This window comes from Macrosteles quadrilineatus, unplaced genomic scaffold (genome assembly GCF_028750875.1).
Source record: "Macrosteles quadrilineatus isolate MER2022 unplaced genomic scaffold, UCM_ALF_1.0 Scaffold_1__1_contigs__length_201487025, whole genome shotgun sequence".
NCBI classification, from domain to species: domain Eukaryota; kingdom Metazoa; phylum Arthropoda; class Insecta; order Hemiptera; family Cicadellidae; genus Macrosteles; species Macrosteles quadrilineatus.
Genome location: NW_026542594.1, coordinates 184,495,780 through 184,761,867, shown reverse-complemented (window position 1 = coordinate 184,761,867; position 266,088 = coordinate 184,495,780). Strand labels below are relative to the sequence as shown.

Below are 266,088 nucleotides of genomic sequence, written 5' to 3'. Positions count from 1 at the left end.
GCCAGAATAGCTCAGTAACTTTGTGATTGTTGCTCACCTGATATTAACAAAATATCACTGGTTTGATCCAGCGACCACAGAATTAGACCCAGAATTTTAATTCTGTGGTCGCTGGTTTGATCTAAAGAAAAGTCAGTTAGTGTTCGCAATCTGGCCAGCTGTCATGGAGTATTGAAATTATGATAAATGGTCAAAACAGCTGATCGTAGTCGGTGTCAAAACTACACTCATAAAGGTCTTACTTCATTCTACACACATCCTGTATTCTTATCAGGTGTAAATACGCACCTAAAAATAATAGGTGTGCGTCGAGGTAATGATAATAAGAAACTATGTCTATTATCCGAAATACTAACTTCTTATTGTTATTTTTGTTTTTTGTTGCAGTACCTCAATAACCACTGCAGGTAAACTTACATTTAAGTACTTTGATACTTATCTGTATAATCTGAAATAAAAAGTTGTATTTTTATAGTAGCTTTTAATATTTAAACTAGTGTAAGCCTTTCTAAAAACAAAATAAAATGATAAAGCGCTAATAGAAACAAAACGTGCCAATGTAAACTTGCGACAATCTTGTTTCGAAAAAAATCTTTTTAAATAGGTAAACATTTATATAAAAACTCAGCATAAAACTAAAAACTCATTATCTGAATATATTTTACCAAAACACTGCGTCGATTAGGCTCAGATCAGTCAAATTCTGTATATTTAAAAAAATACATGCGTCTAACCAGTCTAACTAAAAAAACACTGAACCTTTTTTATGCTGAAATCACTTGTGTATTTAGCTATATAGCTCAACTTCTGTCTTTATACAACTAAAACTCCTCTTTATTGTGTTTCAAACACAAACACAATGACTAGCAAACTAAAACACTGCGTCCGCACAAAATACGCAAAATAAGCTAATCATACGTTGCACTTGGAAAAGGTTATACTATACTGTACATGTTAAATATGCAATTTCCTAGTTTATAATTATTTATAGGTTTAAAAACTACTTGTACCACCCAGAGACAGTGTTTTTAATTCATTCAAAATTAATACTTTAAGTCGAGAAAAATAAATTATAAATTCTACACTAGTCCTGTAAATATTTGTTCCAACTTACCGTTTTCTTAACCATGACAGCCGGCCTTGGGGTGATGCTCACGGGAATATCAGGGAAAACGGCGGGTAAAGAAGCTGTTTTCGCCAAAAGCTTTCTTTTCGCACGAAGTTTCGCCGAGGCCAACGAACCCAGCACGTCTTGCGACATCTTCAGCACTTCTAAAAAATCTACAAAAATTTTCACAAACTTAAAAATAAATAAATAACGCTAAAAGGTCACTCTACGCTACGCTTTTCGATAGTTTCGTTGCGCATCTTTAACACAGTACCAACAGTACACAGTTAACCTCCAGAAACAAACGGCTTGTTAAATATTACAACGAGGCACCGGAGTGACACCGATGCTTAATGCGAACCCACGTGTTGTCACTGTACTGTGGGTTCTCGGTTTGGTTGGTGGGGGAACGTATAGTGGGTTGGTCGTATAAACCCACGGTTGTCACTGTATGGCCTACTGTGTGTTCTCGGTTTGGTTGGTGGGGGAACGTATAGTGGGTTGGTCGTATAAACCCAAGGTTGTCACTGTAGGGCCTACTGTGGTTCTCCGTTTGGTTGGTAGGGTGACGTATGGAACGTGGGTTGGTCGTATAAACCCACGGTTGTCACTGTAGGACCTACTGTGAGTTCTCTGTTTGGTTGGTGGGGCGACGTATGGAACGTGGGTTGGTCCAATAAACCCACGGTTGTCAGTCACTGTAGGCCTGCTGTGTGTTCTCCGTTTGGTTGGTGGGGCCAGGTGGGGCGACGTATGGAACGTGGGTTGGTCCAATAAACCCACGGGTGTCAGTCACTGTAGTGCCTGCTGTGGGTTCTCCGTTTGGTTGGTGGGGCGACGTATGGAACGTGGGTGGGTTGGTCCAATAAACCCACGGTTGTCAGTCACTGTAGTGCCTGCTGTGGGTTCTTTGTTTGGTTGGTGGGGCGACGTATGGAACGTGGGTGGGTTGGTCCAATAAACCCACGGTTGTCAGTCACTGTAGTGCCTGCTGTGGGTTCTCCGTTTGGTTGGTGGGGCGACGTATGGAACGTGGGTGGGTTGATCCAATAAACCCACGGTTGTCAGTCACTGTAGTGCCTGCTGTGGGTTCTTTGTTTGGTTGGTGGGGCGACGTATGGACCGTGGGTTGGTAGCACTGCCGTACAAAACCACGATTGCACTATACTGTGTGTTCTCTGTTTGGTTGGTGGGAAGACGTTTACGTGGGTTGGTCGTATAAACCCACGGTTAGTGTACTGTACGTGTGTCTAATATGTTTTGCGGGGAAAATGTATGGGACGTGGGTTGGTAATATAGACCCACGTGTTTAATATACTGTGTGTTCGGAGTTTAGTTGATGAGGGTCTTTATGGGATCTGGATTGGTTGTACTTGTACAAACCCTGTTGTGGCTGTAATGTGTTTTGTGTTTGGTTGGCGGAAAAAGTATATGCCGCTGGTTATAGTTAGAATACCGGACAAAGGGGGTTGAGCGGTAACTGTGTGTTCTGAATTTATATAGCTGGCCATGCTACTAGTGGGATCTGGGTTGGCTGTACAACAGGTTGTGACTATACTGTTTGTTTCTAGTTTAAATGTAATGGTATGAATGAGGCATTGGTGGGTTGAAAATCCGTACATGTTCGCGTTGTTTCTACAGTGTTATTCTAGTTTGATTGGCGAAAAACACATTGATGAGAAACTTAGGCCTACTTGTTTAGTTGTGCTGTTTGTTCTTTCTTTAGTTGGTAAGACACTGTGGACATAGTTTGGCGGTTCGAAAACATTCTAATTGTTTATTTCATCGTAACAAAGATTAGTATACATGTCTACTTTGCATGCCTACTCTTTACTATGTGATTGTAGTTATTTAGACTTAAATAATGTTGCTACAGTCATATAACGATACAATGACCTACCCATACAATCGTTCAAAATGTTATCACAATTTCAATGTATGACACCTATTGTACACTATTATTATGTTAGTAAGACTTTATTATAGTAACGAGTTTCTAATAGCTATAAATTATAAAATAACCTATACACACAAATAAATTGTATTATTAAAGAAGAAATTGTGTGAGCTTTCTCATGTACCAACGCAGCATGGGGGGAAGCGAGCTGGTCTAGTGGTAGAGCTGGCTTCGGTGCCCGAGGTAAAAAGCCCTTCCTAAGATGTAAAGGTGGGACATGAAAAAACGTAGCATACAACATTGGATTTTCTATAAACAGTTCGTAAAACGTTGCCATTGGATTTAATTACATATTCCTACTAAACATAGATTACAGCACAGAGTGTAATAACTGTTCGAGTCAATGTTTTCATCGCTACGAAATTACACCTATGTTCGTGGATTGTAGTTCTAGCCAACGTATTGTTCATATTCCAGCAATTCAGCGCAACTTCACGTTTCGGTTGGTGACATTGTTCATTTCCGGTTCCGGTACCATTGTATAATAACAATACCGCCTGTTACTCGAAATCGACACTCAAATCGACCGGGTGGAATTATATGATTTACCTACCTGAAAGTAAGGAAGTGTTTTTGCACCACCACTACTATTATTTTACCCTTTTACAAATTGACATAGAATACTACACTACATAAATTAGGTTGATTGAAAAACTTACGGAAAACTGGCTTTCAATTATACAACTTACTGACACTCTGCAGTGGTTCAGTATATGAAAGAGAAATTTGAGGACCTTAATGCATTCAGTGGTCACTGGTTGTTTGTCTGGTGCCAAATCGCTTTTATTTATTCCGGAAGAAAACGTTGGCAGACCTGCCTAAACGTTCAGGCTGTTGGCAGCAGTTGATTTCCGCAAACATTTTGATTATGTGATACAACTTCTCTGTGGCGACTTTTACTCAATGTTAGCCCCTTCATGTTAACCCTCATGTCATCAATCCTCAATGGCTAGGCCATCCTCCTAGCCCATCAATGGATCTTGAAATCTACGTGACGCGTCATGAGAACAGTGAACACTCACGACATATGCATTAAAAATCAGCTCAGGCATCTCACTCTATTCTACACTCATGCTTCACTCATATTTGAGTTAAGATACATACCTAGCAGGCATCCCCATCTCAATTTATAATTATGTAAAATTAATCGTCCGCAGTGTTCATTGTTCAACCGCTTTCATTCTGAAGAGTTTGGATGGGAGATTGAAGTGGTGGATGAGGATGACAGACGATCTTCCATTGTGGTGTAGAGTTTCAGACAATGAATCAAAAGTCAACCCATAGTCAATGCCTTTGGATTGCTCAGTCTTCATAGTACGAGTGAATCTGGACAACAATGGAGTATGGATTTAGTATGGATATGGATTTAGCATTATTAATACGATTCAGATTTGGATTTTATTTTAAACTTCAAATACAGTACAAGTATACATTCCATGTTGATTTTTTCGGGAATAATCGCTGATGGCTGGTTTAAGCCATAGAATGATGAATGTGTGATCAATGATGAAGATATTAGAAGAAGTACAGTGGAACCTTGATAACAAGTACCATTTTAACATATTCTTGAATTTATACACCCTTAATCACACGCTATTGCAAACCTTGATAAGAAGTCAACGATGATAAGTCATATTTGATAATCCCCATGAGACTTCTTATCAGGGTTCATCGGTATTTTTTGCGAATCTCCCGAAAAATGAAGAATCTTAAACATCCAATTCCTCCTGGTGACCTCTCCCGAACTCCAAGGGTCGGCAGTCCCGCTTTTCGGCTGACCAGATGTCGTGAATCCCCCGGGAACGTCTACATCCGGTCGTGGTCGTGACGTCACGCCGTCGGATAAAACAAGAATAATGGCCCGGCCAATGTCAGTGAGGATGTATCAAAACTCGACATCTTACAAATTATCTTTCTGTCACGATTCAGATCATAAGGTCTGTTTTAGCCCCTTGAGAAAACACATATTCCTTCGTTGCTGCAAAACCGGTTCCATTAGTCTCTTTTTTTGTTTTTTATTACCAGCACAAGATTTTTATGTATAAAATAAATCGTTTTAGTATGTAACAAAATTGACAAAATTATATATAGAAGTAGTCAACAATATTAACAAGTAGAGTGAACATAAATGGCTTCAGTTCACGGAGGCATTTAACCAATCATTAAGCCCCCCATACACTATCCAACATGTTGGACGGACATGTCGGGATCCGACGTCTTGTCGAACATATTGGACAGTGTGTGGGTTCCGACCCGACATGCTCGACGGATATGTCAGGTCGGATGCTCGGTCCGATAGCACCACCCGACTCGAGCCGTCCGCCTGACATTGGAGCCACAGTTTCCATTCCAGTAAACTTGTATTTATAACATATAACATATAACATATAGCGAGTTGTGCGTGATGTGATAACCGTCCCATTTTTCCATAATGTCATTTAATAATAATAAACAGTTCTGGTCAGAATTTATTTAACTCTACAGAGACTAGAAGGCGTTGTGGGCTGTCAAAAGTAAACTCTATTGCAACAAACATGCACATAGGGGCACGATATCCTGATGGAAAAGTGCAAGGAACTGTATCCAGAATGTGATTTAAAGTTCGTTAAAAATAAAATTGAAAATTTAAGAGCCTAGTTCCATATGCTCTAAAAAATCCCTAAAACCATCGCTAAAAATCACCCTGAAACAGCTAACAGTCGTCTCAAAATCCATCTCAGAACTAATATTTCACCTGACTTGTTGGGTAACATGCTCGATAGTGTGTGGGAAACACCCGACATAAGTCAGGTTGGATGATGGGTCCGTCGTCAGGTCAGGTTGTCAGGTCTGGTGGCATGTTCGATAGTGTATGGGGGGCTTAATACTCTACTACATACATCGATTATACATCGATTTATTATGCATGGGAGTTATCATACATCGATGGTTGGACCGTGTGTGGGAAACCGTCAAACTGCTCGCCCGACTAGCCACAGTTTCCAGTTGACTTGTATTTAGCGAGTTGTGTGTGATAACCGTCCCATTTTCCCTAATGTAATTTAATGATAATAAACAGTTCTGGCCAGAATTTATTTAACTCTACAGAGACCAGAAGGTGTTGTGTGATGTCAAAAGTAAACTCTATTGCAATAAACATGTGCATAAAGAGGGGCACGATATTCTGATGGAAAAGTGCAAGGAACTGTATCCAGAGTGTGATTTAAAGTTCGTTAAAAATAAAATTTAAAATTTAAGAGCCTCGTTCCGTAGGCTCTAAAAATCTCTAAAAATCATCGCTAAAAATCTCCCACAAACAGCTACAGTCGTCTCGAAATCCATTTCAGAACTAATATTTCACCTGACTTGTTGGGTAACATGCTCGATAGTGTGTGGGAAACATCCAACATAAGTCAGGTTGGATGATGGGTCCGTCGTCAGGTCAGGTTGTCAGGTCGGGTGGCATGTTCGATAGTGTATGGGGGGCTTTTCACTGTACACTGTGTAGCTGTAATCGTGGTCTGCAGCATATACACAAATGAAATAATAAAGTTATTCTTTTGAAACTACCTCCTTAAAGAAGAAAAACAGTAGTTATAGTGCCACAACTGCTTGTATAAAACGGTGTTCTCATCCATGGAGTCTCCACAGATGACAAATCAACATATTTTTACGAAAAGTCGAATTTTAAAGTTTTTAATCAGTTTGTTTGAATGTAGGATATTTTGGCCTATAGCATTACAGAAACTTAAACAGAGCACACGTTAACATCCTTCAATATAGTGGTTCTTATTTTGTGGCCATGGAGATCATACCAATATTTACTTCCAAAAGTCCCCCGCTCATGGGGAACATATAAAGTCGATATCGTTAACTAGATAGACTATAGTAACCCCAGGTCTGTTGATTGTGTTTTTGTTAAATTCCAATACATTTAGCCTAGTAATTTTTGCGTAATATAAAGACAAACTTCGAATTTTCAATGCTATTGCTGTAACTATGTATAGATGGACACCACAAAAAATTCAATGTCAAAATGTCTTGACATTACAACAAAACCACTGAATTAACTTAACTGAAATTACTTGTACAAAACCATAGAGTTTATAAAAAAATTATTGTGGCCTACCATAAATTGTGTTATAACGTTAGGCCTACTATTTGTCGGGTGGAGGTGAAGGGAGAGTGTGTTGTAGTTTGAACGCGGGTAGGCAATATGTTTAAATGAATCTACTGTAACTATATATTAACAACAAAATATTCAATTCACTCATGGAGTACCACAGGGAAGTGTTTTTGGACCACTTTTCTTTTCATTGTTGCATCTTTGTGTAACTTCGTCAACCTGTTTCTCCCGACGACCTCCACATCATATACACACGTATTAACGCTTAAGCTTTGCCACCACTCTCCACTTCCTCCCCCGGTCATGACGTAAGAGGCGATCATCTGAGGATCATCCGGAGCGGAGAAAGTCCCGCGGTCCCGCCAAAGGGGTCAGCTGAGTTTATAAAGCCCCCGCAACAGCCGTCGCTCTGCTAGTGTCGGTACAGGCGCCGGTAAGATCAGTGAAATATCAGGTGGGTACTTTTATATATCTTCTTAAATATTTATTGTACTTAGGCTAAATATTTTGTGATTCAGTTTTTTTTTTTTTGTATCGTCACTGGTATTGTTTAAGTTTTTTGTATAGGAACGGTCCAAACTTGCCTCTTTTAAATGTCGAACTTCTGTTTGACTTGATTTATTGATAGAATTTATTTTGTTGATTTCATAGTTAAGTAGTCATCTTTTGACATTTCTTGGAAAATATGTTTAGGGGCACAGTCGTTCGTGGTAAATTTAGTCTCTGAGCTCCTCTTGTATTTTAAAGTTAACTGTGGCATTAGTAAAAAGTAATTGCGGATGAAGATTTTATTGTAGATTATTTCAATTCGCTTGTATATTTCTATTTTAAAGTGTTGATCATTGTATTGTTGTATGTTGTTTGGAAGTTAGCTAAACAAGAAATTGAAGATTGTAACCCCTTAAAAAGTTATTCTTGTTTAATTATCATTATAAATTTATAAGCTTAGGTTGTTTATGAGGTTGTTGGGGAATTTTAGAGGGTCGATTTCTTGATTTTTTCGTATCATTCATTTTATAAGAGGAATCTGGATGTAGGTAATAATTTCGTGTTACAGTATATTAATGTCAATTTTAAATTATATTACAGTACTAAAATGTAATTGTGAATTTCTTTTGACTAAACTTTATTTTCCTTCTGGTTTGGTTGGGATAGTTCGGAACACTCGTTTAACTCCACAAATAAATACCCCCCCCCCCGCAGCATACCGCAGAATAAGCGAATTTCCATTTGTCTGATTAGATTTTCACTCAAATATTTCCTTGAAGTTATCAGATGAATTCCATTTAAATAACTTTCAGTTAAAATGAGTAGTTAAGTTTTTGTTGTGGTAATTAAGTGTTTTTTGTGTGAAATGTTGATATCTTATAATTAAATACATTTGCGTAATTTGATTGAAATACATCCATGAGCATGCAAACTACAACAGTTTCATTTTTCTCCGTAACATTAAATAAATTTTAAATGTACAGTTTTTAATTTTCTCCGTATAACTCTACCTAACCCATTTTATAGCATTTTATGTTTTGAAGCTAAAAACTTAAAAAAACACAATTTTTTAATCTTCAAAACTCTATAACACCCCGGTCCCATGACCCGATCTTACTGGTTCAGGAACTAAGTTAACAGCCAGACACCTTCATCCCAAATTAATTAAAATCTGATCAAAAATACTTGAGTTATTGTGTTAACGGTATTTATATCGATTTGAACGAACAGTGCTTCTTTACCTCTGGCGACATAAAAATGAAATCTTAAATCGTTTCCTGTATTAAGTTATATTGTTCATTTACTCATACGAAATTATGTTTAAATCTGAGTTAGACATGTTTCAAATATCCAAAACAAAAAGTACGCTATTTAAACACATACGAGAAATTAAAAGAAACTATAAATAGAGTAAACTTATAGTAAATTATTTACAAATAATTGTTTCAAATCAAGATACTACATTTCAAATCAATTGCTCGATCCTATTAAAAATTTGTATTTATTGAAATCAAAATGGCAATAAGTAACAGCGATTAAAACAAAGTGTTTAGTCACTTGATAAATACACTACGTTTATAATTAGTGCAATAATTACTTAAATAATAATACTTAATAGTAGTACTTCAATAATAACTCTCATACCCAGTAGGATTTTTGTAATGTTACGAAGAAGATATGTTTTAACTGTTTTCTGTAATACTTTTCGACCTTCGTCAAGCAAACAGAAGTTGCACAAGAAATTTTAATTACACTCAATTACTTCATTTCATAACTTGAGTAATTACGTCGAGGTCGTCAGGAAAGAGAAATACATTCCTAGAAAGGAAGGTATTTTATACCGTATTTAAACATTACCATTATGAGGTTATTTTTCTCAAAAGGTTTCATCATATCATTTTAATTAGCAATGAATACTTAGGTCGTTTAAGTAAATAGTTTAATTTAAAATCAATTTTTTGTGAGTTTTTACGCCAGTGGCATTTTTTTACGTTGTAGAAATGGAACGTTCCAAACCCTACCCTGGTCTTGTTACTATCTAACATCGTCCTTTTTGTTAGATAGCATCATTAGTTCATGGCCCAATGAAAATAGCATCTGGCTCTGGAAACGATCTCTCTTGGATTCGAACCAGCGACCTTCAGATTTGAAGGATTAGCATTTTAACCTCTCGGCTACCAAAAAAATTTATGGAATTATTGTAGAAGAAAATGTTGTTGTTTCTTGTCGGTTGATTTAAAAAATTAACTAAAATTTTAGATTTGAAAAGTACCACGTAAAAAGCATTACCAATAGATCATATTTTTTTGCTTTTCATGACTTTTACTACCTACTCAAGATTGGATAGCATTTTCTTTATGGGAATTAATTCCATCGATTAATTAATCATCTACCATACAGTTAATCTACTCGTAGTTAGATTATTAGATAGTACAGCAGTATTGATACTATTATTATATCGTAAAAAATACCCAAGTTATGTAGAAATCCATTATAATTTCGTTGCTTAAGATGCCAAAACAACAACCTCGACGTTTCAACTTTTTGCTTCAAGGTTTTAAAGCGTGTTCACATTTCAATCATCTTCTTCTTTTCCTCAAACTCTCAATGGCATGGAGTCCTCATGATCCGCTATATTGTAGTCGCAGTGTTTCGGCTTGGCCCACCAGCACTCCACAGTCCCAGAAGGAATGAAGTCGATGTTTTCAGAGAAAGAAGGATACCGGTAGGTTATTTTCTCCGTTGGGCAGTAGAGTCCTCGCATACCCCCACATCCATATCTTGCTGTCTCCTGACCGGGTAAACAAGGAGGCCTCACCAACTCCTTCGGGAATGGAGGAGGACGCGCATCGGGATCAGGCTTCATTGGTTGAAAAGGAGGAATCCCACAGGAGTATTCACTTTCGAACCTCTTCGTCAATTGGAACAATTTAGAGTCTTTTATCAATTTTGTCACCAAAGATGTTTGTCTTAACATTTTATTGAGGTTTCGTCGAATTGTAATTTTTAATCATGGGTTGCTATGGAAATTCAAACGAATATTGCTATTAATTAAACAGCTAAAAATAAGTTTTGAATTGTTATTAATACATAGTATCTTGTTACTGGGGAGCTAGCTGGTCTAGTGGTAGAGCACGGAACTTTGGTCCCTGAGGTCCCGGGTTCAAATCCTGACAAATCCCCAATGGGTTTTATCAAAGTGATAATTCCGCAACCCGCAGGGCGAATAAAGTGCAGCGTTTTCTTGATTTCTCTTGAGTGGATAACGTCATTTTCTGCTAACATCATCCTTGTATCTTATGTCCCCGGTAGCTGAACATAAGTTCTTGTCACGCTCAGATACGCAGTCTCAATACTGAAGAGTGTGGATTTTTACAGCTTAACGGGGCAGTTAGAACAGTAAACAAAACGTTAATGCCTACTCCTCTTCCCTGGATGGTATATGATCATATCCCATCCTGATATCCACCTTGAGGAGGTATTGGAAATAAAATAAAAATACAAAATTAATCCATTCCGACATCTTCTAGAATCTTCCTTCTGAACGAAAGCTTCTTAGCCAAATCTACCATTGCATTGCTAACCATCTGCCACGTGATCAATATGACCATCTTTCTGGCATACGCTCAAGTAACCAAACAATAATTTACAATCAAGCCACCATTAGTAGAGAAAAGTAGTTTACCCGTAAATAGAGAGGGCTTCTAAAGGCCAATTTGACCCCGATATGGGTAGATGCAACCCCTGTAACTTCAACTGGTGAAAAGTTCCAAGCTAAACGTTTGATCTTTGGGCTAAAAATTAGAGGATGCGTTGTTCACTGAGCCATTGCTCTTTGCCAAAATTACCTCGAGGCACGCCAGCTCTAAACTAGAAAGAAGCAGAGCTAACTTAGGTTAGATTTCTAGATTTAGCTTTGTTATGGCATGACTGATGTGTCTGTTACCTCAATCGTTTGAGTGAAGTTGTTTTATTAGATGGAAGAAAACGTAAAAATTTCAAAATAAGCTAAGTACGGGTGGTAAGTGACACTGTACGCTTGAAAAACGGGTTATCAACGGCTAAACCACTATTTTAACAAACGGTACGTGAATTTATAGCGAGATTGTTCACAATGCTTTCAATAAGGTAGAAAAAGTCTTAGGGGAAGGCTTGACATTATGCAGCTACAAAGTGCAACGGTTATTTTACAAGTAGTTGAACCGTGAACAATTACTTCATCTATTGGAACAACAAAGAGAAAGTTTCATTCATGCGTTGTTATTGTCCAATACAAGACAATACCCCGACAATGTAACGACAGTGTCAAAGACCGCGAAATTGTTACAGGTTAGCTATTGTTATCTTGTTCTTTCCTGGTCAGAATGAAATTGTGCCTTCCGGGTGATCTGGAACATAATATTTATTTGACGTAAAGCGAATTGAATTGGTTTTTCAGTTTATACTGTCCACATAATAGTTGTTGGAGCAATTTCAACAACACCACAATTGTTAATTCAAGATGACATCTCAATTTTAGTCATTCGAGCTGGATACGGTGTGTAAAAAACTGTATCTTTCGAGTGAACTGGGAAAAATTAAATTTGTCTGTCGTCTAGCGAATTGAATAGTTTTCCAGATAATACTGTACACATAATCGTTTTTGTAGCATCTTCTAAGCGCAATAATCGTTTATTCCAGATGACTCCTCAATTTTAGTCCTTTGGGCCGGATACAGCTAAGAACAAAATGCAGTTTTGAAATGGAGGAATTCAGTCTTGAATGATCACATAATTGGTGTTTTTGCAATTTCAACAACACAGCAACTATTTATTCAAGCATAGTCCATTTTAGTCCTTTTGGCTGGATACTGAAGTGTACATTGATTTTTTTTTTGTCCTAAGGACGCTAGGCACGAGCCTGGGATTGTTTTTCACAATACTTCAGGCTAGACCTAGGGGTTGCGGCATTATCACTTAGATAAAATCCATTGGTGACTTGGCGGGGATCGAACCCGGGACCTCAGGGACTGAAGTCCCGCGCTCTAACCACTACGCCAGCTCGCTCCCCAGAGGTGTACATTGATAGGTTGATATTTAGTGACAATGTCAATTCACTAGTTTGTACAAAAACATTTGAAACCCTGATACAAATTTACTTTGACCTAGAGAACTAGGCAATGAGGTTACTGAGCTGCACAATTAACGTCAGGCAACTTCTGTTTAAGACTCTGGATTAGGTTTATATCTGGGATTTAATTTAGTTGTAATAGGTTAGGTAATCATAGCACATTCAGTTGATTCGCCTTTAACCTCAAACCACATACTGGTACGTGTATGTGGCGTTACATCACTATCTTAATAATTTATTTATGATTATAACAGCCACACACGTATATTATGTGGTTCCTAATCTGAATGCTATAATGTGTGTTGTAGAATGAAGGTAGCCGCTGTACTTGCTGTGTGCGCCTGCGTCGTGTTGTCAGTCTCTGCGCGGCCGCAGAAGGAAGGTGCTTACTTCACCAACGAGGCCATCAGACAGGCGCAGAACACACACCTCATCCCGCAAGGAGCACAGATACAGAAGGTAAGCAATTGGACATGTAAGGATGTTTCTGAGGAATGGGCCTGAAGAAGACCTATGACCGACGATAGCATCGGTGGACTTTTCGTCCTTTAAGTGTTCGTGCAGGAAAAGGTAGTTTTAACTTTTTAACATTGTATATGGAGAAAACTGAAGCTATACCAAGAAACAATTGCATTTCTTAATTATTTATCGTCAACACTAAGCTTAAGAAGTTATCGTTGAAATATCCGTAAATTTACTACATTTTATGTGTTGTATGTGTGTATTTTATTTAGTCTTGAGGGTGTTATGGTAAAATTATAGGGTCCATGTAGAATGAAGGTGTTATGTTATGTGTTATGAAGTTGAAATGTTTCATGAAGTTTGGCAAATAAGCCACCATTTTGAAACTATTTAAGAGAGTTTATTCATATTTCGCACAAAGATAGCGGCTAATAAAATGAGCATATTTGCCGAATCTCAATGCTGTAGCTCAAACCGTTAAGGAGTTATGAAGGTTTTGTGTTGAAACAATTGGAATGTTTTGTAAACAGACATACGCTAACCTAAACTAGATAGGACGTATGTTTGTATAACCTTTTTGCTAATGATCCAAGGAATCATTATGTAAATTATGTCCCAACATATTTTTGAAAACCGACTCATTATCAACGTACAGAATATTCATCTGTGAAAACAAAATATATAAAACTCCCCCTTAATTTTAGACCGGCTTATTTATAGGACTACGTGCTATCACTAATTTTTGATCTTTCACTAATTGCAAGTATCTTTCTCATTTGATTTATTGTAAAACCTGGTCCCTGCAATGTGTGTTTAGATTCGACAACGTTTGAATGCATTGATGTGGCTTAATATTTCTTATTTTAAAATACATTTTAAATTACGTCCAATACTGTACTCTTAATGACACATTTGGGATAAGCTGTAGTTTTCAAAAGAATCTATATTTTATCTAATGAGTTTGAAGTTTTAAAAATGCGTTAAAACATACTACATTATTAATTTATCAGCATAATAGATAAGGTGAAGATGGTTCCAATGTATGTTTCTGAACGGTTATGTTTGTTATGATTCGTTGTGTATCATTCTTGTTATTTCGCTAATGCGTAATTAATTTAAGCCAAATAATACGTTTTTAATATTTTTGTTTTATAATAGTATAGGTGAGGTAAAGAGCTCGAACACACTGCTACCTTAAAACAAGAGAAAAAGATTTTTCCACACGTAAAACCACGCATAAACACCTGCAACATACATAAAACATATTTAAAAGTTGTGATATGATGAGAAGTCTACTTGTTGTATCCCAAACTGATACCAAAGGGTTTTGTAAGGATAATTGCCATAAGCTACATAAAAACGGGATCCTAATTGTATTGTTTATACTGAACTATTTCCTTTAATATACAATTGTGTTAATCTGACAAAGTAACTCTATACTAATTGCTTACTGATTATCAGAGTATGCCTTTCTTGAGACGTAATTATTTTTTCAGGTGCAAGAAGGTATTGAACTGGCCGCCATCGAATCCATCCCGGGCAACGAAAGGATCAACCTCTTTGAAATCTTGGGTGAACATGTTCCTCCAGAGGTGGTCAACAACCTTCAAGCTCAGGTTGACCAGGTCGGCAAGAACCGCTGAATGAAAACACCATAGTCATCATGTACCATACCATCAACCCCATACCATCACAACCATACCATTAAAATCATACCATCATTTCATAATAGCCTGTCATCCATTGCCATCATACAAAGACACCATTCATGTAGCTCATAGCATTTCCTCATTCCCAAAAATTACCTTCAGTCATAAAGATTACACGTTTTACCGGTAAAAAAGCTTTAATAGGGTTTATAAATATAATTTATGTATATCCTTTGAATCGCTCTAGAGTATCTTGATAGCATGTTTTTCAAATAATTTTCCTGCTCTTATTTGTTGAGAATGTCTATTATGTTTTATTTAGACGAAATAGTTCAATTTATCCAACGAATCTTTCAATGTCTGTGATTTAGTGAATGTAGTTAACGTTTTTACAAATATTTAATCGTTTTTGTCTCTGTTTACACATGTGTTAAATTACCAAAACCATCATGATTTCAAAAATTCACCATCATTTCATCCGCATGATCATCAAACCATTTGAAGAATTTAAGTCCTCATGTTATAATTGATATCAAGCCACCATTCATTTCACAATTCATCTAGCTAGAAAATATTTTTGTACGAAATGTAAATACTCAATAAAACATTGCTAAAACTCGCCTTTCTCTGTGACTCCCAGATGAAATGGAAAGTGTAGAAAGTGACTTTCTCTCAGCCAGTTTTTGTCACGTGCTCCCGAAGGACTTTCCCCCACCCAGGGTAAGGCCCGGGGGAATATTGACCACGTAATGGTGTTACGATCATGGCGTAACGCTGAAAATGTCAGTAGACGAACACGATCATATACTGAGGAAAAGTTGTTTACAAAAGCTAATCTTGGGAGTTGTAGACATAAAGATTTTATGGGTAATTTGCTTGCTGGATGATCTAAAAGCTCTTAATGTAATGTTTGGCATTTCGAAACCTCTCTTTGATTTTTTGGGACATTTTATGAACTTTCCTGTTGAAAGAGGCTTTAAATATTTGGTTCAGCTTAGTATGACTTGACTTAAAAGCTCATGATTTGGTAATTTTTGACATGTCAAAACTGTAGTCCCTTTGGTTTTTGTTGGGCATTTTATGAAATTATACTGTCAAAAGAGGGTTTAAATATTTGGTTTATCTTAGTATGTAAAATTAACCTACAAGCTCCTGGCTTGGTAATTTTTAACATTTTGAAACTATAACCTCCTTTTGGTAAATGTTGGGAATTTTATGACACTTTACTGTCGAAAGAGGCTTTAAATATTTGGTTTATCTTAGTATGTAAAATTAACCTACAAGCTCGTGGCTTGGTTATTTTTTAACATTTTGAAACTGTAATCTCCTTTTGGTAAATGTTGGGAATTTTATGACACTATACTGTCGAAAGAGGCTTTAAATATTTGGTTTATCTTAGTAAGAATAATTAATATAAAAGCTCCTGTCTTGGTAATTTTTGAAATTTCCAGACTGTAATCCTTTTGGTTTTTGTTGGGGCGCATTAAAGGACTGTTCACACCGGCGTAGCCAGACGTATTAATACTTTTTCGGAATACGTAGCTGACGTAGCTCTTAATGTAATTCATAGAGAGTGTTCACACCGGCGTATTAATACGTGAGCTACGGAAGCTACGGCGCTGCCGCTACGCCGGCTAGCTACGCGTAGCTCGCATCGCCGAATACGCGCATGCGCACTAGCACACCGGACTGTCACCGCCACCCTCCCTCCACCTTATAATAAATTTATTTAAGCGGTAAATGTTGGATTATAACACAAAAATTAAGAATCACTTTAAAAAATCATTAAATCACTATAACAGGTTTATACTCAATGCTATAACATAACAACCAAGAAAACTTTATATGATCAATATAATAATACTTCATCATACGAGTACCTAATGTTCACTAACATTTTGCTTGTAAATCTCCTTATCAAAAAAGTCTCTCTATGGCTTATTATGGTTCATATTGTGGGCTGATATTTATGAAACATTAATGAATTATTTTTAGACATAGGCCTACGTCTTACTTACACCATAGAATATTTTATCATGTAATCCATGGATGAGCAAAATTATTGCATGTTTTCTGATAATATTTATTTTATATTATAATATATCACAAGTTTTATAGTCTACTACTGTATATACGGCCTAAAATTAGAGTGAAACATGTTTATCAACATTAACTCATTAATCAACAGACTTTTCAGGGTATACTATAAAAGCAGCAATTGAACCGTGACAATCTTAACTGAAATCCATAAAACGCTAATAAAAATAAACAATAAAATTGCAAAAAAAAAAATATTATAATAAAATAAACCAACAACAGCCGGCTCACCGGCTACGTAGCCGTCAGACGTAGCTGCGGTGTGAACAGTGCACGGTCAACGTATTAATACACCGAATACGTCTGCAGACGTCGGGCTACGCCGGTGTGAACAGGCCTTAATGACTTGCTACGTGCTGATCTCATAGCGTTGCCGGTGATTTTCATCAACGACTAACCAAAAAAAGGAGAGGTGCTCATTCTCGTATGAACAATATTCTTTATTTGCTATTTTATTTAACTAACAAAATTAGATCAATCACATCTTCTTAAAAGTACAAAGTAGAGTATTCGTATTTACTCTACGGTTACTGGTTACTGTGATAATAAAATTTATAATATATCAGTACATTTTTCCCCATACATAAATTTATTCATGCTGTTCCTCGTCATGGCAAATCTTAGTACACATGAGCCAATTTGATATTTACAAGCCGTAAACTATTGCAAAATACTTTGACTAAAAACCTGTTTTTATTACTCAAATGCCTCAGTTTTAACATGTACATAGTTTATCACAATAAACCTAATGTATTTCTCGTCCAAATTACTACCACGTTTTTATGGAATGGTACCATAGCCAAATATGGTGATCAAATCCACATTTAATTCAAACAGTACATCACTTAGGTCAAACATAATGCTCAATCTACGTTATATTTGAAAAAAAACGATTTCTAAAAGACGAAACTGGAAAGTTTGACATATGCCAACATTTTGTGCAGAGGCATGTTGTGCATTTTCTGAACAGAATGCTTTTATAGCATAGTCTACTAATTCTTTATATCCAATCGCCAACATACCACAGTTGCAGTGTATGGTGTATGCCAGCATTTTGTACCTAGAACATTGCTTATAACACAGTACGCATGTAAGTCAAGAGAAAAAGTAATAAGAGTCGAGAGAAAGTATGCGAAGAAGTGTATTGGTGACGATGGTAATGTTCTGTACTGTTGAAATACATCTTTTACATACCACGGTATTTCCATAATCAATGATATTACTGATGCTCAATTTACTATTACAAATATGAATACTTCATTCAAAAAATACACACAAAGGTAAATTTTATCCTCGCTGGTTATTATTACTGAATTTATTATTCAACATCCATATTTTTTCAACAAAATCTTTTTAACATTAAAAAATATACACGTGTTTAACCAAGTCGGATTTATAACATAAGTACACCACGCTCGTACGACACTTACGATTGTATTTACTAAGACAATTTATGTGGTACAGAACTTATATTTCTAAAATCACTCACCGTGCAGCAAATTTTCTTAATTGGACAGCCCTAAAGTTTTGTGTTTAAATAAACTCTGCAACAATTATCATTTCTCAATATGAGTTTAAAGTGGTTTCTTGTCTTAATTAATGAAAGGTATGACTGTTTATTGCGATCTTTTACACAGCAATCCAAGACAATTTACACTCAATACCTAACGCAACACTCGATAAAATTAGACTGGGTGGGATTGGATAAACCTTGTTAAATCAGTTGATATCATATTGTTGACTGTTTTTAAAATGTCGAGTTGACTGTGAACTGCGTTGAGACATATGTCGAAGAATAAAGATTGTTTACCTTGAATGAGTAGGCTTTATTTAACACAATTCAAGTACTGTAATGGAATTCATAAGTAGGAGTTAAATCTAGAGAATGAAATAATGACTAGTGAACCTGTGCGGCTCAATGCCTCGCAAAAAACATATGAATTTAGAAAACAAATTCATCGTGTTATATATTGACTCAACGTCAAAAACTAAATACAGTAATAATAAGGCCTTAGAAGGGAAGCAGTCCAGCCATTTTCTAGCTGTATACGTATCATATTTAGTAAATTAATAAGTGTTCAAGTTCAAGTATGTTATATGGTAGTTATTTTTTTTAAGATTTTTATAAACACATTTAACAAAACATTTTATCATATCAAACCAATAGGCCTATGTACCATATTTTGAGGGTCATAAAATGCTGCTTGAAGAAAACACTTTTAAAAATAAACCTCACATTCTTCCCTGCTAATGTAATTTAAAGTCTTTAAGATGAGAAGGTAGTCTCTTCTGTCTTGAGCTTCGTCTCTTTGATTGGGTTTCATCAGGCCTTAAGGTTTGTAGAGGCTCTTGAGTTGTAGATTCTTCTATCACTTCTGCATCGGGATGAGACACATCTTGGGTTTCGTGTACTAAGTTTCGTTTCCATCGTTACTCAGTTCTATTGTGTGGTTCTCTGGTGTTGAACTATCATCAAAATCTGTTCTCTCAGCTTGTTTTCCACAAGGAGCTAAGTTAAGACACTGTTGTCCCACGCCCATCTGGCAATCAATGTGATAGAAAATATTCCCAGCTGTTGTTGGACATTGTTGTTTTATTTGCTTATATTGAATGTTTGTAATCATTATTTAATTCTCTAGATTTAACTCTTACTTATGAACTCCATTACTTGAATTGTGTTAAATAAAGCCTACTCATTCAAGGTAAACAATTTTTATTCTTCAACAATTTATTTAACAATGACCAAAAACAGCTGGGAATATTTTCTATTACAGACATACCCCTGAGAGAAATATGGGACGAAATTAGTAGATACTGTACGTAAATTGAAAGACTAGTGTTTTGGGGTCTTAATGATCCAAAAGAAAATATACCGTTTTTGTGGGTTTGGGTCTTAACAAGAAATAAAGTAAAGTAGTGGAATAAAAAGATTAATTAACTAAAAATTTAGTAATATATCAAAGAATATTCCCTGCTAAAAAATACACCAATAATAACTCTTTATTCTATGGTTACCATGGAAACTGCGGCAATAGCCACTTCCCAGGGAAGTTACTCGAAGAATAAATTTTTATTTTCTATTATTTTTGTATCCAATACTTGGATATAGACTTATTTCACGCTAGATTATAAAATTTTGAGTTGTTAACATATCCCTTGTTATAAGTATGTATAATTGAATCCATCTCATGAACCTCCTTATAGCTGTGACTATTCCGGGCCCTAAAACAGCTGGCCAGCCCTAGGTATATTCTGTAGAAGTATTCTATAGCGGGTCAGGAGAAAGGTTCTTTCATGCAGAGTATAGTATTATTTCATTTCAGTAGGCCTTCTTGAGGCACTACTTGTGATTAAAAGTAGTAATAACAGTTAAAAGATTAAGTTAAAAGAGAATATACCACCACACACTCTAGCGAGAGATACGGTGAACTTTGATCTATGTTACCGACAACGATATCATAAATCATTGACTTTGGATACTGCAAGTGCAGTAGTATTGGGTTGATAAGTACAAAATGTTTATTGACTTATTTTAGATAAATTTTACTCCAAAGTCCATTTTTATTATTCTTTTGTTGTAATTTTAAAGGAAATGCAGTGGTTTACTAATAGATAGTTCTATTTGGTAGTAATAATTTTTCGTAGAAATAATTTGGTAGAAGTAATAATAATAATAAAGTAATTTAACTACCCTACTAGAAAAGCAGATAATGGAGTTATTCTCTGGTCTGTGATGGAAATAAATAGAATTATATAACATACACTCCAACATTACGAGGCATTTTGTTCTAGTATTTATGTTGTTTTAGGGCTTTATGTTTACATTGAGCGTAAGCAAATATATTTGAAAACTTAATTAAAAAGATACTTCAAGAAAAATACGTGAATAGCTTATTATCTAGTTTACATTTAGTTTGGTTTGCGAATTTACTGTATTATTTTGTTACGACCACAGAATACTTTATTTTTTGGTTACGACTGAGAGTAGTCCTACTATTTCCTTACGCCAAAGAAATATGCTTACTAAAGTTACATATACAGCATATATATATTTACAGTCTGAAGTCGAAGGTTCAATTTTGATCATTTATAGTAATCCAAATACCCCCGCCGCAGCAAACCTGCAGACTAAGCGAATTTCCATTTGCCTGATTGGATTTACACTAAAATATATCCTTAAAAATATTACATTTATTCCCTATTTAAATAGAATCAGTTTAACACATACTTAGGTTTGCTGCAACAGGGAGGGTAAAAGTGTCTTTTTTATGTAAATAGTTAGTAAGAAATAAAAACATTTTCCAAATTTGGGCAAAACATGTTAATAAACAACCAAACTACAACAGTTTACTTATTCTCCATAAGAATAACATGACAATTTTAAATTTAAAATTTTTTGAAATTTTCTCCGTAACCATTAGGCGCATTATAACGCTTCAATATACTAAATTATTTGTTTTTTTAAGCTCTACAAAATTGTTTGGAAAGAAATTGCAAAATTTTATGTTTTTTGGGTCAAAAATGGGAAAAACCCATTTTTACCCCATAAAAGCCCCCATAAACCCCCGTTCCCATGGTCCGATCATGCTGGTTCGCGAACTCGTTAGAATAAACGTAGGTTTACACGTTTGTACCAAATTTCATCAAAATCGGATCATTTTTGCTCGAGTTATTGCGCTAACGGACACACATATATATATATATATATATAAATATATATATATATATATATATATATGAATTTGAACGGATGGTGTTTTTGGCCTCTAGGGACCTCAAAACGAAAAAAAATCGGTCCCGGGTCCAGGTCTTACCATGAGTACTACGGTAATAGCTTATTCCCTATATGGGAAATTCGCTAATAAAAAACTGGCCCTAACACTATTTCTGCTGAACGAAAATAAAGAAAATGATGGAATTAATGGCAGCCCAGAGATTAACACATAAAAACTACGTGTTATCAAGGGAACGCTGTCTTAAGAAGGGCAAAAGATTATGTAGGCCTAATGGTTTATAAAAAATCAGCTTGAAAAAAAATTAAGGTAGTAGAACAAGCTAGCACGAGCCTCATAGATTTAGTAGGCCTAGTCTATGTTATAATTAATGATTATGGTTTGATATCGAAGTCTAGGAACTAGTATTGCTTATTAACGTGGAAAAAAATACACTTATGTTCTATAATAAAAACAACCACGGATCTAGTACATGTTTTGCCCGTAATAGCGCTTATATCGCATCAAAAGTCGGTAAAGCAGTTCATAGTTCCTGGACTGTCCGCTAGAGTGTGCATTTTCTCTTTGCACTTTTTCATATTTTTTATTAATATTATTTAGAATAAAATAAATTATTTTTCAGTGTCATTCATTGACTTTAAGATGAATTCAAGTCCCCTCTAAAATTTGTTTGTATAAATGACACTAAAATAATAATGTAATTATTATGATTACACTGTATTGTAGTTTTTACGGTGGTAGACATGCACAGTCCGTGATTATATGCAGTTGTGCTCACTTTGAAAATATAGAGATGAGCAGTGTTTAAAGATTTAGAACCGTGCCGTACTCAAAAGTAAAAGAAATCGCGGTGCTTGAAGGTATAGAGCTCTGTGCTACTCGAAAGCATAGAGATGCGTAGTGCTTGAAGATAAAGCTGTGTGCTACTCGAAAGCATTGAGATACGTAATGCTTGAAGATAAAGCTGTCCACTACTCGAATGCATTGAGATGCGTAGTGTTTGAAGATAAAGCTGTCAACTACTCGAAAGCATAGAGATGCGTAGTGTTTGAAGATAAAGCTCTGCGCTACTGGAAAGCATTGAGATGCGTAGTGCTTGAAGATAAAGCTGTGGGCTACTCGAAAGCATTGAGATGTGTAGTGCTTGAAGATAAAGCTGTGGGCTACTCGAAAGCATTGAGATGTGTAGTGCTTGAAGATAAAGCTGTGGGCTACTCGAAAGCATTGAGATGCGTAGTGCTTGAAGATAAAGCTGTGGGCTACTCGAAAGCATTGAGATGTGTAGTGCTTGAAGATAAAGCTGTGGGCTACTCGAAAGCATTGAGATGTGTAGTGCTTGAAGATAAAGCTCTGCACTACTCGAAAGCATTGAGATGCGTAGTGCTTGAAGATAAAGCTCTGCGCTACTGGAAAGCATTGAGATGCGTAGTGCTTGAAGATAAAGCTCTGCGCTACTGGAAAGCATTGAGATGCGTAGTGCTTGAAGATAAAGCTGTGGGCTACTCGAAAGCATTGAGATGTGTAGTGCTTGAAGATAAAGCTGTGGGCTACTCGAAAGCATTGAGATGTGTAGTGCTTGAAGATAAAGCTGTGGGCTACTCGAAAGCATTGAGATGTGTAGTGCTTGAAGATAAAGCTCTGCACTACTCGAAAGCATTGAGATGCGTAGTGCTTGAAGATAAAGCTCTGCGCTACTGGAAAGCATTGAGATGCGTAGTGCTTGAAGATAAAGCTGTGGGCTACTCGAAAGCATTGAGATGTGTAGTGCTTGAAGATAAAGCTGTGGGCTACTCGAAAGCATTGAGATGTGTAGTGCTTGAAGATAAAGCTCTGCGTTACTCGAAAGTATTGAGATGCGTAGTGCTTGAAGATAAAGCTGTGGGCTACTCGAAAGCATTGAGATGTGTAGTGCTTGAAGATAAAGCTGTGGGCTACTCGAAAGCATTGAGATGCGTAGTGTTTGAAGATAAAGCTGTGCGCTACTCGAAAGCATTGAGATGTGTAGTGTTTGAAAATAAAGCTCTGCACTACTCGAAAGCATTGAGATGCGTAGTGCTTGAAGATAAAGCTGTGGGCTACTCGAAAGCATTGAGATGTGTAGTGTTTGAAGATAAAGCTGTGCGCTACTCGAAAGCATAGAGATGCGTAGTGTTTGAAGATAAAGCTGTGGGCTACTCGAAAGCATTGAGATGTGTAGTGCTTGAAGATAAAGCTGTGGGCTACTCGAAAGCATTGAGATGCGTAGTGTTTGAAGATAAAGCTGTGCGCTACTCGAAAGCATTGAGATGTGTAGTGTTTGAAAATAAAGCTCTGCACTACTCGAAAGCATTGAGATGCGTAGTGCTTGAAGATAAAGCTGTGGGCTACTCGAAAGCATTGAGATGTGTAGTGTTTGAAGATAAAGCTGTGCGCTACTCGAAAGCATAGAGATGCGTAGTGTTTGAAGATAAAGCTGTGGGCTACTCGAAAGCATTGAGATGTGTAGTGTTTGAAAATAAAGCTCTGCACTACTCGAAAGCATTGAGATGCGTAGTGCTTGAAGATAAAGCTGTGCGCTACTCGACCGTATAGAGATGCGCAGTGTACACGCGGTACACGCGTGATAGCATGCAGCTGTGATGTACATGACTTGCGTATTAATTAGTCAGTTGCCGGTCAGTCACTGCAAATCAGCTGTCTCGAGCCCTAGACCACCGCAATCTAACTGTGCTAGTGTGTACTATGGCCTATTGTAATCGTATGAATAAAAAATGTATTTATATTCAGGAAAAAATAATACCTATTATATAATAATAATATCGATCCATGTGTCACAAAAGGGAGGTCATTGTGCAGTTCAGATCTCATACATTGACACGAAAAATGTAAATAATTTATTTTTAGGTATACTGTATTTTATTTTGGCAAAAAAAAAACTGTTGACGATTGTGAATGCAGTGGCATTTCCAAATTACCTAATTTTTCAGTAGTTTATTAAAATAAAACCGCTAATATTTACTTGGACAACAAAACGGTTTCTATAAATATTCGTAAGTTCACCTGAAAAAATGTTTTTATCATTTTTTCTTACTCTAGAAACAGATACAAATATCGTGTGGTGACTGACATAACTGTGAGATCTCCAGTGTAGTAGATACCCGTTTTAAATATATGAATCTACTTTATTCCAATCGTTATATTATGCCAACATAAGCAAATGGTGCTGAGTAATTTTGCCTGTACTGTGTTGGATGGTATAAGTGATGCAGGTCTTATTTCATAAGTCATTGGTTAACCACCTTAGATTTAGCTCTAAAGGACGTATGTTTACAAATATAGACTAGTATTTGTTTTAGTAATTTGTAGTTTTCTTCTTGACAATCTCTGCTTACAATCTACACCACGGTGACAGACTTTGAACGGAATACTATTTATTCATAGATAAATAATGCAATATTTCAACATTTACCAAATAATTCGAAACGGATATTTATTCACTTACTTGTGATGGTATTGATGAATTTTTAAAATAGATATGACCCAATGAATATGATGTTTTGGCCAATTTGGTTGCCCCCTGAACTAGTACATTTTAGGATAAAAAAGAACCTACTGTAGACATTATTCTGCAACAAATGCTAAGCGACGCCCCGGTTTCTCCAGAAAGTATAAATGGTTCGTAGAAAAACATTACCATAATGATCGGCGTTAAATCAAAACACACATTCAAGAATAAAATTTAAATTTTCCAGAATAAAATTTACATGTACTTCCTAAAAAAGGGTCGCAACCACGTTTTCTATTGACCACCGCCGTCGAAAAAGTGAACATAAAGTTTTTAAACTATCTTCATCCAAGGCTATATACTTGTTTATATAGTAATTTGTTATGAAGTATAAATCGACATATTCAATTAATTGTTATTGAGGCTAGGAATACTACACAAGTTTTTCCATTATGTTCTTACAGATCAGTAGGTTATTTCATACTCTTCCTTGGGATAAAATATGTCCAGTTTGTATCCAACATATTTAGTTCTTAATACTTTAATATTTTTCAATGAAATGGCAACCATACAAAGTAGGTTTAAGCCAAGTATGAATGGAGATGAGTGTAGGATGAGTGTCGCGATCTTGCAGTGACTAAGGCCGACATATTCCTTAGCCACAGCTGTTAATTAATAGCTCATACAATGGCAACTAAGGGACATATAGTTTATAGTGGAATCCAACATTTTTGCATAGGTATTAATGAATTGGTCTAATTATCAGGTTATTACTGCGGATACTCACTAGTGCGGACGTAAATCCACACCAGGGAGTATCGTATCCACACTGCATGCCTATAAATATCCACATATCGTAACCTCCTAGTAGCTGGATTACAGGACGTCGCCACCGTCCCAGTCATTGCATGAATTACATGAATTATTACATTAATAATTGAATTACATGAATAATTGCATGAATTGGCATGATTTAGAATGTGTGTACTGGAACTATGGATTGATATTGATATATTTTATAGATGAGAGATTTATTTAACGTTGACAGTGGAAGTTGACGCAGTATGTAGACGTAATCAATCTGTTGATGCAGTCTTTATACTGTAACAACTAATTGATTAATGTCTGGGAGTCAGTTTTGGCTGATAACGAAGGTGTTAGGGTTTGATCCTGAGCCAGCCACGATAGAGCCGCTATGTAGTACTATTGTATGCTAATTTCCAGTCTCCACTGTGCAGGTAATTGTTCCTGAAACGTTATTTCGCACACGAAATCCTATTGGTGGAACCCCCCTAGAGAAATGTATGTAGTCAATGTTAATCTATTACCTTTTAGCTCAGCTTTAGCTCGGGATAGATTTTTACATTACCTTCAAGCTAAGCCTAGGGGTTGCGGCATGATCACTTCCTTCCATTGGGGCTTTGGTAGGATTTGAACCCGGGACCTTGACGATGAAGTCCCACGATCTACCACTAGACCAGCTTGCTGCCCAAATCAATCTTATTAATAAATCCATTTTAATAGATGTGAGCAGATGTGCAATAAACATAAGATCAGCTGTTTTGTTAGCCTGTATAGGTATCGGACGTCAACTGAAAATCGATCCAACATCGAGGAAAGATAACAAAAGTGAGCTTAATGAAAAATGGAAAATTAAAACTAAAGTTGTTTTTAACCGACTTCCCCACTACCAACAAAAGGAGGAGGTTCTCAATTTGTTTGTGGCGATGTTTTTTTTTTCTATGTATGTTCACCAATTTATCTGTGATTCTTTTACCGATCATTGTGGTTCCACCACCAAAATAACCAGGAGAGTTTCTATTTGGTACCTTATATATTATTCTTAAGTATAATATTTGTTTCGGTGAAAAATTCTGAAAACCTTAAATATTCAACATTTATTTTGTTTACATTTGTGCAGATTGTTTACATTTGTGCAGAGAAGGCAATAAATCATAATAACATTCCTACAGCTGTTAGTTGAAACCATTTAAATGAAGCTACAGACAATTTTTCATGAAACAGTTGCTTCATATTGATCAATAAACTATTTCTTGCCATGGAGCCTAAATGAATTACATTGAGAAAAATGCATTTTCTTTTGGTTACTATAAAAAATGTATTTTAACGTTTTACCTGATTTGTGTATACAGTAATTCTGTTTTTAGTATTGAATATTCTGACTTACAAAAACATATATGTTTCAGTGAATAGCTGTATGATATTGTTGACAAATAATGGTGTATTGTGAAAACCAAAGCATTCGTAAAACAGGTATAAATATAAATCAAATGCAATTATTCCTTACACGACCTAAGAAGTGTGACAGTGCATAATCGTCAATTGTCTTAAAAGTGTTAAATGTTTTAATTACTAAACATGCATTTGCAGATGTGGAATGTTTATTGATATTCTCTACCCAGTTACTATATCATATCAATACTATTATGCATGCTTCGGAAAGTCCTAGAGGAAGATGATTTGCAATTTCGACTAGGCTATATCTTGAGCAAACAAAACCCCCTACATGACTTACACCACTTTTAGTTGAACCAATCTTTCATATAATATTTTCCAAAGGTACTATACAAAAGGTACTATAGTGTTAACGACCAATTTTCCACTTTTGAGAGATTTTTTAGTGCTGGTAGCTGAGGAATAACTTTCATATTGTTCCAAAAGGCTTGAGACGTTACTGTATTTCTTTTTATAATGTAGAAGTACACCGATTGCAGGAAACGATGATGTCTGACATTTCAATGTATCTAGAAAAGACAATTAGTTTTTCATTAGGCCTAATGTAATGGACAACTCTTTCTTTCTTAAGGAATATCTAAAGATGTTTATTTCCATACCCATTGATTATGTAACCTGAACAGGTGACTCAAGCAGTTTTAAAATAATGATTGTTCTGTGGAACTTTTGATTGTTTCAAACAGTTTTGCTTATCGAAAATCCTCAAGTAATTAATATATAAAATAATATACAGTCACTAAAAATCATGAAATAATTTATTTTTGTAAAAAAATACAACCGCCTTCAAACGCTCTAAAAAGAATGAAATAATTTCAATAAAGTAAAAACTTTTGTATTAGGCAAGCTCACGTATTTCAAGTCGGCGCGGCTCAAACTGCAAATATGATTGATGTGTGTGTATTTTGAAAATCAATAAATTGTAGCTGGATAACATAAATATATAAAAAACATACTGAACTGTTTTATTGTTTATACCTATACTAGCTGTACCCGCGGGCTTTGCCCCGTTTAACTTCACAAGTATTCGCATGGCTCAATCACGTCCTGGTTTAAGTTCGTTCGCTACGCTCACTCACCTTTAAGTTGGAGCTCGTTCGCTGCGCTCACTTGCCTTCAGGTTAGCTCGTTTGCTACGCTAACTCGCCTCCAGGTTGAAGTTCGTTCGCTACGCTCACTCACCTTTTGGTTGCAAATTAGCTGTGTTGTCATAGATAAAAGAAAAAAAATAATAGTGCTGCACCCTGTTGGTAATCCTTGTAACTTTAATGCTATTGAACATCATAGAACATAACCAACTTGTTCAATTGAAACAGCTGTTAAGATTCATTAACTCCTTTTAAATATGAAAAATCATAAGGTTAAAATTGGAAACTCCAGAGCCACTGGGGCGGAGCCCGAAAGCCCGATCAGAAAAAAACTACTTGGTTTTACTATTTAATGCCCAAAGAATCGGTGTACCAAATTTCAGCCTCCTAGGTAAATGGGAAGTGGGAGAATTAGTGATGAGTGAGTGAGTGAGTGAGTCAGTGAGGGCTTTGCCTTTTATATATTTAGATTAAAGGAAATATTTTCTTGTATTTTATGTTTACTTCAGAATAAATGCATTATGAAAATAACACACACAAATGTTCTATATGAATAGGAAAATAATTTAGTTTGATATTATGATAGGGAAAAGAAGCTAGTTTAGTATTAAAACGTTACTTTTCCAAGTTAGAAACATTTAAATGCGTTATAATCTTTTTAAAGATACTCGTTAATACCACTATAATACCGATCTCTGATTACGGTAATAAAATAACACTTAACGCATAACTATGAAAAAGACATGCAGATTAACACCTTTAGTTATAGATAGTCACCTGAAATATGGACACCCTCTTTCAATTTTGCATCAAAAATCATCATAGAGCCGCGCTGACTTAAAATACGTGAGCTTGCCTAATACAAAAGTTTTTACTTTATTGAAATTATTTCATTCTTTTTAGAGCGTTTGAAGGCGGTTGTATTTTTTTACAAAAATAAATTATAGACAAATATGATAATAAACCACTTAAAATAAACACTCGTTGGTAAAATTAATTGTATAGTTAGTTTTCTTAAACAACTTTTGTTTTAGAAGTTAAGAACAATAACAGCTGAGCAATTATAGGTAAGCTTAAGATTATAAATTACAACTTTAATTTAGGATGAATTTTGGAGATGATACAAAAATCGAGTGAAGACTATATATAATTAAATAAAGCATTTTAAAATTTAGATAACAGGTTCCTCCACATCCCTTCTTTTGGACCGAGTAACTCACAGAACAAAATTAATATACCTCACATTTCATCTGCTCTACTGACAAAAATAAACTATCATTCAAAACTAACTGAACTATAACAAAATGAATCCCTTTAAGAAAATGTTTAAAGAGAGAGAGAGAGAAAGAAAGAAGGGGAGAGAGAGAGAGCAAGAAAGACCAAGAGAGAAGAAGAGGAGGAGATAGAGTGCGTGTGTGGCCTCGGCATGAGCTCAGTTTTTTGATCGCCGAGTCTCAATGAGCATTTCGCCCACATGTTTGCCGATAATTGCATTCAGTTCACCACAACTTCATCCGCTTTTTGCCAAACGCCGTTTTGCCGCTCCCCTCCCCTCCCACCGGAGTGAAAATCACCTCCAGTATTAATTGGAGACAGTAAAGATCATGTCGAGGTCGTCAGTGATGAATCTCAACGTTTTAAGATTATTTTAACTTGTACTGCATAATCTTAAGCTTTAACTTACGGTACTCTTATAGATGCTTAAGTCATAGTTGTTAAAAAAGCAATCTGTAATTAAGTGTGAAACCGATAGCATGTTCCCTAAAACCCTGGACATTTTGTAAAACACAAACTAGAAGTTCTAAGTGTGTTACAAATAGAATGTTCTGTTCCCTGGACATTTTGTAAGACACAAACAAGAAGATAAATTGTAGCAATAAAATGTTCCCTGGACATCTTGTAAGAAGTTCTTAAGTGCTACCAATAGAATGTTCCCTAGACATCTTGTAAGAAGTTCTTAATTGCTACCAATAGAATGTTCACTAGACATCTTTTAAGAAGTTCTAAATTGCTACCAATAGAATGTTCCCTAGACATCTTGTAAGAAGTTCTAAATTGCTACCAATAGAATGTTCTCTAGACCTCTTGTAAGAAGTTCTAAATTGCTACCAATAGAATGTTCCCTAGACATCTTGTAAGAAGTTCTAAATTGCTACCAATAGAATGTTCCCTAGACATCTTGTAAGAAGTTCTAAATTGCTACCAATAGAATGTTCTCTAGACCTCTTGTAAGAAGTTCTAAATTGCTACCAATAGAATGTTCCCTAGACATCTTGTAAGAAGTTCTAAATTGCTACCAATAGAATGTTCTCTAGACCTCTTGTAAGAAGTTCTAAATTGCTACCAATAGAATGTTCCCTAGACATCTTGTAAGAAGTTCTAAATTGCTACCAATAGAATGTTCTCTAGACCTCTTGTAAGAAGTTCTAAATTGCTACCAATAGAATGTTCTCTAGACCTCTTGTAAGAAGTTCTAAATTGCTACCAATAGAATGTTCCCTAGACATCTTGTAAGAAGTTCTAAATTGCTACCAATAGAATGTTCTCTAGACCTCTTGTAAGAAGTTCTAAATTGCTACCAATAGAATGTTCCCTAGACATCTTGTAAGAAGTTCTAAATTGCTACCAATAGAATGTTCTCTAGACCTCTTGTAAGAAGTTCTAAATTGCTACCAATAGAATGTTCTCTAGACCTCTTGTAAGAAGTTCTAAATTGCTACCAATAGAATGTTCCCTAGACATCTTGTAAGAAGTTCTAAATTGCTACCAATAGAATGTTCCCTAGACATCTTTTAAGAAGTTCTAAATTGCTACCAATAGAATGTTCCCTAGACATCTTGTAAGAAGTTCTAAATTGCTACCAATAGAATGTTCTCTAGACCTCTTGTAAGAAGTTCTAAATTGCTACCAATAGAATGTTCCCTAGACATCTTGTAAGAAGTTCTAAATTGCTACCAATAGAATGTTCTCTAGACCTCTTGTAAGAAGTTCTAAATTGCTACCAATAGAATGTTCACTAGACATCTTGTAAAAAGTTCTAAATTGCTACCAATAGAATGTTCACTAGACATTTTCTAAAACACAAACTAGTAGTTGTAAGTGTGCTACCACCAATAAAAGGTTCCTAAGACATTTTGTAAAGCACAAACTAGAAGCACCAGTAAAACAGAAAAAATAACTTTTTTACAGCAAACTTTAATTTAGTCTTCATTTATTTGAGAAATTCTTTACCATCTTTCCTAGATGTTAAGCGACGAAACTATAAACAATACCATAAACTTATACTGCTAAGTTTGTCGTAATTCCGTCTTACCTATTTACGATGAAAGTCAACAATGGGGTCAAAATGTCAATCAGTTGTTATCAGTAAACCAATGGGGACACAGATTTTTATTTTTAATTGGACTTCTAAGTGAAAGTTGACATCTACCATGTTTAAGTTACAATAATGAGTGTCAGTGCGAGTATATATTATGAACTTCAAGAGATAAACATATTAAAGTATTTGACCCCAATGATAAAATCGTAATCATTGAATAGAACCAGTCTACTATTACCACATAGACTTCTTACTACAGATTTATGAATAAATGATTGAGGATGTCTGAAGAAACGTTTGTTGCAACTAAGACGAACCCAAGAGGAACCGATTGGAATTGTAAGATAATTGAAATCTTCATGCAACTACTATTGCTATATATTCTAGACACCGTGAGGTACCGTTTCTCGTAAGGGGCCTAATTCATGAATTATTTTTTCATACGGTTAGACGCCGTATCGTTAAGTACTATTTATTTTATTAGTGTCTGAAACTAGTGACGGTTCTAGGACCTTGTCAAGGGGGGCTACCGGGGGACTTAGGGGATCTATTAAAGGAGGGGGAACCGGGGGTCCTCCTCCGGAAATTTTGTTATTTTTTTTAGCAATTTGGTGACTTTCTAAAGCCGTTTCAACGTGTATAACTGTAGCAAAAACCCTCCGTTACATTTTTAGGACATTGTGTTTAAATTTATTTCTTCAGGGTCCTTACGAACCACCACTGAAAGCCACAAGAAGTGAGTTCATTGTTTATCTACATTGTGAAATCAGGATGACTGTATAGATAGATCAGGATACCTGTATAGATAGATCAGGATACCTCTATAGATGGATCGGGATAACTGTATAGATGGATCAGGATAACTGTATAGATGGATCAGGATAACTGTACAGAAGGATCAGGATAACTGTATAGATGGATCAGGATAACTGTATAGATGGATCAGGATAACTGTAGGCCTAATAGATAGATCAGGATAACTGTATAGATAAATCAGGATAACTGTATAGATGGATCGGTATAACTGTATTGATGGATCAGGATAACTGTATAAATGGACCGGGATAACTGTATAGATGGATCGGGATAACTGTATAGATGGACCAGGATATCTGTATAGATGGACCAGGATAACTGTATAGATGGACCAGGATAACTGTATAGATAAATCAGGATAACTGTATAGATGAATCGGGATAACTGTATAGATGGATCAGGATAACTGTATAGATGGACCAGGATAACTGTATAGATGGATCAGGATAACTGTATAGATGGATCAGGATAACTGTATAGATGGATCAGGATAACTGTATAGATGGATCAGGATAACTGTATAGATATATCAGGATAACTGTATAGATGGATCGGGATAACTGTATAGATAGATCAGGATAACTGTATAGATAAATCAGAATAACTGTATAGATGGATCAGGTTAACTGTATAGATGGATCAGGATAACTTTATAGATCGATCAGGATAACTGTATAGATGGATCAGGATAACTATATAGATGGATCAGGTTAACTGTATAGATGGATCAGGATAACTTTATAGATCGATCATGATAACTGTATGCATGGATCAGGATAAGTAAGTATATAGATAGATTTGGAATAGATCCGTAACAAAAGATCATGATTTATTAAAAATAAATAAAAAAGTCAATGCTACCAATTGAATCAAGTTAACACTAACATAAACAAACCTTTCACTTTTGAATAATTATTTACATTGATTCAGGTTACCATTTTGTTTGTTTTATCAGGGCCTGAAAGTAAAAATAATCTAAACTACGATCTAAAAAGATATCGATATTTTGAACACCCTGTGTTTAGTACAGGTGTATTGATCCCTTAATATCTACAATGATGTATTGAACATTAAAAATGGAGCTGGCCACTGAAATGTAAAATTTTCTCCCTGTGACTCACACACAAAATACAAAATGCAATTCCCCCAGATATCAAAGACAGAAGCGGCTCGTTTTATCATATAAATTATCGAAACAAAAAAGCGATTCGATGAAAACCAGAGTTTATTTAAATTTATCACCGATCAAAAATGTTAAGCGGACGACTCATGCGATTATAAGCAATTAGTTATAATAAAATCCCGTACGTTGGATCTGAGGACTGCTGCTCGGACGAAATTGTTTGGCAGGAGGAAAGTACGCTTCTAGACTCACGAATCTGGGGAATCAAAACCAACACCTTTCCAGATATTTCAGATATTTAACGTGGTATTATTTTAAACATATGAATGGCATTTTATCAGTGGTCCTTTTGCAATATGGGACTTGCAATATTAATCCTCTAAAGCCAAATATTTTAAAGATAAATATCTTTACATATTTACAGTACTACCATATAAAATGTATGTTGTTAGCGTAACGTACACTACTGTGCTTTTACAAACTTCTGTAACAGAGTCGTTAACTGCGTTATCAATAGCATTAATATTTTAGTTAATGTAGGAGAACCATCATAGCATTGTTGCTTAGGAGAGTTTTAACAATGATTATTATGTTATTGTTTTAATGAAATAAGTACGATGAAGATAGTTCTACAGGATATTCATTAAATGAAGCCCATTAGTAAACTAATGAACGGCGGGTCAATTTTAGATTTTCGAGTAAGTCACAAGAATTTATTTTCGTACACAGTCAGACTGCCTTAATCATGACCACTCTTTGATATAAAAATGCACGTGTTGTCCTATGATTACACAAAAACGCCAAACTATCAAGACTGTAACATATATTTCTTGTTTCAAAGCATCTATTTAAGGGGAGTTTCTAGTGAGAATTTTGAAACGTATGGTTCCTTAAGAATTCATAAGGTATTGTCTAAAATCTATCCGATTCCAACTTACTCTGAAATTCTATTCCTTTGCTTAGTGCTTCTTGGAACTTCTAGACAAAGCCCATCTAAGATTTACAACATTTTCGGAACATCACTTCAGGTTAGTTTACGGTCAATAAATCTTACACTTCAGCGTAAAATTTACTGCCATAAACTTCTAGATAATGATGTATTATACACCCTTTATGTAGACTAGCTGTTGCCAATATTGCGTAAAAAAAATCAAAATTCGTTATTGAGTGCTCTTATAAGGCTTTAATTTGTACATGAAACAATTGACTTTTAGATATTTAAGTCCCATTTATATGGACTGTTAGAATTTTTTTTGAAAAGGACTTAATTGAACAGGGTACGCTGTTGTCTAAAATGTTATCATCTACTTAATACTGAGTTTTACTTAATTTTATCATACTTTTTACTGGGATAGTTGACGTGATAAGATGCTAAAGCTTAAAATAAATCGTGTAATCAGCCCAAGTTGGTTTTTGAATCTGCATATTTGAAAGAAACCTTTAATTTTCATCAGAGCAATCTGTTTGTGGCTAAATTCAAGTGACGTTACCATAAAAGAAAGTACAAGAGCATTTGTATGTGAGAAAAAAGGAATCAAACAACATCTTGTATAGTATACACATATTATGTACTGAATTTTAATAACACTAGAGGGAGTTTTAAGCATTAGATGCCATGTTACAATTGATAAAAGAGAATTATAAGAGAATTAGTATGTGAAAAATTCCATCGAACAGCATCTTGTATATGTACTAAATTGCAATTACACTAGAGGCTATTTTAAGCACTAAATGTCATGTTACAATACATAAAAGGAAATATATGAGCATTTGTACGTGAGTAAAGATTTAATCAAACAATATCTTCTAAATGTACCAAATTTTAATATCCCTATGATTTAACATGTAAACAATAGTAGTCCCAAAATGAATCCTTGTGGGACCCCAATATCTGAGATCGACTCTACTGTGACAGTCCATGGTAAACAAGCTTGTAGGTGGGCCCGACTGACCGACCACACCAGACAGAGTGGCCCCCGTCCTCCAGAGAGGGGGGGGGCCCTGGGCCCCTAGGGGGGGAGTTCTAGATACACAGTGTCGGTTACTGTGCCGGTGATGCGAGATGTCTCTACTTCACACACTATGTTTCGCTCTTGTCATACTACACACCACCGGCTTACCTCTGCAAGGTATTTGAAATTTTGAAATATTATTTTAATTTTCATCCACTTAGTATGTAGGTACAATGGAGGGTTATTGACTTGTTTTTTGTTACTACTGAGATTGTTTTGCAGTTTTATAAAAGAGTTACAATGTTGTAGTGGAGGAAAATTATTTTACAAGATGCCTCCCTAGGTTATACCAATGGAAAGTATGAAAGATACTTGTTTAGGATAGACAAATTACAGTATTTACTAGTGACAAATTATTGGACCTCGTTGAATATTGACTTATTTTTTGTTTTAAATTTGATTCATCAAAAGTTTTATAGGAATGAAATTTTCTTTTATAGAAATCAATTAAAAGCTTTCCAAATAAATATTAAAATTGAAATACGAAAATGTTACTTTGCCCCACATAAAGTTACGTTTTGTGTACATTATTTTTAGCGTTTAAAGCTTTATGCTTGTTACTTGTTGAATATTAGCCTGAATGAAATTTACCACTGAAATCTTATCACTGATTGTGTTTGGTATTCGTTATCGTAGGCTATTACCTAAAGATTATTTTATTTTAATATTCAATCAATTTTAACGTCCATTTAATTTTTCGTGGGCGCTTTAACATGTACGTAATCTTTAAACATGACTTTCCATTCAAATTTATTTAGAGGTTAATTTTCTCATTAATTACACATATTCGAACAGAAACAACCCCTCTTTCTTGAATCACCTGATAAATAACTATTTCATTGAATGCGTTCTGTTATGATTATTTATTTGTCGTAATATTTAGACTGTTTTATTCTCTCACTTTGGCTAGGCGATAACCATAAAAATATCTGCATTCATTCATAATTAATTTTGATTCTCGTAATGCCAGAGGGAAGTTGCTCCCTGGTTATTTTGAGCCGCTTTAATATATTCAAATTTAATGTAAGGTAACTCATTTAAACCCTACTTAGCGACCTTGATATAATTCTTTTACTAAGACATTGGCCCGATTTCAACAAAATATTTTCGACTTAAATTTAACTATTAACAAACTGGGTAGTATGGATGTAGTTTTAATTACTAAATTGCATTTTAATTTGTATTTAGGACAATTGTTCATGCTAAAGAGTGTTTATTCTTCAATCGTGCACTTACAAATCATATACATTTCGTAGGATGAAAAAGTTGTAGAGGCAAATGCCATCATCTTTTTGTCCCATCTCGACCAAATATCAACTGAACATTTCCATTACACCCGTGAACCTTTTATTACTCATTTTTCCCAATATTTTTCACCCACTTAAACCCCTGATTAGCTTAACATATGAATATTACCTTAACAAATAAATTATGTTACATCTTAATTTTTATTTTATAAAAAAATTTATCGATAAACAATATCACACGGTTATTTATCATTAATATCCTAATGAAGTAAAAAATATGAATACAGTACAAAAATTATTTGTTGTATCAGAATATTTTTGCCAAATGTCTTTATCAAAACTCTTTATCTAAAATTATAAATTAATAAAGCAACTAATCACTTCGCTTAGTAAATTTAAAAATACAAACGCATTATTGAATAAAAACGTGTAAACAAAAAGTTATGTCAGAAGGATACGCGATAATTTTAGTTGTGGATTTTGACGATAACACTAAATTTCCTATTCATACCTCAAGATTTTCCCCGATTGATGCTTGTCGCCTAGAATTGACAGAAATATCCTCATCTGTTTGTGGTTACTAAGAAACTTGATCTAAAACTCAAACATCGCCAGGTAATACTACTAGTAGTCTAGCTTGTCAGCGTATCCATTTTTCCTCATGAGACCATTTTTATATCCTACATTAAAGTAACCTTACACTGAATGTGAAAATCGCATGATAGGAATGGTAATTTGTTTGTATTAACTGTCTGATCACAGTGTACCATACAGTAATTTTATGTTGTGTTTAATTCATGCTTACTTTTATGATAAAAACAATAAGCTATACATCTTTTTTGTTAGGATAATGTGTACGTATGAAATAATCTAATATGATTAATTGTATTATTATTTTGTAACTGTAACAAAAAAGTATGAACGATTAATTTTTAATCAGTTTAATGAGTTTTTGTATGATAAACTCAACATATCTCTTTATCTTTTTTATCTAGATTTTTAAAATTAGTTTTCAAGATTTTAAGGCAGTTTCATTTATATAAAATGCAATTACATAAATTCTTTAACTCTTAAGGCTGTGTTTGCTGATAATTCGAGTCGCAACAAATTTAAACCACTGGAGTGAAAACAATTTTGTTTACCTTGCTGTATTTAATAAACTTGTATGTATAGTAATATATTGTTACTTAGTTTTCAAAGTTTTCTGTAGTTAAAGTTACAATCAGATTGCCAGTGTTCCTTTCCTTTTACTGGAGAGATAATGTTCTCCAATTTTTACAATTTTGACTTTAACGGTGGTAAACGATGTCCCGAATGTTAAATTAATTCAAAATTGGTTTAAATCCTGAGGATCTAACCATATATAACATGGTTTATTGTAAATAGGTCGTTATTGAAACCCCTCAACCTAACTTTTCTTTTCGAACCAAACTCTACTCAATCGATGTAAATAGTTTAGAGAATCTTCAACAAATAAAAACCAATCATATTTTTTTAATATCACGACTATTTAAACATCTGTTAACGAATGTATAACAATTCTAATCAATGAAGGAAGTTTTACTCAGATCTCAAGGCATTACATTGCTCGACGATTACCTTAACAGGAGTGTGTAGTTTTAAAATCGAAAGGATAGATTGCAAAAACTAAAACAGGTATAAAAAAGTATTATTTTGGGAACTGAAATGTCGTCCGATAAGTTTATTATCAACGATTATCTAACATAAGCATTATATTAACACTTTACAATATTAGTTAACACTATATTAACAGTTTCTTGTATACTAACTGTAACCTTAATAACCTAGTTTTGAAAAATTCATTTTATACGAGCTCCATTTATAGTAGGAGTATGCTTAGTATGCTATAAAATACATTACCACTTCAATCAGATGCAAAGATGAGGATTTTACATAAAACCTATGTTTATCGTAAAAAAAACGAAGAGAAAACGAAACTGCCCTTGAAAGCACCATTCTATTGCAATTAATTATGATATTTATCAATGATTATGTAATCAAATATATATCTCTTGTTATAGATAGAATTCAAGAATGTTAGATCATGAACGGTATGGATCATCAATGTAAACAAATTACGTCACTGGCCTGAATATAAACATGTTTGCAGTATAATTAAAATGGAACTGTCAAAAAACGTCCAAGCAATAATGATAATTTTATTAGTGTAAGGTTGAGGAAAGTTACGTCATTAGTTTATGTTTATGAACCATACAGTTTCTGTTTTAGTATCCGTGTTAGAAACAAATAACTCATTGAATGTGGAAGAAATGTGGGATTCATGCAAGTAAATCATACTAAAAGATTATACAGAGCAACGGTTTTTTTAAATTGTAAAACGTTAAGTAGTTGGAAGTTAGTAATACTATTTTTCGTGCTTCTCTTTACTTTAGTCACTCAAGTACACATAGGTCTACAATCATAATGAACCTGCTGCAACAGTTTTATATGGGAAAATAGCTTAAAGTTGAAAGAGCCTCCCATATAGTGTTCAACGTATGACGTTACATTTTTTTTATTTCTGCGATTTGTAGAAAATTTGTTAATTAGTTTCCTTTTAACTTTGGTGCGATTAAAAAGTTTATTCGACCAATGTCTGTGGCTAAAGCAAACTAGTAAATAATCTTTTTTTACTAGTAGGCCTAAATAGCTCAGAACTTGGAAAAGTAACGCGTAGTTTACGATTTTAAGTCCATGGTCATAAATGTAACCAATTAAACCTACGATTCCACTATATTATATCGGAAATTTTACTTAGAGCCTACAGTTGTCATGTATGTCTAACATTTTTGACAAAAATAATTTTTAAAAATTTTCAATTGTTATACTATAATTCTTCTAGTGTAAAAATATATATTTTTAAATATATTCAAAAAATCAAAGACAATATATCCTAAAGCTTTGGAATACACGTTTCTAAATGACAATAAATTAACATAATTTAATCAAACCTGAAAACATTCTTCTCATAAAATAGCCCATTGCTCGGATGTAAAAATGTATTAGGATGAGATAAAACATTAATACACATAAGTTTAAAATCTGACATTAAATCAAACATTATTTTATTATATTATAAAGTATTACTGTATGCAGCATTACAGAAAGGGACATCTTATAACGTTGCAAATTGTTTTGCTCCGTTAAAACGGCTTTCTGCATTGAAAACTGCCGTTGTAAAAAGAGACTTTAACGTCAGATAACACTGAAGTCGTTACATACGCGTACTAATCCTACTAGGTACTGTACTCTTTGTTATTATATGGTAAACATAATTTATGATTAGGGCCTACCTAATATTTTAGGTGATTTGTCCATATTACTAAACTTACTACATAATATCAGGGGATTATACTGGGCATCCAAATTCCAAGTGTGCCATACTATAAACAATAACATCATTGAGTTGAAATTATGTATTGCTGTTTCACTGAAGTACATTTATAATTAATTTTTAGTGATGCATTCATTATTTTATTTTTGCTCCTATGTATTATATTTCTCTTTTATTTGAGTTTATATTTAAAGTTATCATGCCATTGACAACATCCGTATCCAACGGTGATCGAAAATAACAGAAACAGCAGATTTTTAATAGATTGTACTCCAAGTTATAATGCATTTCAAATCTTCTTTGGAAAAATGAGACAAAATGCTTCATACAAGAAACTATATTATTGCTTCATTTTTTATTGACTATTATTGACTCGTTAAATAGCTAAGAAGGAGTAAGCTGACCTAGTTTTTCCTTCACTTGAAGTATCTATAAGAGATAATCTAATAGATTTTGCAGTTTAAAAGATTTACTTTACTATAGGTTTTCATGTTTATTGAATACAAATTCAGTGTCTCATAACTCTGACAAAACTATGCTCGAATTCATTAACATGTAAACTTAACCAAGCATCTCCAACATCTACCTGACAAAATCAACTATATTCACTACGGCGGCCAGCTCAGGTGGAATATATGGATCGTGAGGAGTTTGAAAAAAGAAAACAACTCCGGAGACGCGTTGTGGGGGGAGGGGAACATGACCGCTCAAGGCCCTTGGCTGCAAATTCATGAATGGACTCGCCGCCGTTGAACCTGCCAAGTCCAAGACCTTAACCCTGTAGATACCTACGTCATCATGTAACGGACCATGCTCCGGCGGTCTCGTGTCAACAATCTGCTTGTAGATACGAAAATAAAGTTGACTTGACATTCAAAGTTTCTTTAGGGTTGTAGTAATTTTGGTGACATGTAGTGGCAAAGACCTCTAAAGCTTACGTAACTGGAAGCTTGATTGATTACTTTGGAAGAGAAGTAGAACTCATTCAAGTTCGTAGCTCTTATGGAACTCTAGTGAGGCTTGTGTTTTTGTACTTCTTCTCATAGGAGCATCATCGGTTCATCCTCTCATCTCTTTTTTCATTTATTCATTCCGACGGCAATCGCCATTTTACAAAATAATACATCAAGATTTGCATACAACAAGATAATACAATATAATACAACAGACAAGGTAATACAATAGAAAACATCAATAAAGGAGTAAGTAAGAAGTTTGGTGGTGGTGGTGGACAGTTTGAGTGAATTGCAACAGTTGCAACATTGTGAAAAAAGTAACAATAACAAGAAACAGTGTAAATAATTAACATCAATAACAATAACAAGAAAAATTGTGAATAGTAAACATCAATAACAATAACAAGAAACAGTGTAAATAATTAACTACAATAACAATAAGTGTGAATATTTACATCAATAACAATCAGTAACCATCAAAATGACAACATTGTGGATAATTAACATTAATAAATTTACTAAACATAACAATAATAGACTATGGCAATGATAACAATATAATAAACTGTGAAAGAGCTAACGTAACATAAAAACAAAACTATATAACAAAAGGATGGATCTGGAGGGAGAAAAACTTTTTGATAGAATGCTGACAAGACATTTCATCACTTGGCACTGTTGAGCGTGTGGCCCTCTAAAGGCACCACCAAGGAACTCCAAGAGCACAAATCGCATCACTCGACACAAATCAGCACTTCCCGGCACCCAGCATGTGGCCCTTTAGAGGCACCACCAAATAACCAACACTAATAGAGAGCGGAGAGGTGTCAGTAGAGCAGCCTCTGGACATCACGTCTGAAGGATGCTGGTGATGGCCCAAAGAAATCCAAGTGTGGGCAGAGGTCTTCGCTAAATCTCAGCAGTCTGGAGATTCCGTGGTGAAGGGTATAGTTCGTGGGCTGATACCTCCTTCTGAAGACAGCTCTGGATCGGGTTCCTCTGGGAGCGTTAAAGTCCACTTCGTTCAAGAGTTCGGGGCAGTCAATGATCCCATTTGCCACTTTGAAAAGGAATACAATGTCGTTGACTTGTCGTCTCAGGGGAAGTGGTTGAAGGCCAAAGTGCACCTCGAGAGCTGCTACAGGAACTTCGAGGAAAGGAAACCCGAGTTTCAGACCCAGTAGTTTAAGAAATCGTGTTTGAATCCTGTTTAAGATTTCAATATGGCCAGTTTGATACGGATTCCAGATGACAGAGCAGTACTCTAAGATTGGTCGGGCCAGGGATTTGTATAGCGTGACGAGTGCCATGGGAGACTTGAAAGATCTTGTGGAGCGATGGATAAACCCCAACAGAGAAGAGACTCTTGAGGATATATGGATCAGATGATCTTGTGGGCTGAGTGAAGGGACAGTGATTACACCAAGATCTCTGAATTTCTCGACCACGCTGAGACTTCTGCCATCGATACAATAGTCATACTCATGAACTAAGTTACTGCGACTGAGAAACATAACTACACATTTGGAGACATTGAGCTCCATTGCATTTGATAAGCACCATTTGCTGATGTTGTTAATCGAGTGTTGAAGCATTTCTTGGTCATGTGTGGAGGTTACTTTGTTGAACACCTTAATGTCATCAGCAAATAAGAGAAATTTAGTTTTAATTTCTGGGCAGATGTCGTTAATGAATAAATTAAACAGCAGTGGACCAAGATGAGAACCCTGGGGCACTCCAGAAGTGGCATTGAAGGGACGGGATTGCTCTCCATCACACCTAACAACGAGGATGCGGTCAGTGAGGTAACTTTTCAGCCAGGAGAGTAATGGGCCACAGATTCCATAGCCCTCAAGTTTAGCAATCAATAAGTGATGGTCTATTCTGTCGAAGGCTTTGCTAAAATCCAGATAGACACAATCTACTTGGGAGTGCTCGGTAAATGCTGACATGATTAGATTGTGGAAAACGAGGAGGTTTGTACAAGAGGAGCGACCCTGGATGAAGCCATGTTGTTCTGGAGCAATAAATCTACCAAGTTGAAAGCTCAAACAGTCAAGGATAAGACTTTCATAAATTTTGGACAGGGCAGACTGAATGGCAATTGGTCTATAGTTTTTTATGTTGTTTTTGCAACCTGATTTAAAAATAGGAACAACAAAACTATGCTTCAGCACCGTCGGAAAAGTTCCCGCTGAGAGAAGTTTTTCAAAGTAGATTTGGAGGTGGGGTGCGAGGACAGGGGCACAGTACTTCAGTACAGCAGGCGGGATGTCGTCTGGGCCGGCTCCTTTGTTCGGGTCCAATGCTTCCAACTTTCTCTGCACATCCAAAGCTTGAAATTTACAGCTGCTTATTGATAGATTCAGACCAAAGTCAAAAGTTGGCTGTGGAACGTCAGTCACTCTGAAGACTGAAGAAAAATATTCAGCGAAAAGGTTGCATTTGCCTTCGGGGTCTGCGGCTTCTTCTGAGTCAAGGAACATAGAAGATGGGAGCGAAGATGAGCTTTTTTGGCATTTTACATATGACCAGAAAGACTTCATATTTGAGGGGATACTGTTCTCGATTTTACAGAGATAGACGGAGTGACATTGAAGTGTTTGTAACTTGCAGACTCTTCTTATATTTTGGAAGTTCAAATAATCTTGATGGGAAAGTGATGATTTATATTTTTTATGTAGAGCCTTCTTGGCTATGATTAGTCTTCTGAGGTTATTGGAGAACCAATGTGGAAATTTTGAGCCAGCGGATTTTTTTTATGGGTGAGTGGGACTTGATGGTGGATCCAATGTATGTACAAAAGTTGTTAAAATCATTGTCTATGTTGAGTTGATCTGACAGAATAGGATAGTTGAGACGAAGTAGACTGTCAAAGACAGCTTCAACATTACAGCGACGGAAGTCATGGAAGTATCTAGGACCTGTCGAGGGTGAAGAGTTTGAGGCGCTGAGAGAGAAAGACAAAGCTGGATGATGCATATCTTCTGGCAGCAATACATCCTCAGCGTTTCTTACATCAAGATCTTCATTGTTTGAGAAAATCAAGTCAAGGCTGACTCCCCTATGGTTTAGGACTCTGTTGACCTGAGTGAGCTCGTATGACGAGAAAGTTTCCTTGACGTAGCGTGAAGATAACGTTAGTCTTTGAGGATCTGGGTCAGTCCAGATCATGTTTGGGAGGTTGAAATCACCCATAACGACAATAAATGCTGTATCCTTGATTAAGCTCATGATCTCATCAAAGGTATCACATAGTGCGGAGTACATGGAAGTGGGCTGGCCCGGGGGTATATAAACATTGCCAACTAGGACTGAACTTGATGCAAGTTTACACAGTACGAACAGACATTCTATGTCATTGCCTGTAGACGTTATGTGTTGGCATGGAATACTGTCACGAATCGCAATTAGTACCCCACCGCCACTCAATTTGCTACTTGTGGAGTCAGACCTATCACATCTGAAAATAGTATACTCCGGCATGCCAAGTTCACTGTCATATATGTCAGAAGACAGGTTAGTTTCAGTAAGACATATAATGTCATAGGGGCAGACTGCAACGGTTTGTGAGAGGGAGTGAAATTTGCTTCTGATTCCGTTAACATTTTGGTAATAGCATGCAAGCGGATTGGCCCCTTTGGGGCTTAATCGTTTTTTGAGATATTTACAATGGATGGAACGTTGTTTCTAAATTTAATTGTTAAGTTTTTTTCTCCCTTGAGTTTTCTTTTTTCGAGTTCTTCTTTGAGAGATTTAAGGTACTTCTGTTCTTGTGGCGTTCTGTCCCGGCCGAGCGAGACTGAAGCAAATTTTTCACCAGCTCCAACCTCAGTGTCATGTGGGTAATTAATAATAATGTTACGAGCCTCAGATTCAGATTTCAAGAATACCTTAAGGGGTCTTTGCTTGTCACTCTGCTTCTTGCCGATTCGGGAAGTGTTTATTCCTTTATTTTCAAATGTAGGATAGAAGGATTTAAACAATTCAGAGACTAGGTCAAGGTCATGTTTTTTCCTGGTGTCAATGTCGGTGCTGCGGGACTCGGGGAGGTTATAGACCATGACATTTGATGAGCGGCGTGCACGGTCATTCATCTCTGCCAAAATATCCTCGGGATTAAAATTTATGTTGCCAGAGGTAGGGTTGTTGGCTGCGTTTTCCAACACTTTAATTCGTTCTTCATTTGAAGTTACACGATCATTCAGTGACTGTATATTGTCGTTGAGGCGGCTTACATCAGTTATTATTTGATCGATCTTAATAGGAAGAGAGATAAGTGTATCTACTTTATTCGTTAGGACGGCGATATTCTTACTCAGTGATGATAATTGTGCAACTAGCATGTTTAGGGGCTGTTTTGCAGCATTTAAACAGTCATCACGCCCGCAGTTCCATTTTTTATTTACATCATTTGCCAGCTTGGAGTATTCCGAGGCTGATAACTTGACGCAGGCTGCGTGAAACCATCTCTTACACTGGTCATCGCATGCAACACCTTTATCATCTTGAGTTACCGCAATGACGCAGACTGGACAAACATCCAACGAAGACATTCTGTAGGGCTTGATAAATAATCAATGGTATCTATTATAGTGCCGGTTTCAATATCGAGAAGGCTGTGGATTTTTGGCGGACTGGAGTTCACTATGGTATTGACAGCAGACGACAAGTGTTAAGTAGACAGATGGAACGTTGGAGTTGGGACAAAATTGACGAGGTTAAATTAATGACTTTGCAGTTTGAAGGGATAGGGCCGGTGTTAGCAGGGTAATTGTGAATATTCGGGTGCTAGTATTTACACATTTAATTGACACAGAGACTCACTACAACTTTGAGAAATATTCTGTGAGACGGGAAGCAGCACAGGTGAGTTGGAAAAACTAAGTACGAACAAAAGTAACAGGACACTTTACAACAAGTTGTTAACAGTCAGCCATCTTGCCGCAGCCATCTTCATTCTTGGTCTCCCCGTGTGAGCTGTGACAAACTATTATTTACAATCTTAACATCAACATTATTTATTGTAACAGACGTAAATGCCAATTTGATGTAGGTCTCATGTTGAAGACCAAGAATGTAGAGATTTCATATGAGAGATTTCTTTTTTTGATTACACTCCAAATGTACAGGGAAGGAATGACTCGTGTTTTGAAACCGATTTAGACCAAGCTTCTGTAAGCTATGATAAGTGAATTTTGGATGTAACGGATACTAAATGATGGATCAATAGATTTGACCAAGAAAAACATGTTTTACAAATGTCTGTGCCTACACTGATGAAGAGATGACCTATCCAATATTCAAAGATACTGCAGGCAAATCTCCTTGCTACCATTTTTCAACAACCGCCCAGTGATAAGCCCAAGTTCCCAGGATGTAAGTGGCTCTTAACTCCAAAAGCGGGCGGGGCCAGAGGCCCTTCAAGGGGATTCAGCATAATCGATCCATTTAGCAACTGATCTTCCGCCGCCACTGCCGCCCAAACTGGTGGTTGCTGCGGTAATATATTGTACGCCGCCCGCCGCGCCGCCCAGCCCAGACTCCAGTTGTGAATGGATCGCTTGACCGCCGACCCCGCCAAACCTGTTTCCGTGAGTTATGGCCTGCGATTGCTGATTGATAAGACAGCGGACCGCCGCGTCCATTCAGCTCCACTCCCATCCAGCTCCCAGTCCCTGATCTAACTCCCAACCCTTTAAGGTCACTATCATCTCTTATCCGTAGCCTCTATAGACATCCCGAGAACAAAACGACCTGCGCAGAAACGAAACACGTGGTTCACGCCAGTGAGTATGGCATACCCTAAAACCTGTACGGCGCAAAATGGCCCAGCGTAGTTTTGTTTCTAGGATGTCTACCTCATATAAATCAGTTCAGCTCCCATCCAGCTCCCAGTCACTGATCTAACTTCCAACCCCTTCCGTCACTAGCAACTCTTATCTATAGCCTCCACCTCGTATAATATATCAGCTCAGCTCCCAGTCCTTGCTATAACTCCCCACCCCTTCCGTCACTAGCATCTCTTATCCGTCGCCTCTACCTCATATGTATCAGCTCCCAGTCCCGGCTCTTACTCCCAACCCTTTAAGGTCACTATAATTCTTATCCATAGCCTCTACCTCGTATATATCGGCTCGGCTCCCAATCCTTGCTATAACTCCCAACCCCTTCCGTCACTAGTAGGTCTTATCCATAGCCTCCACCTCGTATATTTCGGCTCAGCTCCCAGTCCTTGCTATAACTTCCAACCCCTTCCGTCACTAGTAGGTCTTATCCATAGCCTCTACATCATATATATCGGCTCGGCTCACAATCCTTGCTATAACTCCCAACCCCTTTCGTCACTAGTAGGTCTTATCCATAGCCTCCACCTCGTATATATCGGCTCGGTTCCCAGTCCTTGCTATAACTTCCAACCCCTTCCGTCACTAGTAGGTCTCATCCATAGCCTCTACCTCGTATATATCAGCTCGGCTCCCAATCCTTGCTATAACTCCCAGCCCCTTTCGTCACTAGCATCTCTTATCCGTCGCCTCTACCTCATATGTATCAGCTCCACTCCCATCCAGCTCCCAGTCCCGGCTCTAACTCCCAACCCTTTAAGGTCACTATGATTCTTATCCATAGCCTCTACCTCGTATATATCGTTCAGCTCCCAATCCATACTATAACTCCCCACCCCTTCCGTCACTAGTATCTCTTCTTGAGGAGTTCACGCACTGCATCTTTCACGTTACGCATACACCTCATCATAGGAGTACAGTATGACAGGGCCTTTGTTGTAACTGCCTGCCGTCTTTGGAACAACTTACCTTTATCCATCAAAATGCTTGATAGTCGTCCTCGGTTCGTGGCGGCACTGAAAAAAATGTACTTTGGCCTCGGCTGGTGCGTCCTAGGACTGTTTTGGCACTTGCGTAATTGCTGACTGAGTGTGTGAGACTTTTTTGTTGTTGTTAGACATTTTGTTTTCGTTTTGTCAAAAAAGTATTGTTTTTGTGTAAATAATGTGTTAAATTGTATTTTCTATTTTATATTTAGGTTAAGTGTAAGATGTGGCCCTAACTTTGCCTGTTGAAATAAAGGATTTTCATTTCTCTTATCCGTAGCCTCTACCTCATATGCATCAGCTCCACTTCCATCCAGCTCCCAATCCTTGCTATAACTCCCAACCCCTTCGTCACTAGTAGGTCTTATCCATAGCCTCTACTTTATATATATATCAGCTCGGCTCCCAATCCTTGCTATAACTCCCAACCCCTTCCGTCACTAGCATCTCTTATCAATAGCCTCTACCAAATATATATCTGCCCGGTTCCCATCCAGCTAGTCCCAGCTTTAACTGTCATTTTCCATAAGTCTTTGACAATTCTTATCTGAAGCTTTTAACACTGGATAACAGCTCCTCTCAAATCCGGCTTCTTACTGGATATCCTCCTTCACTCTTCGTCACTAGGACCTCTCATCTTCAACGTCAAGCTATTGGATATATGTACCGCTGAAAAAAAGCTTTACGCTTTAACCTCCTTCGTCTTGCATCACTATCGAATCGCATCTCAAGTCCCTGTCCCAGCTCAAATTCTCATTCTTCATCTCTTATCTATAGCCTTCCGCTCCTGTAAATCAGCCCTGCTCCAATCCAACCCAGTTCCCTTCAGCCAGGTTCAACTATGTTACTTGTTTTTACTATTTTAGCTCATAACAAAATCTATCAAACATCTCTCGTCCGTGATCAGCGGGAAGCAGAGCGAGTGCCCTTCTATTTTTTCCCGTGGGGGTTATAAACTGTCAAAACCGTCAGATAGACCCGAGTGCCGTTTGACTCCCCAGAGCGTAAGGCTGATTCAGGGGAGGGATATTAGTGGAAGGGTGCGTAGTAGGCAGGATGTAACGAAGACTGGGTACAGTTTCTCAGTTTCTTAGAAGGGCTACCCTTCTATCGATTGAAAATATCGATTTGATCAATAAACCTTCATTCAGTCTTTTCATAATCAGCAAGTTTGTTTAGGTTAGGTTAGGTTATACAAGTTTCATTTCATCCATAAAACTAGTTTTGCTCATCCTGCCCCCCCCCCCGTGTCGATCTTTCCACCCCCACACCCGCCGCGCTGTACAACCGATCACCGATTACCTGGCTGGCACTCGTACCACAAATCCTCAGGCATTAAAATTATCCTCGTCAAATTTTTTAGGCAAACGGCACTCGGCCCTGCACTCGTGATCAGCACAAACTATTTGTTCACGGATCGCTAAAAAATCTAGGAACTCCTCCGATTCCAATCCTACCTTGTTTAAACCACTCTGTTTATTTCTTACAGTCTTTAAGCTTTTAGCTTCCAGCTCCCTTAGAAAATATTCGCGTTTTTAGATCCTCATTTAATGTTTCAGTTGCAAGAGCAATATTTAAAAGTATGAAAATAAAATAGTTTACGTAAATTTATTGGATTTATTTATATTCCTTATTGACCCCTGAAAATATGCTGGAATTAAATTTAAATGTGTAATAAGAAATTTTATTAGTTGAACATTTCAGTTGGAAATCCAAATTCATAAGGAGCTAGCTAAAAGCCATGAAAACCCTGTATGATTGAAGGTTCACAGATTTGGCTAGTAAGTCAATTCTTAACGGATGTTTAGCCATCGGCAATTTAACAATGGGTAGTGAAAGTGAGCTTGTAATCCCTTTGGTGTCTAAGAACCCGTTATTAATTATATAAATAACGACAGCCAGTTTAAACTATTGTCCGCGTACGACGAAGAAAGTCTAGAATGATCTAAGAATGACGGAGATATCTCTACTAAACTATAGAAGCCTAGATTTATGGTTACCAACAAAAGTAAACAAATATCTCATCACTAATAGAGAAAATACACTTGAAAATAGATGGTCCAAGTGCGAACCCCTGAGGGCCCCCGTTTCCAACAACTGCGGGCAAAAAATGCAGAAGACGGTCAACGGGGCCCGGAGTGTGGAGGTGTGAGAGAGCATTATCTCCTCAACTTGTTTGCTTTAAGTCCCCGCCTCTTACACGACAACGACAAAATTGAGTGCGACCGGTTCCTTATATACAAAGTAACAACTCCCCGACCACCTTAGTGATTGTGGGAGTCTTTCGTCTATATTCTCCGCTCTCTTGTTAATGGTCGATATAAAGGATTTGTTTTGAAAGTCTTATAGCTTCGTTGTCTATCCAGAAAATCTAGGATTTCTTAGATTAGAGATGGACCAGAGAAGGTTGAATAAATTGTTGCAACAGAATCCCTAAGAGAAGATCAAATAACAAATAAGTATTTAAGATTGCTTGAGTTCTGCTGTGGAAAAAAACTTATAGTATAGTCCACTCTCTGAAATGATGACACCAAATGAATTACTCAAATCCCCCATATGAATACTGCATTGAGAACTTGTAGTGAGTTTATGATATATACGATCAATACCCCTAGTAGATTTGGAACAAATTAAACTACAAAGGAGGAGGGCAATCTTCTGTGAGTTCCGAGTAGCTAAAACTAAACTAAAGAAGAGTACTTTTAGATGAGGAGGTACGTCACGTCAGTCAGGGGGGCAGGTGTAAAGTTACAAGTCAAATATTCGAAATTAGGGGAGGCGAAGCGAAGCGCTAAATACGTTGTTGGCTTTGGCTGAACTATATTGTGATTTGAGTAAATAATATTGTGATTTGAGTAAATAAATTTAATGAAGTTCTCAACATAAACACAAGATCTCATTGTCCATTATAAATAACTAATTTATTTATGTCCACTCACTGTTTCCTTATCAGCTCAGTTTAGCAGACGATTGTTAATCTCTTCACACCTCTTTAACGGAAGACTGGTTACAGTTCAATATCCGGCGCCTATGTACACATCCGGTGCCACTCAACAACTTGTAAGACATGAGACTATGTTTGTTCCGTTATGCTGACAGGGTAGTGGATATCCATATTTGGAATTGTAGCATGTTGTTTTACATCGCACTATTGGTTCTTAGTCCACAATTCCCTTCTCACCCTTAATCCTTATCAAAATACCCGTTTTAAATCAAAAGAGCTCTCACCAAGTACGGTGTCGTTGAAAAGATGTCAGAATAAACGGACGGTAGCACTTGAATTTTCAAATCAGAAGAATGTAGGGTATGGGCTGGGAGTTGAATAGGCTAGTATATTTCACCTAAATTGTGTGGCAGAAAGACTATTTCTACTTTTCCTAGCCACAAGAATCTCTTCGATTCACAATGATTCAGAAACGGAAGCAATGTTGCAGAAAGCTGCTGGTTCGTGAGAAAAGTCAGTAGCTTTTTGATGTTTCGAAACTAGACCCTAGCTGGGTCTTATTCATTAGGATTATAATTTATTTCCAGACTAAAGACACCAGCTAATCTTAGTCAGTAACAAAGCAACAATATTTGACTTCCCCGTTTTACACTTGTGCATTGGTTGCCTGATGTGACATAGTGATCATCCAGTTGGCTGAGGTCTTCTGATCCACTTCTGATTCCAGTAACAGCAATATAAATACAACTTGCTATACACCAGGTCATCGGTTACAAGCACGACAATTGTGATCTCGAAGACAAGCCATGACCAATGACGTCACGGCTAGAAGCTCGTCATCACCCCGCAGGGCCTCATGGGTAATTATCGCAGTAATTGGAAGAACCATTGTTCCCCGGGTGAACACCCTGCAAGATAACATCGACAACGGGAACCCAAATTACCGTTTTTTCAATCCAGTTGAGTATTTTATTACTTCCTCAGTCCTTCTGGATCGTTCCCGAAATCTGCAGGTTCCCGAAATTAATCTCAATGAAGCATGCAGGCGTAACTATCTATGTTTGCGAGGTATCGATTGGTTGGCCCATTCAAACCGTATGTTTGTACACCACATATAGTATTTGGACATCTTTCATTACCTACATTCGAATAAAGGGTATGAACCACCATGAAGACTTGGGAGCGGGAGGGACGGTTTCTATTCCCTTACTCTGACAAAATGGGCTTAGGCCATTTTCTCTTAAAGCGATTTGTACTCTTTACAATAACTCCTTAGAAAATTCTACCGGCTTGAGAAAAAAAGATGGTTGTGTATATAAACTTAATGACAATAAGCATTTTCTCCTCCCTTAAAATTATGACACCCAACCAAGTCCTCAAAACAGTATTCATATGGGGGGGTCATGAATGATGATGATGAAGATCAATTTACCCAAGTAGTTTTCTATCAAACTCATCCAAAAGGATGGTAGCAATCCCCAGTGAGTTAGGATTTCATTCCAAAAATCTGTTAATTGAAATCTTTACATGTGACCTGTTTCTTTTGTGCAGGATGTCAACACGATGGGAAGGACTATGCAGACGGCTCGGAAGTGACCATGGCTGATCCATGTGTGAGATGTCGGTGTTCCAAAGGGTTGTTGGTGTGTCGTCTGAGGGTGTGCAACCCCCTGCCACACCCTCCACCACGGGGATGCCTTGTCCTCACTAGGAGAACTGAGTGCTGCCCAAGGCTCGTGTGCAATCAAGGTATGTACTAGAAAACAAGTAGAAGATATTTGTCTACCACTCACCCACTTTGTAACACACGGAGATCAATGGGTTTCTTTCGTGTTTGATCAAAGATAATACACAATCCAGCAGTTTGTGGAAATGAGATGAAATCAAATAATTTACACGAATTAAAATCAATTTTAAGGTCACTGGATTGATTCCAAGTCGGGTTGACGATACATAGTGACAAGATCAGGAAGGTTTCAACAATTAAAATTATTTATGTTGTAGCCCCTGAGCTGTTGGACATAATGAAAGACTAAATTACTTACAATAACCCCGTCACAGCTCAACATGTTTTGGTGTTTAAACACCATCGTCGGCTTCAGGTACTTGAAAAGTTGATCAGTTGTAGACATCGTCAAAGGATAAACACAATAAGGCACGAACAAAAATGAAAAGTACAAAAAGAGTCATCGAAAGATTTAAATCACAGTTGATTTTGTCGGTCAGCTTTGGTTTGGATCAGGCCTGTTTTTAAAATGTTACATTGTCTCTTTTTGTACTTTTCGTAATTTTTGTCGTGCCGTACTGTGTTTACCCGTTGACATGTCTACAACTGATCAACTCTTCAGGAACCTGAAGCTGACGATGGTGTTTTAACACCAAAATATGACTGTCCTAATTTTACAAAATTTCTTGAAGGTTTCAACCTTCTCATTCAAGCACTTTCAAAAATTACAACACCTTAGCGTAAAACCATAGAAAGTAACAAGAAATAACCACAACAAAGACCAATAAGATTTTGGTTTATCCACTCCAGACCCCTCTGAGAGCAAAGCAAAGATCGTTCCCGCAACTTGTCCTACTGTGTCGTAATTGCTACAACTAGACCTTTGCGGAAATAATCCCAAGATGGCCTCCCATCAAGGGACATCTGTATGCGAGTGAGCTGCCCGACAGTCGGCAAAAACCGAATACAGACCTCACGCAACATCTGAATCTTACAAACAATATCGGTACCTACATTGTTTCATCGCTTCTTCGAATCTCCCTCAAGGGACGTGCCCAGACGGAACGTTTGTTATCATTCAGTTTGTACGATTAATGACTTCATTGTACTTTGGTATTATACCGACCACAACGATAAATTGGCTTCAAAACAAGATTTTATTATATATCACCTAACCTAACTTAACCCTAAAACATAGCCACCCTTAGGTTTGGTTAGGTTAGGTTAAAATGATTAGGTGTGCTTGGTATAATACCAAAGTACTGAACTAATTCATTCACTAAGTCATTTGTGAACTAATTAGGTCTGTGTCCATGATTTCCAAACCGTGTTGTCTCATTGGGATGACAAAACGTATGTTTGAGAGAAGGTATCAAATAGAAGAAGTTCCATTGTTCATCGATATGTAGATTTGCCTCCAAAATAGGCCTAATATTGTTTTGAATAATTATCCATCACTTACCAACAATCTTGATACACTTAGAGAGCAAAATATCATCTTCCGGGGGAGGAATCCAACGACGGTATTTCCATTAACTGTCTCATTAGATTGATGTTTTACTGCAACTAATTATGAGCCACTGAACAGTGAACAATCGCTAGATTGCAGCCATCTAGATAAGTAGTTTGTTTCCTCTTTAAAGGTGACACTTGATCCTAAACTCAATCCTTGATCATTTACAATTATCTTTGAAGGCCCCCGCACAAGAAGGTTGTTGCTCCTTTATTATTGTGAACAATTGTGATGGCAATACTTCTATTCGATTCGCTATCAGAGCCTCCGTGACAATTATTGGCGAATGAGAAAATTAGTTTCGCCCATTCAAATTTCCGCTTCAACATTTAATACTCCTCAACCTATTCTGTAAGGCGTTCTTGGTTCTTGTCTGGAAGAATATTAGTGTTGGTTTACTTTCGTTGATAATAATATGAAAGCTATAACCTAAATCAATTGCAATTGTTATACTCCAGTGTTGTAAAGCTAGGTAGAATTTTGTAAAAATGTTCTACCTGTATGCTTAAATGTTTACTTTCGCAATCCCATTTTGTTTCGGAATGTACCTAACTTTGCCAATGGTCTCAGCAAACCTATATCTAAGTGGATTTTCTGCTTAACCAAGCTAATCTTTATTTTTAAATTTACGGCAGTATCGGTCATCAACAACCTCATCGAGTTTTGAAATACTGAGGAATAAAGTCCAACCTGAGAATACTTTCTGCTCGACTGAAGCTTTGACATGAATAGAAACTATAATCAACTATTCTTTACCATTTGGTCGTAGAGCCTTTTAGAAATGATTCAAGCTCATGAACCAATTGATATTATACAGTAACAAGGCTATTATCTCAATTATTTGGACTCGGATTGAAACGGACATCTTCTAATGACGGAGAGGGTCCTTCACTAATAAGGACACATCCAAGTTAGAACTCCCTGGATTGGGGGTGATGAATCGTTGACATAGGAAAAGTCATGAAAGTGCTTGAAAATTGAAAACATCTCTCATGAAAGTTTATTGGAATACAAATATATAAAACCACTTAAACCCAGTAGTATTCCCTTGAATGCAGTCAAATGGTGGCATAATTTTCGTTATGCGTGGTTTAGGCCCTAAAGTTTAGGCTAAATATTAATTGTGAGTTTAGATTGGATTAAGATAATTACCAAGCAAAAAAGCTGATCACCCAATGAAGGACATCTTTGTCTAGTTTCGACCCATCAAAATACTAACTACTGACTACTACTACTGATTCTTGAAATCGAACCAGCGTACTTCTGAATCACAAGGCGGACAAAATCGCCCAGTGGTGAGCTACCCACTTAAACTGAAAAGAAAAAATGTTTCAAGCCTGACAAGAAATAGACACTTGGACATTACGGAGTCAGTGAAGGTGAATATGAGATGGTCGGATGCAGGGGCGTCGTCTTGGGGGGGGTAGGGGGGGGAGCCTCCCCCCCCTAGAATCCTGGAAAGAGAAAAGTTGGGAATTTCCTTGCCACGAGTTGGGACAGGTGGGAAATCAGATACAAGAAAAATATATTTTTAAACTAAATAAAATTTAAAAATATTTGCGAAAATCCATCAAAGATCAAAATTTCTTTGACTTGGACGAATAAACTTGATGTTTCTTTGATTTAATTTAACTTTGATTAAACTAGGCTAAACCATGGCTAAACACGCCTTATTTTAAGAAATCGTTAACCAATTAGCGGTATAGTTTGTTGGAATTTCGTTTACGAGAAATTTTGTTCCTTATTGGACGTATGTTGGCTACCTTGATCCTGTCCTGTGTTGATGATTTTCTGAATGGTTCGTCTGCGAGACTGCGAGTTTGAACTTTGAAAGTGCAAGCGGCGTAGCTCTTCAGTTCAATTATGTTGTTTGTTAGTGTTTACAAGAAGTTCAAAAATATTTTTCATGTCAGTCAAATAAACTATATTTTATACCTTTTTTTGTAGTATTTGGAGCAGGCTTACTGACAGGAGTACTTGCTAATAGGTAGATTAAAATAACATTAAAGATAGGTTTTGTATATCGGTATTGCCTTTAAAACTCTAATTTTTAATAACCTAAATGAAATATTTATTCTCTGAATATTATCTAAAAAATCTACAAAAGTGATTTATCATTCCTAATTAAGAATTTACAAAAATGAATCAACTAATCACTCTGAAACAGATCTACATAGACAATAGACAAAACATAACCTAAAATTTGATGTTTGACTTTCACGTTTGAGTTTGATTTTTGTCCAAGTTCTAGTTTGATGAAGATGAAGGTTAACATTTTTATTGTATGTATAAGTTTATTATCAACCAAGTTGAACGTTTTTATTTTATACAAGTCTTATTTTAGGTTTATTCTTTTCTAGACTAGAATAATATTATTCACAACACTGATAATAATATTTCATCATTACAAACTTGTTTAGGCCTAGTTGTAAGTTTTATGAAAGTTAAAGTGTTGATCTTAATATCAACTTCTAAAAGTATTGTAATTTCATTATTTTGTAATAAAATATTGTTTTTCTATACTAATTTGTACTAGGCTTATTTTATATCCCTAAAATTTTACACTGCTACCACAATGGTTTGTAAAGTTTTTTGGATTTGAAACAATACTTATTCAAGTTTTTGAAGTCATAAAACTTCATTATGAATTGGTAGAAGTTTTAGACGTTTTTTGAATTGAGTAATTTTGTATACATGTAAAACTAGCTATGTTTTGTTAATGCAAGTTAATAAATACTGAATTGAGTGTGACTGCAGTGTAGTATAATAATTTGTAGATTTTTAAAAATAGTACAGAAATTGATTTTTTTTAATAAAAAATAGTTGGGAAATCTATGTTAAGCAGTTGGGAAATTTGAGGCTTCTCCCCCCCCTAGAATTTAACCAAGCAACGCCACTGGTCGGATGGTGCGTGTGCGCGCATCGTGTGTGTCTGCGCGTGTGCGAGCCTGTCGAAGTAATGGTCGGCAAACAAAGCATAGCGGTCTGAGCCGTTTGCATTCATTACATCTTTATACTAGTTTTACGAGAGACCGCCACTCTTGGTTCCCACGGCTGGCTCGTTCACACACACACTGACAATCTCTCACACACTTGACAGAAACACGTGCTCACACACTCATCTTGCAGGACTATTATACGCTCTGAGCGATCTTTGAAATTCATTAGAACGCTTGACATCGGGAAAAGAAGATGCCACTGTTGGAGAATATTTTTGTTGAGGGTTTTGAGTCTACGCCACACGCTATTTCGTTTAAGTGGTTAGATGTGTCAAAAAATATTCGTTAACTACTGTAATATGGTCAACCTGATGGTCTACATGAAAAGCGAATAGTTCTTATTCGTATTAGCTATTTGCTGGCTTATCAAGGTGGATGACAAGAAGTACTTTGTTGTCCGATAAAATGCTCGATGACGACTTTTGGAGATTATGATGAGAAATTTATCCCTGTCCCTAATCACTCCATAGTGTGGTTATTGTGGCTCTTCGTTCACTACTAGTTCAACTATAACTTTCGTAGCTCTAGTTCAACTGATAGAGGAAAACTTAGGAGCAGTGTTACAAACCCTCTGAATATGAAACTATTATCTTGGGGTTGAAATTATAACCATATATTTGTATACACATCTAATTCCATCCACTGAATATATGATTGGTTACCGTGTAAAGGGAATCAATAGATTGCACACTGTCTCAAACGGGATAATCGTCTGGTCCGGCTTAAAGAGCGTGAAACTTATTCCCTGAATGTGCATGATTTGAACCCCACAAATGATGTGGTGGTTAACAGGTTCGGTATCCCCCATCTAAAAAGCTGTGGATATCAAGTAAAATTTATAATTTATAGGTATCTCATAGGCGATGTACTGTGAAATATCCTTTAATTTACAAGCTGTGTGGCCTAGAATCTAAAAAAGACACGGGAAGATCACAAAGTAGGCCTATACAGTTTTGCTGCAACGAATTCTTTCCATCAACTTTGTTATCAGGCCCTTTAAAGGATGCCCGACTTTTGATTGCAGGAAAATTATACCTACAATGTTGGATTCAGCCAGATCAGGAATTATGATCAGTTTTTGCTGTGAAGCTGATCAACTTGTTCAGAGATCAGTCATCCGTCTTTATCCATCACTCCATCCTTTGCCATTCTCCATCCTTCTCTTCTACATTTTCCTGTCGGCATCTTTGAACCTCCCACACATCCCATTTGCTGAATTCAACTAGTATCTAGTAATCTGAAACATTGCAAGTACTGCGATAAAACGTTCTAGTGGTTGCTAGTTTTACTTTTATCCATCCGAACGGATATTTCTGAGTTGTCATACAATATGTATGACAATATATAGGTAGGAAATTACTAAAAGATTTTGTTTCATTTTGTTCTTTCGGTTTGGCATGACATACCTAACTGAGATTTGAAAATCAACTTAATTTTCAGTAGCTCCCTTTGCCAGGGACTCAATTGAACCGAGTTCATTACACTCAAAAACTGGATGTAAATCTTTGAAAGGAGAAGTACACCAGGAACAGTTTTAGAGTAGTTTAAAGTATCGAGATTTCTGTGATGAAAGCCTATTGTAGTAATATTGAAATAGAGATTAGACTTTCATAGCATTCCATCATAATTCTCTTCATCATTTCAAAGGTTGACTAATAATTATGGTTTCAGTACATTCATTTTGATAGCAGAAGAATGGAACTCGACAATGATCCCTGCTGTACTTTCATGCAGCTCTGTACCTTTGGAATTCGTCTAAAAGATTGCATTATGAATGTTTAACAAGTTTCGTGTCAACAACAACACAACAAACACAAATAGAACATGAATCTGCAACACGATGCAGCAATGAGTTTTATTCCACTTTCCATTCGAATCAAAGCTTGGATGCAACGAGAAGGTTAAAGACGATGCCGTAGTTTAACCTCAATTGCAGTCTTCAGTCTGAATATTCCACCCATGCTTAGTGTAAAGGACCATTATACCTATTCATTCACACGTTAGTTAAGTTCCCTTTTAAAATGCAGCGCACGAAGACTTTGCCGTTATCCTTCTGTTTGAACGCGCGATTCCAAAGAGAGAGAAAACTAGAAATATGACCTTGTTTGAAAGAAGAGACGCGGAGAAAATGCTGTGAACAAAATACGTCTTGTGTTTAGAGTGGCATCCAAGAATGATCCAGGCATTCCAGTACTGCACCAGCGATTCATGGAAACTGACTACTTTCTCCAATGATGACAACTGAGAATAAATTCCGGAGACGTTTAATTCAAGTGACCTTTGGATGTTCCGGTGACTTTCAGGGTGTCCAGACAGGTCTACAGACGGTCTCACAGTTCTCTTGTGCAGAACGATTTAAATTCTTAAAAGGGTAAAAGTTCTTTTTCTTTCCTATCAACAATCTTATCCTTCTAGACGAGCATATTCAATTTGCAGATAATTTAGTGTCTATATGTTTTTGTTCTGGGTGCAACGCAAAAGCCAACAACAATTTGCTAGAATTTTACACAAAGGGGTCGTGAGCTAAGCCAGTAGATAAGTATATTTACGTAATTAAAATCTCCACAGGTTACACCATGTAGACGTCCAGAATTCCAAGGTTGGGCTTAGTATATACTGGTTAGTCTATACGACAAAAAAAAACACAATTAATTAGGTCTACTTATGGTGAGTTTTGGCGTCAACCGCACCGTCTGGCAATTGAGGATTGCTGTCACACTTTTCGCTTTTACATCCTCAGTGGCTATATTATGTATTATAGAACATGTATCCTGCCCCTTCGTGTACCTGGGGACTCGCCAATGGTGTAAGGCCCGGGCTAGTCCCAGGTAGACGAAGGATCAGGAGACAGGTTTCATCATGCAGACTATAGTTTGAACCTCTCCAGAATTTCTTTGTACTCTTCTGCGTCCTCACTCCGTTGGGAGTACGTTCAGAGCAACTAGCTTAAAACCATATATTCTTATGTATTAAAAGAATAATTGCTTCAGTTTAAATGCATTATAAACTCTATAGTTTGTCCAATTTCGCGTGCGCCCTGGAGGATTAGAGCGACCCTTACTCACACACACACACACTCGCACGTCCCGGCCAGTCCCGGCCTACCTGCCGCTAGTGGGTTTTCTATGAATCACCAACTAGCCCTTGTGCTACAAAATCATATTTTTAAAATTGATAATTTTACTCATTTGTTACTCTAATTAATGAAATCTAGAAATTTTTTCTTGCAAAATGAGTCTAAACACGGTACAATTATGACAACTCTAAGTGGTTTTAGGGCCAGTAGGTTGTAAAATAATAATTTAGACTATTTATAAATGGTTGTAGAGAATTTATTTAACGCAAAATAAAGAAAAAAAATAATACAATTAAACCAAATATTAACAGATTTACATAACAACGTTAAATAGCGTACATATTTACAACAAAATTCTAGAGCAATATAAATACCAAGGGAATAATATCATAAACGTATCTACCATCCAGTTAAAAGCAAGAGATTGCATTTTTATACAATTTACATTCATAAGCCGATACGGAAGAAAATTAAAAATTAAACTAGATTACAGATCACGCAAACTGAAGTTAAAATATAGAAATAACATGATTAAACTTACAGGAGAATATTTACATAGCAATATTATATACATATATATACATTTAGCAACCATATAGGTTCCTCCGAAATGTTGTCAAAAAATAAATAAACGTGTGTCAAAATATTTACATAGCAACATTATATTGATATATACATTTAGCAATCATATACGTTCCTACAAAATGTAACGTATACCAAAATATAAATAAACAAAATCCTAGACACTGGAATTTAAACACCTAGGAAATAATCAGCATACGTATCTACATAGCCATCCAAGCTTGTTGGATTACATTTTTAGACAAATTAAGCCAATACGGAAATGTTAATTTAAGACATAGCAATTTTATATACATATTTACATTTAGTGTACATTTTGGTCCATCTATGTCAAAAAATGTATAAACAAAATCCTAGACGATGCAATATAGAAACCATACGGAGTTACACATCAACCTAATGTAGAGCAAAAGAATACATTTTGCCTATGGAAATACGGAAGCTAAATTTGCTAATTTAAAATAAAGTAAGGAAGCCCACTTACTTATTCTAAAATTGCACATCCAAAGTCTTCGTCTTCGGCGTTACTGTCACTGTCACTTTCTGAGTCGGTATCTCCAGGACACAAGTTGATGACAAATTCACGAACACTCAAGTCGTTGAGTCCTTCACTTCTCCAATCCTCTTCCATCAAATTCTTCACGTGTTTAACGTACTTTCCCCACAGTTCAGGTGTCACAGCAGATACGGCTTCGGAAAATAGCACTTTTAAATCACTCAATTTAAATGTTTGGTTTCTATCCTTCACATATTTTTTTATATACCCCCATACCATTTCAATAGCATTGTACTGGCAATGGTACGGAGGAAGGCGGATTACTTTGAATCCCAGCTCTGCTGCTTTTGAGTCAATCACGTAGGTCGGGTGCGGGGGTTTGTGCAGCTTCACGACATTGTACAGCTCAGGCTTCTTCAGGTCTTGCGGGAAACACACTCCTCTATCATTCAGCCAGTTGGTCATCTCTGCTTTGGTAGAACTCGATGTGGGAGCCTTATTTTCCACCCTGGAATGATATGGTGCATTGTCCATAATGATAGTGCTGCTGGGAGGTAACACGGGGATTAATGTGTTGAAAAACCAATGTTCAAACACCTTAGAGTCCATTTCCTCGTGGTAGTCTCCGGTCTTGCAAGACTGAAAAACGAGCGGCGGTGCTTTAATCCAGCCATCTTGAGTCCCCGCGTGACAAACTATTAAGCGTCTTCCTTTCCCAAGGGGAGCACTCAATGTTCCTCTGACACTTCCATCTGTCCATCCTTTTTCATGGCATGTGTTTTCGTTTAGCCAGGTTTCATCCAGGAACACCGTGTTTTTTAAGTCCATGTCGCGTGTTTTCCGAAGGAACTGGCATCTTTTGAGCGCTATCGCAGGTTTTTCCATTAACACCTTCCTACTGTTGAACTTTTTGTAGGCAAATCCTAAACTCTTTAAAACTGTGGCTAAGGATGACTTACAGCCATTAAAAAGTCCAGCATCTTGGAGGGATCCCTGCAGTCTTCTCAAGGTCGGCACTTCTTTCCTTTCATAGAAAGTCATGATGTGGCGACGAATGGCTGATTTCTGAAAATCATCAACTTCAGTTACTGGTCGGTTCCGAGGTGTACGTGGCTTTTTCTTGCGCGGCGTGGTGATCAAAATGCGCCTTTTCTTCGAGCTAGTAACATTTGCCCCATCTTGTGTAGGTTGCTCTGCCTCTTCAACGTCGGCGTGCTCTTCACTCGTTTGTTCTGTCTCATTTGACACGATTTCTTCCTTAAGTTGAATGTTAATTCGCTTAACTGTTCCGTATGGAACATTGCATGCATCCGACACTCTTTCCAAAACCTTTTTTACATCTTTCAAAGGACCCATATTATTTTTTTCTAAATAAAAGTACTGGATCACTGAAGCTACTATTGTTCTTGCTTGAGAATGTAAAATTTGTTGTGATTTACCTGTCGACATTACTACCAAATGAAAACACTCACGCGAGGAATGTAAGTTAATAATTAATAATAATTAATTGTAAACTGTTTCCACGTTATTCATCTGACTACTGTTATTTAATTTAGGACCTTTGGTTATTACAATATAAAATACGTAATAAAAGCCCCGTTTTATTAATTTTCTAAATTTTTAAATAACTAAAACCACTTAGAGCTGTCAGAATTGTATCGTGTTTGGACTCATTTTGCAAGTAATAATATTCAGAGTTTAGTTATTTAAATACAAATTGGATGAAATTAAAAGATATAAAAATGTGATGTTGTAGCACTTGGGCTAGCAAGCGATTCATAGAAAACCCATTAGCGGCGGGTCGGCCGGACCGTGCGCGTGAGTGTGGCTGCGCGTGTGTGAGTAGGGTCGCTCTAATCCTCCAGGGCGCACGGGACATTGGACAAACTATAAATATATCAAGAATGTGTGCCCCTAAAAGTGTCCGGCCTGATTGTATATTTCATCACTAGGGCGTAAAGTGATTTCTTACAAACCGAGCGCACGTTAATGTCCGAGGCGAATCTGAGGTTTACAACAGCTGACTTTTACTCCTTAAAAACGGGAGGGAAAGAATAATTACTTTAGACCCGCAGAGCATGTATTAAAACGGCTATTTTTGCTGCAGTATGATGAATTCGCCATTAGGGCGTAAAAGTTACTCTTTGGACCCTTTTGGCTGTATGATGAACTATATTTTTCGTAATATTGCAAGATTATTGAACAAACTAATTTGAAAAACATAAGTACTTTTTGTTCAAGATAACCTCCCAAAAAGTCTTGGTTTCAATAATAATCAGCTGTTTAGAAAGTGATTCGGCCAGTTCGTCTATTACGACTGTGTCTACTTTTTTGGGTACATTATAGTTCGATACGTCGAACTATTGACAACAATACAACAATATGAGCCATAGCGAATAATATTAGCTACTTTTAGACTCGCAGCGCATGTATTAAAAACGGCTGTATTTGCTGCAGTATGATGAAAAGGCAAATAACTAAATAACACGATACCCATATAATCAGAAAATTATTTTCAGGTCCAGAAGAAGGAAACAGAAGAAGACTGTCTGACGACTTTGTAGACGGAGGAAACTCGCTGAATGGTAAGTAAACTTTATTAGTAACTATATTGGACTTTACCGTTCATAATTTAAATCAAACAAGAATTTTACTTCGGCCTTCTAATCTAAATCTACTGTGCGGACTTCAATTTGCAGGCTATGTACTTGTGTACATTTACACTTCTTTTACCACAAATTAATATTTGTTAATGTATTTTTTTGTTTAATCCGACAAGGGATAACTTATAACGTGAAACAAGAAAACAGCAGTTACGCCTCCTGCAATCTTCTCCTAATACTAGATCTTGTACAGACCTGTTTCTACATTGCGTTTCTGTTTTCGAAGGTGTATGTTAAGATTATTCTCATTTCCATTTTAATATGCGCAATTGAATGATGAATGAATGGTAGAGAGAAGAAACTACTGTCTTTTTCTTTAGAGAAAAACATCTTGTAAATGTTTTGTGGTGACTGTTGTATGAGCTTAGTTGTCGTTTAAAGGACGAAGGTATTCAATGTTTGAGTAACTTTTTCTATGTAACTATAGCTGAAATCATAAAATAATTGAAATTGGAAAGATTTCTAAAATAATTGAAAAGACTTTACTTGACATTCCCAGGTGCGTGAAGCCAAAAATTTACCTTGGGAAGAAAATACAATTTATTTTTTTCTTGTATAGATTTATGTTCAGTCCCTCTCTGAAACCCATTGCTTTGACATATTGAAGGTTGGTATTCTGCGCTCATGACATCAGCTACAATATTGGCGAATCTGCCTCACCTCTTGGATTGGTGTGTTTTCATCTAATGGTTTTGTAGTTGCCATCACAACCTAGGAGTTGTTGAATTTTCACACTCGTTGATTTCACTAAAAGCTCAAGTTATCTCAATGCAGGAGATTCCCTGCTACTGCTCTAATGCTCCATCATTCTCTGTCGTCTTTACCCCAGGTTGTTAATAACACAGTAAGGTCTCTATTTAAGGTTGATTTGGTTACTTCCTTTCCTTCAAGAAGGCATTTTCTAAAATTCCTAAGGGAAGTGTGATAGACCAACGTTGGTTTCTCCCAGACCTACAACTCTTCCTTGGTGAAGCCATGGTTTTTGAATGAGTGCCCTTCTACTGAAAAACTGCTCGTCACAGTTGGGCCGAATGTTCCCCTACCTCTGCTGTTTTGGTTTTCTTATTCTTTCTTCAGTGCCACCTGGCAGGGTCATATTCTTCACCTCATGTAAGGAGCCTAAGATTAAGACCTTCCTTCACTAAGCAGAGGTGAAATTGGGTTCTTTCATCTTCAGTTGACTCAGCTGCTCTGTAAGTGCCCATGTAGATTTTAGTGTTGAACTTCTGAGAAGCTCTTCCTCTTTCACCAGTGAATCTGGCAAGATCACGGTTTCATACTCTATCGTCTTCATAAAATACTCTACTCTTCTTTTTAATAAAATAAAAGGTAAGAAAAAGAGGTTCTTCCCGTCTAGGAAGAACATAGGAGTACAAGAACAAATGAGATTCTGATACTCTCACAAACTTCTTTTGTTCTTGTAGTACTTGTTTTTATAGTGGGATCTTGATGGGATCTGGATGAGCTAACTAATGGTTTATTGGCGACGCATCTTTAAGAGCTGTGTCGAGATTTGGTTTATCTTGTACTTTGTGCCATGATATTCCTTGGAGTTGCTTTGGAATTCAAGGTTGAATTCGGGCAGAGCCCCAGGGGCTTACTCAAAGACCTGGTATCCTAGAGGCTCAAAACTCACTCCCGCTAGATAGCCCGGTGGTATTCAGATCTTTGGCATGGGTTGCTTGACACCACTGAGTTTCAGCTAAAACATGAGGAGGAAGAAGGGAGAAGAGAAGAAGAGTTCTTCAGTAGGAAAAAGAAGGGAGAAGAGAAGAAGAGTTTTTCAGTAGGAAAGAGAAGAGAATTATGGATCAGCAAAAAGAGGAAAAATGCTGATCATATAACCTAGAAGAACAAAATAGGAGTAATGTTGGCGTTAGCTAGGGTTCCTATGAGTTGCCAGTCCACAAGGGGTCCATGTTGTCGAAATCCTACCCCTGAGAACTTCCGAAGATAAATTCAACTCAAACATTTTCCATGAAAGATGTATTTTCCTTAAGAATGCCTAGCTACTGAGCACCGGGCTCAAGTGTTTATTTTGCTCCCATTACTTGAGTGCTGTTATTTCAAATCAGCCATTCGTTCCAGGATGTACAGTGAATGGCACAGTTTATGCGGAGGGGTCTGCCATGGACTCATCCACCAGGTGTCATTACTGCTACTGTATCAAGGGCCAACAGCACTGTGTGAAACCCCAGTGTTTGCTGTTGGATTCAGAATGCACACCAACCTACACCCCAGGATCGTGTTGTCCAACCAAGTACAACTGTAGTGAGTAAATATTTTTCCTTGAACTTTTACATGAAGTTTAACGTTTTTGAATTTACACGGTTATGCTATTAGTGCTAAAGATGTAAAACATAAAATACTGTTGAATTTTCAATTGTTACTTTATGAAAGTTCAAGGTTAGCAGACAAAATGGTGTTAACTCAACCAATAAATAGGTATCACTTAATAATAAATGAATAGTTTGTGTAACTAGTGTGCAAAGTGGCACTTTGCTGCATGAGCCGCAGGCGAGTGTGTAAAGTTTCTCCAGTGCAGCAAAGGAGATTTGCGCTATTTTTCCTACAGTCTCTATAAAGCATAGCAATACTTAGTCTTTCAAACACTATACAACACGATTTTAGGTTAGTTAAATAATCCAAGCGTTGAACGAAACGAGAAACGTTGCATCAGCTGATCGTTGATCGTAGTCGTAGTATCCTTAAGTGCTGCCAACTTATTTTCAAGAGTACACGTATACGTGCCTAAAAAAGTCAACTTTTTGTGTTGTTTGTTTGGAATATTGGACTGCGGCAAAAGTGAGTAAATGCAGCAATTATAACTTTCTGTGCTATAATCAGTGTAAGGAAGCCCACTTTGTCAGGTGAATGTAGGAAAAGGTTATTTGTTTTTCAGCATTTAGAACAACACAAACAAGACTATGTGAATCCTACAATAATATTTTCAGATATTTTAAAGACTACTTAAGTTTTATTGTTATAAAATGTTTCGATCATCATGCTACTCAAATAGTTTTCTGACATTCTTTTTCCTTTTCAGGTGATAACTCTATAAGTGATTCAACTACTACCACAAACAGCCCAAGATCAGGTAGGTTAAGGTTAAGAATTAATTAAAAAACTGTAATTTGTATTATACGTACCAACAACAGAGCTAAAGCTTCCAATTTTCAATCTATGGCAGGCCTGATTTTATGTCCAATTAAGAGGCAATGAGCATAAGAGCAATGTAGAGTAGGTAAGTTTGACAAAGTTTAATGCAAAACATGACTTCAAAGAGCCTTTGACCAAACACTGTCAAAATTTTAAATAAGGTGTACAGGTTTAGCTAGATTTAATATGCATAACCCAACAAAAGTACGGTAGCAAGGAACACAATAAAACACTTAGTGAGACAGTGCAATGTCGGTGGTAAATGGTGACAATTCCCCTCCTTTCTGGGAGTTGATCAAGATTTTGCTTAACAAGGAGACAGATTTCTTAAGGGTTCTAACACCTCTTTATGCCTTTGAAGTGAAGAAATTTAAAATTTGTTCTTTGAGATAGAACATTGGGGAATCTACCTTCTAGTTGTCCTAACTGCACAACCTTCATCGGTTTAATGGTAATCTACACCACACAGAAGTGTGATACCTTTTGACTGCAGAAAATACCTACCACACTCCATGCCATAGCCAAATCATCAGACACAATTTAACAATATGTACCAAATACTTTGGGACACACAAAATTATTAAACAGTCAGAGCTCTGTTGAGTAGTTATTTACGCTATATACAACACCATACATCTATTCTAATGGGCATAGGTGATTTTGTCTAATTCCTCCTAGGAAAAATGAAAGTTTTTTTCAGATTTATATAAGATTTGAGATACAAGAAAAATTGAGACTCTCCAAGTAAAACTTCTTTTACATAGTTATTTAGATTTACATAGTACTAACACACAGGAGTAAGGTACAGATGAAACATTTAATGGTCCACTTAAGTTGAGTCTAGGGCAAAGTCCAACACCACCCCCCTTGCCATCATGTACTACAACGCTAACAGTATAGGAAGACCCTGTGCCCTGTGCGATAGAAATTCCTGCACAGTCCCTTTTTGGGGCTCCTCCTAGTTCACCACAAGTTTATATCTGGCACAACATACCAGAGCTTCAGCGCTTTCAAGCGCACGGTCGTCCCATAAGCATGTTTTCTCTGTACCTTGCTTCTCTGTGTAGTAGCTATTTGATCAAATGTACATACAAATTTAGAATATGTACTCTAATGGGAATTGGGGATTTTGTCTAATTCCTTTTTGAGAAAAAGGAACGTTTTTTCAGATTCATAAAAGATTTAAGAGGTACAAGTAAAACTAACATCTTTGAATAAAATTTATTTTAATTTACACTGTACTCGCTTTAGGATGTGAAGTGGATGGTCACGTGTACCCAGAGGGTGAGCTCATTCCAAATAAGGGTGAGACCTGTGAGAACTGCTACTGTCTAAAGGGCCGGTTGCATTGCGAACCGGTCGTTTGTTCTGTACCGGTCAATCGACGATGTGTACCTGTTGTAACTCCAGGCCATTGTTGCCCTACAAGCTACAACTGCAGTGAGTATTACAGCGCTTGCTACATTAGTGTTTTACAAACCATAGCCATTACCAGTTGTACTGTAAGCCCTTGCCTTTGTATGAGGCCTGAGGTTTGTGTGTGATAGGCGCTATTTGCCTGAGAGATATATTGCGGCCTTCTTACCTCCCTTGATTTTTTTTTTTTTGTCCTAGGACGCTAGGCACGAGCTCGGAATTGTTTTTCAGACTAGACCTAAGGGTTGCGGCATTAGATAGAATCCATTGGAGATTTGGCGGGATTTGAACCCAGGACCTCTGGAACCGAAGTCCCGTGCTCTAACCACTAGACCAGTTCGGTCCCCCACACCTCCCTTGTTGGGGAATTTTTCTCTTCCTTGTGCCCCTAACAGACATAAAACCTCTTTCTCCCTGGGCCCCCATTTATAAAAGCGGCCCTGCTGTGTATGTAAAGATTGATCCGAAAGTAACAAAATTTGATGCAAAGGTTAATATTTCTTTGTTTAAGCTGTAATACAGTTACTTTTATTTATTTTATTAGCTGTGTTACAGTAATTTTTGTAATAGAGTACTTTAAAAAAATATAGAAGCTTATTTTTTCAATTATAGATTAAAATCTTCTCAGGTAGGTATGCCAGAAGGTGTAAACATAGTCATTTTTATGCTGTTTCATATCATCAGCAGCATTTATACAATATATACAACAAATCCCATAAAACAATGTTTGTCGAGCTATTTTTTGCTTGACTTTTGCTTTACAACTGGGTCAGTTACTGAAATAAGCAATTTTATTTTTGTTGCATCTCTATCTTTAGTCAAACAAAATTGTTAAAACCAAGCCAACAAAGATGGATTTGAATTTCATTATATTATTTATACCAGTGATACTTTAACACTTTTCAATTGAAATGGTGACCATACAAAGTAGGTATTATAAGCCAAGTATGAATGGGAATGAGTGTAGGGGTGGCGCGATCTTGTAGTCTTGTTAGTGACTACGGTCGACATATTCCTTAGACACAGCTGTTAATAGCCCGTACAGCTAATGGCAACTAAGGGACCTACAATGTATAGGTAATCAGAGAAGTTGAAATTCGTTTACCACATTGTTGAACCACACTTTTGCCTTGATATTAACGAAATGGTCTAATTATCAGGATAGTACTGCGGAAAGTCATAGTACTCACTAGTGCGGACATTAATCTATTCTATAGAATAATTTTGATCAAATTTTGTGTTCTTTTTTAGAAGTAAATACTGTGACTGTTCAACGGTTATGAACATTTTTTAATTATCACTTATAGAAGCGGTACCCAACACATTTAAGCAATTTTCCAAACTTATGTTTTCAGATTTTTTAAAGCAATTAATACTCAGAAATTAGTCTTATTTACAAGCGCTTGATTGATTTTGGGCCACATTTTCCATCAAAAATGGAACTCTTATAATGATTTTCCATATGTGTACAGTGGAACCTTGATAACAAGACCCTTGATAACAATTAATTAAGGTACCCTTGATAACAAGAGTAATTTTCAAATCGCCTAGACTTTATTTTAACCGTCTCCTAATCACATTTTACAGCAAACCTCGTTAATAAGTCAACTTTGATAACACTTCTTATCTAATCCCCATGAGAGTCTTTACAATGTTTTGACAGTTTAAAAACTTGCACAATTAATTAATTGTTTCAAGTAATGTATCTTTATCTACAGGTGGAGACAGCACTCTTCAATTTAAAGAGGACCAACTTTACAATGAAGGAGAAGACATGATGGCATTAAATGTAAGAGAATAACATTGTTCTGGTAGAATCAAGTTTATATAAGTGTTTAGTTAGGAAAATAATGTGTATGCAATGTGGGGCAACAATCACACAATAAGTATGACTCCAAGTTTTCAAATGTTTTAGAATCTTTCAATTATTCTCTATGCACAATTAATAATTGTGCCTGGAGGTGCATTATTAGGCACTAATTGATTTTTATGAACTACCATCATTGCAGCAAAAGCAAGCTTTATCTCAATTTATTTATTTTCTCTAGAGTACCACAAGGGTGGCAAATAAGTACCATAAGTACCACCAGTGCAGGAGATCTTTTTGTTTAGGTATGCTGTCTGCAAGTCTTATTGTAATTGTATCATCAGCATGTCAACCCTGTAAAAATGGTGTAACCGTAAATAAATAAATAATGAATATGAAGTATTTTGTACTTTATTCATAGTTCAAATTAGAAAATACCATTGTCAATTTATATTTGCAACCTCAAACTATTTACATCTTGCAGACTCAAAACCATCTACATGTGAACTCAGAGCGATCGATTACTGGTAGCAAGAAACATTCTGGAAACAAAGACCAATTGATACAAACAACACAGCCAATGCCAGCTGATACAACTTTGGCAGAAGAAGAAACGTCAACATCTCTAGAAACAACAACGCTCAAAGAAGAGTCGACAACAATCGAAGCTGAAACGACAGAAACAACAGAGGCAACAACGTTTGAAACTTCAATAGCGACGGAAGGAGACACAACATTGATTCCTTCAACGACTGTAGTTCCTAATCTTCCAGACGTGGAAGAAAGAGTGAACGCCCAAGGAAAAGAAGAAGAAACCACAGTTAAAGTAGAGGATGTGACGACACAAATCAGCTTACCTTCTCATAACTCAACTTCAGCAAACAACACAAAAAACCATGAAACAACGGAGGAAATCGACAAGCATAACTCTATACCAGGACCTGATAAATTGCTGCCAACAGAAATAGAAGCTATCCTCAATAAAACCAAGCTTGCCAACCAAGAGGAGGATTACGACTACGACTACAACGAACCGTCACTACCTCCGTCTCTTCCGAACTTAAGGTAAGTTAAACCTAAAGGCTAAAAATAATTAAAAATAAGTAAGTAGCTGACAGCACCAATTTGACAAAACACCCTCCTAAATAGTTTGTTTTGCTGCTATAAGTAAGTACCTGCTTATGGATAAATGGGCTTAAAAGAACATAATGTTGTTGGGTAATCCCTCAAAATTATTGAAAAAAAACTTATTGCGATGAAAATTTTCTTTGTCTAGTCTACTGATGGTTTGATGGATAGGATCATATAATTTAATTTCCTTCAAATAATACTGAGTTAATAGACTATGTGTTAAAAGTAGTTAAAATTACTAACAAAGCTCAGACACAAAAATGAGAAATCACGTAGTACTAAAGAGTACTAAATTTTTCATTCATATGGACCAGCGACGCAAATATGCGACAGCCGCTTTCTACCCATAGAATGCCGTCGCATATGAGCGTCTCTTGGTCTGTGAATATGATGATTAGTGACGTAATATGATAGTTAGCAAAACAGTTTTTTACTTTGCTGCATCACTGGCCCATGGTCTGCGTGTACTGTGAACCAAGGGACACCCGGTCTAGATGTGTAATATTAAACTGTATACCTTGGTCTGTGGCAATGACAGTAGCAATGCATCCCATATATGTGGCGATTGGTAGCAAACGTATAAACATGCATGTAAACATTTTGAAATTATGAATTTGAATCAAGGAGAGGTAATTTGTGTTGATGAATTTGTTTAGATAATTTTAAAAATGTTTTCCGTACTTATCTATACTTTTTCCTAAACCCCTTTTCAAAATTACATTCACTTTTTAGGGTTTACTGAGTTTATGCAATTTTCAGAATCATTCCGTTTGTAGCAGCAGATGCTGTAGTGGACGAGCCAGTTTACAGTCCCGCGCTGGAAAAGTCTCATTCGTCAGACGAAGGACATCACTTCTACGAGATACCCCACTCCAGCGGATTCTCACCTCCTGCGGAAACCGAAGGTAAATCAAGAAATCTGAAAAATGGGAACAATTGCAACTGGTTGATAGTTCTATGGCTAATATTTCGTGCCCTTATAGACAGGTTAACTCTGAGAATAGAGTTGTATCAGAGAAATTACCAAGGATAAAACTTAAATCTTTAATGTCCAATGACTAATGTATCTCACTGTTTATTTGGTTGGAAAGTCAAACATAAATGACAAAAAGTTATGAGAATGTAAAATGCTAAAGTATTAAAATATCATTTATATGTAATCCCGCCCTGTATTTGTAATTTTATTTCTTTTTGGTTTCTTTCAATCATGATTTGTTGTATTTTGACTACTAAACACCTCTCAGGGTGGTTATTTTATTGTCATTCTTCAGCTCTGACTGGGGTTACATTTTATGTAGTCAACTGAGGACAAGATCGAATTCTTCGACAAGAATTCAACTTTGATGACAAGTCAATATTCCCCATGAGAGTCTTGTTATTGAGGTTCTGCCGTACAAACAAAGGTTTTACTAACTTCCCTCAGTTGTGATTAAAATCACCAAATTAATTACTGAGATACACACAATCGTTACTGATGTACGTAATGAATTTCCAGGTGGATTTGTGCCCAAAGAGTCTCTGCTTGACGGACCATTCTACGAGTCCAAGTACGACACGGTGTACCACAGCAGTGGAGCAGCCCTGGGCTCTGCAAACCTCGACTCTCTACCTTCCATTACTGAGCCCTTCAAAACTGCTGACGACGGTATGTCTTTGTCAAGTACAGTTTTCTTTGGTACATTTTTCTTAAATGGCAAAGTTATGTGTGGAAAAGTAAAATGTAATTCCAATGTAGCTTGTTGACATGCTGCATGAAAAATATGGTGTGGACTAAAAAGCCTGACTATGTTAAAAACTTTCTTCCCAAAATGAGACTTTCTAATGGGGGGCTGCACTCAATTTAAGAACAAGTATAAGATTTTAAAGCTGATACTCATTTAAAATACATAAGAATAGAAATGGAGAAAATGTGTTTTTTATCTGATATCCAACAAAAACATAAAAAATTACTTTCATTAATTCAAGTGCAGTACAGTAATCGTTCTATAACATTGAACGAGCTTCTCCAAATTTATCATTTGAGCTTCAATAAAGTTTAAATGCAAGTTAACACAGGAAGATACAGTATAATGAAATCCAAACTTCATCCTAGATGACAGAATAATAGTAAATCATATTACTTTGGTGTTTTCCCTAATCCTTCTTACTCTAGGGAGTGTTTCTTGGGTGTTTTCCCTAATCCTTCTTACTCTAGGGAGTGTTTCTTGGGTGTTTTCCCTAATCCTTCTTACTCTAGGGAGTGTTTCTCGGGTGTTTTCCCTAATCCTTCTTACTCTAGGGAGTGTTTCTCGGGTGTTTTCCCTAATCCTTCTTACTCTAGGGAGTGTTTCTCGGGTGTTTTCTCTAATCCTTCTTACTCTATGGATCAGACAAATGTGTCAGTGGCGGCCGCACCTATCGCCACGGAGAGCTGCTCACGGAGCCGTCAGCTTGTGACCTCTGTGTCTGTTACTATGGCAAGATCCTTTGTCAACAGCCCAAGTGTCCTGTGCCGGATACAGGATGTCACCTCTCTAACAGCAGAGAACCCGGATCATGCTGTCGCAAAGTTGTTTGCAGTGAGTACAGTAGTTTTATTGCTTGTGTTTTTCATGTTAAGAGTGAGTTTTTCTACTAACTTATTTACTTTAATTTTAAGTTGGGTTTTCCTAGGCGTGGAAATTAAGAAACGTAGAAGGGAAAGTGGAGTTTGCAACGAGTCGTAGATAATTAATTGTACCGTATTCCCAGAAGCAGAGCGAACCCCATTGAAATCGCTTCTTCCGCAGTCTGCGTTCTGTGCTCAGCTTCCGCATCTAGGAAACTCTGCTAAAGAGATTATCACATGCACATTTCAAATCTTTTGTATAATTGTTAAGATAAAATTACCTAAAATACAAGAGGTCAAGGGTGTTTTTACTTCCAACAAATGAAGCAAAACACTGTGATCAAGATAAAGACCTGTTGTAAGGTACATTTCATTTGTATTTTGTAATACTACTTTTTTGTCATTTACTGTTTAATGTATTATTTAGTTAAGTGTTTCTGACCTAAAGATAAGAATCTTAGACTTGTGTGAGAGTATTAGGTTCGATATACAGTGTATCCACAGGAATTTTTGGGGTTTTACTTAACCTGGTTTCTTTTAAAAGTTTGATGTTCATTCTAGCAACACACAAGTGATGAAGTCAATGATGTTCATCTTTGTCTTCATCTCTGGTTCCCGTAGTAGACCTAGCCATCATGGATGTCTATGTAATAGACGTCTCTACGATTTCACTGTTTCGAACCCTTCATAATTGAGCAACCCAATAGTATCAGGCCTAGGCACTGCCAATGGGCTATCTTTCAGTACCTAACTAATTTCACAATCTCATTTTATATTACTGACCATCGCTTCTAGTTTCAATATATGAGGGTAGGTTTTTAGTAAGTGCTGTTTGCGTAAAGCTTCTTTGTTCGCGTCTACCCTGCAAAGAGGCTCCTCGCTTGTTACTGGCATTAATTGGGAACAGAGTGGCACCATTAGCGGCTCTGTAGCTGACGGAAATGGGGCCATTGCCGTTCTGTTCACAAATCATGCCAAAAAGAGGCAAGGAACCGTTATAGCGTACATACGATCTAAAAATATAATGCTCTAACATATTGCCCTTAATTTAAAAAAAGACATTCGCATACTGTAACATATTCTAAGTTTATTTTCTTTCTTACTATATATACCAATCTGTTATTAAATTCACAAAATCATTTTCATATTTACAGATGGAAATAATATAGAGTCCCCTACCAGAGTGGTGGAGAATGCAACCCCAGCTCCTCACCATCCTCCGTTCACAATCGCAGATGTGATTGTGACTCCGGATCCCTTCAGGGACGTCATCCGAACAGAACCGGCTCCTGACCTCCCCTCCCTTATAGGAGACATCATGCCTTATCTGTGGGACCAAACATCCAGCACTTCTCCTGTATCACTGACTACATCGGAACCAATGGAAGAGGAAAAGAACACATCGAACATTGTCCTAACAACGTCATTGCCAGAAACCACCACGACGACACTCAAAACCGAGGCAACAACAGTAAAACCAACGTTATCAACTCAACAAACCTCAACTCAAACAACACAAACTGTAGAAGCGAAGAACAAAACTGAAGTAACAACAAAAGCAACAGATGAGTACGATTACAAAGAGGTCAAAGAGGAAGAAACAAACGATGATGAGTTTTCTCTTGATTCTGTCTTCAGCTATTTGTTTGACAGTGATAAGTGGACCACTAAGAAACCGAAGACTACAAGTAAACCGGAGAGTAAAATTCAACTCAAACCAACATTGACAGGAATTAAATCAAACGAAAGTATCCCTTTGGTCGAGCAATCGTTGGAAAATCGTAGTGATGAAGACATAAACAAATTAACAGAAATTAATAATTCCACAAAATTAGTAAGTGTTTTACCTAAGACGACTACTCATAGTTTCTTAGATGATAATAAAATGCATGTGGTAACTGAAATTACAAAAACAACAAGAAGACCTGCAGTTTATATAACAACAACTGAACATAGCGTTACAAAAAGTGTTTCAAGAACGGCAAAACCTTCGACTCATTCTAAACCTGTTGTTTCCAAAGTTGCACCAACTATTCCGTCTCACTCCGGACCTGATCCGGGAGCTGCGTCAGGTCTCCTGAAACTCGCAGGATGCAACATCTACGGGAGAATGTACAGGGTTGGACGGATCATCTCCGAACTATCAGGTCCATGTCTGGAATGTATGTGTACGGAAGTTGGTGTTCAGTGTAGACCGCTTAAGTGCTGACAAATAACTCTAGCTTCAGCAGATGTTGCTCAGCACTGAAATATAAGTTTAGTTTCAACACAAGTTGAAATGTTTAGAAAGAAAAATACTTAGCGATCAGTTACAAATCATCAATTAGGATGTTACTTTATAAAAACAAAACAATAGCGCCTTGATTACATGTAACTGTTTGGCAAAGGTTGAATTTGTACTGAAACTCTTGTGGATAAGAGCAGCAATTGAAACAAAACAAAATGAGTTTGTAAGATACGATATGGAAATATTGTACAAAGTAGAGTCAAAAAGTTCCTTGAATTCTTCCAGAGACATCCAGGAACACAATTTGCATGGCATGCGCTCTGGGCCCAAGGAATAATCGTGCCCCACTTCACCTTCCTAGTGAGGAAATTTTCCTTCACAAGAATACGAAAAAGAAAACATTGCACAGCTATAACTTACTCTTCTTGGTCAGGGCCACCCAGGGGCGCATGAGGTTTTAGGTTTATTGGGGGTGTAGGGAAGGAAAAAATCCTTGGAAAAGAATGGGGAGGGGATGATAATGTATCTCATGCCCATTGCGCATCACATGCAAACCGTGTTCGTGGTTCAAGTAGCAGGCCTACTAGTTGCTGTAAAACAAATTGCCCACCACCTGCTGGATATTTCTGGACATAATTCAAGGAACCTCTGATACTACTTTATACATTGAAATGAGATATCAGTTTCCAAGGGTTTGTAACAGTTTGTCATAGATGTATTCATCATGTTGTAGAGTTGGTCACATTGTCGTTGCTCATATCAAGTTTCTTGCCTCAAATTAGATCTAATAATAAATAGTAGCCAACTTCAATAAGGGTTTAAAACTAGCAGAGCTGGTTATGGCGTTATCATAGATTTCTTTTTTGAGATCTGAATATATTTCAAGCAATACAAACTCCAATTGCCATCATAGCTATACATTTTTGAAGAGTGTTTAGTTAAACATGTATTGTTGTGTCTAATGTAGAATCTGATATTTTAATTCAACCCCTATTTTAGTTTATATAAAATACATTAAAATAATACAAATACAATATTTGACGCTGATTTTTTTTTTAAGAGAATTATTGTAAAAAATAAAACTAACACTCATTAATATATACCTCAGTCTTTCAGAAAATAAATTATTAAAATATATTTTAACTCTTTAAGATTTTGCTATTTTAGATATTACTCTTATTTATTGTAAATATTAAGTTTTAAGTTTGTAAATATATAATGGTATGTCAAAATTTGTAAAACATAAATTAATTTCTTAAATAACTTGAAACCACATCAACAAAATTTTATTAAACTTTCTAAGGTTGTATTTGTTCTGAGGGACGGATGAAACCGATAAAGGTAAAGGTGGAAATTTAGTATTCACATTTTTTAAGAAATATATAAAAAATGTTCTTTTTAATTTCTTATACTTTTGTACAAGTATTTAGTCCTACAAAACAATATAAAAATTCATAAAAATATTTGCTGAGTTGATTTCTTTTTAATTGTATAACCATACATGTAAAAAATAAATGAAATACCTTTTGTATAATTTATTTTAAATTATCTAACTAAATGAATAGAAAATGTACATTTACAGCGCTAGAGCTAAGGAGCATTAAACAGGGGTCCTATTAAAAATTATGGTAAAATCTTGTACAATTGTTGTAAGTTTTTCTTTTACTTATTAAAACAATAATTAATGTGAGTGATCCCTCCTAAACAATCCAAGCAATTAAATTCACGTTTTGCAATGACATTGTATAGATAGTAGTAAATATATTTATTTTATTTTTAATCTATCATAGTAATAATTTATTTTAAAATATCCTTTCTATGTTTAATGTTTATTTAAAACGCATTATTAAAAAAAAGTTATTTTATTCTCTTTGTATTATGTTCAATGTTTGACTTGGTATACTCAAGTATATATGGACCAGCTGTATGTAAAAGCATAGACAAAAGATTTAAATATAGACTGACAACAGTGCTGCGGTTCATTCTGGCCTCCACCGCTTGGAGTGCGGTGTAGTTTCGGCGCACACCGCTGCAGCGTCAAGCTCTAGCAAGCGTTGCCATGTTGGTAGTTGGAGCAAGGGTTTCCAACTTCTAGAAAATTCCCTGGAATCCGGGGAGTAGGAGTTTGTTTTTTTCTGTGTTTTAAAAATTTACCGAGATTTAAAAAAAGATTTGCCTTTTCCATTCAAATTACAGGATTTCACAATTTTGCACTTTACCCATGTTGAAAAGTGGGTATGATACATTGGTAGCATTTTGTTTGCAAGGGTGGTAGTGCTGGTAGCAGACGGTGAGTCGACAAATGCTGAGCACGCTCTCTCTAGCAGCACATCGCAAAACCTTTCTTCGCCAATCTATATTTATTCTATTTGTCTATGGTAAAAGTTTTCTACTCCATGAAAACATACCTAGTTAATTAAGTTTCTCACTAAGCTATAACTGTGAATAAATTATTTTGCCCATTCACTTCCACACGGCTAAAACATGTCTGTATAGGTTACAAAACAGTAAAACATATTTTACAGAAGGGCATTCTGTGGATAGCTCAATCAATCTTAGTTATAAACACGTTTTTTATTTCCTAAAAATGGAAAAAGATTTTGATGTGGAAATGGAATATTCACCTAATGTTTATGAATAACAGAGAAGTAAGGTAGAGAGGAAACATTCACTGGTACACTTAAGTGGTGTCTAGCACTAGTTGGTGTATAGGGCAAAGTCTAATGCTCTTCCTTGCTCAACACAAGTATATCTCCAGCACAAATATACTAGAGCTGAAAGCACTTGGTTGTTCCATAAGCAAGTTTCCTTGTACCATACTTCTCTGTGAATGAATGATTCCATGGTCAAAGGTTCAACTCATAAGTACACAGTTGTTTTGGAATTGTTTCTAATAAACATTTTGTGTAGTTACTTTAATCAATGAGCTAACTATACTGTCTGAGATATCAATAATGGTCTCTATATAATTTGGAGTAAGTTGTTCCATTTTAATTGAGTTTATTTTTATTTTATAGTTTTATATACCTCTACTTTTATTACCGGACACATTTTTTAAATAAGTGTTGCATTTGATGTGTTATGTATAAATACCGTCGCTTGTTAGTTTTACCGTCAATAGGTTCAATGCTTTATATTTAAGTAAAGAAAGTAAATGGCCAACTTAATCAGAATATTACTAAATCATTTAACTTAGGAATGATCTCAGCAAGATATCCAACCATTTTATTCCACATATTTTTCTAACTGGTAATAAATTTGATATTTGTAAATAGTATTATTTTATGTAGAGAGTAAATAAAGAATTTTAGTTAGGTAACCTCTGGTCTATTCTTTACCTAGCACTAGTGTATTTTTACAGTGGGTATACTTGTGCAAAGGCTTTGAGATGGGGACCCCTAGGTGCGTATTTGAACCCAAAAAGGATGAGTGTAGAATGTTGTGTGATTATCTGTGTAGCTTTGTTACTAAGATCTGCTGATTCATCAGTCAGGATCATTTACTTAGCCCAATGATCAGGAACAGTGTATTCTCTGTGGTTATACAGATTTGGTGGAGAAAAGGGTGTCGTAACAAACCCCTAGACATTATCTGTGCGTTCGGAAGTGCTGGGATCTATTAGAAACTGCTCAGGGCTGCTATATATATAGTGTTAACCTCAATTAAGCCTTTTAACACGGTGCAATTCCATACTATATAGCTATTAGCTAATAGTTACTTCCTGGCAGTGTCCATACATTTATTTGGAACTAAGGATTCAATTTTTTTAGGGTAAAAAAGAGTAATTAAAGAGAAACTGCTCTATTCTTAAATGTATAAATGTACAAAATAGCAAATACAAAAAGTATCATGAAAATAACAAACGATGCGTATCTCAATAGAGATTTGCTGAAAGTGGAGCAATCGTTGTGAGAAACAAAGATCGTAAAACCAAGCAGAAGCCCAGCTGCGGCTCCGGACACATGAGCAGACCAGCTGATCACAGGGCCTCCCTGGAAATATTGCATTGTTAAACAGCTGATATCACTGACTTTGGTATACTACATCCAACGAGCTAGAAAAACAACTGGAGGTAGCACTGGCACTACAACTCTCCTGGAAAATCGAGAAGCTGTAATTTTAGGTTGGTACCAACTAGGGAATCAGCTTATTTTGGCTCATATTTATACACAATCCCACAATCCCCTTGTTCAAAATGTACTTTATCCCCTTGATACAAATGGTGGCCAACGTCTTGCATTCTCTCATTCAGTGCTACCAATTGTACCTCTAGCTCAGTCACTACATCAGACATCCATTTCATTTGGACCAGCTTTAACCATATTTTAATTTTAAAAAAGATAATACGGTAGGTAGTTAAATAAGCCTCTTTTGCAAAGAAATTTAGATTTAGATTCCCTTTTAAGGAAATTTAGATTGGATGGATACCAATAATCTAGTTTTAGTGTACCTATATATTCACTATTCCTCTCAAAATTTGTAGTTCTTCATAATAAGAACTTCAGAAACTCTTTTCAAAGGTTTATAAGTAGATTTGAAACTTTATATTAGGAAATAATCACAAAAAGCTAATTATCCTAAGCTATCAAGTTCAATTACTGTTGTTTAATTGGAAATATTTTATGTAATTAATGTAAAATATTGTTCGTTAACTTAGCAGTTTAAAAAAGTAAGCACAAACCTGCCGTAACGTATCGTAAGCTATGTCCCCGGCACAGAGACAAGCTACGCTGACAATCCGATACCATTTGTACCGAAGAAGATCACAGTTCTGTAACAATTACATAGAAAGTTAATTCTAATTGTGTGCGCAAAAACAATAGGTACCGGTAATACACATAAAAGCATCTTTTGTATCATGATAATTCAGTTATAATGGGAATATTGTAAATTTTTAATAATTTAATATTAGACCATTTATCACAGTCTGAATAACATCAAAAGAATTTGAATGTTTTTGTGCTATTACACATTGAAGTAATGCCCAAGATGACAATGTCTTCATCAAACTAATAATTTAATTTTTAAGTTGGGTTAGCTCTCCTTACTCCTTAAGCTTAATGTTCATCTTTTACTAACTTTTCTGTTTTCTATAAGAAATAGTTGATGAAATTGAATTATAAGAACAATTAATCTGCAGGGATCTTATCCTTTGTTACCTTTGTTCCTGTACCTATTAGTTATTCATTATTTATGTTTTTTTTTGTGGTCAAAATCAATTCTAAAAATCAAACCATAATTTAAATAAATAAGTTAAAACAGAACAGTTTTATTGACCCTTACATAAAGAATGTTTGGAAGTTGAGCCATTAGTAGAGCGTAGACTCCAGCAGACGATCCTACCATGGACAGATCTGGCTCCAGAACAGCTGTTCCTAGAGATCCTGTAACAACACAGACAAAACAGTCAAAAGTACACTTAATTGGTGTCTAGCACTAGTTGCTGGTGTCTAGGGCAAAGCCCAACACTGCCACCCTCATGTACTACAACGCTCTCGGTGGAGGAAAATCCTGTACCCTGTGCGATAGGAATTTCCACACAGTGCTCGCTGCTTGAGCTCTCTCTTCCTTGCTTGTCACAAGTATATGCTCGGCACAAAATACTAGAGCTGAAAGCGCACGGTAAACCCATAAGTTTGTTTCTTCTGTACCTTACTTCTCTGTTGTACAACACAACAATAGATGGAGTATAGATGTACTAGACATCCAATTCTCATGTACTAGCTGTAACCAAATTTTGTGAGTCCGGAAATGAAAGTAGTTAAAGTGGTAGGGTCTGCTATAGGTTAGAGAGCCAAACTTGTATACAGGAGTCTTAGGTTCTAACCCACTGAACACCGTAGTGTTCTTAGCTATGATAGTGTCTTGACTCGGAGGGTCCGAGCACAATATTTAGTTCCCCTTATAAAGGAAACAAATGATCAGTATCAGTAAGCTATAACTCTGTCTCCCATTAGCTTGTCAACAACCCTTATCATGGGCAAGTGGGGAGCGTGGTTAGGTCTAGTGGTTAGAGCGCGGGATTTCAGTCCCTGAGGTCCCGGGTTCAAACCCCGCCAAGTCATCAATAGATTTTATCTAAGTGATAATGCCGCAACCCCTAGGTCTAGCCTGAAGTAATGTGAAAAACAATTCCGAGCTCGTACCTAGGGTCTTAGGACCAAAAAAATAAAATAAAATAAAAAATCATGGGCAAGTGGTGGCTGTAACTATGATAATTTATGGGGGAAATCACAGATTCCGCTGCCGCAACAACTTCAAGGAGTCAACATGACCATTAATAAAAATTTGTATCAAACTCTTTTCAAGCTGTTTTGTCAAAATCCCATTTAGTCTGCGAAGTTGACGTATGATTTTCTCCCTCACCAGTCAGACCTCCCAGCAAGTAGACCCCAGCCGTCCTCGGCCACCCTTGCTCAGCCTCCAGCACCACGGCCAGGAGTGTCTGCAGTCCCAGGTTGAGAGCCAGGTGGGCAAAGTCCTTGTGCAGCAGCATGTAGGAGATGTAGCGCCATGGCTGTTCCCTCTGGTACGGGGAGTAGAGGAGAAGGTTGAACAGTTCTGTGTCATCTAGCACGTACAGCACTGTCTGTAAAACAACAGTAGTTTCTTATTTTATGTGACAGTATGTATGGCTGGTTTGTATTGCAAGTGGGACAAAAAAATTAAAAAAATCCCTCAAATAAAATACCCCCGCTACAGCAAACCTGTAGACTAAGTGAATTTTCATTTGCCTCATTAGATTTTATTTTAATATTTCATTGAATATGTCAGGTTAATTCCCAATTTAAATATCATTAGATTAGGTTTAACGAGTGCTTAGGTTTGCTGCTAAAGGATGGAAACAGTGTTGTTTATGTTAATAGTAAAGTATAGAATGAAATTCATAAATTTGCTAAATTTGATCAAAATATATCAATGAACAAACTACAATATTTTTAATTTTTCTCTATAAGAATAACATGGGAAAGCCTGAGGCCTTTTTTACAGCGTAGGCCTACATCAGGTTATCACGTTTTCCAATAACACAGGTGATGTAGACCAAACCATGCGTTCAAGTGAATTAGATTGAGTTGAGTGTGGGGAATAACAATATACAACATCGTCTATGCATTTATGGGTACCTAAGGGTTTTCACCAGATATATTATACATTTTTGTATCAGACAAACAGATTACTACACGGATTATTAAATGACTTTCGTACTATTTTCTAGAAATTGTTACTCATACTTTACAAGTTCAAACGTCTTACATTTGTAGACATTTACAGCATAAACATGCTCTTTTAACAATTAGGTGTAATGTATAATTATTTCATGTCGTTATACTACATATTTTTAAAGAATCTGGTATCACACATGAAATAGACATATATCTAAATCTTAGAATTTGCTAAAATCGTACAGAAACATTTGATTTACACCAAATTACAAAAGAGTTACCGGACGCAAAATGCACGTCAGAATAAGGGATTTTTTGGAATGAGTAGTCTACTCTCATTGCTTTTACAACAAAACTGGGTGATTTTAAGGTTTTCAAATACTGTTGTAGTTTTTATCTCTTAGTTATACAGGGATTAACTTCGACAGAGTTAGTGTTTAGAAATGCATTCTTTACCTAACGCATTTGCGTACGTTGCGCGGTAGAGTATTAGATTACAACAAAGATAATCTGCCAATTATTCACCAAACTAGCTCAAACGAACTTCCTACGGTAGATTAGGTTTTAAAGTATTGTATTACCTCATTACCATTCAAGGAAAGGACACATAGATAAACTATTATTACGGGTATATTACGGCGTTTTTGGCTTGTAAAATTTGCAGTATTCCTGGAATATATTGCTATAAAAACTACATTAATAGCAACAGCTACTTTTAATAATAACATACGCTAGAAGTAGTAAAAGGATAAGAACACACCAAACGTTTTGTCTACGTTTACAACAAACAGGTGAATCGTGTCTTTGATGTTGATAATCCATTGTCTTGAAGACTGAAGACAGGATTCAAGACCTTGATTCACAACAGTTTAGCATCACAACACTCAATTACTTTACCTTGGCTCTGAGTTTAAAGTAAAAGAATTAAAGAACAAGCAAAATAACAAAATACTTTTCGAAAAACAAACAGTGGCTGCACTTTAGTTTACGTCCTACACTCATTCGAATGCATATATCGATCAATATATCGATTATTTCATTCGATTTATCAAGTTTGTTTAGTTAGGTTAAAACCTAACCTAATTAACCGAATGAAATAATCGATATATAGAACAATCATATCAATATTTTGCATTCGAATGAGTGTAGGACTAATCTAAAGTGAAGCCCAAACAGTTATTTAATAGTCTACATAATTAAAATATGGTTAACTATTTTTGACCATCACTTGATTTTCAAAGAATATTACATGTTTATATGTTACAGTAAAATGGTAATACACTTTTTATTCCGAAATATTTTGTTACACAAATGCTTTGTTGCTGACCTCGTTCATTTGAAATTATATTTTTTGTAATTTTAACTTGTTCATTTTACATAGGCCAATCTGATTATCAAATTCGCTTGGATTTTCGCTAAATTTTACGATAAGTTTAATCAGATTCCTTGGGAGGTTATCATATGATTTACTCGTATAGGTATTCATTTTGTCCCACGTTTGATAATGTTTTTTTATTTTTTTATATATTTTAATTTGTGAATCTTGCATGGGTCAATCTAATTTTCAAATTAGTTTGAACATTTAAAAATTTCGAACTGGAAAGGTTTTATTCTCATTTCTCTACTAAATGGTACGAAATCCCATTCAAATTATTAGTTAAACAAAATTTCAATGAAGGGAATATAAATTTATCTATGTTAAAATGTCGTAACTGTCCCTTCAACATGAACATCTGAATCCTTGACAATTTGAGAAGCCTTGAGATGGTTAGTGATTTTTACCCCCCTCAACTTCTGACACTGCTCATGTTTTGTAGTGAAGTACCACCCTTAGAAACAATACGTCTTTACGCTAGAGATGAAAATGGGGCTGTACCCTCCCCCCCTCCTGCCCCCCACTGTTCCCCTCTCTAGCACTTCACACCTCTTTTGAAAGAGCACGATGAATAATTTGAACGTCAATAACCTTCGTGTCCCTGTCTTTCATTTGAAAGCGTCACGTTTTTCAAAACCAGGTCAAACAGACTTTTTGGCTAAAGAGTATCGGCAAACGAACACGAAATTATCAGAATAAAACAATTAATTAACAATAAATAATTAACTAGGGGTATTCTAGATTGATGTACAAAAATATGCATAGGGGACTCTGGTAAAATAATTTTCCCGGGTTCACCGGAAATAGTAAACCATTTGAGTAATTTCGACCAATAATTGGTTACAACAATTGCTATTGTTTCAAGAAACTTCGGCAGTAAAAGTTACTATTCACAATATAATCTTACTATATTACTTGAGGTAAGGTCTTTCTTTGTTGACTTATTAGGTGCGAAATACTTATTAAAATACATTTACTACTTTGTTTCGTCATTTCTAAATTATTGTAAGATTCTCTATAGACAGTAAAACTACTTTTATTGTCTAATTTGACCATCGTTAACTTTAGTCTTTTGTTTCAGCCATCACGTAGTCAACCATAAAATCAACTTTTTGCACTAAAGATCCAATTATTGAACATGAATGCTTCTTTATTCTGTTTGATGATAGACCACATAATTTACTGAATTTATTTTCACTTACTCTTGAAAAATTTTTGAGTTTCCAGTTGGTCCTACTTTTATGGCTATAAATTTCAAACTTTTAATCACCATAAAAATTATACTTTTTCTATTTATAATGCATGTAACATTTCCTAAAGGAATATTCAACTTTGATTAAAGTATGTGGGTTTCACGTTTTTGAAAAATGTGTATCGAAAACTACGATAGTCGACATCATAAAACACATTTGAAAGCGTCATCATATTTTACAATGCATTTTTCATTTTACACTATTTTGCAATATGCAATAGTGGTTACGACTTATTCATAATCCAGATGGAAATCCACTATCTTACACTATGTGGTCACTTCGTAAACACCTCAGGTAACTTAATCCTCTGTTCAGTCCAGTTACTCGCTCCAGCGCGCTCTCATTGACCAATCAGCTGTTAGTTCTCCTCTTACACTCAGTCTAGTGTGACGTCATTCTACGTGGGGTGGTAGAGAGTTTGACTTTGTGGATTGTGATAAATATTGTAAAATACTGTTATTTGGTACGAATGAAAGTGTGATGTTTTTGTGAGTTTCGTTTTTAAAGTCTTGTTCGTCATACTGCAGCAAAAGCATGCGTTGCGGGTGTAAAGTTGCATTTTTGCTCTCTAGGGAGTAAAAATTATTTTAGTCCCTAGGCAGTAAAGATCGGCTGTTGTTATAAATTTAGATTGTGGCTATCGTATCGATCGAAATTATTTATCGATTGATTTATTAAGTAAGATTTTAACATATTGTTGTCGATCGCTCGACATATCGACGGTATAATCCACTGTAACTCAATCGTAATAGACGAAATGATTGAACCACTTTACTAAAAACAGATGCTTATTTGTAGCCTATTAGCAGAATTGAAAAGATGCTGGAAGTAGTTTTGAGAGGCTATCTTTAGATAAACATTGTTTCATTTTCTAGCTTGCTTTTTTAATAATTAATTATGCAATATGACAAAAAATATAGTTCATCACACGGGCAAAAAGTGTCTTTTTAACCCTCGCTCATTTTCCGACCTCGGCTTCGCCTCGATCGTAAAACTTGACATCGTGTAAAAAAGAGCCACTTTAGGCCCTAATGATGAAATATACTATACCATAGAGTTCGAAATATAAGTGTCAGGCAATGTTGCAGTACTAAGCCTTTTTATTTTGATATAATAATATGGTACTAGCTAAGTGTGGGGGAAAAGCTAGCGTTCCGATGTACGAAAACAGAATGGTCATGTTAAGTGTTTTCAATCTAATTTAGGATACATTTTTCAGTTTGCACTTTATACTATGGTAATTAAAATGTTCAAGCGTGACTTTAAAAAGTTCTATTAGGTAGCATAATCTTCTTCAGTTGATAAGTGAGGATGATGAAAAGAAAGACTTTTTTTATATCTGCGAAGCCGATTTTAAAATGATGAGAAGTACACCCCTTGTATTCTAACAAAGTTTCCCTATACCTAAACGTAAGAAATATTCCGGGTTTTCTAACATTACATCAATGTAATAAACCATTAATTGTTGCCGTGTTCAAAACATCTTGTTTTCCTGTACGTCCTGTGTGATCGTGTTAGTAACGCTTTATACACACAAAGGTCAACTTAGCAATTTATTGATTCCTTCATGCAGAATCATCTCTCTTTAATATAATGAGGTGGGAAAATATTGAATGGTAAATGGAAACTGTAAGGATGTTAGAAATAACAAATTTCGTAGTTAGCGTTAAGTGCATACGAGCTTAATTTTTAAAAATTGTATAAATGTTTGTTCTAAAGGTTATGTCGTGTCTACTTGGTGTACATCTAGAAAGAATCCTGTCGTTAAGGACAGTACGTCAAATCTACGATTCGGATATCTAGACCTAAACTTTTCTGTGTTGTGCAGTGTAGGAGCTTGGCCTTTTACAAAATTATATTTTCAGTGTATTTGTTTATATTTGCTATGCACTTATTACCATTGACTTTGGACACCGAACATTTTCTTCTCATCCTGTGTATCTTTCATGTCCGGTTGCGTTAAATGGGCCGAAACCCCCCTTACTGACTGTGTCCCTTTATTCCCTTTATTTTAGAGGAGTGTACGTTTTACAGTGTCCCCTTTTCCCCATTTCGATAATTGCCTTGTACAAACCATGTAGGTAGAAAATAGGTAGGATAAGATAGTGGATATTGTGGATGTATTGGAATTGTGGATATTTATAGGCATGCACTGTGGATGCGATACTCCCTGGTGTGGATTAACGTCCGCACGAGTGAGTACTTCGACTATTCGCAGTGCTATCCTGAAAATTAGACCAATTCGTATATACCAAGGCAAAAATGTGGTTAGGATTCCACTATAAACTATAGGCCCCTTTGTTACCATTAGCTGTATGGGCTATTAATTAACAGCTGTGTTAAGGAACATGTCGACCTTAGTCACTAACAAGACTACAAGATCGCGCCACTCATCCTGCACTCATCTCCATTCATACTTGGCTTAAAATACCAACTTTGTAGGTCACAATATCATTAAAAAGTATTAAAGTAATACAGTGATTATGTTGGTGAAATTACAATAAATAAATATTTATCATCAAAACGCACACTGTATCTATGCACGGTATATCATTACTTTTGATTCAGCAATTGCACCTAGGTGCTTATTTGACGCTGTATGCAAATTCAAGATCAGTGTAGATCGTGAAATCATTTATGTAACTGTTTCTCTGACGAAATCATTTAAAAGCCCAATGATCAAGGACTAAGCCGGAATGGCCAAGGTAGTGTTTATAGATTAAACTATCCAAAACTGGCTTCACACCACAATGTTCGAAGACTTTTGTCCTCAAAAGTAGGCCAACTGGAACTAGTGGATTTGTAGGTTTTTGGTCACAGATCAAGTATTCGAGTTCTCGTTTTACGTCCCAAGGTTGTCCTAAGCATTGAAACAGTTTGATTAATGTTAGCTTCTAAGAAAGGGAATGAAAGTAAACAGAAATAAATCGTGCTAGAAGCGACCATAGTGTGCAAAGAAAAATATCCATGAGATAAAATACCCCTGCCACAACAATCCTACAGACGAAGCGAATTTCCATTTGCTTGATTTGATTTTCAATTGAATCCATCCAGATAACATAAGGTTTAACGAGTACCTAGGTTTGCTGTCTACAGGGAGGGTAATAAAGTGTGTATTTAGTAAAATATTAATAGCATAGTAGAAAATAAATAGATTTGCCAAGTTTGTTTCAAGTATATCCATAAACAAGCAAACTACAACAGTTTATTTATTCTCATTAAGAATAACATGGGAATTTTTATTTACAATTTTCTCCGTAACCAATAATTATTCAGAAACACTAACCTCTTAAAAATGGTCTAGAGAAAATTTGGGAAATTTTAAGTTTTGAGGGTCATAAACGAGAAAACCCAAATTTATCCCATAAATACCCCCATAAAACCACGTTCCCATGGTCCGATCATGCTGGTTCGCAAAAGCGTTCGAATAAACGTAGGTTTACACGTTTGTACCAAATTTCATCGAAATCGGATAATTTTTGCTTGGGTTATCTATATGAAGTTATTATATATATGAATTTAAACGGATGGTGTTTTTGGCTTCTAGGGACATCAAAATGAAAAAGTAAATCGGCCCCGGATCCAAGTCTTACCATGAGACCTACGATAATAGCTTATTATATCCCTATATGGGAAATTCGCTACCAAATAAATGACCTTTAACAAAGCAAATTGGGGTTTTTCCTTATAGATAACATTTTGCAGCCTTGTAAACCTGAATTCTAATAAGTCCACCTTGGGTTTTAAGATAGCTTTGGGTTTTTATTTGATTTTAAAAGCCGCCCAACGAAATAAGCTGCTCTATATATCTACTGACGTTCTTAAGAGGTTTTTACGCAATTCTATCACTAATAATACTCTAATCCCTATTTGGGGAGTTTATAATGAAACAACTCTCCTAGCTTTTAACAACTAGTGGTTTTGTTGCTCCATTTTATGTGGTTGTTGGCGCAATCCCGTATTGCATTATTTCTTCGCAATTTACCACAAGTTTATTACAGTTGGGACTCAAATTAGAAAGTAACCAACAAACAAAAGTAGTAAACCTACTCCTACTTGAAATAAGAATAATTTAGTAAATAATAAATATCAATACTTTCCGCTGTATCTAAACCTTTTCACATTTTTTTTTTTTCAGTAGTTATGTTTATTTCAGAACATATTAATTTTATTGAATTTGAGAATAGTCAATACATATTTGAGAAAATATCAAATTAAGTTGATAACAGTCAGTTGTATTAGAGAAGGCAGCAAATTAGTTTAAAAACAGTATACTATATTTAAGATATGGTAAAATGTATTGCAGAACTTGCGATTTAATAATGGGAATCTAAAAATTCAGCTTATTTTTATATGGATAGTTTTCTTAAATATAATTATTAATTGCCAACTTCTCAAATTGAAATCTCTCATTATGAAATGAAATAAACGATTTCTCAATTCTACAGGGTGTCCTTAAACTTTATTGTTGAATAAAGTAATAACAATTTAAGTTTTTCTAATATAAATTTCTCAAAATAATCGTTAGTGATAGGACAAAAAAATTATGAGGACTAAAAAGATGTTTTTTTTGTGTCTTCCTCAACTTTTGTTTCAACAACATTTCTTCATTTCTAAAGGATAGTGAAAATTTGTCAAAAAAGTATTACAGCACGAATGTTGATTTTTAATTTGGGTGCTAGTACTACACATACGCAAAGTTTCCCCATTTAGGGAATTATTCCCAGGAGGAGAAGTATTTTTATCTAATATGATGGGACTAAATATGGGATTACAATTCCCAACCCGGTGTCCTATGACCACTGTTAACTGTAAACATCTACTCTGAGATACAGAAGGAGAATGGTCCAAAGCCTGCGTCCTTGACACGCCGTTTCACCTTCTCTCAGCTCGCATCACTCGTGTAATGCTAATCGTAGGATACGCCGGTCACGACAGAACATTAGGATGATTTACATCAAGTCAAGAGGATATTTTTGGAACATTTAGATACTTAGATAAATCCGCTGAATTTCTCAACAGCTGAAATACGTTATTGATTTGCCATTGTAATTCCTTCGGAGTATATTTTGGTGAAGTTATGTGAGTGATTTCAGAAAAATTAACAGGAATTTTTCTTAAGTTTTCACAATACATTTAATGATTAAAATGTAAGTTACATTTAAGTTTCAGATATTTTTATGTCGCTTTCACATAATAGTTTTGACTTAAGCTACAAAGTGTGATGTTAATAGAAATTACATTTTTTTAAGTAATTAAATTTAATTAATTACAATTATTAGGTATTTTTAGTTATCTTATTACTTTCTTGTTTGATGGAATTTGAATTTGATTTAGTTTCTTTTACACTAGAGGCGCCGAAATAAAGGATTTAATTATTAATTAAATCCGAGTTTTTGTTGATCATAAACAACACGTTCAATAATCTTTCCAAACAAAGGTACTAAAGATACGGGACGGTAATTACTCACATCTGATTTCTTACCCTTTTCTTACCCTTGAACATTTCTGAGTTTTTGTTACTTCCTAAACAAATTACTAATAGCCATGGGTAATTTGGTTAGTTAATGAATGGTAACCAAATAGATGAATATTGGCCTGAGCGCAAAATATAACATTCATATATTACTGTTTAATTCAGTTATCCATACAAAAAAGTCATAGGTCAGTTACTTCTTTGAGTTATTTTTAGCTAATATTTAATGCTGATTAAGCTAAGATATTAGAACTTTGATTCAATTGTCTAAAAGAATGCCTAGTTCAATTAAATCATTGTTCATGAGGGCAGCACAAGGGATTAACTTTTATAATTCAATTACTATACTGATACTATAGGGGCGGTATCAAATGACAGTATTTAGAATAGCTAATATTACTTGTTCTTCCTTCCACATATCTTAGAATTCGTCTTCATCAAACATATCTACTGAATTGCACATATGATATACACTTAATCAGATTCGGTTTACCGCTAAAGAATGTTCACAAGAAGGTTGTATTTGTTCTAGGTAGCATGCTTTGGGATCGTCCAATGCCTATTATTTTTACTGTACAGTTATCTAAGTGTCAAATCCTTATTCTTATAAGTTTAAACAAAAATTAAACAAAGAAGCTTCATTTTCGCTTAGTATTGCTTAGGTTTTCTACTACGGTTTATTTAATCTACAACAGTATTCTTCACATTATTTATTGGGATATTCAGTCACGATTTGGCCATTTGAAGTTGTTATTTCATGTTAAATTTCGAATTAGTTTAGAAGGTAAACAGGCCAATACAGTACAGAAAAAATATGGGGACATGTTTTTTTTGTTGTGAGTTGTATAAGCTTGACAACATTGAAAAACATCTACTTAAGTTTCTACTTGTTTGAATTATTTTTTTTAATTGAACCTTTACCTTAGTTTTCATACACCATTTATGTAGGTAATGCTAGAAGCTACTAGAAAGCATTGTATTTAATTTTTGAAAGATTGTTATTTGTATACTTATTGTGGAAATAAATTATATTTGATTTGATTTGACATCAATATATTTTGCTATGTGGTCTCAAATTTACTATATGTTGTATAATAGAGTTATATATCAAATACTATGGTTATATAACTAACCAATCAAAAGTAACTGTAATTGACTATGTGCAAAATAATTATTTTACAGTGCTTAAACTACACAAATAAAGGTTTGCCAATAAATACATGTTGATAAAGGTGTACAAAACTATTCTAAAATATTTAAATAATAGTTCATTTTCCTGCGTGGCCTTTGTTGAAAGGTAATGAGGTAACACGATACTTTTAAGCATAATTAGCTCCAGGAAGTTCGTATGAGTTAGTTAGAAAAGTGACAGTTGATGTGTTATCTTAGTTGTAATCTAATACTGCGCTGTATACGCAAATGCGGTCTTCAGATAAGTGAACAGACCACTTCCCACGACATACAGCTGTGACAATGATTTTTTTTTAAAGCAGATGTTTTTGCGATACAATTAATAGTATATTTCACTACTAGCATAGATAAAACATACTCCCTTAGCTACTAGTCACAAAAGTGACGCATTTCGGGGCGAGATAGTGTTTTACATGCGACTCAATTATCAATTATCAATCATTGAGATGAGCACGCTAGGTGAGTATTTTGGGGATGCGGAATACTATCCCCCGGAAAACTACCCCCCCAGGTGAAACGTGACGTCACAAAACCTGCGAACTAACCAATATGGAAGCCGTGTCCGCGACTGGAATACTACCCCCCCTAGACAAATCATGCTATTTAATTTTAATTTTAATTCGAGTAATTACATTGGATAATAGAAAAGTCATGTGGTGAATATAAAACAGAATTTCGAAATGTTACAGCAAGTTTTGTTGGTTAGGTTAGGTTAGATTAGAACCGTTTGACAACTAAATTTGAGTGTCCGTGACTGGAAAACTGCCCCCCCCCCCCGGTCTCTGACGTCAATATGACGTAGGAACCTGTTTGGGGGGGGGGTAGTTTTCCGGGGGGGCAGTCTTCCGGCGACCCAGTATTTTAACCTAAATATGAGTGAAGTTAAGTTGAGTGTAGAATGGTGTGAGATGATATTTGTAGCTTTGTTACTGACTAAGATCAGCTGTTTCATTAGCCAGGATCATTTATTTAAAGCCAGTTCAGGGACAGTTGGGACCAGTTTCGAACCATCAATGCTACTGATTTTCTCAGGAAACCGGTGGCCTTTTTATTATTTGGTGAGCACTATAACCACTCAGCTACTCAACCAGTTAGTATGAGTCGAAGAGGAGCATGGGAAACACTGAGGAGTCTCGAAATGGGACTTTCGTTACGAGTATTGAACGATACTTTTTATCACGATGAAAAAAAAAACTACTTCATCTAACTTAAAAAATTATCTGACATTTCGTAATATATTCATTTTTCTAATCTAAACCCAATACAGCTGTACAATTAATTTTACAGTATTGTAAAATTCAACTGGTTGTAACTTTGTTGATGTCAGGCAAAGTATTGTTTGTGTAGCGAAAGTAATGTTTATGTAGCTAAAGTTAAGTTTATGTAAGGAAAAGTCAGCTGATCACTATTTGTTTTTGGCGTATGGAAATTAAAGATTTTCGAAGATCTCAGCTGTATGGAAATGGACTATTTTCGAATACAGAGTGATACACATTGTTGTGACTTGCCCCTGAACTAGCAAGATAAATATATAGAGGTTTATTTACTCATCGTCCCAGATCAATAATTGTTTTATTCATCTACAACCATAGTTCAAAGTCGTGAAGTATCTTGTCGTTGTTGACAAGATATATTTATATATTGTTAGGTTAGGTTAGGTTAGGTGCAATAATTATTTAATCATCGTAGGTCTACTGTAAGTGAGACTTTCTTTTATTATACAACTGTCCGAAAAAAACTCGATTTACTAAAAAATTGCACACTCCCAAGATTTACTGAAACCGGGATACTTTTTAATTACATTATCAATTTTGTTAAGTTAATTTGGAAATATTCTCATAATCTTTAATGCATCTATTTAATAATATTCGATCTATATAATTTTTGTTAATTGTGATACTATTATCCATGCCTAAAATTACGTTAAACCGTTAGTTATTTCACACAACGATTATTTTCATTTTTAATATAACCCAGTTTCAAGAACAGTTTTAATAAAATACCTTTTTGTTTTGTGTTGCCTTGAAGTTCTTGATTTTGTTGTAATTTCCAACCTCTGATGATGCCACAACCTGTAGCGAAATGCGCATCAGGAATTGAAAAAAAAGAACTTCAAGGCAACACAAAACAAAAAGGTTATTTATTAATAGTTTATTTTCAATTTTTATCACTATTATAATTCCCATACAATTTTTTAATATTCCAAGGATGGGAAGGAACTAACTCCTTTAACTTACAACTGAAATTGATTATTTGACTTGTTCGTTGAGTTATAGTAATTAGATTCAACTTGTATCGTGTAATGTGTATTACCTCACTTAGCGTTTATGTGCATTTGTACATGAACGCCCTAATGAAAACAATAACACTGAAATTGTTGTAATAAGTTATAAACTATTAATTAGTTAAGTACCATTTCCAATTTTACAATAAAGCTAACGAATGAATCAAGGGATGTGTAAATCGCTTAAGTAATATCCGTCTCAAAGGACCATCTAATGTAGAGTGTTTGTGTGTATTAATGAAAAATTAAGACAGAATAATTATTAAGCTATGTTAACCAGAAGAACAGAATGGAATCATGTTTATTTGTACAATATAATGGATTAAAAATCATCAGCTGTTGTAATTAATTTTAAACAGGCTAAAGAAAAATATTAGGTAAAAGAACTGAACAATTTTAATAATTAGATTCAACATTTTATTACATAACAAAGCGTTTACGTGCACATGTGTCCATAAACGCCCTAATGAAAACAATAACACTGAAATTGTTTTAATCAGTTATAAACTATTAATTAGTTAAGTACCATTTCCAATGTTTACAATAAAAGTCACAAACGAATCATGGGGTGTGTAAACTAGTTCTGGATTATTTATCATATTGTATCGACTCTAAAAATGTATTTTGGTCCCATAATTTGACGTACAGTCAAGTAAATGACCTTTATACTGACACTCCATATCAGTTAGGTGTCAATCTTATGAGTCAGTTTCGTCACTGTGTACAAAATCTTGAACAAAGAATCTTGATAAGGCTGCGTCAAAAGTTTACAAAACAATGATAAAATACTTCGATTAGGTTATCAAATGACTTTGGACCAACTGTTATATGATTCGTCATTAGTGTATCACCTAGTAGCTTTATGGAAAAGTTTGATTGAGGGATCAGATTCTAATTTGTAATTATTTTCTTATCACATTATTGTCTTCCATGGAGAGAAATCTGTATACTAGTTTACATATTTTTTTAAATGATTGTAGATGGGTAAACATACTCAAAGAGGTAGTTTTTTCTCCACTACCTACAGAAAGTAGCTATTATCAATAATATCTTATATAAAAGAAAAGTAATTATTTCCTAATTGATTTAGATTGCTTTAAATTTTCTTTTCTTTCCTCTCAATCAGTTTTTCATTTGCCCACTATGTTTGCTTACAATTAATTTCTATTATTGAAATCAGCTGTTTTTATTGTCCAACAATACAAAATAAAAGTGTACAAAAAGTATCGTTGATAACTCTACCAGTCTACCGAAAGTGGGTTTCTTGCACTTTCTATAATTATTGCAATCCTAATTGCTTTGTCTCCCAAAATTTTGAGTTCCTGTATTCGAATTTGTCTCATACATCAAACTTCAGCGTGCACCGGAATGCCACTAGAAATTAAATATTCTATTAATTTTATATACGTTTACGACAGCTTTCTTCTATTTTGTTTTATACCGATCTTGACTGCATTTAGGCTCTAAAGCGTCTCCGAGTACACTTATAATTTCGTCGTGTAAATTATGTTAAAGCCCCTTAAATTACTTAATTTTCTAATATGTGGTAAACAAAAAATATTACTAATTGGAAAAATTACATATTTATATCCATACCCATTACGTAGCAGGAAGTTTTTTTTTATATTTTCCAGCTGTTTAAACTCTTTTTTTTATCTTAATTAAACTTTTTCAAACTGTCCACATTTTATTTACAAAACTTCAGATTTTTCCCAATGTCATCCACAGGCTGCTGGCGACGGCCCAAGAAAGAGGTCTAAAAACATGACTGCACCATACGAGGTGAGTAGTAGCATTAACCGCAAGGGTAAGGTTACGAGTCCTGTATCCTTGACCGGAGTGTCCTTCGTGTCCTTTGGATCCTCAACTTTATAACTCGTCGTTGAAAAAAATCCTGACGAGTCGCGTAAACTTCCACGTGATGTCCGAATATTTAGACCTAGTTTTAACATTTTTTAAACTATTTTCTATTGACATGGGTTTTCCAAGATGATGAATTTTGATACTGTAAAACACAATTTGAACTAAATTAAAATCAACTTTTCATGGCTAAATCTTTATATGCTGTTAGTACTCCAAAATCAGATAAATATAATGATATACCGGAGAACGTGTGTTTGTAGTATTGCCAGTTTCAATAACATGTAATTAAATAGATTTGCATTTGGTTACCAATTATATGTGATGGCTCAAAACTGGACCCAGCTGTCCCTGATCATTGGGCTTTAAATAAATTATCCTGACTGATAAAACAGCTGATCTTAGTGAGTAACAAAGCTACACAGATCATCTCACACCATTCTACACTCATCCTTCACTCATTTGGATTAAAATACGCACCTGTGGCGATTTCTATTGATAATTCTAATGGTTGTCTTATGGTTGCTAATTATTTGTGGTTGCCTATGGTTGTCTTGATGTATGGTGAAGTCCGAAGTACATTTTGCCACATGTGGCATTATCAGGGTGAAGTTTATTTACATCACTAACTAACAACACTACGCTATTTATTTACATTGGTTGGCGCAAAGTATTATTTATTTACAGCGGTCGGCACTTACTCCCTCGTCGTACACCACACTTATTTAAATATAATTAATTATAGTTTACTAATTTTAGGTTCCTTTTAGCGAATTTCCCATACACTGAATAAGCTATTACCGTAGGTCTCAAGATAAGACCTGGACCCGGGACAGTTTTACTTTTTCGTTTTGAGGTCCCTAGAGGCCAAAAACACCCTCCGTTCAAATTCATATGAGATGAAATTTGGTTGGAACGTGTAAATCTATGTTTATTCGAACTAGTTCGCGAACCAGCATGATCGAGCTATGGGAACAGGGGAGGGGGTTTTAGGGGCAACAATTGGGTTTTCCCATTTTTGACCATAAAAACTTTAAAATTTAGCATTTTATTTCCAAATCATTTTGTAGAGCTTAAAAAACAAATAATTTAGTATACTGAAGCGTTATTATGCGCCTAATGGTTACGGAGAAAATTCCAAAAAACTTTAAATTCCCATGTTATTCTTATGGAGAATAAGTAAACTGTTGTAGTTTGCTTGTATATGATCATATTTTGATCAAATTTGGAAAATGCATTCATTTCATATTAAACTATTAACATTTTACAAAAAAAAACACCTTTTTACCCTCCCTGTTGCAGCAAACCTAAGTACTCATTAAACTAATGTTATTTAAATAGGGAATAAATGTGATATTTTTATGGAGAAATCTTAGTTTAAATCCAATCAGGCAAATGTAAATTCGCTTAGTCTGCAGGTTTGCTGCGGCGGGGGTATTTTTAGTATAAGGCATAGTGGTAGAACCTTGATAACAAGAATGTGGATTATAAAATAAGTTTTGTTATCAAGGTTGACTTCTTATCGAAGTTTGCAATAACATGTGGTTATGGTTAAAATAAATTATAGTGAATTTAAAAATGACACTTTTTTCATGAATGATTTCTTATCGAGGGTCTTATAATCGAGAATTCATTGTAATATAAAATTGACTGGGTTATTTCACTCACCAATATTTGTAAAGTAATGTGTAGGAAAATGTTATGCAAGCTTTGACGGTTATCGTTCAAAGCTGAATTCATTGTTGAAAAACAATAATTTATACATGACTTATCACGAAACAGTCGTTATCGTTAATGCCATTTGCTCAGTTGGCAACAGTTTGTCGACCTCTGAATTTCTTTTGTAGGTTGGTATTACTGTAGCAAAATTTATTCATTGATCAAATCTCAACGGTAAAATATTTGTTTAGTTTTTCACATTAAATAAATATGATAAATATAAAGTTTCAAATTCAGTTTTTGAAAATCCAACAAACAAATTGCTTTGTTTTATTTTTACAAAAAAAAGTTGAATTAGCTGTTACCCACGGGCTTCACCCCGATTGACTTCATAAGTATTAATAAAACTATTGATTGGTTAAGTAAAGCTGAAATAAACAAAACAGAATATTTAAAACAACAATAAACAATTAAAAAAAATCAAAACTCTATAATACTTTTACCGAAGACCCGATCTTTCTTGTTCATTATAAAAAAAATGGTTACATCAAATCTTTATGTGGGCTATCTATACAAACAAATAATCACACCCTATTTTAATAAGGTAAATAAATTGAAAGGATAACAAAGAAATAAGTACAGCTGAGGTTTTTTAACATTAGGTATAAGGAAAGTTCCCTTTAGAAATTAATTACGACCAAGGCAATTTATGAAATAATGGATAGTTTTGTGCAAAGTTTCTCGTCATGACAAACATTTTAAGTATGTGGTTTTTGGGGATGTGACTTGTAGTTTTCTCCAAATTTCATGGGTACTTTGGGGTTTATATATGGATTCAACGAGTTTTTGACAGTTTATTTATTGTAAACATGTCGTTAGCTTATATTGATACAAAATTAAGAAACGTTTTTTCCTCTGTTTGCAGTATTTATACTTACAAATACAGAAACAATAGTAAGAACCGTACACATCAATTCCAACATTGTTTAGTTAACACAAAAAAAGATAATAACTTGCGTATAGCAATACATGTTTCATGCCTATTTTTATATAAACAAATACAATATGTTATTGGGGCGATAATTTTACTACAAGCAAAACTATTACTACCGCATACTCTTACCACTACTTAATACCATTAATTTTTATATGTAAAAACTCTCAAACGTACTAAGGTATATATCACTCCAAAATAATGTGGCTTATTAGTGGCTTGGCTTATCAATGGAGATAATTATTGGGGCAAAGGTCATGTTGAGCTAGAGGCAACGGAATCACAAAAGAGTGGAAACTAACAATGATTTTTCCATGTTCTACTCACACAGAAATATAGCCGTGGTTCAAAATGCAGTAAAGTAGTATGCTCGTTTACGTACAACAGTTTTCTTTTCTCCATAAAAATAACGTATGAATTTATAACGTTTTGTGGGAGTTTTATCCGTAACATTTAAACGAACAAATGATTCAGTGTATGAAATTGTTTGTTTTAATCTCTACAATATTGTTTAAAAGATAATTAGAATTTCAAGGTTTTAAGGGTAAAAATTAGGGGGAAAACAAATTTACAAAATCAAAACCGATGACTCGATCTTGCTTCGACTATGTTTTCAGAAAATGATGGTTAAAACGAATTCTTATAAATGGGATATGTTATCGAACAGCTCAATTCAATACTTTTTACCTGAATGAATATATGGTAGCATTAGGATCATATTAGGCAGCATCACAGCCAAGAGAAGTTATATAAACACATGTTTTGTAAACATTTCATGTTTTATAAACACATGTTTTATAAACACATATTTATAAACACATGTTTTATAAACATATGTTTTATAAAAACATGTTTGAAATGAGCAACTATGTCAATCAGCTGTTTATTCTACAAAACGATACAGATGATAGGTTTCAAATCATACTTTTTGGAGTTTCAGTTTGTAATCAGTGCTAAAAATATTACCACAAATAATTACAGAAATACAAATGGAAAATTGACATTTAACTGAAGTTTATCAAATACAATTATTGCCAAGTTAATTTATACACACTATAGATATAAACCCCTATTTACAAACTTATACAAGTTATAGGCTATTTACAATTAACGTTTATTAATTTGTTATAACTTTTTGACTACAGGAATATTGCAAAGGATTATTTAATATTAATATATTAGTAGTATTCATTTTTAGAGGCAATAATCATGAATCAAGAAGTGGAACTGAACTGTAAACGAGATTTTAATTATGAAAAATGTCAAAACCGTCGTTTTAATAAGACCGCAGAATTCTTTTCACTTTTCAGCCTTTGTCTCTATTGAGGCGGAGTTTTTAATAGAGTTTAAAAACTGAGGACATTTTATGTATTCCTAAACGTTTACAAATAACCTAATTGTTAGCATTGGAATCATTATTCAATTTGTACACCGTTAATTTTGTATTTTTGCTACTAACATATTCTCCAATGTATTTATTCAATTTTTCATTTAAGCATTAAAAATCTGTTATGATAGATGCTGATAATATTAATGTATTTTAGTTTAACATTCGGTATAATTCCCTTAGTTCAAATTTTTGTGTTGGCACCATTTGACAATAGCCCTTTTGTTATTTTAGCAATATTGAATTATTGTAGGCTAATTCAAATTGAATAGTTAAGTTACACAGTTCAACTATAGTGATCCGGAACTTAAACCTCTCAAATATTAATTTTACGTAAAAGTATGTTTTTACTTTTTGCACTGAAAGTAGCATTTTCATACTTTATAAAATGCGAAGTTTTTTTGCATGTTCTTATCAGGTAATGTTTCATATGGCTGATATCGTCTAAACGCTTTAGTCTTATTGCAAGATTAATTTGACAAGTATTATAAGTTTTCTCTTTGGTAATGATAAAATTATCATTACATTTATGGCTGTATTTGTAAAATAATAAAAGTCGCTATAATATCAATACACTAATACTAATAATCACAATAAACTCCTCTTTTACAAAGAGAAAACTACCTTAAAATCATTCATCTGATCCAAAAGGATGACCAATCTTTTAAGAGAGAATGTGTTCTCAAAGTGTTTATATATTGAATTTGTTGTGTAAATAAATTAATATATTAATTACTGATTTTCAAACTAGACATATTATTACAATCAATAACATAACACATTTACCTGTACAATTCCAACGACACATATAAAACAAGGAACGTAAGGAGCACATGTCTTGAGTTTATCCAAGGTGCGTTTCCTTCTGGAAGGTTTGACATGGACGGGAGAGTACCGGGTGTCCATGGTCTAGGACGGTCACATGGCAAGAAGGGAGCGCCCGTGAGGAGTACGCGATGTGAACGGAGCGAGCGTCGAGCGCATACTGAAACTGAACTCCGAACAGTAGTGAACGTGATCACAACAGAGAAAGAGAGAAGATGCATTGTTGAACAGCTGATTCTCCCGCTGGGTTTTCACGACTTTGGTGTTTTGATTTTACATAGCATTGACTATTGCTGTTAAGTTGTAGGTAGGTTCTAATCCATGGTATCTCCAGGCGTTTTTTCATTTTTTTGAAATTTGTATTTTTAAGGGGGATTTTCCCATAAAAAATAGAAAAATCAGATTTTCTCAAAAATGGCCTAAACGATTTTGATAAAAATTTAGTATGTTACAGTCCTTTATATTCTGAACAAAATGGTACAAATCCCGTTTCTGTAAAAATTACAGGTTAAAAGTTATTTTAAATTATATTATTTTCCCATAAGCACTCCATAAAACAAAAAAAAAAGGATTTTATAAAAAATCCGGTTTTGATTTAACATAGTATGTTATGGTCCTTACAATTTTGATAGTTTTTTTTATACATTTTCATTTTAATGGGGATTTTTCCATAAACCCCGTAAAATAACGGAAAAATAGGATTTTCCCAAAAATGGCCTGAACGATTTTGATAAAAATGTAATATGTTATAGTCCTTTATATTCTGAACAAAGTGTTACAAATCCCATTTCTGTAAAAATTACAGCTTAAAAGTTATTGTAAATGATGTTATTTTCCCATAAAAACCCCATAAAATAACGGAAAAATCGGATTTTCCCAAAAATGGCCAGAACAATTTTGATAAAAATTTGGTATGTTATAGTCCTTTAAATTCTGAAAAAGAATTGTACAAATCCCATTTCCGTATATTTACTCTCACCGCTTACACATGATAAAGGTCGTTGACAAACGTATGGGAGAAAGTATGTGTCAGAATGCTGATACTGTTTATTATATTTACCTAACCCGCCATGTTAAACTTCCCTAAAGCGTGATGTATACAACTTCGTTACTTCTCGAGTGATGTAAAGTTGAAAAAAACTCACTCGGTGGGGTAATGAAACCCATTTAAATAACATTGAGTGGATAATTTAAAAAAATATACCTCTATGGAGCCAACGACGTTCAACGCTAGAAATCAGCTGTGTGCTTGAATTTTATTGTTAATGCTTTGAAGAATTTTCCTAACCTAGCTTTTGTTTGTAAACGAACGTTACTGTTAGAAGATGAGTGAAATGGATAATGAAGCATATTGCTCGTAACCTCCTGTATATTGTCGGGTCAGGTAAAATCTTGTACGTTACACGTTACGCAAGAGCGTGTTTACATCACTTTGGTGAATTATGCAACTCGCTTTCGCTCGTTGCACAACATTCACCTGCGTGATGTAAAAACGCTCTTACTACACTTGTAATGTAAATAGCTATTACAAAAAATCTTATAACATAATTATCATCGTTATTATCTGCAAGAAGTCCAAAAGTAGTTGAAACCCTCTATTTGAAATTCTTAAACTAAAATAAATATAATGTTAAAAACTGTTTTTTCATCTTTACAAAATACTGTGTTACTAACTTATTATTTAGAGAGTACAACATGTATTAACACTTGGTTAAGACAGTTTGCTTATTACAAAACATCTTCATACTCATAAGAGCTCTCTGCTGATTTAATGAGGTCCCAACTCATCATTGAGATGAGAACCATTGTTTCATTTCAACTCTTAAAAATATTCACCTTTAAAATGCCTTATTTAAAATGTAAATTACAAAAATGTTAATTACATGTAATTTACAATAGACCTACAAATAATTTTTTAACTGCGCTATTTATTATAGTTATACGCTATTTTGTTAGTTGTAGCCAAACGTAATCAGTTAAAACCTATACTTCATTTCCAAAAATGCATTGCCAAAAACTACGACAACCAGCTTATTTACCATACCTTCCTACTCTGTGTTACAGTAGGCAACATTTTGTAAAGTAGATCAGAGAGAAGTTAAGTATATTGGTAACATTCAATGGTAAACTAAAATTGTGTCTAGCATTAGTAGCTCCGGGTCGCTGGTGTCTAGGAGAAAGTCCAACACCACCCTCCTCACCAACATGTACTACAACGCTCATGGTGGAAGAAGACTATGTGCCCTGTGCGATAAGAATTTCTGCTCAGTGCTCGCCTTTTGGGCTTTTCCTTGTAACAAGTATATATTTCCCGCGCAACTTACTAGAGCTGAAAGCACTCGGTCCTCCCATAAGGAAATTTTCCACTGTACAAAAAATGTTCTTCTCTACAAGTAGATCGAGAATTAAAAATATTTATATTAATAAATCTTTTCTCAAAACAAAACCTATTTGTCATGTTAATTTTGAAAAATTCTCTTTTGAAAATTTTGTAAAACCTTAGCTTTATGTAGTAAAAAACTTGGAGGGAAATAATGAAATAATTAATATGTATTGAAAATTTACGAATGATTGACTAGTGTAAAATAACGTATAATTTGGCCATATGGGGGAGTGAGTAGGTTAAGTGTTAGAGCGCAGGGCTTTGAAGCCTGAGGTCCCGGATTCAAATCCAGCCAATCCCCAATCGGATTTTATCTATGTAATAATGCCGCGACTCTCTAGGACTAATCTACATAAAAAAATACATACAAAAAAATTTGGCCATTTAGGAAAAATCCAACATCTTAAGAGCTAATCAAAGTTAGTACACCTTGCAATTTTGGTAGCTTAAGACCTTGATGAAGGTGAGTGTGTAGAAGTGGGCAAAGAAAGGTGAAGTGCGGAGGGCAGGGTCGACCCACGGGCATTGGGCAAGGTTGTCACTGCCCACTGCTTCCTGCACCTGGCCGTTATATAGCTGACACTTACAACTCCATAGAGTATGTAGTTATGCGTAGGTACATAGAGTAATAGAGACAGTGTACATTACAACTTCCATGAGATGACAAATCACTAACACTGAATGAGTACAAAGTAGGTATAAGGAGATAATTGAATGTTAAAGATGTTTTTGTCCTAGGACGCTAGGCACAAGCTCGAAATTGTTTTTAACATTACTTCAGGCTAGACCTAGGGGATACGGCATTATCACTTAGATAAAATCAATTGGTGATTTGGCGGGACTTTAACCCGGGACCCCAGGAACAGGAGTCCTGCGCTCTTACCACTAGACCAGCTCGCTCCCCGAATGTCAAAGATAGAAAGTAACTCAGTTACACAGAAGCGAGTTCTTAACAATTTTACAAAATATATAGTTAGGTTTTTTTAATTGAAAATCTTTACAGCAATTTTTTTCGTAAAGAAAAGCTCGAAGGGCATTCTTATAACTTTATTTATAATATTTTTCAACATACCTTTTAGAAATTTTGAAAAATTTTTAAATGTCAAAATTGAAGAATTTACTCACTAAAATTTGAGAGATTGAAACTTTTGTTTATTTGGTTATAAGGATTCCCCAGTAGATAAAATATCTTTCAGTAGAGTAACAAAATTATTAAAATGTGTAAGCCCGAATGCATACATGTGCTAAAACACTAAAAACATTCTGGTTGTATTATGATGAAATTATATAATGTAAATTGTTGTGTTGAAATAATTGGCCTACATTACAAATTTAAAGTGAGTGCATACAAAGAATAAAATAAGTTAAATATATATTCACATTTTAAATAGTTGAGAACAAATACAACAACTAAAGGTAAGGTTTTTAAAGGTAACTAAGGTAAAGGTACATTTGCTGATACAGGAGTCTGCTAGAAATTAAATTAAAAACACTTAATTAATTTCATTTGATATAAAAAAAACTTTGTGTTAAAAATGCGAAACCAACATATTAATGTAATAGGAAAAGGATATTTATGTTCACCTTTTACAATATTGTTTGTTAGAGAAAAAACTGATGGGCTGTATTTCTTCTTCTCATCTATAAATTTCAAATGGTAAATCACATATAACTCTCCTAGAACATTGACTGCTCATAGATAAAACTATAAAATGATCCCAAAATACTTCAGCATTTAATTGTTACTTTCTTGTCATCCCACAGTATTTTCAAGTCTAATAGCCCCGCTGCAGCAAACCTACCAACTAAGTGAATTTCCATTTGTCTGGATTGATTTTCAATTAATCTATTAAATTTACATTTATATTTAACAAGTACCTAGACAGGGAAACTAATAAAGTGTGTTTTTTATTAAAATATCAATAACTTAGTATGAAATAAATAAATCCACCAAGTTTGATCAAAATATATCCATAAACAAGGCAACTACAACATTTTACAATAATCTCCATAAGAATAACATGGGAATTTTGAATTAACAATTTTTTTAATTTCCTCCGTAACCAATCACTGTACAAAAACACTTTGATATACTAAATTATTTGTTTTTTAAGCTCTTTAATAAGGTCTGGAGAACAATTGATAAATTTTGTGTTATAAGTGTAAAAAATGAGAAAACCCCAGTTTTACCCCATAAAACACCCCGTTAAACCCCGTTCCCATGGGCTGATTATGCTGTTTCGCAAAGTCATTCAAGTTTATCCCACCTTACACCTTCAAACCAAATTTTATCAAAATCGGAAAAAAATTACTCAAGTTATTGTCTGGACGGACACACACACACATATATATATATATATATATATATATATATATATATATATATATATATCATATTTCTATTTTTAGATATATATATATACATATATTAAAATTTTAGCGAATGGTGTTTTTGGCCTCTGGGGACATCAAAATGAAAAAGTAAATCGGTCCCGAGCCTAGGTCTTACAGTGCCACCTACGGTAATAGCTACTTCCTTATATGGAAATTCGCTACAAACTGTACAATTACCATCAAGACAGTAGTAGGATAATGTTGATACACATAACATTAGCAGAGTGAGAGAGAGAGAGAGAGAGAAAGTAAAACAGCTGTTCCTATAACCAACAGCTGACACCTTGGCCTGATTGCGGACAGATTGATGCAACAAATTGCATATTGCATACTGGTATTACATGCATAACTGATGCTATCAGCATACTTGATAAGTTGTCAGACCTTCATGCATAAATAGCATTTGACAGGATGCTAGCAGGTTACTTAATTATTACCTCTATTCCGATACTATAATTTATTGATTTAGCGCGATAGGCTTTTGGGATTTTGTGTGAGGAAATTCCTCTTAAATTTTAACAAATTTTGTTTGGTTCAATATTCATGTAGTTTTATCAACCTGCAAATTTCTTTCAAATAAAAAAAAAACAGAACAATGAAAAAAAATACAATTGGCCCTGAAAGATGTATATTGTACTTTTATATTGTTGTTTGTTGTATTGTTTGTTGTTGTGTTGTTTGTATTGTTGTTGTATCGTTAACACCGAAAGAAATGGGGTAGCAAAAAAATTCAAGATACAGCCTTGGGGTGTTTCAGAAAATGTTGTTTATAGTAAAATAGATGTTTAACAATTAATAATTGTAAGCCAGGATTATAACATGACTGGTTTTTTGTTTTTTGTATCAGAATTAATAAGGTTTTGTAATAAAGGCAATAAAGGGACAAAGGGTCAAATAAAAGGTTATTAAAATTAAATATATAATTACTCTCACTCATTACTATATATTACTATTTGCAGAAAAAAAAACTTAGGTACACAGATAAAAATTGTGTTGGTTTTAGGCTTAAGATATGTTTGGCATTGGACAATTTAAAATAAAGCTTGTTTGAGTTTTTAATCATCTAAATTTTAGAAACCTTTAATTTTATTTAAGACTTTTTTATTTTTAAATACTTTGTCAACTAATTAGTTTTGGGCAACATTTTTGAAAGTGTAGTAATGCTGAACAGACATTTACTTATTTTAATTGATCTCAGTCTCTTAGGTCGATTGTTATAATGTTAACACTTAAGTTTTTTTTCTAGAAAAATGTTTATCCTAATTTAGGTTCTTTTTCAAAACAGATTTAAAAATTAAAACAAAAACTTTAAATCACAAATTTAACCAATTGAACATTGATTGAAAACAGTCATAGATAATGTTTTAAATACATATTTTAACAACACAGTCTAGCTATATACAGGGTGTTTCAGAATACAATGTTTAGTAAGCTAAAAAGTTATAAGATACAAAAATATTGGTTGTGTGTGTCTGTAAATGTTTAAATTTGAAAAAAAATACAATAAAGTATCCAACATGAATTCTGAAATACCCTGTATAAATAAAATCAGTTTTATAGTTAGATATGACTTCTGTTGTATTAAAAAATAATCCATTGACCTGGAAAGGAAAGTGTGGGCTTCCAGTGCATTTGACAAGTAGAGGACAGTCACTCTTTTGCATTGTTCTGTAGTTAAACCTCTTCAAAAGCTGCTTAACTCCATCTGGAGCTCATTGTGCATTTTTAACAATGGGAGGCTAGAAACGGACCACCAGAAGTGCACTTTCACCGAAAGTTTTGTTTTCTAAATTAATACTTGCAAGTCAAAGACTGCTGATAATAGAACTGTTTACAATACAAATAGAATGTAGCCTATTCTTTACAGGTATTTTGTGCAACCAAACAATAAGCAAAGCTGGGAAAATTAATAAAATTATAGTTTCAAATGAAATCAAAATTATTTCTGTCAAAATCTGACAGCTGAAGGAATGCATTTTTACTTTCTTCTACTCCATACATAATTATGGAGAAAGTATGGTTTTTTGTCAAAACTTTAAAGTTTTGGGTGGAGATAAAATTTTTGGGTCCCCTTGAACAAAAAAAAGTAGTTTTTAAAGTGATGTCTGTGTGTGTTGATTTGCAGAGCTACCACACCTGTTCGATGAAAAAAACTGGTATGGTGGGTCAAGTAATCAAGTATTCGAGTCAATATCTGAAAATCAAAGCAAAATGGGCAAATATACAGACAATCACCTTCCATTTGGTACCAACCGGGTGATAACTGGTCCAGTAGTATGGTCAGGGTGGCTGTCGTAAGCTTAAAAATTAGCCCCATGTTAAATAAGTCTCCATAACAAAAGTTTAATTTTATATTAGTTACTAGAGATCGCCTCTTATTGGTCAAAAACTCGACCAATTTAATGTACAGACTTTTCTATTATCACCCCGCACTGAAAATAAAATATGTGATTGGAATTTGTCTGGATTTTCTGTTTATATTTTGTCACCATCATGATTAACATGACAAAATGATTAACATGAGGCCCATGTTAATTTTTTTAAAATTAAAAATTCATTTTTCATGCTTATTTTTGAGCCTATTTTAGTTTATAAGGGGATTCTGCACATCTACAGGAAAATATCTTTCATTTGACACTAGCTGCATGTAATTCGGTCCAGTAGTATGGTCATGGTTGTCGTAAGTATTGCAAAAGTTTTTTAATATATAAGATTTTAATGGTGATTTCGATTTGATTTCTTTATAAACCCCCACCCATTTGTGGTGTTCCTTTAAGAGTAGAGTGCACGCCCCTCACTCCTTCGCACAAGCAGTTCTCCCAGCTACAGCTCCCTCGCCTGAGTCGCCGCTCGCGCTCGCCCGCAAGACGCTAGCCATCGCCACGCCACTCACTCACCAACCGGAACCAGTCGCCCCTCGCCACTTCGCCAGTCCAGTACGCCTGCCTACGCCAGTTCGGCTTCCGGGCTTCGGTAATCGGTTCGGCTCTTCGGCACTCGGCAGTTACTGTTACTGAATACTGATGAGGAACGGGTTGCATCTCCTGCTATACATTTACATCTAAACAACATCTAGATCTAATAAGTAAAGTTAGTAGCGGTAGGGTAGGACCATTATTGTTATTAATTGACTAGTCGGCAAGTGTTACCCTTAGTCAAAATAATGTCAGGACGTAGGCCTAGGGATTGGAGTAGGAGTCATTCAGGAATCAAAAAAGCAAGGTAAGAGACCAGAAAAACTGTATCTAAGTTAACAGTTAACATAGGCCTAAGCAGGAATGTGAAATGGAAATGTAGCCTAGGGCAAGATAGGCTAATTCGTGAGATGGGTACAGTTTCTTAACTGGGCTATGCTAATATCGATTGAAACTATCGAATTGAAAATATTGATTAATAATCGATATTTTTAAATAGGCTAGGCTATATTTTTTATCAAATTAAACTATCATAACCTAACCAACCAAACTTGCTGATGGTGAAAAAATCGCATGAATGTTTAGGCCTACTAATGTTAATTGTAATGTCTAGCCTGACTGTAGCCATGCTATATACACATGACAATTAATTGTCAATGCATTTTTGTAATGTCCAATGACAAATAAATATTTCTGATTTCTAATCGAATCGATAGTTTCAATCGATAATATATTAGCATAGCCCAGTTAAGAAACTGTACCCCGTGAGATTGCTCATTTCAATTTTTCCATGACAATAGTTACCAGCCTAAGTGTATACCAGACAAGTGTGGTCGTACCCGTGCGAGACGAAGTCGCGAGTACGGGATTACTATACGAGTCTGGTACACACATTTTGGACGAGTTACGTACAATAGTTTACGCCATACTACAAAATCTGTACAAATCCTTATATAGGCCTATTGCCAAAAGGACTAAAAATCACTAGTCATTGACTCATTGAGAGGTTATTTTTTTGTTTAACCACTCATTGACACCTAAATACTAAATACAGTAAACTTAGCCAAGCTGATTAGTGTCCGGTAAAACTCATTACAGTAACAGTGGTACGCAATGAAGCCCCATTTGAATAAGCTGGTGGCAAACAGCTGTTTTCTGGACTAAATACTTGTGTGGGAAGTTCGTCAACATAATGTAGTCTGGCGAAATAGGTAGGTAGTTATTAGTGCGGAATGATCTCGAGTGCAGCCAAGGCCTTTTGCACTCGTGTTACACATTATATTTTTCCTACAGTCACTTTAGAGCATATAAATAATTAGTCTTTCAAATACTAGGCCTATACAACACGTTTTTAGGTTCAGCTGGCAACACAAATAGGTGCCCTAGAGAAAGTAGTAGTACCCAGTCCGTATCACTCCGCTATTTTTCCTCGGCAAGAAATGTGCTCCGCTAAACTTACTTGAGAATAGACTAGGCTATAGGCCTAGTTCCATGTTTTTGTAATTTGAAACGGTTTCCGCGCCTAAAATAAAAACGTTTAACCCTCCCAGTGTTACTTGACGAAAATTCGGCAAGCACCACACTTTGTATAGTGTTACTTGCCGATTTTTCGACAAGCAGACATCGTTTACGGCGAAGGCTCTATAACTGACTGAATCGGATTGAACTGGATCGAGTTAGGTATCGTTCTTTCCGTTACATTCTAAGCTGTCTCCAGATGTCTGTCTCAGCGCTGTATTTTTCTCCTAGCCGATCATAATTGATGCAGACAGCTGACGTTCGTGTATTTGTAAACAGCTAGGTTCCCCCGGACCGATGACTGATGTGTTTTATTACGTTTATCATTGTTTCAGTGTTAAAAATCAAAAGTAGTGATATACGTGGTGCATTATAAGAAGATTTAAGTGGTTTTGAAGTGCTGGTTGATGATCCTGAAGAAGTAGGTAGTGATATTGATGTAAATTATCAGCCAGATTCCTAGCTATGGTTAGGCTATGCATTCTTAGCTAAACGCTATGTACTGAATTCCGTTTTTCGCTCATAACTTATTTATTTGATAACTTACCTCGCTATATGATTATATATTTGTAATCCTCATTAAATTTAGAACAAAGTGGCTATTTTCAAATATTTATAGGCCTATAATTTATACAATTTCATTGAGCGCGAACTTATTTTTTTTTTGAAAATTTTCGAAATTATATTTTTTTTTACCTAAAAATTTTTTTTTTTAAATGTTCCTTATGTTTTATATATAATATTGAAGCCCATGATTTTCCAAACAAAATGGTATATAGAACATTAGAATTAACATTGTTTTAAGCTTCTCAGATCCGTTTTAATAAAACCTTGCAAAGGGTCCAAAAATAGGTGGACATTAAGGCCTAAACTATGGACACTCGGAGGGTTAAAAGAAAAGACCAGAAAGTTCAGAAATAGCCTACCGAAACTATAAACACAAAATGACAGGTTAAATCGTATTTATAATAGTCAATCAGCTGCTCATAGTATTATTATCTTTAAGTGTTGCCAACCTATTTCCAAGCGTACACGGATTACGTGCATAATAGAACCACGCTGTTTTGTGTTGTTTCGTTGGAATCCTGATGTGCGCCCAAAGTAATAAACTGTGACGACAAAGTATAAACCGTACGACAAAGTATTATTATGCAGTAATTAGCAGCTTTCTGTACTATAAACAGTACATGGAAGCCAACGTTGTCGGGTGACTGTAGGGAAAATCTATTGCATGTAATTGCGTCTACTAGATCATTAAATGTCATTTCTTATGAATTATGATGTAGCCTAACCTCCTACCTTTGACTATTAATACAACCTCCTACATACAAAAAATGTCAGCAAGGGCAAATGGAAATTTTTGTCTAACTCAGGACGATACTTGGGTAGTCAGCTGGTTTGCTGCAGTGGGGGTATTTTGGGTTGCACTTTAGTTTACGTCCTACATTTACTTTTATAACATTATGAAACAATTCTTTAAACTAAACCTAAACTTAACCAAACTGCAGTAAGTTAGCCTAGGGCCTATGTGAGTAAATGTAGGCCTAGGACAAACTAAAAAAGTGAAGCCGTATTTTGTTGATCACAAATCAAACTTATAGAAATTGGCTTTTGCCATTCATATGAAATAAATAAATTTCCCTACAGTAAATAAACGTTACAAAACAACCTTAAGACGAGTACCTAACTTAACAGCCTACATAGGCTAACCTAGGTTATCACATTTCTCTAGTCTAGGCCTACAGTAGGCTAATTGCTGATGCAATTGATTTTTGTTCACTTGTTAAATAAACTTAAACAGATGTCCCTGCACAACGTGTTCTATTATATTTTGTTTTGTGCCTAACTTAACCTACCGGTACTTAGCCTAATAGTACCTAACTTAATTTACTATTGTCATTTGAGTTAACGTAACTTAATTACTTAAAATTTGTATAGCCTAACTTATCATAAGTTAGCCTACTTCATAACTTAGTTTTGTACCTCCTGAATCCAAATATACCATTACGTTATTTTTCACAGCGAAAGGATATTACTAAGGATATCGGCGATATTGCTGTTTAACCTTCCATCGGGCCCATCACGGAAGTTACCCCCAGCCCTGGGTCACTATATTTTTCGTTATAAAAACCATAAGTAGTTTGCGTTTGGCAGGGCTGTTGCCTGACGTACGTAGCCTACCTCACGCACCTCTTTCGCGGAATCAGTTTCGGCTACTCATACCTCTTACCCAGTTGCCAGTCAACTTTGGGGAGAGGTTCGCGTCAATACTGGAAGTAAGTTAGCTTCCAATGTGATGTAATGGGTTTCCCGGAGCCTAGTTCAGTGTGCTGCCTTTTCATCGGCCTTATTTTGTGATATTATAAAATGGATGAATAAGAAGAAACTGCGTGATTGTTGACTTAGGTTTCAAGGGAGGACAGTGGAAAGACCTACCGGTGTGTTTGTTCGGGAACTTTTTTTTTGAAAAAGAGCTTTGAAATAATGAGTAAGAAGTTAAGTAATAGGCCTTCTAACAAAGTATTTATTTTTCATTACACCTAGGGGCAATGAATAAATTACATTACACCAAGCATTTTTTCTAATAGCTTTGATAAAATAAGTTGTCCTTGTACCAAATGATTTTTTTCATAAGACCATTACATACACTTACTTATTGCAATTTTTTTTATCTTAGGCCTATACAATAGTACGGTACCGGTAGGCCCTACTGTAGCCTATATGTATTTACATAAAGTAGGCCTGAGTCTTTTTTATAACTTACGTTTTTTTATTGTTTATTATAACATTTTCTATTTTATAAACAACTTCAGTAATAAGTTTTGTAATGGGGGGAGGAAGTGTTTGGCAATGTTGTGTGAGTAGGCTGGTAATGTTGTAAAACAATAACTTGTGTTGACCTACAGAAAGATGTTAAGGCTTTAAGTAGGCCGGTGAACTTGATCAGGGGGTCAGTTTTGGTGGGTAGTGTGGTGCACCGGAGGACGGGGTCCTGCGGGGGGGAGCTGGAGCCCAAGTCCTTTGGCTTTGGGTCCAGGTAAGACAATGTTAAGAGTTTTCATACTATTGAAGTCAAATCAAAGCCCTTTATTAAGCCAGAGTAACAAATTGAATAAAGCCGAAGTTAGTAAAAAATGCTGTGATTGTTTGCAGGATGTCGCTAGGCCCTGATTCTGCGGCTAAGGCCAGTGGAATGCAAGTGGCTGTGGCAGGTGCAGATGATCCTGATTTCATCACCTTTCTGTTTGACCCTGAAGAGCAGTACAACTGTTACTTCGTAGTGGGAAACCCTGAAGTTGGAGACACGGTAAACTTATTATACTGTTGGGATCCGTGGAATTGGTTAACTCTGGAACTCGCTAACCCCATGTTAAACGCCCTATCTTCAAATTTGATCGATGAGAGGATCTCGCTAACTTGTTCGGTTTCGGAATTGGCTAACTCCGGAACCCGCTAACTCGCTCTAGAGCTGGGTTAGTGAATTCCGTCCTCGTACGGAAGTCGCTAACTCGGTCCCTCGGCAGAACTCGCTAACTCCCAATCAGAAGCATCGCGTGCCGTCCAATGGGAGCCAAGCACGAAGATTGTTGGCCAGTGTTGCCGAAAGTGTTGTACCTACGATCGTATCGGTACCATAATGTTGTATCCTACGAATAATTAGGAGTAAGATCAACGTAGTCGATAAAATAAATATATATTCAGAAGTATGTTTAGCCTAATATTATTCTTCTTATGATTATTAGGGTGGACAATGCATTATAGTCTTACCATAGACTAACCAACCCAAGTAAACTTTACATCCCATTGTAAATTTTGAACCTTGTTTTTTCTGTTTTTTTTTGTTTTGTTTGTTGTTTGTTTTTTGTTTTTTATTTCATGATTTGTTCTTTACTGTTTGGTTATAACTAGGGGGCGTGTTATTATTTATGATAAGAACGTTTTATTTGGTTAAATGAGGTTTTAAAGGACTGAAAGCAAGAAACAAATTGTAAACAAAACACAAGCCTTATAGCCAAGAAAAGGAATTTTAATGCTCTTACAGTATGTTGTTAGGAAACATATATAATCTTTTAACAAAAATTGAAGCAGTATTGTAATAGTCTATCCTATTCGAGGCTCCAGTAATTGCCGTAGACTTAATGCCTAGAATTTTGAGGATTAACTTCCTGATAAAATTTACACGTTAGCCTAAATGTCATTACAGAAAACATTGTAGTAGTGTTAAATATATTTTTAAATAGAGCTATTGAATTTAAATAAATTTAAATCAATAGGCCTACATTATAAAGTGGTAATATATTTATGGATTGCATTAAAGATTAGTCTATGCATAAATATAAAATTTTTTAATTTATGTTATCGTAGGCTATTAGTGTAGAACCCGGGTCATCCTCTTTACAGTAAACCCTCTCTTATCCGGATCTCCCATATCCGGACCCTCCGATATCCGGACGCGATTTTGAAAAAATGCAAAAATTAAAAAAACACTAGGGCGAATGTTTGTTGACCGAGCAGTCGCCGATTGTAGGCCGGTTAGACACGCCGGCGCGCCGGGAGGGTTGTGCGACGTGCAGTCTCGCGGGCAAGGTCACTGACTCACGAAACAAAAATAGAATCCCTCCCCCACCCCTCCTACCCGCCCCTCCTACCCACGCCAACGCCCTACTCATGCGCGGCGACGACAATTCATCACTCGTGTCAGTTGTCAGTGCTGCTTTTTTTGTGCCTCAGTGACCTAGTCATTGTTTGTACGGTTCGTTTTAGTTTCGGGAAGGAAGAGTGCTAGAGGCGAAATTGTTATGGCCGAAAAAAGAAAAAAGATTGTCATTACGATGGAGGACAAACTTAACGCGTTGAAACGTTTGCAAGCGGGCGAAAGTGCAAAAAAGATAGCGAGTGAGATGGGAGTGGGGACTAGTACAGTGAGTGACTGGAAAAAATCCCGTGAAAAAATAGAAAAATGGTGTTCTAACCAGGCATCAAGTTCAGGAATAAAAAAGTGCAAAATGATGAAAACGGCCGTAAATGACAAAGTGAACGAAGCGTTATTTTTGTGGTTTACACAATGTAGATCAAAAGGACTGCCCGTGTCTGGACCCATTTTGCAGGAAAAGGCTCTCCAATTTAATAAGGAAATCGGAAGTGATCCCAATTTCAAAGCCAGTGAGGGGTGGTTGGAAAAGTGGAAGAATCGATATGGGGTCAGAAAGCTTCATATAAGCGGAGAAAAGTTGTCAGCAAATGAAAACGCTGTGGGAGAGTTTAAAATGTTTTTACACAAGCTGCTTGACGAGGAAGGAATCAGCGGGGACCAGTTATACAACTGTGACGAAAGTGGTCTGAACTTTAAAATGCTACCTAGCTGCACTCTCGCTTCCAAGGAAGAAAATAGCGCTCCAGGTTATAAGAAGAAAAAGGAGAGGGTTACAATAATGGCCTGCAGCAACGTCACAGGAAACAATAAACTCAAACTCTGCATGATTGGAAAATCAAATAAACCAAGAGCGTTTAAAAACTTCAAAGATCAGTCGACATTACCGGTGTGGTACAGAGGACAAAAAAGCGCTTGGATGAATTCTGCGATCTTCAGAGAGTGGTTTAACAATCAGTTCGTCCCGTCTGTTGAAAAGTTTGCTGAAAAAAAACAATTTGCCAAAGAAGGCTATTTTATTGCTTGACAACGCCCCTTCACACCCGTCTGCAGATGAACTAACAAGTGGAGAAATAAAGTGCGTGTTTTTGCCGCCGAACGTAACCTCTTTGTGCCAGCCAATGGATCAGGGGGTCCTTGAAACACTTAAACGTTTGTATCGACGTAAGCTACTGACGATCATTATTGAGGGCATGGATGTGGGAAAGAGTGTTTCTGAGTGCCTTAAAGACACTGACATGCTAGATGTTGCCTTGTGGATTTCTAGCGCTTGGGAAGAGCTCAAACAAACCGATAACGTTGGTTAAATCGTGGAAAAAGCTTTTAGACCACAAAGTAGACCAAGATTATAACAAAGAAGTAGAAAAAGAAACAGAAAACTGCAATGACAAAACAGGTGAAGAAATCGTTGAACTTTTTAGAAACGTTCCTGGTTGTGACAACATAGATAGTGACGCAGTGAGTGAGTGGATGAAGTAAGACGAAATCCAGGAGTTTACTGACAATGACATCATAGACTTAGTTAACGCAGACCCCGCTCCTGACGACGACGAAGAAGAAGAAATCCAGAAAACAACCATGACGCATAGTGAGGCTTTCCAGGCCATCGAACAGCTGATCGAGTATGTCGAGAAACAAGAGGAAGCAACGGGAGCCGATCTTCTGCTTTTTCGTAGGTGGAGAGACATTACGTCAAAGAAGCGTGTTAATCGAGCCAAACAAGCCACAATAACACCGTTTTTGTCCAAAACTTAACTGTGAGTACAAAGTAAGAGCTGTTCTCGTGGATTAATTTTATTTTACTCTGTATACAGCTCTACATTTTTGTTCATTACAGTAGGCCTACTTGTCTTTTTCTTAGTTCCATTTTATTTTTTCACTGTACCGTTACTGTATTACGTAATATTTTTTGAGTTTTGATGTTATATTAAATTGTTTTTCTCAGTTCCATTTCATTTTTTCACTGTACCGTTACTGTATTACGTAATATTTTTTGAGTTTTGATGTTATATTAAAGTGTTTTTCTTAGTTCCATTTCATTTTTTCACTGTACCGTTACTGTATTACGTAATATTTTTTGAGGTTAGTTGTTCTATTAAAGTGTTATTATAACCAAAATACCGTTGTTTTATTTAATAATCAAACGTTTCCGTATTTAAGGCTTACTAAAATTGAGTACCGTAGTTGTTGTACAGCTGTTTTCTCATCTAAAACAATGTTTCTCTCATATCCGGATTTTTTGTTATCCGGATCGGCCGGCGCCACATTAGTCCGGATATGAGAGGGTTTACTGTATTTTGTTTAATTAATATTAACTTTACGGCTTCCAGTACTTTTAAAAAGTCAGGAGTTTTTATGGTTCTAAATGGATCCAGGCGTTCTTGTTTGTTACCATTTTATGAATGGTGGCTATAGCTAAAATTAGCTGATCTTATCCAACAACAAAGTTATTGTCTATTGGGTAGCTCAGTACCGGGGAACGGGGAACTGAGCAATGGCTTGGTATAGTATATTGCGATTGTAAAAGTAATATAAAAGAAACTCAACACTAGCATCAGAAAAATCCGTCAAGTCCTTGATTAAGAATCGTGAAATAAAATAACCCTGCCACGTTTTAATATAAGAATATTATATCTTCTCCTATTATTTACTAGTGGGGTTAGGTGTACAATCTAAAAACTGTTGTAAAAAATGTAACATTATTACTAAAAAAAATTAACACATTTTAGAATTAGGCAACTAGCTTTTACTAGTAGGCCTACAATGCTTTGGTTTAAACTATTAGGCCTAGATTTACAGCTATTCTACAAACTGTTATGAAACATAGTCTATGTCATATTTTCACACGTAAGTTGAACGATTCAACGACGAACCTTTAATTTTAAATATTTTGAATTAGTTATGAAAGTTACGATGGTTAATGACTGTATTAATTAATGGTTTTGGTTTATTACAATATTACGATTAAATTTGTTTTCTGTATTTGAGAACTTGTGTGTATTTTAGCTTAATATCATAGAGGTTTAATTGGTACTACTGAATGTTCAATATTTTCCTATAATACTGATGGCATTTATATTTTATTGATAGTGAAATCATAAACATCTAATTGGCCGCTGTAGGCCTACAGTTAAATAGAAAATCACTTTTCAATGATTTTTTAATTACTTTGGGCTAGGTAGCTGTTAAAAGTGGAATTGATGACAAAAAAACAATAACATTTACTATATTTTTATTGACACTGACATTTTGAAATACGGCAGTGTACGATTATTTCGTCGTACAAGGTTGGCAACGCTCCGCGCAGTGGTTGCGGCGGGGTTAGCGACTTCCAGAGTTAGCAAATTCCACCGCGAAACAAAATCGAGTTTAGCAGGTTCCAGAGTTAGCCAATTCCTGATTGAGACGGTTAGCCAGTTCCGACACACGACTGAGTTAGCGAGTTCCTGAGTTAGCCAATTCCTACGTCTTGTTAAAACAACTGATTATAAGTTGCAGCCTACTTAGCTCTTGCTGAAAATATTTTAAACTTAGGAAATATAATGACACCAAGCTCATAGACCAAATCCAGTAAAACTTAATTAATGTGGACTTAAGTAAATACAGTTCCATGTAGTCTGCATTTAATATTGATGAAGAAATGCAATGCTATTTCAGAACTGTTACGACAGTTTACTTAATCTCATTACCAAGAGATAGCTGGTCTGAGGGTGCGTTCACAAAAAAAAAATACTGGTTACAAGCGCTTGTTGGCAAGCGCTTGCAAGCTCGAACCGGCGTGAGAAAAGTCAACATAGTATCAAGCGTGCGTTCACAGACAAAGCTTGTGCCGGCTAGCAAGCGCTTGTTACAAGCTCTGACAAGCACGCAAGAACGTTTCGTACTTGTTTTCCGGCGCTCGTTGACCGAACCAGTCAGTTGTACAAACTACTAACAGTGCATGGATGTCGATGAGTTGATAGCTCAAGTATTTAGAGCTTCCAATTTCAAAAAAAAATATACTACCCACATATTGTGGTTTTTTCCCTAGAATGTTCAATTAACCAATAGGACAAATATAACATATATGTATTGAGATGATAGACAAACACATTTAATTCAATATTAATTAAGTGTTGGATTTTTTTTTAGTTGAAACTTGTATACTTTTCCTACCTAGAAAATGAAAACATTTGAATATATCTCACAATATTATTTGCATTATAATTAATCTGCTACATAGGGTGCTTAAAACTCCCTTAGAGTATTTTTAGATTTTATTATTGGTCAAAAATTTGTTCTGGTACATGGATAGGTTGCTTATGCCAATTCCTCAAAAACTTCACTAAAACACTTTCAATTTTCTCGAGGATGTAATTAAACGTGGTTAACTATATTCTCATATAAGAAAAAAAACCTCACATTGTCCAATTTCAATTGATTAAATAGATAGTGGTATTCCCCGAACCTACCTCTTTCGCGATTAATTGCATGAACATCTACTTTCCTTCTATGAATTTTTAATTCTACTTTTTCAATCAAATACTCTTCATCACTTGAGGAAGACATTGTCTCAACCAGAGCTGGGACTACACTGAGCTTGAAATGCAAGCGTTTGTTGTGAACACACAACAGCATTCTCAAGCGCTTGGAACCAGTGCTGAAAGTAAGTTACTTGTAACCAGCTTTCTTTGTGATCGCACCCTAAGTTAGTAACAAAGCTACAAAGGGCATCACACTTCGTTCTACACTCATCCTTCACTCATATTTGGGTTAAAATACACACATAGGTGGCATCCCCATCTTTGAATCACTGTTATTGTTATCATATGTTGTAACTTTCTTTTTATAACGGAACACGCCATATCCCACTGACTAGCTGCCATGTTAGTCAAAAAGACTGCCTAAGACTAAGACGTAAAAAAAATTTTGAACTGTATGCTATGTCGAACTTTAATCTTTCTTCGTCGATTCAAAACTTAAAGCTGGGCAACACAAATTATTTTTATTTAAAAGAGGTTTTTAGATTATTGAACAATTAAATATTAAAGTCAGTTACCCCTGTTGCAGCTAACCTGCAGCCTGGGTGAATTTCCATTGACCTGATTCAACTTCACTTGAATATTTTCTCAAACATGTCTGTCAGGTTTATTTTGTAAGCTTAAAAATAACATCATGTGTAACAAATAGACCTACTTATGTTTGCTCTTTGCTAGTTAACAAAACAAGCAGGGGATAAATAGCCAATATTTATCTGGTGATTATTTATTTTCCCATCAAAACTATTTATTCTTCATCATCAGTTAGTTATTGTTTGTTTGCAGGAGAGGATTGGTGTGGTGAAAAAGATGCTTCTAGCCCACTCTGTGGTTTTCAGAGCAGAATTGCAGAACTCAAAGATAGCAGAAAAAAATGATGTTAAACTACTTGATGTCTTCCCCCAAACTTTTAGAAACTTATTAAGGTAAGTTAAATTTCCCGGCTAATCAGAAAAGTGTTTGAATAGTTGTGAGATATTGTGGAAATTTAAAATGATTTAAATCTTTTGTTTTCAGATTTGTTTACGGCTACGATAACACTCAAAACTTGACCTTTGATGAAGCAGACAACTTGTTATACGTTGCAGACAAATATTTCATGTCCAAGTTAAAAAAAAGGCTTGGAATACGCCTTATGTCTTTGTTGAACGTCACCAACATCTGCAGCCTTATGAATAACCCTGCTTGTTACACCGTTCTCGAGCTAAACTCATTGATTAATGGGGTAAGTTTGTACAACATTTGTATAGCTCCAGGATTGTGTCATATGATATGGCTATATGTCCTTTATCAAACAGGATCCCTACCAAGAATTGTCTGATAAGCAGTGGCGGATCCAAGAGGTGGAGGGCAAAGGGGTTGACCCAACCCCCCCCCCCCTCTGGGGATATATATTTTTTTAATGCATGTATTGTCAAAATGTTCCCGCAATCGTCAATGACGATAATGATGTTTCGTTACCGTGGGGGTTATTAACAGTTTTACCGTGTCCGCTGAAGAAAATGACTATGATTACAGAACCGCGGAAGATGATCAAAATGTTGCCGCCATCGTGGAAGACGATGTCGTTTCTGTGACCTTGGGAGACGAGAATGCTGTCTTCACGGCCACAGGAGTTGATCAGAATTCAGCCACGAACGCGGAAAACAACGATAAAGTCTGAAGAGAATTAATTTTTTGGCAACCCACAATATGATTGAAAATTATTTCTGTTTAATTTGTTTACTTGACCTATTCTGATGATGGGCGGGATTATACAACAATGTGGGCGGCAAGAATTTGGCTCTGACGTTTGCGAGAAAATTACGAACCTCGTCTAGTGTTATGTGACCGGTTATTAGCAGACGATAATAATGAAAAGGTGACACTTTTATAATAAAGGATAACACAAGTTTTGTTTAATACATAGAAGTTCCCCATTTATGCGTTTGAGTCACTGTGTAATGTCAGGTCCTACTTGTAATTTAGGTCACTCTAGAAATGGTGGGCATATAAATAAAATCGCTAACTTAAATGGTAATTTTTAAATTAAGATTATACTTTTCAGTATATTGTTTAAAGAAAAAAAATATTGCAGCATATAATTTGTATTGTGAGTTAGATAAAGAATATGAAGGATCCTGAAATCAGTACCAGTTTACAGTTTTATTTGGGTTTTTTTTACATCTTGTAAATTTATAACAACCACATATCTCACACTTTGGTATTATTGGGTATCTAAAAAGCTATTGGAATCATAATTTGCATAATTCATTGTAGATATCCTTGTCAAAACTTATAATTGTTTGTGTAACCCAGATTACACAAAAACCAGAGGTCAAATTTCTCTTCTAGCAATAATGTTATTAATTAATTTTAGAGATAATAAGATCAGTTTTATGAACTAAAAATGCTAAACATTAGAAAAAATAGACTTAATTACTATTGATGGTGAGTATTAATTTTCTCAGATATACGAGACAGCAATTGTCCTGTTTTTACTCAATATTGAATTGATATTTACCTTTAGCAATGTTGAAATGATTGTTCTTGTATTCAGATACTCCAGACGGAAACAGACAAGGTTCTGGCTAGTCCTCTGTTTCCTGACATGTCTCCCCTCGGCTTTCTAACAATCCTGCAACAGGAGATGTGCAACGTACCTGAAATTGACCTTTGGACCTCTGCCATTGAATGGGCTAGGCATAGAGGTAATCAGTGTTCTCACACAATTTGATGGATTTCTAAATATTTTTGTAGTATTTAAATAACAATTCCTGATTCAATATTTTTTACTGATAATAAAGATTATATACATGCTTTGCCCCAGACAATGGCACAACAATAATATGTTGACAGATTCATAATTTGGATTCAGAGAAGGAAAATCAACTGTTATTAATATAGTCTAGTTAGAAAGTTATTAATATACCCCCGCCGCAGCAAACCTGCAGACTAAGCAAATTTCAACTTGTCTGATTACATTTTTACTAAAATATTTCCATAAAATTAAGACTTATTTATTCCCTATTTAAATAACATTAGATTTAACAAGTGCTTAGGTTTGCTGCTACGGGGAAGGTAAAAAGTGTGTTTTGACCATACGTCAATAGTATAGGATGAAATAAATGAATTTGCCAAATTTTATCAATATAGGCCTATATCCATAAATAAGTAAACTACAACAATTTTCATTTTCTCCATAAGAAAAACATGGGAATTTTAAATTACACTATTTTTAAATTTTCTCCGTGACCGTTAGGCATACAACAGCGCTTTAATACAGAGTGGTATAAAAGTCCCAGGACAGTTAAATATTTTAAAAAATAATTCAGATAGAGCTACAATACTTAGTACAAAGATATAGGGCATAAAACTCTATTTTAACACATATTCAGTGATCTAATAGCTCTTCAGGGGGACGGCCCACAAGGAGTCGGAAGAAAATCTTAAATGGAAGCATAGGTCAATATGCACATCTAATTAAAGGTCTTTTTTAGTAGAATACAATGCCGCAAACCGCACTTCAAAAGGTTTCGATCTTGCGCAAAATGACAGTTGTTCAAAGATTCATTGAGCGGAGCGAGCGAAGCTCTTTGGGATCAACTTCAATGCAAACAATATAACACCATCACTCAATAACGGCTGAACACATTTCAGCCAAACTTAACAAGACTACTTAGACTAATAATGAGATGGTTTGTAAGCAAACACATTTCAATTAGATAATGCTAATGCAATTTAAAACGAACTTAAAATTTAAAATTTTTAACATTAGGCTTATGGGACTAAAGTAGCTATGACAGTTTTTTTTGTTTACAAGAAAAATGTAAACAAGAGAATCATAAGGTATTTCTGAACTTTCTATACTTTTCTTTTAAACGATTTTAAACCATTCCTATGATTTTAATAAACAAGAAAATGCCGTTAAAACATTTTTTTAAGGCACGGAATTCACTGAAAATCGAGAGAATATACGGAACTACTTTCTCAATGCGCGGAGCATAAACAAGGAGCGGAGGGATACGGACCGGTGACTACTTTCTTGGGAACCTATTTGTGTTGCCAGCTGATTAGAAACAGCCAATGTTAGAAATCAGGATTTAATAAGCGATATATCGAACCGCATCGAAAACGGTATTTAATCCGATAATACCTCATAGGTTATATTATGTTGAATTACATCGATGGTACAGTAAGTTATTACACTTTTTGATAAAACGCAGATTGAACACTGATTTAGGCATGTGGGGAGGTAGGTCGGGGTTTATGAGTATTCGTGACTACATTAAGTGTTTTGAAGTAAGGTTAGATTAGGAAGGTATAGTGTAGGTTATAGGTAGGCGATCGGGTTGTTTATTTGTGTTGCACCATATAATTTTTATCTTTTGGAATGGAATAGTTGGTTAAGGTTAAACGGGGAAACGATTTCAAAAATGCTTGCATATGGTCTTAACTTAACAAACCATCTACAGTATTCTAGCTTTGACTTTGTATAAAGTCAATGATTCTAGCAAATTATTACATACTGACCAAAAGAAAAGAGAACATTTGGATTTGTTTATTTGTGTTGCACCATATAATTTTTATCTTTTGGAATGGAATAGTTGGTTAAGGTTAAACGGGGAAACGATTTCAAAAATGCTTGCATATGGTCTTAACTTAACAAACCATCTACAGTATTCTAGCTTTGACTTTGTATAAAGTCAATGATTCTAGCAAATTATTACATACTGACCAAAAGAAAAGAGAACATTTGGATTTGTACCTTTGACCATAGCAAAACTAACATATAATTATGGAATGTGAAAAGTTGTATATCATTATATACTATTCTGTAATATTAATAATTGTTCGGCAAATCCTCATTTTAATGGCTCGGCTGAAAATGGAATCTGCATTTTGTGAAACAGTAATTTGGTTACAATTCAGTAATTTCAAATATTGATAACATTAGCCTATCGTATATAAATACTGTTATTTGATTGCCAAGCCACGGACTATACATATGTCCAGTTACAACCATAATAATAAGTTAATAATTAATTACCTAGGCTTATAGAAGTCCACTTTTAACCAAGGTATGGATAATTGTCTCGGCCTGTTCAGAAGTAGGCTACTAATTTCTAATTGTATAGCCTATTGAATAATTGTTTGTAGTTTATTAGAAATGTATTTGATTTATTCTTGCTATAATTCATTAATAAGATGTAGTAAAAAAACTAAATTTGAATTATTATAATTTTAATCAATAAAACAAGAATTAGTTTGACTTTTTTACATTTAGTTACTTATACAAATATCAAATCACGTTTGTTCCGCTCAACTGGCTTTCACCTCTCTGAAAGCAACCCTAGTTTTATTTACATTGCTATTATACGCTTACTCCTCAGGGGGCACAGCCCTAGGAATCGGAAGGAAATTGTTAACGTAAGCATAGGTCGATATGCACATCAAATTAAAGGTCTTCACTAGTAAATTACGATGCCGTAAATTCAAGCTCAAAAGAATGCCTGAGTAAGAAATGGCAGTCGTTCAAAGATTCAAAATGGCGGATTCAAGAAATCTTTGAACATCTGCCATACCTTTAGTTTAATTCTTACCTTATCCACTGAAGTGATATTTTTGATGAGACTTTGAAAGTGGCCTTAGAGCCGAAACTATAGTCAGTAAATATTTTAATAAATAATTTTACTTGGGTACTAAGTTTATTAATGTTTAATCTTTATAGACTTATATATATATATATATATATATATACGTCCGTGAACGCGATAACTTGAGTAATTTTTGTCCGATTTTGATGAAATTTGGTTTAAAGGTGTAAAGCAGGATAAACTTGAATGAGTTCGCGAACCAGCACGATCGGACCATGGGAACGGGGCTTTACGGGGGGTTTTATGGGGTAAAAATTGGTTTTTCTCACTTTTGACCCTCAAAACACAAAATTTCCCGATTTCTCTTTAGACCTTTTTAAAGAGCTTAAAAAAACAAATAATTTAGTATATAAAAGTATTTTTGTTCGATTATTAGTAACGGAGAAAATTAAAAAAATTTTAAATTTAAAATTCACATGTTATTCTTATGGAGAATATTGTCAAATGTTGTAGTTTGCTTGTTTATGGATATATTTTGATCAAACTTGGCAAATTTATTTATTTTGTACTAAGCTATCAATATTTTACTCAAAAACACACTTTATTAGTTTCCTTGTAGCAGCAAACCTAGGTACTCGTTAAACCTAATGTTATTAAAATATATTTAACTGAAAATCAATTCAGACAAATGGAAATTCGCTTAGTCGGCAGGTTTGCTGCGGCGGGGGTATTTAAGTTCTACAAAACAGTTTAGAAAGAAATTGCAAAATTTTTGTTGATAGGGTCAAAAATGGGACAAACCCATTTTTACCCCATAAACCCTCCCCCCCATAAACCCCTGTTCCCATGGTCCCCTTCCCCGTTGGAGCAAACTTAAGTACATATTCACTCTAATGTTATTGAAATAGGGAAAAGACTTTTTAAAGAAAGACGTTTATGGAAACATTTTAGTAAAAATCCAATCATATATATTAAATTTTTTTTTAAGGTTTGATGTAACAGGAGTATTTCGTTTAGTTTTAGACATTTAGCATAATTTTACTAGAATAGCTTTTACTCTTTTCATCAAAAGATAAATTTCAGTTTCAGGAGAGTCGAAAAATGGAGAAGCCTTGAGGAATGAGTTAAATGACCATCTTAAACACATTAGAATCTGTACATTGTCTGGCCAAGATTTGATGACTCAAGTGGTACCTCTGGGAGTGCTTACGTATGATGAACTCAAGTTGATTGGTGAAACTCAGAGAACTGAGAAAGTACAGCCTGGCTTGACAACAATCTGCAACAAGATTGTTAAGAGGGATAAACCGTTGTCAGAATTGATGGAACAAAGATTGAACTTACCTCATGTGAATAATAGCCTCAGTCTTTCGACAATAACTATCAATACTAAAGCAGTCGCAATAGAGTTGTGCTCAGTAAAGTTTTACAGCTCCGGTTCAAATCAACACCAATGCAACTGCACTATAACAATACGAAAGGGGACAGAACCACCTACTGTAGTGAGATATCAAGGACTGATCGATGGAGCTTCCAACAGGGACATTCCAATTATTCTTGATGACACGAGAAATGTGCCTTTGTCTCCAAATTCAACATATTCAGTCAAATTTTTATTTTCTTGTAGACAGCATCATTGCCATTACTATAAGCCACGTGCAGTAGAAAATGGGACACACTTTGACATTGCATACCAGCCTGATGATTCTGGATTTTATTTTTCTCCTATAAACACAATATGTTACAAAACAGTACAGACAGGACAATGATGAACAGTGGTGATCTCTGAGGGGGAAACAACTTGACAATGTTGAAGAAATGTTTTCAGGTGTCATTCATGTCAGTGGACAGAATATTCAGAAACATAAACACCAAATAAAAAGTGATATATTCCTATACTTTATTTGAAACTATCTTGTGTGATAGGATTAAAAAATACTTTGTTAATTGAAAAAGGAATTTTTACAGACCTGTTTCAGTCCCTTGTGAGCCTCTTACTTTTTGTGAAGTGACATTTTAATTTAGTTTTTACTTTTCATTAATGTGACAACACTTTACTTTTTTCAACAGAACACAATTTTACATACAATTTTTGTTTATTTTTCGTCAGAATGCACCTTTGTTAATAGCCTGTTAAATATTATTATCTGTTGTGGTTTTGTTGTCAATGAAAGACATGAAAGAATTTAAGACTTAATTTAGCATTTTCCGCATATTATAAGTTATTTCTTTCGGTCTGTTTCACAAAAAAATATTGTTCACATTTTTATGTATTTTGCTATCCTATTTCATGGCGCTATAAAATATTGTTGTAGAAAATTTTTTCTTATGCACTTATGATAATATACTTAATATAAATATATATATATATACTTTTTATACTTATGTACCATGTAGTGTAAAAGTAAATGAGGAACCAAAATGACTGCTTACAACTGATGTAAATGAAAATCACCAGAAGCTTCAAAATACATGATTTTAATTAACCTACTAAAAATAACTTGTAAAATATTCCTGCAAGCACCTGTTAATAAACATAACTTTGAAAAATATCTTTAAATTGTCTTGCCTAATTACCATAACATTTCTTTTATTTATTTTTATACGTTTTATAGAATATTATGTTTTTTCTAGTATCAAAGCAACTATTTTTTAAGACCAAAGTATTCCTTTTGGAAGCCACTTAAGTGGTTTCTACCGGGCAGCCAGTAGGGACGAGCATCGATAGTCGATGATTTTTATATCGATGGTAGGTTACCGATGTTTTGGTCCAAGTATTGAAATATTGATATTTGATTTTCCACAACTAAATTGTATTATAGTTTTGTTAAAAAATGTAAATGTATGTTGGTTTTGACTATAAATTGATTTTTTCTATTCATTGTTTTGAAAGTGTGATTAAATATCACATCAATTAATATCACGACTAGACTTAGACAATTTGTAGTGTAGAGCGAGTGAGATAACTTTTTAAAGTACATTTGAGAGGTGCTTGTTCTAAATGCTATGCTACCTAAAAATAGATTTATTTTTAGTACATTTCAGTGGCAGCACTCCTGCTCTCCAGCATAATAAATGAATACCGATATTACGTCTTGCAAATGTGAAAGAGAAACTGCCAATGTAGAACGTCTGGCTAGCAGTATAAACTAACCTACGTTGGGAGTGTTAAATCAATGCTAGCTGTGCCTAAAATCTCCCCTTCAATTTATCACTTTTGTGGAGCTTATAAAAACAAATAATTTACTATAGTTTGGCCGCTTAGAAAGCGACCTCCTCCAGCATTGGTTTAGCATTAGCGCCCAGGTCGTTTTCTAAGCGGCCGAACTATACATTGAAGTGTTTATGTGTAGCATAGTAACTGAGAAAATTGAAAAAAAACTGCAAAATAAAAATGTCTGTTATTCTTTTGGAGTATGAGTAAAAGTCTTGTAGTTTGCTTGTTCAATTATATTTTTTTTAATTTTTTGCATATTTTCATTTTTGATTAAAAATTTCTAAATTCTCAGTATCAAGATTATCAATTTTAAAAATCAATGAAAAGGCTTAATAGTGGCTATGTGAGTAACCATTGACTTACGGATTATTTAAATGTGACACTGTATTGTGATTTCTAATGAAGCCAGAAAATGCCTTTAAAGGTAAATTGTCAATTATCAATCACTGTGATTAGGGACTTGGGACGCCACCTAGGTGCGTATTTTAACTCAAATATGAGTGAAGGATAAGTGTAGAATGGTGTGAGATGATCTATATAGCTTTTATACTAAGACAAGCGAACATGGTGCACGTAATCGTAATCTAGGCATAGGAGAAGAAGGATTAATATTGATTTTTATTGGGCGTTTTCTGGTTTCTTGTTTTTGTAGAAAGCTGGAGATGGTAAAAGGCCTAAATGAGTTCGCATTTGACGTGCTGTTTCTGCAGTTTTTTTTTTTTTTTTTTTTTTTTTTTTTTGTAAGTCAGTAAAAGATTCTCTTTTGATTAATCGATGATAGCCTAGATAATAAACCAAAGCCCCTCGTTCCCAACACCACCTCTGGCTTAAGTCTGGAACTCATTTGCCAGGCCGATTCCCAGTGTAAAAATCTTCTTAGGCTTTGGCCACCTTCAATCCTCGTCCAGACACACTATGTGTCCAAAACCCTAACAGCATGGCTCCCTTCCCTCTAACACCTTGAGTGATAGGGATCATTGAGATTCACTCTAACCTTTCCTCTCCCCTTCATGCGGAAGTATAAATTCCTTTTCTTTCTTTGTTTCTTTTTTCTATTTAAAAACCTGTATGCCAGTATGTATCCTTGTTCCTACCTATTTACCTAGATACTTTCCTATATGTCACAATTGTTTCCTTGTCTCTCATCAAGGTTTATTTTCTGAACTCATCTCTATACCTTTCCTATCCAAGACTTCTTCCTGTTCTCTCCTATTTGCCTACGTAACTCGTGGTCTCTATTTTTTTGCACAGCTGCATACTTCCTCTTCCACCAAGTTAAATCTCCACAAATTCGCCTCAAATTCAAATTCACTTTATTGTCACATAATACCCCCGCCGCAGCAAACCTGCAGACTTAGCGAATTTCCATTTGCCTGATTGGATTTTTTTTAAATGTCTCCTTAAAAATATCACATTTATTCCCTATTTAAACAGAATTAATTTAATGAGTACTTAGGTTTGCTGCAACAGGGAGGGTAAACGTTTTTTTTTATGTAAAATGTTAAAAGGTACAGTAGAGTCCCGTTAGTCCGAAATGGTTGGGACCGGGCCCATTTCGGATTACCGAATATTTCGGATTAAACGTTTTTTTAAAATTTTTAAAATTTTTTGAAAATTTTTTTGTCTTACTTTTTACTACTTTTTTTCGGACGCAGACACGAGCCCGGGATTGTTTTTCACATTACTTAAGGCTAGACCTATTGGCTGCAGCATTATCACTTGATAAAATCCATTTGTGATTTGGCGGACGAAAATGTAAAATGTTACAGTAATAACAAAAATGGTGAAATATTTACTAAAATACTCTACAAAAAAGTCTATCACGCCCAGCCGCTACAGAATACTTTGACGAGGTACAGCTAACTGTGTCAAAAGTTTAATAAGAAAAAATTCAAAAAATTTTCAAAATTTTTTAATAAGAAAATGATTTTTTTTGTTTCGGATTAAGCGGACTTTTGGATTACCGAAGTTTGGATTATCGGGACTCCACTGTACTGTAGTTTAGTAAGAAATTAATGTATTTTCCAAATTTGATCAAAATATGTTCATAAACAAGCAAACTACAACAGTTGATTTATTCTCCTTAAGAATAACATGAGAATTTAAAATTAACATTTTTTTAAATTTTCTCCGTAACAATTAGGCGCATAATAACGCTTCAATATACTAAATTATTTGTTTTTTAAGCTCTACAAAATGGTTTAGAAAGAAGTTGTGAAATGTTGCGTTTTTAGGGTCAAAAATGGGAAAAACCTATTTTTACCCCATAAACCTCCGTTAACATAGTCCGATCATGCTGGTTCGCGATCTCATTCAAGTTTATCCCGCCTTACACCTTCAAACCAAATTTTATCAAAATCGGACAAAAATTACTCAAGTTAACATGCGGATGGACACACATATATATATATATCTAGATATATAAAAATTTGAAAGAATGGTGTTTTTGGCCTCTGGGGACATCAAAATGAAAAAGTAAATCGGTCCCGGGCCTAGGTCTTACCATGAGACCTACGGTAATAGCTACTTCCCTATAGGGAAATTCGCTAAAAACATTTGTACATAGCAAAGCTATTAAACTTGTGACATTGTCAATTCAATCTTTAAACCTAAAAATACAATTAAGTTACAGAACATTTTTGTCTGACTCTAAAACCACAATTACATATAACAATACTGCTTAATTTTGTAAAAAAATCACGTACAGAGTAAAATACTTGGTTTAAAATATAACTTTTTAGATTATTCTTAAAACTCTTTAAACGGATTTGACTTTTAATGTTTGTTGGTAGATTATTAATAAACTTCATACCCATGAAACTAGGACCCTTTTCATAAATTGTTAAGTTATTTATTCGGTATTGAGAATTGTCTTTGCACCTTGTGTTGTATTGTAAATGTAGTATTGTAAATGCTGCTGTCCACAAAGAAGATCAAAATTCTTCTGAATGAACAGTAAGCATCAATATATATAGAGAGAGGGAAGGCTCAATAATCCTAACTGTTTAAAGAAATGTAACTGTTCGCCTTGAAATGTTCCATGTCTTGTGACAAACTGCATTCAATAATGGCCCATCTCCCAATCTTGTTCCAGTCTCCTTATGATGTTTGGCATATATCAGAACGTTTCCCTTTATTTCTCATCTGCTCCCAGCGCATTTGCAACTCATCTAATGTCTCCACTCTTCTGGCACTCTTGTTTTCTGACGTAGCCCTACCTGCGGCCTTGTCTTCCAAAATCCTAATCCTTTCTTCAATGAGGAGGTTGAGTGGCATGGCTCCGATCAAAGCCCTAATCTTATCATGCGATACTGTGTTGTATGATTTCCCCACTTTCAACAAAACTCTTCTTTGCATCCTCAAAAGTTTCCTTTTCGATCTTATCTTCCTAGCATCCTTACCCCAGAACTCACATCCGTAAAGCATTGCTGGCTCCACACTATTTGTACAGCGTCATCAAATACTTCCTAGTAATGCCTCTATTGGCTCTGGCCTGTCCTGCTAATTTCGCGAAGACTTTATTCTTTTTTCACAATTTTCCTCCACATGTTTTCAAAATTCATTCCTTCACCTACAGTCACTCATTAATCAAGCCTGGTGACATATCAAGATTCCTGTTTAACACAACAATGGTGTTTTCCAAAATTCGTGGGACCCGCCAATCCTTCCTTCAATATTATTCAAATATTATTTTCGGAGATGAAACCACGTTTCAAACTTATATCAATAACTTCAGGTCATTATTCTTGTGCACCTATCATAAATAACCATACAGAGGAATGCAGGTGCCATCCCTTACAATAGATAAAATTAGTCAAAAAAATTATTGTTCCTTCGATATTAATATTCTCCTCTCATTAAATAATATCTGTTATTTAGTTTCAGTAAAACAAAGATCTTAAGAATCAGCTGTACCGTCAGTTTTCCAGTTAAACGCCAATTTTTAAACCACAAAAACAGAGTACATTTTTATCTTTTCAACAAATCTAATAGACCCTTATTGTTCATGTTTCTATTAATTTCAACTAGAGGTCGTCCAGTGGTCCAAAACTCAACCAAAAATATGTAATGTACAGACTTTCTCTAACTTCTATATTTTCACTCCACACTGTAATAAAAACATGTGATTGGAGTTTCTTCCATTTTGTTTTGATTTTCTGTTTATATTTCTACGTGTCACGATCTATTCAACGACACCTTAAACTTGGTAATCGGATGCATAGCAGCTTCAAAACAATTATCACAAAATTGTTGTTCACCCATTAAATAGACAGGGTGAACAACTTAACTGTGCCACCATTGGTATCTCAGAAACTATTAGATTTAGGGAGAACATTAAATGGAGAACTTCAACTAGTTCATGTTAGTCATTAGTTAGTTTTAATGACATTAAAAATTATGAATTCCAATGTTTCAAAAATCGCCGCCATTTTCCTATATGTTGGCCCTGTATTTTATGATTGTTTTTAAATGGCGGCCATTTTTGAAACATTGGAATACATATTTTTTAATATGTCATTAAAAACTAGTTGAAGTTCCCCATTTAATGTTCTTTCTAAATCTAATAGTTTCTGGGATACCAATGGTGGCACGTTAAGTTGTTCATCCTGCATAGATAAGCTGTTTTGTTAAGTCAGGATAATTTATTTAAAGCCCAATGATAAGGAACCCTGAGTTGGTAGAGAGATTGGGTGCACTCTGAATCACACACCGAGATTGTGCTGGTTGACTCCAAATAGAAATAGGATAAAAAGAAAACAATGAAAGAAAGTCACAAAACATCCTGTATTATAGAGTAAAACAGATTTAAAAAAAACCACTGATAAAAAACTTCCAGCTTAATAAAACATCAATGAAAGTGCTGGCGTTTCTATTTTGTAGTTCGTTAGATATTAGTAATGCACAAATACATGATCACGCACAAACAATACACAGGTGATCACTGATAGTAGATAAAATAATGTAGAATATATTCTCAGCAAGCACATTATTGTAGTTTACCCTTTTTAAGAAATCTGTCCAGAGTATGTGCCGATTATTTTAATTAATCTTATTGTTGAAATATTGTAAGCATTTTTATATTTATTGGTGATCCGGAGGCTGTTGCTTATTTACACGATGATGATCCTAAGAAAGTGTATAATTTAATTAAATTATTATAGTGGAAGTTAATTAGGTTACAAGACTATGCCAATTAAAGACTGATGTTAACTCGTTCCCCACACACAGGCAGGGCCGTCCGAAGGGGGGGGCAAGTTGCCCCGGGCGCCGTGGCTGATGGGGCGCCGCGCAGCGGCTATTTGTATTAACATAATATTAAAATATGCGAATGTGACTATTACTGCTGGGGGGAGGGGGCGCCACGACCACGTTTGCTCCGGGCGCCGCCAACCCTAGGGTCGCCCTGCACACAGGCTTTTCTATGTCCCCCTACCCATTTTCAAAAATTATGTACATTCTGTGATAATTTTTTTTTTTTTTATGATAAATTGCTTTTGATTTAATTAAATTTTCTTATTGTATCTTACAGGACAGATTCCATTAAACAGTTTGCAGTGCTCGAGGTTAATTTAGCGACTTCAAACAAAAACATTTAATTGTAGTTTGAATGAAAACTAGTTTACATTAGTATGTAGGTACAACTAGTCGTATGTTCAACCAGACATAGGATAGGTAAAGGTTGATGTAGGTTCAACTAGTCGTAGGTACAATTAGTCGTGGATACAACTAGACGCAAACTTATAAGGTAAAACTTGACGCTAGCGTACCTGTCAAGTTGAACCTGTAAACTCACCTTACAATATTCATTTAGGCTAGGCATATTCTATAAATGTTTAAAGTTAATAAGTTGACAAAGATATATGAATTACAAAAGGTGTTTTATTTAAACAAATGAACAATTAACATGCAATGAGAAAAGGCTTGACGTTACAATGAAAGGATTGACAATGGTGTGTGGGGTTGAAATTAAATTGAAATAAAAGATAAATTTGAATAATAACTTGAAGGTTCAAATATTTTAGATGTGATATATCTCAGGGTAGGGTGTCGTGCTGGCTTGAATGCTAATAATTAATAAATTTAATAGTGTCCAAATAGGCCTAATTAAGGTGTTAAACTTATAAATCCCAACAATGAAAAATCTAATTTTGATGTTGTCCAAAAGGTAAGTCCAATTAGCACTGAATTAAAAGAGTTTAAAGGCCAGTGGTATAGCCAGGAAAAATCTATTTTCGCCATAATATGAGTACAAACTTTTGAAAATTTAACATGGGCCTTATGAGAAAACATTCCGCCATTATTGTCATTTTGTTTACATTTTAAGACATAACGTGACGTTCTGTACCCAGCTCAGCTTGTGCATGCGCAGACAGCTCTTGAAGCACTTTCCGAGGATATGTCGCATATGTTTACACAGACCAAAAGGAAATAACAATGTGTATATACAGAGCAAAAGAAATGAACAATCAGATTATACCATTGAGCATATTATACTACAACTGAAAAACCAATTTCTGTCAATGTCGAGTACGGTAGTTAAATTAATGAGAGGATGGAATAATCTTTAATTAGCTTTAACTCATACACCTCCTTTTATATTTATGTGGTAGCAGATTTGTGCTTAATTTATTTTGATTAGATTAAAGGTATGTGCAATCCTAAAATGCTATGGGAAGGGAGGAAAACAGGTCGGTGACTTAGAAAGAGGTGAAAAAAAGTAGTCAAGGCGAGTAGTGCGAAGTGTAGGAACTGTTTATGACGATTAGATTAAGGTACTGTATCTGAAATCCTAAAATGCTATAGGAAGGGAGGGAAACAGGTCCACAACGTAGGAAGTGGTGAAGGAAGTAGTCAAGGCGAGCTGTCCGGAGTGTGGGAACTGTTTATGACGATTAGATTAAGGTATTTGCAATCTTAAAAAAGCTATGGGAAGGGAGGAAAACAGGTCCGCGACGTAGGAAGGGGTGAAGGAAGTAGTCAAGAGTAGTCTGGAGTGTGGGAACTGTTTATGGCGATTAGGTTAAGGTATCTGCAATCCTAAAATGCTATGGGAAGGGAGGGAAACAGGTCCGTGACGTAGGAAGTGGTGAAGGAAGTAGTCAAGGTGAGCTGTCTGGAGTGTGGGAACTGTTTATGACGATTAGATTAATGTATTAGCAATACTAAAATGCTATGGGAAGGGGGGGAAACAGGTCCGTGACGTAGGAAATGGTGAGGGAAATAGTCAATCCGAGCTGTCCGGAGTGTGGGAACTGTTTGTGACGATTAGACTAAGGCATCTGTAATCTTAAAATGGAATGGAAAAGTAAAGGCGAGTAGTCTGGAGTGTGGGAACTGTTTATGACGATTAGATTAAGGTGTCTGCAATCCTGAAATGCTATGGGAAGGGTGGAAAACAGGTCCACTACGTAAGAAGTGGTGAAGGAAGTACAAGTAGTAAGGGTGAAAGTACAGATCCACGATGTTGGGAAAAGGTGATGGAAGTAGTAAAGGCGAGCACTGTGGAGTTTGGGAATGGATTTATGTATCTGCAATACTAAGACTGCTTTCAGAGTAAACTAATGATTTTCCCCGAGCAAAGCTCGGTCCCCAGGTACTTAATGATTAATTAAACAGATTAATGAAATTATATAAATCAGGAAAATGAATATTAGGCCAGCCTTTCTGAGGAGTGATTATTAACAAAGGTATATGAACAAAAGTTAACATTTTAAGAAACTTAATACTAAATAATGAATTAAATGACATGAAATATTACAATTTATCTCATCAGAAATTTGTATGATATGGAATGAAAGACAAATTTCTAATGAATATGAAATGGAATTCATGAATCATTTAGTATGAATCATATTTAAAGCTAGTTATGGGTCACGTTAAATGATTGATATTATTGGATGATGATGATTAGAAACTTAATCTAAATTTACATAAACACAGGAACTAAACATAAATGGGGAAATTAGTGAGGGTTAAGATAGTTCATGACCTGACACAGGGGAATAGCAATGGAAGCAATGTTAAAGATATGTTCTCACAATTTTCACTTGGGAAATGGGGAAAGGGTACACGCACTCGCGATTAAGGTTCATGACGATCTCCTCTAATATAATTTGTAACACTCGATGATCATGGATTGAATAGAGGATTTTATTTACACGATATTTTGAGAGTTTATGTCGCTGAGATCTTCTTCGCCATTTGCCATCTCCTCTTCTATGATTGGTTCTATGTATCGTTTTAAAGCAGATATATGATATGGTCCGAGTAAAATATCTTTATTCTCTCTTGTTACATGATACGTGGATTTGACCAGGAGGGTTATATGAGCGTTATTAGCGCATTGATACCATTGACAGCAGAAACACTTTCCAAACTTCAAGAGCGGATGGTTTGAAATTTCAAAAATACGCTCCAACGCACACTGCCAAGACGGTGGCGTCGTCCTGTAATCCAGCTACTTGGAGGATGGTGGATATTTATAGGCATGATCTGTGGATGCGATAGTCCCTGGCGTGGATTAACGTCCACACTAGTGAGTACTAGGACTATCTGCAGAACTATTGTGATAATTAGACCAATTCGTAAAATTACAAGACAAAAATGTGGTTCAGATTCCACTATAAACTGTAGGTCCCTTAGTTGCCATTAGCTGAATGTGCTATTAATGTGCTTAATGTGTTAAACAGCTGTGTCTAAGCTAAGGAATATGTCGGCCTAGTCACTAACAAGGTAACAAGACTACAAGATCACGCCACTCATCCTACACTCGTCCTTCACTCATATTTGGGTTAAAATATGCACATAGTGGCGTCCCCATATTAAATAATTGATATATAATCTTCAACCATAATCTTGTGTTCATTGGCTTGTTATGATAGTGTATGTGTTGCATGTTCTAGAAAGAAGGATAGTTTAGGACTGAAGCAATGGATTCTTTCTCAAACATGAATGAACCTGATGGGATAAAAGGTTACTGAATGAAAGAGCACAAGAGTTATTAGCAACTTTACTGCTGCTGAGTACGCTTGCGCCACCTGACCGGGAGCTTTCAACTTGAGCATTATTAGCAACACTAGCAGCAGCAGAAACACTTTCTGAGTGACAACAGCGGCTGGTTTGAAATTTTAAAATACGCTTACAACGCACATTGCCAAAGTGTCCCTCCATTACGGACGCTTTTATACTTATACATTAGTTTGAAGTTTCGTAGCTTCCACCGCGTTGTTTCTGTTGCCCACATAAGACGGAGCCTAACGCAACCAGACACGAAGCATCAAAACGTGCTGCCGATTATAATAGGACAAGAATTCTACTTTATTTATCTAGTCAAAAAACAAGAACATAAACCAAACCTACTGGGCTAATTGAAAAATGGAACAAATAATTCTTTATCATTTATTTACAAATACCTTAAAAATATCTTATAAACATAAAACTGCTTTTATCACAGTTCAATAAAAACAATATACAAATTCACTAAAATCTACAAAAATACAGGGTTTATTAGAATAAAAATGTTTCCTTTTGATATACAAAATAAACAATATAATCGTTTCTGTACATTAAATCAACAAAACTATTTAAAACACACCTTAGTTATACAAACATGTATTTTGACAGATAGTACACATTTTTGTGTAGTTGAAATTGAATCCCATAACATCACTTCCAGATCACAACACTGCAAACCACACATTTTTCACAAATAAATAAACCTGTTAAATCATGTTAAAAACATAAAAGTAAAATAACAACAAAATTTTTAAAAAATCTTCCATAATTTTAAAAATATCACCAAATAAATAAGTCTTTTGGCTTGTTTTTTCAGTAGTGCCATTTTGTCATTTAATAACGAACAGATATTCAACACGAAACATTTTCAAAAGTATTACAGTTACAGTATAGCAAAACATGAAAATGGTTTACTCAAAGTATGTAAAACAAAACTATGTTAAAAAGTAAAATCAAAATTACTATAACAGTGAAAAAACCACTGCTAAATAGTTTTAAGTAGCACCACTTCAAACATTAAATTCATTCTCAAAATATTTACTCTAACGAATGACTCTACGAGGTATGTCTTAACATAATTATCTTACCCAGCTTAAAATATTTGTATATACAAAATTTATTCATTCAAATTTTAAACAAATGAGTGAATTCATTACAGTGTACAAAGCATGTAATTTCTTGTATTGGCACAAGTTATTTTTATGAGAAAAAATTAATTTGATAACCTAATAAAATCTTATTTTGCATGGTATCATGATTAACAACTTGTTAAAATGTCAATTGTAAGTAGATTTAATCAAACGGATCCACATAATTTTATAATATAATTTGGACTTTGGATTCCACAGTGTGTAATTTTTTTTATTTTTTGTAAGTTTCCAGAATTAATAATTTGTTTGTTTGTATGCATAATTGCATATACACCAGTGTCCAGTGGAATGGTTAGAAAAAGTTGTTATACATGTGAACACTTTATGCCATAAAATAAATTTCAAACATGTTCACTTTTTTACTATATTTTTACTCCAAACTCTAACTTTTACTAATTTTGTACTCCAAACTCTAACCACTTTATGATCCCCTATCTAAGTTAAATCAATCACATATTCTAGCACATATTTATACTGCATTCAAACTTTCTGGGGAAACACATAACATGCTATGAAAAAATATTGATTTGTAAGATAGCAGAACTTGTTTAAAATTTCTAACAATTGAAAAGTATTTCTTTAATAATAATTAAAGCGATGATTGCTATGATAGAATTTAAAATAGTAATCTTTGTCCATAATTCAATCTTAAATAATTTAAAAAATAACATTTAAAAATCCTAGGGCAAAACTCTACTTACAATAACTCCAGAAAACAATTAAAATTCTTACATTTGAGTATTTGATACTCAAATTAATAAGTTAATTACAAAATTATGTTAATATCAGAATAATGATTATTTCTCTTGTAATTCAAATTGCTAAAAAGTAACAACATTCATCTGCAGATAGGTTGCACATCTGAAGGACTAGAAGCTGATGTTTGAAGTTTCGGTGTGTTTGCGAGACTTTTCGCTCGTTCTCGTCGAGTTCGGGTTAATATTCTGTGTCCGGGACAGTCCTGGTTTTCGAGGTAGCATTTCGCTTTACAGCAGGCCTTGCACAAACTGTATTCACATTTCAGGCCCTGTTGTAAAACATAGAGGGTTAAAACACTATAAGTTCTCAGAGAACTATATCAAAATTTAGAAAATATAGACATAAGTAAGGAGCAGAAGTAAAGATGGAACCTTAGAATGGACATATTCTAAGAAAATATTGAAGTTTCTTACCAAGGAATGTTTATCCAAACTTCTGAGAAAGCAGACCACCAGTTACCAAACAATTAGTTTTGTTAACAAGATTACATTTTACCAATTTACCAATATAACCAACTGAAGTTTTTTAACTAATTTTCTAAGCCGTTCATGAAATCATCTTTAATCTGGAACTAAAACTAAATCATATTTTAGAAAGAGATAGGAAAAATATTTATACGTTTTCCTCGTTGTTTAAAAATTAAATTTTTATTGAATCAAGGATACAAGTTTTCAAAGTTTTCTTATGACAAAATTCATTGAAAGACCTTTTGCTTGTTCATTTTCTTGGATGGTTTGAACAAACTGTAAAAAAAAGTTAAATTCAAACACTTTACTTAAAAAAAATATATTATTTTAAAAAGTATTTTTTTAAATTGTAAAAAATCTCATAAGCCTCCCATAAATCTCTTATGTTTTTTTTATCCAGCCTTTGACAGACAATAGTCAGAGTTGAGTCTGCAAAGAATTTGATTCACGCTGTCATCACGATTGCGGAGGACGAATATGGTTTTCCACAATCGCGGGCGACGATGATGATATCTATAAGACCGAAGAGCATATTCAAGATTCTGCCGCAGTCACAAGAAAATATTACAATGTGTCCATGACCGCAAGAGACAAATATGATGAATTCAAGACCGAAGAGAATATTCAAATTTTGCCGCAATTACAAGAAGAGATTACGTTGTTTCTGTGACCACTGGAGACGATTATCATTTCTAAAATAAGCTAATGCAGAAGTTTTCCAAGATTTTGGTGCGACCGAAGAAAAGGATGTTGAGTTACGATGACCGCGGGAGACAATCATCATATCTACACAACCGTGGGAGATTTTTAAGATATGGCCTACCATTATGATGTCTACAGGACCACGGAAGATGAGCAAAATTATGCCGCAATTGCGTAAAACAATGAAAATGTTTCTGTAACTGCAGGAGACGATGAAGATGATGACTACACGACCGCGAGAGAGGTTATGGATTTAGCTGCAATCACGGCTTCTGCATACTTTCAAACGATTCTTATTAAGGTAGTTTCAAGTTTTTTAATATTTCTGTAAATTATTCGAACAATCGGCAATCTGGATAGTTGGTGTTTGGATACCAGTTCAGCACCACAGACTGTTGGCCCAAGACAGCGATAACGTGGGTTCGGTTACTGGTTACCTGCTACTACTTTTTATCAATACAGTTCACCCTTGTACTTTACCGGCTCACCCCTTGCTTTGCTGGATATGTCCCACACACAGACCTTTTTAGCCTGACAAATTCAAGATAAAAAAGGCTGCCAACCTCTAAAAAATGTTCGAAAAATGTAAAAAATATTTATCAAGAGGAGCTTAAAAAAGACTGAGCAGCCTAAATTGTCAAATATCCTAGGAGCAGAGAAAAAAAAACAAACTTGCAGCTTACCACGGGGTTGGGGCACTCTCTGCACTTCTCAAACACTTTCCTGCAGTGAGGATTTTCTGATGACCGTTTCTGCATCTTTTTGAGTTTCTTTTTGCTCAAATATCGCTCTGAGCTACTCTCTCGTTTTGTTCTTTTCAGTCCAGAAGACAGATTGTTATTCTGGAACAAAAATTAAAGAAAAGGATAAATCGCGATTGAAGACATGGATACGTTTTCAAGCACTTTAGGTTTACAGTCTGTAGAAATTGGTTTACATTTCCAAACGATACCATTGACTAAAATGAAGGATTAACACAGTTTAAACTAAAATTCAGTATTTATAGACTTTTATTTTATTACAAAAGTATCACATTCAATTATACACAGTAAGAAAAAAAAAATACTATACAGGTCACATTTTCCTTACTAAATCCAAAGAGAAGTAAGGCACAGAGAAAACTTGCAAATGCAGGGTGTCCACCAGGCCAACCAGAAAAAAATCATGAGTAAAAAAAGTATGCCAGGTAGTTCGGGTGGTATTTTTTATACTAAAATTTCCAATGTGTTTTGAGCCAACTCCCGCAATGCTGTTTTAGCGCTAACACAGCTCACTATTTTAGTTATCGGAAAGAGCATTCTCAGGTAAAGAAACAAAATTTATGATTGCCGTAATGTTTCCTGACACAAGTATTCAATTTTTATACATTACTGATCGAATAATCCGAAAATTAAAAATCAATCCTTAAACCGTGGTCGTTACAAAATCCTGATATTGTTCAGCGGTAACAGAAACAATATAATCGTCTCCCGCGATCACAGTAAAGTTATTATCATCTTTCTTGAACGTAGCTTAATTCAAATAATTTTCCGCGGTCATAATCCTCACAGCAATTTGTTTTGGACATCATCATCGTTTCCTGCGGTCACGGAAACGTCATCGTCCGCATGCGCGATCGCGGCAAAATCACTAACATATCCAGCTGCCGTTTGGACATTATCATCGTATCACGCGGTACCGGAAACGTCATCGTCGTCTCCCACGGTCACGAAAACGTCATCATCGTCTTCCGCTGTCACGGAAATGTCATCGTCGTATCCCGTGGTCACGGAAACGTCATCGTCGTTATGCGCGATCACGGCAAAATCACTAAAAAATCCCACGGCAGTTTGGACATCATCGTCTCCCGTGGTCACGGAAACGTCATCGTCATATCTCCCGCGGTCACGGAAACATCATTGTCTGCACCCACGGTCACGGAAATGTCATCGTCGACTCCCACAGTAACGGAAACGTAATCGTCGTATCCCGCGGTCACGGAGTCATCATCATCTCCCGCAATCATGGAAACATCATTGTCTGCACCCGTGGTCACGGAAACGTAATCGTCGTCTCCCGCGGTCACGGAAACGTCATCGTCGTATCCTGCGGTCACGGAAACGTCATCTTCATGCGCGATCGCGGCAAATTGAAAATTCCCGGTAAAATACAAAATTCACGCATAATTCCCCGTTTTTTCCCGGTCCAAAAAAATCTTGCATAATTCCCGGTTCTCCCGGTTTTCCCGGTCAGTGGACACCCTGTAATAGGACTACTATAGGCTTTAAGCTCTGGTATGTTATGAAGAGTCAATACTTGTGACAAGCAAGGAATAACACGAGCGGTGAGCGCTGTGCACATCGCAGGGCACAGGGTATTCCTCAACCGTAAACATTGTAGTACATGAATGCGAGAGGGATGGTGTTGAGTTGGACTTTGCTCTAGATAACCTTAGTGTTCATTGAATGTTTCCTCTGTACCTTACTTATCTGTGCTAAATCTTACACAAAACCTTTGCTATCATTAAAGACCAACAATTGCCCTGGACGGCCTTCTGACTAGATTCAACCCACATTTGATTTAACGGTAGCATTGTTGGGTCCTGCCTTACAAAATGAGTATTTTTTTTTTAGAAAAGTCATAATTTTTTTAGTGGACGGTCATCAAACTCTAGCTATTGTCAAATCAACTATATTAATCATCCCTTAAACAATGTTTCACAAATATACGTGCTCGTAAGTGGGTAGAAGGGGGTATCACATAACTCCTAACTTCTAAACAACATAAGCCGTACTAGTGTGTATGACTGATCAGTGATCAGCAATAAATCTTTAGCAATACGGTCTATTCACTTACTTGACTACAGAAAACATCGAGTCCTGTAATCCTACCTCCTTTTCATCCGCATCCTTAGACTCCTCTTCCCTACTCCTCTGCAGACTCACTGCCTCCTCCATCTTCTTCAGATGATCCTCCGGAGGCATCCTCTCTCGAACCTGACACACCCAAGGAGGTAAGTCTAAGTTGTAGCCTGGAAAACAACATGCATTACTTAAGATGCAGCTAACGTGCTTAAGCATTAAAATATACCCTATTTTAGAGTTACCACTAGAATATAGTGCAACGTGGTATCCCCGGAACTGCAATAATGACTAAATAAATATCTTACTACCTGTCATGCAGTTTGTTTCAGCGAGATGCCATCGTCAGATGCCTCAGTCCAGGGAATGAATACATTGAATCTGCTTGATTAACTTCGTTGGACAGACCCACATTCAAAACATTACACATAAAGATATGACATAGAAATAAATACTTTTTAGTTTTTGTAAAGATATATGCCCATCCCGGAAACACAACATTGCTGGTGCGCATATGAGTATGGATCAGGTGTTGAATGTGTGTCCGTAAAAGAGTAAGAATTTAATCGTGATTTGTCGGTGGATATGAACAACCAGTGCTTACACAACACCAGCGTCCCATAATTTGATGGCACAACATCACTTCCAGCTGTGTTTATGTCCATTTATAAATATTCCATCATGATTTTTAATATAAACTCTATAACAGAAAATGTCAGATCCGCCTAAACTATTTTTATATTATATCAACGGTCAAAGAGCTAACTATCTAATACCTAACCTACATGTGAACTTACCAGTGTATTCCTGAGTATATAACTGTCTACCCTCATGAATGGGTTCATAAATTTCTCTTAATTTCTCTACAACTTCTTTGAATTCCGAGACACTGGGTCCTTTGGCGAGCAGCTCCCGAATTTCAAAATTACTTGGTATACTCAGGCTGGAAAACAAAAAACAAAACAAATGAAGATTTTTTAATGTACTTAATATAGTGAAACATTATTGTCGGCCAGAAAAAAGTCTCAAGACTGGCATTGCATGCAAGAGTTTTAAATGAACAGCAAATGGTTCATAATCAAATGATTCATGGGAGTAAAGGGCTAAATTAAATTTTGATGGGTAACAAACTATGTTAATTTAGTTTATTAAGTTAGCTATAATGACGTCAACATTTTTGGGACTTTGATTAGCTATGTGATTGAGTTTTAAAACAGAGTTTTTCTTGGACCAAAATGTATCTGAAATTGAGGGAAACACAGAAATTGGTCTCTGACACCAATGAGAATGTATTGGACTAGCCAAGTTGCACCCACTAGACCGCTTGTTCATAAACTTTACAACTGATAAAAAGTTGATTTTGTAATAGCTGCTAACAATGTGATGGGAAATCTATACTTTCTGTTTGAAGAGAGCCAATGTCTATTGAATCATTTTATCAATTAAAGGATATTAATGCAGAAAAATTGTTTTTACCGAAAACCTTTGCATAAGTGGCAGAAAAGTTGTTTCCACTGATGAACGAGCGCAAATGACTCGCTCCATGACAAATATCGAAAACATTGAGCAAATGTTCATGACCTCCAGACTTCCTCTACCCCTTATGCACATTTTCAAAGTACAAACACACTTCTACATTCACATCTGTCAATGGAAGTGAAAATAAGAAGAAATCTTAGATGACAGAAAGCTAATCAGAGATGTGAGGAAAAAATGACAATTACACCAAGAATTCATAACATTTTAAAGAGACCTTAATTTACAAACATCTCTTGTCACTAAAACTAATTTAAAACAACAATTTGAGGTTAAGAATGCAACATAGAGCACAAAGGCCTGGGTTACTATGATTTTTTGTGAGGATGGCAGGCTTACCTGAATGGGAAAGAGCAAGGCAACACTAAATAAACAGGCCGTAATGCTCCTCTGGCATGAAGTCATCATAGGCGACGGCAATGACGTAATGTTTGCAGTTTGTGATCAGCTTCTTGTTTTAATCTTTCCTTGGACAACAAAAATATAACTTAAAAAAATTACATTACGTCATTGCCGTCGCCTATGATGACGTCATGCCTGAGGAGCATTATATCCTGTTTATTTAGTGTGGCATTGGAAAGAGTCCAAACTAGTGACAGTGAAATATTCAAATATAATGTGAATGTAATGTAAAGCCTTGTGTCTCTTGTGCCATTTCCCATTCAGGTAGACTGATAACCTCCCTAAAGTCCGAATAATGAAAACATTTTTTTTTTATTTTACATTTTATTTAGGAGGAAAACTTTACTGTTGAGTTCTGAACAAATCAAGAGTAATTAGTTTTTGAATCCTTACTCACCACTCGTGGAAGATTTTGAAGAGGTGACCCCTGACGAATGACGTGGGGCAGGGATACTGATCAACTAAGGCGAGGTATTCACTAGCTATCTCATATACTGGAGGATTGCGGCCCTCGAACAGGCAAGGGTTATAAAGATTGCCTTCCGCAGTCATCACCCCTTCACATCCGATCTGGGCCAGACAACGCTCCACGTCAGCCAGCGTCTGAATGTTGCCATTGGCTATCACTGGGATATTCACGCTTTCCCTGTAACAGAGAAAGTTGTATGAGGTTATATGTCTGGGAAGCCAAGTGAGTATGGTGCTTGCCTTAAAATCTGGTGGCTGATTATTTAGTTTCTTGAGCAGAATAGATTTTGGATCCAGTTGCCCTAGCAATCCAAGCAAGCTTAAGCCCTTTCAATTGTTGATCGTTGCACCATTGATTTTAGTAATGATTTTCTCGATAGTGGAAGCTGCAAGGCATTATAAGCAGAGGTTTAATCTTGTTTTAACTCAGGTACCAACTTTTCACTGCGTTCGCTGAAAACAACGTACAGGGGCTCCCCAGTGGCGGGCGAAATCCCGGCGAGTTCCAGCAACGAAATCCCAGAAATCCCAGCGAACGCAATTAGCATTCAAATATTTCAGTCTGACGAATCACAAAAAAGCAGTGGTGATTGTGCTGAATTACCCAGAGAGTGGACGTAGTTCACTGAAACACCCACAGGTAGCAGCACTGCCTGGATCCGTAGCCAGTGTCTTTGTAATGTGGCTTGAAGAGAGAAAATCCCCGAAACTGGGACTAAAGCATTGCCAGACAGGATTTTACGGGAAATTTTAGTACCAACCTAATCCAAAATAAAGCTCGCATTCTAAGCTACAGGCTGGTAACGATCTGAGGTTAAGCTCACACTGACTAAATACATTTCAGTTGGTCTGGTGCCGACTTTTGTTTTGAAGCGCTAGCGACTAAAGTCAGCGTTGGCAGTCAACGTGTTAACAAGCAGTCAAACTTGTTAAACATTAATAACCATAACATAGACATAACTGAATGCACGACCTTGAGTTTGCACAGCCTGCCATCTAACGAGCTAAACACGAATTACACGTTACCCACTGCCGTTTAATACTACTAGCACTATTTCCATATCAAGTCACAAGCTTTCCGAACTGTTTTTCTATTTTTTTTATCTCAGCAGCAAGTGTTTTTCGTTTGACGAACCATGAAGAAAGCGCTACCTACTTTTCATGGAGAAAATTTGCTAACAAGTGTGTGGTGAAAAATTAACATAATATTTTATTATGAGAAATAGATGAAAAAGCATCCCCGCAAAATGTAAACCAATAAATTGTAGAAATCCTCAATGAAATGGGACAGAACAAAACAAAAAAACACAAAAATGTATGAAAACCTAACTTGTTAATTAGGAAAATATAAACAGCTTAAAAACTAAACGTAGCATGAGAAGTATGACATGGTTAACAGGTATCACATCATTAGTCAAACACTTGGAGAGCTTGAGGAGAATACTCCCCCCCTCTCTCTCTCTCTCTCTTGCAATTCTCCCTCTCCTAAGCCCCCCTCCCCTGACATCAAGTCATTGAAATTCAATGATTCACCACCATCAAAGCAAACACCAATCAATGCCTTCTTGACTTTATAAAGTTACAAGATAAGAGCAATTGGATGGTGTTTTGGAAGCTCTGGAGATTTTGTTGGCTGGATCTCAAGTATATTTCATGGATCAATTTTGTTTGAGGACAAGTTTTTAAATTACTTGTGTGTTTTTTGGGGTTTTTACAGATTCAAATCTGGTTGAATGTGAATCCATCTTTTTATTTTGGATAAGTTTTTGAGGAAGAGGTGTATCCCGAGTTGAAATGTACCTCTGAGAAAAACCAAATAGTCCAGGACTTTATTATTCTCACGTTAAATAAAGTTTAAATTTGCTTGAATTGTACACTAACTGCTTAAGTTATTTATCAACTAATACAACCATTATTTATGGACAAAATATAGGTGGATATTATTTGTATCTCAATCATAGAACAATATTTTTAACTCGTACGTGAAAAAGCGTGCGGGTTGCGCGCGACTGCGGCTCAATAAAAAAAAATAATAAAACTTCTGCTATGATGAGAATGAACAAAATAAAATCCGTAGCACACTAACCTGATGCCTTAGGACTATACTAGGAACGGGGGGAAATCTTCAACAGACCAGAATTTATTACGTTAGGACTGTTGGATTTATCTCCAAACAGCAAGCGTGTCTCGACGGTTCGGTAGCGGGTGGACAACTGACCATGAGGTCTGCTCTTCTGGTCCTTCTTCGCCATCGCCCCTGGCGGCGGGGTAGGTAACTAAGTATCCCCTCTACGATGACGTAGGACCCTTGCCCCTACGATGCCGCTGACAACGCGGGTGCGGCTTATCCCGAACGTAAAAAATTATAATACTTAAAATAAAACTTTAAAAAATCGGGTTTTTACCCCTTGACGGATTTTGGGTCGTTACAATTTGAAGATATGATATTGACAATATAATGGGGATTGGGTTAACATCTACAGGCTATATAAATAATCATAGTGAAGTGAAGATCTTCTAGCCAAATAACAAATTGTGGCTACTTGTTGTGAGCCAAGTGCTGTTGTTGTGAATTAAGTAGAACAAAGTTTGTATAAAACTTTATCAACTTGTTACTTTTATCCTGCTTAATCAAGGTCGTCATAAATTATTGTACACATTTTAAGATTGAACTAGTGTACATGTTGCTCGAATTCGAGCAATTGGAAAGTATTACAGGAGTTATTTCAAAACGAATAACAGTCATATTTACAATGAGTTTAAAAGAGTCAACTCAAAGATTACCGGAGTGTAACTGAGACCATGTTTATCTTCGTTATTGATAAACCTAAAGCATTCCAGCCGGTTTTCTCCTTCTCAAAATGCCTCGCTGTACAGGCAACACAGGTTATTGAGGGCCAATTGAGAACGAAAAGTCGTTTTGGGGTAGTGTTAGGGCGCATTTGTAACTTGATAGTTGAGATTGTCCAGGGTCAGGTGCTGACTGTGATGAGTTTTAAGCCTATTACGCGCCACTGTTCTGTAGCTGTGGTCGTTATCACGGTTACGCCTCCTGTCTATGTTTCGTTGCCGTCGCGTCGGGGACATTTAAAAGAAAAACAACAAATAAACAAATTATAGCTACATAAAACAACGATAAACGCACAAATTTAAGTTACAATCATACTAACACGATCCGTCTTGGGGGTTATGTTTACACAAACTCAAATAGTAAATAAATGTACTCAATGCGTTTCATTGAATTGAAAAATAAATACCAGCAATTAAATTATACAGCTGATCAAAATATAAACAATTATGTTCTCCATAAGGATAACACGGGAACTTTCAAAGCCACTGGGGCAGAGCCCAAGGGACGTTTTCAAAAATGTAAGGCCAGTTTGCAAATCTACGCGACACGCTCTTTCCAATGAGACGCCAATGGATAAAATCGGTTAAGAAATGGCGGAGGAGTTCAACTGACAAAGTTTCATGTTGCGTATTAATTATACAGGGTGGCTGAAAAGTAACTTGCACCCCCCCTTAACTTTTCAACCATTTGAGATATTTGAAATCGGTTTGCGGCAACCTTCTTAGATATGAGGGGCTACAATAATTATGGTCAATTTTGAAAATTTTTCCTTTAGGGGAACCGGGGGTAGGGGGTAGCTCAAAATTTTCAAATGACAAGTATAGTCGAGTTTGGTATCATTTTACAGGTCTTGACGAAACACAAAAATTTACATAAAGAAAACCAAAATCGGCTCACTAATAACAAAATGGCGTCCTAAAACGTTTCAAATCCAAATAACCATGAGGGTGGCAAAAAAAATTACTTGCACCCTCATTAACTTGTTAACTATTTGAGATATTTGAAATCGGTTTGCGGCAACTTGTTTGGATATGAAGGGCTACAATAATTATGGTAAGTTTTGAAAATTTTGCCCTTAGGGGTAGCGGGGGTAGGGGGTAGCTCAAAATTTTCAAATAGCAAGTATAGTCGAGTTTGGTATCATTTTGTAGGTCTTGACAAAACATAACAATAACCATAAAGGAAATAGAAATCGGACCATTAATAACAAAATGGCAGTTCAAAATTACTTTAAATAACCATTGTCTCAATCATTTTTAGCTGCCATTTTGTTATTAATGGTCAGATTTCTATTTCCTTTATGGTTATTGTTATGTTTTGTCAAGACCTACAAAATGATACCAAACTCGACTATACTTGCTATTTGAAAATTTTGAGCTACCCCCTACCCCCGCTACCCCTAAGGGCAAAATTTTCAAAACTTACCATAATTATTGTAGCCCTTCATATCCAAACAAGTTGCCGCAAACCGATTTCAAATATCTCAAATAGTTAAAAAGTTAATGAGTGTGCAAGTAAATTTTTTTGCCACCCTCATGGTTATTTGGATTTGAAACGTTTTAGGGCGCCATTTTGTTATTAGTGAGCCGATTTTGGTTTTCTTTATGTCAATTTTTATGTTTCGTCAAGACCTGTAAAACGATACCAAACTCGACTATACTTGTCATTAGAAAATTTTGAGCTACCCCCTACCCCCGCTACCCCTAAGGGCAAAATTTTCAAAATTGACCATAATTATTGTAGCCCCTCATATCTAAGAAGGTTGCCGCAAACCGATTTCAAATATCTCAAATGGTTGAAAAGTTAAGGGGGGGTGCAAGTTACTTTTCAGCCACCCTGTATAGATAAATAAATAACCAAGCAGCTTAGAAACATGGGAATTATTTAATTAAATAGCAAATTTAAAGCAGTTTTATTCAGTAACTGCAAACAAAACAATTATAAAAAGTAATTTTAAAAAGTCTGTAAAAAACACTTGAACTGTTATTGGTAAGTTATACTTAGGTGAAGACTTTTTCGACTATATGTTAAACACTTCCCGTTTGTTGAAACTGCCTGTACCACCATTTTATAGAATTGTTACTCAGAGAATTACGACCATACTCTAAGCGGAGCTTTCATCGAACAGTTAGGACAGTTACAGATGTGCTTTCAAGAAACCAAAGAACACAATTTGCTTTTTCTTGTACATTAGTAATTTTGATACTGAGGTTAGTATAATGTTTGATTTGTCAAATGTCATACTCAGCTGGTGTAAAAAGGTCCATTGTTGGCCAGCTGACTCACAACACAGTCATTGAGGAGAAAACATATCTAACACATTTTTATAATTACAGACATTTTTAATATTGCTATTTAATCAAACAATTCCCATGTTTCTAAGTTTTTTGGTAATCTAGTTATTTAATCTTAAAATAAAATGTATCTAACAATTTATGACCATCCTGTATTTTTCAATGTGTTACAGGAATATTCAATTTTACATTTTAACTAGCCAGATGCAAATTTTAAACAAAAGTTTGAAACACTCGCTAAAGGTTGAACTCACTCCCTTGTAAATTTATTATTCTTATCGTCTGAAGACAGGTTCTTAATTTATACAGACACCTCTGTCAGACCAATGTTTTTCATAGAATTCCTTCTTAAGAAAGAAGATTGATAGAAAAAATTTGATGAAATTAACACACTCTAGATGGTGGTACGGTCCAGGGATGGCAAAGCAATAGTGGTGAATCAAAACCAAAATCGACACATTGGATAAGAGATTTTAGCAGCATTCTTGATCCTCCGCAACAATCCTGACATCGTAAACACGTTCGCTGCGGCACGTCAAATGGCGGGCGTATCCCTAGTGCAGCGCAGCCCGCAGCGTCGAACAAACCCAATTGCCACGTGTGATTGACTTTCCTATTTCGGTCTGAGGAATAGCAAATAACGTGCGAGGATGTCCTGCTTAACGATGAGAGTCGACGTAGTTCGCTGAACACCCACAGATAGCAGCACTGCTTGGAACGTAGCCGGTCCCATTGGAATTGTAGTGCCAAATGGAGGGGAAAAAGACGGGACAAAAAGTTGATTTTCAAGCTTGCCAGACGGGGATTTTACGGGGAAATTTACTACCAACCTACACCACAACAAAATGCAAGTCACACACTACACGCTAACGTGGTATAGGTCCGCTTTCGACCGACGCTAAAGAAAAAAGAAGATATACAAAAGGCATTGCCGAGCGTTCCCGATCGGGTACAGACGCACTCAACGTGTTAAAATCACCCTACTGAATTTAAAACACACATAAAATTGACTTCAGATCATACATAAGGATAGCCTTCTTTCACTATCTAAAGTCGATACTTATTCTTATTCTCACAAACCCACCTGACAGCCTTGATATGGTCCCAGCTGGCCAGTCCTGTGAGAGGACCTCGCTGTTCACGCGTACGTCCGTGCACTGTCAACATAGCACATCCAGCTGTCTCCAACATCCGTGCGTACGCTATTGTACGTTCCACACTCTCGAACACTCTCACCTTACATGTGATTGGCACACTTACCCCCTGGGAGAGCGTTCTTACTGGAAAAAAACCAAAAAAATTAGTCTAAGTTATATCTTCATTGTTAAGTACTGTTCAAAGTTGAAAGTTTTTCTTTCAACAAACTATTTTAGAAAAAATCCACTGCCACAAGCACATCAAAATAAAAAATCTTTAGAATGTGTTTTGGTTCAACGTGCTAAATTTATCAGAAAAAGTTTATTCAGTTTTGCACTAGTTAACAAATTTCCCTATAGAGAGGTAGCTATTACCGTAGGTGGCACGGTAAGAACTAGACCCGGTAACAATTTACATTTTCATTTTGATGTACCTAGAGGCAAAAAACAAGTATTCGTCCAAATGTTTATGTATGAAGCAGGTCTGCTTCCTGTACTGCCCATGGCAATATTCTGATAGGCCATCATTGTTTTTTTTGTTTAGTGTTCAAATGTGTTTTATTTATTCTGACAACACATCAAGTGGATCCTTTTGTCAGCCTGACGATGGCAGAGTTAGATAAATAACCACCAAAACATATGTAGCATTGAGACTACAACATGTCAAGGATTGAATGACGAGGTACGTTTAGCCATTATTTGTCAGTATTTTCAGTCAGAGACAGAGGTTATCAACATAGTCCTTAAAGTAGAACTAAGCTGGGATTCAAATTACAGTTATTCAATAAATTAAATAATCTAAGGATGGTCGAAGGATAAAAACTAAATTTGCCAAGGAAACACCTCAGTTTCCTGTGAAAAAAACTTCTCAAACTTGATTCTATAAATCGGATTTCCAACAAGGAAGAAAACTACTTAAGCAATCCAGAAGTTTATTTGAAAATTGACAAAGTTTGTTGTAAGAGGGGAGTTTTTTGTGAGTCCCTTATTGTTAAAATCTAATTTGGGCTCCAATCTTCACTGCAAAAACATCTGCATTCATTTGATACAAATCTCCTATAATATTGAAATAAAAAATAAATATCGATTGCATTGGATGTATTTAAACATTATTTTAACATTTTATTATACTTAATACTTGCTACTTACTATTTTACTTTATTATCTTACTATACTATGCAGACCTGGACACTACAAATATGATTAACTGACATTTGTAAATGCCACTCTGTCAAGTCTAAATATATCACTGTGACATTCTAATTTTCTTTTGTAAATTCAAGGAAAAGTAATTTCCATGAATAAATTGCATACCTTGTGTTCCCAAGGACTTGTGAATATACATAAAATAATATACATAAGAAAACTTGAATTCATGACATAATCAAGAGAGTATTTTGATTAGTAGTTGATAGTTTTATAGAAACATAACGTTGTATAGAGGATAATATGTTTGACAAAATGTAGACCAAGAAAGTTATTGGTTTTTAAAACTTTGGAAAAGAATAATTTTGTTTGCCTAGCTGTAGAACAAAGTAGGTTTTTTTCTACAAGAAAATGTAAGGAAGTATTTTGTTTGATATAGGATAAAGATGCATATTTTTCAAAAACTTTGGAATAAAGGAGGAATTTGTTTCCTAAACTGTAGGGAAAAAAGAGGTTTGCCTAACTAGTAACTGTAGTATAAAGAAGACTTTTGGTCAACAAAATGAAGGATAACAACCATACTATTTCACTTTGGTATAAAGAAGCACTTTATTTGCTAAACTGTACAAAAGGAAGAAACTTGTAAGACAAACTATAGGATGGCGAAGGAGCCAAAACAATGGAAACAAAGTAAAATTCAGAATCCAAACTATAATTTCAAATTCAACTTTTCAGACAAACTACGGAATAAGTTAGATTTTGTAAATGGAAGCCAGCAGCTTTTTTCCCAGAGCTAGGCTCTAGTCCAGTATTGTTTTTCACATTACTTCAGGCTAGTTGTAGAGGTTGCAGCACTCACATAACATCCATTGGTGATTTGGCAGAATTTGAACCCGAGACCTCATTGATTTGCACTCACTAGCCCAGCTCGCTCCCCAATACACTAAGAGTAGATGAGTTTACAGTATTTCTATTACAAGTTACCTATATTGGAAAGTAGTTGCCAGTCGTCCTGTAGGAAGGCCCCGTAGTGACCCTTTCTGGCAATGGCCTGAGGACAGCCGAGGTTTATGTCAATGGCATCACAGTGAGCCTCGGCCAACTTGGCTGCCTCCAGCATTATCTCCGGGTTGTTGCCACAGAACTGTGAACAAGAATTTAATATTCATTTTAGTTGGAATAGCCCTGCCGCTGCATATCTGCAAACTTAGCGAATTTCCTGATTGAATTTTTACTTTATACATTTCCTTATATATTATATATATCATATTCATTCCCTATTCGAAGAACATAAATTGAACATTTTATCAAAATCCATAAAAGGCATTCTACAACAGTTTACTTATTTTCGACAAGAATAACATGGTAATTTTAAATTTACGACTTTTTGGGAAATTTGTTATGGGCCAAATGGTTAAAACTAATTTTACCCTGAAAACCCCCGAGGAAACCCCGTTCCTATAGTCTGGTCATGCTGGTTTGTGAACTTGTTTGACTTAACTTGTTAACTTAGTTTACAAGTTAGTCCTAGTGCCAAATTTGATCAAAATCGGATGATTTTTATTCAAGTTATCATGCTATTTGAATATTTGATCCATATATACTGGCTGGGTATCTGAGAAGTTATAGTGCTTGCCTAACAATCAAAAGGACACCAGTTTGATCCTGAGAAAAGTCAGTAGCTTATTGATGATTTGAAACTGGACCCAGCTGTTCCTGAATAAATTATGCTGGTTAATGAAACAGCTGATCTAAGTCAGTAACAAAGTTACACAGATCATCTCACACCATTCTTCACTGATCCTTCACTCATATTTAGGTTAAAATACGCACCTAGGTTGCGTCCCCATCTCAATGATTTGATAATTGATAATTAATATGTGTAGTTGGTATACATTAATATGTGAACTCTGGCATATTTTTTTTAATACTTGTAATGTCAAACTTTGGCCGCAATCGGCAAAAACTATGACAATATTCAGTTACCGCCGAGGTTATTCAGGGTTTTGCCGCGATTGCAGAAAATGATGATGATGTCCCGTTACTGCGAGGGTTATTCAGGGTTATGCCATGACCACGGGAGACAATGACGATGTGAGGGAGGGGGGGGGGGGGGGGGTTTCACCTTTAATCTCGCCCCCTCTAAATCTAAAGCTGGATCCACCACTGGATGATTAACCAACTTTTGACCAACAGTAGTTTAAGCAACATTACCTGGACAATAAGTGGTTTATCCTCTGGTGTAGACTGTAGGTTGACCTCCCGATACCTCGGGTGGTTCACAAACACATTGCTGTGCAGCATGGGAGTGTAGCAGAGATGTGCGCCATGTCTGCGACTCAGCAAGCGCCACGCTAGCTCGCTGGCGTCGACCATCGGCGCCACCACATAGCGGGGTCGACCCAACGTCTCCCATACATTGGACATTCTGTGAAACATCGAAAAAATAAAATCTGGTTAAATTATAATATCATTATAATTTTACCATTTAAATAGTAGAAGATTTCTCAGCCCATTAAGAATTCTGATGAAAAATTCAATGCTTGATTTGATGTTTGTGAAATTGATTAAAGGGGGTTCTCAGATTTTTGGGTGTGTTTTACGATTTGTGCTTTACTTTTTGGATGGTAACATCTGTAGAGGCTGTTTTGTTTGGATTCTTACTTTAAACTTAAATTGTTTAACCAATTGGCATGCCTCCTGCATACATAATACAAAATTCTAATAAGAAACTAAATAAAAAAAAAAAAAAACAACTAAAAACTAATAAGAAAGAAGGTTCAATTTTTAAACCCATGGATGCTTAAAACTCATCATAGCATGTCCCAAAAACCAAAAATATTGTAAAGATTACTTACAACTCCAATGCCATACTAATGTACAACTAAGCCACAATAATATGTAACTTATGTTCTAAAAAACTTCAATAAAGTAAAATCAAATTGATCACCTGGTAGTGTTGTTGACATTTGTACACACACAAGTCTCTCGGTTAGACAACAAAAATAACAAGGCAACAACAACAACAGCTCTACAGCTGTTATGACCACATGTACACTGCATAATTAACAACTGTTACATAACTTGGTTTGATAAGTCTAGTAAGTGGTGTATAGAAACACAACGAACACATGTAGGCCTAGGGTTATTTTATGCAAATTTATTTATTATGCCATTGGTTTAAAATAGAAAAATATTATATTTTATGATTATTTTTCCTATTTGAAATAATTTTGTATTTTTTATAGGAAGGGTTCCACTGTTTGTTTTGCTAAAAGTATACGTTTGATTGTGTTATGATTTATACTTCTTTAAATTAAATTTTTTAGTAGTGGATCGCAGAAATAGTAGTGAAGTATTAGCATATGACTTTTGAATATATAAGTAGATATTGCCATGGATAAAACATATTCCCTTAGTAGATTTCTCATCCTTATAGAACAGTTGAAGCCAGTTTTATTTTTAGTTCTGTCCAGTACACTGTAGAGGTCTTGTTTTGTTTACAATTGTTTCTGGTTATTTCTGTCATTTATAGCCTCGTTTAACCAAATAAAACAACGATATAATCATAAACAATAACTCGTCCACTAGTTATATCACCAAACAGTAAAGCACAAATCATGAAATTAGCCCTAAAATAATAGAAACAAATTTTTTTACACTGACGATCAGTGTCACCAGACATAAACTAGACACAAAAAACGAGCTTCAAAATTTACAAGGGGATGAAAAGTCTACTACTTGTGTTGGTTAGACTGGGACGGTGGCATTGTCCTGTAATCCAGCGACTAGGAAGTTACGAATTGTGGATAGGCATGCACTGTGGATGTGATACTCCCTGGTGTGGATTAACGTCCGTACTAGTGAGTACTACGACTATCCGCAGTACTATCCTGATAATTAGACCAATTCGTTAATAGTCAAAGCCAAAGATATTAGCAATTAACATTGAGTTAAGATGCAATCTGTTTTTAGAAATCACTTTGCTCTTAAATACAATTATTTAAAAATGTTTAGTAAACAATTGTTATTGCATTAAAATATCTGAGGTTGAAACATTTATCCCTGCTTTATCACTTGCAGATACAATAAACACCATATGTTAACAGTTATCAATACACTGACAACAGTGAATGGTAGTATGGTACTGCATAAACTCACAACAGATTACCTTGGTTTTATGAAACATGTAGATGATCATAAAATAAAAATGATTGCACAAATGGCGACACATGTTACAGTGCTGAGTGTTAGAGTGTCAGTTGTGGTGATATATTTACATGAATCATTGGTTTGGACAGTGAGGAAACAAAATGACACCAACAGTGTTTTTTATTCAATGTGCTGAGCATTGTTAAATGTATTGACTTTTTTGGAAGAGGTTGAGTTGAACATTTGTTTACTCTTGGTTGAGTCGGACGTTAGTGAACTAAGTTACCTCTTGGTTATAGCTATTGGTTTTAATTTAAGGTATAGAAAGCTTAATGGAAAGTTAGAAACAACTTAAAGAATGATAACATGTATATAAATGGAGGCAATAACAATTAAAAGTGAATGATAAACAAATAAATATATTATTCATAATAATTATTCTATACAAATTAAATGTAATGTAATTACAATTAATTTTTTGTTAGCAAATTTCCTATATAAGGAATAAGCTATTACCATAGGTCTCATGGTAAGACCTAAGCCGGGACTGATTTACTTTTTTGTTTTGAGTTCCCCAGAGGCCAAATCGAGCAAAAATGATCCGATTTTTATTTTGGTACAAACGTGTAAACCTACGTTTATCCCAACGAGTTTTCTGTTCGAGTTCGGACTGTGGGAACAGGGGGTTTTATGGGGTAAAAATTGATTTTCCCATTTCCCCCCAAAAAAAATTCTTAATTTCTCTCCAAACCATTTTGTAGAGCTTAAAAAAAGAATTAATTTTGTATTGAAGGGTTGTTGTATGCTCAATGGTTACGGAGATATATAAAACATTGTAAATTTAAAATTCCCATGTTATTCTTATGGAGAATAAATAAACTGTTGTAGTTTGCTTGTTTATGGATATATTTTAACCAAATTTGGAAATTTGGATTATTTCATATTAAGCTATCAACATTGCAATATAAAACACACCCCAATACCTTCCCTGTGGCAGCAAACCTAAGTACTCACTAAAATTAATGTTTTTTAAATAGGAAATAAATCCGATAATTTTTAGATACCGGTAATATGTTAGTAGAAATCCAAATGTAAATTCGCTTAGTCTGCAGGTTTGCTGTGGCAGGTGTATTTTATATTGTAAAGTTTATAATTAAACTGTAATTTCTTATAAACTTGGGATTGAAGGGGAAGAGGGATGGAAAGTAAGATATCCTAGGGAGAAAATTACTGTAATAATTAATTATTCCCCTAAGGGTCAATGTAGGGGATCAAGGGGGACATAATGAAAGGGATATTGGACTACTTTACATTATACTGAGTAACAAATTTTATTTTGAAGTTTAGCATAGGAGTAAAATTGTATAATTTTAAGGTTTTTTGTCCACTTTTAGCAAGAAAATTTTTATAATTACAGGGATATTGCTTTGATGAAAAAACTGGCAAATAGTTAAATGTGAGCAAATGTTTTTTGTGTGTTATGATACAATATACACTTTCAAGTCTTAAACAAAAGTGAAAGTGTATGAATACAGTGTTTTATTTATAGAAATTTTATTTATCAGAACTAAAAAAAAATTCTAAGAGCTATGCTTATTTCTTCTTCCTTGACTATTTTTATAAAAAATATTTTGTTGTATAATTTATACCCTCCCCTATGGACAGTGTTGTATACCTCAACTAAGAATAAAAAATTAAATTCATACAAATAGTCATTAGACAAAATTATAATCAGAAAATAAACATTTAACGGTATCTAAAATAAAACTGCGCTGATACTATAGATATTTAAATTTAATTCTTTATCCTTTTTTATGTGTGCACATAAAAACTTGGATAGTGGGCTAAGCATAGGTGGTTAGTACCTTTATGGCAATTCATTAGTTTGAATTTGTCTGTTGGTTTTCTTAATTTATTTCTTTTGTTAATTGAACCCATACCTAAAATCAAAATACCTATATATTAATAGGCAAGCATGTTTCTTTAAAACCTTTTTTCTCAATTAGTGTGCATTGCTGGGCAAATCAACGCATACTTTTGGAAAGATATTTTCCTGTAGATGTACAGAATCAATCCCTTTATAAATTAAATAGACTACTCGAAAATAAGTTAAAAAATAAATTTAAAATAAAAAAAAATATCATGGGTCTTATGGGTTGCCATGCTGGTGACGAAATAATGACGAAATATGAACAGAAAATCAAAGCAAATGGAAGAATCTCCAATCACATGTTTTATTCACAGCATGGGGTGAAAATAGACAGGTCTGTACATTACATATTTCTGGTTGAGTTTTCGACCAATGTACGATCTCTAGTACTATATAAATAGGTACTGTATAATTTAAGGCTATGAAAAAAGTATCTTCAAATTTAACTGTTAAATCATGTTTGACAGTTACATGGGAAAATAATTAATTGTTTTCTCAAGTGGGAAATGGTATATTTCTTTCTAACAATAACAAGTTTTACTTACAAATATTAATCTGTGGGGTCTGACTTAGGGGAGGTACGAATGAGGCATTAGTTCAAAATTCCTCCGTGAACAGCGCTGTAGTAGAGAGTACTTTGGCAAAGAAGGTTTACTAATCGCAAAAATAGTTCTGTTCATAAAATAAAATTATAAATGCCTCAAATTCAATTTTATTATTTTTTAATTATAAAATTAAACTATCATAACCTAACCGAACTAACCAAACTTGCTGATAATGAAATAATATAACAAAAGTTTATTAATAGAAAAAATAATTCTGTTTATTAAATAAAACTAGAAATTGCTCTACTAAAATTTTATAATGACTTAATAATAAAATTAAACTGTCATAACCGAACCAAACCAACCAAACTTGCTGATAATAAAAAAATCTTGGACAAAAAGTTAATGCCACGAGCGGGATTTGAACCCGGGACCTTCAGCATATCAGCCCGGCACGCTAACCATTAGGCCACCGAGGCCGATGATTACAGATCGTTTTGTTACGGTAATGGCGTTCACTCAGCTAATAAGAAGCCCACAGCTGTCATCGTATCCTCTTCTATACCTCCCCTGAGTAAATACCTTAATCTGTGCCTTCAATATTTATGAAAGGTACAACACAAACATAAATTATAAGTAACACTTAGTGAAAATAACAAATCATGACTAGTATATGAGACCATGTACTAAGCGACACAAAACAATAACACTGAAAGAAACCACTCAGAAAATTGTCTTTTGCAAATGTTCCACTCAAACAAGATAAAGTAAGCTAACTCCAAAGACTAAATGAAAGGAGGGGAGTTAAAAGACTGCATGGCGTGTTGAACCCCTTATTTCTATTCATCCCTTTTGCTAATTGTAATTATCTTTCAACATAGAATCGTTTTTTATGTGAGTGGTTAAAATAATAACTATTTTATTTAATACCACTGTTCTATACATTTTAAAACTTAGTTGTCAAGAAATTGTATACTGTTATCTATTTTTCTATATTAGAGGAATACCAGCTTACGTAAAATTAAATTTATTGATTTTAGATTCGCCTATTGGGTATGATGTTGATTGGAGTGTCCAATCAAAATCGATCACAACTGATCATCTTTTACATGTATTTACCACAATGTGAGTCAACAGTACAAGTTTAAATGAATGTTTAAATTATTAGATGTAGTTTTATTTATTTTCCGTAGTAAATAGAACAGAAGTACTTAATTAGAAATCAAAATTTTCCCTGTTTTATGAAAATATTTACAAATATTTGATGAGATAAGAAGATACATAGTTACATATGCTACAGAAAATATTCTAAGTAAAAAAGTGGATTTTAATAAATTTTGTACACATGGTTGTTTAACCGACAAGTTTCCACTCTCTCTTAAAAATTAATAAATTTATGTTATGTATGAAACTTTATGTGGAAAACTTTTTATAGTACCTACTATTATTGACTAAAAACTATAACATACATATTAATGGGAGTAACCATTTTTACGATGTTCAAATGAAGAATATGACCCCTTATATAAATGCAGGTATTCGAAAAGTACCTATACTATTTTTCCCAAATAATTTTCGTAGTTCTCCATCCTTCTTTTCAGCGTAAAAACACGAGCGTTTATTAAACAGAATATTTTATTAATAGCCTACAACTGAACTATCAAAATATTGAATTTTGTAACAAAAACATTTGCTGAGTTACAGCTTGTAAAGTTTTTATCATTGAAGTACTCAACACAGCCTCCCCTTATGTTCTCCCTGAAACGGTTGATTTGATTCCCAATCAAACCCCCCAACCCCCAAATTCAACCCCCCCCCCCAATCAACCCCGGATACCACATAGACCCTGGGGCAGCCTAACTAACCTTACCAAACATGATGCTGAGAGGGATGGGGAGATGATTCAAATTCAGTTGGGAATAAGGTTCTGGGAATAGCTTACTTCTCATTAAGTTAGAAAGTTTTAAAGTGTTAGTAGTAAAATTAAGAGGTAGGCCTATTATTATTTGCAAATGTGTGATTTGTTGAGGTGTTTGTTTGATGATTCATGAAATTACTTTAAATTTATATCAATAATAAGAGAATGACTTATTTTCAATTGTTAAAAAGTCAAGTTTATACATAACTTTTACAATGAATACACTTGTACACTTATGAACTTGTACATAGAATAAGGATATAGAGAATTACCTTTGTATTTGAACAAACAGATAAACTAAAAGCATCAAACCCAATAGACTGTTTGAGATATCACTGCAAATCCTATCGCAGTAAAAAAGAAAATAATCAAAACATAATTTGAATTTCATTGGTTGCTCTCAAACGTTATTACCACAGTTGCCAATATATTTTTTTATTTGTATCTATACAAATATCGGTTAAGTAATTCCATTGACTTTTAGATCCTGTAGACATCCCATCTATATGTACTAGCTTTTGCCAATTCTTTTATTTAAAAAAATAACATAGTTCTGTGAGCCACAAGATTGTGATAGTGTCTAAAATTATATTTATCTGCCTTATTCTTTGTTACTAAGATAGTTGACGTGACTTAAAATTGCTATAGCTGACAGGTATGACTTGGTTCAAAAGTTATATGTTCGACAGAAAATTTACATTTGAGTATTCTGGCCCCTGGCCCACTTTAACTAGGCTAGACCTCATTTTGATTTATAAACTGAAGACAACTTTAACATGGGGGATGGAATGTATAGTTCTGTCAATAGGCAAAGGTAATACTTAGGTAGCTGATTTACGAAATTAAATAAGTTATCATATAATCAGCAAAATTCTACAAAATGCAAAAGGCCTACCATAAAAATAATCGTGACTGGCTGGTAATTACCCATCCTGACATTCTTAAATTGAAATATATTTCAAGTTTGACACCAGTTCAATTTCCTAAATTCAATTTTTGAGAACAATAATTATGAGCTAACATCAAAAGTTTGCACTTTAGAAAATACTACTTTCGTTGAATTGTTCAAAGGTTAATACAATTCCCGAGCTACAATATTTCAAGTCTCAATACCAGATAATTGAACTAAAAATGCAATATAAGTATTTAGACCTATTTACTGTTTTGTATGAAGGTCAGATTATTTTAATGGTATTAGGCAATCCAGAAAAACAATTAGTAATTGTGAGATAATGGATACATTTACTGTACTTTTTTAAAAATGTTGGGGTTCTTTCAACTCAAATAAAATACAAGGGTTTATATAGAGGGTTACACTCCTTGAAAACGCAATCCCACAAACAATTAATTACGTTCTTACGTCCCTTCAGCCTTAAACATGGAAAGGAAAGGGATGAGGAAAACGAAGAGAGCAGTGAAGAGATCAGTTAGGACGCAACTATATCACAAAGGAATTCTACATTAATTTAATATTGAAATGTTTTATAATTACAACTTTTCTGAGAAATTTTCTAAAGCTGACACTGTAAATACCATTACATAAATTCTAATGAAACTAGTATTTACGATCTAAAATGTAAGCTCGCTATTTCAAAACTTACCCTAGTTTACAAGATAAGTCTTTTCTGGTCTGGTACCCACCTGAAAATAAAAAAAACTTGATATAGGTACAAAAAAATACAATGCACAAAAAACTAATATAACCAGTTTGCGTGGTATTTATACTGTGTGGTTCAGGAAACTCCAAATCAAAATAGTTTTTATCTTAGAAAGTTATTGACCCGTTACATATTTATGTACAGAAAATAATTAAAAAGAATTTTGTTTCTTTTAAACAGTAATGGATTTTTGTTTTTTAACGGAAGAACTTGTTATGCTGAAATAGTATTTTCTTACATTAATGAAGAAAATGAACGAATAAGTTTAGCAAACGTGTGTAATTTATAAGGTGAATCAAATGTTTGTTTCTTTTTAACGGAAATGTTTTTTTGTCTTTTAAGAGTTTAAGTTCTTGTTTTAACTGCAACAGAGTTTTTACTTAGATAAATAAATAAAATTAACGATTAAGTTTAGCAGACGTGTGTAACTTATAAGGTATTCAAATTAACAACATATATACTAACTTGTCTTTCTTAAATTAAAGTTTTATAGAAGAGTCTTGACATCACTGAGTGTATTTGTTACATGTGAAGTGAGCATGGAGAGTTCTTCATTCGAGAGCTATTGTTGAAAGAGAAAAGGAGTTGGATCGATGAGAAATTGGGGCACAGCAGGAGGAGAAAATTATCTTGGAAATGAAAAATGAGAAGTTGGACAGTTTGCAAACTTTTTACTTCGAAAATACTTCGACATTTTTATGTCAGTGAAAGTTTTTAAACGATAACAAATTAGCTGACGATTAAGTTTTTATGATTGAGAATTATATCAAATAATTAAGTAATTTTTGGTTCGAGAACTGTTTAAATTAAATGTAAAAATTAGAGCTACCACCAAAAAATTTTAACATCAAACTTCACAAACATAAAATTATGAGCGGTAAACATTTTTGCCAAAAACCTGATATTTTGTGCTTGCGCAAAAGAAAATGGTGTTTCTATATTTTTGAACATAAGTGGATTTGAGGTAGGCTACATTGTGTCATTCAGATGTGTGGATTGGTTTTAACTTGTTCAGAATGTCATTGTTAGAATATTCAAAACGTAAGGATAAATTACTGGAGTATTGGACAACAATTATTTAAACAACTTAAAACTGACTAAAAACTTTTTTGTTTTACTTTTTTTACTTTTTTGTTTTAACTTAAAACTTAAAACAATTTAAACTTAAAACTGATTTAACACTTACTTTAATCACACAAATTTGACGAATATTTATATAATTGAACTAAAAGTCAACATTGGGTGATTAAATCAACGTTTTGGAAAAAAAAACCAATCACCTTAAATTGGCAACAATGGAATTCGTGGATCCAGTGAATTTCCAGCCTATGTAAAAAACAAATTCTCTACCAATTAATTGAAGTTATTACTTTTAAGTATCTAACATAAATATAGTATATTTTGACAAAAGATAAACAATGGAAAAGTATTTGAAAGCTAGCGAGCAAGTTTTTACGAAGTTTAAAAAGCTTGAAATGAGTTGCCGAAATTCTTTTAACTAAGAAAAAACTAAACGAGATACTTTTGCTCATTTCCTGAACTCTCAAGTTTGTTATAAAATGATTTTACTTTAACGTCAAAAACGAACAAATCCAATATCCTCTTAAGATTAAATGACTTTGTAATTATAACTCTTGAACTTAACGAGCTCCATTCTGATAATTGGATAATGAAGACCGAGCTAATTGGATCTCATTAACTGCTGGACTTTGGCTCAGCACAGATCCTTGGGCCCTTAATGTGATATTATATTGCTACTGGATTCATTTATTCGTGCATGGGAACCTTTTATCGATGGAATAAATTCGAAGTGTAAATGAATATTTGCACTGTTGAAGAATAGCAGAAATGTATCTAGATTTGTTTACATTTTAATTGTTTAACCTTCAATAAATGTCTGCCTGATGTTGCTGAAGATTCATATAATTTTCTATGACTGTCTAAGTTAATATTACTAGCCAACAACTGATTTGGAGAAAGAATCTTGTCCGTGTCCGTAAAAATGGCTTTATCTATAACTTTTCCTTGTGCAATGCTAAATGAAAGATGTGACATTGCTTCTGCTAAGGTAAGCTATCAAACATGTCATATTCCCTATTATGTTAACTTTGCACCCCAAAAGAACTTAAAATAATCCAGCTGCAGCAAACCTGCAGACTAAGCAAATTTCTTTTTGCCTGATTAGATTTTCACTCATAATGGGTGTCATATTTATTAAAATTCGTAAAAAATTAAAATAGGATTTTAATGAGTAAATTATAGTTTGCAGCTACAAGACAGGAAAAAAGGTGTTTTAAAATGTGACTAGTAGTATTAAATAAATAAATTTACAAAATTTTTATTAAAACATAAGTTAACTATGTTACTATACAATTAAAATAGTTATTTTATATGTACAGTGTTTTTTTTCGCCGTATCCCTCTTTAGTAAAACAACGCTTCAATGTACAACTTTATTTATTTTTCGAGTTCTACACAACGGCAATAATTAAAATTGAAAACCTTACATTTTAAGGGTAACAGTTGAAAAAAAATTAATATCTTGAAACCTTAAGCCGTTTCTATGACCCGATCTTGCGGTTTGGCAAACTCACTGTTTATCTAACCTTATACAACCATGTTTCTATGGTGAAATGTGTTTGTCTTGACCTAAGCTATAACACTATACATGTGTCCAGAGAGCTTCGGGATACCCTGTATATTCTTGCCAAATGTCATCAAAATCAATCCGAAATCGCGGTCCAGTACTGCAATAGCTCATTACACTAAAAATCTGATTTAGGGAATAATAACACAACTTATTTAATTTGGACGTAAATATCCATAAGGATATTTGTACAGCAAAAAACATATCGAATTGAAACAGTCATGCTGTATGTGCTCCAGATATACAGTAATAACTAGCTGTAACCCGCGGGCTTTGCCCCGTTTAACTTCTTAATTTTCAAGATTATCTCGTTCGCATGGCTCAATCACGTCCTGGTTGAAGTTTGTTCGCTACGCTCACTCACCTTTAGGTTGGAGCTCGTTCGCTACTCTCACTCACCTTTAGGTTGGAGCTCGTTCGCTACGCTCACTCACCTTTAGGTTGGAGCTCGTTCGCTGCGCTCACTTGCCTTCAGGTTAGCTCGTTCGCTACGCTAACTCGCCTCCAGGTTGAAGTTCGTTCACTACGCTCACTCACCTTTTGGTTGCAAATTAGCTGTTGTCATAAATGTAAAAGAAATAATAGTGCTGCACCCTGTTGGTAATCCTTGTAACTTTAATGCTATTGAACATCATAGAACAGAACCAACTTGTTTAATTGAAACAGCTGTTAAGATTCAATAATTCCATTTCTCATAAGGTTAACATGGGAAACTCCAGAGCCACTGGGGCGGAGCCCGAAAGGATTTTTGAAATAATAATATACCTATATGTTAATCGGGAATGTGAGCTATCATCATGCCAAATTTCAGCCCAATCCGACCAGTATTTTTTGAGTTTACTTTTCCCATACACACATACACACATACAGCAACCACCTCTTTTTTATAATAGTACTAGCAGAGTACCCGTCCTTCGTACGGGGTTGGCATATAAGTATCAAATGCTTATAGCAGTTATGAGTGAGGACATGGTTTAAGAAATTTCGGTTCTTTTTGAAGTTCGTTCGCTACGCTCACTCACCTTTAGGTTGGAGCTCGTTCGCTGCGCTCACTTTCCTTCAGGTTAGCTCGTTCGCTACGCTCACTTGCCTTCAGGTTAGCTCGTTCGCTACGCTCACTCGCCTCCAGGTTGAAGTTCGTTCGCTACGCTCACTCACCTTTTGGTTGCAAATTAGCTGTTGTCATAAATGTAAAAGAAATAATGCTAGTGCTGCACCCTGTTGGTAATCCTTGTAACTTTAATGCTATTGAAAATCATAGAACAGAACCAACTTGTTTAATTGAAACAGCTGTTAAGATTCATTAATTCCATTTCTCATAAGGTTAACATGGGAACCTTTGCTCCAGAGCCACTGGGGCGGAGCCCGGAAGGATTTTTGGGATAAAAATATGCCTATATGTTAATCGGGAATATGAGCTATCATCATGCCGAATTTCAGCCCGATCCGACCAGTAGTTTTCGCGTTTACTTTTCCCATACACACAGACACCACCTCTTTCTTATAATAGTATAGATAGATTGTACAGTTGTAACTACTTTTGTTTCTGTTCTTCTTCTAAGAATCTCAGCTTGTACAATACTGTCAGATAATAAGTTTTTCTAATTTCAAGAGGCTTGTTATGCTCTGATGTATAAATTGAGGAATTACAAAAGTCTATTAATCTACCCTATCCCAGGAGGTCCCCTCGTTTTAATATCAGGAGGATCCCCTTAATTCCTGGAGCGTAATTAATTCAGCCAATAATTACTTGCCCCCTCCCCCCCTTCTACAACGCTAAGGTATAGTACAAAGGGTGTTCCGAATATACATCGAAATCATAGGAATAAAGGTTCGTTTACATCTTAATGTTTCAATCAGATGCAATAGAATACTATTGTGGATGCATATGGGAGGAAATGTTTATGATTTCGTGTTTCAACCTTTGTGTAATCTTATATTAATTTAAGGAAATAATAATTATGAATGTGAACATAATTTTGTAAAACAGTAATATAAAAAATAACTTGCTGGTATTTTCAAAACTTGTTCTAATATAATCTGGATACTCTAATGAGGAAAATTAAATAAGATTTGTTATCAAGTTTGACATGTTATCGAGGTTTGCAATAATATGTAAATAGGGATAAAATAGATTTAAGGGAACTTTAAAATTACACTTGTTATCCAGAAAGACTTGTTATCGAGGTTCCACTGTAAATTTCTATGGCAACTGAAGATTAACATCTCAAAGACTAATTATAATTGTTAGTGGTAAACATTATTTAATAAAATTAAGATTGGGCAATTATTGTAGATATTTGTGTATATATATATACGAATTTTGAAGCGGCTAGTCTAATTTATGGATTATATGTATTTTTCTGAAGGCCAGGGGTCGAGCCCAAACAATCAAGAATGGCAATTTATGTGGTAAAAATGTGTTCCTATGGTACGGAGCTCACCTTAAGCTACTAAAAACAAAAAAGTGATATGTTTTTTTCATGTAAGAAGATCCTTTACGACAATAGAAAATTCCTCCATTAAAATTAGTACGATGGTTCATTATTTTAAAATACACAATTCATAAAATCTTAAATTTGTAAGGGAGGAGTTTTCATGTTTGCTTTTAATAAACTTTACACTATTCAAAAAGAGAGTTTCAAAAATCATTTTCGGGAGAATATAAATATTTGCTTTTAATAAATCTTATCACAATTCAAACAAAAGTTTCACAAATCTGTTTTGCCACCTCTTTGCGTGCAGCTTGTCTTATCTCCACTGATATTCAATGTTCCAACACAAAGTTTGTCTTTTGCTAAGTTTTGTCTCTTCCCCAACTTACATAGAGATACGAAGTTTATTGGTCCTGTAGATAGGGAAACAATTTCCAGCGCAGAATTGTCGCAGTATTTGGTACAGCGTTTCATTTAATGGCATAACTGTCTTAACATATTTGTTAGAGTTAAAAAAAAAATATAGCAGACTAGCAGAGTACCCGTCCTTCGTACGGGGTTGGCATATAAGTTTAAAATGCTTATTGCAGTTATACTCAAGCTTTGCGTTTGCAATGGGGGAGGACAAAGTTTCAGAAAATTGTCTTCTTAAAATTGACGGTATACTATGGTATTACACATCTGCTATAGCCATAATGTTCTACCACTTTATCTAAGCAATAAAGAAACATAAATTATTAAAAATTCGCAAAAAATCACTAACTATTCGTTACATTAAAAACATAAGACATAACTGTAAACAATCCTCCTTTGACAGTTCTCATTGCGTATCACAGTTTTTTGTTGCTGCTTAGTTCAAATTAGCTGTTTACATAAATGCAAAAAAATATAGTGCTGCACCCTGTTGGTAAAGCTTATAATTTTTTAATGCTTTTGTACATCATAGAACCAACTTTTTTTGTTGAAACAGCAGCTGACTAAATTCTTCAATTCCCTTTAAATGTGAATACTCATAAGGTTAACATGGGGAACTACAGAGCCAGTGGCGCGGAGCCCGAAAGGTTTTTGAGATAAGAATATGCCTATATGTTAATCGGGAATGTGGGATATTATCGTGCCAAATTTCAGCCAAATCCGTCCAGTGGTTTATGCGTGATTGAACTTCAAACAAACAAACAAACACACAAGCTTTCACATTTATAATATTAGTAAGATAAAAATTGTTATGTAGAAAGATTACGCATATGGGATACATGATATAGTAAACAACCTATTAGCAAATAAGTAACACTGTAAAAAATCGTTGGCGATCGGAAGAATTTGAGTTCAACAAGTCTGGGAATGAAGTGCTCTGTAAAATACATTCTGTACATTCTGTTTACAAGTCTTGTTATAGTATATTTCATCACTAGGGCTTAAAGTGACTCTTGTGGACCCGAGGTCAAGTTTTACGATCGAGGCGAAGCCGAGGTGGGAAAATGAGCGAGGGTTAAAAAGTCACTTTTTGCCCGTGTGGTGAACTATATTTTTCGTCATATTACATCATTAATTAACAAACGAAGCTAGAAAACGAAATAGTTGTTATATATAGATAACCTCTCAAAACGACTTCCAGCTTGTTTTCAATTCTGCTAATGCGAATAAGCAGATGTTTAGTAAGTGATTCAATCATTTCGTCTATTACGATTGTGTTACAGTGCATTACCATCGATAGGTCGAGCAATCGACAACAATAGGTTTTTACCTAATAAATCGACCTTACTCCCTAGAGACTAAAAATGATTTTTACTCTCTAGAGAGTAAAAGTGCTACTTCAGATCCGCAACGCATGCATTAAAAACGGCTGTTTTTGCTTCAGTATGTCGAAAATCTGTTTTCGCTACACTACTGTTAAATGACCTGTTTTCGTTGATTACCTGCAAACATTACACTGTTTACTACGGCAAAAGAATGTTTACTATGCGAAAGTAATATTAACTATCTTTTGCCGACATTAACAAACAAACATTTGTTATTGCTTCAATTTCCAAAAACCAAAACTGTACAAACATAGCAAATATTAAATTTAAATTGAAGGCATAACCTAAAAATGCTACGGTTTTGTAATGTTCCTAACTGTAATAAAGAAATACCCAATGTCTGTTTTAATTAAGCAAATTATTAGTCTTTTTAGTGAAAAGCTTTCACTAATTACAAAAACACTTACAAAGATACAAGAAGTTCCCGAGCTATAATAACGGGATTTTTTAAATGAAAATTGCAAAACGTATGAAAAGTTTGTCTGAGCTTAATACATGTTTCAATGAATGAAATAATTTATAAACATGCAACCCCTTATAAGGCGCTTTCCGAAAATGATGATTCACATCAAACTCCTCTTCCCCCAAATTACGTAAATTTGTATTCAGTGCATCAGCAGAGGAATAAATTTGAATAAGCCGAGTATTCAAATATTCAACTACATATTTCCATTGACCATACTTTCCATTTCCATATTTTCAGAAAAGAGGTTCTACATATACATTGATTTTTGAAGTTAAACATTTATTCATCGGTAACTGTTTTGATTTGTTGTTAGTTATTTAAAATTCTAAACCAGGCAAATTATAAATTTGAAGCATCAATTTTACCTTGTTTAATTTACCATCGAAACAATTATTATGGTGAACAACAAAAATAAAATACTAAAGGTATGTGTAAACACATTAGTCCTGTTAGAAACTGAAAATATATAATTCAATAATTTATCTAAGAAGAGTTTAAATATTTACGAAAATTTTACATGGTAAATACACTTTTTTAGGCAAGTGGATAAATACTCCTCCATTAAGAAATGGATACTAAGAAATGTTTATAGTATATATATATATATTTTTTTTTTACTTATTCAAAAAACGTCATGTAGATTCACTAGGCACTATTTCGAAAATTTAAATATATTTTGAATCATCTTTTAAAGTTTTAAATTTTAAGACTGCTTTTCAAAAAAAGTAATGTAGCAAACATAATGAAATCAATTAAATGTAAAAAAAATGATTAATAAGATAATGCATTACTACCTAACGTAATTTTTGTATAACAATTCCTGTAGTATTACGAAAAATGCTGGATGAAATCAAAGTTTTATATATTTAACCAATTGTTTAAATAAGACTGATTAATCCGCATAATAGATAATGAATACTTCTGACCCATTTATTAGTAAATTGGTTTTAGCATACAGAGTTTGCCAATTTTTGGCATTTGCAAACGAAATGGATTTCCATATCACAGAGTTGAAATCAAACACCAAAGAGCTTTCAACAAAAACTAAAGTGCAGGGGGAGGGGGAGGGGGTAATACCGCAAAGCAGGAAATGAAATATGAATGTTTGTGGCCAACCAGAGCTACTGCAGATCTGAGCTCTGGGGAAAAATATTTGAGGGGGAGGGGGTTACCTGTGGGGGGAAATTTGTAACAATTCAAGCAGATAATAAAAAATTTGAATCATCAATACAAATCATTAATCATCATTTATATTAGCTTAGTTTCCAAATTAATGGTTTAGGTTCACAGACTTAATAATGATTAAAGTATTTATGTTTATTGAAAAAGACAATCTGATTCCAATTATAAAATTTAGTGTGTCATATTTAATTAGAGAAATTTATAGAAATCGTAATTATATTGATATATAGCGCTTATTATAATTTGTTTTAAATTTACAAAACTTTTATCAATATAAGTAACTAAGGTAGGAAGTAGTTTTTAAATAGCATTACAGTGAATTGGCGTAATTTAAGGTAACTTTAGTGAGGCAATAATAATCATGTTCGGAAAACATCACAAAATTGGAAGTACAGAAAAGGGAACTAAATGTTCTTTAACCTCTTATTATTAGTATTATATTAGTTTCGGATTGTGGCTAGTAATACAATTTTATCCAAACTATTCATATAGGGTGAAGTTTAAAGTAGGCCAACTATCACACTGTAAAACTAAGATGTATTAAAATTGGTAGTGGAACCTCGATAACAAAACACCCTTGATGACAAGTGACATTTTTAAATCCCCTAGAATTTATTTTACCCCTAACCAAATGTTATTGCAAACCTCGATAAGAAGACAACCTTGATAACTATCTTATTTTATAATCCCAAAGAGAGTCTTGTTATCAAGGTTCTACTGTATTTTTAAAGTTATCCTTAATTTATTACGTGAATTTAAATAAATGTTAATCACATGTATATTTACTTAAAAAGGTTTTTTTTTGTTTTACTTATAAAAAATTAATATTACTATGGCTTAATATTAAATTTTAAAAAAATGTTAAATAAGTAGAATAATGCATTATATTTAGTGTATAATGCATTTTGAAAGAAATAAAAGTCAATTTACTCTGATTATGTGTATATTGGTTACATCATAATAAAAAAATTAATTAATTAAAAAAACAAAAATTTTATAAAAAAATACAAAAAATAATTACTGCCTAGAACATTTAAGAAGTTGAAAATAAATTTAAAAAAATATATTTATCAACATTTTAAAAGAAAAAATGCTTGCAAAATTAGATGGGATAGTAACCATCTATTCATCTTATACAGTATAAACAACTCATTTTTTGTTTGATTATTAAAATATTTTAATAATGAAATCCCGAAAGAATTTTTAGGAAATCAATTATAATCTGTATGATCTATATAATCATTCCCCTGGCCCTGTCTACCTGGCGAATGGCCAATTGTTTAAGGCTCAAGGTAGACGAAGGGTCAGGATACAGGTTCCATCATACAGACTATAGACCTAAGTCCAATATGACACTACTGTAATTACAGTTTCGTGATAATCCCAGGCATTCTGACATGAGATTCAAGGGAACACTGAAGGGACTTAACCAACCCCTCTGACAGGATTCAATTTACCCTGCTTTAACAGGGGGTGTTAAAGTCAACTAGGTTTTGAACTATCTTGAGCACCCTGTAGGTAAAAGTGATTTTACACACAGTGTGTATGGAAAGTACCTAAAATTACGCATAGAAACACTTGAAATACTTACACTTATAATGTAATAACAATAGGGTAAATATATATGAAAGATGGTAGTAGTTCAATATGTGCATAATAATTGTTTCACTGAGTAAATTTTTAACTTAGTAACCATGTAGGACACAAATTGGCCATTTTTATCACTTTGTAAAATTTACACTTTTTGTGGTTTATAACCGTAGTTAAAGTTTTTTTATGAGAAAGATTTGGTCAAATGTATAAACTGGTTTATAAAATAAATGTTTGAGAGAAGAAATTATTTTACAGAAGGTCACTTTTGTTTAAAAGTCAATAAAATATTTAATATTCCTTCAAATGTAATTTAATGTCCTTAAGATGTTCTCAAAATGTTCTCAATGGTTGCAGAGTAGGCCAAATGGTTTGATTTTAAGTTGCATACTATATAAAAACCTTATGACGTACATAAATTTTACAAAATGTATAGATAAAATTAATGTTATTTAAACAACAACATATATTTAAATTTTGAAAACTGAAAAAAGACTAAAAGTATACATTGTAAATAATAAAGCATGACAAAGGTAGGGTACCTTTAGAAGTAATATGGTTAAATTATATTTTCTATGCGAAAAATTGAGTGTAATATCAGCCAGCTATACAAATTTGAACATACTTACAACTTACTTAATTTGGTCTGGGTCGAATTAAAAAATAAACATTTAAAACCCCTCTGTTTATGTGCGTTTTTAACAATTATATCACTTTAAAACCAACCAAAGTCACAATATCGGTTCTAACAGCGTTATTCTATTATGATTCCCTGATAAAACGATGAACGGGAAACGCAAATAATCGTTCAACCAAAACTGTAAACCACATAAATCACGAATTTCCATTGCAAATTCCGAGCTAATAATTCTTGTGGAACATTGCATTTGAACAATTCCATGTTTGTTGCCTGTATAATTTTTCGTATACCTTATTTTTACTAAAATGCAATAAATATGTTGTACTCTAATTATTGGTAATGTGTATATAAAACGCTAATCGTTATTTGTGATTGGATTTCCCAAATTCTTCTTTCACAATTTATTTTCCCAATAATACTTGAGGTGACTATTAATTTCTATGTATTGTAAATCTAAATGTCTCATTTTCTCAAAAATCATGACAGTCATAATTTATTTTTCTGCATGTACAGAATGCTTTTTAATAGTATGCTACACAGTGATATTAAAAAAAACTTTTATAAATAATTTAACTTTCATTTAAAAAAACTAATTTTTTCTGCACAAACTTTGCATTTAAAATAATTGTTTGAATAGCTTATATTGGGAAGTTTATCAAAATCTCCTGTTCCTGTACTGTACCATATTTTTTGTCCTAGGACACTTGTCACGAGCCTGGGATTGTTTTTCACATTACTTCAGGCTAGACCTAGGGGTTGCGGCATTATCACTTAGATAAAATCCATTGGTGATTTGGCGGGATTTGAACTCGGGATCTCTTGGACCGAAGTCCTGCGCTCTAACCACTAGATCTGCTCGCTCCCCCTGTATCATACTAGGTAATAATAAAACACCATTAAAATCTCAAATATAACTTTTCATTACTAAAAGTGACATGAAAGTAAAAAAAAAAACTTTAACTTCCGGGAAAATCAATAAATGGCATCGTAAAATGAACCCTGGCTGGCTGCGAAAGAGCCTAAAACGCTGTGTAAGTTCTTCAATGTTTTTTTCGTTTACTGTTCAGTATACTAATACTATAAAAAGTTATAATTTTAAAAGGGGATATTCCACTCTGAAACATAACCTTTTGAGAAGCAAATTGAAAAGTCAAAGCAATAGAGTTTTTTTTGGAATCTTCCATGTTCAATTCTTGAGTTGATAGTAACTACACTTTTCAACGCAGAGTAAGACGATTTACACACAATCGTTGTATTTACACATTGAAATGCAAATGATTCAAGGAAGTGTCGCAGCCAAGGCTGTTACATAAAGCGATAAGCTCACTGAACAGACAACACTTAACGACGCTCAACGATAAGCGCTTTATGAAGACATTCAACGACACTCAACCACTTAAGTGATAAAACCACTTTGTGTATCGTGTATCTAATACAGATTTGCTATTTTCAACCAAATGAAGGAGTTTTTGGATTTTTTACCAAGATTGATTTGACTAGCCTGTGCTATTAGTCACAAAAACATACAAGGAAATGAAGATACATCTAAAAACACTTAAAACTATATTTACATTTATAATGTTTACTCCTCAGATTGTAATTACAGTAGATAGGGGTGATCGATTTCGTTTGGACACTTCAATCATCATCAGATCCGTTAGGCGTATGACTGGATTGATGATGATTGGAGGCTGGATTGGAGTGTCCAATCGCAATCGATCACCTCTTACCATCTTTTATGTGTACTTACCATATTTGGGTTAATAGTATTAGTGTGAATATATGTTTAAAGGGTTATCAGACTATTTTTATGTAAAAAATTAATTTAAATTTAATAACACGTACAAAGCTTATCAAGAAGTTGTTGAAAATTATGGAGAACTGCTTATGTACTTATTGCAGATATGTTTTGTCATTATGTAGAACCGTTGACTATACAGGGTGAACTAGACCACCCTGCATATACTTTAACGGGATATACAGCCGCATGTATAACTCACTGATCAGGTATACACATGTTTACCCACTTCTAGAATAGCTAGGAAATGTTTTGTGGAGGTCCGTCTCGGTCCCAAACCACCCAGAAAATCCCAAAAATTACATTTTCAAATTACAACCCCTTCCCCCAAAATCCCTTAAATCCTTTTTTTACACGATTTTCCGAAAATCGCACTTCTTCGCCTTCAAAAAACGCCCTTCCTCTAAAATTTGTAAAATGTCATGGATTTTCTAGGTGTTTTAATTTTTAAAATTACTTTTCGGACATATATTTGTATTTTTAATGATCCCAGCATTGAAAGAAAAGTGCCTAAGTTTGAATTTAATGGCGGATTTTCAATAAAAAAGGTAATTTTTAACGCTTGTTGGGCCAAACCGTTGTACACGCGTGGTCTGATTCACCCTGTATACCATAATTTATGGTATCTAGTCAATGGTACAATCGAACTAACTTGCTCAGCAAGGAAGAAAAAAAAATTTAAAACAGGTATTTTAAGTACACCATGTAGTCGGTAGTCTGTAATATAAACCAAAGCTAATATACACATTTCCCAATGAAATTGTGAGAAGTGAATGAATTGATCAGTTCATAGTTTATATTTTCTATGACGAGTTCAGTAGTACAAGGAAATTACTATAAATCAGGGATTTCTGAATCAATACGCTACACAATTGTATTACTTCGACTCAATAAGATATTGGAATAAAATACTCTTACATCGCACATATAAAATAATAACCATACTAAACATGTCATGACCTGAATAAACACCTACAATTCACCCACATAACATGGCCACATTGTTTTTAAAATGCTACATTAAATGGAGGGGAATTAAAAATTCCATTAGAGGAATGGGATGAAAATTAAATGCATGTTGACGTGAGGGGGGAGGGGGAGGGGGAAGCAACGATTTTGGTTATTCATTCAAATGAATAAACCATTGCATTAGTCACACGCTGTAGTGATTGATTAGAAAACCAACTCACGTTCTATTTATCTGTTAAGCTGTCGTGGATATGGACTATAGACATATTTATACGTTTAGACACGTGCGTAATATTTTGGATGTTAGTGAATGGAGTTTATCCAACATAATAAGTAGAAATTACTAACAATCAAACTAAGAAAACGGTGTTATATTTAGTGTTTAGTGAGGCTGCGCACACTAACAGAGCTGAGTTAGGCTTTCCTTTTGGTTTTTTTTATAACAAATGAATCCAATTACGCTATCAAATACTGAAATTGAGTAGAAAAGAGTACTGTAGAGTTGTTTATTTTTCCGTCTATTAATCTATCCATCCCATTTATTTTCATACAAAAAAGACTTGCAGATTACAAATTATTTCCTGCATAGCAAGACTTGAAACTATTTTATTTTAAAAGAATTAACCACTAGAAAACGTTTTTTTTTTTTTTTAAGGATGGCCCGAGATGACAAGGCCTATTTTAATATTCTGTACTACTGTATAGTGTATAGTTCAATGGTATACTCATACACATGTCATTATTTAAACACACAGTGTTGCAAACCACACAATAAATTGTTTATTATTGGTAATGTATCATTAAAATGTTCCAGGATGAGTACAAAATGTGCGTGATTTAAATAACGGCCATCTTTTGATTTTTTAAAACTGTATTTTTAACAACTTTTCATCATTGTTTGACTTTTTAGGTACTGTATTTCTTTTTTGGTCAAAATGTTAAACAGAAACGATTGCACCCTTAAACGTTTCATTTGGGACTTGGAATTTATTGAGAATATTTGCATAATTTGCATAACGCTAAAATACGACCAAAGACAAAAAGAATTAAATATAGACCGTCAGCTGTGCTGCGGTTACCATGGGTTCTGGCGCACACCACTGGGAGCGCCATGTAGTTACGGCGTACACGCTACGTATCTAAACAACGCTCCCAGCGGTGTGTGCCAGAACCTATTGTAACCATGGTAACCGCGTACGACTAACCAAACTAAGAACAACTATGCTAACACACTATAAACTATATAGGTGAAATCTTACTAAAATGTGGCTATTGTCATATTGATGTTCAAAGGTTTAAATTTTTTGATCGTCGACCTTATTCAACTTCAAAAGTAAAGTTTATATTGATTGCTTACTACAAACAAGACAATTATTTTAACCTAACACAATTATTAGACATCTGAAATCCAATAATTATACAAACACATAATCAACTTGATGCTCCAGATGTGAACCATGTTTAACCAAGGCTTTACTTGTATAATGATGCTCTTTACGTAAAGGGCATTAACTGCCATTATCCATTGTAACAGTTTAAGCCCCCTATTACAGAGAGTTGGCGGCTTACGCTGAAATATTCTGTACAAACATTATTATATTTTTTGCACAATTGCTTCCAAAGAAAGCATTATGTAACACGATGCCTAATAGTTTTTACCCTGATTTTAATTAGGCTAGTTTATGCAAAAAAAATTATATTGAACTACGTTGGTTGTTTTAAGTTTTGTTAATATTAATTCAATGTTGTACAGGGTGTCCACAAAAAATTTTTAATTAATTCCCATGACTTTCCATGACTATCCATGACCATTTACCATTGATTTCCATGACTCACAAACTTTACTCGAAAATTATAATATAACATACACACGTGAATAATACTGTCTAGACATGTTATTTTGCAGAAAATACTGAAATATGTAATAACAGATAACAATAGAGTACGATAGGTACAACAATGAACTGTAAAACAAACTCAAAACTCATCAAATAATACAACTGTAATGAATTGAATTGTCGAACAGTCGTGAAAAATCCTGAAAAATGCTACAACAGTCGGGGTTACGGCCGACTAGAGCATTGAATGGTCCCTTCAAATCCATCCATCATTGGGGTTTTCCATGATTTTCCATGACTTCTTGCCTATTTCCATGACTTTCAATTACAAAAATGTTTTCCATGACTTTCCATGACTATCCCTGACTTTCCAGAATGTGGACACCCTGTATGTATAGTGTTATATTATATGTTATATGTGTTATAGTGTTATTATATGTGTTATATTATATGTGTAGTTTTGTATTGTATGGAAGTATTTTTTCCTCTGTTTTCGAATCCTGTTGGCAACAATGGCTTTACAATTTTTGTTCTAAACTTGATCTTTAAACAGGTTTCCCATATAGGGAATAAGCTATTACCGCAGTTCTCATGGTTCACCAAAACATAAACCAATGTCCATAGTTTTAACATTTAAAATATTTGCAAATAACAATTTGCTTGACTTCCTCACATTAAATAGTTTAGACAAAGATATTATTTAATCTTTAAATTAGTTCCAAAAGTATCAAGAGAGCAAAGTTACTACGAAACTTGAAGGGATGAAATATAAATGTAACTGTGGCAAATGCAGGTCGATGCAGGTTTATCCATTACATTCTGGAACTGCAAGAGTTTCTCAGCAATATTCTTGCAGATTGCCAATGCAGGCTCGTTCATAGAGCCGCACTTCTACGATAGCTTTAGTTTAACACATTTAGTAAATACATTTCAATACGAGTAAAGGTGTTCTTTTGAATCTGAATATATAAAAGGCAAAACCCTCACTGACTGACTCACTCACTCACTCACTCATCACTAATTCTTCCACTTCCCATTTACCTAGGAGGCTGAAATTCGGTATACCGATTCTTTGAGCATTAAATAGGAAAACTAAATAGTTTTTATTCTGATCTGGCTTTCGGGCTCCGCCCCAGTGGCTCTGGAGTTTCCCATGTTAACCTTATGATTTTTCATATTCAAAAGAAATTAATTAATCTTAACAGCTGTTTCAATTAAAAAAGTTGGTTCTGTTATTCCTTAGACTGAATTATTAAATGATTAGACGTTGTGCTCTTATTATGAGTCAGGAATAGGGTTTAATATATAAATTGGCGTAGACTGTATAGTTTAAGTAGGTTAGTGGATATTTAATCGATTATTGTTCATTAAAAACCAGTTAAGGAGTTGGTTATGTATCGTTTTAGGTTATAGTATTGGTTATTAATGAATTAAATGGTTGTTAATTTGTTTGTAATTGGATTTGTTTAAGAAATTATAGGTTATTGTACACAAAAATGTTATTTAAAAGTAATTTGGTTGTTGTTTACTTGACACTTTGGTGTTAATTGTTGAATATGTAAGAAGTAGTTCATGATTGCATTAGTTGTTAGTATCTTATGGATATATTGTTTATATTTAGTTTAAAGTAAAACACATTATAGGATGGAAAATAGGCTTTTTTAGATACATATCAATGTTTACTGTAGATCAATCTTACCCTCTGTATTGTTTCTGTTCGAATCGTCTCTTTCGTTACTAACCTGAAAAAATACCATGGGTTAAATGACACTTTGCCACAATATAAACTTTTATGTAATAGGCTACTAAGACCAAAATACCTCCAGCAAAAGATATCTCTGTTTTAAAGTTCTAGTCTAGCAATTTTATCAATCTTAACTGGAACAATTTGGAAAAAGGTATACAATGAGTATTCCATCATAAGTCAAACAAATTTCGTACGGAAAAAGAACATGCAACTGAGTATAAAAATAGAATAAGTAGGTTGAGAAGGGATATGAGAAAATGATAATGTGGTTATAAAAAGACTGTAAGCCTTCTTATCACCGGCTGCCTTGATTTATGTCATCGTATACGTCATCACCAGTTACGACGTTGTAATACGACGGAAAATATCAAAATTTAGTCCATATCAAATCTGTATTAACGTATGAGAATTTAGTAAACAAATATTTCAACGTATTAAAATAAAATCTATACTATTATAAAATTGATGTGTTGTCTGTCTATATGTTCGGCTGTCACAACTAAAATACCATACCGGTACAGCCAAAATTAAGCAAAAAGATGGTCCACATATCTAGGAATGTCTAATGAATATTCACTTCCCTGAGTTCCTCTCGGATTCCCCTTGGATGTCCAAAGTGTTGAAGTGAGGATTTCAAAAGTAAATATTTATTGGTCTCTATGGAAGCATGAGAAAATTCACAATGTTTACCTTTGCGTTGACATTTCAATATAAACAAGGTTAGCTTAAACTGGCAAATGCTTATTTCACAATTTCATACTGCAAATCCAAACAAATTAAATAAAATATTTTACACAACTACGTGGTAGGTTTATTTATTCTAAAACTGTGTCATTGATTATGGAAATAAAAAAGATTCTATAACCGTTGCTGTATCAACCCTGGTTCTGCTTTCAATTTAAAAGTATCTAAAGTTATGAAAGTATGATATATTTTTATGTAAACACTAGCTGACCCGGCGAACTTCGTATCGCCTAAGTTATAGGTTTCCCCTAAGACAGACCGATGGAAAGAAAGTACCGTTACGTTTAATTTTCAAGATGATCTCGTTCGCATCGCTCAATCACGTCCTGGTTGAAGTTCGTTCGCTACGCTCACTCACCTTTGGGTTGGAGCTCGTTCGCTACGCTCACTCACCTTTAGGTTGGAGCTCGTTCGCTACGCTAACTCGCCTCCAGGTTGAAGTTCGTTCGCTACGCTCACTCACCTTTTGGTTGCAAATTAGCTGTTGTCATAAATGTAAAAGAAATAATAGTGCCGCAACCTGTTGGTAATCCTTGTAACTTTAATGCTATTGAACATCATAGAACAGAACCAACTTGTTTATTTGAAACAGCTGTTAAGATTCATTAATTCCATTTCTCATAAGGTTAACATGGGAAACTCCAGAGCCACTGGGGCGGAGCCCTTTTAAGAATTTCGAAACGGGAAATAGTTTACGACCGATTCGTATACCTACAGAATTTACACACCAAATTTCATAACGATCGGTGAAGTCGTTCCGGAGGAGTTTGCAGACAAACACTGTGACACGAGAATTTTATATATTGATTAGGTCAATTACAATGTAGGTGACACTTTTTTGTTTAAATTTGGTAGCTTTTTGCTTATAAATTTGAACTACAGTACTAACATTTGTTTGGATTTGGCGGTATAGTATATCTTCCCGTTGCGAAGCACTAGTACAAAAATAATAAAGGCATTACAAAATACTAAAAAATAATTGATAATTTGTATGTGAATTATATAATTTCTGTGATTTTAACAGAATTTACAATTAATGAAGTATATAATTGAAAACGTCTGTGTTGCTTAGATAGAGCTCAATGTGTAGTTATTTCCATAAAAGTAAGAACAGTTTGCCTTCAAGGGAAGGACAGGAACTACCCTTACAGCTTAACAACCACTATAAAAAATCATTGGAATAACAATTCCTGTTTACTATGGTATAAAAAGAGCCAAAGTTGGTTTATAAGGCAGAGTTTTACGATAGGGGTATTATAATTTTCATCCTGGATTCTAAGACAGATATTGTTTATACGTTTCATATTCAGTTTCAGAAGTGGAATAATTTTGTTTCATATCAAACTGGAAGTAATTTTATATATTTAACTTATCAACCAGTTCGCTAACTAACCTATATAGTATTATTCTATAAATTGTCGCAATAAATCACAAATGGTAAAATGCACCTCAAGGATTAGTAGTTAAAATAAGTTTTATTCTTACAATAATATGTACCACATTTTCAGGATAAATGAAATAGGCCTATAATGAATGGACATTTTAATGGCCCTGTAAACGCCCGAGACATAGGGCATAGACATTTGCAATCAATTTAAGACTAGATAATTGTATAATTATAAACCGAGTAGACCGTTTCTCTAGTGCAGCAAAGACAATTTGCACTCTTGTTACACATTATATTTTTCCTACAGTTATTATAAAACATAGAAATTTAAAACATTAAATAACAACTTTTAAGTTAGGTTAAATACAAGCGTTGAACGAAATGGGAAACACTGCAACAGCTGATCGTAGTCGTAGGATGTCATAGTAGCTTTAGTGTTTCCTATCTATTTCCAAGCGTACACGGATTGTGTGCATAATAAAAGCACGCTGTTTTGTGTTGTTTGTTTGAAATACTGGCGTGCGACAAAGTAAATACTGTGCGAAAAAGTAAAAAGTGTGTTGCAAAGTAAGTAAAAGAAGCAATTAGCAGCTTTCTGTAATATATTCAGTGGAAGGAAGCTTACTTTGTCGGGTGATTGTAGGAAAATTTGTGTTCCTGACAAAACGAATAATACAATAACCTTTTACATTTAAAGATATGTTAGTTCAAGACAGATAATAGATTAATAAAACTACTAGTTCACTATAAATAAAACTTTTGGTTCTAGATTTACACCATTAAGAGTAATTTACCTACCTCAATTTTTATTTATTAGCCTATGTAACATCTGTTTTCATGAACTGTTGTTTCTCTTGTTTACAATATGACTGTGGTTAAACATTCAACTGAAATATCAGCTGTAAAATTGCAATTCACATTCAAACCGTTAGACAGTTGGTCAGAATGACTGAATTTATGAAAGCGAGCTCTATATAGAAATCAAACGTAGGCGGCGAAGCCCTGGAAATTAATTTAGTTACAATTCGCCCGTTTGCTAGATCACTAGCTTTACAAAGACACATTAATCATAAAAATCGGTTAAGTAGGATGGATGAAAAAGAGATGTCACAGGGAAATCCCTTGCTTTGTTGTGTGTATAGATGAATAATAGCATAGATAAAACATACTCCCTTAGTAGATTTCTTATCCTTATGAAACAGCTGAAGTTTTATTGTTAGTTCTTTCTGGTGTTCAGTAGAGGTCTTGTTTTGTTTACAATTTGTTTCTTATTATTTCAGCCATTTATACCCTCATTTACTTAATAATACGATCTAATCATAACAATAATTCGTCCCCTAGTTATATACCGGTAAAGCACAAATCAAGAAACTAACACTAAAACAATAGAAACACAATTTCGTCGACACTAATGATCAGTGTCACCGGACATGAACTAGACACGAAAACGAGCTTCGAAATTTACAATGGGATGAAAAGTCTCCTTTTGTAGACTCTTATGATAATAGTCCATAGATAATAGTATTGAAGGATCACATCTTACTACCAATTACTACAACAAGTTAACATAAAGCACAGCAAATTGACACAACAAAACGAAAAGAACCCTGTAAAATGAAGGATGAAGCAAGGCTCAACGTGAGGACAAAGCTTGAATTATGGGGCAATAAATGAAATAGCGTAAGCTCGGTAAAGATAAAGAGGGGGTGGAAAGGGGGAGGGTTTGGCTTAAATTGGCAACCACCCTTAAACCAGGGGGTGGACAGGAGTCTGAGGGGGTGTCAAAGCAGAATCCCCCACAGATCATCTCTTGCTGGGAGGAAATCCAGTCACCACTCGCCCACTTTATCAACTTGCCTCTTGGCGTTGTTTTATCTGAAGTTACAAATATTATTTTCTTTGAGCAAAATTTAAGTTAAGCATTTGTATCAGCATCGAAGAAAGTTTTTTTACCAGAATATGGTTTTATAAGACATTTCAATCAATATCAGTTTCGAGTTAATTTGAGAAATGAATTTAATAGATTTGGTAGTAACACAGCCATAGGTGAAGTATTTGTGTATGGTAAAACTGATCTACTTTTTAACCCTAAATAATGAATAAATGAACAAATCTAGAGGAATCCTTGATTAAAATATTTTGTTCTTTAGTGCAAATATTTCTCCCAACGTATATTAGACACATCAATATTTTCCAGGAGGATATGGATTTGAGTAAAAACATTTGTTTTGTACAATTTAATTTTTTTGCTAATAGAGTTTGTTTGAAGTAATTTAGTTCGGTGGACAATGAAGTAGTCTTTTAGTTTCGAGGTCACAGATTAGCTCAATAGCTCAAAATTCATCGTTCATTGGATTTATCAAATAACTTTTAAACAATGATCATGAACAAATATAGTAGTTGTTCAGGGGAGCAATCTGGTCTAGTGGATATCCCGGAATGAACCAATGGATTTTATCCATGTGATAATTCCGCGACCCTCTAGGACTCTGAAGTTATGTGTACAACAGTTAGGCTAGAACCTAGCGTCCTGGGAAGGTGAGACATGTGAAAATGGCTATTCCTCATAACAAATATTTAGTCAATAGTAATTAATACATATCATACTTACGTTACAGTGTTAATCAACTGAATTAATAAATAATAATCAATCAATATTCGTTAAAATTATTAGTTAGCAAGTAAATGAATGTACAGTTAACTCATGCAACGAAATAGTAAGTTAATTCAAAGATATCGTGCTGTTACTTTTCGATATACCTAATTCATACTCATTAATAATATTGCAATAACTCCTAACCATCGACCAATTTCGAAACAGATACAATATTAGCTCATGCATATAGAGCGGCAGATTTAACAATAGTTTTCGAGAGTGAAATGCAAATATTGTGGGTAAGTAGGCCAGCAGAGCTCGGATCGATGATTCTGAGGACATGCAACACCGGGAACGGGACGATAGGCACACATTTTTGAATCTTCTGCCCATGGCAGTATTGGCACACTCATTAGAGCGGAATAAGTAGGGTCAACTCGCCTGCTTGGAAAAGGCACGATTGGCACAACCACTCGACCAGGTAGACGCCATCGAACGAGGTAAAACGGTAATTGTAAAATTCCCCGTCAACTCTGCACGGCAGTCATTTCAACTCAACACAAATATGAGCTAACGTACAATAAATATAAATATTGCATTTGTGAAGTAAAAATATGACGCATGTACATTTTTGTTATTTATACTGTAATTTAAACCCATCTTTATAAAAAGATTAAGATTACATAACTAGGATGACTTGTAACCAAACTTCTGTTATTTTTTTTAGAAAAAACTAAATGTTAACACAATTTCCAAAGCTCGACACATTTGAACTGATAAATCAGCAAATAAGCTGGGATACATTTAATTTTTAAAGTCCATACAAAATTGAAAACTTAGTTAAACTGTCTAGGGCAGAACTTACGATAACTGGTAACAGTTTCAAGTTTCAATTTACGTTATTTTTACCTCAGGATTATGATCTAATTGTATTAGTGTTATTGATTTCTATTAAAAGACTCCCTCACCTTGAAAAGGTAGAGGATTACTGAACTTTCCCTATAACATATAATTCAAGTTTGGGAACTATAATGTTCAAAAACTTTTTGATTAATCTATACATAAAAAACTAAAAGTCGACCCGAGACTTTAAACTCCCGGGGTAAAGGCGAATCCCCAGGTAGCGGCAGGGGTTGGGTTTTCCACATATGCAAAACTGTGGAATGTAACTAAACCGACCCCTCCCCACCACAACTCATGGTTGTGGTATTTTTCGGGGGAAAATGTAGCAGTTTTGTGTCATATTTCAAAGTGGAAGGATGGATGAAGTTGTAGTGAGTTTAAGTGAGAGAGGCCAGGAGTGCATTATATTGGATGGATACCGGTACACTAAACAGTAGGTATACATTCAAATGTGGGAAAATTAGGTGGCTTTGTGAGACAAGAAGAAGGACAAGATGTCAAGCAAAGTGCATCACAGAAGGTACGTGTCGCATCTTATTTATATTTGATAGTTGTTAGATAGCGCATATAACATAAGGCCATCAGATTAATTTTATGTAGACAGCCGAAAGCAATAATTGTACTGTCCGCGCAGAGATTATGGAAATTTCAGTTATGGTATCACACCTCTGAAACGGCCCGTTTGATTTTAATGTGACAACAAATGATATTAAATACTGTCAGATTTTACATTACGGAGTTTCAAGATTTTACTTAACATTTTATAATTTGTACTAGCTGTTGTACCCGTGGTTTGGAACTGGAAGATAGGCACGAAATAGAACTGCATTTTGATATTTACTCTGTTGTGTAAAATAGTTACACATCCGGATCTGCCAACACTAAGAAGCAAAATTCTTCTTAATTGCCTTTACCTATAGAAACGATTGTGGCTTTTAAATCTGGCAAGTAGTGAAACCTGTAATTTTGGGTTTGATAAATTATAATAATGCGTAGGCTGATATAAGAAAAACTAACCATTTTTTTCGAATCACATTTTCATATACACGTTTGTCTTCATCCCCCTTATTTACACATTTTTTTCTTTATTTTTTACCCATAAAATTACAATATTGAAATTTTAAAAACTACTAATTATTAGATTGAAATAAATTATATTTTAGGTATATCGTCTTAAACAATAAATCAAAAATCTTCAATCACAACAAGTCATTAGCAACACTAACATCTGATATAACAGCTGATATGAAATTTTTAAATGTGGGTTTGCTTTATCAGTAGTCTTTTGAAATGGTAAATAAACTAAATCTATGCTATAAAAAGTTGTAAATTATGAAGTTAGCTTCTGTCAAGCAATGCCAAAAGGAATTTATTTTTAATGAAATAGTAAAAACAACTTTTTAATACATATTTATTTAAGGTACAAATGAAATTTAGCATTAAAGACGGCAGACAAAACTAGTATGATTATCAAAACACCAAGGACTAAACATTTAATAATAAATACAGTATATTATGTTTCATTACATTTATATTTACTCTATAAAAATGTCAACGAATAACATAATATACAAACCAGTTCTTTTATCAGGTCCATAGTGTATCTTGCCCTTACATTGTCACGCTAATTATTAAGTAAACATATTAACAGATATCATCATCATCATACATGATAAACACGACAGGGGTTTTTATTTGACCATTCTAAATTAACCACTTGACGGACTTTCATGATTTTTGTGTTGAAAGAAAAATAATTTTGAGAACTAGGGAATGTCGAAGCCTAAGCCATAATTTTAGCTTAGGGTTTCAGTTTTTTACTAATTCATTTTAAAAATTTAAAAAGTCTAGCAGCCGGAGCTAACATTCTACTCTAGCTTTTGGTATAATACCATTTGTTTAATATAACAACAGTAAACATTCAGCGTTTTCTATACAAATTCAGCATTTGGATGAAAATGAAATGATACACGCAGGGTTGACTTATTTTTACTATGTGTTATGCTATAATCATTGATAAGTTCATTTATTCGGTAAGAGGATGAGAGATTATTCAAACTATACATAATACAATACTAGAGGTTTTAATTTATTTTTTTGAGCGGTCTTTAAAATCTTTAGTTTGTTTTAGTGCAATAGAATTTGTTATAACTAACAGCTGTTTGAATATAAAAAAAATATTGTATATAACTAGCTGTGTACCCGTTCTACGCACGGGGATCTTTTAGTATTCAGTTGAAACCTTCATATGTAACCTTGTTCAGTTGTAACCTTGTTTGTTATTGTTCCGGATCGGTATGACAATCAATAAAAGGTTAAATTACCTGTGTCCGCCGGTCGATCCTAATGTATCCTATTACAGGAGATTTCGGCAAAATTAAATCGCCATCATCAGACCTAATATAAGGTCTTGAGCTTCCCCATTAGGTGCGTCTTGGAGTTTTTGAAACACATACACGAACTGTACACTTATACACATGACGAATAAAACATAATATTTCCCAGCCATATATTCAAGGTCTTTTTCCCGGTTATCAAAACTCAAGAACAATTTGATACACAAAGAATCTCTATTTTCATTTACGGATACCCAACAAATTATTGCACTTGCGATTAATTAAATCCTTTATGTAAGGGAAAACGTTTTTAATCTTACTTGGTTTGTATTTGCTTTCAAAACGTGATCGGAATTGGTTGCGGTATTTGTAAACAACATTCAATGTAAACATATCAGTGACAGCTAGAAGAAATAATCTTGATTCGTATAATTCGTATAAAACGTAAAAATAACCTGCAAAGTATATGATTCTGAGCAATGTACAGACAACACTCTAATTTTATTTATATAGATTATGAGGTTAGTTTATTCACTCTGTGATTTTGTCATTGATTATAGGCAATAAGTAAGATTATATAACCATTTATGTTTACGATTCGAAGCTCACGAGTCTTCAAAAGAAAGCCTATGAAAATTATTTTACTTCAAGACTTTTTGAGGAAAGGTTGGGAAAATAACAATAATATCATGTTTTAATTCATATTGGCAGTTTTAATAATTACAATGAATTTTGAACTACAATGCATAAACTATGCTTGAATTGTTGTTTTATGATTTTGTCATATGTGAACTGCAAGCTTTTTAAGATAAAATAAGAGTATTTTTAGAACACAAAAATCAACGCAGTACAATTTAGTTATATATGATATTCGTTAGTATAATTTAAGCATAGGTGTAGCAAAACACGACTAAATTAGCTAAATGTAAAAAAATCAACGTTCATATTATATTCATGTTTTGTTTGTCTGAAATTATTATGAATTATGCGATTTGGCAGTTTTTTTTTTACATTGAAATGCCAAAGCAATTATAAAAATTGCAAGTGTTCTGCCCATGAAGACCAATCAATATTTACTTTTAAAAACCTCACTTCAGAACTTTTAAAGAAAAAGGGGAAAATCCCACGGTCAGTATCGAAGTATGAATAGTCCTATTACCATTCTTGCTATCGTTGCTATATTTTTGTATATAAAATTTAAGCCCAGTCGGTTCAGTAGTTATTGCACCTATTATAGTAATAAACATCCGGACAGACACCATCAAATGTGTATATAATAGTAGTATAGACAACGAAAAAAGTGGATAATATCGGTAGTTTTTTATCAATATTAGAGAAATCTCAAACTTGTAACATTATTACGACCAATCTATTACATTTATTAGCTTCAAAATTTGTATGGCACAGGCATAGCTGCCTATATGTGAGGCATACAAACACTTTTGTATTGTTTCATGATTTTTACAAGCAATATTCATTATTTTCTTGAAGATTTTGCAACCCTAAACCTTTGTTATCTAGCCCTTTAAATTCCCAACAAACACATGTGTCAAATGTCATTATTTTCACATTATAACTTTTATTTTCTTGTTCTTTTTGTGAACCTTAGTTAACTTTGGATTTCTCACGCGTTCTTCCGGAAGATTTTAAATTTTGTATATTAATACATGGGATATGTTAGTTTGTAAATGGTGGTTGTAAAACTTGTGGATTTTACTAAATTACCCCCCTTAATAAATACAACGTTCATGGACTAATAACTAAATATGTTTCTAGGTGATCCGTTGATAATAAAAGAAAATGATTCAATCACTATGCATAACCACGAAGGCAACGAAATTAAGTACGGAAGACAATTAGTGTCGAACAGTTGTAAAAGGAAGGCACAAGAAGACTTATATACCAAACCATGTAAAATATTAAAAGAAGAAATTGCATCTTGCTGCAACAAGGAAACATTAACGGAAAAAGATGTATCCAACATGCGGAAAGTTATTTATCAAGCTAGGAGAAAAATCTGCCACCCTTACCGAAGAGCATTGAGGTTGAAACACAGCAACACCTTGACGAATTGAGCCTCTTCACTGATCGAAATGAACAATACCTTCTTGAAAACGATCACGAGAAACACATTGTTATTTTTGGTTGTAGAACAAATGTAGAAGAATTGAAAACCACTTCAACAGTTTTGATGGACGGTACATTCGAATACTGCTGCCAATTTTTTAAGCAGCTTTTCACAATATTTATTGTGAAAAACGGACATTATGTTCCAGTCTTGTTTTGTCTTCTCCCCAACAAAACGGAGGCGACATATGAGTGTCTGTTTAAGAAAATAAGGATTATGATTGGAAATGATTCTCTGGCAGAAATAATGGTCGACTTCGAAATCGCCATCCATAATGCTCTTAACAAAACTTGGCCAAGAGCGGACATATTTGGTTGTCGGTTCCACCTGACGCAAAGTTGGTGAGTATTATATTCAGCGTTACAATATTATTTTTCTCATTCTAGTACAAAATATAAATTCGCTACTTTGTGTGACACACTGTTGGTGTGTTGCTTGTCTATGGTATTTGTTAGGCATTCCCAGGAATGTAAGGGCTGGTATGTTTTTTGCATATCAATACAAACAAGGACAGAATGATGTCATGGTTAGGTACTGTAGGAATGTAGAGGGGCTAATCAGGTCAGCTGGTATGACATTCCCAAATTGACATGAGTCATTCGCAAGAAGAGTGAGTGTGGTTTTAATTTTTTTTTTTATAATTGTTTAGTTTTAATTCAACGATTTTCAATGTTTGCTGTTAGCATAAAAAATTCTCATTTTGCGTGGTTGGTAAATCTGTTTTCACCTGTTGACGAAGTAGCCGGCGTCGGTAGCTACTAAGCGGAAGAGTAAAAAATATGGCGTTCGCGGTGTAACGTTTAGACGCGACGGTCGGTCCTGGTTCGGTAATTTTACTGATTTTTTGCCCTCTTTGTCTCAATATGATGTAACATTCTTTTCCTAATTACCTCTACTCATTTCCTTCGAGGCTATTTATCCCCTTTTGAAGTGCTATAGTGTTAAATTATTTCTCCTCTGTGATGCCGGCCGGCTGATCTTCGTTCTTCGTTCCATGGACATTCGACGCCAACTCACTATTCGACCTACAACCAAGGGTGAGCACTAGACATTAATAGCCTCTCCTTCATTCATAAAAACCCTCCATTTGTATAAACCCTCTGTGTCCTCCTTTCCAATAATTTAATTTGTTGATTCGTGTAATTCGTGTTTGTGTTATAGTCGTATTTTGTATTTAATTATCTTTCGGTCCTTCGAGTTGTTTTATTGTATTAATTAATTAATAATTCTCTCTTAATTTCCAAGCTCCGAATTTTAACAATAATATCATTATGAATGTAATAATTACCATTTTATAGCTGTTTGCATTTAATAATTTTTAAATATAACACAAAAAAGTAATGTTCGGCATTTCGAAACTGTTTTAGTAGGCCTACTTAGCTCCGTCGTACTAAAGTACTCATTGTTAATACGAGGGCCTAAGGTTTATGTTTGTTGTAACTTGACCGATATATAAAAACTTATTACCTGTAACTCTTTTTGCAAATTAACATTTCTAGGTTTATTCAGCGATATGTTAAACTCATGAATGTTAATTTTCAGCCTCAATTTGCAATGTTTAGTTAATTAAAAACATCAATTCTTAATATTCACGACGGAATATTAGGAATGTTTTTTAATACCTGCATGACATTCTTTTGGAACAGTTTTGGTTGTAAAATGTTGTATAAAAAACAGAATGTAATATTGAGGCTAAAAAAGTTTATTTTATTATCATGTTTTGTTTTTACAATTACAGAAAATTGTTTTAGCTTTTTAGGCCGGACCACATGAGGGCTTCAGGACCGTTTGAGGAAAATCATTTATTGTACTTTGTATCAATTTCCATACTTTGTAAAATGAATGCATTGTAAGGATTTTAACTTTTTCCGCTATTACAGGTTTCGAAAGGTACAAAACCTTGGATTGGCCACTGTGTATCGAAGCCCTGACATCAACAACGTAGAAGAGCAAGAGGCTTCGAAATGGCTCCACAGAATTTTCGGTCTTCCATTTTTGAGCCCCGAAGATGTTGGCACTTGCTTCGTTGAAGACTTCATGACATCCATTCCACAGGGCCAGAAATTTGCCAGATACGCCGATTACCTCGTGGAAAACTATATCGAGGAGGAATCTAAATTTCCTCCAAAAATGTGGGCCTCTTTCACGAAAAACCATGTTACAACCAACCCGTGTGAATCGTTTCACTCACGCTTCAAAAAAAAACTTTTACCATGCTCACCCTGACATTTTCTGTTTCACTAAAGAATTGATCAGTTATCAAACGTTTGTGTACGTGAAGATTAATTCTATCAATGACCCTCCTCGGCCCCCAGGCTCTAAGTTCAAAAGGAGCCAACAGAAACTTGACGACGCCAAACAAATGTTTTTGTGCGGTATTTTGTCAATGAAAGACTTTGCGGTTGCTGCCAGTAAAATGTATGCAAAGTAGTAAGAGCGTACAGAAAAAGTTAAGTGTTAGTTGTTTTTAATAGTGTTAAGTGATTTTCTGTTTGATGTTTCTTGCCACTTTTTGTTTGGTATTTGCCTGGTATTTTAACTTTATTTTGTATATAAACCACAAGATAAGTCATTAGTCTACTACATTGCTAAATGAGAATGTAGCATCCTAACCAGACACAGGTTAGGTTAGGTGGATTAATTTTAATGGGCATAACGCAATACGTAATTGTTATATTTATTATGCAGTCTTTTTGTCTTTTGTGCAATATATTTTCATCATATTTATTTTATTTAGCCAATAATTTTAAAAGCTTGATAAAACTGCTATTCATATTAATATGTTTCTATCTTTATGCAGTACAGCTAAATTGAAAAAAGGTTTATCAACAAAAATCATTGATATTGTTATTATTTCATCTTTACCATAAACATATTGTGCAGTTCTCGCACGTATTTATGTTTATCCCAGTGTCATTTCTATTCTGCCTTAAAATTAGTTTTTTAATTCATTTAAAGTGTTTCATTATTCTCACTTAGGTCTCTACAAAAATTCTGTTTGTCATTTATATTATTAGTACTTCGGTGTAATTGTAAAATTTATATCCAACATACTCATCGATTACAAATTATAGATTTTACTTCATTCTATCGTTTATAAGCTCTGTATTACCGAATTCAAAGCACTTTGTATAATTGTTATTGTTTTTAGTTTCATACATGGGTTTTATAATATTGATGTTGTAAATAAATTTTCATTTTTTTAAGATAATAAATTACTTGTGTCAAGAATCGTGAATCGTATTAATGTTTCATTTCACACCTTTTCCACCTTTTGAAGCATTTAAAAATATTTAAAAACAGTTGGGCATTTTTTAGAGTTGCTCATTTGTGAAACCGAATTTAATAACTTTACATTGCCAGATAAGACCGGGACGCAGCATTAGCTGCGTATTTTGACCGGTGGCAAGAACATTTTTGCTATAAATAATTATTAGTGTATACAATCAAAATTAATAAGTATTAGTGTACTTTGCAATCAAAATAACATTGATAAAAATCAACTGGTGAAGTGTTGATAATAGTCACTTGGGGCGGGGTTCCAACCTGGATTTTATTGTGGAACTGAACTGTTTTTTCTTAAGCTATTAGGATACTTAATTTTCATTAAAATCCTAAATTGAAGGAATTAGATGCAAGAACCAATTTTCTTGCGTTGTTAAAAATCGTCCACACCTGATATACTTACACCAAAAGCAGGGGTACTTTTCTGAAAACATTGATGCCAATCCCAGCTGCATATTGTTTGAGTGTTTGACAATACCATACGTTGATTGTTTATTTGGATCCAGCTAGTGCAGTAACCGTAGCAGCAGATATGTCGCGCGAACTTAATTTTGCTTACTTCAATAAGCACCACAGCGGAGAATTTGTGGGGACAAAAACTATTCATAATTTCCCTCATTCTGGCTACCTGGGTGCTACTACCTGACCGGGCTGTTGTGCCAATCGTGCCTTTCCGAACCTTACAGTTTGACCCTTCTTAATCCCCTCTAATGAGTGTGCCAGTCGTGCTATTCCAAATCGGCTTAAAATGTGTGCCAATCGTGCTACGGCCGCAACACCTGCGCCCATGTCCGGCGCTTTTAATGTACGATAATAACCATATGTTGTACGATAATAATTGTATGTTGTGCGATAATAATCGTATGGTGTAAGATAAGAGTCTATGATATACGATAATAATCGTATGTTGTGCGATAATAATTGTATGTTGGGCGATAATAATCGTATGGTGTAAGATAATAGTCTATGTTGTACGATAACAATCGTATGTTGTGCAAAAAAACTCGTACGTACATTACTTTATGGTAAGACACAGTCTGTGCTGTACGATAATAAGAGTATGTTGCCATTATTAAGCGTGTTGTACAATAACTCGTGAAGTTTAAACAGTAGGTCACTCGTTGAAATAAAACGAAGTGTGCTAACATAAGTACAATTTTGTGCATGTAAACATACAGTAGTTATACCGTCCAGTGTATTCGTTGCTTTAGGACACGATGCATGGTACAATACGAGAATTAATAGTCGTTTGACACGACAACTTACCGTGGTGTACGATTATTATTCATAATATAATGTGACATACTAGATCGGCCATTTTGTGACCGATGGCATAGCATAAAGGACACTGATGGGACATAAAATGACAATCGATATTTACTCCCTCTATAAGTATTATACATCGATGAAAATGGTTGGCTGTATTACTAAATATACATCGATGATCAATTATCATCGATGTATATTCATACATTTGTCCATCCATTGATGTATACATTTGTTAATTATCCCTCGCCCTATAATCAACCAAAGATTGTTTCGCCCTTTGATTAACCAAAGAGTGAACAAAAGGGTTTTTTAAAAAGGGCCACCACTTTTTTTAAACATAAAAATACCCTAACCTAAACTGTGGTTTACCGAATTTTATATAGTGGCGGCCATCTTCTGAAAAATACCCAACAAAAGTAATAAAATAAACACAAAAATGTAATAAAAGTTATCATTATCACCTCACTAAAGCGTTACCTACATTAACTACATAACAACCTTCTTATTATTTTACGCTATGAAAAAATCTACTACCACTATTCCATGTGCCATGAATATTCGACTTCGCACCCCAAGCAAAATTAGAATACCGTTCCAGAGATGAGTTCGAAAGTAACTGCCAGCCGAGGAATTCACTTAATTGCACGCAAAATGGTAGAGGCGTGAAAAGTTGGTCAATGGAGGACTGAAACTCCATTAACCACAGCCTGGCATGTCTTGAGTTAGCTATAGTAGATGTTAGCATGTTGTTTGGACATTCGTTGACTAGGATTAACAACTAGGAATGGAGAGTTTTTCTTTGATACTAAGTGACGAACGCTTTTTTTAAAAATCTGATGTACAATGATTGAATTTCTTTTACTTAAACGAGCGAGCATAAAGTATGTGTATAATTTAAGAATTTAACGTGTTTTCCATTGACCATTGCTGAAGTAAATTATAATGAATACTTGGTAATCAAGTGAATAGTCTGTACTTGTAATTTGGAACGGCATAAGGGGCCACAGAAAATAAACTGCAAACTGACAAATAATTTCTATCTTATCTCGACAACAATTATCATGGGTTAAGCTACGAATACTAGAAAAGTCCCGGTATGTATCATGAACATAAACAAATGACGTTTTTGGCCCAAAAGTAAACAAAACCCTCTCTAGTTTATGTGGGTTAAACTGTAAAAGGGAGTAACTATGATATTTTATGAGGAGAACCACAAAAGTTGCAATAACTATTGAATCGTAATTTTGACATCATAGGGGGGTTGTCTTGTTTAAAGACTGTAACATACTAAATTTGAATGAAAATCGTTTGAGCCGTTTTGGTGAAAATCCGATTTTTCTGATAGATATATGGGAAAGAGCAATTAAAAGATTATTATTTAAAAATATGAAAAAACTACAATAGTAAAGTACTCACAAACCTAATTTCATCAAAAATCGGACCACACATGTATATGTATTCTGCCTGTAGATCAGTACCCCCCCCCCCACATACACACACAGAGACATCACTTCGAGAGCTTTCTAGGGTTCAGGGACCCAAAACTCTAAAATGTTTACCTTCTAAAACTATACTCTTCCCCTTTAGGATTAAACAATATGTCATACGATACATAGGGAGAGAGAGAGTAAAAATGCAACACATTTCATTTCATTCATTATAGCAGTCGAAATTCAGGAAAGTAATAGTTCCTTCTTTAAATAACAGAACATTTACTTTTACCATCGGATATGGCTGAAATGTTTCATCAGGAAAGTAACAATGCAACAACATCAGTTGTCCCTACGGACATATCGGACTGGTTTCATTACCAAACACAACGCAAAGCCACAAGTCTTCAATTAGAGATAGCATGTCTGCAGCGCCTAGGGAACATCATTATTTGTAATGAAAGTGTGGGTGGGGCAAAACTTCTAATGAAACCTTGGAAATTGTTAGATTTATGACTATTAGGAAGGTAAAGTAAGGGTTAGAGTATAATAATGATGTACCCATTCCGCTCTAAAACGGATTCTGAACGGTTATATCTGTGTCCATCGTACGTTGTTAAACAAAATGCAATATTAATAGCTCAAGAGATAACTTTGAGGAACGTTAAGAACGATGTTTTTCACCCTGGTAACTTACAAAATATAAAGTTAAGCTAAAAATCACGTTCAGAAATCCAGATGATATTCTACGGCGAAATTGGCTTAGTGATTACTTTTTATTCAAGGAATTCTATAGTTTTGAGAAATTATTTTACCTTGCAATTTGTTTCACCAAAGCAAGAAGAGGCAGTCTAATTTTCACGGATATCTTTACCACAATATACAGGTCTCGGTTACTAAAACCATTGACCTCTATTGGATACTAAAATATTGGATTGAATTTGTATCAATAGTCAAAGCTAGAACTTTCATTTCCAGTAAACACGTTTGTTTTTTGTTTGTAGTTTTCTTACAGCGTAACTTTACTGATTTAGTTTGCTTCCAAACTTTTTTTACAAAAAAATTATAAACTGGTTATATCAAGGTATGCCCAGGTGTTTGAGTTATTATCAACGACGACAATGACTCTCAACCCCTTTAAATACAGTTCCACAAACAACAATAACGTATTTTTAAATCATTACCTTTCACTAAATTGTTTGTAAAGCAAAGGCCGCAAGATATGAAATTAGTTTGTGGACAAAGGACGAGATATGGCGCAATAAAGGAAAGTTGGGAAGGATAAAGTTAAAACGGTTTACTGTGTAGGAAGTTGTGGGTGGGAGGGAGGACATCGACAGTTCTTGGGGTGGATGTGGGTTAGGGGGTGGAGGTGCTGACATCGTGTTTTGTACAAGAACTGGTCTCTTTCGTTAACAAGATTCTATTAAACTTAAACGTCTTTAAGTGATAGCCTTGAGCACAGCATCTTCGATATTGGTAGATGAGGGGCTAGTTCTAGGGTGTCCCAAAAGCAATTTAAGTGTTATCAAAATTTGAACCCCTCTTTGAAATTCCACCTCTTTGCAGTGAAAAGTGGTTCAAATGTCAATTGTTTACGTTTTTGAACACCCTGTAAACAGGGATAAAGATAATTTAAACTTTTATCCACTAAAATACTTAGGACTCAAAGACCTTCAAAATGAGGTATAACACGACCCCCTTTTACATTTGAAAATTTCCCAAAAAACCACCCCCCTACCCCCCAAATCTGTCCTTCGGGGCGCTTTTTCGGGTTTGAAAATAATTCTGCTGAATTTCTTGGGGGTTAAAATACAGAGTTACAGTTGCAATTAGGTTTGTATTTCCTTTCATATTGGAGCTATAGAAGCTATAGAAGGTGGTCTGGGACACCATGTGGTAAAAATTGGGTTCTCTCATTTTTGACCCTCAAAACACAACATTTCCAAATTTCTCTTTGGACCTTTTTAAAGAGCTTCAAAAACAAATAATTTAGTAGGCCTATATCAAAGTGTTTTTGTACGGTATTATTGTACGAAATGTATGAATGAAGTATTATATTTTTCTCAAATTTTCATTAATGACACATAACCTATAACAATAGCGTTCATGAAGAATATTTTTATCAAAATGCAATCGTGTGATGGTGAACAATTGGGAATATCCCACAAATTACATTATTGTACTAAGAGTAGGGGCCTACAACAATCAGAATTTCCTAAACCCCATATTAACCCTAATGGACATTAAAATTCCAAACTACAGTATCATTGTGTTGATTACAGGCCAAACATTGAAAGCTGTTTGATGCATCGGCTAAAAGCATTTTCGTTCCTACAGAGCAAACTGCGAACACTTTGATCCAACTCAATTCCAACGCGCCATAACTCGTTGGGATGGATTTTATGCTGCTCATTGATTGATCCGACCGAACAGTTTCTGGGGAATATTGCTTCACCAAAAACTGTTAACATTGGTTTCAATAAATATTGCTGTTTAAAACATCCTTGGCCATACCGTAATACAATACATTAAGGTAATAGGTTAGTGCTTTAAATTCATCGAGAAAAATTTATAAATAGCTATTTACCTTACAAGTGTAGTAAGAGCGTTTTCATACCACGCAGGTGTGCATAATTTACCTAAGTGATGTAAACGCGCTCTTGCGTAACGTGTAACGTACACGATTTTACCTGACCCGACAATATGCAGGAGGTTATGAACAATATTTTTCATCATCCATTTGACTCATCTTCCAACGGTAACGTTTATTTACAAACTAAAGCTAGGTTAGGAAAATTCTTCAAAACATAACAATAAAATTCAAGCACACAGCTGATTTCTAGCGTTGAACGTCGTTCGCTCCATAGAGGTATATTGGTTAAGTTAAGCACTCAATGTTATTTAAATGGGTTTCATTACCTCACCGAGTGAGTATTTTTCAACTTTACATCACTAGAGAAGTAAAGAAGTTGTACTGTACACATCACGCTTGGGATAGGGAAGTTTAACATGGCGGGTTAGGTACAAGTCTAAACACCCTTTAGAATAATGAACTAATTTATAGTTAGGTTAGGTTATTTTAGATTAGATCTAGTCAAAGACTTCTTATCAAGGTTGACATCTTATCGAGGTTTGCAATAAGATGTGATTAGGGGTAAAATCAATTCTAGAGGATTTAAAAATTACCCTTGCTATCAAGGGTGACTTGTTATCGAGGTTCCACTGTAATGAGCTCTATTGCATACTTTGCCTGATGCCTAGTCATTTTATAGAATGAATTATATACTTTGACTGTAACAGAAGCACTCCATCCCAAAGTACCGTAGCTCGAGTTATCACTATAGTTCATAGATTTAAATGTTAAGATTTTCGTGGGCCTACCAAATATAAATCACACGTGGTATGATAAAAACTTGTTAATGCAGATTTCAGTTTATAAAATTAAAAGGTACCCCAATTTTCTGATATAATAAAGATTCTTGTTTAAAATACATTCTGGCCTAAGTAACGTAGTTTTAGCCATTTATGTAATCCAAACATTGGATACTTATATTTTTTATCAGCATTGCGATAAACTTAAGAGCCAAGTAACAGCAAAGTCGTTAGGTAGAATCAATAGCTGCCATTGGAACTAATTGATCATTATTGTTGATATTGCACTGATACTACTGATCATTGTTCGAGTCATGCCATAAGTTTCAAACAATCGATTAGAAAAATCTCATTAGTTGATAAGTTTTATGTGAACTCACATTTACCGCATACGATGAGGTAAAAGACACCATAAACTGTTTAGATACAAATGGTATGCGTACACTGTATACTCGCGCTATTAAGATTACCTTTTAAGAATGGAGGTTAACACCAGGTTTGACAATGGACATCCAATTGATATGGATCAGTTGTAGCCAATATTCAGCCAATACAGTTACAGAAATAGAACATACATATTATACGAACAATCCCATGCGTGGCCTATAATACAAGGCTGCGCCGAGACAAATGTGGCAACACCGCAGACTAGGCCTACCGAAACAGTTGTTGCACTAATACAGCGTCTCCACAATGTTTGATGTTTGCACGTTTATAATTACTGTTATTACCATGGTGACAGGCTTGGCCGGTGCGACGTTGCCAAGTTGAGGAGACTATGGCAATCCACGTAGTTCACTACAGTCAAAATTATATTTTATCTTTTACTTTTTGATACTAGATAGTTTGTAAAATATAAAAAGTGAAATAGCTACAATCCTGTTTTTACAATATGTTTTGAATTGGATTCAAAAGTTAGATGAACACAAAAGAAGTAATTTACAGCAGAATATTATCAGGACTGCTAAATCTAAACACTGCACTTTAATTGTTAGTACAAAACTGGCTGCAATTTTAACATCACTTGTAATACGACGGAGGAACTAGTTGGTCTAGTGGTATAGCGCGGGACTTCAGTCCTTAAGGTCCCGGGTACAAATCCCGCTAATCCCTAATGGATTTTATCTGAGTCATATTGCAACTACTCCCTTTGAACCTTGTCTGAAGTAATATGGGGTAAAATATAATATCAATAATCAAAGGTGTGTTAAAAGTGATAAGCACTCAAAAAAAAGAGCAGACATAGAATGTTCAATATACGCTATTGGATTGCTGACGGTGGATGAAAAGTGGATGTAAGCAAGAGGTAGGATATTACTTAAGTGGGTTACAGAGGGGTAAAGCACGATGCAGGTTAGGGGGGTGGGAAAAGAAGCAGGGGGGGGGGGTAACATCCGTTCACAGAGGGACTTATGCAGTGATAACAGCTTCCCTTTTCGTTAGATCTCCGTTTTCAAAATATATTCAAGAGTTTTCGTTACAGTCTGGCATCGGAGTTGTTTTGGAGAAAAGAAAACGAATCTTGTTGTATTAAAAACGTGTTTTTTTGGAATAAATTTGTAATTATCTTTCCGTTGAGCATTTCATTAATTTCACTCAGTGGACTTTTTAAAGTTTAAATATTGTTGGAAACATCACATTTTTCGTAATGACCATACTCCATTAAATTGGTATTTTTTTTTATTACAAATATGTATATTTGTAGCTCATGAACTGCTCGTAACAATCGGCGAAGGTTTAAGTAACTTGCCTTTAACTTTGGTCAGTGTGAATTAGTGATGTTGAGCTGTCAACATTTGCGTTTCATATTTTATTTTTCTTCTGCAAAGTTTTTTATTATGAACCTCTTCTAATCACGATCATGTGGGGGAGCGAGTTGGTCTAGTGGATAGAGCGTGGGACTCCGGTTCCTAAAGGTCCCGGGTTCAAATCCCGCCAAATCACCAATGGATTTTATCTTAGTGATAATGACGTAACCCCTAGGCCTAGCCTGAAGTAATGTGAAAAACAATTCCGGGCTCGCCTAGCGTCCTAGGACAAAAAATATATATAGGCTATCACGATCATGTATTCGTTGCTATCCTATAGTTTCCAATTGTTAAACCGGCTCACTGTTTACAACTAACTTATCCTGATCAAATTCATGTGACATTAAATAGTTTTGTGAACATTAATGTAATGAAGAATTAAACTTTGAACTGTATGCAAATAAGCGTAATAATTACTTAACAGATTGTATAAACAATGTTCGGTAAAAAGGGAAATGCAAATATTGTGGTTTATAAACTGAGCAGGGATCGAGGTCGAATCGATAAAGATTCTCCTCTGGCATTTTACAAGTTCTGATATTGTGACGGTATTTGTTATATCTTTGTGTTACTTCAACTCAATCCAAACTCAGTAAGTTACCAAAATAAGTAAATCATCGTTATACTCATAAAGTGGTCAATTATAAAGAGAAAAATATGATAATGATTGCAAATTAATTTTATTAGCAGACTGAAACATATTTTCTCCCGTTAGCTTGTCAACAACCCAAAAGTGTGGTGGAAGTAACTACGATTTTCTATAGGTAAAATCCGCAGAAATTGCAATAACTGAGACGTCAAAATCGTTCCAAAGTTTTTGTGAAAAACTGATTTTCCGTTATTTTATGAGGTCTTATGGGAAATCACCTTTTAAAATATAATAGATAATGATGTAGGTTAAAAAATAATATTGATATGGGTCCATTCAAAATAGTTTCACCCTGTTACTGTCTTACAAACTTTTGTATATATGTTTGTTTGTGTCATAGTAAAATGATGTTTGGCCAACTTTCGTTACGTATTTAAAATGTTTTTATCCTAAGGCGATAGGGACGAGCTCGGGATTGTTTTTTGTGGCGTTATCACTTAGATCCATTGGTGATTTGGCGGGATTTGAACCCGGACCTCTAACGAGACCACATCGATCTCCAAATATTTAAAATAAATATTTAACAAATTCAAATCACGAAACTTCAATTTAGGTAATCAGTGTCTCAGTGATGGGAATCGTCTGCAATAATCATTAACATCACAGAATTAATACAGAAATAGAACATTGGGAAGCATTATGTATACGAGATACAATTTTGAATGATCCCAACGTGATTGTAGTGAATAAATTGACACTATTCCTAGACTAGTCTCATTTACATAAGGTAATATTCTTGCTACTCCTCTCGCCCCTATTTCACATCGATCCTCTCTCACCTGTCTAGTTCTATTTCACTTTGTATTCCTCTGTATTTGTTAAATTACATTTATTTTATGTTTAACCAAATATGATTATTATTGTAGTGCTTATTTCTGTGATCGTCCGTAATTTGTTCATCAAGTTGGACGAAAACCAAAAATTCTAAATCGATAATTTAAGTTAAGAGCTTATTGAGGCTTGTTAGTCAAAATTGAGTAAAATACAGTGGATTTAACATGAATTCTGATAGGGAGCTGGTTTAGTGGTAGAGCGCGGGACTTCAGTCGCCGAGGTCCCGGGTTCGAATACCGCCAAAGGATGTTATCTAAGTGATATTGCTGCAACCATGTCTAGACCTAGCCTAAAATATTGTGAAAACGATTTTGGACTAGAACCTAGAGGCAAAAATATACATCCTCATAGATTGGTATGATCTTCATGGATCAACTAAATACAATTTTAAGATTCGTTGCGTCTGCTATATGAATAGTACGATTTCATTTTAAATATTTACTTTTAATTTAAACAACTTCAAAAATCAAAACTAAGTCAAAATAAAACAATTTTATTAACTATTGCTTTTCTTCTGGTAATATGACTATAGTACAAACACACGTCACCAAATTAGCACAAACCATGAGGGACATGTTTAATATAATGTATATCAATTTTCTCGCTTACCAAACGTTAAAGTAAGATTAAAGATTGAAGATTTTCCCATACAAAAGCTATAAAATCCAAATACAAATACAAATCTTAATCATAACAGTACGTATTATTTACTGATCCATAAAATAACTACTTCTAAATATTCGTGCAAAATGTCATTATCGTTGCAGTTTATATAAAACACGCACAACACAATATTGGATCCGAAATCCGTTTTCTCTGACTCACCCTACCGATCAATGCATAGCTGATGTTAGCAACCCCATTCATGTTTAAATTTTGCATCCCTTACCCTTCTGTCTTCATTTTACATTGATTGGTCTGTCGTAAAGTGGAATTAACAACACGCCAATCTCAGGGTTGTGTATTCAATACTGGCATTTAGTTAGTAACCGCTCTTAACTTACAATTTACGTAAATACCGTTATAATTTATTGTATGGCTTTAGCCAGTCGTCATAGTCTTTAAAAATACTTATGCAAGCAATCGTTCTGTATGTACGTTTATTTATTATGCATTCTCTGCCCATAATAACCTTTTTTATTAAAAAAATATTTAAAACTTTACTTTTTTGCAATGCTATCCACTAAGTTATCAAAGACTATTCGTTCATACGGGCACAAATTTACAGTACACAGTTAATTGATAAACAGAGACAAGCCATCAAAAGGCAATCGTAGTTTGAATTTACGCACCGACGGATCGTTTCATAAAATGTATAAATGTTAAAATTTAATAATTACGTCACCCTACCACCTTAGTGAAATATGTTTGTTACGTAAAATTTGTCCCCACAGACCAGGGAATAAGTTCAGTAGGTTATTATTCTCTTGCAGGCTAAGTACAGTAGTGACAATCGAGTACTAGATGATTTAAGGGCCAGTAAAAATGTTGGAACAAACAGTAGGACCTCGATAATACGTCTCTCATGGGGATAATCAAATAAGATTTCTAATAAAGGTTGCCTTCTTATCGAAGTTTGCAAACAATTAATCAAGGGGAGTATGAAATTAAAGGCATTTGAAAATGATACTTGTTAATAAGGGTCAAATTGTTACCGAGGTCCCATTGTATTTTAAAATTTTAGCCGATTAATTTAAGGTTTTTAGCCGATAGTTGTGTGTTGAACAAATGTGGGGAAACGAGAAAACAACCAAAAGATGTGATATTCATTTAAACTTTGTTGTCATGTAGCCAGCTGGAAGTAGCTTCGATTTCCTCCACAACGGTTACTTCCGCTAAGTTAACTTCCGGTCCCCTAAGCTCTGCTAACCCTCTTTTCCTCCCTGGATACATCCCTGCATACATTTTAAAACTGTATATACTCGATAGCAAGTATATCACGTGGATTATCAAAAAATACTAGTTATCAAGGTATACTTCTTATCAAGGTTTGCAATGAAATGTGATTGGGAATAGTACAAAATCAAACGTATTCGAAAATAGCACTTCTTATCAATGGTGACTTGTTTTTCAGGATTTTATTTTTGAGTTTCCATTGTACGAACGTGTTACTACCAAGTAGAGGCCTACTAAACAAACAAGAAAATTACTTTGACTAGTGCAATATAGATTTGTTCTTGTCCCACCTTCATATCCTAGGACGCTATTAGACTCGCACTGTTTTACACATTACTTCAGGCTAGTACTAGAGGGTTGCATTGGTGATTAGCCCCGGGTGATTGGCGGGATTTGAACCCAGGACCTGTCTCGGAAGCCACTAGCTCTACCACAATACCAGCTGGCTCCCCGCGATAGTCTTGGTACATAGTGGTAAATAAAGGAAAACGTCTTTATCCACTATCTATTAACTGTAGTCGTTAAAATGGTTTCTAGAATGACTAGAATCATGATAACTTAACTACACTTTAAATGCATTTGAGCATTAGTAACAAGACTTTCAATCTCCCCACAATTGCAAACTTGAAATATACTGTATATTCAGCGAGAGTTTTAAAAGCCAAAAAACAACAATTCGCAATCTAATATAGCCGGAAAACAGAATACTCAAATAATAGTTTAAACTATTAAAACTTAACACTCTAAACGCTACAAAATTGTCTATTCACTCACAATTCGTCATGGACGCTTTGACAAAAACTGCAAACACACAAAAGGCAATCAACAACAAAATCTCAATAAAGGAATTCTCAATCAAATAAAAGAGAACCCAAATAAAAGCTTTTATGATGCGAAGAAAGAAAGTAATCTCAAACGATTGACTTCTCTACCTTTGATCTGTTTGAGACGGGATTCATCAATCTTTGGGAAAACGCAATCTTCTTAAGTTTCTATAGATTAAGATGTAACAACCGATTCCGACACGAAAAGACTACTTATGATTACCTTAATGTTTATCTTTTAAACTAAAACAAATGTTATTGCAAACTAGGGGTAAAAAAGGTTAATCGGTCAAAGTATACTTTCGCCTTATAAGGTTTTGTGCCTGATAGATGCCCATACCAATAACTTTATTTTATATAGCACTTAAGTCTAACGGAGATTTTGGCTTTTACCGATTTATATTTTAACACATTTTTGGAACCTTTTTACGAACAGAATGTAGTGCAGAGGAACCTCAAAAACAAGACCATCGATAACAAGTGGCCCTTGATAGCAAGTATTATTTTCAAATCCCCTTGATTTTATATTTCCCTTTACTAACTCACATGTAATTGCAACCTCGATAGTAAATCTAATTTGACCACAACACCCTAGTTATCGAGGTTTTTTGTAGCAAATTATATAAAAACGTTGTTTCTTACCAAAAGTTGTACCAAGTACTTGGTAAGTATGAATTTGAATAGAATCCTGCCATCTTTAATTTTCGACCACAGACCGGACAAAAGTTTTGAAACAGGTAAAAATAAAAGATAAAACAACAGATGGAACGAATCTGCAGATGTAGATTCGTTTGAAAATAAAATCTCATCGCCTAGATTTTCAAGCGCAGTAGGACGAGACTTCTTCAATTGGCCATCTCAGTTGGAAATCCTTTATGATCCCTTACTAACGATTGAAAACGTTTTTTTTCAGCTCGTGCTAGAGGGATCACACACTCTCTGGCTCTTCCAAAGTAATACATTTTGTCAGATCTGGACACAGTGTAAAATTATATTCAGGAGTACTGACTTTTGATTTTCTAGAATAACATAAAATGTCTAGTTTCATTCTCCAAACCACGTGTTGGGGTTTTAGAGCTTTCCCAAGCAATTTGGGTCACTTTGAAGTGTCCCAAAGGCAAAATCAGCGTCCTACAACATTTATAACCCCATCCCCCTCATAAACCTCGAGACATCGAAACTAGCGGACTTGATTAAATCTCTTCATCCTCATCATTCTTATAAGGCCAATGATTCGGAATAATGGATATCTGCCCCAAATTGCCGATTTGTTGAAGGTCCCCACTAAATTGCTTTTCTCGCAAATCGAGATATTTTCAGCACTTAACTTGATTCATTCGATGACAAAAATTCTATTTTGTAACTAAAAATGTTCTGGTAAAACGTGCAAAACAGTTAAAAACATGTAAAGCACAGTTTTGTCTTTATTGGTTGAAGCAGTATCGTTAATATCTAAACATTTTTACCACCAAGACTTAATTGTACGAATATACGATAGGTTCCGTACCTTTGACCAGTAGTCCATGTATTACTTGTTTCTGGACATTAAATCCATTCTCAAATCCAACATAAAATTTTAGTCTTTGAAATCTTACAGACGTCTTCATCAATAAATAAATACATTTTTGGATTACAAGAAGCAGGTATTTACACCAATTTTTATATTCAACGTAATCCTCGGGCTAGCAACAACAATGAAAAATAAACTTCCATAAATTAAGTTCAAATTTTAAAGCAAATATCGTCTGATTTACTGTATTATGGCAGTGTTCAATAGCAGGTTCAATAACTGAACAGGTTCAAGAACGCGAATCAAAAGTTTGGATATTGGTGGAGATGTTTTCTAGTATTAAGACACTGTAGTAAATGTTTGACAATTAATTTTAATAATATGAATATCCTATAGATAATGTGGAATCAAAGCCCAATCCAACGGGTCACATATTTTGGCACACAAATACCTTTTATAATATGCATTGTGATATAATAGTTCAAACTGTGATTTAATTATTTAATGATTTAAAGCACTCTAGTTCCGAAATTAGTAAGTAAAAGATTGTGCTTCTAGGCAAATTATATAAGTAATTTAAACCATCATCTGTATGTTTGTACCTATCTCAGTAGCATTTGCCATTAAAATGCATTTTGATTTTTTTTTATTGTGTGTGCAATTAAGCTATGATGTAGGAATTTTACTGAATTGATTCTTGGAATATTCCTGGAAAGTTGAACAAAATAAGTGTTAGGATTTCAACCAAAATGGTATATTTTTAAGTACATTAAAGAAATAAAAGTTATTGTAATCACTACATCTGCATATATGAGAATACCGAATAAGGAAAAAAGTATAAAATAGAGTATCATTCACCCTTTAATAAAATTTTCTGTTCTCTGTTATACCGATTACACCAGTTATTTTGTTCTACAATATACACCAAACTAGGTTGTATAGGTTTATTTTGTATATTAAAAAATACCTTCTCTTTCACATAAAATGTTTGAATGAATAGATACAGACGAACAATGAATGGTATTGCTTACATTCCTTACACACACTAATTAAGGAGGTACACCATTTTAACGAACGGCTTAATTTACAATCACTTAAATCCCTCAAATCAGTTAAGATTAAAACAAAGGACGGTAATGTATAGTTAAAACAATAGAAACCATAATCAGAGCACTATTAAGCATAAACAATAACATTTATAGAGATTCCATGGCAGTGCATCAGCTTTGGATTATGAGACTAATGAACTACTGAACTCAACTTGTAATTGGTTCAGTTGTAATTGGAAATATTCCGACTACATTAATTGTTATAAAATATGGGGTTGGAAGTTACATTCTACACGTTGTATAGTTAAAATGTTTTATTGAATAACATTTGACATGAAACAACTTTTCGTTAAAACTACACGTTTTGTTTATTCGCATCATTAATTGAAAGGGACAACCAGCTGATTCAACAGCAATAATCATATGTTATCATTGTCAGCATGTGTTTCGTTTTAACTAGTTGGTGTATTCGCACACGGACCATTTCTGTTAAATATGTGATTACTTAAGTACATTTTCAGAATTAAAAAAATAAAATATTTTTGGTTGATCCTGATCGGGGCCAGAGTGACCGGTTAAAATCTATCTATATCATAACAATTTTGTATTTATTTGCAATTTTATTTGTCACTATAAATAAGAATAAATATGTCTAGTGGTGTAGAAAGACATATATTATATCCGCTAAAAATACTATGATTTCATATACATTTTCCAAGGTATTCTACGTTTATAAAATTCACGTTTGGGTTTTTTTATATTCATTTATTTACTACGACGGCTGCCAACAATGAAAGCCATACAATGATGATTAATATTACAAAAAAGTGTACGTGTTATTTTATCCTTCTATAAAGATACTTATTAAAGAGCTAATGATTTTGTGATTATCAGTGGCTGACTTGTAAAATTTAGAATAATTAAGTTAATAATACTAGTTAAATAAATAAGTTATAACATTTAGGCCTAACTGTATACTAAAATCATAATTTAAATAAAGAATATTCACACTAATATACAATATAAAATCACCCAGTTTGGAGTAGTATTCAACTTGACTTGAGGAAAAGCTTTATAAGTTATGAGTCAATCAAAAAAGTTAGTGGAGTGAGTTAAAACAGATTTGAGGCGCTGAGAGAGAAAAGGATGACGCTTGGGCAGTTTACAGAAGATGGATGGCTTAGGTGGCAGAGGTAATTCCTTAATAGCTTCGTATCTCATGGCAAAACTGAGCTTAAACAGTAATCAGCTGTTTAAATGTTTACCAGCTGTTTAAATGTTTACCAGCTGTTTATTAATTTTTTTCTGAACCCCCTATAAAAATAACAAAGAAAATAAATTATAATATAGTGAATAAGAACCAAAGATTAAGCGAAAAGTGGCAATTCCTTTAATATCTTAGTGCTTGGTGGTTGAGCCTAGTTTGAAGAACATTAGTCAGTTGTTAAAAAAAAATTGTTGCCAGGCAATTGTCACTCAAATTTCAAGCCGTTGAGAACAGTAATAGACTTTTAAATTATTTTGTATATGACATAACATAGGAAATGAATAGTAAAAAATTGGCGGAGGTATTTTCCAAATTGCATATTTCGTCTATCTGAGCCAATGGAATTTCCCAATGTTTTTTTTTCTTGAAAGGGAACCGACCAAACCCTGGCTTGTTACCATCTACCGTAGACCTGTTGCTAGACAGCCTCATTAATAACTAGTATCGGTATATTGACAGTCAAATTACATCTGGGTTTGGTAACGATCTCGATTGGAATCGAACCATCGTACTTCAGATTTGAAGGCGAGCAATAACCACTCGGCTACCCAGACAATTTATAGTTCGAATGATCAGCTGTTTTGGTATGAAACATGTATCTACAGCTGTTCATTGAATATTTGTATAACAACAGCTGTGAAGGATTGTATTTACACTTCGAAAATTTAGCTAAAACATATTCACATTCAATATTATCATAGGCTCCTCTAAGCTAATATAAGGCCGCGGCGTTCGAAGTGGCAACACCGCAGTACCGGCCTGCCGAACCAGGATGAAGCGTATATGCAACGTTTGCGTTCGTACAAGTTTGTTATTACTGTCGGTACTATGACAATAGGCCGGTGCGACGTTGCCACATCGCCAACACCGTGCCTTGTATTAGAGGCTACGATTATATTCAGCAGGAAGAAAACTTTTTAAACATTGACAAGATTCAACTAAATTACTTAATTAAATATTGGTTAGCCATACAGAATAAATAATAGCAACATGTAGAAAGGGTCGATTAAATGCTTTCTAAAGAACATTGTTTATTTTTATATAGCGAGTCTCCTCTTCAGAAATAAAAATTCGCGACAAGTGTGAAAATCCTAATTAAGGTAAGTTTAGAAAATTAATTAGCTCCACCCTTGTAAGCCCAGATGTGCAGTTCCACCGAACACTCTCTGGAGATCATTAATTAGCTGCCCTTGTTGTTGAAAAATCCCCTTTGTTAGGTTAAATAGGCTATTTATTATCTGATCTATTATCGTAATATAAGTATTGTATTATTGTATATAGTACGTGTCTATTTATATAAAGGTACATATATTTATATATTTTACAGTATTTCTGTGTTTAAAAATCAAGCACGAACAAAATGTGTTAATTTGTTCTGCTCCTACTTTGCGTTCCAGATTTATCTTAATTTACGTAGTTTATCATCAATTTAATACGTCAACGAGGTATTTCAGTTCACATTGGACTGTAAGAGATGAGATTGTTATTTGCGTTTAACTAGGGCGCAAAGTGACACTACTTTTGGAGAGGTACACGGTTTCTCGAGTGCAGAAAATTATCACGCACGTAATACATTGCACATTATTTCATTCCTTCAATCATGGACCTACAAAATTAGATTCCTCATACCATTGCGCAGAAGCTTGTTTTTTATGTCTAGCTGACGTTGGTGACGCTGAGCACTAGTTTTAAAATAAGAGGACACGCTATTATAATTCAATAAGTTTATTCGGGTGCAGTTATACTGAAAAACTTAAGTTAACAGGAAAATAAATGTTTATAGTCAGGCTACACATTTAGGGGCATCGAACGGAATCCAAATGAAATTGTCTTTAGATGATCCATAAGGATGAAAAATAAATTAACTAAGAGGGTATGTTTAATAAATAGTAGAATAACTGTCAAAAAGGAAGAAATAATTATTGAGTTCGTATTTTTACTAAGTTTAAATATGAAGAGGGTTTACCATTGACTCCGAACACCAAGTAGACTTTTCAACGCTTGTTTTTATTATTTGAGTTTCATGTTTCGTTTGAGCGCTTGTATCAACTGAATGTCAACTAAATTTGATTTTATGATTTTTGCTCCACTTTTTGGCTTTGGGAAAATCAATTGCTTATAAATATAAAGTTTTAATTTTCAACATTTATATTTCACTTTTTCAAATGTGATTTTAGCTTCTAAATAATAGTTAAATAATAATTTTTCCTATCCATTACAAGCGCTGATATGAAGAGCACAAACAGCACACAAAACAATTGGAAATAAATTAGTTTTAGAGTGTTAAGAGCTTGTACCATAGAGACATGTTTAGCCGCCATCTTGAATTGACGGGGTAGAGATCTTCATCAGTTATAGCCATATTGGATTTTAGTCCCTTAAGAGCAATGTTAACTTTGTAACAGAATTTCTAAAAAACCTGATAAAGTAATAATTAAGGTGTTAAAATTAAGGTTTAGTGGTCCTCTAGGGAGTCAAGATTTTAGTTTTGCCATTTACCCTCCACTTAATAAGTAAATGATCATTAATAAAACCATTATTTAAATAATTTATAAAGAAAAAACAAATATTTGAAATATAATTTACTCATTCCCTAGTCCTCTACTCTATGTTCTAAACCTAATTATAAATTTTCAAAACTATATCTTTATACATAACATGGGCATGCTGCTTCAAATGATGGTACAGTATGTTCTATCAAATTTAACATTGCTCTTATGGGACTAAAACCCAATATGGCTACCACCGATGAAGAATCTTAAAACAATAAAGTTTCTTATTTCTGGTTCTAGATTTGTAATAATTTATGTTTTTTATGGCTACATTTGATAACTTTGGTGATATTTATTGTTGATTTGACAGTGTTAAACGAAGAAAAATCTACGTTCGTTCGAAGACATTGGAGATTTATTGACTAATCAATAACTCTTCATGTCCTATTTGCAAAAAAAAAAAAAAAACCAACACGATATTAGCAATGTGGTAAATGCCGAAGCTACACCAGTATTTAATCGCCAGTAACTAACCAAAGGGTTGTCAACTGACCAAACCGCAACCCTGCTGTGCGCTGTTATCAACTGAAACTCGGCGACAACCCTTCACCGATATAATCTAGCTGCAAGAACTACGTAAAAAATATGTATTTACATCGTTTGAGGCGCATTTTCTTTGCGTCTGTTAAAAAGGAAAATAAATTATAATAAAACAGGATCAGCAATCTGACACATACTTTCTCCAATAAGCTTGTCAACAACCTTTTTGGTAAGCAGTGGGTGTAACTATGATAATTTAAAGGGCATAATCACAAGTTGCAATAACCTTTGAACCGGTATTGTTACAGCAATGGGGGTGGCACTATTTTATTGTAAGGACCATAACATCTTAATTTTAATCAAAACAGATTTTTTTGCTAAAATCAGATTTTTTGTTAATTTATGGAAAAATAACATAAGTTACAACAACTTTGGAACCGTATATTACGAAAATGTGATTTGTACCATTTTGTTCAGAATTTAAAGGACTATAATATACTTAATTTTTATCAAAATCGTTCTGGTCATTTTCGAGAAAATCCTATTTTCCGTTATTTTATGGGGTTTATGGGAAAATCAACATTAAAAATTAACATTTCAAAAAATTAAAAAAAAATCACTTGGACATTACTTAGAAAACCACTTTTTTGGGTTCAGGGGGCCCAAAACGGATAGGCCTATATCCACTCAAAACATAAACTCGAAAATTTTGACGAAAACAATGCTTTCTCCATATACCGTAGCCCTGGGGGGGGGGAGGAAGTAACGAGAAATTTATCACAAAATTGATTGTTGTGAAAATAATTATTTTTCACGTCTAGTAAATTGTAAAGCTGTATTTTCTTAGGCTAACATAAAGTAAAATATATTACGTTAAAATTAGTTCAGTTATCGACTACTTTGTAAACAATCAAAACTGTTCGAACAAAATGTAATTCTAGATGTACATATTTAAATTAGTTTTCTGCATTTCCTTTATAAATTACCAATCAAAGAATCGGATTACCATGGAAATAATATAAAACTTTTCATAAGCCCAGGGTTTCTGTGAATTTCACATATTATTTAAATTTTTATCGGGCATGTTTCCCAGGCATTCTAAGTAATCATGATAAGCTTTGTTGATTAATACATAATTTATTGTTTCTTTATAAAAGTAGAATGAAGAGTACAATATCCAATTTTTTTTTGATAATACTGTATCTTAACCTCATTTCTGAACAACTTTGCATTAATTCACCCAGGTGTTTAGGTTAATCATAAGAAGAAAAACTATAAGAGGACAAGGTAATTTATAAAACAAATTATCTCGATTAACATCGATATGTAAACATTTCAAGTAACTAATGAAAATACAATTTTAAATTGTTATGATATTTTTTGTCCTAAACTGTGATATTTTGCAATAACCATGGAAACCCCTATATAGCTTTTGTTTATTCTAAGTTAATCAGTGTTACTCTTAGTTTTCATACCCTGTGGCAAAGCACAACCAAAGCAACGAGTTAAAAATGGAAATTGAATGAAAGTACGCACTCAGCCCTAATTAAAAGTTTGGCCCTAATTTAATCAGCTGATTCTACTGTAGGAGTTTTAGGTGGGGTTTTTATGGACCGGTCTATTGGCTTATATCGTTTAGAGGTAGGTTTTTAAGTTTCAGAAATTAGTATATACCATAAGCCCTAATTAGGATTCCTTAAAATATTGTTTGAATGGAAAATTAATGTAACAATGTCAATGAAACAGGGTGAAGCTCCTATTAATTTACCACAACCATGTCAGATCTTCGAAAATACTAAGAATTGTGAGCTACAGCTACAGAATGCCTACAGAATGTACTCCACAAGCATTTTTTTATGTGTACGCTGTAACTCCTAAAATAGTAGCTTTAGAGAAAGATTTTTAGGAATAAAAACTTTTTTCAATCGTATTTTCATTCTCAAAGAATAATAAAACACAAAAGTTCCATAAGAAATTTTGAAGTTGTCGGTCATGTAAAAAAAGAACGGAAAATGGCGTACATATTGTTAAAATCCGAACTCCTCCTTAAACATCTTAAAAAATAAAGGGGTGAACTAAAACGTAAGAAGTGAATTGTATGATGAACTCCTTCATAATAAAAAGTTAGGTTCACTTTAGGCAAGACACCCTGTATATGGATATAACAAATTGGTTTGCATTACTATGCATTAGGTATTCCAGATATCAATACAAAATTTATCTTAAAAGTATTTCTTAAAATTCTTAAAACATTTTGGATGAGAGAAACAAAAGAAACATCAAGAATGCAATATCGACAAATCGCCAATTTAAGACGGCTTCCATTATTGTCCGGCAATATATCTCAATTTGTGTCTTGGATGAATTGACGACGCTGCACATAATGATTTAGCCAATCTCGCTGTTCTTACAACATTCTGAGTTCTATGGGATGGTGTAGAGATGTATATAATTTGATTCGTATTATGCAAAAAAGCTTAGTTGGAAAATGGTAAAATATATTGATGATCCTTTTTATGAGCGAAGCCATTAATCTTTACCATTATTTTGTATTTAGAAGAAATGGTTAAACAAATTGTGGTTATATGTGTTGAATCAAATGTACGTTCTCCATTTAAATACGTTTTAGAAAAATATTAATTTTAAAATTTTCACTGATAAATGTAAACGGTCACTTATTTCAAGAAAATCAATTCACCGAAGCTATTTCGATTAGTAGTGTTGGAAATGGAATTTATAAACACAACAATATAATTGATACTAAACATTGCTTTAACTGGGGCTTCAACTAAGTACAGACTCTAAAAACAGTGAGCATCTTTAAGATCCAAATAATATTTACTAAATATTCTAGCATTCAACAGAAATTGAAAGGAGAACAAATTATGCGTACATTTTATATAGTATAATAGAATATCTTGTCCTAAACTAAAAATAATTTGTGTTGAGAACTGCATTGAGATTCAAGTCAAGTGCAAAATTGCGGGTCATGTAGAAGGATTGGCGCAACTAATGGAGTTCTAGAAATTATGAGGAGCAAAACCATTAGGCTGCAAAACAGGCCAGCGCATCCTAATCTATTTTTGATGATCGTTCAAATTCGTCTTCTTAATCATAGGGAACCTGAAATAGAGCAACAACTGCTATACTAACGATTAGTGTGAATTGCAAGCTTTCATATACTTTTCTTTGAAATTGCGACCATACAAATGTAGGTATTTTAATCCAAGTATGAATGGAGATGAGTGTGGGATGAGTGGCACGATATTGTAGTCTTGTTAGTGACTAAGGCCGACATAATCCTTAATCCATAATCCTTTAACGACACAGCTGTTTATTAATAGCCCATACAGCTAATGGCAACTAAGGGACCTAGAGTTTATAGTGGAATCCGAACCACGTTTTTGCCATCATTATGCTTTTGATTAAGTAATGTACTGTATTTTTACAGTTCAGAATGTCAACCGAACCAAAGTTTTAGTTAATACACAGATTTTGCAGGAATCTTCCGTTCAAAATATTTAGGCGATTTGGAAGAATTGTATCTCCTCCACTTGACCCTTGAGTACCTTTAAAATAATAGCTCAACTGCTGATTGAGAATCAGACATTAAATTACAAAAAAAAGTGGAAGGAAAACTTTCCCTCAAACAAACCACCCAAATATTGTGAAAGAGGGGTTTTATAGGTATAAGAGTTTGTTTGGAACGTAGTCGATAACTAAAAAAATATTCGTAAAAAAATTCTAATAACGAGATTTTATCGTGTTTGAAACGCTACAAGCAATTAATAAAAAAACTAATTAAAAAATAAACAGTTAAAATGATGGTACGACTTTTCGAAATACAGTAATTCATGGTTGTTACAAAACGACATCAACAATACAAATAATATTCAGTTAATAATAGTAAATTGGTATGCTTGTTATTATTATGGTTGAACCCCATGTAGATGGGAACTCTGGGGGCTATGAAAATTTTTAATAAACTCAAATTTAATTTAAACATAGTTTTTTGTAGTCACCGAACCAAATATTTAATTTAAGAAACGTGTCTAAATCACATGATTCAGTTAAAATCTGTAGCAAAATGCATTTACAATTTTTTACTAAATAAAACTATATAAGGTCTGAGGAATTATAAATGTTTAGAAAGTGTTTAACACTTACAAACTGTCACAAAACCAAATGATCAGCATACCTGAAAAACAAAAAATCACATTAGTTAAACAACTAAAACGAAACAGATCAAATTTTAAACAACTGAAAACATATTTTATTTACGAATTAGTTCAAATTGCCTTCACTACATAAATTGGCAGACCTAGAATGTAGCAATGTATCCGAACCACTTGGCTTATCCCCAAACTAATTTACTCTCTGTCAATGGAACTTTGGTTTCAATCCAACTTGTCTTTCTAGATACTGTGTTGGAATCAAATAAATAAATTGCATCAGTCAAGCATACGAATTAGGTGACCGTGATCGAGGAGTTTCGGGGCAGTTTGTGTTAAGTGACTAAATTCCGAAAAAAACATGACTACGTAAATTTGAATTTTCATAATTTCATAATTACTTTAGTCAACTTATGTGATACCTTGTATCAAGTCCTAAAAAAATAGTCTAAAAAATTTTGATTTAATATGTTTGAGACTTTTTGTTTTTAATCAACAAAAGCCACAAAAGTGTTTAAAACTAAGATATTTATTTTAACTCGTTACAGAATTAAACGACCCAAGGTACTAAATATTGAACAAATAATATCAGGTTAATACAATAATGGTTAACAGTTTATCACGTAACCATTAATACAGTACGCGGTGTATCTGAGTGGTTATAGTGCTCGCCATATAATCAGAAGGTCGTTTGTTCGATCCTGATTTAATTAGTAAGTTTTGTCTGTTCAAATCTAAGCACAGCTGTCAATGATTATTCGGCTGAAATAATTTATCCAGGCTGGTACAGCTGATTAAGGTTAGAGACAAAACTATTTAAGTTATCAGCTGACTCCATTCTACATTCATCCTTCATTTTTTTTAGTCAAAGCAAATAGAACTGGCAGGTCGAGGTCATGTTTTTAATAGGCCAAATGGTATTAATCAACCGTCAGTTCTATTTGAGTTAACTGTACTTTAATATTCATCTTAGAATAAAAATAGTGCGTCATTAACCTCATTAAGCAACCAAGAGTATTATAGTATCGTAGGAAAAAAGGAAAAGGATTACGAAAATTTGGGATTTTGTTTAAAAATGTCCTTAACTAAACTAAGCCTTATAAGTTTTATCCAACGTATATTATTTTCACTTAAAGCTACAAAAATTCATCTTGCCAATCACTTCTAAATTAGTCCGTTTACAAAATAAGTACAGTAGTTGCTTTTAAGCCCATGCTTTAGGCATGGAAAAGCCAGAGATGAATTGCCTCTAACTAGTGTAGTTATTCTGAACAAGTCGTGAGCAGAATTTTTAACTACTGCACTGTTTTCTTTTAGCCTCTTTACTGGCTTGCCTGTTCTAAAAAAGTAGTAAAAATAAATTTACCTTAATGTTTTTTTAGTCGTTGAAAGAAGAAGAATAATTGAAATGTAAACTACAAATGTTTACTTCCAATCATTATGCTATACAAACTTACGCCTTTACCATTAAAATGATGTAAATTAAAATATTAACGTCAATTACTTCAAGACATCATAATGATTTGTTGCATAATATCATCCACATAATTTGAGTAGGCTACAGTTCAAAAGCTCAAAAAACACAGAAACGAAAACAATTTAAAATGCTATTTGTCATCACCATGCTAAACAATTTAGTTTTAACGTTTCATTTGGGTGATGATGCTTTACTCTAAAGACTAATAACATAGACAGTATTCGTGTCATGGACAAAAAGAATTAAATATAGACAGCCAGCCGTGCTGCGTTTATCATAGGTTCTGGCGCCATGTAGTTACGGCGTACGCGCTACGTAGCTACGTAACTACATGGCGCTCCCAGCGGTGTGCGCCAGGCCCTATGGTAACCGCAGCACGGCTGATAGTCTATATTTAATTCTTTTTGTCTGCGCTAATACCTAGACATTCCATTTCTGTGTTATAGTTGTCGCCAGATTTTTTCATCAAAATCATCGTATTTGATGTGAACCACCAACATGGCAGTTATGATTGTACTGATCAAAATTACCCAAAAATAGGGTAGAAAATATAATTATAGATGAGGTGTTCTGTGACTGGCTCACACAACTGTGTTCTTTAGAAATTGGCGACAGCTGATGCCATGATGGGATGCCTACTTTCAGGCTCCAATAGTCAATGCTACTGCTAAATGAAGACATTAGCTGAGACATGGGGGCATGGGACTGGTGAAATGTGCACGATGCTAGATCGATCAGGGGGATGGACGATGAGTCACAACCCCTGGGGAGATGTTGGGGGTGTGATGTGTGCAGCTAGGGGTAGCATGGTGAGCGGGGAGTCAGGAGCTCGGTACTGATTTAATCTGGTAACTCAATCAAAATACTCTGCAGTTGAAATGTTATAAACGCTTGCAGGGATTTACAGTTCCATCTTCTTATCTTTGCAGGATAATCGAATAACGTAATTCACGTGATAAATCTATTTTAGGTTAGAATACAACACTAACATACTACGAAGCGTTTAAGGAAAATATGAGAAGAAAGAGTAAAAGAGTGCTGAGTGAAGAACGACTTTATACTGACTATTCGGTTGGTTTTTAGCCAGGGCCAATCATAAAAAATTCAAAAATTCTTGGTAGCAGGGTCCAGTCCCAATAATCAAAAAGCTTCTGATAGTTTCGACACAATTGACATTAAACTGACTGACTAACTGACTAATTTCCCTGCTAAGCATTCTTTTGCGGCTTTTTACAAGATAATCGTCTTTGAGCCTTAATCCTTTGACGACCTCTCGTTAGACCATCATTATGGTGGCTCAATGATCATTAACATCTGTATCAGGAATAATACTCGCTTGGGATCGAACTAGCGATCCTTGAAATTGCTTTTGATAATCGAACGCTCAATGGGTATTTTCTTTGATTTGAGTAAGGCGTTTGACATGGTTGACCATGACCTCCTACTAGCTAAATTAAACAACATAGGAGTCCGAGGAGTTGCATCAGAGTGGTTTTCGTCATTTTTAAAAGGCAGGAGGCAATGTGTCGAAATACAATCCATAGATCACACCGGGCTACAAAGTAGATTTAAGTCTTCAGAAACTCCTGTAACGAGAGGTGTGCCTCAGGGATCCGTTCTAGGCCCTGTGCTATTCCTCCTCTTCATAAATGACCTCCCCACATGCATAACCCAAGGCAAACTGTGCCTTTTTGCAGATGATACTTCCCTAGCCTTATCCAGTCCCTCCCTAGAGTCACTCGAGCAAATGGCATTAATAGAGGCAAATACCTTGCTTCAGTGGTTTGATGACAACCTTCTGAAAACAAACACTGCAAAGACCCAGCTGATTAACTTTCGAATCTCAAACAGATCCCACAAAGATCCGAATCTGTCACTTCTTCTTGATCAAACCTTCATTCATCCTGTACAGTCTGTTAAATTTTTAGGCATCCACTTAGACGAATGTTTAAACTTCAAATCTCATGTTGATTACGTGATAAAACGTGTAAGTATAGGCATTTTTGTACTACGAACATTGGCCACAACAGTCTCGTCAGAAGTTCTTCTTTCTGTTTATTACGGCTTAATATTTCCATATCTAGTTTATGCTCTGCCTGTTTGGGGATATGAAAATAATCATACCTCCTTCCTTTTTAAAATGCAAAAAAAGGCTATTCGTGTTATATTTTCTCTTTTCAGAAGACGATCTTGTAAGGAATCATTCAGGTCAGCTGCAATTTTGACTCTTCCCTCACTATACATCCTTGAAACCCTTTCATTTGTAAAAAAACATCAGTCATTATTTACCACCAACATTAGCTCCAGTACATATAACTTACGCACATCATACAACTTAAACATTCCCGTCCATTCAACTTCATTTTTCAAACATCATCTCCTTTACAATGGAATTAAACTTTTTAACCAACTTCCTCAACATCTAAAGCTGGAGACTGATTTGCTCAGGTTTAGGAGAAAACTTAAACAAATTTTGGTTGAAAATGCTTGCTACAGAGTCCGCGATTTTTCCACTGTCATGTAGTCAGTGATTTCTGTCTTGTTAGATTACTAGAAGGTCACATTGTTTTAGTTAGTAGAGTTTTTTTATATTTTATCTTTTGTACATTTCATTATAAACTTGACTATTCCAATGCAATGTAATTTTGTAATTCTGGAATAAAGAACTTATGACTTATGACTTATAATTAGTTATTTTGGAATTACGTAACAAATCACTGTCAGATACGAACAAATTTAATTTTTGTTTAATAAACCAATATAAGCAACTTTGTTCTATAAGTATTTCATATTGCACACAACAGTTCGTCGTGAATCTATCATATAAAGATTACAAATTTCAAATATTTTACAGAGAAATAAAGGAAAATACAAAAAAATCCCATTTCCAGCAAAATATTAAACGGTTCCCTCCACATCGGTTACTTCCGCCGCGTTAACTTCCGCAACTTAAAGCCCGTAAGCTCCAGTCCGCCAGGGATTCTTCCATGAATTATGTAGCGAATAAAATCCCGGAGGGGAAACCAAAGAATAAACAAAGCAAAGTACTGGGAATTGTCATAAGTTGAATTTTCAAGTCTCGATGTAGTATGTGTCTTAGAACTTCAAATCACACCCAATGGTCGAAATACTGTAAAGATTTTTTTAAGTTATTTTGTTAACAGAACTCTTACACCCCTGAGTTCTTTCGAAGACATTTTAAAAGGTATATATTTGACCCATAGATTAACAAATTATTGTACAGTTTGTGGACATGATTATTCATTAGAGAAAACTCTTCTCGCCAAATAAAAATGTCCTTATTTTCATAATAGTGAGACTTATAGGGGATTCGAACCGCTGCATGACTATCACATACCACCCATTGGAACAGAACCCTCAAACACTATAAACACATGGTCAGCATATCAGCACCACCCCAATAGCATAAAATAAAGTGTACGTGATCGCGCAGAATAAAATGTAGACGGTAACAATCAGCAACTTACTAAAAGCTAAACTGTGATTTTTCGAACTAGCATAGATGCAAAGAAAAGAGACTCAAACATTTGCCAACGTGTTTCAGCAATCTTCTAACTTGCCTGTATAATTTTAGTATGTATTTAATTTCGTCTTGTTACGCCAGTGGTATTTTTACGGGGTCTAAGGGAACGGTCTTAACCCTAGTCTTGATACAATCTAAGTAGACTTTTTTGTTAGATATCATCATTGATTGATATCCCAATGACAAATGGCGTCTGGGTCTGGTAACGATCTCGCATGGATTCGAACCAGCGACCTTCAGATTTGAAGGCGAGCACTATAACCACTCGGCAACCCAGACAATTTTATTGACCAACTCATAATAAATTCTTGCCATGGTAAGAAGATTTGTAGGCTTCAAAAGAAGGCACTTAGAATAATAGCTAAAGTACACCGAAGAAGTCCATGCAAAGTCATCTTTCAGGCTTTTAGCGTTTTTACATTTTATGACCTGTATATTTTAAAAGCATTATTTTGGGTATTCAACAATTTGTTTATTTTCAGGGTCGGTCACACAAACCATAGATATAACACTAGACATAAGAACCTAATTAAGCCCACTAGCCATCGATTATCACGATTTGAAGCATCACCTCAATATATTGGACCGAAATTGTAACTTGATTCCTGATCATTTAAAAAACATCGCAAATCCAAAAAGGTTCAAACAAAAATGTAAAGAATGGTCATTGACAGAAAAATTTCATGCTTTTAATGAATTTTTAAGTGGAAATTGGGAGGGTTAAGTGTTGAAATTATTTTATTTGGATTTTTTACTATTTAGATTTAAGTATTATAATGCATTGACAAATGTCATTTTATGATGTAATGGCATTCTGTAATAGCTATTTACATTACAAGTGTAGTAAGAGCGTTTTTACATCACGCAGGTGAATGTTGTGCAACGAGCGGAAGCGAGTTGCATAATTTACCTAAGTGATGTAAACACGTTCTTGCGTAACGTGTAACGTACAAGATTTTACCTGACCCGACAATATACATGGGTTTACGTACAATATTTTTCACTGTCCACTTCACTTATCTTCTATCAGTAACGTTCTTTTACTAACAAAATTGCAAAAGCTTGGTTAGGAAAATACTTTAAAGCATAACAATAACATTCAAGCGCACAGCTGATTTCTAGCGTTGAACGTCGTTGGCTCCATAGAGTTATATTTTTTAAGTTAAGCACTCAATGTTATTTAAATGGGTTTCTTTACATCACCGAGTGAGTTTTTGATACTTTACATCACTCGAGAAGTAAGGAAGTTGTATACATCACGCTTGGGATAGGGAAGTTTAACATGGCGGGTTAGGTAAATAAATAAAAAATAAATAAAATAAATAGTTTCTGTTTTCTTATAGTTCACCAATAGTAAGTAAATTCCCACTATTTTTACTGGTCTTGATATTCTACAAGGAACTGTGATAAAACCCTAATTGTGGAATTCGTTTACGTGGTTGTAGATTCAAGTTCCCCCTCAGAGACAGCATCAACCTTACACTCTTCCATTTTAGGCAGTCGTGTACAATATATTATTTACCCGACGACAAAGAAAGGCCATAACAAGTTCAGCGAGAATCAGCGATCTTCAATTTATAACGAGACAAATCAATAACTTCCGCTTCCTTCTTCGCATCATTTCCATCACTTTGCAAAGTGAAATGGGGTCACGTGAAAACTAAAAGCGTCAGTCAATCGTAATTGACATTATCTATATATTAATTTGAAACTGTTTTTCTTTGTCACAGCTATTTTGAGAGAACGGCTGGGCGTAGAAACTCGGTAGGGGTGTCTAAAGAAAGGTCCTGGTCTATATATTAATTTGAAACTGTTTTTCTTTGTCATAGCTATTTTGAGAGAACGGCTGGGCGTAGAAACTCGGTAGGGGTGTCTAAAGAAAGGTCTTGGTCTGTAGATGAGCCATCAAAAGAGAAACGTGGTAAATTCCCTAGGGGCTCTGCCCCAGTGGCCTTTAAAGTTCCATCCCATGTTATTCTTATGGAGGAAAACGGGGTTTTTGTCACAGCTAATTTGAGAGAACGGCTGGGTGTAGAAACTTGGTAGGGGTGTCTAAAGAAAGGTATTGGTCTGTAGGTGAGCCCTCAAAAGAGAAACGAGGTAAATTTCCTTGGGACTCTGCCCCAGAGGCCTTTAAAGTTCACTCAGCAATGTTGTTTACATTACGACCATATGGATAATTTTACACTACTTTTAATGAACCAGCTGTTAATATTAAAATTGTATTCAAAAGTCTACTGAAACTGTCAAAATTAAATGTTTACATTATTATTTATGATTTTAAATTGATTCTCCACTGCATGGCAAGTTTTTCATAGTTTCAACAAAATGATGAATTTATGATACGTTTTAAATGTTGTGATCAAATATATATGCTTTATTGCTCTTAGAAAATTTTAAATTATGAAATAAGTGTGACATATCAATTTTAAAGGAACATAATTATTCCTTATCGGGTTAGCTTATATATATTGTACGGTTGGCACGAGCCTTTTTCTGCCTACTTTCAATTACCATTCATTTTTGAATTCAAGAAAGAACACCAGAAATTCATTTATTGGTATAAAAGTTTTCGACAATCGGGTAAAAAATTGTGTCATAGATGAGTACGTTGAGGATGAGAGCTGTGTTCAAATTTTGGAATAGACTAACTACGGAGTATGTTTCATCTATGGTTTTTGTAATGTAGGTGAACTAATGTCAATTCAGGTATTTAAAAGAATGTGTACAGGGTTTTTACTTTGCTGTACACATGTAACAACGCATCTAAACCTCACTACATACAAAGCATTCGGAAACACAACAGTGTCATCACATCTAATCGCATTTGCATAATTTGTTACCAAGACTGGACTAGGTTATGGACTCATGAACAAACAATTATAAGACTCCTAAAAAACCTTTTGGGCAACCTAAAGCCGATAAAAAGGTAGGAAATATTGTGTTAAACGAATTCATCAATCACGTTTTTTAGGGAACACAATCGTCATACTTATAATTATGTTTATCCTCCCTTCATTTAACTAAGATTTTAATGACTTCACTCTATCTATCGCAGTTAGCTGAATTTACATAAAACCTCAAGATTAACCGTCGATTTCGACGGGGCTCTACTAGTCTATATATTAATAGGCAAGCATGTTTCTTTAAAACCCTTTTTTTCAGCCCGTGTGCGTCGTAGGGAAAATCTATGCATACTGTTAGAAAGATATTTTCCTGTAGGTGTGCAGAATCCCATTATAAATTAAAATAGGCTCAAAGATAAGAACAAAAAATGAATTTGAAATTAACAAAAAATTAACATGGGTTTTATGGGTTGCCATGATGGTGACGAAATAACAACGAAATATAAACAGAAAATCAAAACAAATTCCAATCACATGTTTTATTTACAGAGTGGGGTGAAAAATAGAGAAGTATGTAAAGTGCAATTGGATTTTTTTAGCTAGAAGTGGTTAAGCTGTGGTGGAATATCTTTGAAGATGAACCTTTTTAATACGATCATGTGTTCATACGTGTCAAATCAAAACAAACAAACTGGCATAATATATTCTTGGAATTTGACATACTTAATCTACTTTAATAAAATCACTTAGTCATTAGCTAATCATTAGAGAATATTATCCAAATCAACCAATGAATAAATTGTTATTTAATTATTGCCTTCAAATTAAGTGATGGTTAATTGCTTTGAAAATAATTAAATTACATATTTATGTACATATTTATGGTCGAGTTTCGACCACTGGACGACCTCTAGTAAGAATAAAACTATAAGCACCAGTTACTATGTAATTTCAAATATTTCTAGCAAGGTATGTTACAAGTGATATATCGCTTGATTTAATCAGTATATTAAACCGGTGTATTAGACTTGAAACCCTCTTAACCTCCAAACTTAATCAACAACCAATTAAAAGACACAAATACACTTCGTACGGAATTCTTAAATAATTTTTTGTTAACTGTATCGAAATGTTTAATATGTAAAAATATTTTAAACAATATATGAAAGAGATTTTGTGTGTATATAAAAGGTGGTAGGGCCATTAAAAAAATATTAGCTCAGTGACAATTAATTGGCTAATTTTTCTAAATTTTAATCAAAATCGTTCGAGAGGTTTTTGTGAAGATTGTCTCTTAATCAATGAGTTTTTATGGGGTAATCACTGTTAAAATAAAAAAAAATTAAATGAAAAACTCCTTGAGGGATCATGGATTTGAAGGAATGTCCGTGTGTGTATATATGTGGATGTGTACAGAGCTATATACTACACCTGTGATCCGATTTTTACGAAATTTGGTATCTACCCACATGCCAAATTTCATCAAAATCGGATCACAAGAGTAGCACATGGCTCTGTACCATAGATCTCTATATACAGAGATCTATGTTCTGTACACATCCGCATATATTCACACACGAACATCCTTTCTAAAATTTTTTTTGGGTTCATGAGTAACCAAAACTGATATTTCCACCTAAAACTCAAAAATGTTTACGAAAACTATACAAACAGGGTTTCCCATAAACCATGGATAAGAGAAAGTAAATGGAACCGATCAAATTATTCATGTAAAGGTCACATGGTAATTCTTTCAAAAAATATATCAAGTTTCGTGTGGACCAAAAAACTTGGATGCATGAAATAAAAATTCTTCTTTATTGAGGCGAACTTAGGACCTCATGCATGATACATGTCTTGTACTATTCACTTAACAATTGGAGTACTTGACGGAAATGTCTAAATAAATCAACCAGGGGGCTGTCAGGGTTTCAACCCCTCGGCTACAAAACCTCGGTCGTCCGACATTTTAGACTTACAGAGGCTGTCTCTGAATGTCACTTAAGAGTCACGCACGTATAAAATACTCCCATGAGTTACAGTGTAAAATAATAAAATTGCTTAATTTTTACTTACTATGCGATGAATTATTATTACACAGTAAAACGTCAATCTTTGCTGTCAATTAAAAACCTTACGATTGACATACCAGTAGGGCGTAGACCGTTATTGTTGAAAAATTAAATAGTAATATTATATAATTTTTTAAGTATGCATTGCTCAAAAAATTCCCTAAGTGTGGAACTAATTTGAATACAAAGTGAATTAAATAAACTGATAAATTTGAAGTGACTCAATTTAAATTTAAGTTTTCTCTGAAATTACTAGAATGGTTATAATAATTGTTATTGTAAGTGATTATTGCTATAATGAGTAACTAGACCCTAGGATACTTTAAATATAAAAAAAAACATTTAGGCTGACAATTACAATGAAATAATTATCCTACGAAAACCCCACAGAAAATCTTAGTAAGAAACAAAGCTTAACAATGAATTGATCGTTTCAATTTATTCTACTGTACCTTCACTTAACTCATATCCAGCTATCTAAAAATGGTGTGTAGATCTAACAAGTATGAACAAGTGGTAACAAGTGATTAACCATTTAGATGATAAGGTGCAATCATAGTATACAGCTAATGATCTAATATAGAAACAAAAAAAATCTAACTCTTTCCCCATTACATTGCCTTCTCAAATACAAGGCACGGCGAAACAAAAGTGGCAACACCGCAGCCCCGGCCTACCGAAACAGCTGTGCTAACTCATACTGATGGGTCTGCGCTATGTTTATGTTTATACGTTTGTTATTCTTGTTACCACCATGGCAACGGCCGGTGCGACGTTGCCACATCGATGCCACGGCTTTGTAGAGAAGGCTGCTATTTGCAAACCGTAGATTCAACCTGAAAGCTATCTAAAAGCATTACAGGCTACAGTCTAATGCGAGTGTCTAGATTAAAGCAAGCTAGTCTGTAGAAACCTACAGTAGTGGCACTGATTACTAATGAAATGCAAACATTCAACAGACCATAACGCAAGTAACTTCGTAGTTACTGTTGAGACTAGTTAAAGTAACTACAGAGTAACTAGAGCGGTCCGTGGAATGTTAACTGTTGCAAATTGGATAGTTAATAGTTATCTCTCCGATGTAATAGTGATTTTAAAGATTCAAAAGATTCTCGACATGGATCTTAAACTACAATCGCATGCTTTGAAGATTCCTAAGTAAGGTGTAACGGTGAGGATGAAACGTTTTGAGGATTTATATTTGCATGAAGCTTGCAGGGTATTTACTTGTGAATAAGGAATGAATATGAAGGATATGTTATGTAGAGTTTATAAAGGATTTATAAAAGAGGATCTTGTGAAAGATTTTATAAAGGTGGATAGTATTAAGTAGTTTCTAGTCTACCTCTAAAACCTCTATTCAATAAGTTTGCGGAGGCAACTAGTATGTTCATATTGTCACATCCAACCATACTGTATTACCGATAAAGATGCATTAAAACACTTTATAGTACATCATGGTAAAACAGATGAGACTAACTTCAAATTAAATGATGTTCCTGATTTTGATTATAAATATTACTGGGTTAATTAGTTTCAAGACTATTTTAGTTGGTACCATTGGAAAGAAAAACTCATAAAGTTTCATTTACATTGGTTTGGGTGCATATCAGCTGTTTGTCAAGTCAATTGTTGTAAGTGTTGTGTAATGGCTGAATTTGAAGGCAGGAAAGCTTTTTGCCAGTTGGAATATTTCATTAACCAATCTGTTATTAGTGTGCAACGACACTTTAGAACCAGGTTTAACGATTATCCTCCTAGTAACCACTATATTGGCAAGTGATACTTGAAATTTAAGAGAAATGGCTGTATTTGAATGTTACTTGTAGTAGGGCTAAACTTAACAATGTGCTGCCTTAGATATGGAACGAGCTCGGTGGTCCGAATAATGACACACCCCTGAACTGGACTACAAGATCTCCGGACATCACCCCGTGATTTTTTTTCTTGTGGGGATACATCAAAGATGAGGCGTACACACCACCATTATCAGATAGCATACTTGAGATAGGAGGTCACGAATTGTGGATATTTATAGGGATGCACTGTGGATGCGATGCTCCCTGGTGTGGATTAACGTCCGCACTAGTGAGTACTACGACTATCCGCAGTACTATCCTGATAATTAGACCAATTCGTAAATTACAAGGAAAAAATGTGGTTCGGATTCCACTATAAACTGTAGGTCCCTTAGATGCCATTAACTGTATGGGCTATTAATTAACAGCTGTGACTAAGGAACATGTCGGCCTTAACAAGACTACAAGATCGCGCCACTCATCCTACACTCATCCTTCACTCATATTTGGGTTAGAATACGCACATAGTGGCGTCCCCATCTTAAATAATTGATAATTGATAATTGATAATTGATTATTGACATCTGTCGTACCACAAGGGGTTCCCGTATCGAGCATTTACAGTTTTGTGTATCTGTGTCGAAACTTTTTGAGTTTTTCAAAAGTTGTAACCATTTTATTTCTTTGTATAACAAATAAAACTATATTTTATGTATGAAATCATGAACATCATTTATAATAACCCTGTATATTGACAATTTACGATTTCAAAGTGAATTTAGGATATTTACTGATCAATATGGACGTTGATGGATCAGTTTTATCATTTAGAAATAGTGTTTTTGCCTCTGGAGATATCAAAATGAAATATTTAATCACACAGGGTCTTTAAATGGCGCCTACATTAACAGCTTCTTCCCTATAGGGAAATTAGCTAAAATAAAATGTTCTTGTTAGTTAAACCACGGTTTAAAGACAGTACGCCCCTGTCTATAAACTACTCGACTCTCTTTAATCTATGGTTTAAGATAAAAACTGCACTCGAAGCTATCTGTGTCACAACATGAAGCCTGCTTTTCACTACAGCTGAGCACACACAGCTGGTGTTGGTTTATATAATTACGTCACTTTGACATTTCATCATGTCAACTCACGCTTTCAAAATACACTGCGATCGTTTGAAAACTCGAGCTTATTTTAATGCTTTAATCCTTTAAAATCCATGTTTAAGTAGTTATCTAGGTAAATAAATTAAGATAAACTATGGGTTTTATCGTTTGGTTTAAAAAGTATGTTTTTGATATTACTTTGTGTCTTGGAAATGCATAAAACGTAAAATTGTACATTATTGTTATCATTCATTCTTTCAGGCCCAACACAGATCTTTATTGCCATAAAATTATTGTATTTCTTGTAAATTTGGTTTTTATCTACTACAAAAAGGCCCTTAACATATACAATAGTTTTTAAACGCTGAAAATATAGTAGGATTTTCAGTGCTATTAAGTAATTTGTAACATTTTTCATTAGGTATCCTTATAATGGTCAAGGAAATCTCCAACTATCCCCGAACATTGTTTTTATTTAAGTAATATTTCTCAAAGTAAAACCATAATAGACATCCATAGCTTTATGATACATGTGTAATTGTATTTGATTTTAAAAAAATTAATCAATTTAAGGGTTCTTGCTAAATAATTTCATGTTTCTTTTTTACAAATCAACGGCTTAATATTTTCTATAGATCTAGCATCTCAATTAACAATCATTGTTTAAGAAACAAACTCAAAACAAAACAACGAACATTTTAAACACAGTTTATAGAAGGCTAATTCAACCATTTTCCATAGGCAAGTATAGAGAACTTTAAAACAAATTTTAACCCAGTAAAATGTATTTGCTGATGCATTATCGATTTTAAAAACATACATTTTAAGTGCCACTCTTTTAAATACAGGAGATTTTATAAAGTGGATGTAGTTCACCAAATAAAATTCAATTCTATTTTAAACGTAGGATTAATTCATTAGACCCTGGAGTGTTAAGAGAATCGCACATCTGGGCTTACAAGGACTGTTTTAATTGATACCAAAGGAGGTTCTCTTAATTAACCTTGTCTCACCTTGAGAATAAAACTGTTAATTTTGCAAATTTCGAAAATTGTACACGCATATATAGACTTGTCCTATGTATTAAATTTATTTTATCTATAACCATAGACTAAAAGAACACAAGTAGACTTCTCTTCCCATTGTAAATTTTCAAGATCGCTTTTCATAGTTCATGTTGGTGACACTGGTGGCTAGTTTTGACGAAATTTTGTTATATTATTTTAGGATTGATTTTATGGTTTGTGCTTTCCTGTTTGGTTAAATAACTAGAGGACGAGTTATTGATTATGATTATATTGTTAATAAATCCACAAATGTATAAGTTGTGGTATTAAATACTCAGTTGAACAAACGGGGCAAATAACATTCAACTGGTTAGTAAATGATTTCAACGGACTACACATTTAACTTTGCATTAAATTCCACATTTTTTACATATACTACGTAATGTAACACTGTAAGGTTTTTAAAACATTGAATGAGGGGAAGGCTTAGAAAGATTAGAGTGGTCAATGGTGACCAAACTGACCCCAACCAGAGTGCTTAACAATCAATGAAAACGCAAAGGTCGTAGGTTAACAACCTGAAGATGACTACTTGAACGGACGAGAAGTGGTTCAAGTGGTGACGATATGAACAGAGTTTCACTTCTTGTGCTTTGTTAAACTTCTGCTTCTACTAAACAAGTAATATGTAGGCCAAGGTTTAAAATACTTAATAAAAAAAATATATATATAGGTATTTTAGTTAATTTTAATTCAATATGTACCCCACGAACAAAATTAGGTAATAAACATTATTTACTATCCATATAAATATGAGACAAGAGTCTGAAATTAAGTCTCAAATTCGATAGGAAGTTCCCTAACAACTTTGAATTTTTGTTTTTATAAATTAAGTTGGATTATTGCTATTACTTCGTTTCTTTTTTTCGTAAAATAAAATAAAATATAATCAATGTAATTGGGTGTGTTGCTAGCCTAATGGATAAATTATTTTGATATGCTATTAGTCTCTCTCAATAACGATCAAAATTATCTCGATACTATCTAATATAAAATTTCGGATTCAGAAACGTTGTGATTTACCCGCTATCTCTGAATAAATATATACATTGGCATTGACTATACACCTCTACAGTAGAGGTGTATAGTCAATGACATTGGCTTGGAGAAACACTAAAAACACAGTGATAGTTCATGAAATATTAGCTCACCACTACAGTATCTACAATACTCTAAACGAGGAAAACGATTTACGACTAAGAAAACAATGCACTTCAAACAAACAAAACAAAGTACTTCAAACAAGAGAAAATCTAAGTATTTATCATTATCATTCCATTACGACAGTGAGGCGATGAGTGTTTGCTTTGTGTACCTTTGACTAAATAAGACCATCTGTTTTTTTTTTTTGTTTTTTTTAGCCAACCCGTTGGTGGTTTTTGCTGTGATCAACGGCTATTAATATTGTATGACGTCATAGTATACTCTAATAAAAGGCCAAGGCGTGAGTGTGGCAACGTCGCGCCGGCCGACAAACGTGTAAGGCCGGGGCCACACTTGTAATTTTCAACCAGCGAGACTGTTTTTTCCGTTTTCACGTGCGACGCACGTGAAACAGTTTGACCGTGGCCACACTCGTCTTACGAGATAGGTTTTTCGGGCAAACCAGCGAGACTGATAGAGCATGCCACACTGGCAATAAAAATCGTCCGTGTCCGTGATACGCACTCCCCCCCCTTCCACGCCCTCTGTACAGGTTAAAACTAGAAACGTCCGTGGAAAAATTTCAGCGAGATAAGATGAGTGTGTTCACTCCCATAAGCCGCAATGCCCCGCGACTAGTTTTACGTGCAACGCCCGTGGGATGTTAGTAGAGAATACACGTGCAATTCCGTTTGTCAGTCTCGTTGGTAAAACCAGCGAGACTGACAAACGCGTTCACGGACGTTTTTACTCTAGTGTGGCCTGCCCCATATACCGTAATGTATCTCTCAAACCCACGGGTAACGCCCGTGGAAAAAAATCAGCGAGATAAGATGAGTGTGGCCACGGCCTAGGTAGGCCTACATCGTGCAGACGCTCTATTATGCTACAAGTGTTTCAGTAGGCCGGGACTGCGGCGTTGCCACTTTTGTCTCGCTGCGGGCTTATAATTGAGGAGGCCATGATAACGTTAATTTCAAACCTGTCATTGAACTGTTTTATAACCTCGACAAAGAATAAGCCATCGATGTACAAAACTAACTTCTATACATCGATGGAATAAGCTACTTCTGGTAACAAAGCTAATTAACCTATGATGTTCGATCAGAATTCATGTTCAACCTTAAATTCCTAACACAACTACTTTTCCCCAAGCCCTTTATCGCTGTCTCCAGCTAATCTTGGAGTACTAAGATAAATGTTTCGGTACTAATCAAATCGTATTTTTTTTGTCTTTCATTTAATTTATCTAACCTTGAAAGTTTTTTTTTTTTTTTTTTAAACAAATATAAAAGCTCCATCAAATACATGTTGAAAACGTTATTTATATTACTTTGAATGGTAGTTAGTGGTCCGGTGACTTTATGAAATTGCCTAAGTCCATGTAAGTATATTTCAAACTTTAAAATCCACACGGTATGATTATACAGAAGAAACATCGAGACAAAACTATCTAACAAAGCATTTCAAATTAAAAAACCATCTTTCAACTCACTACAAACAATTGAAAATAAATTACTGTTCAAACTGTGCAGAAAGCTGTCTTACAAAAGAAAGTTACCCATCCTCGCTGTTGAGTTTACAGCAGCTAAGTTTATTGTTAGAAAGAGCTCGAAAAGAGAATCATTAAAATACTCAGGAGCGAAAGTTTAGCACGCAAACGTGGTTCATAAAGTTTGTAATAACAATAAAGTTTCTGATGATGATATTTCAGATTGGACAGAATGCGGTTTCCATCTACAGACCTGTTCTTCAATTTTCACTTTGGTACAGTAAAATTCCTTTAACGTTTTTTCACACAACATAATATTGAAAAGTAACCAAATATGAGTGACAATTAAAAGGAGAACCACTGATTTTTCATACAATCAAAAATTCTTTTTGTAATTTAAATTTAAAAAAGTTATATGGAAGCCAATTTGAAAGGTTGAATTAGATCAAGGTAACTTTTTCCCCAACATGGGTCTCTTCTACCTTAAAATACATACCAAGTTGCATAAGATCGGTTGATACAGTACATAGATAAAAATGCGTAAATACAAAATGGCGGATTGCTGGTTGACGAAGCGATTTTTGGAAAAGGTTTAATTTATTTTGAACCAAGGAATCACTACGTAAATTATGTCCCCACCCCGTTTTTCAACATCCTGAATATTGGTATACAAAATTATTTTATATTGATAAAATATTTGAACCCATTATTGGTAAAGGAGTTTGTGATATAGCACCACATGCCTCTACGTTAAAAGGCGTTTTGTCCTTAAATCATCTCTCCCCAAAGCCAAAACACTTTCCAATATTCGTTTGCAACATAAGGCACAAGCTGTAACAGCTGATCGAGTATTCGGCGACAGTCCCCAAACAATTTCGCCAATCAGCTGTTTAACATGCGTCGCGGCGCGTAGAGGCGCGGATGTGCTGTCACGTGACCTGGTACAATGACGTCATTTGTTGCAACATCTGCGTCATGGGACTCGTAATCAGCTGTGTTATACTACACTAATCTACATTCAGTACTTAAGCATGGGTTTTATCATTCGGCATTTAAGTATGGGTAAGAATAAACGTGACCAAACTCAGACCCACCTCGTATAGCCCAGTCGAAAGTAATTAGGGGAAAGCTTGATTTTTCCTTGCTGTTAGATTATGTTAAGATGTGTATTTTTCACAAAAATCCCCGATCCTCCCCTTGTGCTTTCCTCTCACCAACCCCCCCCCCCCTCACCCTTTTTTGCTATATGTACAATCTCTTAGAAAATTTGCTATAACTTAAAAATAGGTAAAGTTAACACTACAATTTTTTGTTAATTCTTTTTGCAATAACATTTCCTACAATGCCCTTACCATGTCAGCCTTAAAATTCATAGTTTCGTCAAAAAAATAACACAAACACCAAAGAACAACTTTTACAGTTATATTTTGTGGAACTTTTCCCTTATATGTGGTCATAGAAACATTTATTGCTAAAGATCTAACTAACGAAAAACTTCATGAAGACACACCGGTTATACACATAAGAAATAATGACTGAAGTATTGCATGTAAAAGCACTTAAATCTACTCTTTCTTTTGTGGCGGTAAAATTTAACTGTCATGTTTTAAAACTCCATGGTCCATAAACGAGTCGAAAGTAATACATTACAGCCAGTGTGGAATTAGGCTAAAGTAATATACCTGGTAGTTAACTCCCAGTTTGTTTAAAACTGCACAGTCCGTAAACGATGCGAAAGTAATACGGGCAATTAAACTATTAAACGCACGCGTGCACGAATGCCATCTTCTAATTTCGCCAAATTGCTTTTCATCGCTGGTGGAAGGGGGTTGAAGTAATTTTGACATCACCTAGACATGCTATGTTTGTGTGGACGAAAACGATAATCAAAAAGGAGAATAAAAGATCCTTAATTATAATTTTTCCCTTAGATGCTAGCTAAGCACGAGGGTTGATTTTCGCATTACTTCAGGCTAGACCTATCCCTTAGATAAAATCCATTGGTGATTGGCGGGATTTGAACCCTAGACCTGAGGACCGAAATCCCACGCTCTACCACTAGAGCAATACGGCTCACACCCCTTCCTCCGTTATAGTGGATATGGATTTTTAGAAACTGTTAGATATAAAGAAGAAGAGTTTGGTACCCTTAACTTGTGTTTTCGAATTTTCCCACTTATTAAGGGGTGTGGTTTTTTTTATCAAATAAGCCTATATTTTTTTTTTGTTTTAAGTTCGCATTTGAAGTACCAGAAATACCTAATTTGGAAACTACCTTGACAATGATTTCAAAATACCTCATTCTTAACTCTATAGTTATTGTTATGATTTTTTACAATTCGTCATTTTTTAAGAATGAAACTTAAAACTAATTTACAAGTATTACAAATAAAATCGTTGTAATAGATTCCTTGAAATCTAGAGCCAGGTCTAAAAGAATCTTGTCAAGTACCCGGGTTAATCATTATAATAAGAAAAGAGAATATAATGTTCATACTACAATTTCGATCCTGTACGTTAAAAATCTTCACGGTATAGAAGTATATGGACATTTTACCAATTACTCATGTTACTACTCATATCTTTCACGATACCTACACATTTTAAACAGAAACAATTTCTTTTGACAAGTTTTAGTTTTCATGAATGTTAAGATAAAAGTTAACAGTTAAAAACCAGGAGATAGGAAATGTTCCAGCTTAATTTTTATTTCACCAATAATAAGACTATTTTTGAACAGTAATTATGAAACAACAACCATTCATGTCCGTCTGAATACGAACATCCTACGCGCGGAAAATACGAGAGAACCTCTTGACATTTATATGCGTGTTTGTGTAAGTTATTTTAGAGAATCCGTCCATTATCAGAATATATTAGCCTCAAATAAATGAGTTTAATTTTGTAACAAATTAATGCTTTTAGTACGTACATTTAGAATCATACAGAGGTGTTAAACTTGTCTGAGAACCCTCTTGTGGCTGAGGTAAATTTCTTTCTCCCTACTAATTACCAAACACGAACAGAACGAAGCTCCAGAAAAACTGTCAGGTAGTTGGAATTAGTAAGGGTCCTACAAAAGAAATCAGCTGTTCTTTAGACAGCTAACAAGCAACACAAGGCATTACTAAAAATATTCATCATGTCACTATATTTGCGGAACAAAATGAACGTTGGTGAGCCCCAATCCCAATAAAAATATGCAATGTAATTGTTCAATCTCCTAACCAACTGTATTTAAATTAACACATGATCGTGATGATAACTATTTAGAATGTTTATTTGTCAAAACAAAAACATTAGGTCATTGTATGTTTACAGTTTTTACAAGCAAGTCATGTTACTATTTTCATGTTAAAGTTTCATTTGTATGTGATTTAATGCATTTCATAAAAAACAATGATGGGCACACCGGCATTGTACAGCAATCATTATTTTGCAATAAACAAATACAGGGTTTCCATAATTCTTTAGTGAATTTTCTTACTTTCTCTGGCCATTTTCTGTTAATTTCCCTGGAATATTTAACGTACGGTGAGTTTTTCCTTAATAGACTTTTAAATATGTATCGTGAGTAAAAAAACAATTATTTGATACGGCCTCCACCATCCCCATAGCCGCTCTTAAGATTCAATTTCGTTACATGTATAATACCAAATAAGAAATCGTGTTTTAAATAATTTCAGCTCTAAATAAATGGAAAATTGGTAATAAAATACATAAACCACAGTTTTTTTCTCAAATTTTAAGTAGGCAGCGACCATCTCATTTAAACACAACTAATCATCCGTAAAATTTAACGCGATCCTTAAAAAAGTGTTCAAGAAATTTCCCTGAATCAACATTATTTTCAAAAATTTTATCTGGCTTTCGGTCTTCTTAAAAAACTTTTACCCAACCCTTGACCTGTTTCCCTGACATTTCCTAACCTTCCGTGACTTTCCACAAGAATAAATACCAATCAATTAATCAATCATAGACATGTAATAATGTAATGGGGACGCCACCTACGTGTATATTTTAACCCTACACGTGTTTAATCATAATAAATAAACACTTACCTATAAAAACTATCGATGAGCAAACGAATGAACACAAATGGCGTTATTGTCTGTAAAGGCGACTACTTTGTAAGGCTAGATGTAGGAGTCGACGGGAACCCAGGTGTGAGGACGGGACCGAGGAGCGCGGTCGGTCATCTGGGGGGTGGACGGGTTGGAGAGTCCAGACTCGTGGATGGGCGAGAGCGTAGGAGACATGGTAGGCCTCAGGGTAGGGATGCTTTTGCGACGTAGAGGATGACGACGAAGAGCGGGCTTCCTGGGCTGCTGGACGTAGGCGAGAACATCCCCTAGCTCCTTCAGGGACACTGCTTGTATCTGTCGCCTGGTAGGGGGAGGAAGCGCAGGAAGTGAAGCGCTCCTCTCAGGCTGCTTAGGGACGGACTCTGTAGACGGAGACACGTCAGCTGAGAAACTTATGTGAGTCTTCTCAGGGACGGAAGGACGTACTTGGTTTCTTCTGACCGGTGAAGAAGTAACTTCAGGTCTAGAGATAATACGGGTTAGAAACCTCCGGAGAACGAAGGTAGGAAGCCTCGGAGGACGGCGAGTTGTGGGTCTTTGCACCTTCTTGATGGGAGGTTCGATGTCCAGTTCGTGTTTGCCTCTGCAGTGTCTACAACCTTTGCAGGAACCGTTGGGTCCTCGGTTGCGGCGCTTTTCCGAAGGGCAACACCTTCTTTTAGGTACTTCTACAGTCTCTACTGAACATCTTTTCTCCAAAGGCGACGCTCTTTGAATAGTGTAAGTACCGGGGGAAACGTCTTTTTGTTTAAAGGACTCTAAATTCAACTCTCTACGTTCGCTACAACAAAAAGTTCTTCTGCAACTACCAACGTCACTAGGGATTTTGTTTCCTTTTCCGTTTCGGAAATCTACAACGGGTTTATGTTCTCTAAAGGAACAGTTGGAATCGCTATTTTTCAGCACTGACTCTCTAGAGAATCTTCTGCTCGGAGGACGGCTTCCTAGTTTCTTAATTGACTCGGCTTCGCTATGGCTCGCGGACGGCAACGTACTCGCTGTGTTCGTAGACTGCATCTGACGGTAACTCCTGATGTACTCGTAAGTGGTGATGCCTAGGAAGGAGATGTACACGTGGAAGAGACAAAGGTGAAGGAGCAGTCCGGCAGTGATGGCGGCGAGGACTCCTATAGAACCTACGATGAACAGGAAGACTTGATCGTGCAGTGGCAGCTGCAGGTCTGCAGGGTCGAAGGACGATGTCCTGGGAGGGGATCTCCCCGGGAGGTTGAGCCACGACTGATCCACATGATACAACACTAACTCCGCCACCGCGACACCGACTATAGTGGCACTGGCAGCTACCGCAGACACCACACACACTAGGAACGCCACGTAGTTCCTGCCACCTATACAGTGGTTCAGCCATTTACAATGGTGGTCGAACCTACCCACACACTTATTACACACACTGCAATGTTTCGTCCTCGGACCGGACGTTTTGATGTTGCACAAATGACACCGTCCGTTTTCGATCACGTGTGCGTGTTTGGTTCTATCGAACTCGGGTACCAAATTGGCGATTTTCAACTTCCTCAAAGGAGCGTCCGCAGGGTCCAAGAGAAGAGCTGCGAGGTGGGCGACGATATGTAGTAGGAAAAGGCCCGAGAGGATGGAAAACAGAAGCGGTCTGAGAGGGTCTCCCAGAGCGGGGACGAGGACGAAGAACACCGCAGCGGTGAAGACGAAGAGGGTCAGCCATCCTGCGACCTGCTGGGGATGCAAGGGTAGTTGTAGGCCGTGCAGTCTGCGCCACTTGCGATGCTCCGGGGGCGTCAACCCGGAGTGAGGAGCGCACACCCGTATCATCTCCCGACATCACGTCCCGCACACCGTCATGTTGTCTGGACGTCCGCACACCACTGACTGATCATATCACGCTACGCTGGGTGACGCCTGCGCGCCGCCGCCTCCCTCTCTCTCTCCCGCCACAACACAGCAGCGCTGAGCGAGCACAACACCGCGACAACTGACAAGTAGCATTGATCCACCACCGGGGGCCGAGCTTTGCACTCATGATATGATAAAGCATGCATACAGTATACACAACACAGCAGCGCTGAGCGAGCACAACACCGCGACAACTGACAAGTAGCATTGATCCACCACCGGGGGCCGAGCTTTGCACTCATGATATGACAAAGTTGACATACAGTATACTCAACACAGTATCACTGAGCGAGCACAACTCCGTGACAACTGACAAGTAGCATTGATCCACCACCGGGGGCCGAGCTTTGCATTCACGGTATGATAAAGTTGACATACAGTATACACAACACAGCAGCACTGAGCGAGCACCAGCACAACTTCGCGACAACTGACATGTAGCATTGATCCACCACCGGGGGCCGAGCTTTGCTCTAATAATATAACATAGCATAAACACATCAGCACACCGACCAACCACTGTACAGTACACCTTTTATGAGATGCGGTAAAAAAGTCTCCAATAATCACCTCATTGCTGGCTTAGTATGCAATCAAATGTGGCAAGTACACAGCAAAAAATGTTATTAGAGATGTTCAACTGCATAAAAACCTATCATAGGTTTGGTAAAATTATTGCATAGACTGTTGACTTTATTCCCAAACCTAACATTGGTAAGCTCAGTTGCGACATTCGCGTGCGTAGCTTAGCAACTTGCCCTGTCAAGCTGAGTCATTCCAGCTGATACCTCTGACATTTACAACCTTTATAAATCCTTCGAAAACTTTCGCTCTTATAAGTTTGGATGTTCCGAACAAATACTTTTGTAGAAGAACATACAGTATAGGATGCTAAAAGTTGCAATCCTTAAGTCGTCAATCCTACTTAAGATTTGAAACAACAGATTCATTTTCAAGCTTTATCTATAAAATGATTGACACACATTGCCCGTAGTCAATGCACAAAAATTAGGATAGACGTTAAGTACTTATACCTATTTATATTCTCAAAAATCAATACTGTAGTTAATGAGGAGGAAATAATATACGGTAATCGAAACAACAGATTCATTTTCAAAGCATTATCTTCATAAAATTATTGGAACCAGCGACCACAGAATAACAATTTTAACTCTGTGGTCGCTGATTGCATTGTTAAAATTAGGCATTGTTGTCGTCAATACAAAATAAGGATTTACGACGTAAGAAATTGTAAAACTATTTATATTGACAACATTCTATCGGATAGAAAACAGGAAGAATTTGAATAGTTCGCGGCAGACAATGTAAATACATTAGTAACAGTATTTTTAAGTGCATCCAATCCCATAAAAATCCTGTTCTACACATTTCCAGCATTTTCCACAAAATCTACTACTATTTTGGAAGTATTTTTAGAATTTTTTCATCCTAATTTTAAGCTCACTTCCCACATTCAACCTTCATTTTTTGTTCCATTTCGATCCAGCAATGACCTTTACTGATATTATCTGCGAGGCAATTTCCAAGATCTAGAACGATTCTTTCTCCGGCGATCGCGGTAAGTATGAGAGCGGATCCTAGTTGATCGCGAGATGTGAAAGTCGATTTGATCTTGAAGATCAACGAAAACTCGGCCAAACGATCATCAATATAGATAACCAGCTGGATGAACAGATGCTTCTCCTATGATGAACAGATAGATTTCCAGCTATCATGATAAGAGGGTAATGTTACGGTAAGTAACAAGCGCACTTTTGATGACGTCATTGGAGTGCTGCAGTAGTAGTTACATAGCAAAAGTATAGTCATAGATTAAACATACTCCCTTAGATTTCTCATCCTATGGATCAGCTGAAGACACTTTGTTAGTTCCGTCCTGTGTCGATAGGTTTCTTGTGGTTTCAGCCATTTAAAACATAGTGTTTAGCCAAATAAAAATATCTAATAATAAACAATGGCTCGTCCCAAGCTAAGTAACCAAACTGTAACGCATAGATCACAAAATAACCCTAAAACAATAGAAACAAAGTTTCGTTGGTACTACTAGTCAGTGTCAGCGGACATGAACTAGACACGAAAAACTAGCTTCAAAATTTACAATGGAATGAGAAGTCTACTTGTGTTGGGCTGAGGACACTTTTATTGTTAGTTCCGTCTGGCGCCGCTAGGATCGTGCTTTGGTTAAAACAAATGAAACGATCTAATAATAAACAATAACTAGTACCCTAGTATAAAACCAAACGGTTAAACACAAATCATGAAATTAACCCTAAAACAATAGAAACAAAATTTCGTCGACACTAGCGCTCAGTGTCACCAACATGAACTAGACATGAACAATAAGCAGATATATAATGGGCTGAGTATTCTACTAGTGTTGGTTAGTCCATGCTTCCACTTAGAATACTGGTTGTTTTAGAAGATTTGTAGCCAAAAAATCGGTATGTCGTAACTTGTAAGTTAACTATTAGGTTCGTTTATGTCACTAGTTGTGTCTGTTATTTCATGAAAATATGACACTAATAAAACATGTACAGTTTTTCCCTTTACTATTTTACATGAATACCACATGAAAACAAATCGTTCTCTTCAATTGTTAATTATTTCAAGTTAAAAGAGAAATACACAAATACCTCCGCCACAGGAAACTTAATGGCTTATTTTCACAAGCAGATCCATAGCTAACGATGAAACCTAGTCGGAACAACTATATTTTATTTATAAAAAATCTACAAAGATTTTCCATAAACATGTGTCCTAACCCTAACCCTAAATCATTCTTTGAGGAAATTTCTATATTAACATAGTAGTATTTTATTAACATTACGTGTTGAATTCGTCAAATTAAGGTTTCGATCCATGAATGTTATCGCCTTTCGAAGTTACAATTTTAGCATTATAACACAATTATTAAGATTAAGAAAGGTAAATATAAACTAGGACATTTTATGAAATTACAAGATCGCGCCACTCATCTCCATTCATACTTGGCTTAAAATACCTACTTTGTATGGTCGCCATTTCAAATATAATTATAAGTATAGGTATAGTCAGTTTTCTGTATGAACGTGTGGAAAGTTTTGGTGGTATTCCTAAAATGTAATAACGAAAATTCCCTAACTAATTAACAACCCTGATCTATTTCAATAAACCCCCACAAAGCATTTTTTCCTTCAACTAATCAAATAAAACGATCCCATTATAAACAATAGTAACGCACTGGTTTTATAAATAAACATTTAATCACAAATAATAAAACCAGTTAGTCCACACTAGCGCTCAAACGTCAAAAACTTGAAACACAAAAATAAAAACAAGCTTCATGTTTCACAATAGTCTAGTCTACTTGTACTGTACAAAACCAACGATATTGTCCAGATGACTGAATTATTTTATTATCCAATTTGCATTGTTGCTCAACGAAAACAAATTCACTCGTGAGTTGTGTTTCTTGCCAACAGCACGTACTGAAATTGTTAAGAAATATTCGCAATTTTAAGAATACTCAAGAACAAAATGAAGAAGATTTTGTACGTATTTCTACTCCTGTCTGTTTGCTACGCGAATGCATGCCCTACTGGGATCTGTTCTGGACATGAAAAAGATGTTGGGGAAGATTTGTCTAGGCAAAAGCGACAGGATCCTCCACCTGCACCCGCAGATGAAGCTGCAGCTACGGGAACTGAGACAGCATCAGTTCCTTCTACTGAAGCTGCTCCAGGACCAGAAGAACCTCCGGTTCCTAGTCCCCCGGCACCCGCAGGAACCACCAAAAAAGCCAAGAGCATGGGAGCACCAAGCAACCAACCAATGGCTGTCCTGGTAGCCATCATGTCTATGGGTATGCTCCGCATTTTTTCAACTCAACTATAGTATTTCCGAATTAGCTTCTCCCAAATTGTAAATAGTGTTTTTGAATCCTGTTTGTGAATTCTGTAATTGTTCAAGTACCACTTTGTTGGACGTTTTTGGAGTATGTTTTTTTGTGTTTGTGAGATGAATAAATTTATTTTATGCTGTAAATGGTTTATTTCTTATGTAGTTACACGGTTCAAGCAGCTAATAGCCTAAATTTGGCAACATTGATTACGTTTTACAAACATATCTTGGACTTAGTTAAACTTAGGTAACGGAAGAAGGTAAGTAAGACATTTAAAATTCATAATGCTCGATTCATTTCACTGAGTATATTTGCGCCAGTGGCACTTATTTTGTGAGGAAACGTTCCAAACCTTGTTCTTGTTACTATCTAACGTCGACCTGTTAGAAAACCCATTAATTCATAGCCCAATGTCATCTGGGTTTGGTAATGATCTTGCTTGGAATCAAACCAGCGAACTTCAGATATGGAGGCGAGCACTCGGCTACGCACACATGATTTAATCGGGATTAAATTTAGTTTACTCCTAAATAACAGGATTTGATGGAACTCCATCAGATGCATTCAAACACTAAATTTGTTCCATTTGGGTACATCAAATACTTACTTAGTACTGTTTGGTAAACACCCTTAATAACCACTATAGTATAAATTGCCAAGACAACCATAAAATGATCAGCCAATCTATCAAAAATGCCGGAAGATGCCCTAATTGTTGACGCATAGAGTCAATTTTAAATTTTGGTAAAAACCCAACTAAACTTGATGATTATAAAAAAATCTAATTAAGGTATACTAATCAAACCGATATTTTCAATCGATATTAGGGTAGCCCAGTTAAGAAACTGTACCCGGTCATTGTTGGCTGCCCACTTCACCCTCTTCCACTCTTCCCCTGAATCACCCTTAACGCTCTTATCTTATCTGGCGAGTCTGGCACTCAGGCCTACCTGACGGTTTTGACAGTTTATAACCTCACGGCAAAAATAGGCTGGCACTCGCCCCACCTACCAAATAGCTAAGACACCCGTAAATGGCTCAAAGACGTCCTAAAACGACTAGAAGACAACCTGAAAGACCAATAGAGAACACGTAAGCCTAATTATGAACAAACTGAAGGCACTCATAGTATCATCGTGTGTACGAGTAGAAAGCATAGGAATGTTAATGCCTTAGCATGTTCACGCTTTCCTACCCCCTTATGTTTGCGTGTTGTCATGAGCCATCCAACACGGATCTGTCAATCTACACTGCTTATGGCCTCAAACCTCGGTTTTATGACCTTTTGCTGGATTTCATGGCAATTGCCGTGGTCGAAGCATGCACTGTATAATTTGTAACACGATTTCAAGATTTCCTGAAACGTGTGTAAATGATTTACTTTGTTTGGGAAAGCTCGTGTTCTCGTAATTATGATATCGATTCAATAATGGTACAATAAGATTGTAAAATATGAACGTTTTGAATTATGTGTAGGAATTGCTATTTAATTTGTTTATTTTTTCAGGAATAAATTCAAGAGTTGTAAATAACAGCTGATTACAGTTCACATAATTAGAAACAACATGTTCTAGAGAACATAGACGAATAGAAAATTCATGATTTTTAGAGGAGAATGCATTAGCATAGATTATAAAAGACATTGTTCTTAAATCGATGGTTTTTCACGAAGATTGTCATTTAGAAAATATTATGTAAACATTCACCATAACTTTTTAATAACGTTTACCGATTTAAATCGGTTCTACAATTCTTTTATGAATTACAATCTACGACTAGGTGACATTTCCACTATCATTGAGTAGTACAAGTAGACTTTTCAATAATTGTAAAATAATAATTGTAAAATCTGAAGATTATTTATGTGTCTTTTATGTTGTTGACGTTGAGCGCTAGTGTCGTCGACATGTTTTTTCCTCTTTTAGGGTCAATTTTATCATTGGTGCTTTACTGGTTACAAAACCAGAGAGCGAGCTATTTTTATGACTATATCGTATTATTTGTATAAACTATTTCATATAACAAGTAAAATAACAAGAAACAATTAGCCTGGTGTACAAAACAAACTCTCTACGTGAACCGGACGGAGTACAGTAGTTCTTTTAACGTAAACCAATGCTGTGTTGTTTATTTTGCAAATTTGAACACATCGACTTTACTATATCTAATCATTGACTAGTTTTTTTTATCTAACTAAGTTTCACGTTAAGGAGTGCAGGGCCGAGTGCCGTTTGCCTAAACACTTTGATGAGGGTCAGTTTACAGCCTGGGGCTTGGCGGTGCGAGTGCCAGCCAGGTAGTGACCACGGTGCGGCAGGTGTGGGGATGGAAAGGTCAACCAGGTGGGGGCAGTAAGAGGCAGACTTGTTTAAGGGACAACATGGAACTATTCTAACCTAACCAAAGTTAATGATTATAAAAAAATTGGATGAAGGTTTACTAATCGAATGTATATTTTCAATATTAGGGTAGCCTATTTAAGAATCTGTACCTGGTCTCCGTTCTCCGTAAGAAACTACATGCTGCCCTGTACAACCCCTTCCACTAATACCCCTCCCCTGAATCACTCTTGCTCAGGAGAGTCAACTGGCACTCGGGCCTCACTGACGGATTTGACAGTTTATGACCCCCATGGCAAAAAAAGGCTGGCACTCGCTCCGCTTCCCAACGCTAAGTACAGCGCATCTGCATCAGTCTACTGCGTGGCCCGGTTCACACGAACGACATACCTAGCAGACTAGGCTTGGACTAGGTAAGCACTAGGTAAGCACAACTGGGTAGCGGACCTCAGGATCACACCGGTTTAACACGAGCGACATGTCCACGGACTAGGTGAAAATATCGAGATCAAAACCACTCGGTTCCATCACTGGTGCACAATGAGAACAAAGGTAAGAATGCGAGCTGCAGCTCGACTACCCGATCGCTCGTGTGAACGCTCCCATAAGGCCCGGTTCACACGAACGACAAACCTAGCAGACTAGGCTTGGACTAGGTAAGCACTAGGTAAGCACGACTGGGTAGCGGACCACAGGATCAAATGGAGCCGTTCACACGAGCCTAGGACGCCGACTAGCTAGTCGTGTTCAAGCTTGATGTCCCAAAACCTAGTCGGGCCCCGCTTCCCAGTCCGTCGTGGCAACTACCCAGTCGCCCAGTCGAACTGCGTAGCAGTACATGTAGCCTTATGGGAGCGTTCACACGAGCGATCGGGTAGTCGAGCTGCAGCTCGCATTCTTACCTTTGTTCTCATTGTGCACCAATGATGGAACCGAGTGGTTTTAATCTCGATATTTTCACCTAGTCCGTGGACATGTCGCTCGTGTGAACCGGTGTGATCCTGAGGTCCGCTACCCAGTCGTGCTTACCTAGTCCAAGCCTAGTCTGCTAGGTATGTCGTTCGTGTGAACCGGGCCTAAGGCTACATGTACTGCTACGCAGTACGACTGGGCGACTGGGTAGTTGCCACGACGGACTGGGAAGCGGGGCCCGACTAGGTTTTGGGACATCAAGCTCGAACACGACTAGCTAGTCGGCGTCCTAGTCTTGTGTGAACGGCTCATGGGAGCGTTCACACGAGCGATCGGGTAGTCGAGCTGCAGCTCGCATTCTTACCTTTGTTATCATTGTGCACCTGTGATGGAACCGAGTGGTTTTGATCTCGATATTTTCACCTAGTCCGTGGACATGTCGCTCGTGTGAACCGGTGTGATCCTGTGGTCCGCTACCCAGTCGTGCTTACCTAGTGCTTACCTAGTCTGCTAGGTATGTCGTTCGTGTGAACCGGGCCTAAAGGCTGAGTTACCAGTTCTGCTCTACTGCGCAGACTCAATGCTCGTCTCCCGTTGTCCTTTCTTTGTTCTCGCTTTTTCTCGCCAAATCGTTGTCACTAAATCCACCTTCTTGTTGTTGTATGTTGTAAAAAAAAAACTACGTTGCTGAAATATTTGACGAGAACATGAGTTTTCCACCGTTTAAAACCCATAGACATTGATAGACCAAGTAGTAGCATATATTAAATTGTAAAATTTGAAGCCCGTTTTGATGAGTTACCAACTCAATGTTCCTCTTTTATTTCGTAGTAGATTTTACGATTTGCCCTTAAATCTTTGTGTACGCGTGATATGCGTAAACCACAACGAGCACATAGAGCATGGTCAACGTAAACACATGAGCGTCCGAGGTACCGGAAGCGGAAACTGTAAGTGGGCTGACATTTCAACATGGACGGTTTGCTACAATAGCACTGACGTGGTGGCGTTGTCATGCAGAAGCATGGCATGATTAGGCGCGGCTCTCACTGTCGCTGTGGTGAAATCTATTACAGCATACTGATCGGTTTGTATTCATACGCATTCAATCTAGGAATCAAATTGGTTATGTACTCCGGAACCTTATGATGAATCGTGGAAGAATAAGTAGAACTACTTGTGTCAACTATAAGATCCAGGAATAGATTAAACATACTCCTTTATGCATTCATCCTTTTGGAGTAGACAATTTTTAAATTTAGTTCCGTCTTGTGTAGACCCTCTGTTTCGTTTACTGTCTATTTATCTCCCGAAGAGTTCTCTAGTTGAATTGTATGATGCCCTGAAGATGTTTGCTGCAACACATCCGAAACGTCGCTTATTGGCCAATTCAAATAAGGTCTTCTTCTCCAATCCATTTGACAAACCAAGATTCGTCATCAAAACAACTTGTCCTGTGGTTGTTTAACAAAAAATAAACCTTTCCATGGTTTAAGCTGGCTCTAACATGTGCGAACATTGGCTAGATCGAAATCAACCATTATGTTGCTATACTATATATGATTACATGATGGGTTTGTTTTTAGCTCATCGTGATTTTGAAACCCTGAGAATTTGACGTTTTCGGATAAGGCGGTTTTGTTAGGGAGAATCACGGATTTTAGAAAGCGAAAGGTATGTATTATAAACATAAACAAATGACGTGACTGGTCTGAATGTCTATATTAGCCGTAACAGCTGGTTTGGAGTTTTTGACAGTTCCACATTGGTGAAAACATATCTACTTTCGGGCCAGTGACGTCATTATTTATGTTGATGAACCATACCGTTTCTGTTCTAATATTCGTGGGTGGGGCATGAATATTTGCTTAATGTATTTCGTTCAGTGTCATTTTAAGACATATAAACCAGTTCTTCAAGACAGAGATTAAAGTGTGAATTTTAGGCTAGCTTAATCAGTTACTTTAGTTACTCTATCCTACTCTAGGCTAGCTTAAGTTACTCTTATCCAATTATCATTTATTAGACCACTAACTAATCATGACAGCTGGGTCTTCGAAACCATAAAGGAGAGCACCATCACTACACAGAGAAGTAAGGTACAGAAGAAACATGCAATGGTACACTTAAGTGGTGTCTAGCACTAGTCGTTGGTATCTAGGATTAAGACTAACACCTCCTTAGCCTCTAAGGTTAAAATTATTAGAAGGTAAAATATAGATTAATTACATAGTCCGATTATTTTCGGAAGTATTTACGAATCTTGTAAGCAAATGGTTATTTTCCAAAGCTGAACGGAAAAAGAAAAACTTCCAGTTCAAAATTATGTAGGCCTTAAACATTTCCTTTTTTCAATTAATTTTGTTTGTTGTCAATTTGTTTTTTGTACTTTCTTCGCTAAATTTCTTTAAGTTATTTAAAATCAAAAGCATACATTTAATAGAAAACGATGTTCACATTTTTGTAACCAACAACTCTAAACAATGCATGCGACATAAAACTACTTCTATTTTATAGAGAAACAAATATAACGTACATACGGATACATGTGGACTTGGTTATAATAGGAGATGTGTGGTATTCTGAATAGGTATAAAGGGGAAAGCCATTAATAACGTGAGTAGTAACTTAGTCCGAACTGAGTTGTATGGGACTGTTGTATAAATGTTAGGTAAACACGCACATTCCATTTCGAGACGTTGATATACAGTAAAGCCTTCGGGGGTAGACTTCCGTATCTGTTGGCACAAACAACCGAATGAAAATCTCGATAGAAATATCGGTTATTCGATTTATCGTTTGGTTAGTTAGGTAAGGTTAACCTAATTAACCAAACGGTATATCGAATGACACAAACGAAAATCGATATTTTCATTCGGTTGTTTGTGCCAACAGATACGGATGTCTCCCCCCTTCTGGATATGAGGGGTATATACAGAATGTTACCGAATTCGCTTTTAAGTGTATTATTGAATTTAGTCAGTGAAGAATAAACCGTGTAAGGTTCTTCAAAATACATTTAAATCTCCGTTTAGTGTAGCATGTTTTACTAATGAAAAGCATCTGGTAGACAAATCTCTATTGATAGTGAAATAGTGATTGGATGTGATGAAACCTGTAATATTGAATAATAAGATTGCCAAAAAAGTGTTAATATATAGTGCTTTTTACACTATATTATTATATATCCGCACTAGTGAGTACTACGACTATCCGCAGTACTATCCTGATAATTAGACCAATTCGTTAATACCAAGGCAAAAATTTGGTTCGGATTCCATGTAGGTCCCTTAGGTTGCCATTAGCTGTATGGGCTATTAAATAACAGCTGTGTCTATGGAATATGTCGGCCTTAGTCACTAACAAGACAACAAGATCGTGCCACTTATCCTACACTCACTTACACGTTTTTCGGCTGATAATTTAAGTTTGATAGGGTCTTCCCTCTTTTGAATCTTGAAAGAGTCCTTTGGCACTCAAGCATAAAAAATTGAAACCAACAACACGATTTCGAAACATTTATTTAAGATTTTAACTTAATTTTTTTATTAGGTAAAATTTTCAGCATAAAATTACACAAAAATTAACAACAAAACAAATACACACCACATGAGCATCATGACAACAACACAAGTGCATCATGAGACAAAAGTTGGTTACGTTTAAACCATATTTTTATCTTTCGATGCTAAAGAATTACAAAACGAGTTCATTGTAGAGTTATAAAATATTGCTGTACTATCAACAACACTTACAAGCCCATAAAAATGTATTCAAAAATGGGAAACAGGCCTATAAGAAAAGATAAGAGAATAGAACCCTTAAAGGGTCGAGTTTTTCTGAATCGTATTATAAAATTTCCAAACAAACTCTAACTCTACCAATTAAATCATTAAATGCTATTACAATTTGTTTGATAAGCCTTAAATGCTGAATCCATCTAAAAAGCGTGGATAAGATGTGTTTAGCGTCTCCAATTTTGCATTTAGTTTCGGCGTGATCGTCCTATAGAAGAAGTCATCCATTGGCAGCTCTTTCAGCCAGTTATTCCCAAAGAAGACAAGAAACTGTGGATTTCTACAGTTTGGTCGACTGGAGACTTCAGTCACTGAAGCGAAACCCATCCATCCGCGACAAAGAAGAAAAATAGTACCGGTACCTAGTTGTTTCTTTACTTCGTAGAAACTACAGTAGTAGATACCATTAAAATTATATTAGTATAAACTTTGTGTCTAGTAAATCAATATTCTGGTATATTTTGTTGTGTGATCTCTTCTACTAACTTCTGAAGGATACCTACATTGTTTTATGTTAATTTTGTAAGTACCGGACGTGCAAGCACGATGTGTTGTAAAAATTTAACTTGAAACCCCCTTTTTATTCGGTAACGGGCAGTTTTTACCCATGTTTCCTTCAATTAGGTAGCAGCCATAATTTATTCTACAGTAACTGATAATATTTAAGTAAGTATACAACCCTCCCCTCATACCCATTCGGCCATTCATTCTTTACATTTCATGTCACTCACTTTTCTTTCCTGTATTTGAACTTTTAATTTCATACGGAATCACCATTATTACAATTAATTATCCTACTAATATTATAAATGAGAAAGTTTAGATGGATGTATGGATGTATGTTTGTGACAAGTGAACGCATTAACCACTGGACGGATTTTGCTGAATTTTGGCATGATGATAGCTCACATTCCCGATTAACATATAGGCATATTCTTATCTCAAAAATCCTTTCGGGCTCCTATATTATATATACCAGGACGTGATTGAGCCATGCGAACGAGCTCACTTATGAAGTAAAACGGGGCAAAGCCCGCGGGTACAGCTAGTGATACATATTTTTGTACTATTTTTCATGTAAAGATAATAACAATAACTAAATAGTTTGAAAAAATTGCACAATGCAATTTAATGAGGCAAAAAGAAAATTTCTAAAAATTACAGCCACAATCTTGAATATATAGTTCAAGGTAAAAATATTAAAAGTAGTTGCGGATAAATACATACAATGAATACAATGATTTTATTTGGCCAATCAAAACAATGATTTATAACTATTTTATAGCTATCATTAGGTCCATTACAGCACCAGAAATATTCATAGATTTAAAATCCCTATTAAAATAACTATCACGATCATAGTTTTTACTGAAGACATTTTATAGTGTAATTTAAGGAACAAGAAATAATAAAAGCCCCGATTTTGATATTAGCCTACATTTTAATTTCAATTAAGGTGATTGAAAATGAATTTCGAAGGATTAAACTTTAAAACTATTACCTCTGAAATCACTTAATCCACACAAACTAATAATACTGATTGTAGTGTGTGTCTACCCACCCCAGGATAATTTAATGTGAGAAATAATCGAGTACGGAGTTTAAAAGAGGTTAAAATACCACAATTTCTTGTGGCTACCATTTTCATACAGAAGTCCAAGAAATTATCTCTAACACATTCTATATAGTGTTAAATATTTCCTATCTTTAAGAAATAAAACAAAAAATAGTGTACGAGAACACGAATATAGCCTTCACTTGTAACAATGTGTGCTATGCAATGCATGCCTGTCAACATGATGCCTGTGTGCTGTTGAAGGCGCTAATATTGCATTAGAAGTGCTCACGTACATCACTTGCATTGTTGTTACAAAATACACTGTTTTTCATCTAATACAACATTCCTGAATGTATTCCATGTATTGTACAAAATTGCAGTATTTTTATAAACTAAATTATTGATAAACAGTTATGTAGGTAGGCTACTGTAATTGTTTGTTTACTTTAGAAAGGTTGACAAACGGTGAGTCATTTGACTAAAATAAATGATTGGGTGTTATTTTTCAGGTTTGTGAAACTAATTTTGTGCTTTATGATCAGAAGCAAAGTATAATATAAAAACAGATTAACTCTTTTGAGTCAGAATTCAACACAGCTAAAAATACAGTTACTGCTAATATAAATTTTCTTTCAAATAAAAATAAACTAATTTTAAAATGATGAAAACATTATTTCATGTACATTTAACATCACATACAATCAGACGCCTTTTAGATGCATGAACAATAAGATAAATGCATAAACTATAGAAAATAATGTTAAGATATAATTGTCTATTTCTTTTACAAATACAGAAACAGTCATTTTCAGACATAAGCTACGCTATATAATAGCAAATTGGGAAAACTATTTCAATACAAAACATGTTCAGACAAAACATGGTTAGCAACAGCAATATATTGGGGGCTGCTTGGTTCAGCAGGTATGCTTTTGCAGAGTCAAGTTAAATTTAACTAGGCCTACAAACTACTTGTATTGCCTACTGCTCAGCGAGTATAAACATTTATTACAGGATCAAATGAACAGAATATTAGATTTTTACATTAATCCTGTGTTCAAGCTACAAATTAAAATCGGTTGTAATATTTTTAAAACTCCAATACATCTTTATTAATTTTAATCCAAAGTTGGTTAAAAGTTAGATTCAATCGCAAGTTATTCACTGAGTTAACTGTATAGTTTATCCTTTTAACTTCCTTTATCAAAAATGTTTTAAACCAAAATGTTTTATGTACAGTAGTTTAAATTGTTAAACAATAATTTTCATGGTTTTCATACTATCATAATATTTATAGGCTAGCTATCACAACACATAACGTTCTAGAATATGACTAGATGCTATTAGAACCCATAAAATACATTCTACTCAAAAACTGGAATGCTCCCGCCGCAGCAAACCTGCAGACTAAGCGAATTTCCATTTACATGTTCTACTAGAATATTCCCTTAAAATTTATTTCTTATTTTAAAATAACATTATTTTAGTGAGTACTTTGCTGCTACAGGGAAGGTATTGAGATTTGTTTTTTTTTATTTAAATGGAAATAGCTTAGTATGAAGGAAACAAAATTGCCAAATTTGATTAAAATACATCCATAAACAAGCAAACGTTTATGGGTTCTCCATAAGAATAACAAGGGAATTTTAAATTTACAATTTTTGGAACTATCTCCGTAACCGTTACGCATAAAACAACGCTTCAATATACAAAATTATTGATTTTCTTATGCTCTACAAAATGGTTTGAAAACAAATTGTGAAATGTTGTGTTTTTAGGGTTAAAAATGGGAAAACCCAATTTTTACCCCATAAAACCCCCCATAAACCCTCGAGATCCCATAGTCCGATCATGCTGGTTGCTGAACTTGTTCGAATAAACGTAGGTTTACACGTTTATACCGAAATCCATCAAAATCGGATCAATTTTGCTCGAGTTATCGTGCTACGGACGCACATATATAGGGTGTCCCACGAAGGGGTTTAAACGTTTGATTTTATATTACGCGCCCATTCATGCACCGAACTTTTTGAAACTTTACACAGTTTACAAGGTAGGTTTTAAAAATATTCTGGAAAAATTTCAACTCCCTAACCTTAGTAGAAACAAAATGGCGGCATATTGAAAAAGTTACTTTAAAACATTAAAAAAGGTATTTTTGGTTTTATAAAATATTTTTATTGTTACTTTCCAGGGCAATATGACTTTAAAACAAGAAAAAATTTGAACATAGCCAAATGGAAAACTAAAAATTAATCAAATAACTAATAAATAATAATAATAAATAAATAACTAACAATAAATCATGAAAGTAGTTTTTATAGAAAGCACATTGGTAAATTTGTCAATAAGCCGCCACTTTGTTTCTACTAAGGTTAGGGAGTTCAAATTTGTCCAGAATATTTTTAGAACCTACTTTGTAAACTGTGTAAAGTTTAAAAAGGTTCGGTGCATGAATGGGCACGTAATATAAAATCAAACGTTTAAACCCCTTCGTGGGACACCTGGTATATATATGAATTTGAACAGACGGTGTTTTGGGCCTTTAAAGACCTCAAAATAATCAAGTAAAACAGTCCTGGGTCTAGGTCTTACCATGAGTACTACGGTAATAGCTTATTCCCTATGTGAGATTCGCTAAAAATATATTTTTTACTGAGAGAGAAGTTTTAAGTCAAAGTGATCCGTCAAAACAGAGACAGTGTTATGTTAGATGATTCAATCCCTTCTAAATGATTGATCATCCTGTATCTTCTTCTCTGGTGTAATATTCAACAAGAGCTTTATACATTTTAACACTTTACATTCGGGATATATTTGTTTTAGCGAATTTCCCATATAGGGAATAAGCTATTACCGTAGGTCTCATGGTAAGACCTAGACCCGGGACCGATTTACTTTTTCGTTTTGAGGTCCCCAGAGGCCAAAAACACCATCCGTTCAAATTCATATATATCTTATCTTATCTTACTAATATTATAAATCTGAAAGTTTGTGAGTTTGTGTGTATGTTTGTGTGTATGTTTGTGTGTGTGTTTGTGTGTGTGTTGCTCAATCACGCATAAACTACTGGACGGATTGGGCTGAAATTTGGCATGATAATAGCTCACATTCCCGATTAACATTAAAGCATATTCTTATCTCAAAAACCCTTTCGGGCTCCGCCCCAGTGGCTCTGTAGTTCCCCATGTTAATCTTATGATTTTTCATATTTAAAAGGAATTAATGAATGTTAACAGCTGTTTCAATTAAACAAGTTGGTTCTGTTCTATGATGTTCAATAGCATAAAAGTTACAAGGATTGCCAACAGGGTGCAGCACTATTAATTTTTTTTTAAATATATGACAACAGCTAATTTCCAACCAAAAGGTGAGTGAGCGTAGCGAACGAACTTCAACCAGGAGGCGAGTTAGCGTAGCGAACGAGCTAACCTGAATGCAAGTGAGCGCAGCGAACGAGCTCCAACCTAAAGGTGAGTGAGCGTAGCGAACGAACTTCAACCAGGACGTGAATGAGCCATGCGAATACTTATGAAGTTAAACGGGGCGAAGCCCGCGGGTACAGCTAGTATATTTATATATGTGTCCGTTAGCGCGATAACTCTCGAGCAAAACTGATCTGATTTTGATGAAATTTGGTACAAACGTGTAAACCTACATTTATTCGAACGAGTTCGCGAACCAGCATAATCGGACCATGGGATCAGGGGTTTATGGGGGGTTTTATGGGGTAAAAATGGGTTTTTCTCATTTTTGACCCTAAAAACTTTAAATTTCTAAATTTCTCTCTAGACCATTTTAAAGAGCTTAAAAAAACAAATAATTTAGTATATTGAAGTGTTTTTGAATGTTCATTGACTACGGAGAAAATTAAAAAAATTGTAAATTTAAAATTCCCATGTTATTCTTATGGAGAATAAATAAACTGTTCTAGTTTGCTTGTCTATGGATATATTTTAATCAAATTTGGCAATTTGGTTTATTTCATACTAAGCTATCAATATTTCAATTGAAAAAACACACCTCAACATCTTCCCCGTAGCAGCAAACCTAACTACTCACTAAAATTAATGTTATTTAAAAATGGAAATAAATCTGAAAATTTATAGGGAATATTTTAGTAGAAATCAAGCCGGGTAAATGGAAATTCGCTTAGTATGCAGGTTTGCTGCGACGGGGGTATTTTTATTTACACCTGAATTTTATCACATTTATATATTCATTATCGTGCTAGGTGTAACAGCTGGAGGTAGCAATGACACGGAACTCTGCTACAAATTTAGACACTGTAATATTTAGGGACTAACTAGAGAAATCAGCTCATTGATTATAGCTTCATCTATATAAAATCCCCAACTTCAAATTGACTAAGTATCGACAATATACTTTATCCCATTGCAGAGGTGGCTCTACATAAAGGGGAACAAGGCGGTGCCTGTGGCCCCGAGCATTTTAGGGGCCCCGCACAGTCGTATTTCAGGTGTTAAGAGAGGCTTGATATTGAACCTCGCCACCTCCCCTTGGGCTCCGCAATCTCTATGGCTGCCACTGTCACCTTGTAGGGAAAGCGAGCTGGTCTAGTGGTTAGAGCACGGGACTTCGGTACTTGAGGTCCTGGGTTCAAATCCAGCCAAATCACCAACGGATTTTATCTAAGTGATAATGCCGCAACCCCTAGGGCTAGTCTGAAGTAATGTGAAAAACAATCCCGGGCTATTGCCTAGCGTCCTAGAAAAAAAATCTGTCCCCTTGTACAAATGGAGGCCAACGTCTAACAATTCTCTCATTCAGTGCTGACCCCAGTTGTTGCTCTAGCTCATTGGATGTCATTGGAGAAACAAAAACAAAACAAAACAACCTTTTAAAACATGTTTTGTGTGGACACACTCAGTAAGGATGGATAAAAAAAGCCAGATTTCAGGTTGGACTCTTAAAGAATGCAAAAAGCCAGTAATAGTTTTTAACTAGAATCCTTTCCTAGCTAGCTAACCAACTATCTGCAACGTTTAGCTGAGCTTATCATGACAATTTTAAAGGTAAATTGAGCTCTAGGAACATTGACCCTGAATTCATGGCATTTTTGGCAAAAAAAGTTTGAATTCAAGCACAATAACCACTTCAGCTACCCAGACAAATGCTTGGCCAAGCCTTAGAAAACATCCCAGTAATCTACTAACCTGGTTTAAAAACATCAATTTACATTTTTTACTAAATCCTACAAACAAGAATATGATGTAAACAATTATCGTTAATTATTGTGCAAAAGAGCGAAATATAATTTAACTGGACATAGCCTACACAAAATAAATTGTATTACAGTCGGTAGTCTTTATTGAAGTTATTATTAAATATTAATATTAAACTAGTGGTCGTCCTGTGGTCGAAACTCGACCAAAAATAATTAATGTACAGACTTCTCTATTTTCTCCCCACACTGTAAATAAAACATGTGATTGGAATTTCTTCCATTTGTTTTGATTTTCTGTTTACATTTTGTTGTTATTTTGTCACCATCATGGCAACCCATATGGTCCATGTTAATTTTTTGAAGTTTTCAAATTCATTTTTTGTTCTTATTTGTTAGCCTATTTTAATTTTTAAAAGCATTCTGCACATCTACAGGAAAATATCTTTCCAACAGTATGCGTAGATTTTCCCTGCGATGCACACGAGCTGAGAAAAAAGGTTTTAAAGAAACATGCTTGCCTATTAATATATAGATAATTGTTATTACAGTAGAACCCTGGTTAACCGAAACCCAAGTTAACCGAAACGGTTCCATAAAATAATTAAGGGGCTAAAATATAAGTACAGTAATATGCTTCAGTAACTTCATTTATTAGTTTAAAGTATTATCCAACCCATTTCAAAATTTCTATAGCCTGAAATAAAACACTGTATAATATATACATTGTTTTAAATTCATTTTTCCTACACAATGTGGCACTGGTAATAAATAGGCTATTTTTAGCATATGACACGTTAACCGAAATTTTGTTTATCCAAAACGTCTCTTCCCTTTATTTTGGTTAACCAGGGTCCTACTATACTAGTAATTATTATGTACAGAATACGTTCTACACGGAATACTTATTTATCAAATTAATAGTTAAATTAATAGTTAACGTAATTAACTTAAAACAAACTACAAATCGCTCCTCACTCAATAATGACTCAAATCGTGACTAAACTTATTATTGTCATATCTTAAAACAGATCCAAATGTAATAGAGCGGTGGCGTAGCAGCAGGATGGTCATGACAAGGTAACAGCTGTCAAATAAATTACTGCAATACAACGAACATCTGAGATATTAAGGCGGGGCAGCTTTGTTTGACCTTTAACATCAAATTACTTTTCTAGATGGTTTATCGTCTTGATGAAATTGAAATGCCAGAAATATCACAGAAAAATACTGTGTAGTATAAAAGGAGTCTTAAAACAAAACATATTTTTTTTAATTACCTTGATTACCTTCTTCTTAGCCTGAGACCAGTAACACACTGGATAAGCTGCGTCCAAAATAATTTACATATACATATTTACAAAGGCTATTTACAGAACTTCCAAGATTGAGTTATACGTGTCACACAGATGGCGTGGACAATGGTCTACTGTTATCGAAGTTTGCTTCGAAAAACTCTTTCAAGCTATAAGGGCTGTACTCTCATGAGGCTCTTAAGATTTGAGGCAAACTTGTTACCCTCAAGCTGCTTGATTCCGTCAGGGAGATTACTGTAGAGCTTTAGGGCCATAACTGGGAAAGCATCCCTGGTTTTGCTTAGCCTGCGGAAAGGAATGTCAATTTTGGTTTTGCACCTAGTATTGTGGCTGTGCACATCATTCCTTTTGTTGAATTTCCCCAGGTTATCATGGACATATTTTTCAGATGAGAGGATGTAACTACTGTAGACAGTCAGTATGCCCGTCCTTATAAAAAGCGGCTTACAGTGTTCGCGCCTCCTACTACCCGTGATGACTCGCAAAGCCTTCTTTTGCTGCCGTAGGATTTTCAGGCAGTCAGGTGCATGGCCCCATAGCTGTAGACCATACGAGACGTGGCTATGGGACAAGGCATGATATATCTATCAAGTAGGATTTGGGGACTAGTTTTGTGAGTTTCTGGAGCAGATAGGTGACCCTCGCTAACCTCTTGCAGATGTTATCAATGTGGTCTCCCCAAGTTAACTTAGAATCGAGAGTAAATCCAAGCAGTGACACATTTCTCGAAACCTGCTCAAGTGATGGCAAATAAACTCTAAATCAAATAAAATCTTTTATAGGGCCAAATTAACAATTACACATTTTGCACTAGAATTTAAATACAAAATGAATAATATTATTGCTAATTATAATATTTACAATAACTACAAATTAGAGCTTGTATTTTGAAAGGTTTGGTTCGAGAGACAATGGAAGGTAGTTGAAAAATTCTATGTCGGCGAACAATGTGCGTTTGAAAAAAGTTTTGTGTTTAGGGGTCTGATAGATAAATGAATTGCACAATGTGTATGGTTGTCCGAAAACTCAAAATGAGGAAATTTTTTTAAAGAGTGTCAAAGTTTTTAGAATAAGATGGAAAAGTCTAAATTTTTCATTGAAAAAGTACTCTAAGCATGACTGAGGCTTTCATAATAAAGAAAAATAGTCTTCATAACCAACTTTTTGTTTTTGAGAATCTTGCTCTTAAATTCCCAAATTGAAACCAGCATTTGCTAGTTGGGTTTGGGATTGGTGAGCCTCTAATGATTATGTTTTCCATCTTGGTCAAAACTATAAATATGCGTTCATATATTATACTCGTTTCTTTACTTTCCCTCAACTAGTCCTATTCTAGACTGTCCCAAGCTCTATGTGACGCTTAGTATTGCTGTAATTGTTAGAAGAAATGGAAGAGTAAACTTGGCTGGTGCCAAGTGTTAATTGCGTTCGACTATCTTTTTGTTATTGAAGAAATAAGATAAGCATACTATTGTAGGCCTAGTTCATTGTTTGTCGACACATATATAGGTACAAAAGTGTATGGACATAAAACATGCGTTGGTCAACTAACTAATTTATTTACATTTTAACTAATGTAGCCTACCTTCTTTTCAAAGCAGTGGTCAGCTGGCAATAGATTTAAATAGGGGTTGAATTGTTATACCGTATAGTGGACAGAAGTTAGAATAGTGGCGAAAGAAGTAAGGGACAACTTAAGATAGCATCCTCTAATTCAATGCCATGGTTAAAACACTACTGTCTTGGCAAACCGAAATAGTTGTTGCTCTAATTTATAAAAGAGCTTCTCCGCAATGTTTATATTTACACATTTGTTACTTCTGCTATTAGCCTAACATTAACTTATAACAGGCTGGACGGAGTGACATTGCCACAATGTGTATCAGGCATATTAAGTACCCTATTATTATTAGAGGGAGGCTATGAACAAACACATCAAAAATCCAATAGGCCTACAATAACAAGTTGTTTTATATCATTGAACGGAGCTTACTCGCATCATTCTTTTCTGCTCCGACTTGGATTTACCTACTGACATCACAATTAAAGCAGAATAACTACAAATAAATACCCGATAATGCTAAGCTAATTTAAGTTTGTACGGTTGGCTAACTGATAAACATAAACGAGACCTGGGATTCAAGCTTAGAACTACTGTAACTTACTATGGTAAATTTTTGGTCTTAATCGTTAGGTCTATTTACTTAATGGTCGAGCAGCCATGGATTAGGCTATATGTTTTTTTGTCAGGTGATAAAACAATAGACTCAGAATAAAAGAAAAAGAAATAAAGAACTGAATGAGTAATATTGATTGTTTAATTTGATATAAGTTATCATTTGGTTATTTTAGTTAGCATAGGATAGGTTAAACCCTTACCTAACTAACCAAACGATATACCGGAGTCAAATAATCCATATATCGATCAATATTTTCATTCGGTTGTTTGTGCCAACAGATATGGAAGTAAACACTAATTTGGGACTCAATAGTTAATGTAATGAGTTATGAGTCTAGTGATAATCCTTGATATGTAAACAGATGAGTGAACAACTTTTAAGTGACTTAGCCTACGTATAGGCCTAACTTACTTCCAAGACTAGCTAATCACTCAGATCACTGTTTTAGGCATCAAACATAGGCCTGCATCGAGTATTTTAGCTTGGTTTCCCACTTGCTTCTGTAAGTTAAAGATAGATTGCTGCACTCCATGCAACATAACCTAAAAATAAAACCAGGTAAGTTATCATGCAATGTTTAATTTGTACAGGTTACCTTTTAATTTCCTACTTCGTTTCTAGGAGATGTATAATGCCTAAGCGGAATCCTCTTAATACGTTAACAGCACTACCGATAAAATATTTATTTTTATTTATACAAGTTACCTAAATAACTGTAAACACTTAGGCTAAGATGGAAATTTATTACCGACCGTCTGTTTCTGCGTCTGTCTGTACAGTACGGAACGGACTGACTGACTACGACTATTGGTTCTAGTCTGAGTCTGGTCTGACCCTGAGTCCTGACTGTTTATAATAGAATCGTATCGGATCGGAATTGTTGGAATGGACACTCACTCCACTCCAGTTACTCATTCCTTTGCAAAATAAAAACTGTTTTCTCTTCAACATAGATAAAACATGGATAGCGCTGGGTTCACGACGATATGGTAGGCATACGGTTAAGTATCGATCGTCGTAGTATGAAAACAAATACTACCGAATATTTTAAATCGATTGGCTTCCATAGCGCTAGCGCCAACCAACCAACCAAAACGTAAACAAACAAGTTTAGCTGCTAACTCATGTTTTCCAATTTTTTTTTTATTATTTATAAAAATGTCATCGTATTTACTTATTAATTGTTTAATGTAAAACAGATTGCAAATAAAACTTTGTTAAAATAACCAAACCAACCAACACCGACAGACAGAAGGAGAGAAGACAGAGACAACAAAAACTACTAGCACTAGCCTAAAAGGAGAGGAAAATATTTGATTTAATTATGTTATTTAATTTATTCCAACATTGTTCCTTTTGGTCAGTTTCATGGTGCATAGCATGGTGGAAGGTGCATAGTGCATTATTATGGAAGAAATATGCAAAGGTCATCTAAACGCTTTTAAAAGTAAGGGGGTGGTCATTTATCTGGCGTTAATTGCGCAAGATACTGGAATATTAATTTTAAAATTCCTCCGTAATTTAAGATCTTATATATTCATCATGCTGGTTATCAGCCTTACTGTAATTGGATAATAAACATTTTCATTGACAAATTTTATGCCAGGTTCAGATATTATGTTGTACTTATTTTATTTATTTGCATTCACTCTCACTGTAATATTGTGAATAAAATTATGGCCTTCCGTCGTCAAGGCCACATTATGACGTTTGACGACAGACATAGGAGCAGCTGCAGCAGAAGGCACCAAGGCAATAGTTTACTTCCACCATGAGACAGCCGGTGAGCCAGAGCCCAGAACCGATACTAAAATAAAAAGTCGATGTCTGTCATCCGGTACAAAACAAGCTCGATATTTAACCGAATGCCTACCATATCGTTGTGAACCCAGCGCTATCCATAAAACATGCGTATGATATTGTTCTTTTGCTGCATAAGAAAAATATCCGCACTATTGCCGGGGTGGGCCCTGTGAAGCACTGCAAAATACTCTTTGTAAAATTTCTCATTATATTTTATTTTATTTTTACATACTAACGGACAAACTCCATTTTTACATTCTTACAAACAAAACAAGATGAATAGTTGAGATTATTATTTATGAGATCTGTCGAGATTATTATTATACTGTTACTTGCTTTTTTTGTTTCTTTATCATTGTAGTTGTTGTTTAAGTGATTTATTTTACTGTTACTTGGTTTTTGATTCTTTATCTTTGTTAGCTAATTACCAAATTTGTTGTTCCCCATGTTGATTGTTAATTGCCGTTGTTATATATTGATATACCGGTATTTTTGATACATTCTTATTTATAGGGTATTTTTAGTCAGGTCATCTTCATGTTATGTATGACATGTATAATGTATTATGTAAGTCTAAATGTAACGTCTTGCCATCATTGTATGTATATGAAAATGGAGTTTTCCGTCTGTAAATAAATAAATGATAGCATTCGCTCTGGCCTTAAGTGAAACGCAGAGGATACGCGTCCGGTAACCGGACGTGGATTAGGCATCCGGCAGTTACTGTCATAACCTAACCTAACCAACCAAACTTGCTGATAGTGAAAAAAATAAAATGAAGGTTCAATTCTCTTCATAACATAAAATTATAAATGCCAAAAATTCTAACAAAAGATGTACAGTTAAGAAGAAATTACATTCAAAGCAAATTCTGTGACCAAAAGTTAAAGCTACCGATGGGTTTCGAACCGGGGACCTCTCGCACATCAGTCGAGCACTCTATCCACTACACCACGAACACTGATGGCTGAACATCGTATCATTGTGGTAATGGCGTTCCGGGACCCCCTACCGGACGCCTAATCCACGTCTGGTTCGTGGTTACCGGACGCGTATCCTCTGTGTAAGTGAAAATACATGCATTTAGATAATAATAGTGTGACAGTTGAATGTACTTAAGGATTCAAATATAAATAAATTATTAATATACATAAATAATAAATAGATGTTGAAATATACAAATATAAATAATAATACTAACAACAGCCTTTGCAAAGAAAGTCCCTGCAATCAGCGTTTTCCAAAATAGGGTCTACGTTGAACTTCATTATATTTTGCAGTGGTGTTTCCGGACCAATTGATTGACAAATAAATAAAAGGTTAAAATACCTGATTGTTGCCTTGTGGTCCAAAGTATTATGTCCTAGTGGATTAGGTAGGGATAATGTACATTTCGGTGCGAGCACCATCGTCGGATCCGTATAAGAACTATAGTAAAACTAGACACCCCTGAAGAGGCGCACTCAAACACATAAACACTGGTTGACTGGTATTTAACATCGGTTTTTCCCTTTTTACTACGCGTGCACGGGCAGGATATGGAGGCGCGTCCTCCATACTACAAAAACGTTGAAGCTTCCTATCTATCGAAGCTACGCTGTCCAGCGTCCAGGAAGAAATCGACAGTGTCTGGCACGCTGTTGCCCGCCCTTTGCATGCGGATATGTGCGCCATTCATCTCGTAGTTCGTGCGTTGGTGCTGTCTAACGAACAGGTCTCTTGAACGGGTGCGCGTTGAGGAGTCCGAAACTGAATCTGCTGAAGCATATCAGGGCGGTCAAGTGAACCATTAAGCTAAGGAGCTTGTGCAAGACAACGAGATCAGCGATGTGCCCCCTGGTCTCCAGATGCTGAAGATCCAGCTCACGATAGATTTCATCAATCTGGACTTGGCGGTACATGTAGCCATTCCTCACACCAACCATCCTGGCAAACCTGCGCCGCCCCAGACAGCACACTTTCTCCTCAGGACATCCCACGGATATTGCGACAGGATATGCAAGATATCCCATAGTAGTCCTATGGTCAACCTAGGATATCCCAGGATATCCGCAGGAATGCGTAATGTCCCCGCCCGGGGATGTCCTACGGATAAGCTCACAGCATATCCGTGGGACGGACATGTCCTGAAGATCGGAGGGGCGGTGCATCGATGGAAGGTATAATAACTTTGACATTTCCCAATGTTGAGTTTCATGTTGTTGGCCAAGCACCATTGGTCCAGGGAATCCAAACTGTGCTGGATTCTCGGCAATCCCCACTGGGGGGTGGTTAAATGTTGGGGGGAATCGCGCTATTGTCTTTGGGGAGGGGAAGGGCACCCCTGTCAAGTTGTATAATAAGCTGCGTGAACCTCTCCTTGAAGCAACCGTTTCTATTTTTAAGTCAAAAGTTTACTCATGGCTGCTAGTAAATCATTTCTACACTCTTAATGAATTCTTGGATTCTACTATTCTAATCTTGCCGTTAGATTAAGCTTATTTCACTACTATTACTCTTACTTTTTCTATTTATTTTACTTTGTGATTGTATGTCTGACCTATTTAAAAATCTAGCCATAATTTGACTATGCCTATATTTCAATGTATGATTGATCAATGAAAATAAATATTCTGATTCTGATATCCCCACTATTCATTCCACAATACGGTACATACTAATGGCTGTAATGCTTGTTTGACGTCCAAACAAACCTATTTGATTCATTACAAAAACCTTTACTACTTGAATGGTATTATTGACTATAACTCTATCTATCAATCAATATGTAGTGTTAAAGATTATAAACGTTTAAAGATTAACACACAAGATTAACAAAACTACAAATAATTAAGAGCCAAT

General features: G+C 35.0%; 6 protein-coding genes across 11 annotated transcripts; 4 read left to right on the top strand and 2 right to left on the bottom strand.

Moving 5' to 3' along the window:
• Positions 1 to 7,581: 7,581 nt before the first annotated feature.
• On the top strand, positions 7,582 to 15,495 carry LOC128983322 (uncharacterized). The gene is made up of 3 exons (XM_054402567.1): positions 7,582 to 7,624; positions 13,077 to 13,227; positions 14,727 to 15,495. The coding sequence occupies exons 2-3, from the start codon at positions 13,078 to 13,080 to the stop codon at positions 14,871 to 14,873; spliced, it is 297 nt and encodes a 98-aa protein (XP_054258542.1). The 5' UTR covers positions 7,582 to 7,624; position 13,077; the 3' UTR covers positions 14,874 to 15,495.
• A 34,754-nt stretch (positions 15,496 to 50,249) lies between these two features.
• LOC129003203 (uncharacterized) lies at positions 50,250 to 76,502 on the top strand. The gene is made up of 12 exons (XM_054431490.1): positions 50,250 to 50,340; positions 52,690 to 52,887; positions 64,050 to 64,115; positions 66,282 to 66,464; positions 67,240 to 67,290; positions 68,604 to 68,792; positions 70,487 to 70,557; positions 71,060 to 71,640; positions 72,466 to 72,611; positions 73,202 to 73,351; positions 74,076 to 74,264; positions 75,448 to 76,502. The coding sequence occupies exons 1-12, from the start codon at positions 50,250 to 50,252 to the stop codon at positions 76,500 to 76,502; spliced, it is 2,970 nt and encodes a 989-aa protein (XP_054287465.1).
• Positions 76,503 to 80,305: 3,803 nt separating this feature from the next.
• LOC128983321 (rhomboid-related protein 2-like) lies at positions 80,306 to 102,140 on the bottom strand. The gene is made up of 5 exons (XM_054402566.1): positions 101,949 to 102,140; positions 82,887 to 83,109; positions 81,804 to 81,904; positions 81,202 to 81,291; positions 80,306 to 80,512 (listed from the first exon to the last, which is right to left on the bottom strand). Exons 1-5 carry the CDS (start codon positions 102,066 to 102,068, stop codon positions 80,306 to 80,308), a joined length of 741 nt encoding a protein of 246 aa, XP_054258541.1. The 5' UTR covers positions 102,069 to 102,140.
• Positions 102,141 to 109,864: 7,724 nt separating this feature from the next.
• LOC128991562 (uncharacterized) lies at positions 109,865 to 128,472 on the top strand. The gene is made up of 6 exons (XM_054414560.1): positions 109,865 to 109,986; positions 114,351 to 114,504; positions 121,152 to 121,291; positions 121,383 to 121,590; positions 122,905 to 123,055; positions 127,025 to 128,472. Exons 1-6 carry the CDS (start codon positions 109,928 to 109,930, stop codon positions 127,708 to 127,710), a joined length of 1,398 nt encoding a protein of 465 aa, XP_054270535.1. The 5' UTR covers positions 109,865 to 109,927; the 3' UTR covers positions 127,711 to 128,472.
• Positions 128,473 to 138,561: 10,089 nt separating this feature from the next.
• Positions 138,562 to 262,182, bottom strand: LOC128991540 (tRNA-dihydrouridine(16/17) synthase [NAD(P)(+)]-like). Of its 6 annotated transcripts, XM_054414547.1 has the most exons (10): positions 262,040 to 262,182; positions 164,072 to 164,111; positions 156,140 to 156,353; positions 154,910 to 155,069; positions 152,728 to 152,923; positions 146,428 to 146,676; positions 144,890 to 145,035; positions 144,123 to 144,262; positions 141,936 to 142,094; positions 138,562 to 140,351 (listed from the first exon to the last, which is right to left on the bottom strand). In XM_054414547.1, exons 3-10 carry the CDS (start codon positions 156,350 to 156,352, stop codon positions 140,163 to 140,165), a joined length of 1,452 nt encoding a protein of 483 aa, XP_054270522.1. In that variant the 5' UTR covers position 156,353; positions 164,072 to 164,111; positions 262,040 to 262,182; the 3' UTR covers positions 138,562 to 140,162. The 6 variants fall into 6 exon arrangements, 3 of the variants coding, with proteins under 3 accessions (XP_054270522.1, XP_054270505.1, XP_054270514.1); XM_054414530.1 differs by lacking the exon at positions 164,072 to 164,111; XM_054414539.1 differs by lacking the exons at positions 164,072 to 164,111; positions 262,040 to 262,182 and adding an exon at positions 238,343 to 238,456.
• LOC129005056 (uncharacterized) lies at positions 187,363 to 193,558 on the top strand. The gene is made up of 3 exons (XM_054433837.1): positions 187,363 to 187,388; positions 191,356 to 191,673; positions 193,213 to 193,558. Exons 1-3 carry the CDS (start codon positions 187,363 to 187,365, stop codon positions 193,556 to 193,558), a joined length of 690 nt encoding a protein of 229 aa, XP_054289812.1.
• Positions 262,183 to 266,088: the final 3,906 nt, after the last annotated feature.

Excerpts from the sequence above, each read along its gene's own strand:
- LOC128991540 (XM_054414547.1), bottom strand. The coding sequence starts at position 156,352 with ATGTCCAATGTATGGGAGACGTTGGGTCGACCCCGCTATGTGGTGGCG. Across the intron at positions 145,036-146,427 it reads TTCAAAATCTTCCACGAGTG|CCTGAGTATACCAAGTAATT; the intron begins GTGAGTAAGGAT and ends TTTGTTTTCCAG. Across the intron at positions 142,095-144,122 it reads AGGATGCGGATGAAAAGGAG|AATAACAATCTGTCTTCTGG; the intron begins GTAGGATTACAG and ends TTTTTGTTCCAG.
- LOC129005056 (XM_054433837.1), top strand. The coding sequence starts at position 187,363 with ATGTCAAGCAAAGTGCATCACAGAAG. Across the intron at positions 187,389-191,355 it reads AGCAAAGTGCATCACAGAAG|AACAAATGTAGAAGAATTGA; the intron begins GTACGTGTCGCA and ends TTTTGGTTGTAG. Across the intron at positions 191,674-193,212 it reads TTCCACCTGACGCAAAGTTG|GTTTCGAAAGGTACAAAACC; the intron begins GTGAGTATTATA and ends CCGCTATTACAG.
- LOC128991562 (XM_054414560.1), top strand. The coding sequence starts at position 109,928 with ATGTCAGGACGTAGGCCTAGGGATTGGAGTAGGAGTCATTCAGGAATC. Across the intron at positions 109,987-114,350 it reads TCAGGAATCAAAAAAGCAAG|GATGTCGCTAGGCCCTGATT; the intron begins GTAAGAGACCAG and ends GATTGTTTGCAG. Across the intron at positions 114,505-121,151 it reads ACCCTGAAGTTGGAGACACG|GAGAGGATTGGTGTGGTGAA; the intron begins GTAAACTTATTA and ends GTTTGTTTGCAG.
- LOC129003203 (XM_054431490.1), top strand. The coding sequence starts at position 50,250 with ATGGTCCAAGTGCGAACCCCTGAGGGCCCCCGTTTCCAACAACTGCGG. Across the intron at positions 64,116-66,281 it reads CGGAGGAAACTCGCTGAATG|GATGTACAGTGAATGGCACA; the intron begins GTAAGTAAACTT and ends CATTCGTTCCAG. Across the intron at positions 66,465-67,239 it reads TCCAACCAAGTACAACTGTA|GTGATAACTCTATAAGTGAT; the intron begins GTGAGTAAATAT and ends TTTCCTTTTCAG.
- LOC128983321 (XM_054402566.1), bottom strand. The coding sequence starts at position 102,068 with ATGGACACCCGGTACTCTCCCGTCCATGTCAAACCTTCCAGAAGGAAA. Across the intron at positions 83,110-101,948 it reads GTGTCGTTGGAATTGTACAG|ACAGTGCTGTACGTGCTAGA; the intron begins GTAAATGTGTTA and ends GTTGTTTTACAG. Across the intron at positions 81,292-81,803 it reads AACTTCCAAACATTCTTTAT|AACTGTGATCTTCTTCGGTA; the intron begins GTAAGGGTCAAT and ends TAATTGTTACAG.
- LOC128983322 (XM_054402567.1), top strand. The coding sequence starts at position 13,078 with ATGAAGGTAGCCGCTGTACTTGCTGTGTGCGCCTGCGTCGTGTTGTCA. Across the intron at positions 13,228-14,726 it reads AAGGAGCACAGATACAGAAG|GTGCAAGAAGGTATTGAACT; the intron begins GTAAGCAATTGG and ends TTATTTTTTCAG.